The 288358-nt window shown below is 39.4% G+C and overlaps 2 protein-coding genes across 2 annotated transcripts; both read left to right on the top strand.

Annotated features, from left to right (window-relative positions):
* Positions 1-54240: 54240 nt before the first annotated feature.
* Positions 54241-198286, top strand: PTPN4 (protein tyrosine phosphatase non-receptor type 4; the record flags this gene model as incomplete). The annotated part of the gene is made up of 26 exons (XM_082682078.1): positions 54241-54390; positions 94117-94224; positions 103037-103079; positions 103178-103256; positions 107920-107964; positions 108221-108273; positions 108637-108757; positions 111369-111456; positions 122535-122623; positions 132119-132182; positions 135984-136156; positions 145660-145728; positions 153361-153486; positions 155219-155377; positions 169919-170078; positions 173402-173485; positions 173578-173634; positions 179189-179345; positions 182484-182650; positions 183468-183558; positions 183643-183704; positions 186053-186199; positions 187693-187821; positions 190713-190861; positions 192023-192158; positions 198200-198286. The coding sequence occupies exons 1-26, from the start codon at positions 54253-54255 to the stop codon at positions 198284-198286; spliced, it is 2781 nt and encodes a 926-aa protein (XP_082538204.1). The 5' UTR covers positions 54241-54252.
* Positions 198287-215281: 16995 nt separating this feature from the next.
* EPB41L5 (erythrocyte membrane protein band 4.1 like 5) lies at positions 215282-281956 on the top strand. Its single transcript, XM_082682074.1, is given in 18 exon segments — positions 215282-215372; positions 220988-221174; positions 234499-234603; positions 254063-254105; positions 255077-255155; positions 256112-256156; positions 256319-256371; positions 259472-259592; positions 259711-259798; positions 260587-260675; positions 263271-263340; positions 268000-268169; positions 269796-269902; positions 270990-271008; positions 276773-276815; positions 277242-277357; positions 280848-280864; positions 280867-281956. Coding segments are annotated over 17 exon segments (1506 nt in total). The 5' UTR covers positions 215282-215372; positions 220988-220994; the 3' UTR covers positions 281028-281956.
* The last annotated feature ends 6402 nt before the right edge of the window (positions 281957-288358 follow it).

Here is a 288358-nt window from a genome sequence, read left to right as displayed (position 1 = left end):
TTTTTTACTTTTACATTTTTTATTACGTTTATAATAAAAAGTGAAACTGATTTGTAAACAATCCAATTTCTATGGCATTTTCCCCAGATCTGGGATGGGTGTGGCTTCAAAATCTTTTTATTTTTTTTTTATTTCTGTTTGTTTGTTTCTTTTTCTTTTTTCTTTTTTTGGCTGTGCAGCTTGCGGGATCTTAGTTCCCTGGCCAGGAATCAAACCCACACCCTCATCAGTGAGAGGGCAGAGTCCTAACCACTGGACCGCCAGGGAATTCCCTATTTTTTAAAAATTAATGTATAGTTGATTTACAATGCTGTATTACTATCAGCTGAACAGCAAAGTGATTCAGATAGATATATATATATATATATATATATATATATACTTTTCATTTTCTTTTCCCATACAGGTTATTACAAAATATTGAGTATAGTTCCCTGTGCTATACAGTAGGTCCTTATTGATTATCTATTTTATATATAATAGTGTGTATATGTTAATTCCAAATTCCTAATTTATCCCTACCCCCCTTTCCCCTTTGGTAACCATAAGTTTGTTTTCTCTGTCCGTGAGTCTGTTTCTATTTTGTAAATAAGTTCATTTGTATCATTTATCATTTTTTTAGATTCCACATATATGGATGTGGAATAAATTAAATAAATTCTCCCTATGATTCTCATGTGAAGCCAGAGTTGAGAACCCCTGTGTTAAGGCCTTAAGGTCCCCAGCGGTGTATTAACTGGGAGAGGTGGTGTGATCTGCTGCTATTGTAGGATGAGTCACCCTCTCAGATTAGCTCCTGGGGGAAAAGGAGGCTGACAGAATTCAACAGACCTATGTGATGTGTTTCAGGGGACAGAAGTGAGTTTCTCAAGTAGGGCACCCCAGGGGCAGCCAGAGGGCACTGGCCTGTCAGCTGGGGCTGCCAGAGCAAAACATCACAGACTGTGTGGCTTAAACAACAGAAGCTTATTTTGTCACAGTGCTGGAGGCTGCAAGTCCCAGACCAAGATCTGGCAGGGTTCAGTTTCTGCTAAAAGCTCTCTTCCTGGCTTGCAGACGGCCACTTTATCGCCACATGACCTTTCCCCTGAGTGTGATTGGACAGAGAGAGCGCCCTGCTGTCCTTTCTTGTAAGGACACGAATCCTATGGGATCAGGGCCCCACCCTTAGGACCTCATTTTGCCCTAATTACCTCCTTAGAGGACCCATCTCCAAATACAGTTCCATTTGGGGTCAGGAGTCCAACGTGAATTTGGGTGCCGGGGGACACAAAATTCAGTCCATAACAATGCCCAAGAAGTGGAAAAGGGAGAAGTGGAAGACAGGCCGGCCCACAGGGACAGCCTCAGAGGCCTCACTTTGTCTCCAGAGCTGGCCCTGTTGGCCTCCATCTTCTGTTCTCCCCACCACCAAGCAAGGACTTGTAACTTAGGAACCCACAGGCAGTTAGGGTATTTGTTTTATTTGGAAGCCCCCAAATTATGTTTAAAAATAATTCTGCGTTTCTTAAGAAAGACAGGTTGCGGGAAAACATCTGGAACAAAATACATCCAACAGACCATTGACATAGACCAAAAGAGAAAAAAATAAAATAAAACCACTCCAAATTATGCTGTTCTTAACAGTGCCAGGAAAGGCATGAACGCACGGAAGGGGTAGCAGTGGGAGGGAAACAAACTTCTAACCAGTTGTAAGAGAACGTGGCGGAAGCCAGCGTGTGGGTAGGTGTGGGAGCCTTCACTCTCACATTACTTAAAGAAAGAATTTTCATTTAAGTCATTTTGAGTCTTTCTCAAAAAAGGAACTTTTATGTGTGGTTCTAAATTACAGACCTGAGTCAACTCTGAGGAACTTCACACAAGAACTTGGTATCCAAGTTCCCCTCCTCCCCAAAGCCCTGGCTCCACGGGCTTTGTCCTACCCCCAGTAATACTGGTTATCCTCTAAGGATAAGTGTGCTTCTGGGAGATGTCCTCCTCAACAGCCGTGTCACTGTGTGATGCTCTGATATAATAAGGGATATATATTCGCTCTTTATCCCTGGTTCCTGGCACAAGAGCTTCTAAAACCCCCGGAATTTCCTGAGTGATTGAGGTGCCTTTGGTAAACTAATGAGTTGACTCTAAGCTGAGGGGCTCCTAGGTAGCTTCATGATGGGGGCCTGAAAGATCAACCACGGATTAGAGGATTGGAAATTGCAGTCTCACCCGTGGTCCTCCAGGAAAGGGAGAAGGCCTGGGGATTCAGTTAATCATCCCTGGTCAATGACTTAACCAATCATACCTATATAATGAAACCTTCATAAAAACCCCTAAACCGGGCTTCCCTGGTGGTGCAGTGGTTAAGAATCCGCTTGCCAATGCAGGGGACACGGGTTCGAGCCCTGGTCCAGGAAGATCCCACAAGCCACGGAGTAACTAAGCCTGTGTGCTGCAACTACTGAGCCTGTGCTCTAGAGCCTGCGAGCCACAACTACTGAGCCCATGTGCCACAACTACTGAAGCCCACGCACTGCAATGAAGAGTAGCCCCCACTTGCTGCAAATAGAGAAAGCCAGCGCAGCAACAAAGACCCAATGCAGCCAAAAGTAAATAAAGAAATTGATTTAAAAAAAGAAAACCCTAAACCACAAGGTTCAGAGAACTTCCAGGTTGGTGACCACATTAGGGTGCTGGGAGGGTGGCGTGTCTGGAGAGGGCATGGAAGCCCCATGCCCCACCCCAGACCTTATCCTATGCACCGCTTCCCTTTGGCTGTTCCTGAGCTGTAACCTTTATACTAAACTGGTAATAGGAAGCAAACTGTTTTCCTGAGTTCTGTGAGCCATTCTAGCAAACTGTCAAGCCCAAGGATGGAGTCATGGGACCCCCTCTTTATGGCCAGTTGATCAGAAGTACAGGAGGCTGGTGACCTGGAATTGGCAGCTGAAGTTGGGACAGTCTTGTGTGACTGAGCGCTTAGCCTGTGCGGTCTGACACTCACTCTACGTAGTTAGTGTCAGAATTGATTTAAAAGGTAGGACACCAAGTTGGTGTCCAGAGTGGTGGAGAACAGGGTGTTGTTGCTGTCTGAGAGCTGGAATGTGAAAACCACCTTCAGTGCTTCCACGTGTCCAAGGTACTGATTGAAAAGGACTGACAGCGGCAAAAACTCTTTCCAAAGGGACAGTGAAGGACCCCGAAGGCCATAATAGTGATTCCTCATTGCTGATCGGTCCATCGGGGAATGACCTTGGCACAAACCTTTCCCGAGAGCCCACTGCCCTGAGAGTCTGTGTTGCCTACTTTAGAAGGGAAGGCAGCGGGAGGGGAGCCTCATTGTCGGGCATCTGTTAGGGGCCTCATAGAAATTATGTCTCATTCTTGGTCAGTTCCACAAGGTTGTTATCACTGTGCACATTTCACAGATAACAAAGTTGAGTCCCAGAGAGTCTGGGCTCCAGAATCAAGCCCTTCCAGCCCCTCCACCCACTGGCTGTGACTTTGAGCAAGTTACTAAACAATCTATGTCTTGGGCTCTTCATCTGTAAAATGGGGAGAACGATACATCCTCTCCTATAGGGTGCCTGAGGGGACAGAGCTAATACATTGTGTTTAGCAGACTAATAAGCGATCGATAAATATTAGTACCATTATTGTCATGGTTATGACTAAAAAGGTGACACAGCTTGCTCAAATTCAAATTGCTATTAAGAGCTGAAGCTGGGGGACTTCTCTGGTGGCTCAGTGGTTAAGAATCCGCCTGCCAATGCAGGGGACATGGGTTCGAGCCCTGGTCCGGGAAGATCCCACGTGCCGCGGAGCAACTAAGCCCGTGCGCCACACCTACTGAGCCTGAATTCTAGAGCCCTTGAGCCACAACTACTGAGCCCGCGTGCCACAACTACTGAGCCCACATGCCACAACTACTGAAGCCCACGCGCCTAGAGCCCGTGCTCCACAACAAGAGAAGCCACCACAATGAGAAGCCTGCGCACCTCAACGAAGACCCAACGCAGCCAAAAGAAAAAACAACTGAGGCTGGGATTTGCATCACTGCCTCAGTCCAAAGCATGCATTCTTCTCATGATTCGGCACTGTCTTTCTAAGCTGAGGATGAAAGACAGACAGGCAGAGACACCCCATCCTCTTCCCCTAAGGAGGGTCACAGTAGCTAAGGGTATGGATTTGGTTGATGTTACCTTCTGGCCACAGGGTTTATTTTGTGGCTCTGGGTGGGAAAGGGAGGCTGGTTCCCTGGCACCTGCTGTAACACAGGCCCAGGGTGAGGCCTGGGAAAACCGGGCTCAATGGGCAGGGCTGGAAGCTGGGCGGTGCAGGCCCGGTGCCAGAGGGTGTACAAGGCCCAAGCACTGTGTCTGTGGGCCCCACGGGCCAGCAGCCCAGGACCGTCGGGGGACGTAGTCGGAAAGGCAGGCCGAGGGGGGACTTGCCGGAGTTGGCGTTTATGGTTGAGCTGGAAGATCTCGACTATATATATCTATCTATATATAGATCTATACATAGATATATATATAGAGATAGATATATATATACACACCATGTCTTCATTTTTGTTGTTGTTGGTTAAATTAATTTCAGTTTATTTCTTGTACATCTCAGTCAAATAATTACCCTCACTTAAATAGTAAGATGCCACTTTTGTTAAGAACAAATTTTTTAAATTTATGTTTTTAATTGAAGTATGGTTGATTTACAATGTTATCTTAGTTTCAGGTGTACAGCAAAGTGGTTCAGTTATACATATATATGTATTCTTTTTCAGATTCTTTTCCCTTATACGTTATTACAAAATATTGAGTATATTCCCCTGTGCTGTACAGTAGGTCCTTGTTGGTTATCCATTTTATGTATAGTAGTGTGTTTATATTAATCCCAAACTCCTAATTTATTCCTCCCAACCCCTCTCCCTTTTGGTAACCATAAGTTTGTTATGTCTGTGGGTCTATTTCTGTTTTGTTTTTATATAAGTTCATTTGTATCATTTTTTAAAATTCCACATATAAGTGATATCATACGGTATTTGTCTTTCTCTTCCTGACTTACTTCACTTAGTATGATAAACTCTAGGTCCATCCATGTTGCTGCAAATGGCATTACTTCATTCTTTCTTATGGCTGAGTAATACTCCATCGTGTATATATACCACATCTTTTTTATCCATTCATCTGTCACTTAGGTTGCTTCCATGTCTTGGTTATTGTAAATAGTGCTGCTATGAACATAGGGTTGCATGTGTCTTTTAGTGTTTTCATTTTCTTCAGATAAATACACAGCAGTGGAATTTCTGGATCACATGGTAGTTCTATTTTTAGTTGTTTGAGGAACCTCCATACTGTTAAAAACTTGCTTTTTTGGAATTTAAGAAAAAAAAATGTCATGAAGAACCTAGGGGTAAGGCAGGAATAAAGTCGCAGACCTCCTAGAGAACGGACTTGAGGTTATGGGGAGGGGGAAGGGTGAGCTGTGACGGAGCGAGAGAGAGTCATGGACATATACACACTAACAAACGTAGTAAGGTAGATAGCTAGTGGGAAGCAGCCACATGGAACAGGGATATTGGCTCGGTGCTTTGTGACAGTCTGGAGGGGTGGGATAGGGAGGGTGGGAGGGAGGGAGACGCAAGAGGGAAGAGATATGGGAACATGTGTATATGTATAACTGATTCACTTTGTTATAAAGCAGAAACTAACACACCATTGTAAAGTAATTATACCCCAATAAAGATGTTAAAAAAAAAAAAAACTTGCTTTTTGAAATAATTTTCAATTTGAATTTTCTAAAGATACATCAAAGGAATCATTGTTGGAAAAAAATCACAACCTTGTTGGACTTCCTTACAATTATTTTTAAGTCCTAAACAGAATGGAAGGAGAAGGATGGAAAAATGGCTTTCTCCTCATTTTCCTCTCTTTTTAGGGGGTGAGGGAAGAGGAGGAAACCTTTTCCAGATGCCCTCAGCAAATTTCCCCCAGCATCTCACAGGTAGAACTGGGTCTCACACACACACACACACACACACACACAGCAGACCAGTTACTGGAGAAGGGAAACAGCATAACATTAAATGTCTTAGAACAATCACAACTTGTACTATGGGGCTGGGCAAACTGTCACACCATAAAATTGGGTTCCGTTAGCAAGAAGGAGGGGACAAAAGTTGTTGAGAGGCAGGCGATGGAGCCCTCACAACCCTACAGGCTGCTCCAGAGTCACTGGGGAGCTGGTGAAGCGCGACTATTCATTTACCAAAAGGTTACCTTGGGTTAACGTTTATTAACTGTGATTTTTTAAAAGAGAATATTCACTGACTCTCATGGAAACTCGAACCCCATGACACAGCAGTGTTGGCACAATGTTCTAAGCAAAGTTTCCCCTCAGTCCTGTCCCCTCCCTTTATTCCTCTCACTTCCCTTAATCAACGCAGCTGCCTGTAAGCTGTCTTCACTCTGTCTCTGCTTCCCACTCCCTATTCAACTCAGTGTCGTCTGCCTTGCACTCCCACCTCTTCCCTGAAACTGTCTAGCAAAGGTCATGAATGAATATTAGACTCTCAGTCTCGGGCATCCTTTTCCACCCACAGCTTCCTCGGCTCCGGAGCACATTGTGCTGTCAACCTCTGTGGTGGTCTGGACAGGCTCTCCTCCCTTGAAGCCTGTGACCCTCCTCTCTCCCCACCCCGACTGGTCCAGCACAGGGGCCTATTCCCAAACGCTGGAGTTCACTCCGCAGGATTCTCTCCCTTCCTTCTTCTCGTCCCCCTCCAGACACTGTCCTTATGACCTACCAGCTCAAACCTCTAACTCCAGTGCAGGCTGGAGACGGGGACTGGGACTCTGTATATTTCATTGACTTCTGGATGGTTCTACCTAGAATCTCGCAGGTATCTCCAGTTCAGCTTCTTCTAAATTGGATTCACCGTAATCACTTTCAAATCCGCCCCCCTTAATCTTGTGCTCCTGACCCTGGGGACTGACACTGTTCCCATCCAGCCCCCGGGCAAGCCAGAAACCTGGGTCTCGCCTGGGTCATGTGATAAATGATTGAGTCGTCCACTTCATATCTCAAGGACCTCTGTTCTCTTTTATATCCACAATGTCCACCCTGGCTCAAGCACTTATCGTAAGCCTCTGGGACATTACAAGGGTCTGACCCTCCTCACCCCCCAGTCTGTATTCCCCTATCATCACAGTGGCCTGTATAGAACATCCAGGTGGTCACACCTCCTTCTATGGCTCTTCTCTGCTGTCAACACCAAGTTTATGACACACAGATGTGAAGGCGGTCCACCTCTCCATCCTAATTCCTGTTCTTTCCTCTTGGCTTAAGCTCTCTCCATGCTGGCTGCGGACAGCACACTGCTGTACATTTGACAATGTGAGTGGCTTACATTTATGTATAACACTTTGCAATTTTTATAGCTCCATGCGGGAGGTCAATACTAAATGGGATTGGGCTTGCTGAAACCTCCGACTTCGAATTTCCTTATCTGCAAAATGGGTATATATGTCTTGCTCAGAGGGGAGATGGGAGCCGTAATTTAATAGGCATGGCACACGCTAAGTGTCCAATCAGTGCTAACAGGGCTAGGTGCTTCGTGTTTGCTAGTTCTCTTCATCTCCATAATAATCCTTTGAGGTAAGTACCTATATTATTATTCCCATTTTGCGGATGCAGAAGCAAGCACAGAGGGTTGGAGTAGTGTATTAGTTGTCTAGGGCTGCCATAACAAAGTACTGCAGACTCGGTGGCTTAATCAACAAAAATTGACTTCCCCACATCTCTGGAGGCTGGAAGTGCAAGATCAAAGTGTGGGCAGTTTGATTTCTTCTGAGGTCTCTCTCCTTGGTGTGCAGACGGCCACCTCCTGCAGTGTATTGACCTGGTCCTCTCTCTGTGCATGTCTGTGTCTAAATTTCTTCTTTTTAAAAGAACAGCAGTCACACTGGATGAGGGGCCACCTTACGGACCTCATTTTAACTTACTTCTTTAAAGACCCCCATCTCCAAACACAGTCCCATTCTGAGGTATTGTGGATTAGGATTTCAACATACAAATTTTGGGGAGGACGTAATTCAGCCCAGAACAAGCGCCTTACCTAATAGTACACAGATGATGTCGGGGAGGGGACACCAGACACCATACCCTACATAGTTAAAGCAAATGGATTAATTTGAATGGTCTCCAGTCATAAAGAGGTAGGGTTGCTTTAACTATATGCACCACTGGAGTTTCTAATAAACATGTTACAAATTATTTTGGGGGGACACAAAAATCTAAGAACTAATTTCTAGAATGTTAGTATAAAGTCAATAACATGTCCTCAACCATAACAAAGAAACCCCCACTTCTTAATCATTTAAAAGCTCTTTTTCTCCACTGAATTGATCCAGTAACTAATTGGTTTGATGTCATTGATATCAAAATAATTCAGACCAAAGTTAAATCTCTCATCCTGTGAATGGAGGATTTTGAAAACTGCCTCAAAGCGACTTTGACATTTTTTGGTCTTTTCAAAACTGCCATTTTACATTGCCTTCATTTCGTAGGAGCTTTAAAACAGGGGGACCTGTGACTGCCCATTTGCATAAACTTGGATTTTATCTGGAGCAACATGCTCCACGCTCAAGGTTGGATTTTAGCCAAACTTTCAACAATCCGAGGGTGACTTTAAAGACATATCCCAGGAACTGGAGTGTGTGCCTTATGTCAACACACACAGATCTCCCATACTTGGTCTCAGCTCCATGAATACTTAGAGACTTTACCCCATGTAAAGAGCGGGAGAATGAATGTACAGGCTTTAGATCAACGCTTTCTCCACTGGTCGGCAAAGTCTTTGGGGGGCGGGTGCTGTGTTGTATTCATCTCTGCAAGCCCAGATCCTGGGGTGGCGCCCGGCACACAGAAGGCACTGAAGTAAGTCGAGTGTTCAGTCCCGCTGGTGGGGTTAGAGGTCCTAGGATCCCTCCTGCTTCAACCAGGATTGGTTCAGAATAGGGGTTGGGGTGGCAGAGTACCTTCGAGGGACAGATCACAGCATCCTCTCATAAAGGAACTTGGGTGGTAGAGATGAACTCAGAGGGAGGTTGACGGTATTTGAGAAACGGTCAAGTTGTTGGAAAAACATATAGTCTCCCCGAATGACGAAGTTGGAGGACTGCACTAATTTAGATATGTAGATTCTGATAATATATGCTTGTAAAGAAAAGAGATACACCTTACAGTTATCACCCTTTCTAATGACACCTGCTCCCTCTTCTCTACAAGCTAAATGAAGATACAATTGCAGATCTCTCCTGTTTGGATTATATTTCTCCTACTCTTTTTCCCATAATGACCATACCTGTGATCCTGAAAAAAAATCCTTCCTTCCCTTCCTCATCCCCTAGGCATAGAAAACATCCATGGATGGAAAGATTCTGATACGTATGATCATTACAAGTGTTGTATGCCCAAAACAGAAACAAGGCACGGGGGACTTCTCTGGTGGTCCTGTGGTTAAGACTTTGCCTTCCAATGCAGGGGCTGGTCAGGCAGTTAAGATCCCACATGCTTTGTGGCCAAAAAACCAAAACACAAAACAAAACCAATATTGTAACAAATTCAATAAAGACTTTAAAAATTGTCCACTTCAAAAAAAAAAAAAAGATAAAGAAAGAAACAAGGCACAGCCTTGGAAAAATTCTCAATTTACCACTGTGATTAAATCGGGGTATCTTAAAGCACTAAAAAAAAAAAAGGCTTAGGACAAAGACCCAGTTGTAGAAGCAAGTGGTAACTTAATCTAGTGTATTGAGCCTGCCTGCTGGGCAGAGGTACAGCTAGAAGTGACAGCTGTCGGTGACAGAAGTACAGCTGTCAGTCTGCCTGTGTTTATTTATTAACCACTGTTCAAGAGAGAGACACCTGCGGGGAGTGGGCGTGAGCATGGCATCGCTGGACGGAATGCGCCATCACGGGGCAGGGAGGGCATCACCCTCTGTTTCCTAAAGAATCATCTCATGCCTGAGGACCTTCATCCCGGAAGGAGGGTATCCTTACAGCAAACATCAGTGTCTGGTCCCTGGAAAGGAACATTTGCTTTAAAAAGAGAGTGGAGTGACCTTTGCTTTATAACCAGTTTCCAAAAAACTTTTAGCACATGGACAGTGCCAAATGCCTGATCGTGTGGGTGCTCTGATCAGAGCAAAGTTTGGCTCCGGGGAGCTGAGGACTGGCCCTCGGCCCTGGTGGCCCCATGGGCTCTGCCGGTGGGTTTTGCATCCTGTCTTCCCCTCGCCCCCACCTCCATCTAGGGCAGCGGTCCCCAACCCTCCCGGCACCAGGGACCGGTTTCGTGGACGACAGTTTTTCCACGGTGAGGGGGGCACGGATGGTTCAGGCGGTGATGCGAGCCACGGGGAGGGGAGGAATGGGGAGCAGCAGGTGAAGGTTCGCTCGCCCGCCCGCCGCTCACCTCCTGCTGTGCCGCCCAGCTGCTAACAGGCTGCCCAGCGGTACCAGCCCGAGGCCTGGGGGGTTGGGGACCCCTGATCTAGAGCATAACCAAGCGCTGTCCTGCAGGTGGTTTGTCACCAGCTCACAAGTACATACATTCAGATTAAGCTGTCAGAACCTTTTAGAGAAATTTAACCAAGAAATTAATTTCTGGTGAATCTAATGAACATTTGGGGCTTGGATTTTATTATATGTCTTTGCCTTCTCATATAATTTTCTAGGAATTTCCTTTTATTTGTATCTTACAGAAATGTGTGTCCACAAAGACTGGTCCTTCACCCCAGGCAGTTTGAGAAGCACGGATCTCGGAGGCAGACAGTCCCGTTTTACACTGATGCCCCATTACATCTGGTGCCTGTCCAAGTGGGAGCTGTGGGTCTCAGCCCTGCTGCCCGGTAGGATCCCCTTGGGAACTGAAAAAAAATCTATACCCGTATCTATAAGAGAAGGCTGGGATCCACCCCGATCAACTAAGTAATCATGGAGGTAGGGTAAGGGTGGGCAAAGTCTTCTATATTTATTAAAAACGCCCTTGGTGTTTCTAATGTGTGGCCGGGGATGAGAATCCTGAATGTGGGTGAGAGCCAATCTACGAGCACAGGTTGAATCAATGATTAAACGTGTCAGCCAGACACCAGCAGGTGTTTATTACACACCTGAACCACACCTGAAAGTGCCGTCCCAGGTGCTGAGTAACAGGCTGCGAAGGCATGAGGTTTAATCAAGAGGTTCTAATGTGATGAGCAAGCCCCTTCGGACAAAGCCAACACATAAAAACAGAGCGCAGACCACGAAACCCACAGGATTCAGCTACAAATGAAGGAACGCTTATACACCGTGCAGGAATGGGGCCCTTGTTTTCTCTTCCCTTTAAAGCAAACAGCTTATCCCATATTACTCCACCTAATGGGGGATTCCTGAGGCTGGTGCTGCCCATTTGGTCCAAGAAGCCACTAGATGTCACTCAAGGTCCCCAGGCTTCACTCTGCCCAGCCTTCAATTCTGCATCTGATCAAGTTCCTCTCCAGACCTGTCCCCACAGCCCTCAGCTCCCAGAGGAGTCCTGCAAAGGTAAGGACAAAACGTGCTCGTCCTCTGGCCTCCTACTGCTTTCCCTGGCACCCCGGGCCCACCTCATTCATCCATTTACTCGGGAAGAATAACCGAGGGCTGATTATATGTCAGACATTGGGTCAGGCTGTGATGAGATAATGGTGAGTGACACAGCCATGGTGCCGCCCTCATGAGGATTAATCTATGAAAGCACTTCTCATACAGATTTGTACTGTTTGTGTGCTTATTCATTCTCCCTCAACTAGAGGCTCTCAAACTTTTTTGGCCACCACCTCCAAAGTAAGAAAGACATTTCACGTTTCATGTCGAAGTTCACATACATACAAGTGCACAAACACATACCTGAAGTTTCACAGTCCCGTGTTTACTTTCGCTTTGTGCGGTGCATTCTGATGTTTTCTGGTCTGTACTAGTTCATTTCTCTTTTAAAATACTAGTTGTGATCCACCAAACTGATCTCACAGCCCTCTGATGAGTCACAACCTAAGAATGAAAAATTCTTGCCTTCAGGGCAAGGGCCACCTGTTACCTGCATTCCCAGTGCCTTGCAAATAGTATGTGAGCAATGCATGTGTTTTTAAATAAATGAAAATTATGACAATTAAATTTGCATTAATATTTAAAATAGAAAGACGGAGATACAGGTTAACCGGCTTATAATATGGATGACCAGTGTCCTATGAATGCACTTATATGGATTATATCACCTACATTTACAAATAATTTTTTTCAGATAATATATAGATCCCACACTAGGCACACCATATGTGCTATTGATGTAATTTAATATTTTAGTCACATTCTGGGACTCATATATTTTATTATTTTTTTCTTTTTTAAAAATCGATTTTATTGAAGTATAGTTGATTTACAATGTGTTAATTTCTGCTGTACAGCAAAGTGGTTCAGCTATATATATATATATATTCTTTTACATTTTCTTTTCCGTATGGTTTATTACAGGATATTGGGTATAGTTCCCTGTGCTCTACAGTAGGACCTTGTTGTTTATCCATCCTGTATATAATAGTTTGCATCTGCTAATCCCGAACTCCTAATCCATCCCTCCACCACACCCCCTCCCCCTTCCCAAGCACAAGTTTGTTCTCTACGTCTGTGAGTCTGTTTCTCTTTCATAGTTCATTTGTGTCATATTTTAGATTCCACATATAAGTGATATCATATGACATTTGTCTTTCTCTTTCTGACTTACTTCACTTAGCATGATCATCTCTAGGTCCATCCATGTTGCTGCAAATGGCATTATTTCATTCTTTTTTATGGCTGAGTAGTATTCCATTGTACATATATACCATATCTTCTTTGTCCATTCATCTGTCGATGGACACTTAGGTTGCTTCCACGTCTTGGGTATTATAAATAGTGCTGCTATGAACATAGGGGTGCATGTATATTTTTGAATTATAGTTTTGTCTGGATATATGCCCAGGAGTGGGATTGCTGGGTCATATGGTAGTTCTATTTTTAATTTTTTAAGGAACCTCCATACTGTTCTCCAGAGTGGCTGCACCAATTTACATTCCCACCAACAGCGTAGGAGGGTTCCCTTTTCTTCACACCCTCTCTAGCATATATTATTTGTAGACTTTTTCATGATGGCTATTCTGACTGGTGTGAGGGGATACCTCATTATAGTTTTGACTTGCATTTCTCTAATAATTAACGACGTTGAGCATCTTTTCATGTGCCCCTTGGCCATCTCTATGTCTTCTTTGGAGTCATATCTATTTAGGTCTTCTGTGGGGTTCATATATTTTAAATTCATATGACTAAAAATATGTTCATCTTGGAAAAAGAAGTCATGAGAAGAAATTCACTCTTTCAGGTATTACAACTTATTTGAGACTCTAATAGCTAAAAAGTTTGGTGTTAGAGACTGTGACTCACCGAGTAATGGTTTCCAAAGATGCTCACACCCTCATGCACAGGGTGATTGTGTGAATACGTAGCTGACATGGCAAAAGAGACTTTGCTGATGTGATTGTAAATTAAGATTACAATCTCAAGATTGTAAATCTTGAGATGGAGAGATTGTCCTGTGTTATGTGAGTGGACCCAATGTAATCACAGGGCCCCTATAAGAGGGACGCAAGAGGGCTTTGGAAGACAGAGAAGGTAACAAGACAGAGAGACGTGAACCTGCTAGGCTGCTGTGTCTGAAGACAGAGGAAGGGGGCCTCTAGCAGCCGGAGAGACGAGGAAAGAGACTCTCCCTGGGCCCTGTGGAGGAGCACAGCCTGTCAACCCAGTTTGGATATTTCTTATGTCCAGAACCGTAATATAATACGTTTGTGTTGTTTTAAGCCACTAAAGTTGTGGTGATTTGTTACAGCAGCAAGAGGAAACTAATACAGACTAGATAGCTCTGTGAACTAAAAAATTTCCAATTCAAAATTTAGAATTTAGTATTTGAAGAAAAAAATTTACCAAACAGTTGTTTGTGTGTGTGTGTGTGTGTGTGTGTGTGTGTGTGTGTGTGTGTAATGGGTTATTCAATAAGGTGATACTGAGACAACTGGAAAACCATTAAAAAGAATTACGCAGGATCCCTATTTCCTTACATCAGCATTATTTCCAGATGGGTCATAGATTTAAGTATTAAAAAAAAACACTAAAAGTACTAGAAGAAAATATGGGTTTTCTTCTTTTGTCATTGTTGTTTATTTTGGTTTGAGGAAAATGCAAAACCTAGAAATGATACAGAAGAGATGAATAATAATAACTCACACATAGTTGGTGGGTGCAATTGGTAATGAAGTTGGCAATATTTATCAAAATTAAACATGCCCGTACACTTCAAGCCAGCGACTGTATTTCAAGAAATTTGTCTTAAAGAAATGCTTTTCTTATGTGCAAAGCTTTGTCGTGAAAATGTTCTTTACAGAGTTGTATATCATAGCAAAGAACCAGAAATGGCCTAAATACCCATTTATTAGAGAAGATTAAATACAGTGTGATACAGCCCTTAGAGAGAATGACATATATCCGTATATGTCATTAATGACATTTGTAAGTAAAATATAGTATGTATGGGAAAAAGACATTGTAGTTGGGGAAAAAAGATACTAAGCTTACAGATGCAGAGAAGATTCTGGAAGTATACATAAGAAGCTGTTAATAGTGCTTACCTTTGGAGAGTGGGACTGGGAGTAGGAGGAAGTCTTTGCTTTTAAAAATTTACATTTTAATGCATAGTTCTTGATACCAGGGATTGCTAATTGGGGTCTTCTCCTGCTATAGACAGGAAGGAAGGGAGGAAAGAAGAAAGAAAGAGAGAGGGAGGGAGGGAGTGGGGGGAGGAAGGAAGGAAGGAAAAGGGAAAGACTGAGAAAGAAAGAAAGCAGGAAAGAAAAGAAAGAAAGAAAGAAAAGAAGAAAGGAAGAAAGAAAAAAATTGCTGGCAAGAGAAGAGGGAGAGGGTCATATCGACAGAGTGACTAATCTGGACCACCTTTCTCAGAGATACATGTAATTTTTAAAAATAAATACCTATTTTCAAAAGTACATTTAAGGGAGCCCTGTGATTAAAGGAAGCCCAAGCCATAGAATTCTGAACTTCTTGGGAAAATGCATGACACTTCTTCAAAGGTTTAAGTCTAAATTTGTTTGTCTTGTTTTGCTTTGCTTCAAGTTATGCCTGAAGACTCCAGACAGGAGAAAAGATGAAATTCCCCTTCATTGTCCAGCTAAGGCAGACAGATATCCAGTTAAGGCCACATGTCAGAAAGCAGGTGTCTGAAAGCCAGTGTACCTTGTATGTCCCACCTCACCTCACCAGCTTAGGCAACAAAGTTGAGTCACTTTAAGTCTTTCTTCCTTTTTTTTTTTTTTTTATTTGGTTGCACCGGGTCTTAGTTGCAGCAGGCAGGCTCCTTAGTTGTGGCATGCAAACTCTTAGTTGCGGCATGCATATGGGATCTAGTTCCCTGACCCGGGATTGAACCCGGGCCCCCTGCGGTGGGAGCGTTGGAGTCCCAACTACTGCACCACCAGGAAAGTCCCTTAAGTCGTGTGTTTTTAATGTTAAATTCATATCACTCTTGAGTTCTACCCAGCAAGCTGAGTCCAGCTTTCCTGTGGGGTTCTCCTCCTTGCAGATCCCCAGTGACCCAAGGGCTTATCATTCTTCCAAAGGGGTCCTCCCAAGTTGCTGATGTGGAGGCGGGGGTGGGGGGAGCACAGTGGCTGGTCAGTTGGCCACAAGACCTGGTTGAAGCTCCCTCCCTGCTGCCTTGTGGCTGCCAGAGGTCACCGCCACAGCCCAGACAGCCTGGCTTGGCTGCACAAGCTAGAACGAACGCCTTTTCCCTTCTGGCTATAGCTACCCGGGGTTGGGCGTCAATCACACAGTGCAAGGCCAGTCCTCTCTGCCAACACCCTCCAAGTGTGGACACAACCCTTGCTCTTAACTCTCCCAAAGCACAGCCAAGGGCAAGCACAGACAAAGGGAAAAAAATCAGGGCTTCCCTGGTGGCGCAGTGGTTGAGAGTCCGCCTGCCGATGCAGGGGAAACGGGTTCGTGCCCTGGTCCGGGAAGATCCCACATGCCACGGAGCGGGTGGGCCCGTGAGCCATGGCCGCTGAGCCTGCGCGTCCGGAGCCTGGGCTCTGCAACGGGAGAGGCCACAACAGTGAGAGGCCCGCGTACCGCAAAAAAAAAAAATCAGTTAAGAGCAGTGTCTGTCAATATCTAGTAATGTTTGAGGCCACTCTGAGCTGAAAAAAAAAATCTTGCCAACTCTCAATTTAAATTCTTTAGATTATGTTTCTTCATTTTGTGTAAATACAAGATTAGGTATAAAGTCCTTATTCTCATAGCCTTTCTACACCTATAAAACGACAACAATTTTGCACATTAACAAAATTAAAATTTCAATTAATGTTAGGTATGTAATGTAGATGAAATTTTGCTGAAATTAAATTGTTCTTTGTGATGAGACTATGAAACTCACTGCTATGGTATGGTGTTTTTTAAAATTTTTATTTTTATATTGAAGTATAGTTGATTTACACTGTTGTGTTAGTTTCAGGCATACAGCAAAATGATTTAGTTATACATATTCATATATCTATTCTTTTTCAGATTCTTTTCCCGTAGAGGTTATTTCAGAGGATTGAATATAGTGCCTTACGCTATAGTGCCTACTTGGGCCTTACAGTAGGTCCTTGTTGTTTATCTATTTTATATATGGTAGTGTGTATATGTTAATCCCACCTCCTAATTTATCCCTCCACCCCACTGGTACGGGATTTTTTAGGCGAGCTTATAATAGACTTAATTACCCCAATATTCTGTATTTGAATTTCTGTGAAACTTTTGCACAGTGTGCCATGAGGACGCTTGACCTTCGTCTAGCTGGAAGGCTATCTCTACAAGGAGTATTCTATTTTTTTTCTCATTAGCCCAAGAAGGTTAAAATTATAGTTCTTGGTGCCAAGTACTAAATCAAGTGGCAGTGTTTGGTGACAAGGTGGTCATCAAAATGATCCAGAATAGGCATCTATTAATTTTTTAAAGGTTATAATTTAAATAAAAGCAAAAATGTACGCATTTTCAGAGAGAATTTGCAGAACGTACGATTCCATTTATACGAAATGTCTGAAGCAGGCAAATCCCTAGAGACAGAAAGTAGATTAGTGGTTATCAGTGGCTGGGGGAGGAGGGACTGGGGAGTGACTGCTAACGCGTATGGGGTTTCATTTTGGGGTGATGAAAGTGTTCTGCAATTAGGTAGTAGTGATGGCTGCACAACTTTGCAAATATACTAAAAAGCACTATAGTATGTCAGTTATATCTCACTTTTTAAAAAGTGACTTCACAGTTTTCCTAAAGAATAGTAGACAGATAGGAGGCTTCCATCCATTTACCTTAAATGATTCATCCTGTGCCGTTTCCCAAAGCAAAGGGTATCCCCCTCCTGTCCCTCCAAGGTTGAGACTCCAGCTATATTTATATTATAAGTGAGATTTCTATTTGTATGAAAGGTCACTGTGGTTTACGGATGAGGGTAGGAAGAAGGGGCTGAGGGAGAAGGTCTGGAGATAGGAAGGTTAGTTGGGGGACTAGTTACAAGGCTCTACAGGGCATCAACAAAGACAGATTCAGACCAGATGTGAATCGCTCAGAGACACAGCAGTTTACCAGGTTTGAAGCTGAGTAAGAGCCTGCTCTGTCTCAAGTACCTTCTCGAAATCCCACCAATTAAAGTTTTAAGCATTTCATTCTTTCAACAAACTTTTTGGACACCAGGCAATGTCACTGTCATCAGGCATAAGAGGGACACAAAGACGGCCAAGACAGGGTCCTCACCTCCAGCAGCTCCCCATGGATAGCGGCAATAAGACCCACACGGGGATGAGGATCCTATATTTATTTTATTTTATTCATTGTTTCTGGCTGTGTTGGGTCTTCGTTGCTGCACGTGGGCTTTCTCTAGTTGCGGCGAGTGGGGACTACTATTCTTTGTGGTGTGCGGGCTTCTCATTGCGGTGGCTTCTCTTGTTGCGGAGCTCGGGCTCTAGGCTCACAGGCTTCAGTAGTTGTGGCTCGCAGGCTCTAGAGCGCAGGCTCAGTAGTTGAGGCACACGGGCTTCGTTGCTCCGCGGCATGTGGGATCTTCCCGGACTAGGGCTCGAACCCGTGTCCCCTGCATTGACAGGCGGATTCTTAACTACTGCGCCACCAGGGAAGCCCGGGATCCTATAATAAAATGTAATAAAATGTGATAAGAAAAAGGGAGGTATAAACCTAGAAGTATCATGTCAGAGGAGGAAGAAATTCTTACTTCCGGTGGCAGTCCTCTGTGATCTGCGGTTGGCGGATGACTTGACTGTTGACAGGTGGAGATGAAGGGAAGAGCATTTCGGTAGAGGGAATAGCATGAACAAAGGCACAGAAAACGGAGAAGTAGAGGCAGGAAAGCCTGTCTGGGAAGGACGGATGAGCACGGGCTGGAACTAAGCTCTGGGAAGGAAAGTCATTCGAAGAGGTAAAGCAGAGCAATACGGACTGACAGGCTGTCTTCTTAAAATGGAAAAACTGAGCCGGGGTGCGAGGGAGAAGAGGCTCAATAGAAAATGCCGTCTTTCACACATTTGTACAAATTTGCAAGGTTTCATCTTGCAAAAACCACCCCTGATTAGTGAACAGGCCTTTTGTCGGCTTGGAGGGAAAGTGATTTTTGAAAGGACGTTTTAAGAAGGCCGGCCCTGGTGGGGTGCTGAAGCTAAGAGCGAGGAAGAGCACGAAGGTGGCATACGACTGGAAAGGGCTCTGACAAGAATGAATTTGGAAAGGAAATGTGACCGCCCCCAAATTCCCCCTGGCATCATTTCAGCTACCACCCAGCCCGCAGGCATCTGTCTCACCGCCAATACATTCGTACCATCAGTAAGATTTTAGAATGCACCTGGCTAAAAACCCCGGCTGGTAACACCCAGTTCATACGCGTGTTTAGAACGAAAGAATTCCACCTTTAAAAGCACACCGTTCCTGGCACACAGAGGCAACCAAACGTTTGTTTTAGAGATGAACGCTGTTTGTTCTTTGTTTCAGGGTCTATATTTAGGAGAGGAAATGATTCAAAACTGCATCCTAAACCTGTATCCTCTTTCAGCATTGAAGTGCGGACCACCTGGGGCCAAGAGGTCTGGTTTTCCTCTCCAAACTTGGGTTTTTGCCCCTCAGGTCAGTCGGTCCTGCGTGGGGGGGCGGCGGAGGGGTTTCGCAGTTTCAGTGACCAACAGCCGCGGGGCCACGGGGTGGAGCCACGGCGCTCCGCCCCCTCCTCCAGCCCCTCCCACCTAGCCAGGTCCCGCCTCCCTCGCACCTGCGCGTCCCCCGCGCTCCGGCTTGTGCAGTCGCTTCCAGCCCGCGCCGGCGGGAGGGGGCTTGGCCTCGCCTCTCGCGAGATCGCCTCCCGTGGCCGCCGCCGCTGCTCCCGGCCGCTGACTGGCGGCGTCTGCGCAGCCGCCATGTTCGGTTGCTATGCTGTGGCCTGGGAGACGGGGTGTGCTTGAGGGAGGAGGAGACGGCGGGGGGGGGGCAGGGGGAGGAGGAGGAGGGAGGGGCCGAGCGCCCGTTGCACGCTCGCACACAAACGCTGCCCGGGATTGCTGTCCGCCCGCTCGCGCCGCGGTGTTCCGCTCCTCCTCCTCGCGGCCCTACATTGTTCTCTCAGGACGCCGGGGTCCCCGGGCCGCCTTCTCCGCGGCCCCACTGCGGGGCTGGATTAGCTCGTCCCCGCAGGGAGGTGCGGGAGCGCGCGGCAGCCCCGCAGTATGAGGTGGTGCCGGCGGCTCGGGGCCGTGGCGCGGCCGCTGCGGCGCCGGCTGCTGGGCGGGCGCTGAGGGAGCCCCGGGGGCGGCGCGGCCGGGCCTCCAGGCTTTTCTTCTGCAGCCGGGAGGACGCGGCTGGGGCACGAAGGTAAGAGGCTCTGGGTCCCCGCCGGCGGCCGGCCCTGCGTGGCGCGCGAGGCTGGTACCTGCGGCCGGATCTCAGGGAAGATGATGCTTTTTGCCCCCTCCCTTTCTTCGAGGGGCCTCTGCTCTCCGACCTCCTGCGGGTTTTGGTTGCAGTCTCTGTTGTGGGGCAGCCGGGGGAGAGGGGATGGAATGTTCCAGGGCCCCTAAACTCGAGGTGAGGTTTTAGAGTCTTCTGAGTAGGATTCTTTTTTTTTTTTTTTTAATTGGCTCGTTTGAGCGCTTCCTGCACGGACATACCGTCCCTACCCTTGAAGTTTTAAAAAACCTTTTATGATTCTGCCGGTGCATACTTGTATTTAGGCATCTGCAGTTGAGTCAGAAGGAAAAGTTGAGGACGTGCGGATGCGTGTCTCATGGTTGTCTTAAGATGAAGCGGTTTACAGTGGCACGCGTGCGTGTACGACGGTTCTGGGGAACTTAGAAAAGGAGACTTTATGCCTGCGAGGCGTTAGACAGCGAACCACGGTGGACCAGTGCGATGTGTAGGATTTTCAAGTGCCTTTTCTAGGACAACCGGTACGTCTGCAATATACCAACTGCTTTTAGAGTCAGAGGTTGGAGTAATATTGGGTTGATGTGACCGGATCTCGGGCCCAGTTGAAACAGGACAGTTTAAGCCGTGTTTATGGAGAAGAAAAAAACCAAAAAGCCAAAGTATCCGACTTGTATAGGATGGTTTGCGTAAAAAGAAGACTGGAACAGGAAAGCCAGGGCATTTTTTATCCGGATTTATATACTTCTCATTTTTTTAAGGGGGGGGAGGAGATGACCTTAAAATAAATGATTACTCAAATCCCAAAAGGTGCTTAATGGAATAGAGCTAAATATTCGAGTTAAATCTTGAATTTGAGAAATTCAATCTACAGATTTTTTTTAAAAGGCTTTTTGTAAGCAAAAGTTTGTTTTCTGTACAGAGCTTTATTACTAACTCATAACAAAAGAGTGCAATCATTTTGTGGATCCCACCATTTTTTGTCAGAATAAATTTATGCTCCAGTTACCACAAAAGCCATTTTTATGTCTCTCTTTTTTTATGGCACACATATCTCTGTCACCGTTTTTCACTGAAACATGTGCATGGTCCCACAATATCATGATCTTGAGTGGTTTATAAGAAGAGAAACATGGTCTTTTTTTTGTATATGGGAATATTTGTAATTTAGCTAATCTGTTTCGGACATTTGGCAAGAGATTTGAAAACACAAGGAGCCATCACTCTTTTGTAGTTTTATTAATATTAATTGAGTAGGTTAAAGTTTAAGTTAGAAAAATCACAGGTTCCTCCAAAGTAGCAATGGATGAGGTTGTGGCTTTCTTATTGCCTCTAACCTGCTTAGATTCTAGGCTGTGGGTATTGAATTGTTTAAACCTTGTGGGGTTTTTTCTTATCTTCTAATTGAATATCTTTAAAAATGTCCCTAATAACTTTGTTACTTTAAATTTGTGACACCCAATTTCTAATTTAGGCTAGTCATAAAACCAGCATTGATTGAACACACTTGCTAAAAATACTTTCTGGGTCAGATGTACTTAGGATGCAGCCTCGGGAAAATTCAGTTGAACTGTTCTACTGTGACCAATGTACATTTCATTATTATAGAAGTACTTTAAAAAAATTATAGACTCTCACAATTAGATTTCATCAGTTCAGGCATAGAAGCCTAACTTTAATGTATAAAGTACTTCATGTGGGATAGTAATAAAAACTTTTTAAATGCTTTTTTTTTAACTTATGTGACCCTCGTAGACTTCTTAAGCTCTGATTTGTATACTTGAAATATTTTAGTTTTGTCTGCTAAACATAATCAATTTGTATTTTAGTGTGACAATACAGTGTGCAGTGTTATCTATTTAGTATTTGTTTATGACTTATTTTGAGCTCTTTAAGGGGGGCCGTCTGTGGTCATGTTTTTGAGCAAATTATCTTTAAGGAACAAAGTAAGAATGCCAGATAATTTCAAGGAGACGCTTTTATTAATTGTTATTGAGAGGACTCCCTCCTACCCTCCCCCCTTCCCCACCCCCCAAATTTATATGGTCAGTTTTAAACAACAAGGAAGCTTTAAGAATATGGAGAAATCTTGTTTGGTGGATGTTTAAAGACAAATGTTTTAAAGCTGTCCTTTAATTGTTAGTTATTAGGAATGTAAAATTAGTGACCTCACTACAAATGGCAAGTCTGTGTGACTTAATGTGGCTAAGCATGAATTGTTGCTCCTAAATAAAATTCAGTATTGGCAGAAATTCACTGGTGCCAAACTGAGTTGAATTTTGTTGTTTTTCTGGGTAATACCATGCATGTTATGAAGTAGTTTATGCTGTAGTCTAGATTTGTCAAATTAGTTTGCTGCGTTAAGCTGTGAAGCCTTGAAGATTGGTTTAGCATTCCGGAAATCCTTTTTATTGTTTGCCAGAAAAATACTGTAGGAGGAAGGTGTCATTTCTTCATTTAATATTCAGTTCGTAGCCCAGATGGTGAGAAGGAATATAGTGAAGTATCGTAGGACCTTCTCTAGTGGTGTGGAAGTATGGTACCTAGGAGCAGTGCGATTTATTTCTTTAACTTTGCATGATCAGTCAGTACAACCATATTTAAAATAGGATGGGAAATGAGAGGGGAAAATTACTACATTCTCCTCCATTTCATTAGAGGCAGTTTCCCCCCGTTCATTCTTCATTTCATTATTCCTGAGCAGAAACGCTGGAAGAGAGGTGCAAGTATTTGGTGGGAACAGAATGAAAATTAGGTACTGTGGATTACCTTGCCGGGAAGGTATTAATTTGGGTGAGTTATTGTGCTTGTATGTTTTAACAAGGAGGTTTTATAGAGGAGTAGGAAGAGAAAAGGATCCAGAGGGATGTGTTTATTGTCTGTTATGTGCCAGACAATGTAAAGGGGCTTTTCATGTTATCCCACATAATCATCAAGTACACTATGTGAGGTAAGTATTATGAATCTCCTACTCCCCCTCCCCTCCCCCAAATGGGGGCCAAGGGAAATTAAATAACTTGTCTAGGATCCCACTGCTAGTAAGTAGAATTCAAGCTAGGTCTGTCTGACTCTGAAGCTTATTCATTAGATCATGCTGTCCAGTTAAACTTTCTGCAGTGGTGGCAGTACTCTTATTTGGCATTGTCAGATGTGGTAGCCATTAACCACGTGTGGCATGGAGCACTGGAAATGTGACTGTCGTGCCTGACGACCTGAATTTTACTTTATTTTATTTTTTAAAATTTTATTTTAGTTTATTTTTTTAGGCTGCATTGGGTCTTCATTGCTGCACGTGAGCTTTCTCTAGTTGCATCGAGCGGGGGCTACTCTTCGTTGCGGTGCTCGGGCTTCTCGTTGCGGTGGCTTCTGTTGTTGCGGAGCTCGGGCTCTAGGCTCACAGGCTTCAGTTGTTGCAGCACACGGGTTCAGTAGTTGCGGCACAGGGGCCCTAGAGCGCGTGGGCTCAGTAGTTGCAGCGCGTGGGCTCTAGGGCGCATGGGCTTCAGTAGCTGTGGCGTGCGGGCTCAGGAGTGTGGCTTGCGGGCTCTAGAGCGCAGGCTCAGTAGTTGTGGCTTGCAGGCTCTAGAGCTCAGGCTCAGTAGTTGTGGCACACGGCTTAGTTGCTCTGCGGTATGTGGGATCTTCCCGGACCAGGGCTCGAACCCATGTTCCCTGCATTGGCAGGCAGATTCTTAACCACTGCGCCACCAAGGAAGTCCCCGGACTTGAATTTTAAATTGTATTTAATTTTAATCAGTTTAAATTGAAATAACCAGATGTTACTAGTAGCTATAATATTGGACAGCACAACTTTAGATCTTTAGATCTTGCTGCCTAGAAAATCTTAAGTTTTTTTTTTTTCTTTCTTTCCAAGCTGCGCCATGCAGCTTGTGAGATATCAGTTCCCCTGCCAGGGATTGAACCCATGCCCCCTGCAGTGGAAGGGCAGAGTCCTAACCACTGGACCACCAGGGAATTCCCGATAATCTGAGTTTTGATATTGAATCTGCCGCTGGCTCGTATATGACATTAGGCAAGTTACTTAGTTCATGAGCCTCAACTTGATCCCTTGTGAAAATGAAGAAGAGGTTATCACTAAAAGATTATCTCCAGCATCCCTTCTTACTCTAAAGTTCTATGATTCTTATTAAAATGTACAGTAGCGTTTAATATTTGCAAGCATTATATCTGAAGGTCCCCTTCTCCTTACACTCCTTATATAAAGACTTTTGTTTGTTTAGTCAGTTTCTCTTTTTGAAAAATGTACGTATTGATATAAAGCACACATAAAGGATAATGGATTATTTTCCCCCCAATTGTTTGGCGAAAACATTGTGTAACCAAAGGCAGTACTTTACCTTGGAACAAAGTTTGAATCTTTAAAGATCTTATTTTCAGCATGCCACTTACCATTTGAGAATATATTACAGTTCCCTGTTGCTTATCAATTGATTCCAAACTTGTTTGCTTGTCCTTAAAAGTTTTGTACCAACTTCATCTCACTAACCCTGCTTCTCATTTTTACTTAAGAAGAAAGCATTCTTTTTCTTCCCCTTCTGCCCTTGTTTCTTCAGTTTAAACATTCCTGTCTCCAATCCATATGCCTCTTCTTTAAGTCTTCCAGAGAATTCACCTTTTTTCTGGAAGAATGCTGCTTAATCCAGTCATAATGATCAGCTTTTGAATACTGGTAATAAGTACCCTGGTGCTAATATATGATTGCTTAGATGTAGTTAGTTGAGTTTGTACTTTTTAAGTTTTTATATGTTACCTACTGTGTGTCCTTAATGAACATGTAAAAAAATTAAAAATGGGGGTTGTTTCTTTTGTATTGCCTTACGAATTTAGTCCATTGCTCAGCAATTCTGCTTTTAAAAAGTTGCTAATAAAAAAATTATAAATACTGTAACAACATTCACCCTTAATCACTACTCTAAAAGATATTTTTGTTTCCTTCCAGGCCATTGTCCTATTGTATTTTTTTTGTAAAGTTGTATGGTAGAGATAACAATTTTGAGTTTAATATATTGGAAACATTGTATTGTAGAGGAAGAGCAATGTAGGGAAAAGGTGACAGACTTGGGGTTGGAATCTGGTCTCAAAAACCTTGGACGAACTGTTTAACCTCTGTGCTTACTTTCTTGTCTATGAAATTAGGATAATAATACTTGCCCTTGAATTGTTGTGAGGATTAGGATAATATATATAAAGCATCCAGCATTATTCTTTATTTTTTCATTTTTTAAAAAAATATTTATTATTTGTTTTGGTTATGCCCTGTCTTAGTTGTAGCACACAGGATCTTTGTTGCGGCATGCAGGCTTCTTAGCTGTGGCATGCAGACTTCTTAGTTGAGGCATGTGGGATTTAGTTCCCCGGCCAGAGATCGAACCTGGGCCCCCTGCGTTGGGAGCGCGGTCTTAACCACTGGACCACTAGGGAAGTCCCCCAGCGTTATTCTTTAAATAGAAGAGATGATCAATAAATGGCAACTGGTATTATTTTCCCATCATCGTGAATATAATTTAAACAATTGCTTAGATATTCAGGTGATTTATCAATCAGGTGATTTAGTCATTTACCTCTTGTTAAATATTTTGGTTGTTCCTAAAGTTTCCACTGTTATAATCTGCAGTGAATACCTTTGTGCTCACAGCTTGTTTGTAGGTTTGTTTCCTCAGTCTAAAACTCTACGACTAGGATAATAGTTTGAATATTTCTGTGCCAAGTCTCTCACAGAACAGTGGGTATTCTTGTTTAGGAAAAGATGCTAGTTTTATTATAAAATTATACTTCATTGTTTTAGTTAATGTATTTTGAAAATTTTGGTTTACTGGGGAATGATATAGTGAACATTGATTTGTGTGTTAATTAAACAGACATTTGAATGTCTGTTATAGGGATCACTGGTATACCGGTAAATAAGAAATGATTCTTGTCCTTGAGTTCAAATTCTAGGGTGGTAACATATGTCAACAAACAGTTACAGTTCAGAATGACAAGTGTAATAAGATCTGGGGAAAGGAGAAGTGGCATTTGAGCGATGTCTTGAAGGATGAGTTGGAATTGATCTCTGGGTATAGAGAACAGCAATTGCAAAAAGACAAGTATGAAAGGATGCATAGTGTGTTTAGAGAAATGGTCTGTCTATGAGATGCATGTTGGTGTCTGATTTTGTGTGTGAATACAAATACAGATTTGTGAATCTGTGTGCTTGTATATGTGTGTTGACTGTGGTGGGAGATAAAACCTTGTGAGAGTCCTTGTTTGGTCTGTGAGCGCAGTCGTATTAAGACCTTTAGAATAGAGCTTCCCAACTGGGGTGCCCTGAATGGTTTACCATTGTGCCAGAGAATAAGGTATCTGTCAATGTATGTGACCAGAGCATATTGGACCCACCCAGGGTGGTTTCTTTTGACCTAGAATAATCTCTTTGACTTGTCCTAGTGTGCTAAAAATTATTATTTTCTTTGGTGCCAAATTGGGAAAAGCATGGTTTTAGAGGCTCTTAGTTTTAAAGAGTTGATGGTACCCACTCACCCCCTGGCATTCTCAGTATATATAATCAATAATAAAACCAATACCAAACCTGAGAATAAACATAAAGAAAGTCCAGTCAAAGTCCTCCACTTTTCTCCTTCTCCCCTCCCTGTCCCCTGCAGGAATTGCTTCACTGTTTTGTGTGTGTATCTGAGATACCCTTTTTGGTGCTCCTGCCTGTCTTTTTAGTGCCCTACGGTTGGGAAGTCAGCGTTTACTTTGGGAGCAATTACAGGTATTTAAATGAGGGACGATAACTCCTGACTTCTAGATGATGATGCAGAGATACAAGAATGGTGCCAAAATGATGTTAGAAGGAGCAGAGAAGAAACCAGTTAGGATGCTCCTGCAGCGGTCCAGGTGAGAGATGATAAGAGCCAGAAATGAGCAAGTAGGCCTAGAACTGAAAACTGACTAGGCAGTTTCACGAGAACTGAGAGTCCATTTGGATGTAGTGAAAGAGGAAGGCTGATGATGATGCTAAGATTTCTTCTTTGGGCAACTGGAAAGGGAAGACCAAATAATTTTTATTGAGTACCCATAGTGAGCCAGGCGTTTGGCTAGGCACCAAGGTTGTCATGAGTGCTCGTTGAATTTTAAAAATTAATTTATTTTGAAATAATTTCAAACATACAGAAAAGTTGCAAGAACAGCACAAAGAGCTCCTGAATCCCCTTCAACCAATTTCCTTTCCCTTGAACTATTCTTGCAACTTAAAAAATATGTTTTTATAAGGCTTTACTTTTTTATAGCACCTTTAGTTTCACAACATGATTTAGGGGAAGGTACAGGGATTTCCCATGAGCCTCCTCCCACCCTCTCCCACCTGTTTCCACACATGAACTTCAACCAGTTTTTAACACTGTACTACGTACACTGTGTGTATATGGAAGATAAGCCCACATCTTGCTGTGCTTGGCTCTCTGTAGTGCGTGCAGTGAGGCCTTCCCTTTCAGATGCCCGAAGAAGGAACCTTGACATTGTCTTCAACCCTTTTCCTCTTCTGTTATTGGATTCTCAAATTGCAGTGAAACTACCTAATCATCTTATTTCTGGTCTCTCATTTTCACCTCTACTTATGTTTCAGAGGAATGCACCATTTCTCATCTAATTAGACTTTTCTGAACCATTTCAGAGCAAGTTGCAGACCTGATGCCTGTCATTCCTAAATAATCTAGTGTGCTTTTACCAAAACATGGGCAGTCTCTTACATAACTCCCAAATCAGGAAATCAGCATTGATACAGCACTACCTTCAAAACCCCAGATGCCTACAGCTCAATATCAAAAAAAACCAAAACCAAAAACCAACCCAGTCAAAAAATGGGCAGAAGACCTAAATAGACATTTCTCCAAAGAAGACGTACAGGTGGCCAAAAGGCACATGAAAAGATGCTCAAAATTGCTAATTATTAGAGAAATGCAAATCGAAACTTCATTGAATATTACCTCACACCAGTCAGAACGGCCATCATCAGAAAGTCTACAAATAATAAATGCTGGAGAGGGTGTGGAACATTCCCACTCTTGGTGGGAACGTACATCGGTGCAGCCACTCTGGAGAACAGTATGGAGGCTCCTTAAAAAACTAAAGAGCTACCGTAAGATCCAGCAATCCCACTTCTGGGTGTATATCCGGAGAAAACCATAATTCGAAAAGATACATGCACCCCAGTGTTCATTTGCAGCACTATTTACAATAGCCAAGACATGGAAACAACCTAAGTGTCCATCACCTGATGAATGGATAAAGAAAATGTGGTATATATGTATACACAATGGAATATTACTCAGCCATAAAAAAGAATGAAATAATGCCATTTGTAGCAAGATGGATGGACCTAGAGATTATCATAATAAGTGAAGTAAGCTAGACAGAGAAAGACAAATATCATATGATATCACTTACATGTGGTTAGGGTTACCAAAGGGGAAAGTGGGGCAGGGGGAGGAATCAAGAGTTTGGGATTAACAGATACACACTACTGTGTATAAAATAGGTAACCAGCAAGGACCTACTGTGCAGCACAGGGAACTATACTCAATATTATGTAATAACCTATGAGGGAAAAGAATCTGAAAAAGAATATATAGGGACTTCCCTGGTGATCCAGTGGTTAAGAATCTGCCTTCCAGCGCAGGGGACGTGGATTCGATCCCTGGTTGGGGAAGGAAGATCCCACATACGGTGGGGCAACTAAGCCCGCGGGCCACAACTACAGAGCCCATGTGCTGAGGAGCCTGCACGCCACAACTAGAGCTCCTCCACACCGCAACTAGAGAGAAGCCTGTGCACCACAACTAGAGAGAAGCCCACGCGCAGCAACGAAAGATCCCATGTGCCACAACTAAGACCCGACACAGCCGTAAATAAAGTAAATAAATATTTTTTTAAAAAGTATATATATACACACACATATATAATTGAATCGCTGTGTTGTACACCTGAAACTTACATAATGTTGTAAATCCACTGTACCTCGATAAAAATTTTAAAAACAACCCAGAGGCCATTCAGAGTTTTCCACCTCTCCCGGTAGTGTCTTCCTTTCCCTTTTGGTCCAAGATCCAGTTCAGGATCACACACTGTGTTTAATTGTCATGTCTCTTTAGTTTGGAACAGTTCCTTGGTATTTCTCTGTCTTTTATGGCCTTGACTTTTCTTGTTCTGTGAGATGTCCCTTAACTTCGGTCCACTCAGTAGTTGCTCGTGTGTGGACTGAATGCGTGTTGCCAAGAATTACCATAGGAATGGTGTGCTCTTCGTAGTGTATCACTGGGAGGCACACGGTGTTGTCCCACCACTGGCGATGTTTAACCTTGAGCACCTTACTGAGTTCATTTCTGCTGGGTTTCTTTATCATACAGTCATCATTTTCCTCTTGTAATTGGTAACTCTTTTGTGGGAAGATTTCCAAGATTTTGTTAATGTTCTATTCCTCATCAGACCTCTGCCCACTGGCTGTCGGTCCACTGATGCCTCCTGCCTGGATCAACCACTGCTATGAAGGTTGCCACCTGCATTTATTAATTGATTTTTTACTGAAAAGTTTTCTTTCTTTCATGTATTTGTTCATTCATTTATTGATGTAAATAAATAAGGGAATTTATTTCTTTATTTACATCAATATATACCCATGGATTCCTGTTCCTATTCAGTGGGTTTTATTAGTTATTATAATTTTATATTTTATTTTGATGCTTAAATTGTCCTAGATTTGGCTAGTGGGAGCCCCTTCAAGATGGCTCCCATCTTTTTGACACATCCCCATCCTTTGAGTATTTCCTTACTTTCTGGCACATCAAGATGTTCCAGACTCATTTTGTACTTTTCCTGTCCCAGCTCTGGAATCATCCATTGGAATCCTGATTTCTTTTAGTGGAGGTGGTATTTAGAAACCAAGGTTTGGATGCTCAATGTGCTCATTTCTGCTGGGGTGTCCTTACATTTAGGGCAGACAGAGCTAGGAAATATGTGTATATATGTACACATCTGAATCTCTTTCTTCATCTCACTGTGTGTATATTTTAAAAGTTCACACTGATGTATCCATTTCCAGTCTAACACTCCAGGTTTCTTTCTGTCTTTCTAGTCTTCCCATCTCTATATTTCTACGTACCATCTTCAGCAGTGAGATTCGGCTCCCATTGTCCTCAGTACATTTACTTACTTGCTCAGTCCCCTTGTAACTGCTGGTCTCCCTGCCCCAAGCTAGTTGTCTCCTGCCTGCCACCTCGAGGCCCATGCATGGGGTCTTCAGGGCATGCTGTCAGTTCTGTGCTAGGAAGGGAAGGGAACTTCTCATTTAACCTTTTTATTTCCCTCATTTAATCCAAACAAAAATTTGTCAGAAAGGTGTTATCCCCAGTTTTAAAGGATAACAAAGCTGAAATTCAGAAAGGTGTGTGACTTTGGACGTATTACCAGTAAATAGCAGAACAGATATTTTGAATTCAGATGTGCATGACGTTGAAGCATCTGTTTTTCCCCCTGTACTGACTGAATAGCCTCCAGCTTCCTGAAAATAGTTGGGAATTCAGAGTGTCAGAATTTAGGGTTGTATAGGTGGTAGTTGAAGCAGTGGATGTGACTGTTACTGCTTATGAATTGTGTGTAAAGTTAGGAAGAGGGCCACTGGCAGGGCCCCCACCAGCATCATTTAAAGGATAAGGGCTCAGAAGAGAGAGGAGAGTCCAGTTGTGTGTGGGGAAGGTGATGGAGGAAGGAGTTACAGGAAGGTGTCAGATGCTGCGGAGAGATGAGAACAAAAGTGCTTTGAATTTGACTGATGGAAAGTTATTATGACCTGAGCTAGTTGGTTTTCAGGTGTGTTCAGGCAGGCCACCTGTATCAGAATCAAATGAGCTACTGAATAAAAAATACCCATTCCGCAAGTTTCATCTCAGACTGTATAGATTTTTTGAAAGGATGAGTGAGGAATGCGGAGGTGATCACACAGGGAATCTGCCTTAATGCTACTGTTGCTACAGTTATTCTGAGGTATAGTAAAGTTTGAGATTCACTGTAGCAGAAGAGTTACAGTAGGGGGTGTGATAAGAAAGTACATAGAGGAAACTAGACATATGGTGAACGTAGACTAGATAACGCTAAGAAATTTGGTCATAAGGGGAAGAAGGAAGATCTCTTAGGTCATGGAGGAATAGGGAACAGAATCAAGAAAACTGTTTTTTTTTTTTGGTCGCGGCTTGCGGGATCTTAGTTCCTTAACCAGATATTGAACCCGGGCCCCTGCAGTGAAAGCACCAAGTCCTAACCACTGGACCGCCAGGGAATTCCCGAAAAAATATCTTTTTTTTTAAGATTACATATACCTTAACATTTTGGGGGGATTAAGAGAAAGAAACTGTAGTGATTATTTGAAAGATGGGTAAGAGAAACTGTGTAGCAACACCTAATATCAAAGAAATGCCCTGAATGAACTTCAGTAGGCATCTGGGCTAGCTCCCTGCCCCCATTTCAAATGATTACCATCTTATGGTGAGTTTCAGAGTTATTCAGGAGTCATTGTTAATCTTGTTTTATTATTAATTTAATGTATATATTGCCTTTTTGTGAGACAGTTGTTAAGTATGGCTACTTCATTCAAATTTCAAAATAATATAAAAAAGCATATATTGAGACTTCTTAGTACTACTCTGTCTCTGTCTGTCCCTCCCTTCCCTGCTCTCTATAGGTAAACACTTTTGTTTTCGTGTATTTTACCAGTATTTATGCTAATAGAAACAAAATATAAATTATTGTTTCCCCCTACCTTTCTATGTAGAAGGTAGCATACTATATTAATGTTTTATTTAGTAATTCTTTCATTTAAAATATACCTTGGAGATCCTTTGACTTCCATATACAGAGAACTCCCCACTTTTTTCCTTCTTTTTTTATGTAAATATAGTGACATATTCTGTTGTGTCGGTATACTATTAGGCGAACTGATCCTAATTATTTAAACTTTCACTCTGCTTTAGTTTTTTATGCCCTTTTTACTTGTGTAACTCCCTCACTTTCGCAACTTCTGTATGAACTAGTGCTCCCATGAGACATTTTTCATTAATGACCTGCCTTACTTTCTTTACCTGAAGTCCTCTGATGCCTAGTTGGATAAGCCTTTCCAACTTTGTGGCCAAGGAAAAGACTTCCTGATTTCAGTAGCTCAGATGAAAAACTCAGTAAGAAAAAGAGAAAAGGACAAAACTAATATTCATTGAACTGTACTGGATGTTTTAATGTATGAGATTGCATTTAGTTCTCCCACCAACCCTGTGGAGTAGGTAGTGTTATCCCCTTTTTATAGATGAAGAAGCTGAGGCTCAAAAAGCTGAGTTGTCTAGACCTTCACAGCTAGAAAATATCAGATTTAGGTTTTGAAAGTAGGTTAATTTGAGTCCAGAATCTGTGTCTTTTCTGCTGCTGTCCTATTTTCTGTCTCCTACTTTTGAATTCCTGAACTCCAGTCTTACAGCTGGAGTGCCTTTCATCAAGAACCGTGAAAAGAGACATGTTTCCCTACTGTGTGTTTCCGACTGCTGGGATGCCACCTGCTTGTCTGCCCTCTACAGCTAAGGCCCTGCTGGCCTGGGGCACTGCCTTGCCTGCTACTGTAAGCTGTGGATATCATTTTCTCATTGCCTGTCCCAATAGCCTCTCATCAGCACTGTTGAGTTTCCCTCTCTACCCTCATTTACCTTGTTGTAGCCCTGTCACCACTTGGCAGTATGAAGCTTGGGCACAACTTATGAAATTGTGAGGGATGATTTTTTTAAAAGGTCATCGTGTCTTGTCTGGACTTTTGCAGTAGTCTCCTTAAAGTGTATTCTGCCATTGGTTTTGCCCTTTTTTTAACCCTCCTCTATACTATAGCCAGAGTGATCTGACATGCACATCTGATCACTTTATGCCCCTATTCAGAATTTTTTTTATTGCCTTTCCATCTGTGTGTAAGATAAAATCTAAACTCATGGTCAGCCCCTATCTACCTCTCCAAACCTCACTCCTGGTATTATCTGGTATGCACAGTGCCTTGCATATGATATGTGCTAATTAATATTGACTACACTTTGAGTGAATAGAATAAATGAGTTTTCCAAGGAGATTAAAATTTGGGAAATAATCAGTTTTTAAAGTAAGGTTGGTGTTCCTTTTGTCTGTTTCTTTTTAAGGTATTTCTTATTGCATGGAAGTAAAATATTTTTACAAACTCCAAGGATTTCCGAATTGTTTTACTTACATTGGAATTTTACAACTCTACTTGGTTTATTTATATTTCCAGCTGGATCCATACTACAGTCAGTTACTATGGCGACAGAAGCTACTAGGGAAATGGGGAATCTTCACTGGAAAGGGTTTTGTGATTTGGAAAAGTTCTCCCAGGTGATTCTGATCTTGTGACCCACCTTGCGTCCGGTTATTTTTATGGTTTTTGGTCTATGTTAGCATAATTGTTTACAAAAGAATTGTGTAGGTCAACAGTTCCTTAAATGAAATTCTGAGATCCCCAAGCCCCTGAAAAACAAAAGTTTTTGTAATTAATTTGGCAGCCAAACTTGACATATACTGATGTGAGGCTCTTTATACATTATTTATTCCACTTAGAGTGAACATTCTTAAGGTTCTCTACAGAAGTTTTAAATAGCAGTATGGTTAATACAGGGTGTTACCTAGACAGACCCAACCAAGAATGTTACTTAATATAAGGTAGCTGTGCAGTATCACCTCTTTATAATTTAAATATTCTGAAGTTCAAAATACTTCTGAAGGGGCTTCCCTGGTGGCGCAGTGGTTAAGAATCCACCTGCCAATGCAGGGGACATGGGTTCGAGCCCTGGTCTGGGAAGATCCCACATGCCGCGGAGCAGCTAAGCCCGTGCGCCACAGCTACCGGGCCTGCGCTCTAGAGCCTGCGCGCCACAACTACTGAGCCTGCGCGCCACAACTACTGAAGCCCGTGTGCCTAGAGCCCGTGCTCCGCAACAAGAGAAGCCACCGCGATCAGAAGCCCGTGCACCGCAATGAAGAGTAGCCCCTGCTTGCCGCAACTAGAGAAAGCCAGCAATGAAAACCCAACACAGCCAAAAAAAAAAAAAAAAAAAAAAAACCCCACTTCTGAAAGTGTTTTGAAACCAGAGGTTTCAGATACAGGATTGTAGACCTGACCCAATTTTTACTACCACCAGTTTCCTTAGCAATGGGTGATAAATGGCACTTTGTTTTATTTTGAATGTCTTTTTAGTGATAATGTAGTTGGGCTTTTTAAAAAAAAATCAGTGATTTCATTTCTTCTTGCAAACAGTCTGTAAATTTTTTGTTCATTTATCTGGTAGAGTCTTAATTTTTTTTTCTTACCAATTTATAATGTAGACATTAACTGATTTTTCTGTGAGCACAGTAGCTTGCTTGTACCATATTCTAAGCTTTTTGTATGTAGCATATCGATAGGAAATACTGCAAGTCGAACACCCATGTGTCACTGCTTGTAGTGTAAGGGAGGTGACTGTGTTCCTTTGCTCAAATTCCTGTGTTAGAGTGAAAACTAAGGTTTTCACCATGGCCACCAAGGCCCACGTGACTCGTGGCTCCTGCTTTCTCTCTGACCCCTCTCCTTATCCACTTTTCTCAGGGTACACTGGCCTCTTTGGTGTGCTCCATGTCACGTCTTCTTGTTGTTCTTCCCTCTGCCTGAACACCTTTCTAGGCACGGGCTCCGGGCCAAGCATCCATATGGCTCACTCTTTGACTTCCTTTCAAGTCTGCCAGAAAGTGAACTTCTCAGTCGTGCCTGCTCTGAATACCCCATCTATCTAAAATTGCTCCCTGCCCCACATTCCCTGCTCACTACTTTATAACATATATGTCATTTTTTTCCTTTCCTCATTAGAGTGGAAGCTCCATAAGGGCAGGAGCTTTTATCTTGTTTTATTTGTTGATATAGTCATGTTGCTTTTCTCTGTCTGGCACCTTATGGAACATTCAGTAGATAATTTGAACAAGGGAAGGGTTAGGGGAAAGTAAAGAGGAACATTAATTGTCTAACATGTATAGACACTCTATTTGAGGCTTTTATTTTGTATAAATTTCACAAATTTTTATTGATGAAATCAAAATATAGTAATTGAATATAATATTTTGTTGTATTGGTCTAGTAATGAGAAGAATATAATCAGTTTTTATGGGATAATATTTCCCTTAAGTAGGGTTCAAAGTTAGCATCCCCTCTCATCAGATCAATTGAGAATGTTCATCTGTAAAAACCATTCTTAACTCGTGACCCCAAAACAGACAGTGAGCAGGTTTGGCCTGTGGGCCATAGTTTGCTGGTCCCTGGACTGTGCGACTTTTGCCCAAATTAATGCAAACTCCTCCTCAATACGGTCCCAAATATCTTTCCACCTATAATTGTTGCTGTTCCTCTGATGAATTGTTTTCCATCTAACTGGATTACTGTTGTTTCTTAGATTTCTCTGGTTTCTGAGGCTTTTAATAATACTCTGTTTTAATTCTGGTGTAACTAGAATATTTTAATAAAAGCATAATGCGCAGTTCCAAATTTTTTCCTAAAGTCAGTTTTGACTATTTAGAGGCAGTAATGATGATGCTAATATGGCTAACAGTTATTAGATACTTTTAAGTGTCAGGTGCTGTGCTAAAGGCCTCTCATGTATTATCTCATTTCACCTCATAGCAACTCATTTTATAGATGAGGTAACTGAGGCACAGAGCGGCTCAGCAGCTGTCCAAGGTCATATAGGTAGTAGGGATTTGAACCTTAAAGCAGTCTGATTTCTGAGCCCACAGTCTTACCTATTACGCAGTATTCCCATGTGTACTAATAGTTTGTATTTTTATAGTCTTGGCCCCTTTGCAGAGTGCCTTCTCTTTTAATCTAACTTTATTTGTGAAAGACTGATAATCAGTTCTTTACAACCAAAAAAAGGATCCATGAGAACATGAGGCAATAAGTAGGATTGGATGGTATTATGAGGAGATGTAAAGTCAGTAGCTTTCCCACTGTTTACGCTTTACCCCAATTAAGAGGTATCTCTTATATCATGCTCTTGATAGCTTGTCTTTTACACTATTCTATTTTGTTAAAAAACATAGGTGTTTGATCCACTAATTTGATTTCATAGCCAATGAGTTTCAAATTATAGTTTGAAACATTTCATTACAGTTAGATGCTATAAACTCTATTGTTTGTGTTCAGTTACAAAGAAAATTCTGCTTATGTGAAACAGTTGCTTTCTAAAGGAAGGATAGAAACTCTAGAGGCCAGCTTTCTTTCTCCATTTCTTTCTTTCTTTCTTTCTTTCTTTCTCTCTCTCTCTCTCTTTCTTTTCTTCCTTCCTTCCTCCTTCCTTCCTTCCTTCCTTCCTTCCTTCCTTCCTTCCTTCCTTTCTTTCTTTCCTTCCTTTCTTCCTTTATTTTTTTCTTTCCTTTCCGTCTAAAAATGCTCTACGCTAAACCCCTAACTAGTAAGAAAATAGTTTTTGCTGAATAAGAGGGGAACACCAAAGCCCAAAAGATGATACCACATATACTACACGGCTGGCCCTTTTTAGACAAGAAGAAAGCAATTTGCATTGGCTGTTGGTACTTTTGAAGGATTGACTTTATTTTTGGAGTCTCCTATAGAAGAGACTAGATCAGAAATTTAGAAAGTGAAGATGGAAAGAACTAGCGGCTGCTGAAGTTGTTTCTAGTACTTAGGCAACGAGCTACAGACAGGAGAGACAGTAGTTCTTTGACTCACTAGGACAGTTTGTTTTATATCTTTTTTTAGTATACTGTTTCACTGAGTTATTTAAAGTCTCTTTCCCAACTAGACTGTGAGCTCATTGAGGGCAGAGAGCTAGATGTATATATATTTATATCTCTAGCATCTAGTGTTGTGTCTAGTAACTAGGAGCTGCTGACATGTTTACATGAGTAAACAGGTGTATTGAGGGCCCAGGATTAGGGAACTCTTTAGAGGCCTTAGCGGGTTAGGTCTCTCTCTCTCTCTCTCTCTCTCTCACTCACGCACTCTCACAAACACACAGTACTTTCAATGCTATAATGTATAAATAGGAAATAATGAAATGTAAAATATTAAGTAACAGAAAAGGAAAAGCCTCAGGTAAATAAATTTGATGCAAGAAATAGTTCAGATTAGTCCTGTGTTTATAGTTCACAGTGAATATGGTATTTATTTTGGCATGGTAATTCAGCATTCTTAGAGGTCAGTAGCAGTTGAATAAAGGGTATCAGAGGACATTTGGAAAATGCTGCCTGTATATCAGCGAATCAGTGTGCATGTCCAGTGCTCATGTCTCAGGTGATTGGTTTGTGCATGATTAACTGAGATATTTTTTTGCTGTACTATACCATTTGTTAAATAAGAAGCTTCTTGTTTAAGTTATTGTATAATAACTACTATGCAAATGTGTTTGGTATATTAAATATATATAGAGAAATTTTAGATCAAAACTATTGCTACATTTGATTTTTTTTTTTCCCCTTCTACAGGGTAACAGTGTTCTAGCTCATAGTATTTACTTATTTATTTATTTAGGCTGCACTGGGTCTTAGTTCCAGCATGTGGGATCTTAGTTGCGGCATGTGGGCTTTTAGTTGCGTATGTGTGCAGGATCTAGTTCCCTGACCAGGGATCGAACCCAGGCCCCCTGCATTGGGAGCACGGAGTCTTACCCACTGGACCACCAGGGAAGTCCCTATAGCTCATAGTTTTAACAGTACTGTCCTAAGAGAATCTGGCCTATTCAGTGTTATATTGCCAAGTTTAGTTCAGAGGGCTGAAGGAGCCTTCACTGAATAAGTGTTATAGCAATAAGCTAAGTTATGCAGTCCAGTACTTACAATACCAACATTTTAATTTGTAGTTACATCCATATAAGAAATTAAGATTGTAGCAAAGCATATGGTTCATTGGAGAACATCCCATACAAAATGATAATGGTAAGGGATTGTCAGTTATCCTGAAAACTTTTTGTGAGTGGTTAATTGCTTCATAATTTTGGATAACAAAGGTTTTGTTTTTATCTGCTTCTTTTAAGTGTGAAAACAGAATTTGAAAGGACTTTCTTTTTACTCTTTCCTCACAACTTTTTATTTTGAAAAATTTCAAGCTTACAGAAAAGTAGCAAGAATAGTATATTGAACACCTATGTACTCTTCATATAGATTCACCAATTGCCAACGTTTTGCTACTTTGCTTTATCTCTCTCTGTGTTTATATATTAAAAATTTCTGAACTGTTTGAAGGTTGCAGACATCATGATCATAACACTTTACCTCTAAATGCTTCAGCGTGCAAACATGCATCTTCTAGAAATAAACACATTCTCCTGTATAACCACATGATCACACTCAGGGAATTTAACATTGACACTATATTATAGTACATTGACATTGTACTATAATCTGAAATACATTCTGTGTTCAAATTTCTCCAGTTGTCCAAGTCCCATAGATATAGATACAGATATAGATATGACTTTTTTTTTCTGATTCATGATTGGATCAACGACTACACGTTGCCTTGCATTGTTACGTCTCTTTTAATCTACACTGCTTCCCCAGCCTTCTTCTAATCTCTTTCTTCTCCCTTTTTCCTCATGCCCCTCACATTTTTGAAGAATCCAGGCCAGTTGTTTTGTAGAGTGTCCCTCAATTTGGATTTGTCTGATTGCTTTAATTTATTTTTTTCATAATCAGATTCAGGTTAAACATTTTTGGCAGGAATATTGCATAGGAGTTGTGCTCTCAGTGTGTAACGTCATGGTGCCTATTACGGTAGTTTTGGTGAGGTTAGATATGATCGTTTGGTTAAGGTGGGATTTGACAGATTCTCCATTGTAGGGATACCTTTCACCCTTTGTAAGTAATCAGTGGAAAAATACTTTGAGACTATGTGTGTATCTTGTTCCTCAGTAAAATTTCACCCAGTGATTTTATCATTCATTGATGATTCTTGCCTAAATCAGTTATGGTAGTTGTAAAATGGCAATTTTCTATTTGTGTTATTCTACATTTATCATTTGACATTATTCTACAAAGAAGAGTTTTCCCTTCCCTGACTTAAATTAGTATCAGTTTAGACCTATGGATTTTTGTTTTATTCAGAGTATTATCTATTCTTGTTACTATTTACCTTAAAACTTAAGTTGTCTCATTTAACTGGTGGGAGCCCCTTTTAACTGCCTCTCATGTTTTTTTATTTGTTCCCATCAGATTTTTAGGACTTCTTTACTTACCAGCACAAGAGATTTAGCCTGACCTTGTATCTTCTCTGCCCCAGCTCTGGAATCAGCCTTTTCTCCCAAGAAGTCCTGGTTTCTTTTAGTGTGTAGTAGTATATAGGGCGTTATGTACGTTCAGTGTTATTGGACTATTGCTTCTAGGTTCTAATAGTGGACAGAGATAGCAAATATATGTAAATTTTAATTTTTTTAAAAGAAGTTTTATTTGAAGTACAACTGGTTTACAATATTGTGTTAGTTTCAAGGCGTACAGCATAATAGTGATTTGGTATATTGCAGATTGTACTCCATTATAGGTTATTACAAGATAGTGAGTATAATTCTCTGTGCTATACAGTATATCCTTGTTGCTTATCTTTACATGCAGTAGTTGATACCTCTTAATCCCATATCCCTCATCACTGAGTATATTAGTGGTGGGTTTGTCATAAATAGCCTTTATTATGTTGAGGTATGTTCCCTCTATACCAGCTTAGATTAGTTTTTATCATGAATGGATGTTGAATTTTGTCATATGCTCTTTCTGTGTCTGTTGAGATGATGTGATTTTTTTCCCCTTCCTTTTGTTAATGTGGTGTATTACATTGATTAATTTGTAGATATTGAACCATCCTTGCATCCCTGGAATGAGTCCTACTTGATCATGGTGTGTGATCCTTTCTATGTATTGTTGATTTCGGTTTGCTAATATTTTGTTAAGGATTTTTGCATCTGTATTCACCAGAGATATTGACCTGTAATTTTCTTTTTTTGTAGTGTCTTTGTTTGGATTTGTTATCAGGGTAATGGTATCCTCATGGAATGAATTTTGGAGGGAGTATTCCCTCTACTTCAGTTTTTTGGAATATTTTGAGATGGTTAGTTGTTAGCTGTTCTTATACGTTTGGTAGAATTCCTCTGTGAAGCCATTCAGTCCTGGACTTTTGTTTGCTGGGAGTGTTAAAATTACTAATTCAGTTTCACTACTAGTGATTGGTATGTTTGGATTGGTTCAGTCTTGGAAGATTGTATGTTTCTAGAAATTTATCCATTTCTTCTAGGTTGTCCAATTTGTTGGCATGTAAATGTAGTATTTTCTTATGGTTTTTTTGTATCTCTGTGAGATCAGTTGTAATTTTTCCTCTTTCATTTCTTATTTAGGCTCTCTTTTCTTGATGAGCCTGGCTAAAGGCTTATCAATTTTGTTTATCTTTTCAAAAATTCAGCTTTTGGTTTCATTGATGTTTTCTATTGTTTTTTGTTTTGGTCTCCATTTATTTCCCGTGATCTTTATTATTTCCTTCCTTCTGTTGTCTTTCAACTTTGTTGTTTTTCTGATTCCTTTAAATGGTAAGTTAGGTTGTTTATTTGAGATTTTTTGTTTTGTTTCCTGAGGTAGGCCTGTATCACTCTAAACTTCCTTCTTAGAACTGCTTTTGCTGTGTCCCATAGATTTTCGAAAGTTGTGTTTTTATTTTCATTTGTCTCCAAATATTTTCTGGTTTCCTCTTTCACTTCTTCATTGACCTAGTGGTTTTTTAGTAGCATGTGTTTAGTGTCCACGTGTTTATGTTTTCCCATTTTCCTGCCCTGTGATTGGTTTGTAGTTTCATACCGTTTTGGTCAGAAAAAATGCATGCTATAATTTCTGTCCTCTTAAATTTGTTGAGACTTGTTTTGTGGCCTAGCATGTGATCTATCCTGGAGAATGTTCCATGTGCACTTGAAAATAATGTATATTCTGCTGTTTTCAGACGCAATGTCCTATAGATATCTATTAAGTCCAACTGGTCTAATGTGTCATTTAAGACCACTGTTTCTTTACTAATTTTCTGTCTGGATGATCTGTCCATTGATGCAAGTTGGGTGTTAAAGTCCCCTACTGTTATTGTCTTATTGTCAGTTTCTCCCTTTATGTCTGTTAATATTTGCTTTATACATTTAGGTGCTCCTATGTCAGTGCATATATGTTAATGAATGTTATATTCTCCTGCGTTGATTTCTTTATCGTTATGTAATGCCCTTCTTCATCTTTTGTTATAGACTGTTTTAAAGTCTAGTTTCGCCAGCTTTCTTTTCATTTCCGTTTGCTTGGAATACCTTTTTCCATCCCCTCACTTTCAGTCGTTAGCTCTGAAGTGAGTCTCTTGTAAGCAGCATATAGATGGGTCATTTTAATCTAATCAGCCACCTCATGTCTTTTGATTGGAGCTATTTATTTATTTATTTTTGGCTATGTTGGGTCTTCGTTGCTGAGCGCGGGCTTCCTCTAGTTGCCGCTAGCGGGGGCTACTCTTCGTTGCAGTGTGTGGGCTTCTCATTGCAGTGGCTTCTCATTGCGGAGCACGGGCTCTAGGTGCGTGGGCTTCAGTAGTTGTGGCACGTGGGCTCAGTAGTTATGGCTCGCGGGCTCTAGAGCGCAGGCTCAGTAGTTGTGGTGCATGGGCTTCGTTGATCTGCAGCATGTGGGATCTTCCTGGACCAGGGCTCGAACCCATGTCTCCTGCATTGGCAGGCAGATTCTTCACCACTGTGCAACCAGGGAAGCCCTTGATTGGAGCTTTATTCCTTTGACATTTAAAGTGATTATTGATCAATAAGTACTTATTGACATTTTTTTTACTTGTTTTCTGCTTGTTCTTGTAGTTATTCTCTGTTCTTCTTTTAGTTTCTTCCCTTGTGATTCAATGATTTTATTTAGTGGTATACTTGTGTTCCTTTCACTCTGTTTTTCTGTATCTATCGTAAGTTTTTGAATTATGTTTACCATGGGGTTCATATATGTTGACCTATAACTATATCTGCTTGTTTTAAACTGATAGCCATTTAAATTCAAACACATTCTAGAAGATCTACATTTTTTACTCCCTTTCCCCACATTTTTGTTTTTTGATGTCATATTTTACATCTTTGTGTTTATCCCTGAATGGTTCATTGTAGTTATGGTTGATTTTATAATTTTTGTCTTTGAATTTTCATACTAGCTTATTTAAGTGCTTGATCCACAACCTTTACTAAATATTTGGCTTTTCTAGTGGGGTTTCTCCTTTCATATAAATTCTTCTTGTTGTAGCCTTTTCTTTTCTACTTAGAGAAGGTCCTTTACCACTTCTTTTAGGGTCAGTTTAGTATTGATGAGTTCTTTTAGTTTTTGCTTGTCTGAGAAATTCTTTATCTCTTCTTCAATTATAAATGAAAATCTGGCTGAGTAGAGTATCCTAAGTTGTAGGTTTTCCCCTTTCTGCACTTTAAATATATCATGCTACTCCCTCTGACCTGCAAAATTTCTGCAGAAAAATCAGCTTATAACTTTATGGGGGTTCCCTTGTATGTGACTCTGCTTTTTCTTGCTGCCTTTAGAATTCTCTCTTTATCTTTAACTTTTGCCATTTTACTATGATATGTCTTGGTATGGGTCTCTGTGTTTATCTCGTTTGGGACTCTGTGCTTCCTGTACCTGGATATCTGTTTCCTTCTTCAGGTTCAGGAATTTTTCAACCATAATTTCATCAAATATTTTTCAACCCTTTTTTCTCTCTTCTCCTTTGAGACCTCTATAATGTGAATAGTATATGCTTGATGTTATTTTAGAGGTCCCTTAAACTGCCCTCATTTTTTAAAAGGTTGTTTTTGTTTTTGCCATTCTGATTGGGTGATTTCCATTATTCTATCTTTCAGAATGCTTATGCATTCTTCTGTATCACCCAGTCTGCTGTTAATTCCTCTAGTGTGTTTTTCATTTCATTTATTATATTCTTCAGCTCTGATTCTTTATATTTTCTAGTTCCTTGTAAAATTTCTTACTGTCTTCATCTGTTCTTTTCAGGCAGCATTTTTACTATGAATGCTTTGAACTCTTTATCTGGTAAGTTATTTCTCTTTCATTAGGTTTTTTTACAGGGCTTTTTTTTTTTTTCTTGTTCTTTCATTTGAAACAGATTTCTCTGTCTTCTCATTTTGGTTAACTTTCTCTGTCTATGAAATCAGGTGAAACACATTATCTGTCACAGTCTTGAAGGAGTAGACTTGTGTGGGAGGGTCCCTATACAGCCCGCAGACAGTGGCTTTGGTAGGAGAGCTGGATCTGAAGTGAGCATGGGTCACACCTCAGGGTGGACTCGCAGCTGTCACCTTGGAAGGAGGTGGGGCTGGAGATGGGGGTGCTGGAGCTAGAGCCAGGTTTGAGCCAGAGCTTCTGTGCTCAGTGGTTGTCACCGCCCTGTTTGGCACGGGGTCAGCTCCCGACATGCTGGAGCAGGAGCCCTGAAGTTTGGGTGCAAGGTGGTCCTGTTCCCTTTCAGTGTGAGCTCTCTCCCCTCTCAGCAGTGGCACGTTCGCCCCAGAGGGGAACAGCCCTGGAGCAAGAGGGGCTGGTGCAGGCCAGGGCTGTGCCAGGGTGGTCCCAGTGTGCCAGTCAGAGCTCAAGACAGTTCCCCATCTGATGTCTCTGTTAGTAGCAGCAGTGGCCGCTCCCTCCCTATTCAGATGCAGTGTCTTGTGCAAGCCACTCTGTCCCCTGCCGGGTGTGCACTGCCTTTAGCAATGGCAGCCCTCACACTACTGCTGGAGCTGGAGGGGCTGGAGCGGGTACTTGGTGTGGGTTGGGGCATGGCCTGGGCTGGTCAAGAGAAACTTTCCGGACCCCTGGGTGGTTTCAGTCTTCTCCCTCCACCTTGTTCCCAGGAGTTAGTAAGCGTGTGTGTGCTCTTCACAAATGGAGTCTCGATTTCTTACAGACCTCCTGTAAGTCCTACTGGTTTTCACACCAGCTAAGTGGTGTTGGACCCCAGGGTCGGAGTGCCCAATGTGTGGTTCAAATAGCTCACTCCTCAGGGAGGATCTCCAAGCCTATAATCTCTCTCTTCTGTGTCCCCTCCTAGGGTTGTGGGTCCTAACCTGATTGCTTCTCCTCCCTTCCTACACAAGTCCACGTGAATCTTTCTTTACAGCCTCGTTGTAGAAGAGTCTTTTTGCCAGTCTTATTTGCTTTTAGTGGGAATTGATCCACATGTAGGTGTGTTTTTGATGCGTTCACGTGAGGGAGTTATGCTCAGCACTCAAGAGTCGTGGTACTTTGCTATCTCCTCCCACAGGATGTTTTTTCATCTGTATCTTCTTTAATTTCTATGCCTCAGTGTTTTGTAGTTTTCACTATATAAATCTTTTGCCTCCTTAGTCAAATTCATTTCTAAGTATTTTATTATTTTTGGTTTTATTGTAAGTGAATTTATTTTCTTACATTCCTTTTTGGATCATTAATTGCTAGTGTATGGAAATCCACCTAAATTTTTGAGTTAAGTTTGTATTCTCCAACTTTGCTGAATTTGTGTCTTAGTTCCAACCAGACCGATTTTAATAGTTATTCTAGCTCTCTGTTGTTACTATTCTTGTAGTATATCTTTTTACATTCTTTTACATTCAATTTGTTTGTGTCTTTGAATCTGAAATGTGTCTTTTGTGGAGAGCAAGTAAATGGAGCAGGGTTTAAAAAAGGATCTATTCTGCTGATCTGTGTGTTTTGAGTTTTCAGTCCATTTATATTTAATGTTGTTATTGATAAGATAGTGCCGTTTTGCTAGTTTTCTTATGTCTTTTGTTCCATTTTTCTCTATTCCTCCGTCTTAGCCTTCTTTTATTTTAACTAGGTATGTTCTAGCCTGTCATTTTAATTCTGTTGTTTATTTTTACTTTATTTTGAGTTTATTTCTTAGAATAGTTGTTCCTCTGTATCTGTGGGAGATTTGTTCCAGGAGCTTCTGCAGATGCTGAAATCCATGGATGTTCAAGTCCTTTACAGTTGGGGTTCCACATCTGTGGATATGGAGAGCCAGCTGTATATTTGTTGAAACATATTCACATATAAGTGGACCTGCACGGTTCAGGCCCATGTTGTTAAGTGTCAACTGTTGTTTCTCTGGGGGTTTACTTATAACCATATAGTTGGGGATAATACAAGTTTAATTTCAACATCACATAGAAACTGCTCCTATATGGTTCACTTTTCCTTCTCCTTCTTTTGTACTATTGTCATACAAATTACATCTTTTTTTTTTAACATCTTTATTGGGGTATAATTGCTTTACAATGGTGTGTTAGTTTCTGCTTTATAACAAAGTGAATCAGTTATACATATACATATGTTCCCATATCTCTTCCCTCTCGCGCCTCCCTCCCTCCCACCCTCTCTATCCCATCCCTCCAGGCGGCCACACAGCACCAAGCTGATCTCCTTGTGCTATGCGGCTGCTTCCCACTAGCTATCTACCTTACGTTTGGTAGTGTATATATGTCCATGCCTCTCTCTTGCTTTGTCACAGCTCACCCTTCCCCCTCCCCATATCCTCAAGTTTGTTCTCTAGTAGGTCTGTGTCTTTATTCCTGTCTTACCCCTAGTTTCTTCATGACATTTTTTTCTTAAATTCCATATATATGTGTTAGCATACGGTATTTGTCTTTGTCTTTCTGACTTACTTCACTCTGTATGACAGACTCTAGGTCTATCCACCTCATTTCAAATAGCTCAATTTCGTTTCTTTTTATGGCTGAGTAATATTCCATTGTATATATGTGCCACATCTTCTTTATCCATTCATCCGATGATGGGCACTTAGGTTGTTTCCATCTCCTGGCTATTGTAAATAGAGCTGCAGTGAACATTTTGGTACATGACTCTTTGAATTATGGTTTTCTCAGGGTATATGCCTAGTAGTGGGATTGCTGGGTCATATGGTAGTTCTATTTGTAGTTTTTTAAGGAACCTCCGTACTGTCCTCCATAGTGGCTGTACCAATTCACATTCCCACCAGCGGTGCAAGAGTGTTCCCTTTTCTCCACACCCTGTCCAGCATTTATTGTTTCTAGATTTTTTGATGATGGCCATTCTGACTGGTGTGAGATGATATCTCATTGTAGTTTTGATTTGCATTTCCCTAATGATTAATGATGTTGAGCATTCTTTCATGTGTTTGTTGGCAGTCTGTATATCTTCTTTGGAGAAATGTCTATTTAGGTCTTCTGCCCATTTTTGGATTGGGTCGTTTGTTTTTTTGTTATTAAGCTGCATGAGCTGCTTGTAAATTTTGGAGATTAATCGTTTGTCAGTTGCTTCATTTGCAAATATTTTCTCCCATTCTGAGGGTTGTCTTTTGGTCTTGTTTATGGTTTCCTTTGCTGTGCAAAAGCTTTGAAGTTTCATTAGGTCCCATTTGTTTATTTTTGTTTTTATTTCCATTTCTCTAGGAGGTGGGTCAAAAAGGATCTTGCTGTGATTTATGTCATAGAGTGTTCTGCCTATGTTTTCCTCTAAGAGTTTGATAGTTTCTGGCCTTACATTTAGGTCTTTAATCCATTTTGAGCTTATTTTTGTGTATGGTGTTAGGGAGTGATCTAATCTCATACTTTTACATGTACCTGTCCAGTTTTCCCAGCACCACTTTGAAGAGGCTGTCCTTTCTCCACTGTACATTCCTGCCTCCTTTACAAATTACATCTTTATACAGTATAAGCCTGTCAACACAGCGCTATAAATATTGCTTTATGCAGTTGTCTTTTAAGTTCCATAGATTAAAAAAGAGTTACAAATACAAAATAAATTTATACTGTTGTTTATATTTAGCCATGTAGTTACCCTTACTGGTAGTCTTTATTTTTTCTTATGGATTTTAGTTACTATCTAATATACTTTCATTTCATCTTTAATTTTTTTCTAATATAGATCTGCTAGTGACAAATTCTTTTTGTTTATCTTGAACTATCTTATGTTCTCCTTTATTTTAAGTATTGTTCTGCAGGATATTAAAGTCTTCCTGATAGTCATTTTCAGTTAGTAATTTGGATGTGTCATCCTCTGCCTTCTGACCTTCATGTTTCCTATTTAGATATTGTCTATTAATATAATTGAGGATCACTTGTAGGTGATGAGTCACTCTTCCCTTGCTGCTTTCAAGATTTTCTTTTTCTTTGATTTCTAACAGTTTGACTACTATGTGTCTAGACGCAGATCTCTGTGAGTTTATCTTTTTGGAAGTTATTTGATTTTATTAAAAGTCAAATTTGGGGACTTATATGCCATTATTTCTTCAAATATTTTCTCTGCCCCCTTTTCTGTTGACTTTCTGAAACTTCCATTATGAATATGTTGATATGCTTGACGGTGTCTTTCAGGTCTCAGGCTGTTCTCATTTTTCCTCATTCTTTGTTCTTTCTGTTCCTCAAACTGTATATTCTCAATTGACTTATCTTTTAAAAATTTTTTTTTAAAAAATATTTATTTATTTATTTGTTTATTTGTCTGTGCCAGGTCTTAGTTGAGGCACTCAGAATCTTCGTTGCTGCGTGTGGGATCTTCGTTGCGGCATGCGGGATATTTTAGTTGCAGCGTGTGGGATCTTCCGTTGTGACATGCGGGATCCTTAGTTGTGGCATGCAGGCTCTTTTAGTCGTGGCATGCAAACTTTTAGTTGTGGCATGTGGGGTCTAGTTCCCTGATCAGGGATTGAACCTGGGCCCCCTGCCTTGGGAGCACAGAGCATTAGCCACTGGACCAGTAGGGAAATCCTTCAATTGATTTATCTTCAAGTTTGCTAACTCTTTATTATATTAGCTCAAATCTGTTAAGCCCTTCTATTTTAAATTTCAGTTATTTTAAGCCCTTCTATTTTAAATTTCAGTTATTTTACTTTTTAATTACAGAATTCTGAATTGCTTGTTTAAAAAGTAATTTCTGTGTTTTTATTTATATTCTCCATTTGGTGTGATACTGTTTTCAGCTTTCTTTTTGTTCTGTAGTTGCGGTTTATTTTATTTAACATATTTATAACCCTTGATTTTTGTTGAGTAAGTTCATTGTGTGAGCTTCCTCAGGGACAGTTTCTATTGAACTCCCTTTTTTTTTTCTCTTTCTCTCCTGTATGTAGGTCATTCTATCGTGCTTTTTTCTTTGTTTTGTGTTTACATTTTTGGAATTTTGCATGTTGAATTCTGTACTTTTAAAATAATGTTTTATCAACTCTAGAAATCGGATTCCTTCCTTCCTCCCTGGTCTTTTATTGGTGCTCTTTTTGTTTTTGTTACTGTTTGTTTATTTACTGTTGCTTTGATTATTTAGTTTGTTTAGTGGCCTTCCTGAACTAATTTTATAAAATCTGTATGTCATTGTGTTGCTGCACTGTTTTTGCTCAGTTAACTTAGTAGTCAGCTAATGAATGGACAGATTTTCTTACATACCTTGAACGACTAACTTTTCCAACCTTTGGTGACGTAGCTTTCAAGGCTTTTACAGCCCTGCTTTAGCCTTCACATCTTGTTTTTGCAGAGCTTCAAGGTTATCAAAAAGTGAGAGATTAGGGCTTTTTCAGCTCTTTCCTGGGCATGTGCATAGTTCTCACATGCTGATGGCCTTCTGGATTCCCAGGCATCTGTTGGAGCTTCTCAAAACCCTTTGTGAACATCCCACTCCCCCAGTTTTGGGGGTTTGTTTTTGGTCATCCTCTTTTTCATCCCAGCTGTACTTAGATCAGTGCCTGGCACAGACAACAAATTTTTGTTGAATGGCTGGATGAATATATGAATGAATATACTGGTAATCTACTTAGAAATTATTCTTAGTGTTTTTTAATGGAAAATATATTTTTCACATACATGAGTGTAAAACTCAGTTTATTCTTCTAAGTTTTTTTTTTTTTCAAGAAATTTTTTTAAAATTTAAAAATTACTTAAACGCTGGCGAGGGTGTGGAGAAAAGGGAACCCTCTTACACTGTTGGTGGGAATGTAAATTGGTGCAGCCACTATGGAGAACAGTATGGAGGTCCCTTAAAAAACTAAAAATAGAATTACCCTATGATCCAGCAGTCACACTTCTGGGCATATATCTAGAGAAAACTGTAATTTGAAAAGATATATGCACCCTAGTGTTCATAGCAGCACTATTTACAATAGCCAAGACATGGAAGCAACCTAAGTGTCCATTGACAGATGAATGGATGAAGAAGTGGTATATATATACACAATGGAATATTACTCAGCCATAAAAAAGAATGAAATATTGCCGTTTGTAGCAACATGGATGGACCTAGAGATTATCATACAAAGTGAAGTAAGTCAGAGAAACACAAATAATATATCACTCATATTTGGAGTCTAAAAAATAATACAAATCAACTTATTTACAAAATAGAAACAGCCTCACATTCATAGAAAACTAACTTATGGTTACCAAAGGGGAAGGTGGGGGAGGAATAAATTAGGAGTTTGAGATTAGCAGATACAAACTAATATATATAGGATAGATAAACAACAAGGATTTACTGTATAGCACAGGGAACTATATTCAGTATCTTGAAATAACCTATAGTGGAAAAGAATCTGAAGCTGTACACCTGAAACTAATACATTATTATAAATCAACTGTAGATAAATAAAATTTTAAAGAACTTAAAGATTACTATTTGATGAATTTAGTTTTTCCTCAGTGGTTGGAGGTTAACATCAAACCAAATAATCAAATAAAATTATTTAAAGCTCTCAGCAGGGTCTAAATTAAAAAGGTTTTATGGTAAATAATAGGATACCAACATCTTGTGACAATCCATATTTGAGAGTATTAAATATTTAGAACAGATAGTGCATTTCTGTAATTGGGCTGAGCAATGCAGATTTCTCCATTCTTTTAAAGTTAATTTACAGCTTAAGACAACACACATTTATTTTCTCCCAGTTTTTGTGGGTTAGATGTATGAGCACAGCTTGGTTGGAGCTGACAAAGTTGCAAGCTAGGTGTCGACTGGACTGTGGCAGCTTGGGAAGTTGAGGTCTTCAGTCCCTTGTTGACTGTCAGCCCACAGAGGCCCTGTGCTTCCTTGCCACATGGCCCTGTCACGGGCCCTCTTGCTGCATGACAGATAATGTCTTTAAAGCCTGCAGCAGAATTCCTTTCACTTCAGGACCAGTCTTCGTTTTAAGGGCTTTCACTTGGTTAAGTCTGAGTTCTGATCTATATTATTTTCTTTTTATCTCTAAAGAACTTCTTTTAACATATCTTGCAAAGGTCCACTGGCAACAGATTCCCTCTATTTTTAAACTTTTGTTGGAGAAAGTATTCGTTTTTCTCTTTTGAAAGATAATGTTGCAGGGTACAGAATTGTAGGTTGAGGGGTTTTTTCCTCAGCATTTTAAGTATCTCACCCCACTCTCTTCTTTCTTGCTTGGTTAAGAAGTCAGATGTACTTCTTATATTTGCTCCTCTATAGCTAAGGTGTTTTTTCCTCTGTCTTCTTTATCTTTGATTTTCTGTAGTTTTAAAGGATATGGCTAAGTATAGGGTTTTTGGTCTTGGATTTGGTTCTTGTGGGGTTTTGTTTGTGTTTCTTTCTCTCTTGCTGTTGGTGGGAATGTAAATTGGTGCAGCCACTATGGAGAACAGTGTGGAGGTCCCCTAAAGAACTAAAAATAGAACTACCATATGATCCAGCAGTCCCACTCCTGGGCATATATCTATGCCCAATATATCTATTGGTGGCTGCACCAATTTACATTCTTCTTACATGTATGTTACATCATTTGTATTTGTCCCACAGTCCTTGGGTATTCTGTTTTGTTTTTTTCAGTCTTTGTTCTTTTTGCTTTTGGGGATTTTATTGATACATCCTCTAGCTCATAGTCTGTCTACTAATAAGTCCATTATTATAAAAGGCATTTTTCATATGTGTTGCAGTGCTTTTTACCTGTAATGTTCCTTTTTAGTTCTTTCTTAGGATTTTCTTCTCTTTGCTTGCATTGCCTATCTATTCTTGCATTCTGCCTCTTATAGCCTTTAGCATATTATTATTATTATTATTTTTTTTTGCGGTACGCGGGCCTCTCACTGCTGTGGCCTCGCCCATTGTGGAGCACAGGCTCCGGACGCGCAGGCTCAGCGGCCATGGCTCACGGACCCAGCCGCTCCGCGGCATGTGGGATCTTCCCGGACCGGGGCATGAACCCGTGTCCCCTGCATTGGCAGGCGGACTCTCAACCACTGTGCCACCAGGGAAGCCCTTAGCATATTATTAATCATAGTTGTTTTAAATTCCCTGTGTGGTCATTCCAGCACACCTTCCTGTCTGGTTCTGATGCTTGCCTTGTTTCTTCACATTGTGTTTTTTTTCCCCTTTTAGTATACCTTATAAAATTTTCTCAATAGGCAGACATTATATATATTGGTAAGAGGAAGTTCAGTAAATAGGCCTTTAGTAATGGGGGGGAAAGGAAGCACTCTGTAGTCTTGTGGTTAGGTTTCAGTATTTTAGTGAGCGTAGGCCTCTGGGCTGTGAACTACAAAAGTATTTCTCAGTTTTTTCTCTCCCCTTATAGGGGGACAGGATGGCTAGTGTTGGCTGGACTTGGGTATTTCCCTTCTCCCTCTAGAAGGCTAGAGTCAGCTGGAATTGAGTATTTTCCTTGCCCCAGGTCAGTTAGGTTTTGGTTAACTAGTTTTCTCCTAAGAACAGCCCTTGTTAAGAAGAACAGAGTGCTCTGGTGTACAGTTGACCCTTGAACAACCTGGGGGTTCAGGGTGCTGACCCTGCACAGAGTTGAAAAATCATGTAGAGTCGTCCCACGGGATCCATGGGGGATTGGTTCCAAGACCTACTGCAGATAGCAAAATCCACCAATGCTCAGTCTCATAATCAGTCCTCTTTATCCATGGATTCAACCAACTGTGAATCATGCAGTACTGTATTTATTGAAAAGAATCCACGTATAAGTGGACCCTTGCAGTTCAAACCTGTGTTGTTCAAGGGTCAACTGTATTTCATAATGGTCTTGTGTCCCCCACCTCCACCATCCCACCCCTTGTGGGAAGTTCGGGTAATTTTCTCTGATATTTACTGTGGGAATCTGACGGAGCTCCTGGAGGTCAATCTCACAATATTGTGTGAGGCCTGCTATGACTGGCCCCCTGGAGTTTTTAAAAAACTCTGGGAATTATCCACATTGAGCTTCCAGCAAATCATCAGTTGGATTCAGGCTTTCCTACTCATGTACTGGTTTCTGTGGCAGTTTCAAGTAGAGGTTTGAAGTCTCTACTCCCATAAGCTGTGACTCTTTGTGTTCACCTGTCTCTCCAGTCTTTGGGACAGCAGTTTGCCCTGTGTCCTCTCTTATGGATCCAAGAATGGTTGCTGATTTTCCAGTCTGTTCTGCTTTTTTTTACTTGTTATGATGGAGTGGGGACTTCCTGAGCTGTTTACATGTGAAACTGGAAACTGCCAATCACTGTTTTTTAATTGGTGAATTTCACTTGGCTAGCCTCTCTCTGTCAACATGCCAAAGCTATTTTCCTCTATACAATTTTGTTTTTTGGGGGAGGTACGCGGGCCTCTCACTGTTGTGGCCTCTCCCATTGCGGAACACAGGCTCCGGACGCGCAGGCTCAGCGGCCATGGCTCACGGGCCCAGCCGCTCTGTGGCACGTGGGATCTTCCCGGACCGGGGCACGAACCCGTGTCCCCTGCATCGACAGGCGGACTCCCAACCACTGCGCCACCAGGGAAGCCCCCTCTATACAATTTTTATACGTATGTAACATTGACATTTACTTTTAGCTTGAATCCTTTTGATGTTAACAGTACGATGTCAGCTGCAGTTACTGAATACCATGTTATTTGAATTGCTATTTCTTTTTATTATTAATTTTTACTTATTAAATTTCTTAGTACTTATTGCTTACTTATATTTTAAAATTCTATATAGTTGTGTTTGTAGTGTAGTTTGTTTCCTTTATCCAGTTGTGTTTTATTATTTTTATATTTTAAAAAATATTTATTTATTTATTTGGTTGCGGTGGATCTTGGTCGCGGCGGATCTTTGTTGCGGCGGGCTGGCTCCTTGGTTGTGGCAGGCGGGCTCCTTGGTTGTGGCACGCGAACTCTTAGTTGCGGCATGCGTGTGGGATCTAGTTCCTGGACCAGGGATCGAACCAAGGCCACCTGCATTGAGAGCACCGAGTCTTAACCACTGCGCCACCAAGAGAGTCCCCCAGTTGTCTTTTAGAGGGAAGTTTTATGGATTTTAAACTTCGAATTTTTGAATGTCTGAAAATGTCTGTAACTTTATTCTTTCACATGAATGCTGATTTGGGGGGAACATAATTCTGTTTCAAATAATTTTCTTTCAGAACTTCAAAGTTACATCTTCATTGTCTTTTAATGTCAATTGTTGCTGAAAATGATGTGATACCTGTTTTTTTTTTTAATAGGCAGTCTTTGTTCCCTCTTAGGTTAAAAAATTGAGAAACAAAGATCTGTAGTCTTAAGTTTTCTATTTTGTTTTTGTTTTCCTAAGAATAGTTCTATTAGAATTAGTTTTCATTTGAGGATAGTTAAAATGAAAGGGTATTGTTATATTAAAAAAAAAAACCCAACTAATAAACTCCCGTGTTTCCCCCAAATCTTAAGCTTGAATAAAAGGAAAGGCCCTTGAGAGGTGAATAACCTTCCCTCCTGTTGCCATCCTCCAGTGTCTTTTTAATGCTTGCATCAATGAGTAATGCCCGGCTTCCTGAGGTAGCATATTTTCCTTCCTCCTTTTTGGCTGCTCCTAAATTTATATATTTTGAATTGGAATATGGCCAGCTCCGCAATTTGTGTATTGTCTTCTTAATGGACAGTTCAAAACAAAACTCCTCTTCCAGGCAATTGTAATTTTAGTTTACATGATGAACTATATATGGTGTCTTCTTTTATACTTACAATTCCTATCCAGGTGTTTCAAAATTTGTAACTGCTTTTTAGCTAAGGTTAATTGAAAAATATGTAATAACTTTGTACCTTTTTATATAAATAATTTGTATCTTCAGCTGCCCCTTTATTTAGTTAATTTTTTTTTTCGACTTAGACCTTGTGTGGACAGTAATGACCTCACGTTTCCGATTGCCTGCTGGCAGAACCTACAATGTACGAGCATCAGAGTTGGCCCGAGATAGACTGCATACAGAGGTGGTTTGCAACATCCTTCTTCTGGATAACACTGTACAGGCTTTCAAAGTTAATGTAAGTATTTTATGTCTTTTTTAATTTTAATAATCTGGTTATAAATCTGAATTTAGATTAAATTTTAAAACTAAAATTGTTTAATCATAGTACAGTTTGAAAAGCCTTCTTCAAAGAGGAAGGTCTTGTTAGTTTGGTTTTTGTAACTATCAAATACACATTCTAATTCAAGGTCTTTTAAGGGGTTGACAAACCAGCAGCACATTATTAGTGGAGCAGGTCAATAGTATGTAGGTGGTTTTTATAAATGTGCTTGAGGGTGCGGGAAAGGAATCTTGTTCTCATAAATAATTTATACATTCCCATTGTGATCTTATTCTACTGTCTGTGAAGAAAATTTTTACTAAACAAAGATAAATAGCAGCCCTGATCTTATCTGAGCCTTATCTGAAACATTTATTCAACAAATGTTTGTTCATCCTACCTGTGTCCAGCTTTATTTGCTCAACATTGTGAGTTTCACCTGTGTGGTGTGTTAGCAGTAGTTGGTTCATTTTCATTGCTGTGTAGTACTCTCTTGTATGAGTACACCACAGTTTACTTATCCATTTATTTATCTCCATTTATTTGTCCAGTTTATCGTTTGTGTATATTTGGATCGTTTCCACCCTGGGCTCTTATCAGTAATGTTGCTGTGAACATGTCTTGATATATGCAAAGGCATTCCTCTTTTTTATTTAGATGATTCCACACGTACAGAAAGGGGAGAGACTAGTGTCATGAATACCCACCTACCCTTTTCCTAGATTGACCTGTTGTTAACATTTTGCTCATTTCCTTTATCTTCCTTTTTTTCTGTGTGTGTTTTCTGACCCTTCTGAAAGTAGGTGGTACACTTCACCTGTGTTTCAGCAGCCTCAGGATCTCATAAATTACAGCTATATCATTATCACACACCAAAATTTAATATTATGAATATAACAGTATCTAATATATAGTCCATATTGAAACTGGAATTCCTCATTCCTCATTTCCACATCTCCAGGATAACACCTTCATTTGTTTCCTGCTATGTTACACAGGTATTTCTAGACTTTGAAATCTTGAAGTAATCTAAAATATTGATCTTCTGAAATCCTGCCTTTTGTGACAACATGGGTGGACCTTGGCATCATGCTAAGTGAAATAAGTCAGACAGAGAAAGACAAATACAGTATGATTTCACTCATATGTGGAATCTAGAAAAGCTGAACTCAGAATGGTGGTTGGCAGGGGCCGAGGGATGGGGGAAATGGGGAGATGTTGGTCAAAGGGGACAAACTTCCAGTTACAAGATGAATAAGTTCTGGGAGCTAATGTACAGCATGGTGACTAATGGCGACAGTACTGTGTTCTACACTTGAAAGTTGCTAAGAGAATAAATCTTAAATGTTCTCACCACACATTATGTTTATGCTGTATTTCCCATCTAGCATAATTTTCCTATTGGGCACTTCAGTTGATGATAGTATTGTATTTTTCAGTGTGGAAATCAATGTGCTGTTTAATTACTCTTATAGGAAGACATATTTATTTTATTTTGGTTTATATTTAGATCTTTTAATATATATTATATTGATATATTTATTGATTTTTTAAAAGATTTATTATTTATTTAATTTATTTTTGACTGCGTCAGGTCTTAGTTGCTGGCACACGGGATCTTTGTTGGGGCATGTGGGATCTTTTTTTTTTTTTTGCGGTACACGGGCCTCTCACTGTTGTGGCCTCTCCCGTTGCGGAGCACAGGCTCCAGACACGCAGGCCCAGCGGCCATGGCTCACGGGCCCAGCCGCTCCGCGGCATGTGGGAGGCGGACTCTCAACCACTGCGCCACCAGGGAAGCCCCCACGTGGGATCTTTTATTGTGGCGTGTGGGCTTCTCTCTAATTGTGGCATGAGGGTTTTCTCTTCTCTAGTTGTGGCCCACGTGCCTCTGTAGTTATGGCGCACAGGTTCCAGAGTGCCTGGGCTCTGTAGTTTGTGGCATGCGGGCTCTCCAGTTGAGGTGTGAGAGCTCAGTAGTTGAGGTGCACAGGCTTAGTTGCCCTGTGGCATGTGGGATCTTAGTTCCCCGACCAGGGATCGAACCTGTGTCCCCTGCATTGTAAGTATGTCTATTCCTCTGAGTGTCAGGGCTGGAATCATTCAGAGTGTCTGAGCTGCTTTGCATTTTTATTACAGATGCTGATTATTTTAATCTACATGAATGGTTCCCTAGTTATGTAGCTTACAGCCTGTGCAGTGGTTCATGATAGGCTGCAAACTAGTAGGGGAGCTTGAACCTCTGCTAGTTATTCTCTCATGTCCATTAAATACCTTTAAGTCTCAGAAATCCTCACTGTTGGCAGCTGCTAGGCTCACCAGCATCTCTGTTCACCAGGAAGGAGAACCACTTAGTTTCCTTTGGAGACTACCGGCGGATGATTTGTAACGTCTTAGCTGTTGCAGGCATTGCTTTCCCTAAAAGATTTCTGCACCACAGATCAAATATTCATTGTTGCCAAAGCCTGCTTTTTTTCCATCTGGTGTTTTATCTCATCAGAGTTTTTCCTTTATATTTTCCTGAGAGAAAATGCGGTACTAAAGGAGTTGATACAACTTCATGAGTTTTTTTTCTCTTTCTCTTTCTCTGTTGTGGACATAGGAGTGAGGTAAGCCCATAAGTGTTGCTTCAGCTTCAAGTTCTGTTTACACAGCCATTCTTTTTACTGTAGCCAGCCTATGGAATTGTCTCCCTCATGCCCTAAATTCATCATCAATTCACCAAAAACTTGTTTCCATTAATATTTTTAAATGTATAGTATCTGTACTACAAGGATTGATTTCACCAACCTATGAGGATTTTTTGCCTAAATTTTGTTTTTATTTTTACTTTGGTACACCTGTATAGCAAGCAGTAGGCTGTGTGATAAGGAAGAGTTCTGTAGAACCAACCTGTTCCAGTTATTAGGACTGCATAAGAAATTACCCCCAAACTTAGTGGCGTATTTATTATCCTCAGGGATTCTGTGAGTCGCAGATCCAACAGGGATGATTTTTTAAAAAAAATTTTTTATTTTTTTGCGGTACGCGGGCCTCTCACTGCTGTGGCCTCTCCCATTGTGGAGCACAGGCTCCGGACGCGCAGGCTCAGTAGTTGTGGCTCACGGGCCTAGTTGCTCCGCGGCATGTGGTATCTTCCCAGACCAGGGCTCGAACCCGTGTCCCCTGCATTAGCAGGCAGATTCTCAACCACTGCGCCACCAGGGAAGCCCCTATATATTTATTTTATATGTGAATGTATATGTATAAAATTGACATATATAGAGTTATATTTGGAAAAACTGAAATAATATTCAAAATGTATGATCATTTATTCAGCACATGTGATTCAGTGCACAGTTCTGAGGCACTTCATAGGTAGCAGTATGTAAAGACAAAACTAAACTTGTGCAGTGAGGATTTTTGTTTGTTTACTTTCATTTTTGTCCACATTGCATTTTCCCTCAGTTTTCTTTTTGTTCTTTGTAATGTATCTCTTATGTACTCAATAAAGAATAACTGATAACTTCTTTTATTGAAGTACAATTGATTTTATAATATTGTGTTGTTTCTGGTATGCAGCATAGTGATTCTGTGAGTCTGTTTCTGTTTTGCATATATATTCATTTATATTGCTTTTTTAGATTGCACAGATGAGTGATACCATATAGCATTTGTCTTTCTCTGACTTACTTCACTTAGTATGATAATCCCTAGGTCCATCCATGTTGCTGCAAATGGCATTACTTCATTCTTTTTTATGGCTGAGTAGTATTCCATTGTATATATGTACCACATCCTCTTTATCCATTCATCTGTTGATGGGCACTTTGGTGGCTTCTTTGTCTTGGCTTGTCTTGGTAAATAGTGCTGCTATGAACATTGGGGTGCATGTATCTTTTCGAATTAGTGTTTTTGTTTTTTCCAGATATATACCGAGGAGTGGAATTGTTGGATCATATGGCAATTCTATTTTTAGTATTTTAAGGGATCTCACCAATTTACATTCCCATCAACAGTATATGAGGGTTCCTTTTTCTCACACCCTCTACCACATTTGTTATTTGTAGGCTTTTTGTTTGTTTGTTTGTTTCTTTGTGTGTGTTTTTTTGCGGTACGCGGGCCTCTCACTGTTGTGGCCTCTCCCGTTGCAGAGCACAGGCTCCGGACGCACAGGCCCAGCGGCCATGGCTCACGGGCCTAGCTGCTCCGCGGCATGTGGGATCTTCCCGGACCGGGACACGAACCCGTGTCCCCTGCATTGGCAGGCGGACTCTCAACCACTGCGCCACCAGGGAAGCCCTGTAGGCTTTTTGATGATGGCCATTCTGACAGTTGTGAGGTGATACCTCATTGTGGTTTTGATTTGCGTTTCTCTAATAATTAGCGATATTGAGCATCTTTTCATGTGCCAATTTGTCATGTGTATGTTTTCTTTGGAAAAAATGTCTATTCAAGTCTTCTGCCCATTTTTTGATTGGATTGTGATATTGAGTTAAAAGAGCTGTTTGTATATTTTGGATATTAACCCCTTTTCAGTCGTATCATTTGCAAATACTTTTTCCCATTCCATAAGGTTTTTTTTTTGTTTTGTTGATAGTTTCCTTTGCTGTGCAAAAGCTTAATTAGATCCTATTTGTTTATTTTTGCTTTTATTTCTTTTGCCATGGGAGACTGAGCTAAGAAAATATTGCTACAATTTACGTCAACGAGTGTTTTGCCTATGTCCTCTTCTGGAAATTTTATGGTGTCGTGTCTGGTATTTAGGTCTTTAAAGTGTTTTGAGTTTATTTTTGTGTGTGGTGTGAGGAAATGTTCTAAATTTATTGTTTTATGTGTAGCTGTCCAGCTCCCAGCACCACTCACTGGGGCAGCACCAGGCAGTTGAAGAGACTATCTTTCTCCATTGTATTATGTTCTTGCCTCCTTTGCTGTAGATTAATTGACCCTAGGTACATGGGCTTGTTTCTAGGCTCTCTAACGGCTAATTTTTAAAAATGATACCAGTACTTCAGTTGTTAGTGTAAGATGCAGTAAATCATAGATTTTTCCCCCTTGAAATAAAATGAAATTCAATTAATAATATTGTAGTTATGTTACAGCTTGGGTTGATGAATATTTAGTTGGCTGAACCTCACCTTGTTTCATCTGGTAAACTACTTGTTAACCACATCTGTAGTACAAACTGGATTATAGAGTTGGGGTTAGCAGGTGGCTGCTGATTGAAGTGGGAGGCAAAAGGAGTGTAAGGATGATGGATTTACCTAAACGGAACATACTTGGAATCATTTTACAGTCATATTTGTAAAGGAGGATAGGGTTTGGGGGATTTTTTCCTAGTTATTGTTCCCCTGTCTTTATTTTTCACATGAGAAGATAAGTTTAGAGTCATTAGGTTACTTGCCAAGTTGGTAGCAGAGCCAGTAATGTGTGTGTGTATGTGAGAAGGTGTGTTTGGACCTGTTATTTTCAACACTTAACCATTTTATTAAGTATTATTTCTAGCCCTACTTACATTTGATAGCTTTTTTTTTGGCCACACTGCGTGGCACACGGGATCTTAGTTCCCTGACCAGGGATCAAACCTGTGCCCCCTGCAGTGGAAGTGTGGGGTCTTAACCACTGGACTGCCAGAGAAGTCCCTAAATTTGATTTCTTAATTCCTTTAAAAATACTATCGTTTACACATCATCCAGATTCCCTAAGAAATTTTTTGTTTTTACATTTATTGGTTTATTCATGTACACAATTTAAAATAATTGTTCTGTAAAGTGTCACAACAAAAACTAACAGAACCCTAAACCTACCCTGTTGCCCCTTAGAAGTAACTGCATTTGACACGCTTAGTTTTTCTCTCATATTTATTACCATGGTTCTAAGAAACATCTTACAGTATGTCTGGTTTTGTCTGGTTTGTTTTTTGTTGTTTGTATTATGTATTGACTTTGGAGGATGAGACTTTACTTCTCCTTCCCCTCCATACACACATACTTCCTCTCTATCATCCTTTCAGTAAACAAAGTAGTTATATAGTAATATTTGGTTAGTTCAGAATGTCTTTTCGCTAGAGGGAAATCCTTCAGTCATCTGCCTGGAGCTTGTGGAGCCCTGACTGGGACTTCTTAGAGCTGAGGGAGAGAAGGGGACTAGGGAGGTCTCAGCTCTTCCGTAGGTAGACTTCCATTTATCATGTGGATTTCCCCTGTTTTCAGCTCAGTGAAAATTAATCAGCTGTACCTGATGTCTCTGAGTCCAGATTATCACTGGCTCATTTTCTTCAGAGAGTGACTCTCTAGTTCTTGCATGATTGGCAGAGGGACGGGGAGTGAGAGCTGGTCATGAAGAGCTGTCTCAGACTTGCTCTGAGTGCTGCCCTCTCAGCATCGTCGTGGATCTTAAGCACACATTTGTGTCCAGTCTGCCTCGTTTATTAACCTTGAAGTCTCTCAGATTGATTTGCAACATCTACTCTGAAGGAGAACTTACTATTTACGAAGGTGTTTTGAGGAAAATCAGATGTTAAAATGGAAGTGGACATACTTAGTGCAAAAAGATGTGATAATTGGCCAATTGTCGTAGTGTTTGAAAATTCCAAGATTGTAGTATGTGATAGGTTATTAAATCTTTTCTCTGTTTTGAATTTTTTTTCCTAAACTATATCATGTTAAGCACAAGAAAAGTATCAACGAGATTTATAATTGTGCACAAAGTTACCATATTTCTTGGTTTATTCTTTGATTGTTTTTATCAGGCATGTATAGTTCTTAGGTCTTAATATATTTGTCATGCATAAGTCTTTACTGATAAAGACATTTACTTCTATTGAAAGAATTTCCTAGGCAGTTATCCAGTGATGAATTTATAGGTTTTTATTTTGAAGATTTACTGGTCCTGTGATTATACGCAAGTTGCTCTACCTTACTGTATTGCAGATTCATTTGTTAGGAAAGAACACCTGTCTTGCATAGGATGTTTAGAATTAAATGAGAGTATTTTGAAGTGTTGTTTATGTGTCTGACTCACATTACACATTTAGAAAGGTTGATTCTTCTTTGCTTTATTGCTTGTGATCCAGTCGACCTGTTCTCTAGTTCCAGAAATGTTTTCTTGGAAGAATATTATTATTAAAATTTCACAAAACAGCAGTCTCCTAATTGCTTTATGTGTATATATGATATTCTTACCTGTGTACTGTTGTACGTGTACAGTTTCCAAAACCCAGTTTGTTTCTGGCATATTGATTAAAAATACATGTACATGGGAATTCCCTGGTGGTCCAGTGGTTAGGACTGTGCTATCACTGCCCAGGGCCCGGGCTCAATCCCTGGTCAGGGAACTAGGATCCTGCAAGCTGCACAGCATGGCCAAAAAAAAATAAAAATAAATAAGAATAAAAATACATGTACATGGAAATTGTAAAAATTTCAAGTGCAAGTTTATTCTTAAAGCGTAAAGAGGAGGGACTTCACTGGTGGTCCAGTGGTTAAGACTTCGCCTTCTAATGCAGGGGCTGCAGGTTCGATCCCTGGTTGGGGAACTAAGATCCCACATGCCTCGTGGTCAAAAAATCCAAAACATAAAACAGAAGCAATATTGTAACAAATTCAATAAAGACTTTAAAAATGGTCCACGTCAAAAAAAACTTAAAAAAAAAAAGTAAAGAGGAAACAGTTGTCAAATATTACATTTTTGAGGACTTCCCTGGTAGCGCAGTAGTTGAGAATCCGCCTGCCAATGCAGGGAACACGGGTTCGAGCCCTGGTCTGGGAAGATCCCACATGCCGCGGAGCAACAAAGCCTGTGCACCACAACTGCTGAGCCTGCTCTCTAGAGCCCGTGTGCCACAACTTCTGAGCCCGCGTGCCACAACTACTGAAGCCTGTGCACCTAGACCCCAGACTCTGCAACAAGAGAAGCCACTGCAATGAGAAGCCTGCGCACCGCAACGAAGAGTAACCCCTGCTCGCCGCAACTAGAGAAAACCCGCTGCCCGCAGCAACGAAGACCCAATGCAGCCAGAAATAAATAAATAAATAAATAAATTTTAAAATATATTACATTTTTGAGAATTAGGTATATTTTATCTTGGCACTAGTACAGTAAATTAAGTTGTCATTGTTCATGTACTTTAATGACAACAGTTATTTAGTGCCTCATATATTATGAGAAAAAGTTTCAGAAAATAGCTGTAAGCCATTAAAATTTTGATAAATATATGATGGATTCTATTTAGAAAGATTCTGTAGCCTAGTGTCCCCTACTCTAGAAATTATGTATAGTTGTTGTTTATTATAATATGTATAATACATTATACACTCTGGTGCACAGATCTTTACTGTACAACTCAATGAATGTTTATGTATGTATACATCTGTGGAACTACCACCAGATTAAGGTATTGAATACTTCACTCACCAAGAAAGATTCCCTTGTGCTCTCTAAGTATTTCTTACTCCATTTTATCTCCTTTATTAGCTTTTCTTGATTAACCTTTTAATGTCATACTGTTAGTGATTACCTTAGAAATTGCAAAATGTGTCATGACTTACAAAAGTCTGCCTTTATTTAGTACAGTTGACTGTTGAACGTAACAGGTTTGAAATGTGTGGTTCCACTTATACGTGGATATTTTTCAATGAATACATACATATTTTCCAGTGAATACATACACAACCCACATTTGGTTGAAACTGCAGATGTGGAACCGTGGATATGTAGGCTGACCACAAAGTTACACACATATTTTCAACTGTGTGGAGGATCAGCACCCCTAACCCCCAGGTTGTTCAAGGGTCAACTGTACTTCTACCATGTTCCCCCCCCAAATGCAAAAACCTTAAAGCAGTTTAAATCCATTTACCTGCCTCCTACTTTTTTGCTATTGTTCTTATGTATTTTTGCCATCCTCCTCATATGTTATAAACCCTACAAGACATTGCTATTATTGCTTTAAATAGTTAACAGTCTATTATATTTCCCTTTATATTTAAACCTTTTGCAGCTCATTTCTTATATATCCATGCTTCCATATAGAATCTTTTCCCTTCATCCGAAAGAACCTCTTTTATTATTTTCTGAAATAGAGACTGTTAATACAGTTTTTCAACTTTTTGTTTGTCTGAAAATGTATTTACTTACTCCTTATTTTGGAGGATATTTTTGCTGGGTATAGAATTCTACATGGATAGTTTTTTTTCTTTGTAGTTTAAAGATGTTGTTTCATTGACTTTTTCTTGAGGAGCCATCTTGAGAACTCATTTTTCATTCTTACTGTTCTTGAGCAGGACAAGAGATATGTCCTTTCTTCCTCTGTTTTTGAGTTTTTTCTCTATTTTTGACTCTAGTGTCTCCTCTATAATATAGCTAGATACGGTTTTGTGTTTATCTTGCTTGTGTGTTTGTGCGTTTATCTTGCTTGGTATTCACTGAGCTGCTTAAATCTGTAGGTGGTGTCTTATACAATTTGAGAACTTCTTGTCCTTTACAGATTTAAATATTGCTTCTGGCCCATTTTTTCTTCTCTCCTTCTGGACTCCATTACATCTGTTAGACTGACTACATCCCACATCTAACATATGTTCTATTTTGTTGTTTATAATTTCTCTGTGTTTTGAATAGCTATTAACTTGTTTTTGAGTCTGCTAATTCTTTTCTTTTGCTGTTAAACCATCCAACAAATTCCTCTGTTTCACATATTATATTCTGCAGTTCTAGAATGTCAGTATGATCATTTTTATAGATTATAATTCTGTTTTGAAGTATTTTATATTTTAATCCACTTTCTCTGTTCTCCCTCTGTTGTCTTTAATATGTAATCATAATTACTTTGAGGCCCTCACAGACCAAGACCAATATGTAGATCCCTTATAGGTCTGTGTATTTCTGTGGACTGCTTTGTCTCTTGATTATTAATCACTTTCCCTGCTTCATGTACCTACTAATTTAGCTTCGTATGATTGATATTGTGAGCGTAATGTAGAGCAGCAGATAGCAAACTGTGACCCATGGGCCAAATCCAGCCTGGTGGCTATTATTGTGTGGCCCATGAAGCTGAGAATGGATTTTACATTTTTACAGGTTTTTGGTTTTGTTGTTGTTTTTTTTTTAAAGAAGATGTTGGAGGGTAGGAGTTTATTAATTAATTAATTTATTTTGCTGTGTTGGGTCTTCGTCTCTGTGCGAGAGCTTTCTCTAGTTGTGGCAAGTGGGGGCCACTCTTCATCGCGCTGCGCGGGCCTCTCACTATCGCGGCCTCTCTTGTTGCGGAGTACAGGCTCCAGATGCACAGGCTCAGTAGTTGTGGCTCACGGGCCTAGTTGCTCCATGGCATGTGGGATCTTCCCAGACCAGGGCTCGAACCTGTGTCCCCTGCATTAGCAGGCAGACTCTCAACCACTGTGCCACCAGGGAAGCCCGGTTTTGTTGTTTTTTAAGAGAATGTGCAACAGAGACTATTTATGGCCTTCAAAACCTAAACGTATTTACCTGCTGGTCCTTTATGGAAAAGGTTTGCTGACCCCTATTCAACCCCTAGTGTAGAAGCTCTGGACCATTGTCTTCCTCTAAATAGCATTGAATTTTATTCTGGCAGCCAGTTAAATTGCTAATGGACCACTTTGATCCTGTGGAGACTTAGTTTTAGCTGTTGTTAAATAAGATAAGTCTGTTTTAGCTTTGTTCTCATTCCTAGGGCATGGGTTGTCTAGGGTCTCGACTAAATGCCTGGGTTCATCACGGTCTCTCTCCTCTGAGCCTGAACTCCGTTTCTTCATTTCTTCGGAACCCTGCAGCCTCTGCAATCTTTGTTTAGCTAACAGCCCCCCAACAGCCATTCTCTGCTAGGCCTCTAGGAGTTTCGCCCTGTGCATGCACAGCCTAGGAGGCAGATGAGAGCCGGGGAGTTTTATGTAGATTTCTGTAGCTTCTTCTCTTTGACTCTTTCCTCTGTAATAACCTGCCCCCGCCCCCAACCCAACTTACCTTAGCAACCCCAAACAGTAATTTTAGTTTTCTCATCCTAGCAAGATAGCCACTCTGCTTGGGCTCCATTTCTCTACACCATGATTTGGAAAATGCCCTTAAGGAGAGAGCCAACATGAATGTGGTATTTGATTAATCTGGTTCTCTTCTCTCAAGGATCATAGTGCTGTGTTGGGTGTTGTCTAATGCCTGCAAATAGTTCATCTTCTCTCTCTCTCTTTTTATATTTGGTCCAGCTTTTGTAGATGTTTATAGCAGGAGGGTATACTAACACTAGCTACTCCATCATGACAAGACCAAACATTTTGATTGTTTTGAAATGGGAATATATATCTCATTACATAATAGTGGATTTTGATTTGAGAACATTTAACATATTGCTTGCTCTGTTCCTTGATCCACTGTTCAGTTGAGCCAAATAGAAGGACTCAGATCTCAGTGAAAAATGGTAAATATATGTATCTTATAAAATCAGATTAGTCTAAGATATTATTGATTTGGTGAAGGGGATAAAATGGCACTTACTTTCCAAAGAATGAGGCCCTAACAAGGCAGGCCAATGTCTTGTTCTTTTAGAAGATTTCAACTCAGGAGTCATCTGCCACATTTGAGATGCACCTTAACCCTAGGTGAGCTGCGCTCAGCTATTATCAGAGGAACTTTCTTTGGCTGATCAATTCTTAATAATTATTTAACAGTTTTGTGTTTGTTGTTTACATATCCAGCATCTTTAAAACAATTTATAAATATTTTAACCCACAGTTTATCTCTTAACTGCCATGTTCACAGTGTGCATGGAATAAGGGGCTGGTATGCAGTACCTTCTGGCTTATTTCATATTCTTTGAGGGAACAATCATTTAAGTGTTTTTGCCATCATATAGGGTATTTATATTGTACTGCATGTAAGGGCTGTCTGTATAGGCCACTGGTTCACAAGATTAATTTGATGAAACTAGGTAGTTAGCTGGGGGTCTACTTTCTCTCTCTTGTTCTATGTGTCTCTTTTGAAGTTGAATAGTATGCCCTTCTCAGATAGATGTGATCTGTTCTTTGGAAAAGGATGCATGACATAGCTCTGTTTCCCTGCTAGAACTAGCAAACAAGCTTTCAGTATTCATTGGAGTGGTGTTGGTGACCACAGAAAGAGATAGAGGGTTTTTTTTTGTTTTTCTTAAATTTTATTTATTTTTGGCTGCATTGGGTCTTTGTTGCTGCGCGCAGGCTTTCTCTAGTTGTGGCGAGAGGGGGCTGCTCTTTGTTGCAGTGCATGGGCTTCTTATTGTGGTGGCTTCTCGTTGTGGAGCACGGGCTCTAGGTGCGCAGGCTTCAGTAGTTGCAGTACGTGGGCTCAGTAGTTGTGGCTCGTGGGCCCTAGAGCGAGGCTCAGTAGTTGTGGTGCATGGGCTTAGTTGCTCTGTGGCATGTGGGATCTTCCTGGACCAGGGCTCGAACCTGTGTCCCCTGCATTGGCAGGCGGAATCTTAACCGCTGTGCCACCAGGGAAGTCCCCAGAGATAGAGTTTTTGTCGCATAGGTAAGCTACACGACTCACTCTCTGATGCCCCACTGCCTGTGATACCTGTGATAGACACTCCCCTGGGTGATTCTCTGTTCTGAGTGCCCCGTGGACCCAAGAATCCCCCAGAGGAAGCCCAGTGTGACCCTCTGCCCAGAGGCTGATGTTGGTGCTTGTGGTTGGATTCTGCTGAGCACAATACTGTAGAAAGGAAATTACTTTTCGGCTTTGTACCCATTTAGAATGTTATTCATAACTCAAGTTAGGTAGTTAAATATCTGTATATTAGAAATTTGTTTTTTTGTTAAAGGTAGCATCTGTTTAGCCTTATTTGAGTCTTTGCCTTTATTTAACATTTTTAATAAAAAAGACTAGAAATAATTGTGCTTCCAAAAGTTTAAAATAAAACAGCCCTGGACTTGCATATATACACATGCATTGCATGTACACATACAGCAAAATTTATCACTTTCAAAAACCTTTATCTTGAAACTCTTTTCTCCTCCTGTTTGGGAATTCAGTATAGTAATTTGTCTTCCTTTTCAATATTTTTCCTAGTAACTGGTTTTATGACTCTAATTTTTTCATTCACCTTTTGAATTCTACACGATTTTTAATGTAACAGTTTGTTTAGTTTCCACAAAGAAAAGCAACAGCTGTGATATATGAGGAATTAGTAATACTGTTATGACAAACATTTTTCTGAATGTGCATACATTTGCTTTTGATGCTTCCTTTGATTTGTTTATAGTAAACTTCAGAGTGTGTAGTTTTTGCTGTTTCTTTTGCAGTTAACTTTTTTCCCACGTTAAGGAAATCTGGAAGAGATGGGCCCTTAATTACATTGACTAGGTACTTAAGTTTAGTACTAGGCTAATTTACAATTTTGGATTCACTAAATATTTTTTTGATATCACTTAACTTTGAATAACTGTGAGGTGACTTTTATTTTCCTTCATCAAGAATAACTTGGGTGGGAACTGTGGTAGTTCTACAAAGAACAACATACTACATAGATCTGGTCCTGGATTCTAGGTGATTGGACTATCACAGGCAGATCATTTAAGCATATAGTGATGTCAAAATTAAGACCCTAAGCACTCTGATTTGTTATAGGAAGCACCATGGTATAGTGTAGTGTGATGAAAAGTGCACGGACCTTGGAGTCCCAAAGGCTAGAGTTACGTCCTAGAGATACTAAATGCTTGCTCTGTGGCACTGTTCCACTTACTTGACCTTTAATATAATTTCCTTGAATATGAAGTAGAAACAATATCTGTGATGCCTAGGATTATCGGGACTAAATGAATGTATATCAAGCACACAATAAGGATTCCCGTAGGAGCTCTAGAGATGTGACACCTCCTCACCCTTCTCCTCTGTTTCCTTTCCTCCTTCCCTAGTTGCCTAGAGTTAGCCAAGGCACAGCTCGGAGGCCAGTGTCCCCCAGACTGCCCGCACTTGTGACAGCAGCTGCAAGCTTGGGAGTGTCTTAAAACCACTCTGAGTTTCAATAGTTTGTTAGGAGGACTCAACAGATCCCATTGAAAGCTGTAACACTGGAGGAGCAATCCTGCAGCTTTGGCCAAAGAAGCACCGCGGGGCAGAGGCCGGAGGAGTTTGAATGGAGGCTCCGCATGGAGCCCTGGGTGACGTTGCGTCCTCCTTGTCACTACGTATGGCAGTTACGCCAGAGCGTTTCCAGCCAGCGAAGCTCCCCCAGGCCTTTTGTGTCCAAACGTTTTACTGGTACGCAGCCAGATACTTCTTGCGTGACTTACCCAATCTGTAGCCTCTTGCAGAGGTCAGGCTAATACCCTTAGTCTCCAGTTCCTCTGAAATCAGAAGTGATGTGATGTGGTCCAAAGCCCCCATCATAAACCACATTGCTAGACTGTGCAGTGACCACAGGCCCCAGGCAAACAAAGAGCCCTATCAGGTAGGGCATTCCAGGGGCCTAGAGACCACCTCCCGGTAGCCAAGGACAAAGGCCAGACCTCTCTGGAAAAGGTTTCTTCACTATACCTAGTGCTGTGTTTTTGTAGTGACTAATTAAATTATTCAGTACTTAATATTTTGGTTGTTAATTTTTATCTAAGTAATAGTATATAATAAATATTAAACAGTTAAAAAAAAAAAGCCAAGCAGGACAAATCAAATAATGAAAGCCTAATGAAATGCTCCCACCCTTTTCTTTTAGTACTAGCTTCCAATTATTGATAGATTTGAAGATGTCCTTTAGGCATTTACTGCCAGTTTTCTGTGCTGGTTTATATTTTCTGTTTTGGACCTTATCTCTTGACTTCCTATTATGCAGGTTTCAATTTTTTAAATTTAATTTAATTTAATTTAATTTTTAGTCTATTTTATGCCCTCACTCCCCCTCCTCAAATTCTTAGGTCATAATTTTTAGTTAAATTTTCTATGTATCAGAATTACATTTGGCTCTAGTAAAAGAAACTGGAAATAACAGTAACTTAAATGAGCTAAAGTTCATTTTCCTCTCACATAAAAGAATTCTAGAAACAGACAGTCCAAGAAATGGGATAGCAACTTCACAGTTATCAGGGAACCAGGTTCCGTGTTCTTCCCTTCACTCTTCTGAGAGCATGGCTCTCTGTAAGATCACTTCACAGTCCAGGATAGCTGTTAGGCCCCTAGCAGTTAGGTCAGTTTTCAGGCAGGTGGAGGCAGGGAGGGAAGGGGAGGAGCGCTGGGGAGCAGAGAGGGGGAGGGTGGAGAAGCACAAACGGCACCTGTGCCAGTTTCCTTCCCAAGCTTAAGGAGCTTTGCTTAAAAGTTACACCCTGCAGCTTCTAGTTACATTTTATTGACCAAAATTTAGTCATAGGCCCTCATTTGGGCTGCAGGGCTGGGATTTTATATTCCTGTTGCTATCCCAAACAATATTGAAGTTTTATTGTAAAGAAATGATAGAAAATGGGTTATGACAGGGACTTCCTTGGTGGTCCAGTGCGTGAGCCTCCGGGCTCCCAATTCAGGGAGCCCAGGTTCGATGCCTGGTCAGGGAACCTAGATCCTGCATGCCATAACTGAGCCCTGGCACAGCCAAAATAAATAAATAAACAAGAAAATGGGTTATGACAGAGGCAGTTAGCACTTTCTTCCTTAATTGACTTCATTGTTTACCTTTTTGTGATTATGCAAGGTAATTCACTGCTAAGCCACATAGTGTACTATAATTATATTTTGTTCTTCTAGAATTATCCATTGCCCCTTTTAAAAGAATCTGGTCAGTTTTCTTTCTGTAGATTTTAGTATTTTTCTTTTCCAGTTGTATATGTATTTAAAGAGTCAAGTAGTCCTCCCTGTGATACAGGGTGTATTACAAAGTAGCGGTCGTCTGCCCCTGTCCTTATAGCACTTCCCTAGAAACAACTAGCTTAATTCTTTTTAGTGGAGTCTTTTAGTATTTGCCTATGTTATCTCTAAATACCGTGTCTGTGTTGTTACTACATAATTTTTCAGTTTTAGGCAGTCTGTTGGTTGCCCATTTAAAAAGACGAGAATTTAGTTCTCTTTTACCTCTGACCCCTACTTCTCATTTTTTATTCAATATAATTGACTTTTATAATGTGTTTATGTTAGTATTCAATGTATACAGTGTTATGTCTATGTAAATGCTGTTCATAGCTAAGCCACATAACACATTATTATTTTCTCTTGTGCGAAACTTCTTGGTTTTCACAGTTGGTGCTTTTCACTCCCCTTTCCTCCCTCCCTCCCTCCCTCCCTCCCTCTCCCTCCCTCTCCCTCCCTCCCTCCCTTCCTTTTTCTTTTTTTCTCTCTATCCCCCTAGTTTCCTGTGTATATTATTAATTACCCCAAACTCTTTAATAGTTGCCTGAATCTTCTCTTAATATATTCTTCATGTCAGATATTCTCTCAAATTCACCTTTTTGGAGAAATCCAAGAACCTTCTGACGGGCTCCTCTATGGAGTGGTTGCTCTTTACACTTGGTGTATAACTGGAGTCACCCTTTGCCATCATCTTGTTTTGAAGGTTCACGTAGATTATCCACAAAATCCGCTGGTTCCCATTGTGGCACTCCTCCCTGTCCTCCTCTGTGCCTGGTGTCCCTAGGTTTGCAACCAGCTGTGTTTATCTTGGAATATCTAGGGGAGGTGTACAGTCATTTAGCTCTAGTGGATGGAATTGGAAACGAGAGAGATAACTCTTCCCGACATGAATTTTCTACCACTTTCCTTCCAGATTTAGCCTCATGCTTTCTTCTCACCTTTTCTGATACATATGCCTTCAATTTCTGAGCCTTTGCATGCATTTGACTTTCTTCTTGTTGGCTCCCTCCCTCTCTGGTATTTGGTATTTAGCTCCACTGTCTCTTCCTTCCGCTCTCCATTTTTCTAAAATGTGTTCAAATTTCTTTGACTGATGTCTTCTCTCCTCTTTGTCTTTGTGGTTTTTATGTTTTTAACATCTATCCTTTTTTTTCCCCCTCAATATAATGAGCTTTTCAGGGAAGAGCAAAGGTAAAACATGTTCAGTTATCACATTTACAGTAAGCTATTTTTTAGAAATACTGTTTTTTATTTTGAGCAGTTTTAGGTTCACAGCAAAATTGGGCAGAAGGTACAAGGATTTCCCATATGCCCCCTGCTCTCACACGTGCATTGCCTCTTCCGTTTTCAGTGTCCCCACCAGAGTGGTACACATGATGAGCCTACACATCATAACCAGAAATCCATAGTTTACATTAGGGTTCCCTCTTGGTATTGTGCATTCTATGGGCTTAGGCATATGTAAAATGACATGTATTCACCATTTAAAGTGTCATACAGAGTAATTTCACTGCCCAAAAAATCTTCTGTGCTCTGCCTGTTTGGCCCATTTCCCCTCCTACAACCCCTGCAACCATGGAGCTTTTTGCCCACTTCATAGTTTTGCATTTTCCAGAATGTCATATACTTGGAATTATACAGTATGTAGCCTTTTCAGATAGGCTTCTTTCACTTAGTAATATGCACTTAAGTGTTCTTCATGTCTTTTCATGCTTGATAGCTCATTTCTCTTAAGTGCTGGGTTATTACTGTTGATTTATTATTCCATTGTTTGGCTGTACCACAGTTTATCTCTTCACCTACTGAAGGGCATCTTGTTGCTTCCAAGTTGTGGCAACTATGAATAAATCTGCTATAAACATTGTGTGCGGGTTTTTGTGTAGACATAAGTTCCTGTTTCCTTTGGGCAAATACCAAGGAGTGTGATTCTGGATCTTATGGTGAGAATATGTTTAGTCTTGTAAGAAAATGCCACAGTGTCTCCCAAAGTGGCTGTTCCATTTTGCATTCCATCCAGCATTGAATGAGAGTTCCTGTTGCTTCATGTCCTCACCAGCATTTGGCGTTATCAACGTTAAGGATTTTGGTAATTTTGTAGGTCTGTTGTGGTATCTTATTGTTTTAATTTGCATCTTCCTGATGACATATGATGTGGAGCATCTTTTTCTATGTGTATTTGCCATCTGTATATTTTCTTTAGTGAGGTCTCCATTAAGGTCTTTGGTCCATTTTGAAATCATTTTTCCCCCCTTATTGTTGAGTTTTAAGAGATCTTTGTGTATTTTGGATAATGGTCCTTCATCAGATGTGTCTTTTGCAATTATTTTGTCCTGTCTGGCTTTTCTTCTCATTCTCTTGACATTGTCTTATGCTGAGCAGAAGTTTTTTTAATTTTAATGAAGTCTAGCTTATTGATTATTTCTCTCATGGATCATGCCTTTGGTGTTGTATCTAAAGAATCATCATCATACCCAAGGTCATTTAGGTTTTCTCCTATGTTATCTTCTAGGAGGTTTATAGTTTTACCTTCTACATTTAGATCTCTGATCCATTTTGAGTTAATTTTTATGAAAGGTGTAAGGTATGTGTCTAGATTCATTATATTTACATGTGGATGTCCATTCGTGGCAGGACTGTTGGTTGAAAAGACTATCTTTCCTCCACTGTATTGCCTTTGCTCCTTGATTAGAGATCATTTGACTATGTTTATGTGAGTATATTTCTGGGCTCTCTGTTCTGTGTATTCTTTCTCCAGTACCACACTGTCTTGATTACTGTAGCTTTATAGTAAGTCTTGAACTCAGGTAGCATCAGTCCTCCAACTTTGTTGTTCTTCGATTTGTGTCTTTTTTTTTTAAAATTCATTTTCTTATTTATTTTTATTTTTGGCTGCATTGGGTCTTTGTTGCTGCGCGCGGGCTTTTTCTAGTTGCGGCGAGCGAGAGTCACTCTTCATTGCGGTGCGCAGGCTTCTCATTGCGGTGGCTTCTCTTGTTGCAGAGCAGGGGCTCTAGGCACACGGGCTCAGTAGTTGTGGCTCGCGGGCTCTAGAGAACAAGCTCGAAGTTGTGGCGCACGGGCTTAGTTGCTGCGCGGCATGTGGGATCTTCCCGGACCAGGGCTCGAGCCTGTGTCCCCTGCATTGGCAGGCGGGTTCTTAACCACTGTGCCACCAGGGAAGCCCCGATCTGCGTCTTTTAAGAAATAGGTTCATTTCATCAAAGTTGTCAACTTTAGGAACATAAAGTTGTTTGCAGTGTTCCTTTATTATCTGTAGGGTCTGTATTGATGTCTGCTCATTTCTGAAATTGAATATTTGGTAACTTGAGTCTTTTTTTTTCAACTCTGGCTAAAAGGTTATCAATTTTATTGATCGTTTCAGAAAACTAGCTCTTGATCTTATTGAATTTGGTCAATTCTTTACCCCTTTTCAATTGCATTGATTTTCTTTTTCTATTCTTCCTTCTCTTGCTTTGGTTTAGTTTACTCTTAATTTTTCAAGGCAGAAGCATACATTATTGATTTGAGATCTTTTTTTTTTCTTCTGATGTAGACATTTAGTGTTATAACCATCTCAAAGCACTGATTTTGCTGTATCCTACAAAGTGTCATATGTTGTTGTTTTCATATTCATTCATATCAAAATATTTTCTAATTTTCCTTGAGACTTCCTCTTTGTTCCATGTATTATTTACATGTATGTTATTTAGTTTTCAGATATTTGAGGATTTTTCAGATATCTTTCTCTTATTCCTATTTCAATTCTGTTATGTCTAGTGAACATACTTTGTATGACTTCAGTTCTCTTAAATTTGATGTTTGCTTTTATAAGGTTTATTTTAAATTTGGTAAGGTTTATGGCATGCCTTGGTGAATGTTACACGTGCACTTGAAAGTATATTCTGCTCTTTTTGTGTGGAGAGTTCTATAAGTGTCAGTTAGTTTAGGTTGATTCATAGTGCTTTTACATCCTTACTGATTTTCTCTTTACTTTGCTCTATTAATTATTCAAGGAAGAGTGTTGAAGTCTTTAACTATAATTGTATAATTGAACACTTGTATATTTCTCTCTTCAATTGTTCAATTATAGTTAAAGACTTCAACACTCTTCCTTGAATAATTACATTAGGTTCACTTCATGTATTTGTATTACTTAACCTTTTTTGTTGTATTACCCATTTTTTCTTGGTTATTTGACTCTGTTATCTGTTATTTTATCTTGGTTATTTGACTCTTTTATCATTATGTAGAGTCCCTCTTTATTTCTGGTGATTTTCTCGTTCTGACATATGTTTTGATAGTACAGTCCATCTTGCATTTGAGTAGTGTTTGCATGTGATATCTCTTTTCATTGTTTTTGCTATCTGTGTACTTTTTTTTTTTTTTTTTTTTGGTACGTGGGCCTCTTACTGCTGTGGCCTCTCCCGTTGCGGGGCACAGGCTCCGGACACACAGGCCCAGCGGCCATGGCTCATGGGCCCAGCCGCTCCGCGGCATCCGTGGGATCTTCCCGGACCGGGGCACGAATCCGTGTCCCCTGCATTGGCAGGCAGACTCTCAACCACTGCGCCACCAGGGAAGCCCTCTGTGTACATTTTTTTTTCCCACAGTACGTGGGCCTCTCACTGTTGTGGCCTCTCCCGTTGCGGAGCACAGGCTCCGGACGCGGAGGCTCAGCCACCATGGCTCATGGGCCCAGCCGCTCTGCGGCATGTGGGATCTTCCCGGACCGGGGCACGAACCCGTGTCCCCTGCATCGGCAGGCGGACTCTCAACCACTGCGCCACCAGGGAAGCCCTGTGTACATTTTTATATTAAAGTGGATTTCTTATAGACAGCATATAGTTGGGTCTTTTTAAAAAAATACAATATTGTGATAGTCAATTTCTTTTAATGAAATTACTGAATTCCAACGTTTAATTTAGTCCTTCCATTTTTAAACTTTCCATATGTCCCTCTCTTTTTTTTGTTCCTTTGTTCCTTCTTTCCTGCCTTTGGATTATTTGAATATGTTTACTATTCCATTTTAATGTATCTGTTGGCTTCTTTTGTTTGTTGCTTTTTTGAGGTTGCTCTAGGGATTATAATATATATACCTATTATTACAGTCTACTTAGAGTTCATCTTTTACTACTTTAACTAAACCTGGACTTTCATTTATATAGTTCCCTGTTCTCACCCCTCCTTTTTGGTTATGGTTGTGGTATGTAATACTTTTATATAGAATGAAAACTCCTTAGACATAAATTTTGCTCTCAATATTAAAGCATATTTTAAATAATTTAGCAGGAGAAAATAGTCTATTGTATTTACCCAGATATTTACCATTCATTTTGGTTGAAGTTCCAGATTTCCCTCCAGTATCATTTCTGTTCAGTGAAGAACTTCCTTAGCATTTCTTTGAGAGCAAGTTTTCTGGCAATAAATTCTCTTAATTTTCCTTTATGTGAGAATGCTTTGAGTTGCCTGCTTTCATACCTGAAGGATATTTTCAGTGGATGTAGAATTCTGGGTTGCTAGCTTTTTTCTTTCAGTACTTCAAATATGTAGTTCAACTGTTTTGTGACTTCCAGTTTCTGATTCAAACTCTGCATTCATTCAAATACTTGTTTCCCTATGTGAAACGTGTTACCTTTTTTTGCGGTCTCCTTTAAGATTTTAAAAAATTTATTTTTAGTTTTTGGCAGCTTGCTTTTGACAGGTCTGGGCATGGTTTTATTTAACTGAGATTTTTTGAATCTTTAAATCTATTTCGCCAAATTTGGGTACTTTTCTGCCATTACCTTTTCAGTTATTTCTCTCTTTTTTTTGTGGTACGCGGGCCTTTCACTGTTGTGGCCTCTCCCGTTGCAGAGCACAGGCTGCGGACGCACAGGCTCAGCGGCCATGGCTCACAGGCTCAGCCGCTTCGCGGCATGTGGGATCCTCCCAGACCGGGGCATGAACCCGTGTCCCCTGCATCAGCAGGCGGACCCTCAACCACTGTGCCACCAGGGAAGCCCTCAGTTATTTCTTATGTACCATTTTCTTTCTCGTTTCCTTCAGGAACTCCAAAAATGTGAATTTTAATTTTGTCCTATAGGTCCTGAGTCTCAGTTCATTTTTTGTAAACTTTCTCTCTCTTTATTTCAGATTAGATATTTTGTTCATTTACTTTCAAATTGACTGACTCACCAATTATCTTCCTTCTGCTATTTAGCCCATTTGGTGAGATTTTTATTTTAGATTCTATATTTTTCAGTTCTAAAATTTCCATTTTACTCTTTTTTAATAGTTTCTATGTTTTGCTGAGAATTTCTATATATTCCTTCATTTTAAGAGTGCTTGCCTTCCTTACTTATGGAGGATGGTTATAATACCTGTGTTAAAGTCTTTGCCTGATAATTCCAACATCTGAATCATCTCAAAGTGTTTGTCAGTTGACTGCCTTTTCCCTTGAAAATTGTTCGGTTTTTCCTGGTTCTTAGTGTATCAAGTAATTTTTATTGTCCCTTGGACATTTTGGAATGTTACGTTGTGAGACTATGTGCCCTGTTAAAATCCATCATATGATGTTGATTTTGTTGTTGCTGTTGTTATTTAGTGGGAGACTAACCTGGTTCTCAAATTCTGTCTCACGGTTTCTGGGCAGTGGTTCCAATGTCAATTCAGTTTTCAAAGCCTCTGCTATGCTGCTTGGATCTGATCGTTGCCAGCAGTATTCGACGGTTAGTTTGAAGCTTGCATTGTAGTTCAGTTCTCAGAGTCATTGCTGTGTTTCTTTGGGGGTATTCTGCATATGTACAGTTTTGGCATGAGCCCAGGGCTTGTGTCAATTTATAATCTCCTGTACTTTGCAGGCTTTTCCTCCACACTCTCTGGCTCCCAGCAGCCACTTTTCACAGTTACTCTAGCCAGAAGGACGAGGTTCTCTGAGTTTTAGCCTTCTGTATTGCTGTGTAGGCCTTCAGGATTGGGGCTGCCTTAGGGTGCAATGCTGAGAGAAGAGGAAAGAAAAAACCAAAACCAAACAGAGACTACTCCCTACTCTTCCACAGACCAGGTACCTTTTTTCTGGTTCTCCTGTGCAAAGAGGTGGGTGTCCTCTTAGGGTTTCAGTTCCCCCAGTGTCATCACCAGGGCTGGGCCTTTCTGGGACTGGGGCTCTCCCCTGGGGAAGGCTGGTGGACACCCCGCCCCCCCAAGTTGATAGGGCTCCTTTTCTGGTCCTCTTACCAGAAAATTCTGTTTCCCTGTCTCTCTTGCTGCCTGTGCTCACTGTGCATTTCTCTAGTGCAGCCCATCTTGGAGTCAAAGCAGAGGTACAGAAAGTTAAAGGAAAGAAAACATAGAAAGTTCACCATACTTCAATCTGTGATTTCTTTTTTCTCTCTATACCACCTGCTATAATTTACTGCTTGGATTTCTCATATAACTGCTTTTTGTAATTTTATCTGGAGTCTTAGTTGTAATCACTGGGAAAAGCAGCCTCTAGTTTGCTTGTGTCATACTGGTATACACTGGGAATTGAAGATAAGTCTTTTTTTTTACTACATTATACCAAAGTAAGTTTTTCTTTGGTAGTTGTGCAGGATCCTTCCTACTCACTTAGTTGTTTCTGTACAGTGACACCTGACTGTCCTGTCAGCTTCTCATCTGTAGAAATTCTCTGAGAACTTATTAGTATGTTCTCCATCTTTCAACTTTCTTAACCTAGATACCCTGTGAATATGCTTTTATTTTTAATAGTTTTGAGTAATATTTAGGATATATTTCTGCAGACACAGGTTTTTTTCATGTATCCTACTTAATATTGCATTGGATAATTTTACTGGAATATGGCTCTCAATTGTAGCTTTGAATTAATACCTGTGAAGTGATAACTAATCTTTCTTATAGGTGCTGTATACTCTCTCAGAGCTTTCACATCTGTTTTTGGCCCTTTTTTTACAATGTGGTACAGCAATTATTTCTTTTATACAGACAGAGAATTCAAACCCAGGGATTTTGTGCCTTGCTTGTAACTACATGCCAAGTAAGTGGTAGAACTAAGGCTAGAATCCTGGTCTTTGACTGTTCACACTGGTGTTTTATTTTTCACACCATCTGCTATCAGTTGAACAGTCTTCTGTTGCTTCTCCTTGTGATCAGTGACACAAATTTAAAATGTATTAAAAGTGTGGTCATGAAAGATTGGAGATAAGTAGCCTCTGGTGCTGTTTTTCTTACATTTTTATATTTTATAAGACTTTAATGGCTTCCCTGGTGGCACAGTGGTTAAGAATCCGCCTGCCAATGCAGGGGACACGGGTTCGAGCCCTGGTTCGGGAAGATCCCACATGCTGCGGAGCAACTAAGTCCGTGCGCCACAACTACTGAGCCTGCGCTCTAGAGCCCGTGAGCCATAACTACTGAAGCCCGCATGCCTAGAGCCCGTGCTCCACAACAAGAGAAGCCACCGCAGTGAGAAGCCACGCACCACAACGAAGAGTAGCCCCCGCTCGCCGCAACTAGAGAAAGCCCACACACAGCAGCGAAGACCCAACACAGCCAAAAGTAAATTAAGAAAAAAAAAAAAGCGTCTTGCTCCTTAAAAAAAAAAAAAAGAATTTAATGGTGAGCTCTTAAGGAAGACTTACCGGAAGTTCACATTGCCTGCCCCACACCTCAATTTCATAGGTCTGTTGGGGCTCAGGAATCTGTATTTTAAATGCGTACACAAGGTGCTACTGATGCATGTAGCCTGGCCTTGCAGAGAAACAGTTGGGAGGGATGGAGACTGTGTGGCCTCATTAACATTCTATTATTAGCCATTCGTCATAGAGCACATTTTCTTGTTTGTTCACTGCATATACTAAATGGGACAGAATCATAATTCATGTTAAATCCCAGCCATATTATACTTCTTTTTGCCATCACTCATAGAGTAGGGTTTTCTGTTTAGTATTTTTCTAAAACTGAATGAGAAACTAATCTGTAGTTTTTCAAGGGTAGTCTTTAGTAAGAGGTTTTGAGCCCAAATCCAGAACTGTAAATGTACCTCTTTAACAGTGATTTTCAAATAGGACTGATTTGGCAATGTCACAGCATTCTGGGTTGTTAAAGTTGGGTGGGAGCTACTGGCATCTAGTGGGTAGCAACCAGGAGCACTGCTAAATGTCCTAAAATGGACAGGACTGTCGTCCTCCCCCAACCCCCCACAATGAAGAATTATCTGACAAAAAAATGTCAACAGTGCCAAGGTTGGTTGAGAAAACTATACCCTAAAGTTAATGTTTAAGAAATACTTTTCGATGAATACATTAATTTTTAAAGAATCTTCTCTTAGCAGCAATTTTCTACCAGTTAGGAGTTTTAACTTTTTTTTTTTAAACACTTTATTTATTTATTTGGCTGCTCCGGGTCTTTAGTTGCAGCATGTGAACTCTTAGTTGCGGCATGCGGGATCTAGTTCCCTGACCAAGGGTTGAACCCGGGCCCCCTGCATTGGGAGTATGGAATCTTAGCCACTGGACCACTAGCAAAGTCCCAGCAGTTTTTACTTTTGAAAGTTAAAAGAGTTAAAACATTTTGTTTTATCCCTAAAAACACCCGTATACACAAACGTTTGCTTCCTAAGTTGATACTTTGCGTTGTGCATTTGCATATTAATCATACTGTATAAATGGGAATGGCTAAATTAAGACAGTTCGATGTGCAGATCTGTCATCTCCCTGTGAAAAAATCTATTTGAGTTCAGCTTTTAAAGAAGGCAAAATAGGAAAGTAGAATGTTTCAGGTATTAATTTTGAAGTAGGGGGTTTCTAATAGGCAAAGAGTAAAATTTGCAAGTTTTGTGCGCATCAGCAGTACATGAGAGTTCCCATTGGGCCATTTAAAAAAAATTTTTTAAAAATTTTTGCGGTATGCGGGCCTCTCACTGCTGTGGCCTCTCCTGTTGCGGAGCACAGGCTCCGGATGCGCAGAGCCCAGCCGCTCCGCGGCACGTGGGATCTTCCCGGACCGGGGCACGAACCCGCGTCCCCTGCATCGGCAGGCGGACTCTCAACCACTGCACCACCAGGGAAGCCCTCCCATTGGGCCATTTAATTGCTAGTTCTCCTTGGATAAACAGAAAAATTTTACCAATTTGAATGAATATGAACTGTTATTTCTTTGAGGGTTTTGGTAGTGTGTGAGGGGTAAAAATAACTTTTTATTTGAAGTATAGTATACATACAATAGAAATCAAATCTTAAATAAATGTAAGATTGGGACTTCCCTGGCAGTCCAGTGATTAAGACTGCGCTTCCACTGCAGGGGGCGCGGGTTCGATCCCTTGTCGGGTACTAAGATCCCACACGCCACACAGCGTGGCAATAAATGAATGAATGAATGAACGTAAGATTGATAAGGATCGCAAAGTGCAGTACTTCGTGAAACCGCCATTGGCTCCAGTTGTAGAGTATCACCAGTACCGTAGCAGGGTCCCTGTACTTCCTCCTTGTTAGTATGCATTCTTTGCCTAAAGTAGTCACTGCTCTGACATCTGTCACCACAGATGAGTTTGTTTTTTGAACGTAGTTAGGATAAACCATATGAATTGTTACATGTGTAGGCCATCATGTTAACAGCAGCTTCATTTCGGGTTAAACATAAACATCTCTTTTCTTCCTCACTGCCGTATAGTACTCCATCTGTGGTGGCTAGTCTCCGAAGACAGAACCCCACCTCCTGCTGTTCACACCCGTGCAGTGTCCCTCACCCTTGAATCTTGCCTAGTCTTTGGGACTCCCAGGAAAAAGAAGCCTTCTACCTTCTAGATGGATCTCTTAGGACTTCCCTTCTGGAACAGTTCATCTCAGACTCTAGCTGTTGTGCTGTGAGAAGTCCATCCCATATGGAGAGGCCATGTACAGAGGCTCTCTGGTTAACAGCTGTAGCTGATCGTCCGGCCAGCCGTCTGCATCAGTTTTCAGCCACGCAAGTGGGCTGTCTTGTATGTCAGGTCCAGTCAGACTTCAGGACTTTAATAGCTGCCATCTAACTGCAATCAAAAGTGAGAACCAAAGCTGGGCTCAGTCAAGCCACCGAAGCATGAGAGATATTAATACTTAAAAAAAAAATTTGGGTGTGTATTAGCAATGGATAGTGAGACATCACTTCATTAGTGTATGAAAATTTATCAAATTCACCCTTGGTTTTTTCATAGTTTAGGGCTGCTATGAATACTGCAGCTCTAAACAATTCTCGTACATGTGTATATTTGTGTATATATGTACTTCTGTTGGGCAGATATCTAAGAGTGGAAATCTGGATCAAGTGTTATGAAACAGTTTTCCAAAGTGGTTATATGTATGTACATTTTCACCAGCAGTTTATGAGATTTACATTTGCTCCACATTCACACCAACACTTGGCATTTAACTTTTTTTTAGCCATTCTGGTGCTTGTGTTATAGTATCTCATTGTGACTTTTCCTTCTACTAATGAATTTTTCCGACATTTGAAGAAGAATATCACTCTCACGGCTCTTGCAGAGAATAAGATTCATAACTCATTTTACGATACCAGCATAACTCTCATGTTAACAGCTAATAATCATTATACAAAAAAGGAATATTATAGACCAGTCTGTCATGAACAAGAATTATAAAATTTCCAAACAGATTTTTAGCGAATTAAATGTATAATGCGCGCGTGCGCGCGCGCACACACACACACACACACACACACACACTGTCATATAAATGTGTTAATACCAGGTGAGGTTTATTCAAAGAATGAGATGTAAAATAAAGGAGATAAACCATATCATTTTCTTCAGTGTATAAAACAAACAAAAAACAACAAAACAAAACAGAACTTAGTGCACTAGAAATAGAGAAGAATTTCTGTTAACTTAGGAAGGGTATTTACAAATATCCTAAAGCAGACATCATACCTAGAAATGAAATACTGAAAATTTACCCCGAAACTGGAAACAAGACAAGAATGTCCACTATCACCACTTCATGCTGTGTTTTATATATTTGTGTGTTTTTTTCCATATAATTATTGATTATTTAGGTTTCTAGCTCTTACCTCACTCTGTAGTTCATCAGTAATTTGGTTTCCCTTTGCTAAAGTTTCCTATGAAGGAAGATTTATCAGTTTTTCCTTATAGGGCCTTTCAGCTTTTTATACTATGTATTTTTTAACATCTTTATTGAGATGTAATTCACATTTAAAATATACAGTTCATTCTTTTTAAGTGTATAATTCAGTGGGTTTTGGGGTATATTTTTTGGTATTTACAATATTTTTAAATATTGTAATATACATACAAAACATAAAATTTATTACCACTTTAACCATTTTTAAGTGTATAGTTAAGTGGCATTAATTACATTCACACTGTTGTTCAGTCATTACCACTGTCTATTCCAAAACTTTTTCATCACTCCCAACAGAAGTTTTGTAACCATTAAGCAATAACTCCCCATTTTCCCTGACCCCAAAATCTGTGAATTTGCCTGTTCCAGATATCTCATATAAGTAGAACTATACAATATTTGCTGTTTTTGGAAGAATGTCTGTTTGAACCCCTTGCTCATTTTGTAATTATCTGCCTTTTATTGTTGAGTTGTAAGAATTCTTTTTACATTCTGGATTCAAGTCACTTATCAGGTATACAATTTGCAAATTTTTTCTCCCGTTCCATAGGTTGTCTTTTCACTTTCTTAATGGTATCCTTTGAAACACAAAAGTTTTAATCTTTGATGAATTATACTTTATCCTTTTTTCTTTTGTCACATGTGCTTTTGGTATCATATCTAAAATACCATTGCCTGGTCCATGATCACAAAGATTGTTTTTCCTCTAAGACTTTTTTAGTTCTAGCTATTAATTTTAGGGCTGTGGTTCATTTGGAGTTCATTTTTTATTTTTTTTTTATAGGGGTCCAATTTCATTATTTTGCATGTAGATATCCAGTTTTCCCTACACCATTTTTTGAAAAGACAGTTCATTCCCATTTAAATTCTTGATACCCTTGTCACAAACCAATTCACTATACTCTCTTCTATTCCAATGTCTATCCTTACGTGAGTACCCTTTTGTTTTGATTTCTGTAGTTTCATTGTTTTAAAATTGGGAATTGTGTTCTCCAACATTTGTCCTTCTTTTTCAAGGTTGTTTTGGTACATACACATTTAAGGTTGCTGTGTCTCACTGGTGGACTGGCCCTTTTGTCATTATATAATGTCCTCTTTGTCTCTAGCATTTTTTTCCTCTGAGGCTTACTTTATCTAATATTAGTATAGGCGCTCCTCCTCTCTTTTGGTTAATGTTTACATGGTATATCTTTTCTATCATTTACTTTCAACCTACCTATATTTTTATATTTGGAGTTTCTTGGAGACAGCATATAACTGGGTCATTTTTAAAATGTGCTCTCTACCAATCTGTTTGAGTCCTGGTTGAAAATTGATTTCCTCCAGAGAAGACTTTTATTTGCTTTTGCCAGTCATCTGGGGGCACCATCATCCCAGGGCCACGTTTAAGTTTATTGTTTAACTTGGGGTTCTCAGGCCACATTGTAGCTGAATTCTGACCAGATAGGCGAGTTTTATTTTTACTTTTTTATTTCTTGTTTTGTTTTTCTGTGCTATTCTGCATGGCATGACTTTTTTGTTCTTCACTTTTACTCTGTAAGTATAGCCAATATAAAGTTTGTGGGTCTCTTGTTATATTTCCATCTTGGAGAGAACCTGGTATCACTTCTGATTCCTATGTATCCTGTGGTCAAAGTAGAAGCTAGAAAATTTAAGGGCTAGAAACTGACTTTAACATTTCTGAATAGCTAGGCTTCCTGATTTCACTTTGTTTTGGATCTTTGTTTCTACCTTTTTAAAAAATACTAGCTCAGGGCTCTCCTGGTGGTGCAGTGGGTGGTGCAGTGGGCCCCCCAATGCAGGGGGCCCGGGTTCCATACCTGGTCGGGGAACTAGACTAAGAATTCCACATGCCACAACTAAAATCCTGTGTGCTGCAACTTAAGACTCGGCGCAGCCTAATAAATAAATAAATAAGCAAACAAACACACATACATACATACTAGCTCAGTAACAGATGAAAACAAAAAATTTTCTGAAAGTTTTTACCTAGTAATTTAGCTGCGTTTCTATGGATTTTTCTAGAATTTATAATCTACTCTACTACCAGAAATAGAAGTCATATTTATGTATTATTTGCACAGAAAGTTTTTATTTCATAGTCACATATTCTGATGGTGTGTTCTCATCCAAGGAGGTGATCAAAGTCTACACTCTACTAGGAGTCTGAAGAGGTTCACTGTTAGGAGTCGTTACATGCCTTTGGCCTGAACATTGTGGAAGTAGCTCCTGCAGCCTTCTAAACCTTCTGACCTGACTAATCTGTTACATAATTGGATTTTTTTCTTATGTGAAAATACTTGTTGTTTTCATCTTCAGGAGAGCATCTTTAGAAATAAGGAATCTCAGAGCCACAAGGGAGCTCAGAGATCATCTAATCCAGTTGTTCAGACATTTTAAAAAAAGAAATCCTTTGTATCACTATGTCAATATACCTGAAACTAATATAACGTTGTATGTCAATTATACTTGAATTAAAAAAAGTATGGAATCCTTTCTTCCCCCGTGATGACACACACGCACGCACACACGTCTGTGTAAGTGTGGTGAGTGTAATGGGTCAGTTATAGTTACTGTGGTTGAATCGGGAAGCTCAAATTTGCCTTCCTTGGACTCTTCTCCCTCAACGCACCAGCCCCTAACCCTGAGTACACTCACTGAGCCCTAAACACTGCACAGGATAGTTCTGTAACTCCTGACCTAGTCTATCCCGTAAGGTAAAGCTGGCCAAGTAGAAACAAAATTCACCCAAGACTACATACTCACTGGCCAAATAAGGACTTGGCCTGACCGTTTGCTGTTTGCATTTTACCATTCTACTCTCGGGAGTACTTACCCTGCCGCAGGTCTATAGGGAGGCTGCTTAGCGTTTCCTGCAAACCTTTCTCTATCACAGCTGTCCTGTGGTTGGTCTGCAACAAGAATCTCGGTTTTGCCTGGCAGTCGTTATTGACTTAAAGTTCTGATGGTAAACCTAAATAAGTTCTGTCAGGGACAGCCTCTTCATCTTTAGAGGAACTATTTCCAGTGAGTTCGTTTCTCTGCAGATGTACTTGTGTGTTTTAGAGATTCCCTCAAATGCCTTGTTCTCTAACTGGACCTCTTGTGAAGTAAGAAAAACTGAAGGACCAGGAATGCTTGCAAAGGGACTTGAAAACCAATATACTTAAAAAAAATTTTCTGTAGACTATTTTACCATTCATTCATTCAGCTAACCAAATATTTGTTGATTGCCTTCTTTGGCAGTACTGTTCTGCCTACTAGGGATTTTGGTACATGTCAGGGTTCTCTGTTAGCTGTTCTCTTGCTCTTTCTTCTGACCCTGGGTAGTTTCATCTGCTTCATGGCTTCAGTATTTGTTTTACTTTCTGTGATTGTGGTATAGTCTTTGCCCTATGAGGGAGGCCTCCAACTTCTTGGCCACACCATCCTGTGATTTAAAATTTGTAACAAAGAATTGGAATGCATGAGAAATGCTGGCAACTTCCCCGTCCTGCAGAGATGCCATAACCCTTGACTGGGATGTGAGGGTAGAGGGATTCCCAATTTCTTGGCCACACTTTTCTGGAGCAGAGATTACATAGTGTTGGTCTGGGCAGAAGAGAGAGGAAGTGGATGATGGCTCAAGTGCCATGGACTCTCACTATTTTTACCAAGATTTAGTAGACTGTCTTGAATAAATGCTGTTTTGTACCCTTAGGACAGTTCCCCAAGACTTTAAATCCTTGGGTTTTTAAATTATTTTCACCAGCAATAGTTGTTTTGCTGGGGAGCAGGTCCATGGCACTGCTTTCTGGGCATCACTACGAGATTGACTCTTGAGCACTAAACCAGCCTTGCACCTCTGGAAATTCCATTTAGTGATTCTGTATCATCCTTTTGAGATACTGCTCAATTCAATCTGCTAATATTTTATTAAGGAATTTTACGTCTATGGTCCTATGAAGGATATTTGTAGTTTTTTTTTTTAATACTTTCTTTGTCCAGCTTTGATATCAGGGTTATCCTGGTTTCATAGAGTGAATTGATTGAGTAGATTAGGTAGATTTGTTCTTAATTCTTGATTAAATGTTTCCTAGAATTTTCCAGTGAAAGCATCAGGTCCAGGAGATTTCATTTTGGGGGAGGTTTTTTTTTTTAAAAGTATTTCGTAAGTATCTATTTCATATTGGGTGAATTTTAGTATGTTTTTAGGAGTCTGAAGAGGTTCACTGTTAGGGGTTGTTACATGCCTTTGGCCTGAACATTGTGGAAGTAGCTCCTGCAGCCTTCTAAACCTTCTGACCTGACTAATCTGTTACATAATCCAGCTTTTTGAGGAATTAGTTTATTTCATCCATGTTGTCAGGTTTATCTGTGTAGATTTGTTTCTACCATTTACTTACCTTGTAAATGTTTTTGGAGTGTGTAGTAAAATCCTGTTATAGCTCTGTAGCTGGTCATTTGTGTCTCATCTCTTTTCATTACTCTTGCTATAAGTTTGTCAACTTTATTGATTTTCCAAAGAACCAGATTTCCATAGATTTCTGCTCTTACCTATATTGCTCCCTTCCTTCTGTTTATTTTGCTGTTTTTCTGGTTTTCATTAGGAGGGAGTTTAGACTATGGATTTGAGACCTTTCCTTCCCCCCCCGCCCCGAGTCCTCTTTATCCCATAGGTTATTTAGAAATGGGTCTTTTTTTCTCGCAGGTGTTTAGTTTCTAAATTTTTCTTCCTGTCTTTCTGTTACTGTTTCCTATTTTGATTTAATTATGGTTATAGACCATGCTCTATATGATTTCAGTTTTCAATTTAGTAAGGTTTGTTTTATGACCCCGGATATGATCTGCCTTATGGATGTTCCATGGACACTTGAAAAGAATGGGTATTCTGTTGTTGAGTAGAGTGTCCTATAAATGTCAGTTGGATCCTGTTAATGTATCATTGAGTTCTATATTCTTGCTGATTTTCTGTTTAATAATTCTAGCAATTGCTTAATTGTTGACATCTCTAGTTATACTTACGCCTTTTCTATTTTCTACTTCCCATTCTGTTAATTTTTGTTTCATTAATTTTCCAGCTGTGTTCTTTAGTGTGAGAACATTTTGTAATGTCCTTTTTTCCCTTGGTAAAGTTACTTGCTCTCAAGCCTACTTTTTAAAATTAATGTTTACATGGTATATCTTTTTCTATATCCCTTTACTGTCAAAACTCACGTATATATTAATATATTTGAAGTAAATTTCTTTTAGATAGTATATAGTTGGATCATGGTTTTTTCCCTACTCTGTCAATCTCAGCCTTTTAGGATAAGCGACAAGGTCCTACTCTATAGCACAGGGAACTATTCAACATCCTATGATAAACCATAACAGAAAAGAATATTAAAAAAAGAATGTATATATATGTATAACTGAATCACTTTGCTGTGCATCAGAAATTAACATAACATTGTAAATCAACTATACTTCAGTTAAAAAAACTGCCTTTTAATTCATGTATTTAGACCATATATTATACTTTCCTGTAATTATTATTATGTTAGAGTCTAAGTTTGCCATTTTATTACTTTGTTTGTTATGGCTTTCATTTGTTTCCTTTTTCCTGCCTTTCTAACAGATTATGTGAACATTTGCTAAATTTCATTTTTATTTATTTTAGTGTTTTTGAGTAACTCTTTGGGTAGGTTTTTTTTTTGTTTGTTTGATTTTGGGGTGTTTTATTTTTGGTGGTTGCTCTTGTTATTACATTTTACATATATAAATTATCATAGAATATTGGTAACAACATTTTACCTTGAATGACGTATAAAAAACTTATCTACCTTTAGGTACTTTTTCCTTCCCACCTTCATAATTGTCTCAATCTTTTTCTGTACACACATTTGGCAGCATATCAGATAAAGTTCAATTTTTTGCTTTAACCATCAAACATAATTTAATTTAATACTGAAGAGGATAGGCTTTTATTATTTTCCTCAGTTTCTCCCATTTCATTGCTCTTCCTTCTTTTCTGTTTTTCCAAGTTTCTTTATGTTATTATTTCCTTTCTGGTTGGAGAACTTCTTTTAGGCATTCTTTTAGTGGTAGTCTATTGGTGATAAATTCCCTTAACTTTTCTTTTTTTCTGAGAATGTCGTTATTTACCCTTCATTGCTATGCAATATTTTCTGTTAACAGCGAATTCTGGGTTGATAGTTCTTCTCATTTAGCACCTAGAAAATGTTGTACCATTTCCTTCTGGTCTTACGGTTGCAGATGAGAAATCTATTCTAATTGAATTGTCACTCCCTATAGGTAAATTCTTTTTTCTAGTTGCTTTCAAGATTTTTTCCTCTTTGCTTTGTTTTCAGTAGTTTGATTATGATGTATCTTGGGTGGATTTGTTTGGATTCATTTTGATTGAGGTTCACTTGGATTCTTGAATCTGTGTTTTTGCTTTCTGCTAAATTTGTGAAAATCTCAGCGAATGTTTCCTCAAATATTTTGTCATCCTGAAGCTCTTTCTCTTCTCTCTTAGGGACTCCAGTGCCATGACTGTTATACCTTTTTTTGTTGTCCCACAGGTCTCTGAGGCTCTGGTCATTTTTTTTTTAGTTTAACTTCTCTGTTGTTTAGATTGGGGAATTTCTATCGATTTGTCTTGAAATTCATCGATTCTCTTCTTTCTCATCTTCGTTCTTCTATTGAGCACATCTAGTCAGTTTTCATTTCATTACTATGTTTTTTAGTTACATAAGTTCTATTTGGTTCTTTTATATCTTCAGTTTTTTGCAAAATATTCTATTTTTCAAACAACCTTTATAATGGCTCATTGAAACATTTATATGATGGCTGCTTCAGAACACTTGTTAGGTAATTCCAACATCTGAGTCATGTCAGTGTTGGTGTCTGTTGATTGTTTTTTCTCATTCTAGTTGAGATTTTTCAGGTTATGATTGGTGATTTTAGGTAGTATCCTGGACATTTGGGGCAATGTATCATGAGACTCTGGATTATACTGAATCTTCTCTGTAGCAGGGAGTCACTCTGGTGTAGTATCCAGGTCCTGGCCTGCCTTTGTGGGTTGTGGTTCTAATAACAATCTGGTTTCCAGAACCTTTGCATTACTCTTTTGGTCTACTTCGTGTGTGTGTGTGCGTGTGCGTGTGCGTGTGCGTGTGTGTGTGTGTGTGTGTGTTTTATCCAGAGACCTTACTGAAAATTTTGCACGTATTCCACACTGTAATTGAGTTTTAAACCTTTGCTCTTTTAATTTTGGTCAGTTTCACTTGTGGTTCCTTATTTGGATTTTACTTCCAAGGTTTAACTGTCCCTTTTTCTACCTACCTCCTCTCCCAAATCCTCCTGTTTATTTCTGTTTGGCAGATGCCACCTGCTACCGCTGGGTGGTGGTGGGAGTGGAAATCTAGGCTTCCCTCTCAGCTTCTGCTGTCACCACTCCCATGGGGCAGTCTGAGCATTGCCTGTTACCGCTAGGCTGAGGTTCAGACTGCGCACTCAACTTCTGCTGATACCACCCCTGGGCGAGACTGTGTATTGCAGCGTGCTGTTGGCTGGCAGAGAGTAGAAGAGCAGACTTCCCACTTGCTGCCAGCAGTACCAGGAGGCACATGGAACCCCAGGCCCCTGCTTGGTTTCCATGGCGCTGCTGGAGACGGGCTCAGTTTTTTTCCACTGGGTTTGGCAGGATTGGAGTCAGCATTGTTAGTAAGGTTTCTGCCCTGCATAGAGACTCTTTTCCTGGTCATTTGCTTGAGAAAGCAGGCTTTTTTGGTCTCTTTCCATCGGGCCTGTTGGTGTTTCTGGGTTGTAGGATTCTCCAGTACCAAGTCTATGGTATGTGTGAGGTAAAAAGAAAACTTGATTGAGAGTCTAGAAATAAACCCCTACATGTATGGTCAACAGATTTTCAACAAAGTTACCGGGAGCATTCAGTGGGGAAAGAATAGTTTCTTCAACCAGTGGTCCTTGGACAATTGGATATGCACATGCAAAAGAATGAAATTGCATTCCTACCTAGGTTATATACCTACCATATACAAAGATAAACTCAAAACAGGCTGAAGGAACTACATGTAACATTTAAAAGTATAAAACTTTTTGAAGAAAATATATGGTTAATTCTTTATAACCTTGGATTTAGCAATGAATTCTTAGATATGACACTGAAAGCACAAGCATCAAAAGAAAAACATGAATAAGTTGGGCTTCAGAAAAATTTAAAACTTCTGTGTATACAAGTAGTGATCAAGAAAGTGAAAAAACACCTGTGAAAAGGGATAAAATATTTGCAAATCATATGTCTGTTAAGGGTCTAGCATCTAGAATATAAAAAGAACTCAACACACAACAACGGAGAGATTATTAACCCACTTTAAAAAATGGGCAAAAGACTTTATTAGACATTTCTCCAAAGATATACAAATGGCCAACAAGCACATGAAAAAAATGCTCAGCATCATTAGTTATTATAGAAATGCAAATCAAAACCACAGTGAAGTACCACTTCATACCCAGTGGGATGGCTTTAATCAAAAGAATAGAAAATAACAAATGTTGGCAAGGATGTGGAGCAATTGGAACCCTCATGCATTGCTGGTGGGAACATCAAATGGTACAGCTGCTATGGAAAAGTGTTTGGTGGTTCCTCAAAAAGTTAAACAGAATTTGCATGTGATCCATTCATTCCACTTCTGTGTATATACCCAGAAGAACTGAGAGCAGATACTCAAACAGATAACTTGTACGCCTTTACCAAAAGGTGGAAGTATCTCGGGTGGCCCCAGCTGCAGTGGCTTGAAGCAGGATTTTGGTTCTCCAGCCGGAGATTGAAGTCAGGCCGTGGCAGTGAGAGCACTGAATCCTAGCCACTAGGCCAGTGGCCAGTGACAAGACCCTGGCCTGTCGGCTTTGTAGAAGTGAATTTCCACAAAGAGACAGAAAGTAATGAAACAAGTAAAGTGTTTATTAGAAGGAAAAAGGGTTCATGTGGATAGACACACAGATGGGCTTAGAGAAAGAGCTGTGCCCTTGTGGTAGTTTGAATCACTTTTATGGGGCATTTCTTCTGGGTTTCCTCTGGCCAGTCATCTTGCTTTGCCTGGCTCTTGAGTCCGTATTTGGTTTATCTCAGGGTCCTCCCCTGTGTGTGCATGCATCTCTTAGCCAAGGTGGATTCTAGCAAAGAGGCCTATGGGTAGGTTGACATCACCTACTATGGGTGGCGTCCCCTCCCTTTTTTGACTCCTGAGGAGCCGTTCTGCGCGTGTGTAGTCAGGAGGGTCTCTTTGACCTCGAGAATGAGGAATGGGGTATCTTTATCTCTTATCTGGTCAGGACTCAGCTCTTCTCTGCTCCCGCTATTATCTTTGTCTTGGAGTATCTGTCCACAGGGGACAGACTCCAGCTGCGCAGCCTGGGGCGCATCTATCTCCTGCCTCAGAAACAACAGTACCCAAAAGGTGGAAGCAACCCAAATGTCCATCAACTGATAAACAAGTTGTGATATATTCATATAATGGAATATTATTTAACCATATAAAGGGATTAGATGTGGATACATGCTACAACATGGAACCTTGAAAACAATGCTGAGTGAAAGGAGCCAGACAGAAAAGGTCACATGTTCAATTCCATTTATATGAAATATTCACAATAAGTAAATCCATAGAGACAGAAAGCAGATGCGTGCTTGCCAGGGTCTGGGGCAGGAGATACTGTTCAGTGGATATGGTATAGTATTCTTTTGGCGTGATGAAAATGTTTTGGGACTAGGTAGAAATGATGGTTGCACAGTATTGTGAATGCACTAAATGCAGAAGGATTGCGCACTTTTAATGGTTAATTTTACATTATGTGAATTTTACCTCAATAAAAAGAAATGGAAAGAAAACCCAAGGAGTTCCCTAGCCAGGCTGCTACTTTTATTTTTTTGGTACGCGGGCCTCTCACTGTTGTGGCCTCTCCCGTTGAGGGACGCGCAGGCTCAGCGGCCATGGCTCACGGGCCCAGCCGCTCCGTGGCATGTAGGATCCTCCCGGACCGGGGCACGAATCCGTGTCCCCTGCATCGGCAGGTGGACTCCCAACCACTGCGCCACCAGGGAAGCCCCAGGCTGCTACTTTTATCTTTCAGAGTTTAAAAACAATTTTTCTGCATTTTGTTGTTGTTCGTTGGTTTCACTCAGCTGGAAGTATAGGGAGAAATGCATCTACTCCATCTTGTCTCTAGAAGAGTACCTTAGGCTCACCTTAGCACCTTTTTAAAAAGACTAATGCTCCTTCTCCACCCTGGGCCAATTTAATGAGAATGGGAGACGGGTGGGGGAGGTGAGTTGCATCAGTACAAAAAATGTTCACAGGTTATTCAAATGGGGACCACCATTGTAAAGCACTGTTTGAGGCACATACTTCCTGCCATTGATGAGTTTTGGAAGTAGCTATTTGACACACTGAGACGTGAAGGGAAGCTCTTTACAAGGAAGGTCGTTCTTTTGAACATGGTCATCTGCAGCTGTGAATTTTGAAATAGCTCTGACCATCTCACTAACAGCCTATGAATGTAGCTGACAGCAGGAATGTGGATTAGAGAGATGAGAGAGACCTGGTACTTGATTACACCGTTGATCTACTGAACTAGCCAACTCTGGAGTCTGTCGTCTCTCTCTGCTTTCCGCTGTATGAAAAAAATACTGACGTCCTTATCGTTTCAGCTCTGAGTTTTGATTCTAACTTGTAGCTGGAAGCTACCAAACTATCATAGCTATTGAGAGGCGAAATTGGTGGAAAAATACACCACTGTTCGCCAATGTGTTTTCCTAGTATTTGTCTCATGTAAATAACACTGCACTGAATGTGTTGGGGTGTATAGCTGTTTCTCCCAAAGTTGGATTTTATTTTTCACTCAGGTTAGGATGACAGAAGTAGCCAATACTGTTACCGCTCTTGCTAATGTTTCCAAAGTGCTTTCCCAACAGATGATACCTGTCCACAATGTTAGCAGCGTTAGGTTTTTTTTTAAATTTAATTAATTTATTTTTTATACAGCAGATCCAGCATTAGGTATTTTTTATCTTACTAGATTTTACTTTTTGGATTGTTGTGTGTTCATGGTGTGTCATTATGGTTTCCCACTGTGATTTCTTTTATTGCTGAACATGTTAGCAGTTTCTCCATGTTTTCAGTGATTAGCTACATTTCTTTTTAGGAAAGTTCCAATCATGCCCTTTGTGCCACAGCTTGGTAGCTACGGGACTTAGGGAAGCCACAGCATGATGCCCACATGATAAAATTGGTGTGAGATTGAAAAGAGACCTTTTCCTAAAGTTCTCTGTATTCTTTGATAATTAGAATGTTATCAGTTTGCTGCACATAATTTTCACTGTTTTATTTCCCTTTTTGTGGCATTATCTATCTTATACACACAAATTTTAAATTGTACTTAGTCAAATATGTCACTTTCCAGCCATAATTTAAAGGTAAGAATAAGACAGTAAGACAAATGATATGGATACATACATGAGTTAATGTGCTAACAATATAAAATTACAAAAATGCCACGAGAATAGCCTAAAAGCAGAAGACATTTTCAAAGGTTTCCCTTATATCTTCATCTTTATTATGTACCCCTTGAACCAGTTTGCCCAAAGTCAGACTTTTCTAAGTACGATGTAACATGTGGAGTCTTTATTGCTCAACCAAGTCGTTGGCATGGAACCAGTTGCCAACTTAATAAAAGAGGAGAGTCCAGGAGTTTCAAAATGTGAAAGGATGTAGCCTGTCAGTTTGATTTCCTGTTACTTTTCTTCCAGAAACATGATCAGGGACAGGTTCTGTTGGAGATGGTCTTCAGGCACCTTGATTTGACTGAGCGTGACTATTTTGGTTTACAGCTGGCTGACGATTGCACAGATAACCCAGTAAGTGTAAGCTGCTGTTTTTCATTGCCATTGCAATTTTTCTCTCTTCATAATAAGTCCTTTCTGATTTATAATGTTCACTGTTTGAGTTTTTTAAAATTTTTAATTTGAATGATTACAGGTAATTCTTTTGCCTTTGAACTTCAGTTTCTTGATATTTTAATCTGTTGGGTTATTAAGGTTTTTCTAATCATAAGTCAGTCTATAGATCGGGTGCCAGTTTCTTTCTCTACTTGTCTCAGACAACTGAGAAGCAAATCTTGGAGAGAAAATTGGGCATAAAGGTTAAAATGTTAACATTACAATATTGAAGTAAATACTTAATGTATCTTGAGTGTTACACAAATTAGCCTGCATTAAGATGAAATTAGTTTTTCATCTTAAAATTGTGAATTCTTTGTAAATTTATATGGTTATACAGTGAGGGTTTTTCACAAACGAATATGATATCCTTTTGCCTAGTACAGGAGAATGACTGTTTTGAAGGAAATGTTTTGTATAGTTGAGAAAAATTGGGAGGCTGAAGAAATGGTTCTCTGAATCAGTTCTTTAGAAATCAGTTTGTAAGGTCTTATATGGAAAATACGAGTAACGATTGGGAGGAAAGTAGGGCTTCTATCTCTTGCTCTCGTTTTTTCTCATGGTTACGTCCTAGGTCTCTGAAAGAATGGTTAGTGGAAAGTAAATGTGAAATGTTAAATATTACTTTTTCTTGGCATTACTTACTGATTTTGTATGAAAAACTGTGAAGATGAGGTGGATAAAATAAAGCAAGGTCCAGCTAGTCTCAGTGGAAATAAAGCCTTTTACACTGAACTGAAATAAAAACAAACTTTCCTCGTACTTCATCAGATGACTTGAGCTGCTCCAAGGCCTAGAGAAATAGTGTTATTTCTTAATAAATGAACGCGAAAATATTGATAGAAGTGAGTAGAAATGTCAGTAATGCTACCTTTCACAGAAAGATAAATTGTTAGCCAGGCAAATACGTGAAAGGTGTCTGCTACTATGTGCAATATTGAGATTTAAAAAAATAGATAATTCTTAGATTATCTTGCTGACACTCATAGGTCAGACCGTTTAGATAGAAGCCTGTCCTTAGATGGTTTGGAGAAGAGACAGACAACAAAGAAGAAAGAGACCAGTTACTTATCACCATAGTCACTAAGAAAGTGTTCCAGAAGGACTAATAATTGAGACCACATATGTTACAAGAAGTAAACATTCTGTCTCATAAATTTGTACACAAGAAGACATTTCTACTCTAAAACAATTACAGCAGGATAAATGTGGGGAAGCAGAGGTATCAGTATTTTGAGCTGCGTTGATCTCTTGGCTGTCTCCTACTTTTTCTTACTTTGTCTTACTTTTCCATCTTGAGCATCCCTTCTGAAATAAGGTATTATATTTCCAGGTCCCAGGGACCAATTGCTGATGATCCAGAATAATTCTTCCCCCCAGATTAGAATCATACAGTTTTAAAGACGCAAAAGAAGCCTTAGAGATTATTTTGTCTCACCACACTTATTTTTCATGAGAAATTATCCCAATCCAAGGAGATAAAGCCCAAGCTACTTTGCTGGTGTTAATGAAACTAGACTTGGGTCTCCTAACTCCCCCTGCAGGTCTTTTCCGTACACAGCACTACAACTTCAGTATTTAAATATTCAGAAGAATCTGTGAAATGCCAAAAGGTGTCTAAGGAGGGGCCTTTAGAGCACAAATGTAATTATTGTCCCATTTCTGGTTGTCAGTGTGAAATATGTCAAGACTTTGAGGATAATTAATGGACTGAGGAAAAGAGATGCCATTTTAAAAAAGAGAAGGAGTCAGGGTGTAACGTTTATTAAATATCTATTGCGGACTTGTTAGTAAACCAAATTCTCACAATAATCTTATGAAACTATCGTTAAAATTCTCTTAAAGATGAAAAACTGAGGCTTACAAAACTCGTTTAATCACACAGATAATTAAGTAGCTGCAAGAGGATTTGAAGTCATATTTATCTGACTCCAAAGCCTTTATTTTCCCTTCCCAAGAGAGAATGATGCAGATGCACAGGACTTATAAAAATGAGCATATGGAGGAGAGGAGGTACTCATGCCATAAAATTACCAGCAGTGACCGAAAGGGACTTGGTAATATCCCCGAAGAATTAACCCCTGTCAATTCTTACTAGTTAAGAGTTTCTTCATCTTAAAGCTCATATATGTTATATATACATGTGTATATATATAGTGTGTAAATGTATGTGTTGCATATATATTTCATATGTATAGATACTGAATATTCGCCTTTGAGGATCAGAATCAGTATTGTCTTAGGCGTGTAGATGCTGAAATTAGTTTAATTGGATTTATAACTGATAAACTGAAAAAGCACCTGGCATTTGATTGTAGTCTTATATGTAACAAACACAGAATCATAGTTGACTATCCTTTGCTTTAGAATCTTCCTTGGCAATGAATTCCAGTGCAACAAACAAAATTACTTAAAAGAAAAGCTTTGACTTTTTGAAATTTCTTCTGCTTTCATTTAAAACCTATTTATCACAGCTTTCGCTCGTAGCATAATGTCTTGTATAATAGTTGTATTCAGTAAATGTGTATTGAGTGAGTGGGCAAAATAATGAGTAACATGGTTGTAATTCATTACCCATAATTTCTTTAATTTTATAAGCACTTCGAGGTGGCTGTACCTTAGTGGCTTTTATCAGCGTGATATTCATCAGAGCCTCGAGATTGTTACTCGTGTGCATCATGAGTAATATATTTACTTTCTTTTTTTTTTTGGCCCCCAGAGTGAATTACAGTGCCCTTCAGTGGGACAGAGAGTAGATTATGATTACTGTTGACTTGTTCTTTCTGCAGTTTCATCCTTCTGAGAGTTTTGTTGTGGTTATGATATTTACTGGTTTACTACTGTTTCCGTATCCCCTAACCTTGTGACTTTCAAACTTGAACTTACATCAGAATTACCTGAAGGCTTCTTACAGTACAGATTTCTGGGCCCTATGCCTAGAGTTTCTGATTCAGAAAGTTAGGGGTGGAGCTCCGGTAATTCACATTTCAGACAAATTCCCCTGTAATGCCAATGCTGTTGGTAGTTCAAGGCACCACATTTTGAAAACCACTGCTCTAACCCAGTAGACTGTTAATTAGGTAAGAAATGATTCATAGAGAATAGCTTGGTCTACTCTTTGAAGATTAATTTCATATAACTCAGTGTTCTTGAATTATTTCATCTGGTTTGAAGAAATATAGAAGTCACATAGAGAATGACTTATTTCAACAAACCATATTTTAGTACCACATGATTGCTAAAATGCTTGCTTTTATTTCTCTCATGTTCTCATATGGTATTTCTCTCATGTTCCTTTCATCTGTTTCTACTGTAATACCTTAATTCAGGCTCTTACTACCTACCTTTTGTATAAACCTCTTCGGTAGCCTGCCAAATGATAGATCTTTGTTTTTGTTCTCTTTAAACCCGGTTCCATTTTGGGAGGGAATGACAGAGGGATCTGGGGTGCAGAGAAGTATTTCAGAGAGAATCAGTAGCATATGCAGGGTTCCAGAGTGAAGAGAGAGGACTGTTGTATTTGAGGAACTGAAAAAGAATTTTTTAATACCTATGGCTGGAATATAGAGCAGGAAGAGAAGATGGGTCACAGATGAGATACGAGTAGTGCAATAGATCATCAAGTGCTTTTGATCTGTGTTAAGATTGTACCAGCCTAAGGATTTATTTACACAAGCAACATGAAAATTGTATTTTAGACATACCACTCTGGGTACAGTATAGCCAGTGGCAAGTAAAGTGGCAAACTAGAGACAGGTGAGAGATTGTTGCACTAGTGAGTTACTGGATTGGCTCTGGTGGTGGGTAAGTGCTCAAGAGAGTCAGGAGAGAAAGTCAGCAGGGCTCATGAGGGAAAGAGTGAACTCAGAGAGTCTGGTATCTCAGATTCTGTCTTTGGCAACTTGGTAGATAGAAGAACCATGCAAATGGTATTGTTGGTTTTCTTTTTCAGTTACCAATTTGTTTATTTCTAGCATATAGAAATACAGTTTATTTTTTTTATTGTGTAACCTTTCTAAACTCACTTATTAATTCTAGTCACTTTTTGTAAATTCTGTAGGATTTTCTACATAGAGAGTTTCTGATTCAGAAAGTTTGGGGTGGTGCTCCAGTAACATGGGGTGGAGCTCATGTAACATGTTTACATGACAATCTTTCTACATAGATTGTCATGTAAACATGCTTTTTTCTGCGTAAATCATGTCATATGTGAATAGGGAGTTTTACTTCTTCCCTCCCAGTCTTTATTCTTTTTTACCCTTATTTTTTATTCTTTATTACATGAAAGCTGAGGCTACCAGGACAATGACGAATAGAGGTGACTGACGGCAGCACCCTGCCTTACCTGTTCCCTGTCGTAGGAGGAAGGTACTCAGCGTCTCACCATTAAGTGTGCTTCTGGCCTCTAGAATTTTTCTTTTAAATCAGTGTAATTGAGGCATAATTTACATAGAATAAAATTCAGCATCCATTCATAATGAAAACTCTTAAACTTGGAAAAGGACCATTCTCACTGTGATAAAGGACATCTGCTGAACACAGGTGCATCAGGGCATTGTAAAACCACAATGAGATGTCACTGAACGTCCATTAGAATAGTTAAAAAATTAGAGTCTCACAATACCACACTTTGGCAAGGATGTGGAGCAATTATTAAGGATTGCTGGTAGGACTTTAAAAGGATACAACCACTTTGGAAAGTAGAGTTTGGCAGTTTCTTGTAAAACTAAACATAGATTTAATATGTACCTCCAAGGAACCCCTCTTTTGGATATTTATCCAAGAGAAATGAAAACATGTTACACGAAACCTTGTACACAAATGATCATAGTAGCTTTATTCATAATAGCTCATTCCTGAATTAACTTTAACATCTGTCAATAGTGAATGGATGAAAAATAATGGTTATATTTTTGCATGATATCCTCTATTATTTCATTTATATTAAATTGTAGAGCAAGCAAAACTGGTATATAGTGACTGAAAGCAGATCAGTGATTGCCTGGGCTTGGGGGACTGGGTGCAGAGGGACACAGGGAACCTCTCAGGGTGATAGAAGGAGCTTGGCTATGGGCAGGGTAGTGACGTCCTGTACGACTTGGACTGTGTTATTGCGAACGAGTGGATCTGGACCCACAGTCCATACCCTGCTTCCCTTTGGGCGAACGGTTATCTCTATTCATTTCTTTACGTTTGCAACTGCTTCTCTTTCCTGGGGCTTTGGGATCTTCCTGTGCATGTAGAAGTTGAACTGTCAGCCAGAGTTGAGGTGGCTTTTATATCCGGATTTTAGAGTTAAGCCCTTCTGCTGCCTCCCTCTCTTTCAGGATTTCCTCCTCAATTTTCTGGGTACCCTGCCACTCCTGCCTGAACTCTGTCCACTGACACCTCAAGTTTTAGTGAGGCTGTCCCCTGCCTGGTGCAGGATTTGAGATTGCTCTCAGGCAAAAAACTGCAACTATAGAAATCTCACCCGTTGCAGTTTTTGTTTTTCAAGAATAGACTTAGGTCCAATTTCTTCTGCCTGCTTTTTGTTGCTTTCCAGTGAGTGCCATGAGCAGACAAGAAGTGTTAAGGATTTCTTAGAAGATTCAGTGCTTGCAAGGATTGGTGGAAAAAATCAAATAGAGGAAACCGAAAAAGAATGTAGCAAAGAAATACAGTAGAGGCGGAGAGTTTTCAGGGTCAGGCAGCACAGTTTATCAAAACGATTTGAAACAGCTACGCTGCTTAGCCCTCTTCTCTTTCTCTGGTTCAACGAGGGCAGCAGGTGCAGTTCCCTGTGGAATAAATATGTTTGTGTGTTTGGGATGAAGGTGCAGAGAACTCATTTCTTCTTAGTGATAAAATGAATCTGCCTTGAGAGTCCAAATGAATCATTTGGAAAACTTTTTACAACTAGTAGGACTTAAAGCTGAAGAAACAAATAAATATCAATATCTTTCAATATATCAATTAGGGAACATAATCCAACAAAATAGCAAATTAAATAAGTTTTCTTTTAAAAACCCAAATCCATTGAATATCTATGAATAAACTTTTGACATTAAGGGTGTCAAAATCTATAGGAAGAAAACTATAAAACTTTACAGGAAGAGATAATAGAAGACACGAGTAAATGGAGAAATAACACGTTCAGGATGAGGGAGACTCACTGCTGTGAAGATTTCACTGGTAAAGTCAGTGCAGTTGCTAGTTAGAATCTGAACTGAATTTTGGGGTGGCATGAGTGAAGTTGACCCTGTGACCCTCAAGTTCATCTGGCTCCATCTTCATGGTTTTAAGCCAAGAACCTACGTCCTATCTAATTGACGTCATTGAGGAAGTATTACATTTCCCAGTGCTTGTTAGTGTACTCCTAGCTGTGTCAGCCTCACACATCTACTTGTCTATGTAAATATGTCTGCATTTCTGGTCAGGAAGGCAGGCTTTGGGGCAATAACTGGTCCCAAAGTTCGATTTTAGAAGACATTAAAGTAAATGTAATTTATGTTTTTTTTTCTAGAAAGTATGGAGGAAAAAATCACCAGATTGATAGATGGGTGAGACTATGGATAAATGGGTGGATACATAGGGGGAACAGATGTGTTAAGTAGGGGTGAAAACCATCTGATTATTGGCACAGAAACAGATTCCCCCGTCCCACTGAGTCATTCAGCAGGGTTAGTCCTTCACCAGGTATTTTTAGTAGATGTTATATGCCATGTTCTGTGCTGGGTACTGACCCTTCAGCTATAAATCAGATTTTATTCCTTACCTTAAGGAGTTCAAAATCTAAGAAAGGAGATAGGCAATAAAAAAGTAAAACAAATATGTTGCAATTAAGAAAATGTTATGAAGGAATTTAACGTTCCTTACCCGAAGGAAAATAACTAAGTAGATAGGAGCTTTGTGACATACGATACTTTTGATAGATAAGGCAGTCCATGAAGGCCTTTCTGATGAGGTGGAATTTAAGCTGAGACTTAGATAACGAAAGACGTCAGCCATGGGAAAAGCCAGAGAGGAACATTCTGTGCATAAGGAAGCTTAGAATTGAAGGCCCCAAGATGGCATCTTGGGGAAACAGAAAGGAGGCCATTAAGCTGGAGCTCAGTAAACTGAGGTGGAGGAAGTGAGGAGAGAAGTAACACATGATATCACTTACATGTGGGTCTGCAAAAGGGTACAAAGGGACTTACCTACGAAACAAATACGCACAGATGCAGAAAACAAACTTATGGCTACCGGGGGGAGGGAGAGTAGATTGGGAGACTGGGATCGACATGTACACACTCGTACGTATAACATAGATAACTAATAAGGACCTGCTGCACAGGGAACTCTACTCAGTGCTCTGTGGTGGCCTACATGGGAAAAAAATCTAAGAAAGAGTGGATATATGTATATGTTAAAAAAAAATTGTGTTAGCCACAGATTTGGAACTGTCAAAACTGAACTGGACACCTATTTTGATTGGTATTTTAAGGCTTCCAAAACTTATCAGGAGTCTAAAATTGCCTCTTTGAAATATATATTTTTAAAATTAACTGAGGCAAATAAAACATTAAAGAAAGACCAATAGAATAAAAAAAGGAAGTAGGGAGAGACCATGTAAGCCACAGTAAGGCCTTTGGACCTTAACATTGAGAAATTATCAAGAGATGTTAAGCAAAGGAGTGAGCCTTTTAAAAGACTACTGTAGCAAAAAAAAAAAAAAAAAGACTACTGTAGCTTCGGGGGGAGGGAGGATGATGGTAAGAGGCAGAGCCGTAGGTAAGAGGCTGTGGCCAGGGCTGTCCCAGAGACATGGATGGTGGCAGAGTAGATGGTGAAGAATTATTCAATTCTAGGGACGGTTTGAAGGTAGAATTAGTTGGATTGGATATGTTGGATGTTATGGATAATGGAAAGGAAGGATTCATGGATGACTTTCAGCCACTTGTCACTGAAATCTGTTTGTGTGCTCTGCATGGAATCAAGTATGGGTGGTAGGAGGACAGTTTATAAGTAACGATATATAAGCTTATATTTGTGTAGTGCTTTGAAAATACTGCCACGTCTATCACCTCATTTTGGATTCTTTAATTTTTTTAACTGAACGTTGGCAGTTGAAATGTTTTCTGAATTTAGTTATAGTTCGCCTGAAATAGAGCTTAACTGGCATTCAAAAGTGTCGAGACTACTTGAAATTTTCATATACAAAAAGCAGTCCTTCCCCAAACTAAACATTGTCTCTTAAAAAATTAGTATGGGGTGTTATGGGGGGGTATTTTGTTTTTTGTTTTCTTTTTTAAGGGAGTTAAAATTTTTCATAAGAGTAGATTTTCATGATGTGTAGTTAAATTTTGTCTGAATGAGAGCATAAAGCCAAGCATATTTTTATGAAAGATAAAGAGAATTTTAAAAACTTGATAGACTATTATATAATATAGTTAAATTAACAGAATCACTTCATATTGCAGTGATTATTAAGCATTTTTTACTTTTGGAATAGAGGTTATTGCACACTATATAACTTAATGAGAAATTGAAATCAAAATCTTAAAGCACAAGTACATTCAATACTTTCTAGCATAATTTTGTTATATTTGATATGAGTCTGTAATTTAGTGATTCTTTTCCCCCTACCTAGGCCTTTTCAAAAAATGCAATTTTTAGCATTAATCTTCAAATGGAACAGACTTGCAAGAATTGATGTATTAGTTCCTCCAGGAAAAAAAGAAATCAGTCTTATTTATTTATTTTTCAGAGGTGGCTGGATCCAAACAAACCAATAAGGAAGCAGCTAAAGAGTGAGCAAACATATTTATTTGATGTTATACAAGTATACTTTATAAAGATGAAGGACTAATATAATCTAATTAATTAGAACTGCTTTTATTAATTCTAGGAGGATCTCCTTACAGTTTGAACTTTAGAGTCAAATTTTTTGTAAGTGACCCCAACAAGTTACAAGAAGAATATACAAGGTGGGTTTTTATGGAGCATGTTTTTACTTGAAAATATTGTCAAAACCATTATGAAATTTTGAAATTAGTTAGGTAAAAATAGATTACCATGACATCATTCTGAGCTTCCCTGCCAGCACACAGAGTGGGTTCTAGACGTTTCAAGCTAAGTCTCCTCCTCTGTTGGATGGCTGGGAGGGCTTCAGGAGATTGAAACCCCAGGGCCGCCCCGTCCAGCCACAAGCAGCTTCCCGAGCCATATCAATATTAACTTCTCGACTTGTGAAGAATGGTTCAGAAGCACTGCTGTAACTAACTGAGGTAATTAGATGATGCTGCAGTTGTATTCAAGGCATTCTGCATAGTGAGAATTGTCTGCTGTTTTTTTTCTTGTAAAAATATATTCTATATATACGTTATTTCCATGGAGGGGGACATAGGCTTTATAAACTGTACGCCGTTAAGTGTAGGAGTGCTGCACTTTACAGAGCACAGCAGGCATCTTTGTACAGGGAGTTGGCAGAGCGCTCTAGCACGTTCAGGCCTGTAAATGCCCCCTCTACTGGCCGTTGTAGGTCTAGTATTAATTTACAGCTGAGTTTGTTGTCCCTTCTACTTGACAAAGTACACACAAGAGTGACCCAGATGAGCGTTTTGGTAGTGTGTAAATGTTAGGTGAACTGTTTAAGGTGGAAATAGTGGGGAGTGATCACAGTGTGGTAACTGTCATTGTTTAAAAAAACCTGAGTGATAACCTTGTGTATTGCTTGAAAGACAGAATTAGTAATTAGTTTTTTTAAAAAAAGACAGAATTAAAAATTAGCATATTATACCTTCCTTAAGATATAAGAATATAGGTAACACTATATTCAGAATTACTCTGAAAGATGGGCGCCAAATTAAAAACCCACACCTAAAGCCACCTGTAGGTAGGCTCCTAGATGGTAATGTATTGGTTACCCTTTAGAATACTGTGGTGAAGTGGAGAAAAAAGAACTTTTGAGAGTCCTTTTCTGTGTGTTTGTTGGGGGTCAGGCTGTCACCTTTCTTCTAACAGGAGAACTCAGGAATATAGATCTGGGATTAGGCAGTCCTAACATTTGACCCTAATAACGTCCAACCTAATTTATCTTGAAAAGCCAAGTTGTATCGTGTAAATATTTAGTTTAATATTGTAGCTCTTAGTCAGGTTTTGTTGTTGTTGTTAAATAATTAAAATAACAAGATCTTTTATCTTAAATAATTCTCAGTGGAGTCAAACTTTCCCTAATTTTGGAGGAACTTCAAGGAAACTACTCTCAATTACTGAAAATTGTGAATTATAAAGGATTTTAAAATGCATTTTTTTTTTTTTTTTTTTTTTCCCCGGTACGCGGGCCTCTCACTGTTGTGGCCTCTCCCGTTGCGGAGCGCAGGCTCCGGACACGCAGGCTCAGCGGCCATGCCTCACGGGCCCAGCCGCTCCACGGCATGTGGGATCCTCCCGGACCGGGGCACGAACCCGTGTCCCCTGCATCGGCAGGTGGACTCTCAACCACTGCGCCACCAGGAAAGCCCAAAATGCATTTTTTACTAGTACTTGTAACTTGAAATCAAGTAACAAAGTATTCCATAATATATATTTATGTAATTAGATTTTTAAATTATAAGAAATATTTGTAAATAAAAGACCAATAATTTTTAATTGGATTTCTAATGTATTTAATGCTTATGAAAAGTTTGTTCACATAAGCAATTAAAATATTATCAATTGTAGCCATATTCATAATTTATTTCACTCAGAAAACTGTCTTTAAATTTCTTAATGAGCTTGAATCTGTTGGTTCTTTTATGGCCTGTGTTGAAAACATAACCAAGGAATAAATGTGTCTCACTGATAATTAAAGTCAAACTACCTTCATGAAGTAGAATAAAGTAAAATCACGTTTGGTAGAAATTGAGCAATTGTGCTGTCCATCAGTCTAGAATATTATCTTTGTTCTGCCTAGAAATAATGCATTCTTTCAAAAATCCTTTATGATGGAATGTCCTGGAACCTTGTAACTGGCGTTGCTTGGTAAAATGGAGTGAAGGGCCGATCTTATTTTTATCACCATTGTGCACATCAAGGATTCTCTACCCTGATTACAAGTTAGAATCACTTACAGGGGAGCTTTAAAACGTGCTGATGCTTTGGCAACGCCCCTGGAAACTGATTTAATAGGTCTCAGATGGGACCTGGGCATAGGCTTCCAGGTGATTCCACGGCTAAAAAAATACTCCTTTAAAACTTTAGTGCTTGGGTAGCCTTCTTGTTGTGGTCATGATTAATAGTAGGATACCCTTAGCCACAGTTAGCGGCTAAATTTTAAGGACTAGTTTAAACCCCACAAAACAAGAAATTACTGCTACACCTCCTTGCCTTGAGATTCTATTTTGGATTAGTGGTAAAAAAAGAAAGTAGTCACAGACCTTTCGTCAGGTTAAATGTCATTTGTATTAACAGGTGCTGGCGTAATTAGAATTGGCATTTTCTTAGGAGTCATCAGAATACAAATGACATTTCTTTCATATCTTTTTAGTGCTTAGGTGTACTCAGTACGTAATAGGTGTTTAGTGCATGGTATGTTATTGTATTTTTTTTTACAGCTTAAACGTATTTCTGCATTTAGCTCAATCATTATTAATCTACCTTAAAGGTCTTAATTGTCTTTAAAAATTGGGCTTTTATCACCATATATAGGGCCCCTGGGATACATATACCAGGCAAGTGATGTTACTTCCTTTTTACAAATAGAGAAACTAAGGCTCCACCCAATTTTAAGTAATTTGCCAAAGATCACAGGCTGGTTTAGCTTAGGACTTTTAATTCCAGTTTCTGCTCTATCAGTCCTTACTGCTTAGTGTGTAAATCAAATTCAGGAAACATAGGTGTTATTTGTGTAGGATTTACAATATTATGTCAAGGATATACACATTTCAATCCTAACTGTAAAACTTTCCCACCAGGGACTTCCCTGGTGGTCCAGTGGGTAAGACTCCAAGCTCCCAATGCAGGGGACCTGGGTTCGATCCCTGGGCAGGGACTAGATCCCACATGCCACAACTAAGAGTCCACATGCCCCAACTAAAGATTCTGCATGCCGCATTGAAGATCCCAGGTTTCACAACAGAGACTCGGCGCAGCCTAAATAAATAAATATTTTAAAAAAAAAAGGACTTTCCCACCAGAAACCTTTAACTTTTAATTATGAAGCCAAGTAGGCCAGATAGAAATATGTTGTCTTGGATTGAGTACATAGATAATAGTGTAATACTATGTATTAAGCCTAACAGCGTTTATATACTTCATTCATTAATATATGAAGCCAGGGTATTTGTATCAGCTTTTTTTATCTGATTCTCTGAAAACCTTAATTACATTCTTTGGTAATTTGAATATTGTCATGGAACTCTTTAATGACTTTAATCAGCTAAACAACTAAAATTTTAAATAATTTTTGGCTCTTGGAGTATGTGAACTTTTTTTAGTTGGGTGAAATGAAGGTCTTAAGATTCTCTGTTTAAACGTTAAAAGACACAAAATTGTATCTTCTGCCAACATGATACAGCACAGGGGACTTTACCCAGGCATTGATAAATCTATGAAGGGATGACTACCCACTAGCAAGGACAGAAGGGGAGTGCCATCTTGTAAGCAACTTCAGCAGTCTTGTTACAGGATACTTACATTTTTGTTGGTTTTAAAGGAAATTGGGTACTTGGCAATTTTAATAGTAGAGCAATAGTAGGGAAAGGAACTTACCTTTTTTTTCTTTTCTTTCTTTTTTTTTTTTTTTTTTGATCAAAGAGAGCTTTCTTAACCCAAATGAAGATGGAAAGTGCTTTTCTACCATTAGCAGCTTCCTGCTGCCTGATGATACGGTGATCAACACATAGGCCTGTCCTTGCAGCTGGCTTCCTGGCTCAGCTGAAAGAGTGATTTTCTTTAGTTGGTCCCTAGTGTTGCTACTGTCAGCTCTTCTATGTCTCTGACTTAAGTTTTCTGTGCTTCCCAGTTCTACTTTCTGCATACACCAATCTTTAGAGTATTTATTTTTTTGTGTTTTGGGGGGGAGGGCTCTGCATTGGGTCTTCATTGCTGCGTGCGGGCTTTCTCTAGTTGCGGTGAGCAAGGGCTACTCTTTGTTGTGGTGTGCGGGCTTCTCGTTATGGTGGCTTCTCTTGTTGCGGAGCACGGGCTCTAGGCACGTGGGCTTCAGTAGTTGTGGCACGCAGGCTCAGTAGTTGTGGCACACAGGCTTAGTTGCTCCGCGGCATGTGGGATCCTCCTGGACCAGGGCTTGAACCCGTGTCCCCTGCGTTGGCAGGCGGATTCTTAACCACTGCGCCACCAGGGAAGCCCCACTTTAGAGTATTTCTCCCTAATCTCCCTCAGCCATGTAATTCTTCAATTCGTGAAAGTTTTATAATAGAAGCTAGGGAAACAAAATATAAGTATCAGATTTCATTTATCAAAGAATTCTAAATGTTTGCATTCATGTATTTATGAAAGTTTATTTTAAAATATCTTTACGTGGGCTAGTATGCATATTATAAAAGCAAATACTTAAATATTTCAGTTTTATTTGTTAATGTAAATATACAGTTTTTAAAACTCTAAATGTTATAATTCCAGTAAACGCTATCTTTTTTTTTTTTTAAGGTACCAGTATTTCTTGCAAATCAAACAAGACATACTTACTGGAAGGTGAGCTGTTTTAAGTTTTTAGTAATGGGCTTTAAAAATACTTCCAATTCTGTATTAAGTAGTTCATGATCATTGCAGACAGATTATCTACTGAAAGATGGCTACATGTAGCATGAATTCCTTTCATCAGATAAGTTCATTACTTAATAGTTAAAATGTAAGTCACACAGAAACTTCAAGTGTGAATAGTATAATATAAATTATATTGCTTTTAAAATTATTGTGTTTAACCTTGAGTTATTTTCTGTTTCATTAGATTGCCCTGTCCTTATAACACTGCTGCTCTTTTGGCTTCATTTGCTGTTCAGTGTAAGTATCAGTCCACCTTTGGGCCAAATAGCGTGTGATTGCATGGTCTCTGTTGGTAGTACGGCCTTTAATGTATGAGTTTTTTAAACATATGTTACTATGCAGAAAAAAGTGACTACACAGAAAGTGTAATGAAACATCCAATTAGTTAGCACTTACTTTGATTCCTGAAAATAATTTTTCTGAAGTTGTTTAAGACCTAGGAGAACGTTAAATGCATTGTTACAATTTGCTTAAATGGTAACAGTAGAAACAAATATTTTACTTCCAGAAATATAAAGGAATTCTTGACATTGCTGATTTGGCTATAAAACTTGAAAAATGTGTTTATTGAAGTGTGAATATTTTCTTTCCATTTATTAGCTGAACTTGGAGACTACAATCAATCAGAAAACTTGCCAGGCTACCTCTCAGATTATTCTTTCATTCCTAATCAACCTCAAGATTTTGAAAAAGAAATTGCAAAACTACATCAGCAACATACGTAAGGATTTACTTACTTTTCTGCTTACTTGATAAACTTCTTAATGGCATCTTTTCTAGAGAAATGTTTTAAATTATTTCTAATGTGATTACTTAATATAGAATAGTTACTATTATATAAAATAGTATGATTACTGTAAAGAAATGTAGGTAATCTATACTAAAAAAAATCATAGACTATATGAGGCTTGTTTTCATGTCTGTTAAGAAACACAAAGCTGTATGTAAACAGACATGTATTGGCTATTATACAAAGTCGCCAGTTCTTTAAGAAGGAATTTTAGAATATTAATAATATGTTCACAATATACAGTTCAATCTACTTAGCAATTCTTTCTTAGTTTTTAGCTGTGTGAAAGGAATCTATTCTGTTTGGTAATGAGCCAAGAGAAGAAAAGGAACTTTATGTAGTACTAAATTAATAAAAAAAAAAATTCTTTTAAAATAGTAGCATTTTTTCATTTATAACAGTATTCAACTTTGATATTTTATGAGTCTGATTTTCTGTGACATGAGTTTTCAAGAAGAGGCTTATCGCTTGGAATAGAAAATCATATTGTTTCTTGGTTCAGAGTTCAGTTTTGCTTTACCATACAATTCAAAATACTCATGGAGGAACTAAGGCAGTGTTACATATTGGCTGAGAATCTGAGCTAGACTCTAAGAATCTGAGCCAGACTCATTTGGCCTCGTTTGAAATTCTGATGAGGCTACTTTACTTACAATCTTGTAACCTCAGCCGAATCACTCTATGTCTGTTTCTGTTTCCTTACATGTAAATTGGGGATGATAAAACTATCTACCTCTGGTGTTATTATAAGGATTAAGTGAGTTTATATATACAAAGTACTCAGAACAGTGCTTGGCACATAGTAAGCACTGAAGAAATATTAGCTCTTATTAATAAGGAGACTCACTTTCATTCGGTAATGGCCCATGTGTCTACAACATGTTGGCAAACTATGGCCTGTTGCCTCCTTTTGCGTGGTCTACGGGCTAATAAAAATGGTTTGAAATAGTTGAAGAAAATCAAAAGAAGATGAACATTTTGTGGCACATGAAATTTTGAGAAATTCTACTTTCAGTGTCCTTACGTGAACAGTCATTGGAACACAGATTCCCTCATTGGCCTACACATTGTCTGTGGCTGTGTTCACGTAACAGCAGAGCTGAATTGTTGCAGCAGAGGCCATATGGCCTGAAAGCCTGAAGTGCTTACCAGCCAGCTATTTCCAGTAAAGGTTTGTGGACCCTAATCTAAAACAAGATGACGGAGTGAGAATTCTATCAGACCGGCTTCATGTGGTGTGGGGGCTGTTGTGGTCTAAAAGCAAATGCCATTTATTATGAAAGTCCGACACATTGCATATCTGAACCAAGGGTTTGAGGATAAACCAGATTTTTAAAAAAATTTACCAATAATGACAAGTCTGTTTCTGTCAGGAAGAAGTTTGTACATTTCACAAGGTATTTATTATATATTTCTGTTTGCTTTAAAGAAATGGTTCTGCAAATTTTTAAAGAAAGAAAAAATAGAATCCTCCAGTTTATAATGCAGGAGGGTGGGGAAGAAAGTAGAGTATTTATTTAACTTAATTGAATCTTATAGAAAACTGAAGTATATCTCTTTTATGAGGAATCCCATTTTTATGATCATACATTGGCAGGCTGCTTGCTCCCTGATATCATTCATGAATGAAGGGTGATATCTTTGCATTTTTAATTTGTTGCTTTTGCTCTGCTATAGCCTGATAATATCAGAGAACCAAGGTTGTTAGAACTATATATAATATAGCCTTTTTAAAGGCTTTGCATTTACAGTAGTAGTCCTCAAACTTGTGTTCATAAGAATCACCTGGAATATTTCTTAAATATAAACAATTTGGACCCATTTGTTCTATATCAGTTTCTAAAGAGCAGTACGTCTGAAACTACCTGTGATGAAAGACCGGTTTTCCCCTCAGTCTCTCATGGAATGATGCTTCTGAAAAATATAATAAAAATGAATTACTAGAAAAATAAGATAGAGAAATAAACAAAGGCATAAGAAATTAACAAGTACTTTTTTGTTGTTACATGCAACAGACATAAAATTACTCTGCCAAAGTGCTACAAAAGGCTGTGACACTCTCAATGTCTGTTCTTGTTATGAGTCAACACCTGTCTGTGCACCACACCCTGAGAAGCCCTGCTCCAGAGTTCGCCCCAGAGACTGCATGTGTCAGAAGCACCCTGTGTGATTACAATGCACATATGGAGTGTAGACCAAATTTTGAAAAATATTTGTTTTAAGTCTGAGAGTGGCTTTGCAAGTCTGAGAGTGGCTTTTTTTTAAGTTAAGTCTGAGAGTAGCTTAGAACTTTAAAAAGCTGGTGCATTCTTGTGTTTCTGGAAAATAAGAAAATATTCTACAAAATAATAATTTGTGTTACTGAAAATGTACCTTCCAGAAAAGTTAGATGTTACTGCACAGAACTAAGAGGAGCGCCCTTGCACATGGCGTTTTGTAAAATAGTCAATCAGAATGCTGGAAAGTTTCAGACAAATCGCCTTTTTGTAATTTGGTCATATCTGTGATTGTTATAATTTTTAACCTAATGATGTTTTTACAGAGGCTTATCTCCTGCAGAAGCAGAATTTAATTACCTGAACACAGCACGTACCTTAGAACTCTATGGAGTTGAATTCCACTATGCAAGGGTAAGTGAAGAAAATGCATTTTGATATTGTTGAGTTAGGCACCATTATTCAGCAAAAAAAAAATCTTTAATGCCCTGATAGGATTAGGCAACAAATGGAACAGTGAGTGCTGCCAGCATAGTCGCACTGAAAATTTCCTCTGAATATAAGTATTTTCACAGTTACAATCACTTAAGATTCAATACCTGACAAGAAGAGTGGTTGAAGTGGATTTTTCGTGTTATTTTTCTACAGGTAGTGTTTTATGTTATAAGGATAATTTTTGCTGACCATAAGAGACGGTACCTTTAGAATTTTTATTTTGCAAAATAAAAACTGTTACAGTGGGCTTCCCTGGTGGTGCAGTGGTTAAGAATCTGCCTGCCAATTCAGGGGACACGGGTTTGACCCCTGGTCCAGGAAGATCCCACATGCCCTGGAGCAACTAAGCCCGTGCGCCACAACTACTGAGCCTGCGCTGTAGAGCCCGCGAGCTACAACTACTGAAGCCTGTGCGCCGAGGGCCCGTGCTCCTAACAAGAGAAGCCACCGCAATGAGAAGCCTGCACACCGCAACGAAGAGTAGCCCCTGCTTGCCGCAACTAGAGAAAGCCTGCGCACAGCAAAGACCCAATGCAGCCAAAAATAAATAAATAAATTTTAAAAACAAATAAAAAAAACTGTTACAGGAAAAGTAATTTGAATTTTTAACTTTTATGAAATCATTATCATAAAAGATGCTTTCACCTCACTGAGGCCTGTATTACTACACTCCTTTCATCATTTAGTAACATCATTATAAATTTTTATTTATAAAGCACAAAATCAGTTGTATTTACATATTTTGGTTGCCCCTCTACCATTCCTTTGTTAGGATGGAATTCTATAATCACTGGCTTTTCCTGTACAACACCCTAACTTTTTTTTTTCTTTTTTTTTTTGGAGGAGATAAAGCTTTTATTTAGTTTATTTTTTTGATTTAATTTATTTATTTTTTATACAGTGGGTTCTTATTAGTTGTCTGTTTTATACATATTAGTGTATATATGTCAATCCCAGTCTCCTAGTTCATCCCATCACCATCCTCCCTGACTTCTTTTTCACTGTGTCAATTTGCTGCTTCCAAAAGACTGTTATCCTCCTGCCATAAGCGTATTTGTGAGTGACTATCCTTCATTTGTGCGTCTCTTCACCTAGATTCCTTCTCATGATTGTTTCATCAAGAGATTATATTCCTTTAGAAGTACCTGAAGTACAGCTATTCTCTATACCTAATGAAAAGTGGAATTATAGGTAATCATCAGTTTAATTGGTGATAGGTTTTATATTTTCTTGGGACAAACTACTAAGCCTAATATGGATCCCAGCCTGAAAGGGAGTTAAGTTTTCCTTAGATAGTTATTTTTAATTTATTTTAACATATAGACATATGCAGACCCATTCCTTTTAAAAAACCAAATGACTTGCTTTCCTCACATGACTGGATCTGGTAATTCTGAGCATTTGTGACTTGGAAGTCTGTCTGGTTCCATTTAAAATGTTTAAGTCTCCCTTGAACTTCTTGTGTTCTTTAGAATGGGCCCTTCACCCTCCCTCCCTCTTTGCGGGCTATTACTTTTGAACGTGATTCTCCAAAGGTAAAGTAGTGGTCACTAGATTTTGTTTTTATTATACTACAGTCTAAAACAAATGGAACTTTAAATATGTACACTAGACTATGGTTAACAGTAAAAAAGACCATTAAAATCAGTCATTTTAGTGCTAAACAGTTTTCTGAAGGTGGTTTAGACTGCTGTTATCATTGACTGCTGTCAATATAATACAAAGAATCTTAGACTTTTTTTTAACTTAAGTGACATGGCTGGATCTCATACATAATTAACCATATCATTATTTATTGATTTGTTTAAGTTATGTTTTTTTATTGTTTAAATTAGTAGATTGTAAAACTCTTTCTCAGAAAGCCATAAATGTAGAGTGCCAAATTAAAGGAATTTAAATATTTTGTACAGACCAAAAAAAAAAAAAAGAAAAAAAACCCCACAAAATAACCCAGCTAGGAAAAGGTGTTTCTGCTGTATGTGGATGTGGAGAACTTCAGAAAATGTGCAAATGTTCAGTGAACATGAAGGGAAGTTTTGTAGCCTCAGGAACAAAAAGGACAAAAGGTAGAGGGGAGAGGACATGTAAAGAAAATACTTAAGTTTTAATTGAATATCACAAGCAAAAGTATGTTTGAAATAATATTTTATTTTGAAAAGCAAGGTAAGATCTTTTCTCTCTGCCTCCAGAATGTAGGCTGAAAAAATTAGAGTAGAACTAAGTTATTTATAGCAATCTGCAAGATGCAAATAAGTCTTAGAACCGTCATAGCAGTGCATCTGTTATGTGCCTTGCACAGTGTTGGCACTAAGGATGACTTAGTGAACAAAACATCAATTATCCCTGCCCTCATGGAGCTCACAAGATAGTGAGGGGAAAGAATTAGAGCACGTATGAACAGTTAAGTATTTGAGAATATGAAGGGGCAAGTACAGAATGCCACGGGACCCTGTGGCAGGAACTTCTAATCCAGCCTGGCAGCAGAGGGTAGGGAAGCCTTCTTAGTAGTAATTTACTGAAGCCAGAAAAGTTAATAAGAACTAGCCAAGGGAGTAGTTTTCACCATAGAGCCATCAGGATGAAGGAAGACCGGGAATCAAGAGAGAACATGGCCTATTTGACAAAACAAAACATTTAGTATGCCTGCAAGATTATATGAATAAGGGAAAAGGAAACTATAGAAAAGAAAAGAATGAAGGACAGCTTCAGGATAAAAAGGAAAGAAGAAAAGATTTGAGGGGGCTTCCCTGGTGGCACAGTGGTTGAGAATCCGCCTGCCAATGCAGGGAACACGGGTTCGAGCCCTGGCCCGGGAAGATCCCACATGCCGCAGAGCAGCTAGGCTCATGTGCCACAGCTACTGAGCCTGTGCTTTGGAGCCCGTGAGCCACAACTACTGAGCCCGCGTGCCGCAACTACTGAAGCCCGCGCGCCTAGAGCCCGTGCTCCACAAGGAGGGAAGCCACTGCAATGAGAAGCCCGCGCACCGCCACGAGGAGTGGCCCCCGCTCGCCGCAACTGGAGGGAGCCTGCGTGCAGCAACGAAGACCCAACACAGCCAAAAAAAAAAAGATTTGAGGGCAGGGAACGTGGGAATATTTGTTTCTTAAAATAACATCGTAAATTGATTTTTTTCTTGGTGTTCAGTTGTATGAGTTTTTAACACGTGTAGTGTTCACGTAACCACAAACAGAAACAGAGCAGTTCCATCACCGCCACCCCCCACCCCACCCCAAAAAAATACACTGGCTCGTGCTGCCCAGCCTCCTACTGGTAAGTCCACCCTCATACTTACCCCCGGTTCCTGGCAACCCTGGTCTGTTGCCTGACTCCATAGTTCGTCTTTTCCAAAATGTCTTATAAATGGAATCCTGCAGTATGTAATCTTTTGAGACTGGCTTCTTTTACTTACAGTAATGCATTTGGGATTTATCCTAGGTACTGTGTAGTTCAGTAGTTCATGCCTTTTATTGCTGAATTGTATTCAGTTATATGGATGTACCATGGTTTGTTTCTCCATTCACCCACGGAAGGACATCTGGGTCGTTTCCAGTATTTTTTGTTTTGTTTTGTTACTAATAGGCCTACTGCAAACATTCATTTACCGGTTTTTGTGTGAATTTAAGTTCTCATTTCTGTAGGGTAATAATCCCAAAGTGGGATTTCTGGGTCATATAACAAGTGTATACTTAGCTTTATATGAAATTATGGAATTGTTTTCTAGACTGACTGAACCACTTTGCATCCCCACCAGCATCTTTGCGAGTTCCAATTGTTTTAGATCCTTTTAGCATGTGGCACTGTTTTGTTTCTTTTTAAGCTTTTCTGATAGGTGTGTTTTATCTCATCATGGTTTTACTTTGCATTTCCCTAATGACTAATGATGTTGGGTTCTTTGATGAATGTCTGTTCAGGTGTTTTTCCCATTATTTAATTTGTTCTTTTCTTTTTTTACTCCTGTGTTTTGAGAACTCTTTGTATATGCTAGATACACTTTTTTTGTTGGATATGTGATTTGCAGATATTTTCCCCACTCTTTCTTTTGCCCTTTTGTTCTCTTAACAATGTCTGTCACAGAGCAAAAGAAAGTGATAGATTCTCATACCCCTTATTCAATCACTGATGGAACAGACATTTTAAAAATCAGCATAATATAGATTTTAGCAACATAGCAAACTATAGAATACTGTCTCCGACAAGTTTGGAGTACATATTATTTTTAAATATGCAGAATGTAATTTCTGTTCATGGTACATTTAAGCTAAAAACAATAACAAAACGATGACTTTAAAAATCCTCCGAGTATTTGGAAATTAAGAAATATACTTCTAACCAAGCCATGGGTACAAATACTATCATTATTTCTACCCAACAGCCTCTGTGCACTGCTCTCAGACTCACCTAGAAAGAATAATAATTAGTTACCCCTAAGTTTGTGGTTAGGATCAATTGATAAAATAACAGGTATCAAATTAATCTTGAAAATATAAAATAATTTGAGCATATTAAATTAATACCAAGGAACATTGTGGGAGCTAAATTTAAATATTTATAAAGAATTTCTGACCTCTAAAAATGGAAGAAGCACTATCTCAGGAGTAATTGTTGGCCTAAGTAACTTCTTAAATGAATGGCTTGAGGGCTCACTAAATTCCTATCATCTTTACTAGAAAATCAGTCAATATTTATTACACTGTGAGAGTGGAATAAAATAGCATAATAGGGCTATACGATATCTATACCGTAGATCTTCAAGTTTAATCTCTGTTTTATAAAGAAGTTAGCATGATATAAACTCTTTGTTTTCCTAAGAAACTGATTCCTGGTTATCTAGATGTAAATGTAATCACAGAAGGCTTGGCCTTAGGTTTTTGTTAGGTATAGGATGCTCTAAATTGACCCTAAAACAGTTCTACCCAAGTTTTGGGCTTAATTGTGAATATCTTATTTCCATAGGTGTTTGTAATAATGATGAAGGTAATTCTACTGAAAAATAACTTTTGCCCTTCAAAGTTTCAAGAAAAGGAAAGCTTAATGATGCTATTTTGATTATTCATTTATTCATTCAGTGAACATTTATTGAGCACCTTCTGTGTTGCAAGTCCTGTTTATAGACACCATGGATACAGCAGTGAGTAGATAAAATCCTACCCTCATGAAGCTTGCATTCCAGTGGGCAAGACAGACTATGAGCAAATAATTGAGTATCTTGGAGTGCATAGTATGTGATTCCATGGAAGTGAAGTTCAAGAATAGGCAAAATACCAGTCTGTATCAGCAGAAGTCAGAACCGCAGTTCCCTCTGCAGAGGTGTTACTAGCTGGGAGGCTCCTGAGGGAGCCTTCTGGGATTTGGAAAAATGTATATGTTGGTTTGTGGTGGTTACATGTAAGTGTATATACTCAAGTTATGCACGTTGTAAAATTTTGAGTTGTACACTTAAGGTTTGTGCATTTTACTGTATATTCTACTCAGTTTTCTTATGATTAATTAAAAGGTAATATATCAGATTGTGATAGATGCTGTGGAGAAAAATTAAGGTGAGAAAGGGGAGTGAGACAATCAAAAATGGGATATCAGAGAAGGCCTTCTGAGAAGGTGAACAGATGTTGAGGAGTTGTGCAGATATCCGTGGGGAGAATGTTCTAAGCAGAAGAAACAGCAGTAAAAGGCCATGAAATAGTGTGCTTTGCACCTTAAGGAACAGCAAAGTTCCATACCAAACAGTATGGCTGGTACAGTGAGCTGGAGTGGAGCGTATTGACAAGGTCCAGGTGGACCAGGACTTTATAAGAATTTTACAGACTTTGGCTTTTAATTATAAGCAAGGCCAGTTGAGGGTTTGAGGAGATAAAAGACATGGTACGATTTCCATTTTTTTTAAACTGTTTTTGGCCGCGTCGTGTGTCTTGCGGGATCTTAGTTCCCTGACCAGGGATCGAACCTGGGCCCCTGCCCAGGGTGGAAGCGTGAAAGCCCTAACCACTTGACTGCCAGGGAAGTTACCCAATCTACATGTATTTTGAATATGGAAGTGACAGCACTGACTGATGTATTGGCTCTAGGGTGTGAGAGAAAAAGGATTCAAGGAATGATTCCAACGTTTTGGCCTGAACAACTACAAGGATGGAGTAACTTCAGTAATTTGTAACAATCAGAGAGAAGCAGATTTGAGAGGGTGGGTCAGGAGCTAGTCTTGGGACATGCAATTTTAGAATACTTTTATCAATCGAAATGAAGGAAGGCAGGCAATTCAGTATATGGAACTGGAGTTCAGAGGCGAGGTCTGGACTAGAGCCATACATTTGGGAATTGTCAGCTTACAGATAATATTTAAAGCCGTGACACGGGAGCACTGAAGGAACACAGCTAGTAGCAATTGAAGATTAGAGGTCCTCAGAGCTGGAACACTTCAAATTTTAAAGGTTAGATGCGGAAGAAATAGCCATTTAGATAGAAAGAACGCCTTTCAAAAAGAATGCCTTTCTTTCTGTCAGACACTTGTGTGTCTTTGAAGCCAGGTGAATCAGGTGTGGTCAACTATGTCAGATGAGAATTGGATTAGAAATGTGGAAGTTATTGTAATATTACCAGTATTGACTTTGTAATAGCAATTTTGGAGCTATTGTGATGGCCAAAGGCTGATTGATTAGAGAATATTCAAGAAAGACTGTGAGAACAGTAATTTTGAGAGATTTTACTGTGCAGGTTACAGATAATAATCACAGGAAACACCTTTGTAGCATCTACTATGTGCCTGACAACCTTCTTAGGGCTTATATATATTAATCTCATTTAATCCTTAAAACAGCCCTGTGAAGTAAGAGTATTATCATCCTTACTCTCCAGATGAGGAAAATGAGACACAGAGAAGTTAACTAATTTAATCATATGATATCTGTTTCTGTTTTAAGGTTCTTCAAAAACCTTGTTTTTAACCTGCATATATTTGAGGACTTTCGGACATATTTGTTCGAATAATCAAATAATTTAAAAATATAATCCCTTGAAACAGAGAAAAGAATCTCTTCTGTACAATAGAGCTATATATATGATTTCATCTGTGTCACCCTAAAATATTCAGATCACACAGTGATTTTCCATATTCTGCTATGTGCTTTTTACTCATCAGGACCTGTCTAGACATAGCTTTTGTTTTTCTTTCCCCTTTTTGATCCTTCTGTATCTTTATGAAAGTATCAGTAGGTCATTACTTGTATTCACTTTCATTGAATAATTTGAGAGCACATAACACTGTTAGACCTATATAGGGCACACAGAAATATTTTTTTAATTATTAATGAGTGTGTATTATGGCTAACTTTATACCTAACTACATGAAAAATATACAAACATAATAATTTTAAACTAATGATATATATAGGGGAAAATCATAAAGCTAAAAGGTAAAAGTGAAAACAATTTCAACATATATTACAGAAAGTTTTTTAGTATTCATATTTTATAAAGAGTCCCCAAAATAGAGTAACTTTTTAAAACATATAAGTAGAAATACAGGAAAAACAGAGATGAGCATGTTGAAGTATAACTTGGTATATAACCCCTTTGGAGTGCAAATACTGATATGAATATAATATTTGACCATTTCTCAGACTCCACCCTTTTTATAGAGGTGTTTTAAATAATGTGTTCAAGGATTTTTATTACAGCATTGTTTGTAATATTAAAAATTTAGAAATCTCTAAATGAGTCAACAGAAATGGTTAAGAAATTGTGATAAATCCATATTTTGGAATAATACGCAGCAGTTAAAACTGATGAGTTAGAGGTATATATATTGATAGGAAAAGATATCTACAAAATGCTAAGTGCAAAAGAAAAATTACGCAATAATATTTCCCAGTTTTTGTTGATTAAAGAAATTGTGTGGTTATAAACACTACATATTTATATTTTGTATATATAAACAAAGATCTAGAAAAATATACAGTGGTCCCCCCTTATCTATGGTTTCTGTTTCTGCAGTTTGTTACCTGAGCTCAACTGTGGTCTGAAGATACTAAATGGAAAATTTTAGTGGCTTTGTGTTATTATTGTATTCTTACCATGTGACTGCAGAGAGACTAGAATGGTTAAGTGGTCCCAGCGACTTAGTGGAGAGTAAAACTGTGGTCTCCACCAGAAAGGAGGGGAGGGCACACTGCAGGGCAGAGTGAATGGACAGTTGAGGCATGGGTAGAGAATATTAGAATATCTGTTCACAGTCCTCCGAAATCTCATCCTGTTTACATTGCTGCTTTTTAACATGTTGTAAGATAAAGCGCATACGCCTGTGTGTATATCTTAGTGAACATCTTTGTAAATACTACGCAGGTCAGCAGTAGGCTTTAGCCAGCCATTCCAGAAACGCTTTTTATATACTGTACCAATCATAGCCCCTTCCTACATTGTTCTTCTGTGGTTTTATCACACAGTGTGCCTTCCTGGATACTAAAATTTGGTCTTGCTTTTTGTTTGTTTGTTTTAATTGAATAACTTTAAATGTGTTTTAATCCCTTCTTCCCTTACCGTTCCTTAGAATTTTCTTGTTAAAGAACTGCACCATTTCACCTGTAGTTTCACATAGTCTGGACTTTGCTGATTACATATTCATGGTACAATTCAGTACATTCTACTGGGCTAATGAAGTTTTCACAGAGAAGGTGGACTTGATCTAGACTTTGGTTAGGTTTGATTTGATTCATCAGAGAGACGTGAAGAGTTGAGAACAGCATTAATTAAAACATGTAATTATGGGTACACAAAACACGTGGAATGGCCTGATGGGAAGCAGGTTTTTACAAATTATAAAGGGGGAAATGAAATGGGACGGGGTGGTCATTTCAGTGCCAAGCTAAACAGCGGAGATATTTTCCTACAGATAATAGAGATCCATTCATTTCACAAATGGGTAGGCCTTTCTACATCTAAAAACCTGAAAGGGCGCAAAACAAAGGCCCTGCACTTTGCTACTTAGGTTCTAGTGAAGAAGAGAAAAAATAAACAGATTAAACAAGTCAGTGTATAGCGTTATATTAGATAGTAATAAGTGATAAGAAAAGCATAAAATAAGGTGGTCAGCGTTCGTTTTTCTATACACTGGAATTAATAGCATTTGTATCCATAAAGGACGTAATACTTATTTTCTTGGTTCTCTTGCCCAACTCTGGCAGTACCTTGGGAACTGATACCTCAGTCTAGATAACTATGATTTGAGAATTTGATAGCTATATAGATAGCTATAATTTGAGAATTTGAATTCCTAGATATCCCTGCAGTGTTTTTTAACGTTTTTCTACCAACATAGCAGCCTGACTGCTTTACGTATTTATTGAGTTTTTCATATCTCTTTAATGGCATTCGTTCCTCTCAAGTGCTTGGTGGCCCTTGGTTGTATACTCCTTTCGTATTTGTGATTGCTACTTCACTTGGTCACGCGTGATGTTTGTCCTCACTGTGGCCTGTTTTAGGTGCTGGAGGAGGGAAGGAAGGAACTGCCGGGTAGAATGTGCCTATAGTTTGCTTTTTCAGTTTGGGGTTCTCCATGCCTTTTGGGGATCATTCTGTTCCTGTCCCCAGTATCCACACTTGCTCCACACTTGTAGACAGGCTGCACACACTTCTGTGTCCTGTAGCTCAGTCTAGATTGTAGGGTTGATAGGAGCTAATTATCTTCCTGCTCCTACCTGATCATCCTGACGGGAATTTGAGGCTTCCCCTTGGGCTGCGGTTTTCTGGAATTATTTTCTCTCCATAAATCTGATCTTATCCACTTTGTCTTCACAGACTCCTCAAAATGTCTGGCCCACTGATTACATACCTTTCAGTGTTATGGATTGTTTTCAAGTGTTAGGGATTTTTTCTGTTTTCATATATCTTCTCTGATGTTTTATGAGATTGGGAGCAGAAGGAATAAGCAGAGCGTATATTAAGTCGCCGTCTGTGAGGCTGGACCTGCTATCTTGCTTCACACTTCTGATTGACGTCCTTTAAACAGTGATTTAAGACTCCGATAATAGTGTGCAGTGGTGCTGGTTATTGCAAAAGAAAAGGAGCAGCCAGACAAATTAATATACACTGCTGTGTTTGGCCACTTACTACACGTTAGCTTACCTAACAGGCTAATTTAGTAATATTTCATTTAATTAGAAATTATTGAAACTACATTTTAAAGGTTTTTTTCCTAGGGAGACAATTACAAAATCTTCATTATATTTTCATTAATTAGTTCTATCTTCTGATCACATAAATGCTAGGGATAAAAGCATTATTGCTATATTAGTTTGCCTGGAGTATATTTCAAGTCAAGAAGCAGAGCTATTTCAAGACTGATTAGCAGCTGAGAAAAGTTTTAATTCCACTCATTCTCTTAATAGTGCAGGTCAGCTGTTGACATTGGATCAGTCAGCATGAGAACTCACCCATCAAAGCACAATTCAAATTTCCTTCTCAGGAGCCTTCCAAACTCTCCAGCAATTGTCCCCACTCTATACTCCCATAATGTTTTTGTTGTATTATGTCTGTTACAGAACTTCTCATTATATTGGAAATATTATTTTATTACAGGTTGCCCTTCACCAAACTCTGAACTCCAGGTTTTCTTCACTTTTGCAATCCTACCACCATATTTACACAGTAATTGGACCTTAATAGTTTTAGAAATGGAAAGATGGGTACTAACTTGTCATTCTATAAGATGAGAAGGTCTTTGATTTTCTATATCAAAGAGTCAGTCCCATTTATAAACTGTGGGAAATCCTGAAATCATTTTTGCTTTAGATTAATAAATTTTAATAATGCAACATTTAAGTTTGATTTGAAGTATGTCCTTTATTTTTAGGATGTAACAGTTACCATATGGATTTGTAAATATTCAGTTAACTGTTGCCTTTGATGAAATGTCACACTGTGTAAAAAAAACTAATCATATTTTTAAAATATAACTTTAACAGTTTATTTTAGATTTGCCATTTTCTTTTTGTTGTTGTTTTTTGAAGGATCAAAGTAACAATGAAATTATGATTGGAGTGATGTCAGGAGGAATTCTGATTTATAAGAACAAAGTACGAATGAATACCTTTCCATGGTAAGAACTTCCATCAGTACTTTTGCTTTTACCATTATATTACCAAATACAATTCATATTAAAGAAAGTGGTTGTTGAGCTATTTAATGTTGTCATACAACTTTGTCCCACTTACTTGGAATCTACCAGAAGATACCTATTAAAATAATTGAATTATTTGTTTCCGAAGTATCTTAGTTTAAAGAAAATACTACTTTGCGAATTTTTCTCTTAGTCTCTAAATCTGTACTGTAGTGTAATAGCTAATATTGTCATATTTACTCTGCGTCTCACGCTGTGCCAGTTGTTTTGAATACAGTACTTCACTTAAATGCATTCAGTGGGTGCTAGTTTATTAGTTGGAACATGGGCATGGTTGCTGCAACAAAGGCCCCTTATTACAGTCGTTTAAATTGGTACTGGGAAAGTATGGTGGCTCCATGGGGTTTAAAACTCATGTTTCTTTTGTGTTATTGCTCTGCTGTCCTTAGCATGCTGTGCTTATCCTCGTCGCCCAGTGCCTCACTCACCGTCACTCCTATATCCCAAAGTGAGGAAGGAGGAGAGGTAGCATCTGCCATTTCCCTTTAAGGGGATAACTTGAAAATTGTAAAAATCATATTGATCACATATCCCTTGTGTGAATATCATATAAGTAACTCGGGTTTTTAAAAATAAACACAATGATTTTCTCTAGGGGAAGAAGCAAATACAAAAGAAATACATTGTATCAATCTGTTTCTCTTTATATCTCCTAAAAGAATCGGTCCAGATGTTTCAATATCTCTGATTATTATTTAATAGGTTTTTGTAATTAGTCACTTATATAACACTAATAGAAATATGATAACTGACAGAAGCTATTATTTTAGAAAATTGCCACAATTACGTTGAGAAAATAAACATAAATTTCCCCAATAGGTCACTATCTAGGAAAACATGAAATACAAAATATAAAATTGATGAAATGAACTTCATCAAAATTAGATATTTTTGCTCTCCAGAAGACACTGTAAAGAAAATGAAAAGGCAAAAAACACTCTTTTATAAAATACATATTTGATAAAGGACTTATCAAAAGAATGTAACGGACTCTTATAGCTCAGTAATAAGACAACTTGATTAAAAAGAATAGGCAAAATATGTGAATAGATACTTCCCCCAAAGGAGATATACAGATGGCAAATAAGTACACAAAAAGATGCTCAGTCATTAGTGAAACGCAGATTAAAACCGCAGTGAACTATTACTGTTCACTCACTACAATAGTTCCAATTAAAAAGAATGATAATACCAAGTAATGGCAAGGAAGCAAAGCACCTAGAAATCTCATATATTGCTGGTGGGAATGCAAACTAGTAGACCAACTTTGGAAAACAGTTTGGTATTTCTTCAAGGTTAAACATAGATTTACCATATAATCTGGCAATTCTATTCCTAGATATTTACCCAAGAGAACTGAAAATACAAGTTCGTATAAAGATTTGCACACTGTGTTCATAGTTGTATTATTCATAACAGCACAAAACAGAATTCCAGATGTCCATCAGTTGGTGAAAGGACAAGCAGATTACACTTGCATTGGAATACTGTTTAGCAGTGAAAGAAATGAACTGTTTTACACACTAAACAATATGGGTGACCCTCCCCTCAAAACATGATGCTAAGTGTAAGAAGCCTGACACAAAAGATGACGTACTCTTTGTTTCTATTTATATGAAATTCCTGAGAACACACAGTATAAAGACAGCAGACCCTTGGTTGCCATTGGAACATTTTCAGGTGATGGAAATTGTTACATGGTGGTTTGGGTGGGTGGTAGTTACACAGCTGAATACATTTGTCAAAACTCATTGATTTGTTTGCCTAAAATTGGGATATTTCATTTTATATATAAATTATACCTCTATAAAGCTCATAAAGAAAATCAAAGGTCATTTAGTGTTTCATCTCACATCTTTTTAAGTTCTTCCTGTATAATTCAGATTGTGTTATGTTCAGAGGAGAATACAAAACAGTTCAAGACATAGTCCTTGCCTAAAAGTGGGCACATAAAAATTAATTACAAAACATAATAAGACAATTTGTAACTTAAATGCTTCAGAAGAGATAGTTACAGTTGTTGACTTTCATAATGGTAAATGTGCATCTTCAATTTTAATACTTTTCTGATTTTACTAAAGACAGTTAAAATACTTTTTATTAATTTTACATTTTCTATGAATGTCAAAATCAGAAATAAATTCTTTTCAGGTGATGTGGTTAAAATGATAATCTAAGTTTTTCTGTATTTTCAAAATTATACAATAAAGATTCTAGAAGCGTTTTTGACAAATTACTTTGGAAACACCAAAGATATAATTTCACTAGGGAAAATTGTAATGGCCCTATGGTATTTGAGATGGTTTTTAAAGGATGAATAGAAATTTCTTCAGTGAGGAGGAAGTATGGAAGAGGTATGTGTGTATAGAGGGTTCAGTCAGGGAATTCAGGGTAAAGGTACCAAACATTTGCAGGAGCCTAATAGTAAGAAAGGACGTGGCAAGTTGAGGAGATGATGGGATATTTGGTTTGATTTTTTTTTTTCAGTTGTCTTCACTGAGGACAGAAGCAAGGGCACAAGAATTTAAGATATAATAATGTTGCTTAGGAGAGAAATTAGATTCAGATTGTGAAGGATCTTATATATTCCATATGCTGAGGAGTTGGTATATTATTTTATTATTAAATATTCTTGAAGGTAGTTTCATGTTGAGAAATAGAACTCATGTTTATAAGTCTTTATCACACAAGTTAGGTTAAAAAGAAGAATGTGAGCATTTAAGATATTGATTGGAAAATACTATATAGTATTCCTTTAAATTTTTATTTTCCAGAATTAAACTAAATAGATGGGATTTAAAGTTGTTAAAGCTACTAGACCTACATCATCCTGGAACATAAGGATTTCTTCTGATCCTAACTACTCATAGCAGTACATACTACAACATTAAGAGTACATTTATACATATACCACAAATTGCCATGATTTAAGATCCAATATCAATTGATTTCCAAAGAAAATCAATCATTAAGTTGTGTGAAAATCATCAAATACATGGTTTACTTTTAGTTCTTAAAGTACGGATCTGTTTTCACAAAAGCAACATACTTCTTATTAATACTACATGTGAATAAGGAACCATTTCAGCCTCATCATCTTTATTCAAATTAGTGTTCGTAGAATTGCCATTGCCCTTAAATTGATATTTTAGCAAAGTATTGTGGAAGTCTCCTTGAGGAGATCATAAAAATCACTTGATAAAAATGGAGTATGATTACAGCTCGGAATTACCAAATTTCTACATGAATGAAGAGTTTTGAGTAAAGGTGGAAGTTTTAGAGCTGATAGTTTTATAAGATTAATAAGGTAGGAAGAAAATCACTTGTGGATTTTAATGCATTTTATCTGTACCTTATAACCCTGCAACTTGGGTGTTGTTAGCATTGTTTTTATGGATAAGGAGTGAGAAATGCCAGAGAAGCTGACTGGGCCAGTGTTAACAAGTATGATGAGTATGAAGCAGAGCTTTAAATAAACCTGGGTCTTTCCGTTTCTGAAACACTAGCTTCTCACTTACCTCTTCTCTCAAAATTAGAGCTATGTGTAGAAAAAGTAGTGTTCCATGTAATAGATTCCCTCATTTCTTTCCACATATGGTTATCCCTAAATTATCCAGTTCAAGTTCATACTTTTAAACTGTTGAATATTGAATTGGGAGTTACTTGGATTCTATAATTAGACTTCATTAAAATTAATGCTCATCAAAAAACATCATTAGTAAAATGAAAAGGGATGGAGAGAGTTCTGGTTCCCAGTCCAGCAGGTAAAGACTTTGGAAGTTGTCACCCCCTGTCCTCACAAGAAAAAAAAAAAAAAACTGAAAAAACTCAAAATCAGCAACTCTTTTTAGATCCCTCAGAGAATTGAGGACACAGGGCATACTTACTGCAGCTCTGAAAACTGGAGAGACAGGTGAATACAAGGCATGACAACTTACCAGGACTAGAAACCACCGCTGCAGCCACCCCTGGTAGGAGTACATGCAGGGTGATTGACAGATTGCTGGAGATGGAGCAGAGACTAGCTTGGACTAAGTTACTTAGGAAGGACCCCTCGTTCTCATGAGTTTTACTACCAGGCACCCCACCAGGATCTCAGGGCGAAGATTGGAGAAAAATCCGCTTGTGTTCGAAGGGCAGGGATGGAAGTTGAGCAGGAAAGTAACCGTTTTGAAATATGCTCAGAGCTTTCTGCTCTCCTTGACAAAGATCTGCCCTCAAGGAAATCTATTTTACCAATACTTAACCAACGTGTGTTTTACCAGAGCCTAACCAAGGTGGGGGAAGGGAAGTACCCATTTCCAGCCCTCTCTGTACTTCCTGTTGCAGCTAGGGAGGGGTGAGCTGACGGGCACCGAAGGGTGCAGCCAAGGGGCTCAGACCACTAAACCCGAGACCTAATCACAGGATTAAAGACGAGTTCCTCCCCAGCCCCAGACTTAACTGACACATCACCAGGGCTCCTGTATAATAACAAAGCGTCACAACTTAAGTCACTGCAAAGCTCAGGCTAATTAAGGACTGTCTTGGGAAACCCAAAGACAACAGGAGAGACAGAAACCAGAATAGTAGAGCAAATAGCGTCAAGTGCCTGCCTCAGAGACTGTTCCTTTGGAACAGTCACAATTTGATTGAATTCGTTCCTGAAGCAATTCATGGCCCAGGGCGCTGCTGAAGATAATAGAGCAGTGTGTTGGCAATTAGAGGAGTTCTCAGCTGGGTGTGGTTTTTGAGAGAATGGGATGATTAGTACCCCTGGTCATCTCAGTATTCCTGTGGGCACACCCAGAGCTGTGCTTTCCTTGAAGAGCAACAGCAGAAGCCTAAACTGGAGGTTGAGGGTGAAGATAGAGTCCATGTACGTAAACTACCAAATAACAGGAAGCTGGGAAGATGGGAAACAAATACTTACACTCACTGCGATGCAATATGTAAAACATCTGGTTGCCAGCAAAATATTACAAGACACACAAAGATAAAGGAAAGTATGACCCATACACCTGATAATAGACAAGCAACAGTTATAAGTATACATGTGCATAATAACACAGTTTCAAAATACATGAAGGAAAAAATAAGGAAAAATAGACAATTCTACAATCGTAGTTGGAGATTTGAGCATATCCCTCTCAGAACTCAATACAAAAACTAGACAATAAAAAATCAGTTGAAATAGTTTCAAGCACTATCAAATCTCGTGGCTTAATTGATATACAATACTGAAACTGTGCGACTCAGATTGCACTTGAACCCATGGGCGGGGACTCAAACCCAGCCAGAACCCACTGTCTTTTAATTGAGATCACACACATGGTCTCAGGACTTACCGAAGCTCAGGTTCTTTATGTCTAATCACAGAAGGAATTCAGTGAGAGACAAAGTGATAGGTAAGAAGTGGATTTATTTAGAGAGAAACACACTCCACAGGCAGAGGGTGGGCCATCTCAGAAGGCAAGAGGCCCCAAAACATGGTGTGGTTAGTTTTTATGGGCTGCGTAATTTCATAGGCTAATGCGTGGCAGGATTTGTCAGCTATTTTTGGGAAGGGGTGGAGATTTCCAGGAATGTGGGCACCGCCCACTTTTTGGCCCTTTGTGTTTGGCCTCAGAACTGTCATGGCGCCTGTGGGAGTGTCATTTAGCTAATGCATTACAGTGAGCATATAATGAGGCTCAAGGTCTACTGGAAGTCGAATCTTCCGCCATCTTGGATCTAGTTGGCTCTTACCAGTTTCTGTCATATCCAATGGCTATGTCATTCTTTCAAAGGTTGTGCCCTGCTCCCCTTCCCTCCTGTTTCAATACTATGCGTAGTAACAGCAAAATACGCATTCCTTTCAAGGGTACATGGTTTGTTTACTAGGAGAGAAAATACGTTGAGCCATAAAACAAGTTTCAATAAATTTTTTATTGAGTTATAATTAATATAACATTATATTAGGTTCAGGTGTACAGCATAGTGATTAAATATTTCTATACCTTGTGAAACAGTCAGCACAGTAAGTCCAGTTATCATCCGTCACCATATAAAATTATTATAGTATTATTGACTATATTCCCTCTATATACATTACATCCCCATGACTTATTTTATAACTGGAAGTTTGTATTCTTAATCCATTTAACATTTTTGTCTTTACCTGCACCCTTTTCTCTCCTCTGGCAACCACTCATTTGTTCTCTGTATCTGAGTCTCTTTTTGTTTTATTTTTTAGATTCCACGTATAAATGAAATCATAAGGTATTTGTTTTTCTCTTTCTAGTTATTTCACTTTCATAATACCCTCGAGGTCCATCCATGTTGCCATAGTTGGCAAGATTTTATTCTTTTTTATGGCTGAGTAATATTCACACACACACACACACACACACACACACACACACACACATACAAACACATCACATCTTCTTTATCCATTCATTATTGATGGACACTTAGGTTGTTTCCATATCTTGGCTGTTATAAATAGTGCTGCAATGAACACAGGGGTGCATAAATCTTTTTGATTTAGTGTTTTCATTTTCTTTGGATACATACCCAGAGGTGGAACTGCTGGATCGTATGGTAGTTCTATTTTTAGATTTTTGAGGACCCTCCATACTGTCTTCCATGGTGGCTGCACATATTTACATTCCCACCAACAGTGCACAAAGATTCCCTTTTCTCCACATCCTTGTCAACAGTTGTTGTTTCTTGTCTTTTTGATAATAGCCATTCTGACAGGTGTGAGGTGGTATCTCATTGTAGTTTTGATTTGCATTTCTCTGATAATTAATGATGTTGAACACCTTTTAATGTCCCTGTTGGCCATGTGTATGTCTTTGTAAAAAATGTCTATTCAGGTCTTCTGCCCATTTTTTAATCAAATTTGTTTTTTGATACTGAGTTGTATAAAAAAGTTCTTTATATACTTGGATATCAACCCCTTATTGGATATATCATTTGCAAGTATCTTCTCTCATTTGGTAGGCTACCTTTTTGTTTTGTTGGTTTGCTTCACTGTGGAGAATCTTTTAATTTGATGTAGTCCCATTGTTTATTTTTGCTTTTGCTGCCCTGACCTGAGGAGACATAACCAAAAAATATTGCTAAGACTAAGGTAAAAGAGGTTACTGTCTGTGTTTTCTTCTTGAAGTTTTATGATTTCAGGTATTACATTTAAGCCTTTAATCCATTTTGAATTTATTTTGTATATGGTGTGAGAAAGTTGTCCAGTTTTCATTTTTCTGCATGTAGCATCCAGTTTTCCCAACACCATTTATTGAAGAGACTGTCTTTTCTCCATTGTATATTCTTGTCTTCTTGTCATAGGTTAATTGACCATGTGAGCATAGGTTTATTTCTGGGCTGTCTATTCTCTTCCACTGATTTATGTGTCTGTTTCTATGCCAGTACCAGACTGTTTTGGTTACTGTAGCTTTGTACTATAGTTTGATGTCAGGAAGCAGGACTCCTCCAGCTCTGTTATTTCTCAAGATTGTTTAATTATCCGGGATCTTTTGTGTTTCCAAACAAATTTTTTTTTAACTTTTCATTTTATTTTGGAGTATAGGTGATTAGCAATGTTGTGATAGTTTCAGCTGTACAGCAAAGTGATTCAGTTATACATATACATGTATCTCTTCCATGCAAATTTTGAAATTATTTGTTCTAGTTCTGTGAAAAATGCCATTGGTATTTTGATAGGGATTGCATTGAATATATAGATTGCCTTGGGTAGTATGGTCATTTTAACAATATTAATTCTTAATATTAATTAATTAATATTAATTATTATTAATTATTAATTAATTATTAATAATTAATTATTAATTAATTATTAATTAATATTAATTATTAATATTAATTCCGAGAATACAGTGTATCTTTGCATCTGTTTGTGTCCTCTTCAGTTTCTTTCATCAGTGTCTTATAGTTTTCCAGGTTTTACATCCTTAGGTAGATTTATTCCCAGGTATTTTATTCTTTTCAATGTGATAGTCAATGGGATTGTTTCCTTAATTTCTCTTTCTGATAGCTCGTTGTTAGTGTATAGAAGTGGAACAGGTTTCTGCATATTAATTTTTTATTTTGGGGTCCTTTTTTATGATTTTCATTTCTGTGTTTACATTGCCCATCTGTTCTTTGTTCTTGCTTTCTACTTTATCCTTTGGAGCTCTTAGCCTGTTAATCGTAGTTGTTTTAAACTCCCAGTCTGATAAGTCCCACATTCCTCTCATATCTGGTTCTGATGCTTACTCTGTCTTTACATTGTGGTTTTTGCCTTTTGGTATGCCTTGTAATCTTTTCTTGATGGGCAGATAGGATACCCTGGTAACAGGAACGCTGTAAATAGGCTCTTAGTAATGTGGTGGTGAGGTGTCGACAGAAGGGGGTTTTCTGTAGTCCTGTGATTAGCTCTCAGTGTTTTAATGAGCCCAGGCCTCTAGACTGTGAGCTTCACAGTGTTTCTCATTTTTTTTTCTCTCCCCTTGGGTGGGACAGGATGGCTAGAGTGGGCTGGACTTGGGTATTTTCCTCCCCCAGGTCAGGCTCTGGTTAACAAGGGTATTTTCCTCCCCCAGGTCAGGCTCTGGTTAACAAGATTCCCCTAAAGGTAGGCCTTGTTGAGAGCAGAGTGCTCTGGCCTAGTTCAGCATGGTTTCTTTCCCTTTCCCTGTCGGAAATCTGAGGGTACTTTTCTTTGGTATTTATTTTCGGAATCTGTTTGAGCTTCTAGAGCTAAATCTCACAATACCGTGAGGTCCGCCCTATGACTGGGGCCTCTTGGGGTTTTTAACTCTCAGGGTTGACCACGCTGAGCCTTCCACAACTCATAAAATACAGTTCAGATTTTCCTACCCTGGCACTGCTTCCTCTGGCAGTTTCTGCTCCTGAATCTTCTCTGGGAAGCTCTGATTCCCTGTACTCAGCTGTTGGTCTCTCAAATCTTGGGGGTAGCCGTTTGCCCTGTGCTCTTCCCTTCCTTGTGTATTTAAGAAGAGTTGTGGATTTTTCAATCTGTTGAGCTTTTTACTTGTTGCCAGGATGGATTGGTGACTTCCAAGCTCTTAACGTGCAGAAAACTACTTGCAGTTTTAAAGAGTAAATAACTATATTATTGGTATTCTTAAAATTTTAACTTGTGATATGTGTTTTTATGTATTTCTTTAGACACAAAATTGGGAAATGTATAGTTTACAGCAAAATGTTCTGATAAAACTAAGCTCAGTTGAGCATATAAATTCTAATTATTTTTTCACGAAGCACCAAAAACTTTAATAGATTCTTTAGGTACTTTATATATGTATATATAATTAAATATTTAGACATTACTAAACATACAGTTAAAAGATTATTTTTTAATTTTTTAGATTAATATTTTTATCTTTGTTCAATATTTTAAATACTCCAATTCATTCTCTTTTTATCCAGGTTGAAGATTGTAAAAATTTCTTTTAAGTGCAAACAGTTTTTTATTCAACTGAGAAAAGAATTGGTGAGTTGATCTTATTAACATAACTTAAGTCCTTTAAGAAATAAGTCGTCATTCATTACAGAACTTTTAGTGCAAGTAAATGTGTTAATACTGTTAATAACTGCCTACTCAGTTAAGTAATTCACACTTTATGACAAAGTATATCCCTAGTGTTTCTGTGGTTCTGATCAGAAGTTATTCTAGATATCTGTTCTGCTATCTCTTGAACTTAGAAACTGGTCTCGATTGTGATGTTCATTGTCGTCCCCAGGGTCCATTCTTGAGGTCAGTAACTGAGCATTTATATGTCCTTTTTCTTTCTTTCTTTTTTGTTTAAACTAAATCTACAGCACTTCCTTTCACATAGGAGTACATTTCATTTGGGGGATTCTGAGCGTTTAGTTTTGTTCCTAGTTAATGAACGTGTAGTACATTTCCTCCCTTTGTTGGACTGATGTCCTTTTTGTGTATTAAATACAACACATTATCACAGAAAGCACAGTGTTGGAAAGAATTTCATCTTATAAATGATTTTATCTACTTCATCAAATTAAATTAACCTTATCCTTTGACTGACATTACTAGAAGTCTTGACAAATTAATGCACATTTCAGGATGTGTATATGTGTATATGTGTATAAAATGTATTCAGGGACTTCCCTGGCGGTCCAGTGGTTAAGACTTCGCCTTCCAGTGCAGGGAATGCGGGGTCGATCCCTGGTCGGGGAGCTAAGATCCCACATGCCTCGAGGCCAAAAAACCAAAACATAAAGTAGAAGCAATATTATAACAAGTTCAATAAAGACTTAAAAAAAAATGGTCCACATCAAAAATACATAATAAATAAATAATAAAATAAAATGTATTCAAAGCCTTAAAATATATTTGAATCAAATGTATTTTATAGAGGATATTGATCTACTGACTATGATTCATCATTATACTCACAAAACATAGACGTTTTATTTCAAGAGATTTTTTATTGAAATAAAACCAACAGAAATTAAGTATAGTGCTTGATAAGTATATAATATACAATGTTACTATGTAGAACATTACTACCACCCTGGCAGCTGGTATTATTACTAATGGAGTTGACGCCCACTAGCAGTCATTAACTCTCCCAAAAGGTAAATATTATTCTCATTTGTATCATCGTGGATTAGTTTGCTTAGTTTTGAATTTTAAAATCTAAAATCATACAGAACGTTTTCATTTTTATCTGCCTTCTTTCCCTTAACATTGTGAGATTCATTCGTGTTGTTACACCTAGCGATAGTTTGCTCCCTTGCTGTGGAATTCTACTGAATGAATATACCATACATTAGTTATTCATTCTTACTATGTTAGTGGACAGTTTTGCCATTTCCACGTTGTGACTATTATGATTAATGCTGTTAATGAACATTCTTGTACATGTTTCAATAAATGTTTAGAGGAATAAAATATAATAAATCCTATCTGGAAACTAGAGAACAAACATTTTACTTTGATAATTATATTGGTAGGAGGCGGTGTTTAAGTCAACTCTTCCGATTTGCTCCCCATTATAGTGCTATTGTTGTTAGTAATACTAATAATATAGTATCTACCATTTCTTAAAGTCTTACTGTGTGCCTGGTAACGTATCAACCGTTTTCATATCATTTAATCCTCACAACCATTCTCTGAGGGAGTGTTAATGCATACAAAGCAACTGTTACACAGAATTAAGAATTCTCTGGTGATCAAGAAGTGATATTTTAAGCATATCATCTTCTAATATCACAGCTTAATATTTATACATGGGCATTTTACTGTATTTTAGTCATAGAAGGTATCTTCATGACCTTTTGATAGGCAAAGATTGCTTTAATAGGACATAGAAGGGAAACTAACATTAAAGGAGAAGATCAGTAACTAGAACTGGTTAAAATTAAGAACTATGTTCGTCAAAAGACATGATTAAGAAAGTCAAATAGCACAGAATATGTGTATGATACACACACACCATCTATGTCCTTGGTTGTGTATCCAGCCCAACCCAGAAGTACGCTAGTGACTTGAACAGACACTCCAGAACTGAGAATATCCCCATGGCCAGTAACATGAAAAGCTGTTGAACCTCAATTAAGCATCAGAGAAATACAGATTATAACCAAAATGTGATAATTTCACGCAACCACCAGAATAGTGGAGCAAAAAGATGGGGAGCCAGTGACCGGGGAGTGTGAAGAGCATGCGCTGCTGGTAGAGGGGGTGCCTGTCAGGCTGATCATTTTGGCAACGGCTGGGCGGCACCGACCAGAGGTGAGCGCATGGCATCTATGGCCCAGCAACAGAAATTCGCACCTACGCGCATCTGACAAAATACAGGAATACACACAGGAACAACATTTTCACATCACCAAACTAGAAACATTAAATGTCTGTCAACGGTAAACAGGTTAATAAACTGTGGTCTGTTCACATGAGAGAACAGTGTGTAGAATGAAGTGAGTCAGTTACTGCTTCACAATTACATGGAGGAATATAGAAACATAATATTGAACAAAAGAAGTCAGACCTAAAGACATACATGTATGAGTCCGTGTATGTAAAGTTGAGAAACAAGCATGATAACCTGTGGGCATAAAAGTCAGAAGGTGGGCACACGTGTACAGGTTATGTGGTATTAACCTGTGGGCATAAAAGGCAGAAGGTGGGCACGTGTAGAGTTTATGTGGTATTAACCTGTGGGCATAAAAGGCAGAAGGTGGGCACGTGTAGAGGTTATGTGGTATTAACCTGTGGGCATAAAAGGCAGAAGGTGGGCACGTGTAGAGGTTATGTGGTAGAGACGGGAAGACAAGGCGCTCGGAGGCGCTGCTTAACGGTCCATTTCTGGACCTGGTTGCAGTCACTGTGTGAAAATCATAGCTGTACACCTATGACATGTATGCCTTGCTATAGATAGTTCAGTGAAACCATTTATTTAAATAGCAATTTGTGCCAAATTTTTAAAGAAAAATTAAAGAAATGCTTCTGTTGCTGCTTATTTTAACTTTTTAATTAATTAATTAATTTTTGGCTGTGTTGGGTCTTTGTTGCTGCGCGTGGGCTTTCTCTAGTTGCAGCAAGCGGGGGCTTCTCTTCCCTGCGGTACATGGGCTTCTCATTGCGGTGGCCTCTTGTTGCAGAGCACGGGCTCTAGGCACGTGGGCTTCAGTAAATGTGGCACGCAGGCTCAGTAGTTGTGGCTTGCAGGCTCTAGAGCGCAGGTTCAGTAGTTGTGGCGCACGGGTTTAGTTGCTCCACGGCATGTGGGATCTTCCCGGACCAGGGCTCAAACCCGTGTCCCCTTCATTGGCAGGCTGATTCTTAACCACTGCGCTACCAGGGAAGTCCCTGTTGCTACTTATTTTAAAATAAGAATTTCAAAATAGTGTTCAGAAGTGCTGAAGTGTTTTTATTTACTTATTTACAATCTAGACAGATTTATAAGTTTAGAGATACTGTTGAAAGGTCTGTTGATGTATCTTAAAGTTTAATTTGTGGGCCAGGATTGTATTTTGAAATAATTATAGCTACTAAGTTTTGAAAATAGATACATATCAAGTTTTAAATTTGTTTCTAACTGTGTTCTAAAATAACAGTTCCTATGAGTTGTAATATTACCAAATGAGGTCCACATTTTGCAAACCTTTCCATTAATTTTACTGCTTTTTTATGGGATAAGCAAAAAAGACACAGGAAGGGTTAGTGTTTGTAAAGGTAGAGTATTTACCTGTAAAAAATAAATTAAATGGAACATTCGATCCTGACATTCTCATGATATTCTCTGCATTTTGTCATTTATTACAGCATGAATCTAGAGAAACATTATTGGGATTTAACATGGTGAATTACAGAGCATGTAAAAACTTGTGGAAAGCATGTGTAGAACATCACACATTCTTCCGTTTGGACAGACCGCTTCCACCTCAAAAGAATGTTTTTGCACATTATTTTACATTAGGTTCAAAATTCCGGTATTGGTAAGTATTGCTTATGCTTTGATACTTCAGTGGTGGATTTTTTCCTCCTTTTAAAGAAAAGTCTAGTTTACTGAACCATAGAATCTGTTACTCATGCGTGCCTACTAAGTCAAAGTCTTCGCGGGGTTTGGCCGCTTTGTCTAATCAGCAGAAAGTTCTGTAGGTTCTCATTATAAAGCCAGACTTGAGAAACCTGTTCCATTACCTGTATTCCAGGTCGTTATTTCCTAAAGTAAATCAACTGTATTTAATTAGTTACAATCTACTCCTGCTATAATTTCCATTGTCTTTGTTAAATATTTGTAAGATGACTTTCTCGTGAAGAAAATATTTAGATGTGGCCCAGAAAAGATTTGTATTGTAAACCTCAAGCATTTATAAATGCCCCATTTGTAATCAGAAAATAAAACACAACAGCATAAAGCGTCGTACAGGATATACCATTAAAAACACATCCTCCTTCCAAATAAAAGTAGCCCCAAAATTCAGTATCAGCACTTAACTAGAATTAAGGAAATTGTAACCATAAAAAAGGCACAGCAGATTCTTAAGTGGCTTGATGTCATGATTGGCTCCCCTGTCACCATCCTAAAAGCAGTACTGGGAAAGTAAGGTGTTGGTACTTGTAAATTTAAAGGTAATTAGGTTTAGGGAATGAGTATGACATCGGTAGTGAGAGTCAAGGAAAAATCTAAAAGTCTTATCTATTGGTACTAAATCTTAGCAGGTACAGAAGAAATCTCCAGTGAGAGAACAGTGCAGACCATACTGGTATTCCTTCAATAAATTTAATTCCTTACCTAAACGACCACCGGGGTTGTTATACAAGAACTATACTTAACTTTAGCAGAACTGTTTCTTCCCTCTGACCTTGAAAATATGACATACACGTCAGTATACACACACCACTTCAATTAGGCAACAAAGAAATTAATAGAATGTAGTAACCAGCCTTTAACCATAATTTAAACCAGTCTCAGATGGAAAAAAAAAAATCAAGTAATTTCCCCAAACTATACCACAGAAAACAAAATCTAGTCACGATGACTACAGATACCAAAGACATTTGAAGAAACCTGTTTGGGAGAAAATCATCCCTGAAACAGGATGAAATTTCTACCTGATATTAACAAAAAGAAACTAGCTCAAGGGACTTGCCCAGCGGTCCAGTGGTTAAGGCTCTGCACTTCCACTGCAGGGGGCATGGGTTCGATCCCTGGTCAGGGAACTAGGGTCCTTCATGCCGCATGTTGCAGCCAAAAAAAACCAGAACAAAACAAAAAAGAAGGGAAATTTCTCATCATGGAAGTTGAAGCCCTAAACAGTAAATTAAATAATTCTTTTAAAAAAAAAGCTCAAGAACTATCTAATTAAAAAAGAAAATACTGGTTGAGGGCAGCAACACTTGCCGTTCAGGCTGTTATTGCCCTTGGGGGAATATGGACCTAGTACTGGCAGATTTTACATTTTTAAAACAGTTTTATTAAGGTATAATTGACAGAATAATTTACCATATTTAAAGTTTAAAATGTCATGTTTGGGGATGTATATACATCCATGAACCCATTACCACAATTAAGATAGCAAGCATATCCACCCCGGGATTTTCCTCTTACCCCTCTGAAACCCCTTTTCTCTCTCCTCTCTTTGTCCCCATGTATCCGCTGGCCCGCTTTCTGTTTCTATAAATTGGTTTGCATTTTCTAGGGTTTTATATAAATTGAAAACATATATTTTGTTGTTGCCTGGATTGATGGTTCATTTCTTTTTATTGTAGGGTAGTATTCCATTGTGTAGATATATAACACATTTTGTTTATCCATTCACTGAATTATGGATATCAAGTGGGTTGTTTCTCTGTTTGGCTTGCTTCCGGACTTGGGCTATTACAAATAAAGCTGCTGTGAACATTGATGTGGAAGGGTTTGTATGGACATTTGCTTAAGTTCCCTTGGTTAAATACCTAGGAGTGGAATCACCGGATCTTAATGGTAGATGTATGTTTAACTTTGCAAGAATCTGCTGGTCGTTTTTCCAAAGCACGTGTTATCGTTTTACATGCCCACCATCAGTGTATGAGAGTTCTAATTCCACCAGATTCTTACCACTGCCTCCTGGTATCTTTTCATTTGACTAGTTTTCTGAAGAGCATGTAATTTTGATAAGTTCAATTTACCAGTTTTTTCTTTCATGGATCTTTCTTTTGGTGTCATATCTAAGGAATCTTTGTCTAACCCAAGGTCACAAAGATTTACTCCTGTTTTCTTCTAAGAGTTTTACAGTTTTAACCCTTACGTTTAGGTCTATGATCGATTTGAAAGTAATTTTTGCATATGGTGTGAATTATGGATTGACGTTTGTCTTTTTACATATGGATATCCAGTTGTTCTAGCATTTTTTGTTGAAAAGATTATTCTTTCTCCACAGCATTGCCTTTACACCTTTGCTAGAAATCAGTGGTCCACATTTGGGTGGACTTATTTCTGGACTTTTTAATAGTAAGTCTTAAGTCCAGTAGTATTAGTCTTCCAACTTTGTTCTTTTTAGAAGTTGTTTTGAATGTTCTAGGCCCATTGCAGTTTCATCTGAATTTTAGAATTAGCTGATCAGTTTCTACAAGAAGGACTTCTGGGATTCTAACTGGAATTGTGCTGAAACTATAGATCAGTTTCAGGAGAATTGGCATCTTAAAAATATTGAGTTTTCTCTACTAGAGCTAAGCAGTGAATTTGGTAGGGTTGCAGGATACAAAATTAATGCACAGAAATCTCTTGCATTCCTATACACTGACAATGAAAGATCAGAAACAGAAATTAAGGAAACAACCCTATTTACCTTCGCAACAAAAAGAGTAAAATGCCGAGGAATAAACCTACCTAGGGAGACAAAAGACCTGTATGCCGAAAAGTATATAAGACACTGATGAAAGAAATCAAGGATGACATAAACAGATGGAGAAATGTACCATGTTCTTGGATTGGAAGAGTCAACATTGTGAAAAGGACTCTACTACCCAAAGCAATCTACAGATTCAGTGCAATCCCTATCAAATTACCAATGGCGTTCTTCACAGAATTAGAACCAAAAATGTTATGCTTTGTATGGAAACACAAAAGACCCCGAATAGCCAGAGCAATCTTGAGAAACAAAAACGGAGCTAAAACGTAGGAAAAACGCTCTTTGACATAAACCACAGCAAGATCTTCTCTGACCCACCTCCTAGAGTAATGAAAATAAAAGCAAAAATAAACAAATGGGATCTAATTAAACTTAAAAGCTTTTACACAGCAAAGGAAACCATAAACAAGACAAAAAGACAACCCTCAGAATGGGAGAAAATATTTGCAAACGAAGCAACAGACAAAGGATTAATCTCCAAAATACACAAACAGCTCATGGAGTGCAATATCAAAAAAACAACTGAATCAAAAAATGGGTGGAAGACATAAACAGGTATTTTACCAAAGAAGACATACAGATGGCCAGGAGGCACATGAAAAGCTGCTCAACATCACTAATTATTAGAGAAATGCAAATCAAAACTACAACGAGGTATCACCTCACACTGGGCAGAATGGCCATCATCAAAAAATCTACAAACAAGAAATACTGGAGAAGGTGTGGAGAAAAGGGAACCCTCTTGAACTGTTGGTGGGAATGTGAATTGATATAGCCACTGTGGAGAACAGTATGGAGGTTCCTTAAAAAACTAAAAATTGGGACTCCCCTGGTAGCGCAGTGGTTAAGAATCGCCTGCCAATGCAGGGGGCACAGGTTCAATCCCGGGTCCGGGAAGATCCCACGTGCCACAGAGCAGCTAAGCCCGTACACCACAACTACTGAACCTGTGCTCTGGAGCCCGCGAGCCACAGCTACTGAAGCCCTTGTGCCTAGAGCCCGTGCTCTGCAACAAGAGAGGCCAGCTCAATGAGAAACCCATGCACCGCATGAAGAGTAGCCCCTGCTCACTACCACTGGAGAAAACCCATGTGCAGCAACGAAGACCCAGTGCAGCCAAAAATAAATAATCATATCTTCAAAAAATGTATGGATGTACTAATTAAAAAAAAACCAAACTAAAAATAGAACTACCGTATGACTCAGCAATCTCACTCCTGGGCATGTAGCCTGAGAAAACCATAATTCAAAAAATACCTGTACCCCAGTGTTCATTGCAGCACTATTTACAATAGCCAGGACATGGAAACAACCTAAATGTCCAATGACAGATGAATGGATAAGGAAGATGTGGTACATATATGCAATGGAATATTAGCCATAAAAAGGAAGGAAATTGGGTCATTTGTAGAGATGTGGATGGACCTAGAGTCTGTCATACAGAGTGAAGTAAGCCAGAGAGAGAAAAACAAATATTGTATATTAACGCATATGTGTGGAATATAGAAAAATGGTAACAGATGAACCTGTTTTCAGGACAGGAATAGAGATGTAGAAATAGAAACCGATGTGTGGACACGGGGGAAGGGGAGGGGTGGGACGAATTGGGAGATTAGGGTAGACATATATACACTGCCATGTGTAAAATAGCTAGCTAGTGGGAACCTGCTGTATAGCACAGGGGGCTCAGCTCGGTGCTCGGTGACGAGCTACATGGGCAGGATGTGGGGTGGGGTGGAAGGGAGGTCCAAGAGGGAGGGGATATGTGTATACACATAGCTGATTCACTTCATTGTACAGCAGAAACTAACACAACATTGTAAAGCAATTATACTCCAATAAAAAAAATATTGAGTTTTATGACTCGTGAAACATGGTATATCTTTTTATTTACTTAAATTTTCTCTCAGCAGTAGTTTTCAGCATATACCTCTTTCACATCTTTTCCAAATGTATCCTTAATTATTTCATGTTTTTGATGCTATTATAAATTGTCTTATTATATTTTAATTTCAGATTGTTCATCACAGTTAATTAGAAATGCAATTGATTTTTTTTTTTTCTTTTTCTTTTTTGCGGTACACGGGCCTCTCACTGTTGTGGCCTCTCCCGTTGCGGAGCACAGGCTCCGGACGCGCAGGCTCAGCGGCCATGGCTCACGGGCCCAGCCGCTCCGCGGCATGTGGGATCTTCCCGGACCGGGGTACGAACCCGTGTCCCCTGCATCGGCAGGCGGACTCTCAACCACCGCGCCACCAGGGAAGCCCGCAATTGATTTTTTTATGTTGATCTTGTTTTGTTAAACTTCGCTTTTACCTCATTTATTTTAGGAGCTTTTTTTATAGTTGCCGAAAGATTTTCTTCCTAGAGGCCAAAAACGGTTTTAATTTTTCCTTTCTATTCTGATCCTTTTTATTCCTTTTTCCTTACTTGTTGCCCCAGCTAGAATCGCCAGTATAGTGTTGAGTAGAAGCGGTGAGAGCAGATATCCTTGTCTTGTTCCTTATCTTAGGGGAAGCCACTCAGTATTTCACTGTTAAGTGTGATGTTGGTTGTGAGCTTTCACACATGCCCTATATCATGCATGTTGAGGCAGTTCCTCTGTTTCGCATTTGTGGGAAGTTTTTATTAGGATTGGTTATTGGTTTTTGTCAAGTGCTTTTCCTGCAGCTATCACAGTGATCATATGAGTTTTCTTTTTAGTTGTTTATTTGATGAATTATATTGATTGACTTTCAAATGGTAAAGCAGCTGTACATTCCTGAGAGAAACCCCACTTGGTTATGATCTGTTATCCTTTTTATATATTATTTTGTTTAATTTGCTTACATTTTGTTTAGAATTTTTGCATTTATGTTTGTGAAGGATATTTCTCTTTCGTTTTCTTTTGTAATGTCATTATCAGGTTTGGCGTCAGGATCATTTTGGCCTCATTGAATGAGTTGGGAAGTATTTCCTCATTTTCAGTTTTCTAGAAGAGTTTCTCTAGTAATATTATTTCCTTTTAAAATGTTTGGTAGAATTTTCCAGTTCTGTGCTTTTCTAAGGCAGAAGCGTTATTTATAGGAGGCTTTTGAACAGCACATTCAGATTCTTTAATACCAATGAAGCAGTTCAGGTTTCCTCTTTCTTCCTGGGTGGACTTTGATCGTGGTTTTCAAGGAATTTATCTATTTTGTCTAAGTTCTTGAATATTTTGGCAAAAAGGTTGTAATATTACCCTATTATATTTTCAATATCTCTAGAATCTAGTAAGGTCATTTCTCTCATTCTTGATATTGGTAATTTGTGTCTTCTCTCTTTTTCCCTTATCAGTCTTGTTAGATTAAATATTTGGGATTAAATATTTTTAAACACTGTGAATGCTAAATAAAACCTTTCTTCAGGTTTGTATGTAGCTTATGGGCCACCCTTTGTCTGTCAAGTCTTAAAGGAAACAAGTGACCGAAAAATACTGAACCAGGTTCCCGTTCAAGCGTAGAGTCAATAGCTAGACAGTATCAAATATACAAAACCTCAGGGAATATAACATCTCTGAGCCTATTTTGAAAAATAAATTTAATGGTAAAGTTAAGCCATCTAAGAGAGAATTCAAAATGACTCAAGAAGCATCTTGGTGAAAGAAGTCAGAATAAAGATTAAATTCTTTAAATATGGAACGAATCCTTGACAACTATGAGAATTATAACTACAGAATAGTATTAAAATGTTATAAACTTGGGCAAAGTAAAAGTAATAATATAAGAAAGCAAGAGGAAGCAGGGACTAGTGAACTATGTGAATCCATATTAACAAAAATTAAATATTAATATAATACACTAAGCTTTTAAGATTTTCCCTGACCTTTTTTTTTTTTTTTTTTTTTTTTTTTTTGCGGTACGCGGGCCTCTCACTGTTGTGGCCTCTCCCGTTGCGGAGCACAGGCTCCGGACGCGCAGGCTCAGCGGCCATGGCTCACGGGCCCAGCCGCTCCGCGGCATGTGGGATCTTCCTGGACTGGGGCACGAACCTGTGTCCCCTGCATCGGCAGGCGGACTCTCAACCACTGCGCCACCAGGGAAGCCCTTCCCTGACCTTTTTATTCTTCTCCTCCTTCTTCTTTTGTAAATGAATGGTAGCCTTTTTCTTTCCTTTAATTCAAGAGAAATCCATTTAGTATTTTCATTGTGGCATATATAGCATAATCACATTGTAATAGAATTATATCCATATTTGTAGCCTTTTCTATGTATGTATAGAGTTTCAGAATGATTTTTCCCTGCTCATAATGGAGATTATTTCTTAGGGGTATGGCTGTGGCTAAATCTGTTTACTTTTTTTGTTATGCTTTTCGATATTGCTTGAATTACTTACAAGAAGCCTGCATGCTTTCACCAGTTGGTATATTCTCACTGTTCTTAAGATAAGTATCTTGCTGTCAGAATTTAGTGTTCTTAGATTATGTTACAGTTTTACATTTTGTTCTAATTATACTAAACCCTGTAGAATAATGTGGATAATATGACATATAAACACTTCATTTTCCCCTCATATTTGAATTTAATCTTTATATTTTTATTATGAAATTCAACTTGTTCATTCAGCCTTTTGAGTAATAATGTCCCATTTGAATCCTCTTTCCTGGAAAATTACTCTATCAGTCCGGGAAACAGGAAGCTCTTTTGATTTCTCAAATAAAAGCAATTTAATTGAGGCAGTTGGTTTCTAACACAGGTGTTAGAAAGGCTAAGAAAACAAAAGGGAGGGGGTTTGGAGAAGCAGCAGGAAGAATGGGTAATGCCTGAGGGTCAGAAGCTTGTGTCACTCTGGGCTGGAGCCCACAAGCTGAGACCTGCTGCCGCACTGGTGAGCTGCTACCGTCGATTCTGGATCTCCAGGGCGGTGCTGCTTTAATCAGGGGTGGCATCATCTGCGGGGTTCTGTTTCTTTCTGTGCCCTGTCCCTGCTGCTGTTACAGCGGCTGCCAGCATCTGACGGTCACCTGCTTCTGACTTGCTCCGCTTTCTGATCTCCCACCAGAAAAAAGGCAGAACTGACAGGAAGCCAGCCTGCAGGGGAGCCTCCCAGATGCGGGGCGTAGCGGACAGGGCAGGACAGGACTGAGGCCTGGGCAGCTCGGTTAACGTGAAGTTAAATTCGTGTGTATAAGCAAGCCGTAGATGTCTGTAGTTGTGAAAGCTAGGCTTTCTGTTTATAGTCCTTAAGAACTTCAAAAACGTATCCAGAATACTTTTTAATCACCAAAATGATTAATAATCTTGTGAGCGATGTAGGAATGGCAGCATGACATGTTTATCTGGATACAGTCCTATCCCTAATGGATACACATTGGATAAATGCTTTTCCCCCTCATTATCAGCAGTGGTTGGGAATACTAGCACTCTTGTCATCTCTCACGAAGACTGAGAGATGGAATTTTGAATATCAGGGGATTTAATACTTCCTTTACCAGCCTCCTCACACACACACCCCCTTGTTATCTCTGTTCCAAAATGTCCAGGGGATTACAGTCCTTGTTCTAATGTGGAAGTACAAAGCAGTGGTGAACCTAAATCTGTTACCTTGTTCACAATTGCAAGTGTAGCTCATCCTTCTTAGAGGAAATATATTAAGAAACATCAACTTATCTAAACTTTAAAATCGTGACAATGTTTCTGACTTTCCATTAAAACTTGAACAGATGTGCCATTCTATTCACATTTATCTATACTTGTCCATAGAAGATGATCTTAAAATTGCTTATTAGCTTTGGAAACCTATATTTGTATGCTTTTATATATATTAAATTTCCATCTATGTAAATGGTTATATTTGATATTCTAAACATTTGTGTTCATTCACTCAAATAATGTGATGTGTCAAGTAACAGATTCTCTGAGAACCAAGTTTCTATTTACAAATTTGCCCTCAACACATTGGAGTACCACAGAGGAAGCTCAGTTCCCAGGCATAAACGGTGTGCTTGGGAGACAAATCACCTTCAAGATAACCCCCTGTAATGCCCAACTCTTAACCATATTCTGACCTTCATTCCTTCTTATATAAAAATATCTGGAGTTGCCTGTATCTGGACGTGGAGGGATTTGAGGATGTGTCTGTGATCGTTATCAGTAGGTGAGGAGGAAAAGCTTGCTCAAGGAAAGAGCAGTTCTTCGAGATCTCCCCCAATGTGTCAGGCCCTTCTTGAAGGAGTAGTAAAGACACTAGCCAAACCGCAGACGTGGCAGGAGGGCAGGGCTTAGATGAGCTGGGACAGCGCAACCTGTTTCTGAGTCTAGAGGGAGTGCCTTTCCAGGGCATAGCAGAGGAGGAATTCCTCTCAGACAGAATTACTTCTTTCATACTCACTCCCAAACAAAGGAGTATCTGAAAACAAAGTGTCTTTGGAACACATCCTTGTTCATTAATGGAAGAACTGTAATTAAGCTTCATCCATCCAGGTAGAAGTGGAATATAGTCCATTCTTTCCTTCTTACCCTCTGCTCCCTTTTCTCTGCTAGAAATATCTTGTCTCATGTAATTGTAGTATAGTCATGCTGTGTGTTGTCATTTTATCTTGTAGTTCTCTTTAAGGTTTTCTTATTGTACATATTTATCTATTTCAGTGGGAGAACTGAAGTCCAGTCAGTTCAATATGGCAAAGAAAAGGCAAATAAAGACAGGGTGTTTGCAAGGTAAGCCACTTCTAATTCAGTGTCTGGATTTTTTTTAAAGCAAGGTTAAAATTGCTAAAAACTCTTTTTCCAAATATGATTACAGAATTATCACATGATTCCTTCTTTAATTAAATGATAAATTATGTTGAGCGAATAATGAAATAGTTTGTCTAGCTTACTCAATCAGGTTTTTTTTAGTGGACCAAGGATTGTAACCCTGACTAGGCAGAATCAAGTATTATATTATTAATATAACATTTTGTTGGAAGGCTTGCTTCCCTTTTGTTAACATTTTTGAGAAACATAGTGACTCATCTCATATATTACCCAGCCCATTTCTTCTTTCTTTAAATCATATTGTTAAGAAATAAGTTGCTTTTTATTTGGGTGCTATTTTGTTATCTTCATTTTTTAAGATCTGTTAATAACCAGTTTGCTTTTCAACCAGTGAGATGACATGATCAGATTTATGGTTTAGAAAATAGTTTTATAAGCAAGTATAGAGAATGAATTAGAAGTAAGGCTGGGTACCCAGAGACCGGTTAGGTTATTGCAGTAATCCAAATGAAAATAACAAAGGTCTGAACTAAAACATTGACAGTGAAGTGGTTACTAGGGAACAAATTTGAGGAGCTTATTTTGCGAGTGGAACAGGCACAAGTTGTTGACCCGTTGGTGGAGGTGTGTGAGAGACAGGAGTGTCTGGAGAGACTTGTCAGCTTGGAGTGACATAAAATGGACAGGGGCTACAGGAGAGAACAGACTCGTAATAGAAGACGTTAAATTGGCACAGGTCTAGTTTGAGATGCCGGAGCAACGATCTAACCAGATTGTCCAATAGATGATTGAAAACTCAGCCAAGAGCTCTGGCGAGGGAGAGTGACCAGATTGGTGGCAGCTGATCTTTACTGAAGACCTACTGTGCCGAGCATTGTTTCAGGCCTTGGGAACACAGTGAAGAACAAATAACCCCTCTTAGTCTCATGGAGGCTGCACTCTGATTGGTGGAGCAGGCGCCTCATATAGTGAGGGCTGAGGCAGGGAAGGCCCTGGGCCGGAGCCAGTAGTGGGCAGGGTGCGCATGGCAGTGATCCAGGAGATGGCTAGACAGGCAGGCAGCGGCCGGAGTCTGTGTGGCCCTGTGCTGGGAACAGTGAGGACTTAGGATTGTAAATGGAGGCCCGGGGGACTGGGGGCATGGGAGGGATATAAACTGACTTGCATTTTTAAAATGTGGTAGAGTTCTTGTGCTTTAGAGTGATAAACTGAAGTATCTACAAGTATCGTATGGTTTCTGGGATTTGCTTCAGAATAATTGGGGGGCGAGGTGAAACAGGATTCTCATGATGATGCCGTTGAACCTGGGGCCTGAGTACACAGGGTTTATCAAACTCTTCTTTCTACTTCTGTTTATATTTGAAATGTTCCAAAATAAAAAGATGGGGGAGGGTGGGAGATTAGCCTGGCTGCTGGGATAGAATCACTCTGTGGGGATGTGAGTGGAAGAGGGTGACCAGTTAATCTCATAATGGCTAATGCTTATTTTGTACTTACCTGTGCCAGGCAGTTTTTGTATATTAACTCACAACCCCCAAACTCAGTGAGGTAATAAATCCATTACAGATGAGAAAACTGAGCGAGTTTGAATAATTTACCTGAGATTGTACGGAGAGTGAGGGATGCAGCAAGATTCTAACCAGGCATCCCAGGTTCTTACCCACACTTTTAACCTCTGTGCGGTAGTTTTTGCTGTTCTGCGTGAGAAGCTTGACTCCTTCCCTGTCTCACATGTGAAAGATGATCCCGTTTATTGTCTGTCTCCTTCACTAGGTAGGATGTCAGCTCTAGGAGGACGGGAGTTTGTCTGTCTTAATTCACCACAGTAGCCACAGTTCTCTAATGAGTGGGGTATGGTAGATGTTTTTTAAATGAAGCAGTGTATTTTCAGTGAAAATAGCTTAGAGAGGGTGAGTCCTTAAAGAGGTCATGAGCTTAGAGTCTGCTGCCAGTGGAGGCCTGAGAGTTTTAATAAATGAGAAGTGGAGAATTTTGCTTTTGACTTTAATTTTGCTCTTAGTCTTTGTCCGAAAGACCTCCTGCTTTGTGTTTCTAGGGTAAAAAGCTGCTGTTTTTTTCTTTCCTCCAAAAGCAGAAACTGCTTTATTGCTCCACAAGTGATGGCTCATTTTTTTTAAAGCTCCAACAATGCCAAATAACATAAAGAAAAATCGTAGGGCTTCCCTGGTGGCGCAGTGGTTGAGAGTCCGCCTGCCGATGCAGGGGACACGGGTTCGAGCCCTGGTCCGGGAAGATCCCACATGCTGCGGAGCGGCTGGGCTCGTGAGCCATGGCCGCGGAGCCTGTGCTCCGCAACGGGAGAGGCCACAACAGTGAGAGGCCCGTGTACCGCAAAAAAAAAAGAAAAAAGAAAAATCGTTACCCCCAACACAATCATTTAAAATTGTTTTGTATTTACTATTCAAGATTTTGCCATGTATATACTCACAGAGATATTGATATGTATGTCTATATTTTGTTTTAAACATTGTTTCATACTTTTTGTTGCTTGTTTTTATCACTTAGCATATCATAGGAATTTTCTTCGATGTTGAAAAATCTGCAGTCATTCATGTCAGTAAATCTTAAACACTTAAGTCCTTTTATCCTGAGCTGTAGATTTAATTGCAAGATCCTTCCCTTCGTCCTGCCACCGGTCCGCGTGCACAGTCAGAGTCATTTCTGGGGCTGAGGCTGTGCCAGCACTGTGCCTGGAATGCTTGTAAAAATAAAAAACAAATAATATTACAAGTTCCTTGGAGTAAGGACATTTGAAACAAAAAAATCATTAGAACATGATTTTTTATGTGTTTGAATAATAAAATTTACTTGGGTTTTTTTTTTTTCCCCTTCATTCCTGGCTTACCCTCATCCTGATTTGTCTATGAATGATCTCTCCAATCAGAAAATTGTCAATGAAAAATGCCTTGATGTAGGAAAGATTTCACTGGTCAGGGCATATAGCATTTTGCTGTGATAAGTTTAACTTGAATTTGAATGATGTAATTCATTTCAGCATTTGTTCGAAAAAGTTTTGAAGTTGATTTATTTTGGCTTTATTTTTAGATTTATTGAGGGAAATATTGTCAGTTTCTCTATTAAATATAAATCTTGGTGTCATATTAGTGGCTTGGTTATTTCAGAAGGGAGAAAGAAAGAAAGTAAAAACACAGAGATGTCTGCCCCAATAGATACAGCTACTGAAATTACTCAAATTCCTCCTTTCCACAGTCATACTTTTTTTTTTTTTTTGCTGTACGCGGGCCTCTCACTGTTGTGGCCTCTCCCATTGCGGAGCACAGGCTCCCGACGCGCAGGCTCAGTGGCCATGGCTCACGGGCCCAGCCGCTCCACGGCATGTGGGATCTTCCCAGACCGGGGCACGAACCCGTGTCCCCTGCATCGGCAGGCGGACTCCCAACCACTGCGCACCAGGGAAGCCCTCATAGATACTCTTGTTTCCAGTTTGAAAGTATTAAGGACCTGTACAAAGGTAAAATGTACAGTAAAATGTTAATTTGAAACCATTTTCCTTGAAATTGCTCTTGAGAAAGGAATAGTTTACTTCCTATCAACTTTGTTTTAACTTAAAATGTACATATTTATTCTAGTTCTTAGTACTATAACTTTTTTGCAACACTCCTTTCAGACTTGTTAAAATCAAAGTAAATATTTTTCTGATTCTTCTGTTAAAATAGCACCATAACAAAATACTTGCACTTTTTTATTCTTTTCCTAACAAGAAGCTTAACTTTTTGTCTTGCTTGATATTTGTAAAAATACTGAACATGATTTCATAACTAGTTCTACTGTAACATGATATCCTAATATGAATACCAAGTCATAGGTGTGTTTATATATTAATGTTAATATCACATGCAAATGACTTCCTTTATTTATATGTGTAAATGCTTTAATATTTTGAGCATATCAGATTTTGAAAGATATACAGATAGTTACACCTGCATCTTACTAGTTCATTTTTTTTTCCAGAGCAGTTCCCAATGCATTTTATTTTATTTTATTATTTATTTGTTTTAAATTTAATATTTAAAAAAATTTTTTTTAAATTTTATTTTATATTGGAGTATAGTTGATTAACAGTGTTGCGTTAGTTTCAGGTGTACAGCAAAGTGATTCAGTTACACATATACAAGTATCTTCATTTTCAAATTCTTTTTCCATTTCTGTTATTACAGAATATTGAACAGAACTCCCTGTGCTATGCAGTAGGCCCTTGTTGGTTACCTATCTATCTATCTATATATCTATTTATTTATTTGGCTGCACCGGGTCTTAGTTGTGGCATGTGAACTCTTAGTTGCGGTATATGGGAGGTAGTTCCCTGACTAGGGATTGAACCCAGGCCCCCTGCATTGGGAGCGTGGAGTCTTAGCCACTGGACCACCAGGGAAGTCCCTGGTTATCTATTTAAAATATAGCAGTGTGTACATGGGAATCCCAAGCCCCAGTCTATCTCTCCGCCCCCACTTTTCTCTGCCTGGTAACCTTAAGCTCATTTTCTAAGTCTGTGAGTTTGTTTCTGTTTTGTAAATAAGTTTATTTATATCATTTTTTTTAAGGTTCCACATATAAGTGGTATCATATGATATTTGTCTTTCTCTGTCTGACTTACTTCACTTAGTATGATAGTCACCAGTCAGATAGTTCTTCATTTTATATATGCATTATTAAAATGTGAAATTGTTTAACAGGTTATCTTATAAAACAAATATGCATTATTCAGTGAGTAGTAGAGATAAAATTCCAATATGATGGGCCCCAAATAACTTCCTGTTTCTTTTGTTGTGCTGGAATTGTCTGAATCTACTTTGAAATAATAAGTCATCATCTAGGACAAGTACTGTTTTAATGATCCCATTAGCTCTGAAAGACTAAGCTTTTCTGGGATTGTGATGATCTGATGCATATCTATCAAAATACCCTAATGGTTTTAGCAATTATTAAATTATTCTGTTAGAGTATTAGAGAATTCTAGAATTCTTGTCCACTCCTTGGAATTTTAGTTGGCAGTATAAATAGTTAGAAAAGATTTCTCCTTAAACTTCTTATGTAAGGTTGTTTTTTTCAGCAATAATAAATGTTAACTTATTTTTCTGATACATCAACTCTTTGAATTGCTTTCAGACTTTTTCAGTTATCATATAATATCTAAGAAGAAAGCAAAAGAATGTTCCCATGCAACAGAAAAATAAGGTGCCATGGTCAGAAAATAAATTTACCACATTGCAAACACTGATGAAGTGTGGTATTTTTTTCTCTGAAGTTTCCACACTCAACAGGAAACATAGACAGCAAGCTTGAGTGGGTGGGTCTCTGAGGTTAAAACTGTTAATAAAATACCTTGAAATTTAGTTTTAAATGCAAAGCATTTCCAACCATGTTTAGTTTATTAACAACAGTAAAGTGTTCTGATGCTTTGTATTAGGTGAGTATAACTGGATTTTTTTCCTCCTTCAAATGACTCTTTCCCTCTTTTAGAAAATGAAAATAGTTGATCTCCTGACTGTGGCTAGTGAACTCACTTAAACAGTTTACATTTAATAATCCAATATGTGAGTAATCTGTTTACTAACATTAATAGAAGAGCCATAAATGCTGTTTATTTTAATAATCTTTACTTCATTTAAAAAATCTAATGCATGAGATAATATACTTTATTTTATTGTGACTGATGAGGTGGTTAGACTAAATGGTATCCTGACTTGTCTTCAAATCAGAAAATCCTGTAATTTAAACTCATGGTAATGGGAAATGTTTATGTTTTAATGACTTCAGATTCACTTATGAAAAATGAAATCTGACTCAATGACTTTTTAAAAAAATTGATAACATTACATCTCTTTTAGAAAATGTTCAATGTTCTTAAATTAAGGAGATGTCAGTCAACTATATTTCAATTTAAAAATAAATAAAAGAAAAAAAAGCAACATCATTAGGCCAAACTAAAAAGATTTTAGCTATGAATACATGAAATGATAGGGCATTTGTGTGCTTTAGATTCAGAAGTAATTTAAGTTACTTGTGGTTTAGTAAAATGAATAAACTAAAACATTCCACTGAAAATGTAGATACTCATAGATCATTTCAGAAGGTAGGGAAGGACCGTAGGAGCATACATTTTACTAGTAAATTTTGATATTTAGATGTAGAAACTTAAGTGGTTTGTCTGTGGGAAGGTCAAAGCTAGGATTGATGGTCCCCACTCATTGTTTTTTTTTTTTTTAAATAAATTTATTTATTTATTTTTGGCTGCGTTGGGTCTCTGTTGCTGTGCACAGGCTCTCTCTAGTTGCGGTGTGCGGGCTTCTCATTGCAGTGGCTTCTCTTGTTGCGGAGCACAGGCTCTAGGCGCACAGGCTTCAGCAGTTGTGGCACACAGGCTCAGTAGTTGTGGCTCGTGGACTCTAGAGCACAGGCTCGGTACTTGTGGTGCACGGGCTTAGTTGCTCCGTGGCATGTGGGATCTTCCCTGACCAGGGCTCAAACGCGTGTCCCCTGCATTGGCAGATGGATTCTTAACCACTGCACCACCAGGGAAGCCCCCCCACTCATTGTTTTAATGCTTCCTACTATGTATGTAAATTTTCTTGAGTACTCGTGGTCAGTGTTACCATGCTTTGTAGTTTAGTCTGTTTGTATGTGCTTCAGTGAGTTATTACTGAAATATAAAACGGTCTAAGTTTAGAAGCTGATATATTATGTGTTTTTATGTAATTTGCTTAATTCATTGTATTAACCTTCATATGAACTCTGCATGTCAAAAAGCTAGGCATTTAAATAGATATCATGTATTTTCCATGAACTTTGGCCACTTTTTGAATTTGCATAAAAAATGACTTCAGTTGCTAATTCACCTAAAATTCTAAGGGTTTTTGACCTCAGTAAGGATCAATATCTTTTCTGAAAAGATCATTTACTCTCTTTATCACTATAATAACTTGACAATATACAGGTTAGAAAACATACGCTACTCCCCACCGTGAGACAAAGTAATTAACCTTCCAAATGTTTCCTAAAGAAGAAAAGAAAAGAAAAAAACCCACTGACCTACTGTATATAAAAGGGGAAAATTTATAAATAAAATATACACAATTATCATTTTTATCTTGTCCTCATTGAGGCAGAGGGCCAGGGTTTAGGTTTAAGGACACTCAGGAGATGATGTGTTAGGAATTGTTTAAAACACCACAAGATAAGCTCAAGTCCCAGAGACGCTGGGACAGAGACAGACAATGTCTAAAATATAATGTTGGCAGTATCTGGGAAAACTTGATAGCCAACGATTCCATTGTTTTTTTTCTTTCGTCTTTCTTTCTTTGTTTCTTTCGTTTTTCTCCTCTTCCCTATTCTCTTTCCTACTTTTTCTTGCCTTCTTTCTTCATATAAAGCAGATTTCCTTTCTTAGGCAATTGTTTGGTAAGTAGCCTCCAAATGCATTAATTTCTTGTAAATAAACGTGTTGTGTTTACTCATCTAGAATATGATGTATTAAGACAAACTGTAAGGTTTGGTACATAGTTTGGGGTAAAAAATAAAATTTTTTGCATATTATTTAAATTATTACTCCAGATCCCCAAGTAAGCCCTTGGCACGGAAATTAATGGATTGGGAAGTAGTAAGCAGGAATTCACTGTCTGATGACAGGTTGGAAACACAAAGCCTTCCATCGCGATCCCCACCTGGCACTCCAAATCAGTAAGTACATCAGGTGTACGTTTTGCTAATTTCTAAATGTTTGGCTGTATGTTTCCATTGCCTGAAGATTATAATATGTAAAATTAAAATTTTTCAGTTAGACATGATTTTCGTTGCTCCAAGGCATTATTTCCTCTCAGCCTGGAGCTCAGTGTGTAAGCAGAGCATGACATAAAGATGCTCACTTAACTACAAAGCTGACTTCCACAGTCAGGGTCACTAGCCAATATATCAAGGCCTATTAGTAGACTTAAAATCTGGGAATATGGTTGTAGCTGACATAAGTCTTTTCCATATGTATCTCCAGCATAATTTCGAGGAGAGTGCATATTATTTGAACATGCTAAGTGTTGTGATTCTCTTGCTGAAGCTCCTACCCTGCTTCTGCTGTGCCAGTGTCTGTGGTCTAGGAAAAGGGATTTCCAGCCTCAGTTCCCACCAGCTCAGCCATAGCTCAGCTGAGAAGCACATGTTACTCAGCACTTACTGTGTATGCACTTCATCCTAGCATTTCTCACAAAAGCTGGATGCTTGGGTGTAGGTAGTAATAATAAGATAATAAATGTGTACTGGCCAAAGATGTTATCTTAATTTCATAATGTTAACAAGTGTGTTGTATGTATTATATGTATGTGATTAAGATAATGATAACAAAATGAATGTCACCATACTGACCGTCCTTGTTAACCCAAAAGGTTGATATAAGAAATATTTGAATTTTGGCATGGAATATAATATTTAAAGAAGTCTTCCTCTGGACATATTTCATACACATTCATGTTCAATAAATGTGCACTAAATTCTACAAGTTGTTTCACTGATGGGTGTTTGTCAGCTTAAGAGTAAATTCCTACCATATTGGAAGTAAAGTGTGTGCACAAACAGCTTGGTTCACAGCAGGTTACCTAATAGCTAGGTGTCTTCGTCACTACTTAGAAACACAATAGACTCAAAAGTTTGTGCAGTGTCTTGCTAATTGCAGAGTGCTAAGCCATCTTTTTTATAATAGACTGCATATAAATTCAAAGGCTAATCAGCTTGTTGGAGAAGATCCAGAACCTTCTTTCTCTGGTCCCTTTTCCAGCCAGCCGTTCCTTATTTGTTACCAGTACCCCACTAAACAATTACAGCAAATTATGGAAGACACATCAAATTTAAACCAGATGGTTGAATTAATTAATTGTCACTAACTCTGATCAGACTTTCTGTTAATGAAACAATTTTATGTATGATATGAAGAAAATTGTTCTTTCCCTAAATCCTAAAGTGACTGTGTCACTTATGAAGATGGAAATATGGTATTCAGTATCTCTAGTCTTAGAAATTATAGAAAATCCCATAAATAAAAGTATTTATTAAAGGGTTAAAAAAGAATTCAGACCAGAGGATATTTCTGAATTATTGGGTTCTCTCCTTTTATTTTGTAAATGCTGATTAAGACGCACATTTGTAGTGACTGAAACCTAGAAACATTAAGGTTGGTGGGGATAATAGATGATTGAAATAGATGAAGTTCCCGTGGCAGATTGCTAACTCTAGCTCAGATCTTTTGACTTCCTATTCTGTGTTTTTTCTGTTTATACCATAGTGTCTTTGTCAGAGACTCAGCTTAGTAAAATGTGGTCAGTCTTAAAAACACACACCCACTTTCTACTGCAATCATATAAGAAAGAAACTTGAACATACTGAGTTACAGTACATTTTTACTCAGTTTTTGTTCCTCTTCTCGTAGTCGAAATTCTGCATTCACCCAAGAGGGAACCAGGTTACGGCCGTCTTCAGTGGGCCATTTGGTCGGCCACGTGGTTCACACCTGCCCCGGCGAGGCGTTCGTGAGGCATCGGTCTCCATCTTCCACGCAAGCTAACAGCATTGTGTTGGAATCGTCTCCGTAAGGCCTTTTTGCATTTAGCTTCCTTTTTATGAGGAATAATGCCCCAAATTGTTTCATTTGAAATAATCTGGGAAATTATAGTATTTGATACAAGACTTTATGTGATGTTTTAAAAATTTATATATTTGTAAATGTGCTTATTTGTTCCTGAAGGTCTTGGTGACCCCCACCCCACAAAATCGCTGCTATTATTTTGTTGGCTCTGTATATTCTTGAACTTTTAGTGCACATTGTTACATATTTCTGTAGATAAATGCATCACTGTGGTCAGGCAGTAAGGTGATGAAAGGTAGAGTTTTCTTAATATTTTTCAGGAAGGGAACCATAAGGATGAATAGACAGTGTTGGGGAGATGAAGTAGCAAGGGAGAACATCACATTGAAAATAAGTTACAGAACGTGTGCACACCTCATTCTAAAATTCACTCCTGTCTCATTACAAGTTGATGCATAAATTAAACTTCATAATTCAGTATATCAGTTTAGTGCACAACATACTTACCTCACATTAATAGGCAGTCTTGATTTATTGGTTCATACAATACAGTTAGTTCATATGCAAGTAAAAATACAGTGCAAGAGTTAGAAAAAAAGTAAAATACTTTATAAGATACATAGGTAGGTAAGAGGATTCATTAATTGCTGAGGAGGAAAAAGGGGTTTCAGATACAGTGAGCGTGATGCGGGTTGAAGAAAGGGTGGGTCTGAGTGACGGAGAGCAGGTGGAGTGGCCAGCACAGCAGCTGTAGGTGCTCCAGGAAAGCGCGCCTGGTCTGTAGGAGCGACTGCTGTCCTCTGTGGGCGCCAGCAGGGAAGGCGGCCAAGCTGTCGGTACCAGTGGGCGTTTAGTCTGGCTAACGTGTATCTGGGTGAAAGATTTGGATTGTGTGTGGACATTTTAAAGGTTGGAGGAATAGAAAACTATACACTGCACAGTGACACCTGTGGAGCATGGGTGGACAGGAGTTAGGATTGGTGGAAGTTTAATGTTATATTACTTTAAAAATTATAACTCTAAACTTTTTGATTTTTAATAAGCATGTATTTTCTACTTCTAAAACTTTAAAAAGTACAGTAATTAAAGACGTGCTTGAAATGTTAACTGATTAAATTTTCAAATGACATGCTTTCGGCACATGAAAGCCGACCACTTGGAGGAATCACAAAGTCCGTGTCATCACAGACAGAACGGTGTCACTCCTGGGGCCTGACCACATGATCTCAGTCTAGTTTTTGTAGAGCCCTTTCCGTAGAGCCCATACACATCTGCCTATGCATACAATTGAGTATTTCCTTTCATAAATTTTATAGATTCACAAACCCCCCAAATCACTTACCTCTTCAGAATACCTTTGTTCTCTTTTCCTGACCTGAAGTGGAGGAGGAGGTTCAGGATAGGTTGGAACCATGCAGAGTTTTTCTTCCCCTGCCCAGTCCACCAGAATTTCAAATGCTTGGGCCTTCTCTTTGGACATCTGTTTTTTTTTTGTTTTTTTTTTTTTGCGGTACACGGGCCTCTCACTGTTGTGGCCTCTCCCGCTGCGGAGCACAGGCTCCGGACGCGCAGGCTCAGCGGCCATGGCCCACGGGCCCAGCCGCTCCGCGGCATGTGGGATCTTCCTGGACCGGGGCACGAACCCGTGTCCCCCGCATCGGCAAGCGGACTCCCAACCACTGCGCCACCAGGGAAGCCCTGGACATCTGTTTTATGAAGCTTAAGTATTTGTATTCAGTTTTGAATCTATAACACTGCATTGGAAATTCAGCCAATCCTCACCTTAAGAATAATGAGAGAGTTCTGAAAAGACAAGCTTAATGGTAAACTAATAAAAATAACTTACATTGGTAGCTTACAGTCAGCTTTTTCATAAATTATCTCATTGTTGTATTCAAGAGAACTCAATAAAATAGGAAAGCTATATAGCCCCCCTTTACAGATGAGAGAGCCACACTAACAGCATTTGTCCCAATTTATAGAGCTAAAACTCGGGTTTTCTTACCTGAGCCACTCTGTAGAACTGTGTATCCTGGACAAGGCTTTGTTGATTTTTTTTTTTTCAATTTAGAGGAAATATTTTTCAACTTGGAATCCATAGATTTTAGTTTTACATTGGCCAAATGTGAAAAGAATGCAAACAATATGTTGGATTAAGCACAGAGCATTTCAACGTAGCACAATACATTGAAATTGATGTTGCGATATCTCACCAGTTTCCTGCTCTTTGAGGGAGTCCAGGGGCGTTCAGGTGAGCCTGACTTCAGGCACTGGGTGAGCTTGCCCACTTCCCAAGGAGAAAACGCTATTAATTCGCAGGTGTGTTTACTGTGGAAGCAAACAGGAGGCTGTTGTACTGCTTAAAATTACTGTTTGTAGGCAGGGATGATTGAGATTACATCCTACCATTTCCTTCCTTTCTTTAAATGATCCACAGAAAATTAGACTGTTTTTAGTTTGTGATTTTTCTGAGATAAACATTAGCCCTAAATTAATTTTAAAATACTTAACAGATTAAAAAATAAATAAATTCCCACCACAATGCTAAGACGTAACAGGGAAGCTCAGGTATTTCTACAAAATAATTGCAAAGTGTGTGAGTGGGATGGATACGGTTTTATTTTTTATTATGATACAGATTGCTAACAGCTGCAACAGAGAACTGTTTTGAGTGCAGAGGAAGCTGCCTCACTGGTCACCTTGAAGCACTCATGAGGAAACTTACAGCCACCTGGACTGAAACAAGTCAGGAAAGCTTTGGCCCACCTGGCTTGATTGACAGTTTTAACAACCATTTATCTGTTGTATGTTTGAAGTGTGGATATCTGGTTGAACACAGAGAGGAATTCCCCATGTTCTCAACTTCACCCTTCAGTTCCTAGTCACCAGAGACTATGCAGATTTCATAATCCTCAAATGTTAAATCCAGTTCCCTGAGCTATTCTTTCCTAGACTGTCCCGTTCCAGTCTTATCTTTATCCAACCGAATCAATTCCTTTTGCTTCGTCCTGAAAGCTTTGCCTCCCCTCTGCCCCTCTGAGCTACTGGCACTGATAACTTCACCTGCAGGCTCAGCGTAACCCAACTCCCATGCCAGCCTTGATCAGGTCTAGTGATATATCATGGACCATGCAAATACTAGGCTGCTGTAGGACAAGGAAATAAGAGAAGCAAAGGGGGTGGAGTGGAAGGAGTGTTGAGCCATGGGGCCTCAGAGGGCGCACCCTGTTAGATGCTGTACCTGTGGTGGCAGGACTAAGCACGGATCCCTGGGCTGCTGCTCTGCAGCGTACTTACCTGCAGTCCACCTCTGGCAAAAGCCTCCCTTACTTGCAGTTGGGAGCTGAGGTCAGAGACTTGGACTTTGGCTGAAACCAGGAATCTCAGGTCTGGGACCTTGGTTCTGGAGTAGATTCCTACTGATAGAATAATATGACATTTTCAGTTCTGTTCTATTAATCATATCCCCGGGAGTTTCTATGCACTTTAATTGCCTTGAGCATCAATTAGTAATCAGTCTGAAATGGTGTTTACTTTGAAATACTCTGAATGTCACTATAAATTAGCCAAAGTATCAAGAAGCCTGAATTTTGAACCAGAATTTTATCTGTATCTTACGGAACATAAGTATGGCAGGGGTAAATGCCCAGTGAAGACTTGGATGACGCTAGTGATTGTAATTGAGTGAGACAAGAGCTGCTGGTATGTATTTTAGAAAATAAGGTTTTAAAAGGAGCCATCATTCCTGGCAAGTTTGTATTAGTGTCTACCAAGAATATGGTTTTTGTTTTCTAGTCTTAAATTAGAATAAACTTTATGCTTGTATGAAGGGTGTATTTGTACAGTTAAACCTTTGGCAGCATTTCTTTTTAATTTACAGTTTTAAGAGTTTATCCTGCTCATTTTTCTTTTTTATGAGTAATTACAATAATCTCTTTGGAACTATATTTTCTACACTCTCCCTATGACAGATTTTTTCCAGCTCCCATATTTAACGCCAAATGACTACCTCTACTTGTAAGACTCCAGGCACAGCCTTGATCCCTACTTCTTTCTTTGGTTCCTATTTCCCTAGTCCTGTCTAAACCATCTGATAGTAGATGCTCGTCTTCTTTTAGGTTATAGGTCCCTTCTCTCAGGTGCCAGCTGTTATTTCTAGTGGGGCTGTGTCCCACTACGCTGCCTGGTTGTTCTTTCCAAGTATGTGATGTCTTTTCATTCTGTTTTCCTTGGTAGTTTTTGTTTATTTGTTTGTTTATGTTTTAGCCTAGAAATAGTACCTTTTTATTTTATTTTTTTAATTAAAAAAAATTTTTTGGCTGCAGATGAATTGGGAGATTGGGATTGACATGTACACAATAATATGTATAAAATAGATAACTAATAAGAACCTGCTGTATAAATAAATAAATAAAATTTAAAAATAAATAATTTTTCGGCCGCTCCATGCAGCTTGTGGGTAGGGTCCCGGTTCCCCTGGATCCCCGACCAGGGATCGAACCCAGGCCCCGGCAGTGAAAACGCCAGGTCCTAACCAGTGGACTGCCAGGGAATTCCCAGTGGGACCTTTTTAAAGAACTGGCCTATTGCATGATATTATTTTAAATGTATTATAATTTCAAATTACAACACATGGTTTACCTATGAAAGTCATCTTCCTAGATAATTGTTTAGTAGATTGACTTCGTATGATACTTATACATTAAATATGAACAGGGAAGTTATTTGTTACGATAAATTGAGTTAATATGAGTATGTCTTTAAAATGTAATTGATACCTTTTGCCCAAAATAAGAATTTTAGAAGTCTGTGTTGATATTCTTGATTACTTTTATAGACAGTAGTTAGATAGGTAGATAGACAGATAGACAGAAAGAGAGTGTGTTTGGTTATTGAAGCTGGAAACACAGGAAGGGGAAATTGTCACCAGGATTACTGGGAGAGTGCATAATTAGTTTGTGAAAAAGCTCCCCAGACCAACCTTAACCTCTGCAGTGACCAGGCCCATGGAGAGCTTGTCCATCACTCTCTGTGAAGTTACTTTAACAAGAAAGTTACATAAAACAATGAGAGAAGGCAGGTAGCACCTGTCCTGAAATCCAAAATTATATCACCCTTTCCTCTCTTAGATCTTGGCTGACCCTCTGCCTGTACTCCATTCTCCTCACCCTTTCTTTAGAGCTTGGCTCAAATCCCAGCCCGAGCCTCTACGCTTGGACTCTCTTCCTATCTGGGTCTTCTTGTGGACTTCAAATGAGTAAAGGAGAGGGTGTATTCAGATACCCATTGGAGTCCGGCAAGTAACACTGGGTGGGATTCATGTGGCCTGGAATGCCTGTGGCCCATCTAAAGGCAGCAGCTACCACTTGGCTTTTTCCAGTTGTTGGCAACCTGTAATGCAGGTCTATTCTTTCCAAAGCTTCCACATTTTTCATTCTGGAAATCCAGATTTTGTATGTAATTTTTAAAATGTAGTCAACTCACATTTTTAAAGTGAACAGGCCAAATGTATGTTGGCAAAAATTGGCCCACAAGCCATGAATCTGCAACCACTGTTCCTGTACAGTGATTTCTAATCAGGAAGTAGATAATAAAAATCACTTCTGGAGCTTTTTGGACTGTATACGCCGGGTCTCTAACCCTGGAAACGCAGACTCAGCAGTCTAGCAGAATGTCCCGTGGTGTCAGTGCCGTCCCTCTCTTGCAGCTGAGTATTGCCATCATGGTACCCCTGCCCACCAGGCCTGGCTCGCTTAGATACTGGGCTGCACAGCGGGCTGGGGTTTGTCCCTGTTGTTTGTCTTGGTGCTGTGCTTAGACTGTTATCTGAACCAAGAATAAAGTTGTTCTGACTCCATTCCCACCTGATCTCAACCTTATACTCTTCCCCCAAGGCCTTTGGTTTTTATAAAAATTTATTTATTTTATTTTATTTATTTTATCTTTGGCTGTTCATTGCTGCACACAGGCTTTTCTCTGGTTGCAACGAGTGGGGCCTACTCTTCGTTGCAGTGTGCAGGCTTCTCACTGCGGTGGCTTCTCTTGTTGGGAGCATGGGCTCTAGGTGCGCAGGCTTCAGTAGTTGTAGCATGCGGGCTCAGTAGTTGTGGCTTGCGGGCTCTAGAGCGCAGGCTCAGTAGTTGTGGCGCACGGGCTTAGTTGCTCCGCAGCATGTGGGATCTTCCTGGACCAGGGCTCGAACCCGTGTCCCCTGCATTGGCAGGCGGATTCTTAAGCACTGTGCCACCAGGGAAGCCCCAGACCTTTAGTTTTGAGACTGAACATTTCCCAGGTGTGGCAACTGTATGCAAAACTAGAGGAAAGCTTCTCTTTGCCTTGCCTGAGTGGTTATACTTAGTCCTGAGTAAGGGATGAGACCTATTGGTTGATCCATGTGGAGTCCAGTGACGTCCAGCTTTCGTAAAGTCTTGGAGGCTTCTGACCAGCTGCTTGTTAGAGATTTCCCATCGGAGGCTGTACCAAGGGTTGCCCGCCTCTGTCTGCCCTGGTCCCTGCAGCAGGCCATGGCCAAGGCACGCAGAGGCTGTACCAAGGGTTGCCCACCTCTGTCTGCCCTGGTCCCTGCAGCAGGCCATGGCCAAGGCACGCAGCTCTCTCCTAGCAGTTTCTTGCACAAGCAGCGCTTGAATGCATCGCCTTATAGAGGCTTGGGTTCTTGGCAGTTGAAATTAGCAGAATAAAAACTAGTATGTTTGGGATCTGGAATCTCTGGCCATCAAGGTAGACCTCAGAGAAGCTTTGGCTGAAAAGGGGAGGTGTGCTCTCTGATGCAGTCCTCATAGACTTATCAGAAGCTAGAGCATTTTGTGCCCTGAAGACTTCTGGGTAGAAAGCTGAGTGGTTATTATTGTTCACTGCGTATTTAGTGATTATATTTTACACTAGATTATGCAGTTGGAGGAGGGCTATATTTTCTCTTAGGGGAAGTGAGACCATTCATCGTTAATCCTGGCTGACGCCCTTGGTGCTAAGCAGATTTTAGCATCGCTACCACATCTGTCACGTGTCTAGCAGCAAGTCTCTCAAGAAGTTCACAGCTTCTCTACCAAGGGGAGCATATGTTTCCAAGAGCCACTCTGGCAGTAACCTCTGTGTTAGTTATCTTGGGCTAAATTATGCTCTGGTAGCACATTCCCCCAACTTACAGTGACATACAGCTACAAGGGTTCTTTCTCTCTTACATTCTGCATACGTGGTGGATCACCTGTGGGTCTGCTGCACGTCATGGTCATTCTAGGGCCCAGACTGACCGCAGCCCCTGTTTGGGACTTGGCTGGTCTCCTGGCTGAGGGAAGAGAGAAATACAGAGCTTCCTTTCAAAAGAGGCTACTCACATTTCATTGGCTAGAGCAAGTCATATGGCCAAGCGTGATGTCAGCCAGGGAGGAGTAGAGGGTAACTTTGAACAATAATATGATCTAATACAGTTTTGCTTCCTCAAGACCTTACAGCTGTGTCTTGGGTGTCAGTCATCAGTCAACAAAAATAAGCAGGATCTGGCTGAAGCTTGTGCCTGGTTACCACAGCAGCTGGCAACTCTTTCCTCTGCCCTTAGGCAGTGGGATAATAATGTTTCTATTTCCCCAGAGGACCTCCTCCCACCTCAGAGGTAAATAATAACCCCTGTGGTGATCAGTACTCTTGACGAGAACCGTTTTCGCCTTGCCTGGTCCCTTAACCTCCATGACTTCCACGGACGCAGGCTTCCTGGGGTCCAAGTTTTGAACCACTGGTTCCCCCTTCTGGCCTTCGTGAAAAACTCACCTTGTTACTACATGCAGGGTGCTCGGTTGTTTTTGTTTTTCTTTTTCAATTTTTGAATTTTATTTTATTTTTTTATACAGCAGGTTCTTGTTAGTTATCTATTTTATACATATTAGTGTATACATGTCAATCCCAATCTCCCACTTCATCACACCACCACCCCCTGCTGCTTTCCCCCCTCAGTGTCCATACATTTGTTCTAAACATCTGTGTCTCAATTTCTGCCCTGCAAACAGGTTCATCTGTACCATTTTTCTAGGTTCCACATATACGAATTAATATACGATATTTGTTTTTCTCTTTCTGACTTACTTCACTCTGTATGACAGTCTCTAGATCCATCCACGTCTCTACAAATGACCCAATTTCCTTCCTTTTTATGGCTGAGTAATGTTCCATTGTATATGTGTACCACATCTTCTTTATCCATTCTTCTGTCGATGGGCATTTAGGTTGCTTCCATGACCTGGCTATTGTAAATAGTGCGGCAGTGAACATTGGGGTGCATGTGTCTTTTTGAATTATGGTTTTCTCTGGGTATATGCCCAGTAGTGGGATTGCTGGGTCATACGGTAGTTCTATTTTTAGTTTTTTAATGAACCTCTATGCTGTTCTCCACAGTGGCTGTATCAATTTACATTCCCACCAACAGTGCAAGAGGGTTCCCTTTTCTCCACACCCTCTCCAGCATTTGCTGTTTGTAGATTTTCTGATGATGCCCATTCTAACTGGTGTGAGGTGATACCTCATTGTAGTTTTGATTTGCATTTCTCTAATAATTAGTGATGTTGAGCAGCTTTTCATGTGCTTCTTGACCATCTGTATGTCTTCTTGGGAGAGATGTCTATTTAGGTCTTCTGCCCATATTTGGATTGGGTTTTTTGTTTTTTTAATATTGAGCTGCTTGAGCTGTTTATATATTTTGGAGATTAATCCTTTGTCTGTTGATTTGTTTGCAAATACTTTCTCCCATTCTGAGGGTTGTCTTTTCATCTTGTTTGTAGTTTCCTTTGCTTTGCAAAAGCTTTTGTTTCATTAGGTCCCATGTGTTATTTTTGTTTTTATTTCCATTCTAGGGGGTGGATCAAAAAAGATCTTTCTGTGATTTATGTCAAAGAGTGTTCTTCCTGTGTTTTCCTCTAAGAGTTTTATAGTGTCCGGTCTTACATTTAGGTCTCTAATCCATTTTGAGTTTATTTGTGTATATGGTGTTAGGAAGTGTTCTAATTTCATTTTACATTCAGCTGTCCAGTTTGCCCAGCACCACTTACTGAAGAGACTGTCCTTTCTCCATTGTATATCCTTGCCTCCTTTGTCATAGATTAGTTGACCATAGGTGCATGGGTTTATCTCTGGGCTTTCTATCTTGTTCCATTGATCTATATTTCTGTTTTTTGTGCCAGTACCATATTTTCTTGATTATTGTAACTTTGTAGTATAGTCTGAAATCAGGGAGTCTGATTCCTCCAGGTCCGTTTTTTTCCCTCAAGACTGCTTTGGCTACTCGGGGTCTTTTGTGTCTCCACACAAATTTTAAGATTTTTTTGTTCTAGTTCTGTAGAAAATGCCATTGGTAATTTGATCGGGATTGCGTTGAATCTGTAGATTGCTTTGGGTAGTATACTCATTTTCACAATATTGATTCTTCCAATCCAAGAACATGGTATATCTCTCCAGCTGTTGGTATCATCTTTAACTTCTTTCAGCAGTGTCATAGTTTTCTGCATACAGGTCTTTTGTCTCCCTAGGTAGGTTTATTCCTAGGTATTTTATTCTTTTTGTTGCGATGGTAAATGGGAGTGTTTCCTTAATTTCTCTTTCAGATTTTTCATCATTAGCATGTAGGAATGCCAGAGATTTCTGTGCATTAATTTTGTATCCTGCAACTTTACCAGATTCATTGATTAGCTCTAGTAGTTTTCTGGTGGCATCTTCAGGATTCTCTATGTGTAGTATCATGTCATCTGCAAACAGTGACAGTTTTACTTCTTCTTTTCCAATTTGTATTCCTTTTATTTCTTTGTCTTCTCTGATTACCGTGGCTAGGACTTCCAAAACTATGTTGAATAACAGTGGTGAGAGTGGACACCCTTGTCTTGTTCCTGATCTTAGAGGAAATGCTTTCAGTTTTTCACCATTGAGAATGATGTTTGCTGTGGGTTTGTCGTATACGGCCTTTATTATGTTGAGGTAGGTTTCCTCTGTGCCCACTTTCTGGAGAGTTTTTATCGTAAATGGGTATTGAATGTTGTCAGAAGCTTTTTCTGCATCTATTGAGATGATCATATGGTTTTTCTTCTTCAGTTTGTTAATATGGTGTATCACATTGATTGTTTTGCATATATTGAAGAATCCTTGCATCCCTGGAATAAACCCCACTTGATCATGGTGTATGATGCTTTTAATGTGTTGTTGGATTCTGTTTGCTAGTACTTTGTTGAGGATTTTTGCATCTATATTCATCAGTGATATTGGTCCGTAATTTTCTTTTTTGGTAGTACCTTTGTCTGATTTTGGTATCAGTGTGATGGGTGGCCTCATAGAATGAGTTTGGGAGTGTTCGTTCCTCTGCAGTTTTTTGCAGGAGTTTGAGAAGGATGGGTGTTAGCTCTTCTCTAAATGTGTGATAGAATTCACCTGTGAAGCCATCTGATCCTGGACTTCTATTTCTTGGAAGATTTTTAATCACAGTTTCAATTTCATTACTTGTGATTGGTCTGTTCATATTTTCTATTTCTTCCTGGTTCTGTCTTGGAAGGTTATACCTTTCTAAGATTTTGTCCACTTCTTCCAGGTTGTCCATTTTTTTGGCATAGAGTTGCTTGTAGTAGTCTCTCAGGATACTTTGTATTTCTGTGGTGTCTGTTTTAACTTCTCCTTTTTCATTTCTAATTTTATTGATTTGAGTCCTCTCCCTCTTTTTCTTGATGAGTTTGGCTAATGGTTTATCAATTTTGTTTATCTTCTCAAAGAGCCAGCTTTTAGTTTTATTGATCTTTGGTATTGTTTTCTTTGTTTCTGTTTCATTTATTTCTGCTCTGATCTTTATGATTTTTTTCCTTCTGCTAACTCTGGGTTTTATTTGTCCTTCTTTCTCTAGTTCCTTTAGGTGTAAGGTCAGATTGTTTATTTGAGATTCTTCTCATTTCTTGAGGTAAGCTAATTGTATTGCTATCAACTTCCCTCCTAGAACTGCTTTTGCTGCACCCCATAGCTTTTGGATCGTCATGTTTTCATTGCCATTTGTCTCTAGGTATTTTTTGATTTCTTCAGTGTTTAGCCTCCATGTGTGTTTTTTACTTTTTTTCCCCCTGTAATTCATTTCTAGTCTCATAGCGTTGTGGTCAGAAAAGATGCTTGATATGATTTCAATTTTCTTAAATGTACTGAGGCTTCATTTGTGACCCAAGATGTGATCTGTCTTTGAGAATGTTCCATGTGCACTTGAGAAGAAAGTGTAATCTGCTCTTTTTGGATGGAATGTCCTATCAATTAAATCTATCTGGTCTATTGTGTCATTTAAAGCTTGTGTTTCCTTATTAATTTTTTGTTTGGATGATCTGTCCATTGGTGTAAGTGAGGTGTTAACGTCCCCCACTATTATTGTGTTACTGTCGATTTCCTCTTTTATAGCTGTTAGCAGTTGCCTTATGTATTGAGGTGCTCCTATGTTGGGTGCATATATATTTATAATTGTTATATCTTTTTCTTGGATTGATTCCTTGATCATTAGCAGTGTTCTTCCTTGTCTCTGGTAACATTCTTTATTTTAAAGTCTATTTTATCTGATATGAGTATTGGTACTCCAGCTTTCTTTTGATTTCCATTTGCCTGGAATATCTTTTTCCATCCCCTCACTTTCAGTCTTTATGTGTCCCTAGGTCTGAAGTGCGTCTCTTGTAGACAGCATATACATTGGTCTTGTTTTTGTATCCATTCAGTGAGCCTGTGTCTTTTGGTTGAGCATTTAATCCATTCATGTTTAAGGTAATTATCGATATGTATGTTCCTATTACCATTTTCTTAGTTGTTCTGGGTTTGTTTTTCTAGGTCCTTTTCTTCTCTTGTGTTTCCCACTTAGAGGAGTTCCTTTAGCATTTGTTGTAGAGCTGAATTCTTTTAGCTTTTGCTTGTCTGTAAAGCTTTTGATTTCTTCATCGAATCTGAATGAGATCCTTGCCGGGTAGAGTAATCTTGGTTGTAGCTTCTTCCCTTTCATCACTTTAAATATGTCATGCCACTCCATTCTAGCTTGTAGAGTTTCTGCTGAGAAATCAGCTGTTAACCTTATGCGAGTTCCCTTGTATGTTACTTTTCGTTTTTCCCTTGCTGCTTTCAATAATTTTTCTTTGTCTTTAATTTTTGCCAATTTGATTACTGTGTGTCTCGGCATGTTTCTCCTTGGGTTTATCCTGTATGGGACTCTCTGCGCTTCCTGGACTTGCGTGGCTATTTCCTTTCCCATTTTAGGCAAATTTTTGACTATAATCTCTTCACATATTTTCTCGGGTCCTTTCTCTCTCTGTTCTCCTTCTGGGACCCCTGTAATGCTAGTGTTGTTGCGTTTAATGTTGTCCCAGAGGTCTCTTAGGCTGTCTTCATTTCTTTTCATTGTTTTTTCTTTATTCTGTTCTGCAGCAGTGAATTCCACCATTCTGTCTTCCAGGTCACCTATCTGTTCTTCTGCCTTAGTTATTCTGCTACTGATTCCTTCTAGTGTATTTTTCTTTTCAGTTATTGTATTGTTCATCTCTGTTTGTTTGTTCTTTAATTCTTCTAGGTCTGTGCTAAACATGTCTTGCATCTTCTCGATCTTTGCCTCCATTCTTTTTCTAAGGTCCTGGATCATCTTCACTCTCGTTATTCTGAATTCTTTTTCTGGAAGGTTGCCCATCTCCATTTCATTTAGTTGTTTTTCTGGGGTTTTATCTTGTTCCTTCATCTGGTACATAGCCCTCTGCCTTTTCATCTTGTCTTTCTTTCTGTGAATGTGGTTTTTGTTCCACAGGCTGCAGAACTGTCGTTCTCCTTGCTTCTGCTGTCTGCCCTCTGGTGGATGAGGCTGTCTAAGAGGTTTGTGCAAGTTTCCTGATGGGAGGGACTGGTGGTGGGTAGAGCTGGCTGTTGCTCTGGTGGGCAGAGCTCAGTAAAACTTTAATCCACTTGTCTGCTGATGGGTGGGGCTGGCTTCCCTCCCTGTTGGTTGTTTGGCCTGAGACAGCCCAACACTGGAGCCTACCTGGCTCTTTGGTGGGGCTAAGGGCAGACTCTGGGAGGGCTGACACCAAGGAGTACTTCTCAGAACTTCTGCTGTCAGTGTCCTTGTGCTCACGGTGAGACACAGCCAGCCCCCGCATCTGCAGGAGGCCCTCCAACACCAGCAGGTAGGTCTGGTTCAGTCTCCTGTGGGGTCACTGCTCCTTCCCCTGGGTCCCAATGTGCACACTACTTTGTGTGTGCCCTCTAAGAGTGGAGTCTCTGTTTCCCCAGTCCTGTCGAAGTCCTGCAGTCAAATCCCACTAGCCTTCGAAGTCTGATTCTGTAGGAATTCCTCCTCCCGTTGCTGGACCCCCAGGTTGGGAAGCCTGACTTGGGGCTCAGAGCCTTCACTCCAGGAGGTGGACTGCTGTGGTATAAGTGTTCTCCAGTTTGTGAGTCACCCACCCAGCGGTTATGGGATTTGACTTTATTGTGATCGCGCCCCTCCTACCGTCTCATTGCGGCTTCTCCTTTGTCTCTGGATGTGGGGTAGCTTTTTTGGTGAGCTTCAGTGTCTTCCTGTCGATGATTGTTCAGCAGTTAGGCGTGGTTCCGGTGCTCTTGCAAGAGGGAGTGAGGGTGCTTGTGCTAAGCATCTACCTTGAAGTTGCCCTGTCAGGCCTAGCTGGTCAGATCAGCTCCCGCTGCTATGGCCTGAGGTTATGCTCTCTAGTGCCTGTTGGTTTTTAGCCCCTTCTCCTGAAATCAGGTTTTCCGACATACATACGTACTCATCCAGTGTTGTCTCCTCAGTGAGCTCAGCACTCTTCCTCGCTGTGTTCATCACTTCTGTGAATTGTGTTTTACCTGTAAATAAAACAGGCAACCCCTTGAGTTCTCTGGATGGTACCGGGTGTTTTGTCTTTGGAGCAGCTCGGCCCTCAGCTCTGATTTCTCCCTGCCTGCCCACATGACTGCTGAAAACCTTAGAAAGGGGTTTTTATGGTAGATTAATAAATATCTTCATAGAGATACCCTTAAAGTGTATTTTATTATATGTGAATTGTTTACAGATTTGATAAAGTAGGAAATGAGATTTGTTACTTTAAACTACAAAGTTAAGGAAGATTTCATTAAACAGTGGCACTTGCAAATAAACATGACATTTAAAGCTTGTCTCCTATTAGACATCGTAATAAAATAATAATTCTAGGCTGGGAGGAATTGGAAGATTGGGATTGACATATACACTACTGATACTATGTATAAAATAGATAACTAATGAGAACCTACTGTATAGCACAGGGATCTCTGCTCAGTGCTCTGTAGCGAACTAAATGGGAAGGAGATCCGTAAAAGAGGGGATATATGTATACGTGTAGCTGATTCATTTTACAGTAGAAACTAACACAAACTAACATAACGTTGTAAAGCAACTATACTCCAATAAAAATGAATTAAAAAAATAAAATTCTACCATTACTTTAAAAAAATAAATAAAATAATAATTCTGTAAGACAACTTCCAAAATATTTATTTTTTCTCTTTTTTTCTATCTAGATCACAAGAGACCCCTGGAGATGGACAGCCTCCAGCTTTACCACCCAAACAATCAAAGAAAAACAGTTGGAACCAAATTCATTTTTCACATTCTCAACAAGATCTGGAAAACCATATTAATGAAACATTTGATGTTCCATCTTCCCCTGAAAAAGCTACTGTAAGTAGTTTCTTCAAATATTCTCACATTTCTTTGAAAATGTTTAATTGTAAATGAAATATTTTTTGTAACATAGCCTGTTTTATCTGTAAATTATATTATAGTACTTTCTCTTTTTCATCATGTGTTTGCTCATGAATTGTGCCACCATATAGCCCAATTGTGGAATTTCCTTTTATCATATTTATAAAACGTTCATTGCTCTAGAAGTTAATTTTTGACAAATTTGTTGATTTCTGTCTTGCAGAACACACATTTCCAGAACAAATGCTAATAATCCATTAAATACCATTAATTTTATTACATAATTGACTGGGTCCCGAGACTTTATTATTTATCATTTTTATCAACCTTTTGAAATTGAGTACAGGTCTCCAGAATATATAATTACCCTGTTCTTCAAGATATATTCGTGAGTTGCTTTGGTACTTTGTACCAAACAAAATGGTAAATTCTTAGAATCCCCTGATTGATGAATTTTCATTGCTCTTTCAAGTGGATGAACCAAAGGTGAGATTGTTAATAAATTTTAAGGATACACTGTGTTCATGAAGGTGTATAATGACAGACAGAAATATGAGTGTATTTCAGGAAACTTCAAGGGACATCAAGGAATAAAATAAGATGCAGGTAGAGGAAGTCCCACGGCAGGTGCTGGCAGTGCCAGAAGTCTCTGCTGCCCATTGCACTCTTCCCCCCTTGTTTTTCGCCCATAGCCCTCCCACGTTTTCTAAAATTGAAAAATAAGAGGCAGCCACTCTATTCTCCCACACTTATGGCCCCACAGACGCATCAAAAAGAGATCAAAATCCTTACCCAAAATGAATGACAACTTGAGTGCTACCTGCGTGGTGATTCTTACGCATCATTCATTCATCGGTTCATAGTTACTGAGGTCTTTTTGTGTGCCAGGTACTTAAGGAGGTAGTGGGAGTATGCAGACAAATCAGATGTGGTCCCTGCTATTAAATAATTCATAGTCTAGTTTGTTTTTTCCTTCATGCAAAAATGACTTATTGAGTACCTATTGTTATAGGCTCTGGGAATACAATAGAGTAAAATAAAAAATTAAAAACTCTGCCTGCAAGGAACTTGTATTCTGGGGATAAGGGTGAGACAAACAGTAAACAAAACATGTAATTTAAATATATAGCGTATTAGATAGTATAAATGCTAGAGAGACAAAGCAGAAAAGGGCTAGGGAATTTCCAGAGTGGAGTGTTCCAGTTCTAGGTAGTGTGAGCCAGAGATGAGTTTGGTGATAAGCCACATGGATACCTGGCGTGAGAGCAGGTAAGCCGAGGGAGTAGCAGGTGCCAAGGCAGGGGTATGGCTGTGTGGTCAGGGGACACCAAGGGGGTCAGCGAGGACAGAGCAGGACGGGGACAGCAGAAGGCCAGATCCTAAAAGCCTGGTCTTGTAAATGTTTCATTCTCCAACCCTGAGTGAGATTGGAAGCAAACGGACATACCTAAGGAGAGAAGTAACGTGATGTCACTTAAGTTTTAACGGTTTCACTGTGGCTCGTATGTTGGCAGTGGACCGCAAGCAGGGTAGCAGCAGAGAAGCTGGCTGTGAGGTGTTGCAGGGCCCCAAGAAGCAGCCGTGGTTGGAGAAGGTGGTGCCAGTGGAAGGGATGAGACACAGCTGTGTTCTGGGTGGAGTTTTAGAGTAGAGCTGACCTACTCTGCTGATGAGTTGGCTGTGGGAGACTAGAGAGAGGGGAATAACAGCAGGGATAACAACAGCAAGGTTTTGGGCCTGAGTAAATAGGAGGATGAAGTTACCATTTGCTGATGTGGGAAGGCTACAGGTAGAACAGGGGTGGGTGGAATGTCGGGAGCTCAGCTGGGACACGTTGATATGTCTAGTAGGAGTCCGTTTGGATTCTGGAGTTGAAGGGAGAGGTCGAAGCTGAAGGTATAATGTTGAGAGTCGATGGCATGTAGACAGTGTTTAAAACCATGAGACAGGAAGTGCAGTGTGTACAGATAACAGAATAAGAGGTTCTAGAAATGGAGCCTTAGTCCTCCAAACTGTAAACATGAGGGAGTTGAAAGGAACCAGCAAAGGAAACTGAAAAGATGCAGACCAAAAGGTAGGAAAAAAACTAGTCAACTGGCTGATGAGAAGGCAGCCACAGAGAGAGTAACCAGCTGTGTCAGGTGCTACTGGGGAGTCGAGGAAGGTGGGGACTGAGAACTGAACAAGCTCTTTAATTAGAAGTGACTATGGGAATTCATAAGTGTATAAAAATAACTAATTCAGCTGTGGCGCTGAGGGAAGACTTCCTAGAAATGGTCACAGCTTCGACCTGTGTCTCAAAGGCTAAACAAGAATTAACCAGCTACTTACCCCCAAAGAGCAGGCACACGACACGTTAAGTGAAAGAAGCCTGTAACAAATGACGTATGTTGTATGATTTCATATATGTGAAATGCCCAGGATAGTCAAGTATATCGGGAGGAAGTAGATGAAGGGTTGGATAGGACTTGGGGATGGGGGTGACCGCTCATGGACACAGGGTTTCTTTGGGGGATGAAGAAAAGGTTGTAAAATCACAGAGTAGCATTTTAACAGGTCATTGACATGCCTGTCAACTTCTTCCTCTGTGATTTCATCTGCTACTTCAAACCAGAGAATTGCAATCTCTGAATTCATCTTAGTTTCCACCAAATCAAATGCTGCCTCCAAAAAAAAAAAAATAGTCGTGATGTTCGTACAACTCTGTGACTATGGTAGAAATGACTGAATTATACACTTTGAATGGGTGAAGTATAGTATGTGAATTGTATCTCAGTAAAGCTGTTTTTAAAAAGCAGGGGGAGGGCTATCCTGGTGGCGCAGTGGTTGAGAGTCCGCCTGCCGATGCAGGGGACACGGGTTCGTGCCCCGGTCCGGGAGGATCCCACATGCTGCGGAGCGGCTGGGCCCGTGAGCCATGGCCGCTGGGCCTGCGTGTCCGGAGCCTGTGCTTCGCAGCGGGAGAGGCCACAACAGTGAGAGGCCCGCGTACCACAAAAAAAAAAAAAAAAAGCAGGGGGAGTAACATGAATTCATGTAATACTTATGAGTATTTTCTCGGTGCAGAGCTTTGAGGCAGGTTCTAGAGACACTGAAATTAATTAGTCAGGTAATTAATAAAGCCCCTGTTGCTCTTGGCACTTACTGTCTAGATGCAGGTAAGGCACGAGAGAGACTTAAACTATGATTCTTTATATACTTTAGATAACATCAGTATACAGGAGGCATGCTTCGTGTATATCTGAAGGATAGGCTATAAATGAAGAGCGTGACAAGTTACTTATTTTTGTCTTTTAAAGCCTAATGGTGGTATTCCACATGATAATCTTGTCCTAATCAGAATGAAACCTGATGAAAATGGAAGGTTTGGATTCAATGTAAAGGTAACTTAGAATTTATATTGTACTCAATTTTTAAATTAAGGTGTTTCTGTGTTGGCAATACTGACTGAGACTCGATTTGCACTGTTTTGAAGGGAGGATGTGACCAGAAGATGCCTGTGATCGTGTCCCGAGTTGCGCCAGGAACACCTGTGAGTCACAGCAGCCTTCCCAGTGAATCCTAGCTTCGAGAATACATGCGTATTTTTATTAGTATAAATAAAGGAGTAAAATGAATCATTTAATTTGTCAAGTAGCACATGATGTTGGCTGAATCTCTTTAATTGCTGGGGAGTTAATTTTTATTTATTCCCTACCTATAACAGTTTTTAAAATCCTTGTTTTTACAAAGAAGCTAGATTCTATGAAAATAACCCCTTTAAACAGCAAAATGTAGACAGAGGTATAGTTTTTGTTTGTTTGCTTTTTTTGTTGGCTTCTGTTTTCATTTAGAATTGTTTAACCTACGTTCTATTTGTCTACTTTCTGTTTAAAATATGTATTTTAAGTTCTTTATTATGAACATTCTAAGCAAAAGTAGAGAAAAGACTGCATGAACCCATGAGGATGAACCCCCTGTGCCCCATCCTTCAGGTTCAGCACCCATGAACTTTCTGCTCATAAGGACAATTCTTGATAAATTGTGGGTACATCATCTTTATTGATCCTGTGTATAGCAAATATTGCTTTCAGATCCCCATTTCTGTTGTTGTCTCCTCTGTTTAACTGCATTTCTCTTACCTAAATGGTCTCTAAGGGCTTGGAGCCAGCACCCATTGTCATTCAACCATCTGTGTGTCCCGGGAGAGGCAGGAACCTGCAGCCTGAGGGAAGAGGCTAGTTATGGGGTCTGGTGCTTTGCAGCAACCTCACAGTTGATTTGAAGATCGCAGTCAAGATTGATCAAGGATATCATGTTACATGGTTTTAGTTCTGTTTTTTAAGGACTTTGTTGGTTGCAAATAACAAGGAACTCATGGAATACCCCTGGCTTAACCATAAATACAGAATTTATCGTATAGCTGTAGAGGTGTGTCACAAAACCCAAGGACAGGAATGCACTCAGACTTCTAGAAAGAACTTGAAAAATCATCAGGACTCTATTTTTCATCTCTGTTTCTTTTTATGTGAATGTTCCATTCTTCTCTCTCAGTGCAAACCAGTTTGTACACTGAATTAGCTTCATTTCTCAAGCTACTCCAAATAAAATACATTCTAAATGAGAAGTGTACTTAGTAGCAGCTTCAAGCCAAGTCCTGTAATATTAGCACCGCAGACACACTCTACCTGCAGAAATGGTTGTGACTCCAAAATCTGTACTAAATAGAAATTGTGTAGCTACCACCATTCTGCCCCTCAGTCCACGTGGGGTGATGTGACCACTAGCAACTTCGGGATTTGTGCGTTACCAGCTCAGCAACAGACTCATTAGCTCCCCCAATCCAACTTACAGACTCCTAGGAAGCAAACCCTTCATAGATCCAGCTTGGACCAGATATCCTCTTTTAAACAAATCCCTTGTGATCAGAGGTGACAAGACAGGGATATGATGTATAAAATGACTACTGAACCTACTACACATGTGAAAGATGGGGGAAATAGTCCAAAATTATTTGTTCAGTGTGTATTGGGAAGTGTGTGTGTGTTTGGGAGTGCAGATGAGGAGATGAACGATTGCTAAGTTCTCATCTAGCAAGTAGAAAGTTAGATAACGTCTGAAATAAAAAATAAAATTGGAACGTTATTTAGAGGTACCGAGGTAAATACAAAAGATGTAGCTAAAATGTTGAAAGAAGATGCCTCAAAAGAGGGGAAGATAGGGGAGAACATAAGAAATGGTTTCTTATCATAATAATCTTATAGACCTAGTCAGCTCTGTAAACTGTGTGGTGTATCGCTTTCCCAAAAACAAAAATTTTAAGTAAAACTTATTTTTAATTAAATATGTCTTTTACCTGACGATTCCACTTTTAGGAATTACCTCTAACGAAACAGTTGGAACAAAGGATACACAAGGACGTTCATTGTAGTATTGTTTGTGAAACTTAAAAATTGGAGGGAAAATCAAAATGTACATCATTAGAATTGATTAAATAAGTTATGCATTGCTTTGCAGCTCTTAAAATGATAGATGATATAGCATATATAAGTATGGAAATATTTTCATAAGATAGTATTATGAAAAGTGCATATTTGACAATGGAATACTACTCAGCCATAAAAAAGAATGAAATAATGCCGTTTGCAGCAACATGGATGGACCTAGAGATTATCATACTAAGTGAAGTAAGTCAGACAGAGAAAGACAAATACCATATGATACGACTTCTATGTGGAACCTTAAAAAAATGCAAATGAATTCATTTACAAAACAGAAACAGACTCCCAGACATAGAAAACAAACTTGTGGGAATTCCCTGGCAATCCAGTGGTTAGGACTCCACGCTTCCACTGCCAAGGGCACGGGTTCTATCCCTGGACAGGGAACTAAGATCCCGTAAGCCACGCGGTGCAGCCATAAAAAAGAAAGAAAGAAAACAAACTTATGGCTACCAAAGGGGAAAGGGGCAGGGAGGGATAAGTTAGGAGTATGGGATTAACAGACACACACTATGATAAAGAACAAAGACCTACTGTATAGCACAGGGAACTATATTCAATATCTTATAATAATCTGTAATGGAAAAAATCTGAAAATATATGTATATATTTGTAACTGAATCACTTTCCTGTATACCTGAAACTAAATTAACTATACTCAATTTAAAAATGCATATTATACTTTCATATGTTTGTTTTATCCATTTTTAAAAATATGAGTTATGTAAATGTATTTTAAAAATCTGGAAACATGATAAAAAATGTTAGCAGTATTTAATCTGGGTAGTGGAATTACTGTTATTACTTGCTTCCATCTTCCCTTTTTTTTTTTTTTTTTTGCTGCATTGGGTCTTTGTTGCTGTGCCTGGGCTTTCTCTAGGTGTGGCGAGCGGGGGCTACTCTTCGTTGCAGTGCGCGGGCTTCTCATTGCAGTGGCTTCTCTTGTTGCGGAGCACAGGCTCTAGGTGCGCGGGTTTCAGTAGTTGCAGCATACGGGCTCAGTAGTTGTGGTGCACGAGCTGTTGCTCTGCGGCATGTGGGATCTTCCTGGCCCAGGGCTCGAACCTGTGTCCCCTGCATTGGCAGGCGGATTCTTAACCACTGTGCCACCAGGGAAGTCCGTGTCCTTTTTTTAAATTGTCTGAAATCATGACAATGAACATGTATTGCTCTTATAATTAGAAAAAACCAATAAACCTTTTTTTACTTGTATGCCAATTGTAATAGTCATAAAAGAAATATTGATTTTTCTGAACAGTGAATATGGATAGTTTTCAATTAAGTCAAGGGTGTTCTTGAACATTCTATAGAGAGGTTCATTTCCAAACAAAATTTTATGACTATAAATTTTCTTTTTATGCTATACAGATTACTATATTGGTAATTTTTCCTTTCTGCTACATAGAACTATGTTTCATAAATAGTGACTGAATTTAGAACAAATTAAATAAATAGAAATGTGTCATTTTTATATTATTTTATTAATTTAAAGATTATTACAGTTTTCCAGTTAGAAACCTCATTTTAGGTGATTGAGGGGAAAGGACAGTGTTTCAAATATTTTAGTGTCATTTTTTATATTGGAAACCTTCTAAAATGGGTAATTTCCAAAATCATGTTTTTCTTCCTACCTGATCATATTTGAGCCAATAGCTCTTGCCCCAGCAAAATTCATTTTATCTAGACTTGCCAGATCCGAATGAAATACAAATAAAAATCTGCCCTGATAAAAGGCAGATTAAGTATGAGAGTGTTACTTCAGTTATAATGGGTAACCACTGTGCTATAACATTCAAAGATTTTTTTTTTTTTTAACCACTACAAGAAGTAGAGAAAGAAGCAACTAGAGAGAATGGTCCAAACCTTAAATTTGAATTTTCCAGATTTTAATGCTTTGCATTGAAATATCTCATTTTAAAAATTTCACAACGATGAATAGTTAGGACAGATACATGTTCCTTTCTCAGAGTTTCAGGTGTTTAAGATCACACATGTCGTAAGCGGAAAGGAAGAACTTGGCTCCTAGACCAGTGCTCTTTCCACTAGTGACAGTACCTTATTGGACTTTGTTAACTTTGTTTTACAGTGAGTTTAGTTGTGCTTCCATCTTTCAAGCCTTTGCCACGGCCCTTTCTGAAAGGTCCAGCCCTATCATTTCCTTCGCGGTCTGAGCTATCATCCTGCAAACTTGACTCCCATGAGTTCTCATTCCTGTGTCCCTGGAGCAGGCTGTCCATATTTCTGTTGATCTCTTTTACCTTATTTACTTGTTTGTTTTCTCAATAAAATACAGGCAGCCCTCACGTGCACAGTTGTGCAGGGCTGTAAAGATAACCGTGCAGTCTGAAACCATACAAAGTGCTCTTGACAGTCAGTGGGGAAAATTATGTTTGTTTCCATGGCCTTTAAATTTTTCATCGAAACTTTAAAATTTCTGATGCTTTCTCTTGTACGTATATAGGGAAATGAAAAAATAGTAAAACTCATGCTGATTTAGTATCCTGTAATTCCAAACATTAGAAACATTGAGAATTAAAGTGTTTTATTTCATTGTGAAAACTTACCACAGGTAATTTGTGAACAGTGCTTGTCTCCTTGTCATATAGGTTAAATTACAGAGTGAGCATTTTTTCTTAACCTTGGCAAGTGGTCATAATCCTTTCTAAGTCTGAATCCACTTCCACTTGTCCTTTGCACTTTCAGTGATGTGAAATATCTCCCAGGAGTGCCCGTATTGAGAAGTTTTTCGCCAGCATCACTTCCTCAGACATCTTCATCCTTCTTGTTGCAGCCACTTTCATCATTTATGTTGATAAATTCACCTTCTCTAAATTCCTTCCCCTCCGTATGTGGGGTCTCTCAAACAGCAGAAGTGTCAATATTTCCATAGTCAACTATTTCTTCTATAACTCAGTTCATGTTCAATTTGAATTTCACTTCCAGCACCGTCCCTTTTTGTTTCTTTGCTATACTTTTAACTTTTTGGCTAGCTCGCTCTTTAAATTATCCATTTTTACGTGGGTTTATCACTGGGAGACAGAGACAAGTACCCGCTTTGCTGTCTCTACGTGAACTGAATAACCAATGCCCAACGCCAAGTCACCAGTAGCCTTTGAAAGAAGGGATGTGACTGCTCACTGGTCATGGTGCATATTTATGATTTACATAGTGATTTTTGGACTGACATGGGCCAGCGGCGAATTCTGTACTTTATGCAGTTATTCATAATGAATTTATCACAGTTACTGAAGCTTGAACCATGTTAGGGGACTGGTGTTATTTAACTCAGCTGTGGTGACTGAAATTTGTATGTATCTGGACAGTGCAAAGTGAGGGCTGCCTTGATCTGTGCACCTTGAGAATGTTAGTCTTCTCTGTATATCTAGGTGTATAATAGGGCATTAGGGGAAAAGGTATTAATGAAGAAGGAAAAAAGGAGTGTCTGTGGGAAAGTGAGATTCCTACTTCTGCTTTCTTAATGGATGAGCGAAGAAGACTTCTACATGTGGTTTTAGTTCTGCTGCAGCGTCTATAAACGTAAGTTCCTGTGCCTTACTTCCAGAAAGCCGGGTGCAAATCGGAGACCTCATTCTCATCCCATTACAGGCCGACCTGTGTGTCCCCCGACTGAACGAAGGGGACCAAGTGGTGCTGATCAACGGTCGGGACGTTGCGGGGCACACCCACGACCAGGTGGTCCTGCTCATCAGAGCGAGCTGCGAGACGCATCCTGGGGAGCTCGTCCTTCTAGTTCGACCCAATGGTGAGTGCTCTGGGTCGCACTGGATGTTCTTATAATTCCTTCGTGTTTATGCCTAGACACAGCGGCCGGAGCGGGCTTCTTAAAACACAGGTCACGTCATGTCAGTCTCTTGCTCAAGGCACAGCGGCTTCCGTTCACATGTGGAGTAAAATGCAGATTCTTGGCCACCTTGCCCACCCCCGGCCTTGCTCCCTCTCCAGTCATCTGTGCTGGCCTTCCCGATGGCCCTTCTGCCCGAGGCACTCCTCCCGATGTGCGTGGAACGTATACCCTCACTTCGCTCGGGTCTCTGCTCAGATGTCAGCCTCGGCAAGTTCTGTCCTGACCGCCGTGGCTGAGGTTGCCTCCCTTGCCCCCAGGTGCTTGAGGAGTCCTGGGTCCTTCCTCAGGTATACTTGCTGTTCCACGTGCAGAAAGCCCTGCAACAAGCTGGAGTTCGGTTTCTACGACAGTCTCACGAATATGCTGCCACATGGAGTGCTCAGGGGCTCCTGAAGCCATCCATTGCCCTTTTGGACAGTGTTCCTAATTCTCTCACTTTGTGCAGAATAAGTGTGGTGCGGAGTAAGCTCAGCCTCAGCAGCGTCCCGAGAAGGGTTTTCACAGAAACTGTGCCTTCCCTCCAGGCTCACGGTCCCAGGCCCTCAGCCTGTGCTCATCATAATGGCACTGCTGTGGGTCCCACAGCGCTCACCAGTCCCCTCTGAGAAGCATTCGTAAATGCCATACCTCCTCCTGGCAGGAGACACGCTCTTCTAGTTTTGTTCCCAACAGTTATGTTAATCACAGTTTCAGCCACAAGAGTGACTATTGGTTAGGGCCACATCACCAGTTACATACCATAGAGAAGTAGAATGTGGTTAGAACTCTACCGATTCTCCCCATGTACCCATTTTGCCTCTTGGGTACAAACAGACATTTTCATTTTACCTTCTCTGCAGGCAGACCTTGGAGATATTGCAGGTTCGGTTCCAGCCTACCGCAATAAAGAAAATACTGCAATAAAGAAAACACCGCAGTAAAGCGAGTCACATGACTTTTTTGGTTTCCCAGTTCATATAAAAGTTACGTTTACACTATACTGTAGTCTGTTAAGTGTGCAATAAATCACATTGTCTAAAAAAACCAATATCCATACCTTAATTTAAAAATACTTTATTGCTAAGAATTGTTAACCATCATCGGAGCCTTCAGGGAGTCATAATCTTTTTTGCAATAGTAAGTCAAAGATCATTGATCATAGAGCACTATAACAGATACAATAATAATGAAAAAGTTTGAGATCGCGGGAATTACAAAAGTATGACACAGAGACACGAAGTAAGCAAATGCTGTTGGAAAAATAGCACCAGTAGACTTGCTCAACACAGGTTGCCATAAACCTTCAATCTGTTTAAAAAAAAAAAAAATACCATAGTTAGGTATCTGAGAAACACAATAAAACGAGTTTTGCCTGTACTTTGTGTTTTTCTGCGTTCATGGTTTAGAATTGGCTTCCTAGGAAAATTCAGAGGACTTCAACAGAACATTCTATTTTGACTTTTAAAGGAACTCATTTATTTAGATCTGTTATTTAGGTGATTCATTTTTAGGCATTTTCCGTCACATAAAACAACTTAAACGTCATACTAAGAATCATCTCTCAATTTGTTTTTTTCTGTTTTCTCTTGATAACAGATCCTAAAGAACTTAATAATAATATTAGCTAATAGTTTTTAAATGCTTTCCATAGACCTGAGCTCTTTTCTATATTCTCATTTAACCTTTACAGCCATCCAATGATAAATCATCCCCATTTTATAGTTGAGGACATTTAGGCACCAAGACATTTCAGTTATCTGCTCACAAATTCGTGACTAGTACAGAAGCAGAATATGAAGAAAAGTCTATATAATGGAAGAGGCATGGCCTTTTTGCAATTCCAAATCACTCCATTTATACTTTAAATTAGGAGAGGAACCCACCTAGGGCCTACATTTTTTGGCAACGATCTTTCTAATATTGCTTTATTATCAAACAAAATCTAGACCAGGATTCATTTTCAGTGTGGGTTTGTCATGTCTATTTTTTAAAAAATACTGTATAATCAAAATTTTAAATTATGTTTGCCAAAACGTAGCTTGTTTTTCCTGGTGTTTTCCCCTTTAAATCTTATTTCTTCTTAGACAAATTGCATTTCCATCTTTTTGTCTTTACATTCTTCATTTCAGAAATCTCTTCTTCTCAAAAGTACATATGTATTTGAGCAGGAACAATACTTCTTAGACAAGGCCAGAAGCTTGACTCCATCCTTAAGGGGCTCTTTTCTGCTTCAGCTTTGCCTTTTCCCATGGGGGTCAGGATTTTGTGGGACCAAGGTCACAGCGTCTGTGACCTCCCCGTCCTTTTAGACCACCTTTTTCAACCCTCAGTTCTCTGACCAAATAACTCTGAGCCCATTCCTGGGCCTCTGTGGCCATTTTTCCCAGATCCGTTCTCCCAAGGGTTGATCACATGATATAGGCCAACAGGGTAGCGCAGAGGAAGCAATTTCCAAAGGGGTGTAGAATGGGCTTCCGTGTGGGCTGTGAGGTTCAGGGTGTGCTTATAGGCCCCCACGTTGAAGAGTGGAGCTGAGGGCGGCCTAAGGGTCACAGTCTAGGGGTGGCTCCCCTCACTGCCACAACCATGCATTCTGGCCTAGAATTCTCCTTTGAAATCTGACCTCTTAAGTTGTTTGGTAGATACATCAAGGAATGAGAATAGAAAGTATTTTGTTTAGTACTCTGTTCCGCTTATGTGTAGCTTTTCACGTCTAGACCTATGGTGTGTATAGGCCTCTATTGCTGCTCTTGTCCCAGGTCCACAAATTAAAGATCCGGTCAGAGCTGCTTCTTGGCCTTCCTCTTTTTCCTACTGTCTCTTCAAGTTACAGACGTTTTCAGTAATATGGCCAAGAACCTTCTTTTCCCCAGAGGTACTTCTTCTACTCCACAGCCACTCTCAACCCATACACAGTGGCCCCAGACTCAGATCTGATGAGTTAGGAATAAATGAATATTTTTCCTGACACAGAATTAAATAATATCTGGTAAATTCCTTTTGCCAACTCATTAAGGTTTCCATGAGGCTTTTTTGATTTGGGTTTTGGTTTTGTAGCTGTGTATGATGTAGTGGAAGAAAAGCTAGAGAATGAGCCGGACTTCCAGTACATTCCTGAGAAAGCCCCGCTAGATAGCATCCATCAGGATGGCCATTCCCTGCGAGAGTCGATGGTCCAGCTGGCTGCGGGGCTCATCACTGGGACAGTGCTGACACAGTTTGATGTAAGTAACGTTGTGTGGGAAAGGTGTTTGCCTGTATTTTCACGGCTTCTTAACTGCCTAATCTACTGTCAGTTAAAATTTATAAACTAAAATATTATTCTGAAAAATACTTGATATAAAAAGAATTCTAAAATGCAAAGTTTTAAGAAGTTGCTTCCAAAATACTAGCTATGGTTTCATTAATAGATATCTGTTTAAAACGGAGGGATAAGGAGATTTTATAGGTATGTCATCAAGCTACATTTTCTCTGTAATTAAATAGCTGTTTTAATGAAAGGTTGCAGATAGACTATTATAGATGTAAAAATACTGAGTTAAAGGAAAATAATTTTTGTACCTTGTACATAAAAATACGTACCTACCTCATATTTAATCCTTCTCTAATTTTTGTCAGGGTAGTTAGCTATCATTAATATTTGTTGCTCTGAAGTGTATGTTGAGGGTAGGTGACTATAAAATATTTAGGGCACGTCAATTTTTCTTTTAAATATCTCTAAAGTAAATGAAAGCTAGGTGTTTCCTACAGATGTGCTATTTAAAACTTCAGGTACTTTTGCTGGAAGGAAAATTGTTTTTACTTGTTTTACTATTTTTCAAAATATATATAGTTCATGTCAGAGATTTTGCAAAATTCAGCTTTGCAAATCTGGTTCAATACCTTACTAAACCTAAGGTACATCATTGTATAGATGTGGTATTCCAAGGAAAAATACCTGTTTCTTGATAGCATAGAAGTCTGGAAAACAAAAACAAAACAAACTCTTGATGGCTTTCTGGATACGTTCTTTTTTTTTTTTTTTTTTTTTTTTTTTTTTAGCAACTGTATCGGAAAAAACCTGGAATGACAATGTCTTGTGCCAAATTACCTCAGAACATTTCCAAAAATAGATACAGAGATATTTCGCCTTGTGAGTATCTACCCTCTCTGTATGTTATGTTTAATCTTCTTAACATAACTTTATTAAAACATTCTTTCTTTTAAATTTTTTCAGATGATGCTACACGGGTCATTTTAAAGGGTAAAGAAGACTATATCAATGCAAATTATATAAATGTAAGTTTTTTTTTAAATTATGCCTTTGTCATTTGGAATAAGAGGGACCACTCTAAACTTTGAGATTTATTCCAGAATCCATGATAATGACAATCAGCTCTTTTAGTATGTACCTCTGATAAGGACTTTTTTTTTAAGCAAAACTATTATACTGTTATAACACTTAGAAAAATAACAGAAACAAACACTTAAATGAATAATATGCTCAACTTAATTTACATAAAGAAAAGTACATGTCAAAACTGCAAGGAATTACTACCATTTTTCACCTATTAGATTGAAATATCAAAAAGTTTGATAATACCCTATACACGTCTACAGCCTTTACCTGAAACCTTGGGGTCAAATATGCTTTGGGATTCAGAATTCGGAGGATTTTTGAAAGGTTATTCGGTGCATATACTGTAATAAGTAATGTCCCCAGCAGGCTATGGGACGTTACCCTATAATCAATATGTTGATATTCAACAGCAAACAAACTATGGATATTCCCACGAAATAGGACTGATAGACTATAAACAGGTTCAGGTTGGATACTGTTACGAAAAGAGTCAAGGTTAGGTTAGGTATACCAAAAAAAAAGAGAGAGAGACAAACTTACGCTTCAGAACATTGCGAGTTTCAGAATGTGGAGAAAGGATTGTGGATTATTAAGGAGTTTACTGAGGAACAAGCTTTCCTCATACATTCTTGGTGGAAGTATAAATAGGGACGACCTCTTTGGAGAGCCATTTGGAGCCGTCTGTTAAAATTTTAAATGCAGAGCTTCCCTGGTGGTGCAGTGGTTAAGAATCTGCCTGCCAAGGCAGGGAACACGGGTTCGAGCCCTGGTCTGGGAAGATCCCACATGCTGCGGAACAACTAAGCCCGTGCGCCACAACTACTGAGCCTGTGCTCTAGAGCCAGTGTGCCACAACTACTGAGCCTGTGCTCTAGAGCCCGTGCTCCGCAACAAGAGAAGCCACTGCAATGAGAAGCCCGCGCACTGCAACAAAGAGTAGCTCCCGCTTGCCGTGACTAAAGAAAGCCCGTGTGCAGCAACAAAGACCCAATGCAGCCAAAAATAAAATTAATTAATTAATTTAAAAATATTTTTAAACGCACATGCACTTTGATCCAGCGTTCTCATTTCTTCCTGTTGCCTATACAAATATATTTCTTCCTGTGTGCAAAAATGTTAGGTCTACAAATTATTCAGTGTAGCCTTGGTTATGATAGCAGATAAATTGGCCACAACTTAAATGTTATATGAATTTACGGTACGTTTATACAGTAGAGCCATTACACAGTATGAAATTTTATGTACTAATCTGACATGATTTTAAAGGTAAAGTAGAAAAAAGGGAAACAAGATGCAGAACAACATTATATGCTACCATTTATATTTTACAGCAAAAAAGGAAAGTAGTTTTACGTGTACATTTGTGTGTCGTGTGTAGTATATCTTCAAAAGGACATGATAGGAGCTAGGAAAAAGGATTGCCCTCCTGAGTGTAAACTGGAGGCTGGGATGGGAAGGAGACATCTTTCCTCACCCTTTGGTATCCTTCCAGTTGCCATGTACACGTCACCTTTTCTTTTTTTTAATTCAGTCTTAAAAATATAATAAGATGATGGTTCATCTTCCCCAAATACTTACAGTCTTACTTTCTGAAAATAATGAACTTAAAATATTTTTCCAATCTTTTCATGTTACATATATTATATATATAATTATGTGCATATTACATAATATTTATACGTCACATTATACATATATACACATATATAATATGAAAAATCTCAACTAAAGCCAATGGCAGAATTTTTGCTTCTCACAAAATTTACTAATAAGCTGGTTAGAGACAGTTTTTTTTCTTTTCCATTATAGTTTATTACAAGATGTCGAATATAGTTCTCTGTGCTATACAGTAGGTCCTTGGTTTTTTATGTATTTTATATAGTGTGTATATGTTGATCCCAAACTCCTAATTTGTCCCCTGCCTTTTCCCTTTGGTAACCGTAAGTTTGTTTTCTATGTACAGGCAAACATTTTTTATTTCTATATCAATTCTCTGCCTCTGAAACAGGATTCTCTGTAAAGCTGCGCTTAAAAAAACCATAAGAGCGCTTTGGAAAATATTTAAATTCCTGTTTCCACTGATTGAAAGATAAATATGTATAACTACTGCACATTGCCAAGAAATTTCTGCTGCAAATAAAATAAATTGTCGATAAAGATTTGTTTTACTCACTTTGCAATTTATTGAGATTAGTTGTATTCAGTTATCATTCAGTAGATGATTTTCGTGTGTTTGATCCTAGTAAAAAGTAATAATGCAAACGATTTTGTTTTTGTGTCCTTTTAGATGGAAATTCCTTCCTCTAGAATAATAAATCAGTACATCGCTTGCCAAGGGCCGTTGCCACACACCTGTACAGACTTCTGGCAGATGGCATGGGAACAAGGCTGCTCCACGGTTGTGATGCTGACCACACAGGCCGAGCATGGCAGAGTAAGTCACGCTGCCCAAAGCTTTTCTAGGCTGCATCGCGTGCACAGTCAAGAGAGCCACGTCGTGTGGTCTCTTCTGTCACCTCTAAACGTCCTTTCTTACGGGGTCGTGATTAAAATCATCGTGGATAAGCGCTTAACCGTGACTGACACATAATAAGTGTGTTATAATAAATGTGATATAAGTGTTAGCCATTATTATTTAAATGGACTAATATATACTTGATAAGGGATTTGTATCTAGAATATATAAAGAACTCATACAACTTAACCATAAAATAACAAATACCCCATTTAAAAATGGCCAAAGGATCTGAATAGATGATTCTGCAAAGAAGATATTCAGAGGGCCAACAAGGTCACGAGAAGATGCCCAGCATCATTAGTCATCAGGGAAATGCGAATCAAAGCCACCATGCGTTACTACGTCATATCTAGTAGGGTGGCCAAAGTAAAGATGACAGAAAATCACCTGTGTTGGTGATGATGTGGCGGCAGTGGAACCTCCTGTACCGCTGGTGGGTTTGTGAAATGGTGCAGCTGCCTTGGAAGACAGCCTGTCAGCTCTTTAAGAGGCTAAACGTAGAGGGACTGTAACTCAGCAGTGTCACTCCTAGGAATACCCGAGAGAATTAAGTCCACGTCCACACAAAAACTGGTGCACAAATGTTCACAGCTGCATTATTTTTAATAGCCCCAAAGTGGGAGAAAACCCAGATGTACCAGATAAAATGTGGTATATTCATACAGTTGAATATTATTTGGCAATAAAAAGTTATGAAAAAATAATACATGCTGCAACATGGATGAACCTAGAAAACACTGTGCAAAGTGAACAAAGCAGTCACCAAAGACCGCGTATCTTATGCTTCTATTATATGTGATGTCCAAAGTAGGCCATAGGGGACAGAAAGTAGAGTAGTGGTCACCCAGGCCTGGCCTAGAGGGAGGAGAGGGGGCCAGAGGGACACACAGGGATTACTAAGGGCTGTGGATCTTCCTTTGGGGGTGACGAAAATGTTCTAAAAGTGATTGTGGTAATGGTTACACAGCTCTGTGAGTATACTAAAAACAATTGAATAGTGTATGTTAAATGGGTAAATTGAATGGTATGTGAATTGTATGTCATGAAACCTTTTTTTAAAAAAATCTTAATTATGAAAATACATGGATTGCATTTGGCATTTTAGTTGAAGATTCTTTCTCATTGTTAACTTAAATCTAAATCAGTGTAATGGTAAAACAATGGGTGGAAGCTTGTTGTAAACAGGATATTCGCAGTCTCAAAATATATCCAAACAGACTATTATTACAAAGAGAAAAAGTGGCAAAGAAAAAAATGATACTAGTTGGTAGATCTAGGTGAAGGGTATATGAGAGTTCATTAAATTATCCTTGTCACTTTTCTGTAAGTTTGAAAGTTCTTAAAAATTAAAACATTTTAAAAATTGGAGAACCTGAATTATGTATATTTCTAAAATCTATTGATACCAGGTTAAGTGTCACCAGTATTGGCCGGAACCCACAGGAAGTTCATTCTATGGGTGCTACCAAGTCACCTGCCACTCAGAAGAAGGAAACACTGCATATGTCTTCAGGAAGATGACACTGTTTAACCAGGAGGTACGAAGGCAGGGGGTCTGTTGGTTAGAGCTGTTTTGTTTAAGGTAGAGGCTTTGACAGATGAAAATGTTTTTAGTCTGAGTCCTAGTTACTAAGAAATATTAAAAAATTGCTGAACTATTTACTTCATTGGGATACTTTGGAATCTTATGAAATGTATTCTCCTACTATAATATTTCCAATTTCTGTAAGTAAATACGGATGATCAGTGAAAAAATAGTCTAGTAAATAATACTTATTACTATTAACATTGTACTCTTCCTATTCATAAAAATTATGCCAGGGGTGTTGGCTATAGATTGTTTCCTCCACGGATTATCAGTAAGGTACTGGAGTCCATCTGTAGAAATGGAAAGAACAATTGAAAGCTATCAAATTATCCCCCCCCCTTTTTTTTTTTTTTTTTTTTTTTTTTCAGTACGCGGGCCTCTCACTGTTGTGGCCTCTCCCGTTGCGGAGCACAGGCTCCGGACGCGCAGGCTCAGTGGCCATGGCTCACGGGCCCAGCCGCTCCACAGCATGTGGGATCTTCCCGGACCGGGGCACGAACCCGTGTCCCCTGCATCGGCCGGCGGACTCTCAACCACTGCGCCACCAGGGAAGCCCCCTATTCCCCTTTTTTAAGAGTGGAAGAGAGCAGTTTCACAGTCTTCTCAGTATTAAGGAGGAAAAGATCGTAGGTAGGCAGGACCTTCTGACCTCAGACAGATTATAGCTTTCAAATTGTTAGTTTTTCTTACTGCTGCCTGGGTCAGTCCACGTGGCTTCCAGATCAAAGCCAGAGTGGAAACCGACGAGGAAACGCCGGCTCAGTAACCCAGCTGGGAGATGTGTGGAGGGCAGCACGTGCCTGTCCTGTTGGGCTGCCAGAGCCTGGACCAGGCACCTGGGGCAGAGGGGCGGTAGGGGCTTTGGGGGCTGAAGGCAGAAAGAAGTGATGCTAGAGAAGAGCAGACAGCACAGCATCAACGGCCAAGCCTTTGGAGACGAGACCACGTCTCCCCTGGTCCCACACGCAGGCTGCCGCCACCGCACCCTTCCCCGAGGGTGATTACAGGAGTCCAGTGAGACAGGGCCTTACTGACCAGAAAGGGAAGGAGCGCCATGTTGTGCTGAAGGAACCTGGCCCTGGATAAAGCTAAAGTTACAAGAAAGTAAAGTTTTCAAAATCTTACGGGCTAGAGATAGGAGAATGAATTTGGGGTTTGGGCGTGGATACTGTATAGCTTGTGGTTGTATGACAAGGCAAGCCAATAAGCTGGTTCTTCACTTTCCTAAATAGACATGACAGATGAGCTTGTAGAGGGTTGCATCAGGTGACGTGTGTATCCCGTCGTTCTCCACCGGCAGATTTATCCATGGCAGTTGTACATATTTTAGTGGCTTTTCTTTGCAACGCTGAGTACCTCAGAACTATGCTAAGACACAAATTAGTTTCTAACGTTGGAGCCAATTATAATTGGGAAAATTAACTTGCTACCATCAGTACATACATACATGGGTAGATAGATGAATAGACAGATAAATGCTACCCCAAAACTTAATAAAATATGATTTTACCTTACCCATTCTTGTAGATTATTGGTACCGTTAAGTTCTTTTGTTAACAATAATAGTCAAAGGTAGTCTGTGCTAGATACCTTCAATTCATCTGAAAAATTAGTTATCAAATTAAACTGAGGTCTCTTTGGGAATTCTTCTCTCTTGATTACCTTACTTTCACGTTCTTTTCTGGAAGCTCCATCTAATGTAAATGATAGTAACCAGATTTCATAGTGTTGAATGACTATAGCTACCAAGTATTGAGCATATGATTCCAAACAGCTGTGACTGGGTGCTTTGCAGGTCCTCTCACTGAATCCTTTTAACATAAGACTATCCCTCTGAGGTGTAGATGTCATTTCATTTTTCATTTGGAGAAAGTAAGGCTCTGAATTAGCATCCTTACTGGCAAAGTTGACATTTGAGCCAAGATGTATAAATTCAGTACCTTACTTTCTTCATTATACCAACTTTTGGCTCCCCAAAAAGAATTAAGTCCCGATTGATTTTGTGTTTTTATGCTCTCCAGTGTTTAACCTACATTTATTTTGAGATTTTATTTTTCCTGATTTCCATAATTTCACTTGCACTTATCAATAAGTATTAGCCCAACTTTGTTCATTAAAAAAAAGATTTTTTTTTTACCTTACTTTTTGCTCACCTAACAATTCTTTAGTTTTCTTTTAAACATTTCTCTGGGATCTTAATCTGTTTTTGCCTGTTTACTTGATTATCATCCTAAAAATACTCTACAAATACAGAAATTGAGTTGTAAGAAGAGTAATAATCCAAGTGACTGATACTTAAATGTGTACAGCTGTTTCTGTAAAATGGTTTCTTTCCTTTTCCTTGAACTTTTGGGTTTTATTGAGTTTATACATTACTTTTTTGGCAGGGGGGAATGAGAGTGCTTTCTTTTGCTTTTCTTTTGTTTTTTTAAAAATTTATTTATTTTTGGCTGCGTTGGGTCTTCGTTGCTGAGCGCGGGCTTTCTCTAGGTGCAACAAGGAGGGGCTACACTTCGTTGCGGTGCACGGGCTTCTCATTGCAGTGGCTTCTCTTGCTGCGGAGCATGGGCTCTAGGCGCACGGGCTTCAGTAGTTGTGGCTCACGGGCTCTAGAGCGCAGGCTCAGTAGTTGTGGCGCACACGCTTAGTTGCTCCGCGGCATGTGGGATCTTCCCAGACCAGGGCTCGAGCCCGTGTCCCCTGCATTGGCAGGCGGATTCTTAACCACTGCGCCACCAGGGAAGTCCATTGCTTTTCTCCTAAAATTAAAGTGACATGAATATTTGTTTATATTTTAAGGATTATTTCTAACTCAGGTGCATAATTTTTCATTATACATAGAAAAATGAGAGTCGTCAGCTCACTCAGATCCAGTATATAGCCTGGCCTGACCATGGGGTCCCTGACGATTCAAGCGACTTTCTGGATTTTGTTTGCCATGTACGAAATAAGAGGGCCGGCAAGGAAGAACCTATTGTTGTTCATTGCAGGTATTTTATTTTCTGTCTATTATGATTTGAGTAACTGACTAGATGTGTCATTTTTAAAAGGGAATACGTCCTTCAGTTACGGTTGTCACTCTGATAGATCTCGAAGCTAGGCTCTGAAGGTAGAAGGCAAAGGGTATGTTTTAACAGATGACTGACAGAAATTTTATCATAAGAAGTAAGAATAATACTGTGCTGATTCTTGGCAGTTTGTCTTCTTCGTAGTTATGTCCTGAAGTTAATGGTTTCATAGATTTGATGAAATACAGCATTGCAGGAGCTAGGTTGCATCCTGAGGTTTGGATTTCCTGCTTCTGGCCCCTCCTCGGACGTTTGGTGAGCATCTCACCTCCTTGGAGTGGCGCTGCCCAACCCTCTCAGGGGGGACTACTTCCAAGAGCCCCGGTGAATGGCGGCTCACACCCTCCTTCCTTTCACACTGAACCCTTCTGCCCTCAAGGGACCAGATACAATGCTACAGCCTTGCAGAGATTAGGAGCCAGAAGTTATTTTCTCCTTATCTAAGTGGTTTATTCAGAGGATGTATTAAGGTATCTCTTTATCCTTAAACTTTCCAGCACTTTTTAAGAGCAAACTTTCAAATCATCAAAACAGACTGTAGACCAAATATTGGAGAGGCAAAATGGCAGGAATGGTGGACACGTTTGGCTATTTCGTATCCTTAGTTCCCAAGAGCTACTTTATCCACATTCACAGAGTACTTCACAGAGTTGTTCTTAACTGTGTCAATGGTGAAGTTTAATGAAAATTAAATTTGGTTTTAAAAATTGATTTTTGCGTGTGTAAAATAGTTGTCTTCTGTGCATTCGTTAATGATTTATGATTGTAATCCTCTTACTTTGTGTTTTAAAGCTGTGTTCTCCAGTAAGCTTCTATACCTTGTTCAGATTCTACAAACTGAAGTGTAACCTTTAAAATGGTGTATTGGCAACTAACAGTGGGGGAGGGGTGGCTGCAGACCATTTAATCTGTATTAAGTGACTCTCTGTTTTGGTTTCCAAAGTAGTTTCCAGTTGGCTTGCTACTTCTATTAATAAAACATTAAAATCAAATTGTTCTTCTACCGTGATATGATTCAGTACAAAAGGCACAAGAAGTGTAACAGAATTGTATCAGACCTTGCCCCATATTTGTCTCTTTTAGTGCTGGGATTGGAAGAACTGGGGTTCTTATTACCATGGAAACAGCCATGTGTCTCATTGAGTGCAATCAGCCAGTTTATCCACTCGATATTGTGAGAACAATGAGAGACCAACGAGCCATGATGATCCAAACTCCTGTAAGTACTACATGCCTCATGTATGAGTGTGCATTCTCAACGTGATGGTTTTTGTTATCAGTATATATCTCAAAGCATACTTCTCTCTTTTTAATTCTCTGCCAGGAGCTAATAACCTTAGCACAAGGACCAGCAAATACTGCCAATGAGCCAAACTCGCCACTTGTGTTTATAAATAAAGTTTTATTGGAAACAGCCAGTCATTTGTTTCCATGTTGTCTATGGCTGCTTTCACATTACAGTAGCAGAGTTGAGAAGTTGCAGCAGGCACCATGTGATTGCAAACACGAAAGTATTTGCTATCTGGTCTTTTACAGAAAACGTCTGCTAACACCAGCCTATCATGCTAGTTCTGAACTGCCTAAACAGGTGCAGAGGAGGAACGTGCCCTGGGTTACTTAGTCAAATGGAGTGCTGAGAACGATAGTGTCCCTAGACTGGAGAATCTTGATAGACCTGTTTTCCGTGAAACAGCTGTGGGGAAATTGCCTTTCTTTTTTACATAGGAGCTTAAATTGCAACAACAAAAATCATCAACATTAAGCTACTAACTTACTATATTCTATACCGACTCTGAATTATGTTCCAAGAATCAAAAGAGGAATCATGGAATTTTAGAGTTAACGCTAAGATTATTTTTTATATTAAGCCATTGTGAAATGTTAGCACTGTTGGTGGCATTAAGGTTACTGAAGTGAACTGACCTATGTGGTAAGTGCCTGTCATTTTTTTAGCTTTTAATTATGGAAAATTTCAAACATACACAAGCAGACAGTATAATGTAATCAACACTGTGTTGCATACTCAGCCCCAACACTGGCTGTGGTGTTTCCTTCCTACTGCCACCTGTTGTCTGCACATTTGAAGCAGACCCTACACATCATATTGTTTTGTCCATACATATTTTAGTGTGTCTCTCTAAAAGATAAGGAGTGTTTTTTTCTTCTAAACAAAACCACAACACCGTTATCACACCAAAGTATAATTAACAGTAATTCCCTAAGATTAGCAATAGCCAGTATTCAGATTTCCGGTTGTCTCATATAAATCATGTCTTTTTAAACTTTAGAACAGCTTTATATTTATATTCACATGCCATAAAATTCACCCTTTTTAACAAGTGTACATTTCACTGGGTTTTTTTATATCACAGAGTTTGGCAACCATAATTGCTATCTAATTTTAGCATATTTTCATCACCCCAAAGAAGACATCCTGTACCCATTTTTCCCTGTTACCTTCCCCAGGCTTCCCCCAACCTAGCCGTAGGCAACCATTAATCTACTTTCTGTCTCTGTAGGTTTGCCTATTCTGACTTTTCATGTGAATGGAATCATATAATTTGATCTTTCATAAATAATTGGCTTCTTTTAATTAGCATAATATTAAAAGGTATATACATTCTGTAGCATATCTCAGTACTTCATTCCTTATTCATTGAATAGATACACATTCATCTGTTGATGGAAATTTACATTGTTTCCACTTCTTGACTATTATGAATAATGATGCCACAAGCATTTGTGTATATGTTTTTGTTTATAAATGTTTTCATTTCTCTTGGGTATATACCCAGGAGTGGAATTGCTGGGTCATATGGTAACTCTGTTTAACCTTTTGAGGAACCGTCAGACTGTTTTCCTCAGCAGCTGCACCATTTTGCAGTCCCCTGGCAGTGTGTGAGGGTTCCATTTTCTCCACATCATTGTCATCACTTGTCATTATCTTTTATTTTAGCCTTCCTAATGAATATAAAGTGGTGTCTTGTGGTTTTGATTTGCATTTCCATAATAACTAATGATATCGAGTATCTTTTCATGTGGCCATTTATTTGTATACCTTCTTTCGAGGACTGTCCAAATCTTTTGCCTGTTTTTCAATTTGTTTTTTTTGTTTTATTGTTGAATTGTAAGAGTTCTTTATATTTTCTAAAAACAAGTCTCGTCTCATAGTTCTATGGTTTGCAAATGTTTTTGTTTATGCTATTCTTTCACTTTCTTGATTAAGTCATTTGAAGCACAAAAGTTTTTAATTTTGATTACATCCAGTTTTGTTTGGTTTTTAATCACATACACTTTTGGTGTCATAGCTAAGAAATCATTGCATAACTTAAGGTCACAAAGATTTATTCCTGTTTTTTCTTCCAAGAGTTTTATAGTTTAGCTGTCACATTTAAATGTCAGATCCGTTTTGAGTTCATATCTGCATGTGGTGTGAGGTAGGGGTCTACCTTCATTCTTCTGCATGTGTATTTCCAGTTGTCTCAGCCCCATTTGTTGAAAAGACTGTTCTTTCCCCATGAATTGTCTCTGGGTCCCTTGACTGCAAATGTAAAGGTTTATTTCTGGACTTTCAGTTGTATTCCATTGATTTATATGTCTGTTCTTATGTTCATACCACACTGTCTTGATTACTATAAATTGGTAACAAAATTTGAAGTCAGGAAATCTGTATCTTGCAACCCTGTTCTTCTTTTTCAAGACTGTTTTGGCTACTCTGGGTCCCTTGCATTTCCATAAGAATTTTAGAATCAGTTTGTCCTCTCTGCAAAAAAAGCAAGACAGGGATTGCATTAAATCTATAGATCATTTTGGGGAGTGTTGCCATCTTAATGATATTCCGTCTTCAAAAGCATGAACACAAAATGTCTTTCCATTTATTTATGTCTTCATTAATTTCCTTCAACAGTGTTTTGTATTGCACAGTCTTATCATTCTTTTGTTGAATGTATTCTTAAAGTTTTTTTAGTCTTTTTGGTCCTATTGTAAGTGTACTTGTTTTCTTGATTACATTTTAGGACTATTCATTGCTTGGATATAGAAAGAAAACTGATTTTGCATATTGATCATGTATCCTGCAACCTTGCTAAAGTCATTTATTAACTCTAATAATTCCTTAGGATCCTCTGTATACAGATCATGTCATTTGCAAATAGAGATAGTTTACTTCTTCCTTTCCAGTATAGATGCCTTGGTTTTCTTTTCATCTTTTCTGGCCCTGGCCAGAATCTCCAGTACAGTGTTAAATAGAAGTGGTGAAACCACACATCCTTGTCTTGTTCCTGGTCTTAAGGGACAGTTTTCTGTTTTTCACCACTAAGTACTGTAAGGTTAGCATGGATTTTTCATTAATGCCTTTTATCAAGTTCAGAAAGTTCCCTCCCTTTCTAGTTTGTTGAGTGTTCTCATGATGAAAGGGTGTTCAGTTTTGTCAGGTGCTTTTTCTGTATCTGAGATGATAATGTAGTTTGTGTCTTTTATTCTGTTAACATAATGTATTAGATTGATTGATTTTGGGGTGTTAAACTAACCTTGCATTCCTGAGATAAATCTTACTTAGACATGGTGTTTAATTCTTTTTATATGTTGCTTGACTTGATTTGCTAGTATTTTCTTGAGGTTTCTATATCTATATCCACACATAATAGATTTTTTACTTTTAATTGTAGTAAAATACAAAACGTAAAATTTACCATCTCAACCATTTTTAAGTGTACAGTTCGGTAGTATTAAGTATATTCACACTGTTGTATAACCAATCTGTAGAACTTTTTAATCTCTATAGCCATTAAATCCATTTTTCTCTCCCCCAGCCCCCACCATTCTATTTTCTGTTGCTGTGAATTTGACTGCTCCAGATACATCCTATAAGTGGAATCACACAGTTTTTATCTTTTGTGACTGGCTTATTTCACTGAGCATAATGTCCTCAAGAGTCACCCATGTTGTAGCATGTGTCAGAATTTCCTTCCTTTTTAAGGCTGAAAAAAATACTTCCTGGTGTGTATATACCACATTTTTCTTATCCTTTCATCTGTTGATGGACATTTGGTTTATTCCCACATTTAGGTTATTGTTGAATAATGTTGCTGTGAACATGGATGTATAAATATCTCTTTTAGACAGTGCTTTCAATCTTTTCAGATATATATCCACAAGTCAGATTGCTGGATCATATCATACGTAATGAGTTTTTGTTTCTGTTTTCACAGTTTGTGTGACGTCAGGATTCGAATATGGCCCACACATTTTGATTGGTCTGTGTGTCTCCTAAACCTCTTTCAATCTGTGTCTTCCTCCTGTGTCTCTCTTCTTTCTTCTTGCAGTTTATTTGATGAACAACACAGGTTGTTTGTGCTACTTGTTCTCCCATAGTCTGGATTTTGCTGATTGTGTTCCCAAGATGGTGTTCTCTGTCTTTTCCAGAACTGGTAAATGGATCTGTAGGTTGCAGCAGCTTCCTTCAGAGGGTACATGATGTCTGTGTCTTCCTTTTTGTGATGTTAGCAGCCTTGGGTGATCAATGTCTGCATCATTAATTCATTGGGCTTGCAAAATGATGATATTCTATCATTCCTTTGTCATTTATTAGTTGGAATACTTCTGTAAAGAGAAACTTCTCATCTGCTCTTTGGTTAACCAGTGGTACGGTCTGTATAGGAAAGACAAGATGAACACTTGATGCTTTCCCTTTATTTATAAGTTTTCAATATAATGAGTTGGTTCATTGGCCTCTCCAGGGTTGGTTCGTTCCCATTTCCTTGGGGCCAGTTCTCGGAATTGTGGCAGCTTATGTCATGGCTACAGCCTGGTCATCGTGTAGTTCACTTCTTCCACCTGGCGGGGGTTTCAGTATCTATAAGACAGCTCACAGGATACGGCTTAGAATATTATCTACAGCCCTTGAGGAGGAACTAAAGGTCCTTGACTCTGCTTAATGACTATATTATTATCCAGTCGCCTTTGGCTGTTTTCCATTGTTTCTGCATTTTCTCATTTCTCTGATTAAAGTTACTCTTTGGCTAAAATTTTGCCACAGACAAAAGGCAGGCTGAGGACATGGGGGGCATGGACCATAGGGCCCTGCTCTGTTTCACGGCTTCCAATACAGACTCAGACCACAGTGTTTTCACTTACCATTTTCTGCTTATATCTTTGTCCCTTTTCTTCTTTAACAAGAATGCTGGTTCTCTACAATACCAGAAATGAAAGACTTAGCATATCCCAAGTCCTCATTTGTTTTATTCCAGATTACCCAACAGCTGTCTCAGAATAACAAAACTAACACTACCAACAGTATCGTTACCAAAAAGAATTTTCACTTCTTTCCACAGTTCTTTTTGCTTTGGGATATATATTCTACAGAGATACACAGTTAAATTACTGTTTCAAAGTCCTTTGAAATAGCTCCTCTGTATGTGGTTATGCCATCAACTAGATACATACATTGATATGTTTTATATTTTCAATTTATAGAGGCTTTTAAAATTAATGTTCTAATTATGGAGTATCTTTACATGGTTCCAAAGTAAAATCTATAAAAGAAGTATATTCTCTATCTCTCCCCTTCACCCTGTTGACTCCTTTCCTTATAGGAAACCATTTTTTTTATGATTTATCCTTCCCTTGCTTTTTTCTTAACATACATTTTGAGATAGTACATATTTGTATTCCCCCCCTTTCTCTTATAAAGATAATATACTGTATGCACTTTTCTCTGCCTTGCTTTTTTTACTTAACAAAATATCCTGGAATCAGTCTGTAGCAGTCTGTAGACTTCTTTTCCTTTCCCCCCCATTTCATAGTACCGCACTTTGAGGATGTACCAGATTACTCACCCAGTCCCTTACTGATGATGATTTGAATTGTTTCTACTTTTTTGTCATTATAAGTAATTCCGCAGTGAATAGCCTCATTTCTGAATAAATATTTTAATTTCTTTTTCTAGTTTGTCTTCTGGATAGATTCCTAGAAGTGGAATTGCTGGGTCAATAGGTAAATCAATGTAATTTTGTCAGATGAGGCCAACTGTCCATCCATAGGGATTGTGGTATACACATTCCTACTAGCAGTGTATGAGTGGGTTTTGCCGACAGAATATGCTGTCAAACTTTGTTTGCCAGTCTCTTGGTGAAAAGTGGTATCTCTGTGCAGTCTTACTTTGTATTTCTTGTATAAGCAAGCCAAGTGAGATGTTTGTCTGTCTTTGTTTGTTTGCTAGTTTTTCTGATCCATTCTATTTTTTTATATTTTATTTTTCAGAGTCAATACAGATTTGTATGTGAAGCTATTTTGAAAGTTTATGAAGAAGGATTTGTTAAACCTTTAACGACATCATCAAATAAATAAGAAAGCAAAGGTCTGGGATATGTGTTGGAAAACTGCTTTCCATTATATTCACTGTGCCATAATACTGCTTGCAGGAAATGGCATCTAAACAGACAAAAAAAAAAAAAAAATGAAGAACTAACAAAAACTGAAAACTTCAGCACTGTTGCACTTTATGTTTCAAAAAAGAGTCACTCTCTCAAAATCTGTCATTCATGTGTTTGAAGACTCTTTCATGCTTTGCTCCAAACAAATAGTGAATAACTGAGTATGTTCAGGGTAATTTACGAAATCTTGTGGTGGTGCCATGCAGTCCCCTTCTGGTAGAATTGCCACAAACGAGGCTCAGAATTCTCATCGTCTCTGTTGTACACTTGTATCTTGAAAGCAAAAAGAAGTCAACATCAGGAGTCAGCTCTGGTGTTTCCCAGTGATTCATGTTCTTACTATACTGGTTACCAGATGTTACTTTTTAAATGTTAGCAATATCATTCTCAATATTAGCCAATACACTGCCTATGGATGCAGCACATCTTTCCCTACACTTCCCCCCATAGAGACCTGCTGTTTGGAAGAAGAAAGGTGGAATTTGCTTTTCCCAGGAAATGCTGCACACTGTCAATTTACCAGCATCTTATAGAAAGTATAAATAAGAATCTACAATTTTTCTTTTCTTTTTTTTTTTTTTTTTTTTTTTGCGGTACGCGGGCCTCTCACTGTTGTGGCCTCTCCCGTTGCGGAGCCCAGGCTCCGGACGCGCAGGCTCAGCGGCCATGGCTCACGGGCCCAGCCGCTCCGCGGCATGTGGGATCCTCCCGGACCGGGGCACGAACCCGTGTCCCCTGCGTCGGCAGGCGGACTCTCAACCACTGCGCCACCAGGGAAGCCCTACAGATTTTCTTGAATTTAATAATGTAACTTATATTTATCATAAGGTTGGCTTATTCCAAATCATGTGATTTCACATACTTGATGTAAAGGAATGCATGCATTGTGTCTTAACCCCTTAAGTGCCTTGAGACGTCTTTGTATGTCTAATGAAAAGGCACTCCTCCTTTGACCCCACTAGGAGGTATGTATGTATATTGTACATTTACAGTTTTATGCATTTTGAATCAGTTCACATTTTTAAAAATAGCTTCTCGTATTGAGAGTTATGCAGTCAAAGAAGAGTAATGAAATTCTATTTCTTGCTCAATTCCTGTATTTTGCCACAAGAAGCCAAGATAATTTGTGTTCTACTGAGTGAACGCTCTGCTGCTATGGAATTATTCAAAACCTGCACATTCCTTTCCTGAGGGACAGGGGTTACAGTTTAGCAGCTGAAGTTAAAAGATGCTTTATTCTTCAAATTTCTTATTTATTTTATCCCTGACTTTAGAAATAGCATCTACTATACACATTAAAGTTAAACATACGGAAACTCTAAACTAAAGTTAGAGCAGCTAATTGTGACTTGTTTCTGTCACTAAGTAAATGATCAGCATTCATTTCATTTCTTACCAAGCTTTGTTCACGCTGGTCTGTTGGTTGGCAGACCACAAACGAGGGATGAAACGTCATTGAGTGTTTCTAATTGTAATCCCTCAGTAGCTGAAATGAGGGCTTTCTTGTCATTTTTGTGTACAATTAAGTTGCTCCAGTTTATATATACTTATTAAGTTATAAGCATGTTAATATGGAGAGTTCTGATTGTCCAGCCTGATGGAGGACCTGATTCCCTTTAAGGATGTGTATATTCTCCTCTTCAGGTTTTTTAATTTTTAAGTCCTCAGAGAGATAGAACTTTGAAATTGCCCAATTTTAATATAAGTGGAAATTTTCTCAGCTATTGAAATGTTATATTACACAATTACTTTCTATGGATTATGGTTAAAATAGATTCACTTACTAGTGGTTTCTGAATATTTCTGTATAGTCTTGATAAAATTTACAGTTGAATGGTAGATATTTTGGAATGTCATTTAGTATGAGCGGGAGAATGTACATTTTTAAATCTTCAGTATAATCTAAATGATGTTATTTCAAATATTCAAAATCCATAATAGTAAATTTTAGGAAGTTAAGTCCTAAACATTAATAGCCAAGATACCAAATACATTACTGTATTAAAATATTTTACCTTTTTTTAAAAGAGAAAAGTAAGCATGACCTTTATGTCAAAGAGAAATTCTTGTATCTATTTCTGAATTTCACAGTCAAGACAGTATAAGATAGTAAATAACTCTGTAGTCTTTTTTGAACATTCCGCTCTTTGCCAGCAGATAGATGTGATTCAGGCTGCTGTACAACACCATGGTAAGTTGGAAAGTGAAAGAATAAAATGTCAGGGATCTAAGAATTAATAACTGTTTTGGCAGTAGTTTTTCACCTGAATTAAAAAGAAAACCTATCCTAACTATATGGACAGAATATGACAACCATAGATAAAAAGATAAAGTTATATAGACATAAACAGACAAATGTCATGGTTGGCATGTTCTTTGATTTAGGGCTCTGTTTACACTTCTGAGAGTAACTCTAATAATTTGTTGGCAGTGAGCACTTCTGCCTTTCAGTGGAAGCACCGGGTCCTAACCGCTGGACGGCCAGGGAAGTCCCTGCCTGAGAATGTTTTTAATCTGTTTGTCAATCTAAATAGGGTTCTAGGAATAATCCCAGCTTTCATACACCAAGTAGTTCTAGATTCCACTCATATCAATGTAATAGTGTGTAACAAAATGCCAGATTTCTTTATCTAAACTACCCTCCCCCTCCAGCGGCCAGTTTCCCCCCCACCCCCCTGCAGGACACACACACACTCAAGAAATCAGTGCTGACTGTTATTCTCACAACTGGAAATAGGTATTGGTGAATCAAGGGGCTTTTGTAAATGCTAAGAAATGTTTGTAAAAACCTTTCCTCTCTGATTTAGGATGGTTTTACCAGGTTCATTTTCGGTCTTATACTGAACATCTGGTTTGTGTCAGCACTGTGTACATAGGTTGAGGAATATTTTGGAAGAGACCGCATTCACAAGAGGAATACCTGGTAGTATTTGTTAAACCAGTGCATACATCCAAAACCGAGGCAGAGTAATTAGCATAAGCAACCCTTTCCTTTGTGCGGCCTGCCCAGCACAAGTGGGGGGGCGTTGACCATGTTGGTTAAGAGTAAAGAGAAAATTTACAGATTAAAAACCGACTTCAAGTGTGTAAGCTGTGTTAAGCCATTAAGACAGTTACTTGAAGGTTTCAAGTGCTGATATATACACATAGAGATGCTTTTGTGCGATGATGCACGTGTTGCTTCACAAAGGCTAATACTAACAAACAGGGGTAAAGGACTGTGGTACCTGTAGAGTTGTTTATTATCTGTTGGCAGGTCTGACCAGGTCTGATCAGGTATTGGAACAAAGGCCTCCCGTCTGCACCACAAGTACTACAACCTGAGCGCTGAAAGAAACTTGAAAGATTTTATCCAGTCTCACCTTCTATTCTTATAGGCAACGTATGTGAATATCATAAATTCTAGTGAAGTTTAGTCTATTTCAGTTCAAGAGTTATACTCAGGCAGTGTTTTTACTTAATAACTTGATGACCTTAGAAGATGGCATTTAATTTAGAGAACAAGTAGGCTTTAAAAAGCAATCCTAATTAGGGCCCCAACTCTGCTTGTTTAGGCTGATATACATGCAGTGTGAAATGCAAATTAGAGGTCTAAGTTTTAAAAGCACTTAAAACATAGAACTAAGATTTAGAATGTATGTCCACTTATAATTAAATAATTTATGTTCATAATGTGAACGTGCAGTAGAATTAAAGCATTACTTGTTTTATAATCTTATCGGAAGGGGAGAAGGAAACAAGAATTTTTAACAATGTTCTATTTAATACCCGTGTTTTGAATATTTAAAGGTATTCTGATGGTAAGATTGCCAAAGTAGGTTTGAATTCATAAAAATTATTTATGCCACAATAATGCGGGGTATGTTTACACCTCTTTTATTTTGTAGTAATTATTTTGTAGTTTAGGTGAATTTGCATTTGTCACCTACATTAAGGTAGATATTTGTTGAAACCAACATCTTCTAATAATAAGAGGAGAGAGATAAATTATGCCACAGCTTTCTTGTACGTAAGCTGCCCTATCAACAAAGTAACTATGTTAACACAGCTTACTTCTTCCCACGTTTGCTTCAGCTAGCCAACCACAATTTCTGCAACCATTTTTTTTTTCTGGTGTTTCCTCTAAGTAAAATACCTGTTTTTAAAACCCACTGGATTAACTTCATCAAATATCAGAATTACTGATCTGTTGGCAAAGATTTATTGGGGTCTCTGTGATCACAACACAGCTTGTAGCAACTGTTTTATAAAGTTTTTAGAAAATTGTATAGCTCCAAAGGAATTTGTATAATAACAAAACTTATTTGAGGGCTAACTGCGAATAGATAATTTCAGCAATTTTATAGAGAGACCATGAAATTAATCCCTAAATTGTACTTTTTGGGTTTAACTTACTTTACAAAATCTGCAACTATCTTCAACACAATGTTTTATTACACACAGACTTCACTTATTCTCAGCAGCAGTTCCTACAATGAGCCTTTCAGTGTTATCAAAAACAAGCCCTAGTTCAGTGAGAAATGAGACATTTTATTTTTGTAATCTGGGTGAAATTGTTGTGGGTAGACACCAAATAGTTATTTCTGTTTCCATATCTAAATTTGCTGCTACTTATTTGTATGTTTTTCTACTGCCGTTGACTGTTGATTTCTAAAGCTTCCTAGTCATCGTTATCTTTATTGTAGTAATCCAAGCTAAATGGGCAGCCAGAGGTAGAATCCACTGGGGTACCATCCATCAACATTGACTAGGTAGGGCTCAGCGCATAAATAAGTAAACCAATTTTTTTTTTTAATTTACAAAGTGAAAGGTATTAGCAATATTGCAAGTTAAAGGCTACAATTTTAGGAGGAGGTTCTAATGTTTAACTTCCTGAAACCTTTTAAAATGTTCAGTACAGGAATGAAAATGTTTGAAAGCCTTGTAAATGCTCGTAGAAGTTTCAGTTAAACACTGTAGAATTTTCCTACCTGTTGTTGCATAAATGATATAGAAAATATTTTTCTATGGACAAAAGATTGAAACTGTTAACTTCTTTTGCTTCAGTGTTTAAAAAGGAAAAAATGATATTTGTATGTCTTTCATGCTGTAAAGAAATGAATGTATCTTTCAGATGTTATTAGAATTAAGACTTGATTCTAAGGATACTCTTTGTTTAAAAAAAAGTTAGCAAGGGATTGAAAAGGAAAGGAAGAGTGTTTTCCACTTCGTTATACAAAATGCAATTTTAGAAGAAAAATGTAATTTTCTTTATAAATAAGAGCAATCATTATTGAAGTATATTTCAATATTTCAAATACCTTCTTTTTCACTTTGCTTTGTGTTAACTCTAGAAATTTTCAAAAAAATGTGTGCATACTGTTTTTAAGTGTAAAATAATTGAATTCTAGACTTCTGGAGTGTGTTAGGGGTACATGTGTTTGAGGGTAAGTGTTCTGCTCCATGCGTTTACCGTGAAGGAAAGTTCTCAGGCTTTGTCACTGTGCCAGCCACAAATGAGGACAGCACTCTGAGCATGTGACTTCGGTGAAGCCAGAAAACCGTGCCTAAGTGTCACCAGAGTAAATACGTGCAGAGGCCCTGACAAATAAATAGTTTGCTTTCTGTTCTCAGTATCTTGGACAGGTAAGACCACTGAGCCCAACTCTGACGTGTAACGGTGGTGTCTTATATGGTTAAGGGTTTATTAATTTAGCGGAACAGAAGACAGAAAAAGCCCTACATTATAAACCAGCATAATTTGTTCAACAGTTTCTTTGAAAGGTAGTATTTATTATTCATCACTCACTAAGCTTGGCTCAGTGGGGCCTTTGTTATGTTGACTCCTACTTCCATCCCTCCAACTCAAAAAAAAAATTATTAATCTCCCTTTACGGTAGAGTCTTTGTGAAGTAAGGTAATCTTTTCCTTCATTGACTTTTGTTACAGTTGTTGAAGGATTAAAATCAGGCCCCCTCAACCCTGAGAGTTTCCAAAATTTAGCAAATACTACTTCTGATAATCTTAACTAAAATGTCACATTGCTACATGAAGTTACCACCGTGAAGCCATCAAGGAGACTCAGCGCTACTTACAATCTTGGACTGAAAGAGGTGCTGATTTGTGGTTTCACTGAATCCACTGTAGTCACACTTGAACCCGTTTTACCTTTTATTGAAAGAAGCTTTTTCGTTTCTACTCCTGAATTGTAGTGTTCCAGTTTTTTGCCTTCCTGAGCAGGAAAATTTCAACCCAATTCTGGGAGTCTCTGGCACTTATCTTTTCCCACCCTTCAGTTAGTTGACAAGATTATTCATGCTTTCTTGTGTTCTGTAGAGTAGGTCAGATTTCAATGCTGAAATTGATTTCTTGAATTTCAAACAGCACTTTATTTCATGCTTACTACTGACTTAATTTATACATTTAAAGGTAAAATTTATCCCAGGAGTTTTGTAAATATGGAAAAATACAATGGATTAGCATGTAGAACTCATTGGATTGGACCCAAGTTTAAATGCTTTATGATCTCTTGATCATTTGATATTTAAAAGGTAACTTGTGTGATTTTAGCTTTGCCACTTTCTTGTAATTTATTTCGTACCGTAAAGGCTACCCAGTCGATAGTCTTGCTGGACTCTGAGTTCTCTCAGCTAGCTTCAGCCAAGTTTGGTTCACTGTAACCATTCTGCTTCGCGTTTCTGTACATTACCTGAACACCTGGAAACCCATCTGTTTGGTTTTGAGTTGTATTAGGCGTCATTTAAGTCAGTGCTTCATCACCAGTAAGTTGAAGGGGGCAAAGTCCTGACACTTCGAATACATGTTGAGGGGCAGGATTTAAGAGACTAAAAGTTTACATTAAGCTGTTTTCATTTTCTGTCATTAGCGTATTTCTGCTTAGGCAAATAAAAGCTGTCCAGCCCGGTGTTCCTGTAGCGTCAGGAAGCTGCAGTTACGATCCATATGGCAATCTTTTCAAATAAGAAAAGCTAGTCTTTATTTTCTACAGTGTAGGCTTAATTTTAGGACAGATAGTTTACTATATACTCATCAATGACATTTTTAAGTAGTAGTTTTAAAAATATTTCTATGTAGAGGCTGTTTTAATTTGGGAATTTTTTTTCTTGTAACAGGTGCTATATGTAAATATGAAGGGCAAAAAGTCATTTAGTTAAAAGGCTCGTTTATTTCCTAATTAAATTATGATTTTACATATTTGCTGCCATTTCACGTTTGACTGTACTGAACTACATAGAATTAGCCTCTTAAGTTTTTAAATTCTCTTTCCCTGTTTCACAGAAATAGCTCTTTCCATATGGTTTCCCATAGTTAGGAGACAAAGAAGCTTAGGGTTCACTTAAAATGTTTAAGCTTGAATTTGGTCAATACTGGATAATTTGAAATCATCACTATGCATTTGTCACTGCAGCTTACTGTGTGCTTGAAAGGCCTTGTGGATTTGTCTTAATTTCAGTGAAAAATTAGAATTCCTGCAATGAGTTCCATGTAAAAAAAAAACTATGAATACTAACAGCAAACAGGATAAAAATGTTGATTTGCATTAAAACTGTTTTAACCCTAAGAGCAGTTTATGTCATGAAATGCTATTATTATACATATTTTGTTGGCCATAATTCATTTTGATTGAGAACTAGTTGTTCAGGTTCAAACGTGAAAGAACTCTAGCTGTGACTTTAAATTGTTCAACTGCAAAATAAAGATGTGCTTTAGTAATTTAAGTATAGGAGTTTTGAAGATTATTTTATGGGAGTTTTTGTTGTTGGGCTTTTCAAACAGTGGTTCTTTTTTTTCATTAGTGGGTGATTATAAGAGACTAGGAGAATGCTAAATGCAAAATTTATTTCTAGAATGACTCACACAGTGGCTGTGTTTGGGGGTGGGTGGGTCAGTCAGGAACTAAAAGGGATTTAGAAGATTAAAGAATGTCTGATGAGAAGCTCCTCCTTCACTGTGGCCACTGCTGGATTCCTCTTCTCCCAGCCCCAGCCTCTCTACTCTGGTATTCCTACCCTAAGACCTTGTCAGTCAAAGTAAAGGACCTCTCTTCATGTGTCTGAAGCCCACTTGCCTCATACCTTCCCCAAGTGCAGTTAGGCATGCCATGTGTCATCTGTAAGAAAATTTCTTGGAGAAAATGATGTTTAATTTTGTATCTAGAAATAAATTAAGGCAAAAGTAAATGCCATGCCTCTAACGTACATGATACTAAAACTTCAAACAGTATAAGGAAGACTCAGGAGTTGTGAAGCCTCTTTCCCATGCCCCGCCCCTAAGAATAGTACCCCTCAAACAAATGGCAACCTTAAATTTCGTGTCTTCTAGGGGAAGATGTTGCACAAGCATTTGCGCGTACATATACGTTTTGTTAAGGCCAAAGGGATTGTACAATATATTCTGTAGCTTGGTTTTTCATGTTGGAAGTATCTGCACACCAACACACTCAGATCTACCTCCTTCTTTTGACTCACAGCGTTGACCTCCGTCATACGGATGGATATGCTGTAATGGAATTTCTTGATGGACATTCGTCTCCAGTTTGTGTACTCTAGAAACAACGCTGCAGTGAGCATCCTCGTGCAAATATTTTCACTAATCATTGCAAGTCTACACATAGGGTCAGTTTCTAGCAGGAGGATTGCTAAGCATTGGGCACCTGCATTTTTAAATGTGAATAGTTGCTCTCAGAGAAGATTCTATCACTTTATGCTTCCACCAAACATAAGAATGTCTGTTTCCCCACATTCTGATTAGGACTGATATCAAACTTCATTTATTTGCTCATCTCATGAAAGAAATATCTTATTTTGACATACATTTTATTTATAAAGAGGTTGGATAGATTTTCATATCTTTATTGATCTCTTGTATTTCTTGTTCTCTAAATTCCATATCGATATCCTTTGCTCACTTTTACATCAGGTTGTTTAATGTTTTATTTACATGAGATGTTGGAAATTAAATTAGTCATTTGACAGTCATACGTGTTGCAAAACCTGTTTCACATGGTGTTCTTTGTCTTTGGACTATTTTTATTTGGGACTGATGGGTATGACGATATTTTTAATACTTTTATAAAACAAATGTATCAGTCTGCACCTTTAAGACTTCTGAATTTGGAGCATACTTGCAAAAGCTTTACTCTAATTCCTACTAACATTCTATCTGTGACTGAAGCTTTCTTAAGCACCATCCAAATAACCTACCAGTATCCTGCACTCTGCTTTCTGCTCTTGTCCCCTGCTTGCCACCACTGACCGCTCTTAATTATGCCAGAGTTCTGCTAGTTCCACCAAGCACGTTGTAAGCTTACTGAAACCAGCTGTGTTTATTTGCTAACCTACATATGCAAATTTACTTATCTTCATTATATCATTTAATTAATTATATGTTACATAAGCCAATGAAACGTGCGTGTGAAAAGAAAAAGGGTCACATTTTTCCAAAGGCTTTATACAGGTGTCATTAATACTTTCTCAAAGTCTGAAAAGTGGTATGAACAAGACAATTATGAGAGACTAACAGAAAAAAATCGATATACTTGGGGTCTGTTTTTTGCAACAGACTAAGGGATTACAATTGGGCTCAAACACAAATGTATTCTTAGAGCCGGGCATGCACATAGCCCCGTGCACACGAGTGGCCTTCGAGATTCCCAGAAATGTGTCAGCTTTCCAGAGCCCCTCTGCACATCTGACTCCCCAGCTTTTCATTTTGAGCTCTGAGTTAGGTCAAAGAAAGTAACAGTTCTCTGGGAATGGGCTTTGAAGGAGTCCTGACTGTTCTGCCCCCTCAAGTGGCCCTTTGGCTGCTGGTTTCAAGGCTGCAGAGGAACTGGGGAGAGCAAGCTGAGACCCAGGCCCATTAAAATGCTGCAAAACTCATTGCTCTTACCAACATTTAGCTATTTTCCTTGAATAAACACCTCTGGATTGTTGCAAGCTTTTGCTTAATATCCAGAGTTTGAAAAAGTTAATTCTGACCATGTGTTTTGGACTTTTGGTTGCTTTTCTGGATCTTCCAAGGTCCCTACTCTGCCGTTTTCACGGACTGCACTTAACCCCTTTGCCTTCAGACTCCTGGTCTTGCAACACATTCACCCGACTGTGTTCTGATTGACTTCTGGCTGTTGCCAGGAACCAGATCCACCTTCTGAGGATAAAGATTTGCTACCACTGCGAAGATCCAGAAGCCTGTGAAGTAGTTTCCACCTAAACTCACAGCTTCACCTCCCACTGCTTTCTCAGGCATTATCAGCACGAGAAATGAGGTACAAAGCCCCTGAACTGCAACTGCCCACCACTGCATTTGACCCTCACAACTGTGTCTCCATTTTACAGACGAGGAGTTAAAACTCACTTTATTCCTTGGAAGTTAAGTAGCTAGTGTGTCTAGGAGGTGTCTGACTCTACAGCCAAAGTTGTTAATATTCTTTGAGAGAAATTATTTTTAAGAGAACAGTACCAACTTATATGTTTGAAAAATCATTGTCATAACTTTGACCTCATATTTCTAAATCAATTTTTGGAAAATAGGCATTTAAAATGTGATGATTCTCTCTTTAAAGGAAATTTGAGGTTTGGTTTACTTTTAACGAAACTAAATTCAAATTTTTTTGTGTATTTGGTTTATGTAAAATTAAATGAAATTCTCTTATGTATTGAAATAGGTGTAGAATCACAGGTTTTAAGATCTGGAAGAGATCTCAGGAAGCATCTGTTCTAATTAACTCATTTTATTTTTTTTAAAAGATGTATTTATTATTTATTTTTGGCCGTGTTGGGTCTTAGTTGTGGCACGCGGGATCTTTGTTAAGGCATGCGGGACTTTCATTGCGGCACAGGCTTCTCTCTAGTTGTGGTGTGGCAGTTTTTCTCTCTCTAGTTGTGGCACGTGGGCTCTCTAGTTGAGGTGCACGGGCTCAGTAGTTGTGGCGCACAGGCTTAGTTGCCCCGTGGCATGTGGGATCCTAGTTCCCTGACCAGGGAATCAAGCCCGCGTCCCCTGCATTGGAAGGCGGATTCTTTACCACTGGACCACTAGGGAAGTCCCAAATTACCTCATTTTATAGACGAGAAAACTAATGCCAGGAAAGATGGATGCTTGTCAAGTGAATTCATGGCAGGGTAGTCACCACTGGTCTTTCTACTATGTGGTCTCCTGATAGCTTGGCGGGTCCTGGAATCACACAACAGTCACAGGTGCGGGTCAGTCATGTAAGGGCCATGAAGGACTCTGAGGCCCCACCCCAGACTTAACCTTGCAACAAGATCCCCAGGTGACTCACGTGCACTTAACATCTGGGCGCTGAGCCGTGGCTCCTCCCCTCTTCTTAAGTCTCTCAGTCCCTCGTGGTTTCACTGTTGGGCAAACCCAATGGGAGAATGTTTTCACTTCCGCCTCTCTGTTACTCAATGGCAGGAACTTGCCTGGAGCCATCCAGGGTTTCCTGAAATTTTTTTTTTCCTAGCAGAATGAAGAACGTGCGTCCGCCACCAGATCAGCAGGGCTCTGTTCCAGATAATTCTGAACAAAATGATACATGAAGTATGGATTCATGGAACATGAATGCTTAGGTCTATTGTCCTGAATCTCCAGAAGTAGGGAGAAGCCTGGCTTTGTGCTCTGGAGAAGGGAGTGACTTGTCTCCAGTTTATCTTGCATCTCCCTTCTCTGCACACCTCTACCCCAGCCCTCCCCCATTCTTTTAAGGTGTCCTTCAATTAGTCTATGTGGTTAATACTTCACTGTGAATTAGTTTAAGCTCTTACACGTGCCAGGAATACTTGCATGGAGAGAAAGGGTGAACTTTCAGACATAAGATTCTGGCTCAGGAAAGATTTAGCTGGGTAAAGGGAGCCATCCAAGAGTGTACAACCAGGCCCAGGCCACCGCCCTGTTCCAGGAGCCCCCATCTCCCACTGTCAGCGCAGGGATCTTTGTTCCTTGGTCTATAACTTTTATATTTTATGTAGTGTTGTGTGCTTCCAAAAACATTTTCAGTTAACTTATTTTATGTAAGTTTCATAACTACCCTCTTAGGAAGGTGGTATCATCCTCATTTTACAGACTTAAAGTTATTTTGGATTTTTTAGCTTCTGAACTGAAGTCTAGACTGCAGTATGCTAATAAAACTCTGTCTTAGTGGTGCTTCCTGATTTTTTTTTTTTTTAATTTATCTTACTTGTGTGCATTCTTGACTAGTCAGTGCTCTCCTGATCCAGTGTCTGGAAAACAAGTTATTCCTGATTCCCGCTCTCTCAAGGGTCTTTTCTTTTTTTTTTTTTAATTTTTTTCTTTTTTCTTTGTGTGTGTGTGTGTGTGTGTGTGTGGCTTAAAATAACAACAAGTATTTATTATTGCTCACAGTTTCTGTAGGACAGGAGATAGGTGGTTCTGACTCAGCCACAGTTGCATATTGGTGGGGACTTTGTCATATGAAGGCTTAAAGGGCTTGGAGGATCCAGTGCAACATGACTCACCTACACAACTGGCAAGTGGGTGCTGGCTGTTGATGGGAGGCCTCAGGTCCTCTCCATCCAGGTGGCTACACAGGGCTTCTTGAGTGTCTTTGTGACATGGTGGCTGCTGTCCCCCACAGTGAGCAATCTGAGAGGGCAAGGCAGAAGGGCACTGCCATTTATGATGGAAGTCACACACCATCACTTCTGCAATGTTCTACTAATCAGCAAGGGTCTTCTCAGTGGAGGCTTGTGGAAGCAGGGCCCCTTCAGCCTCCAGGAGGACTGACTCTCATACTCGAATTCTCTCTGCTTCACTCTGCTCAGAATGCCTCAGCATGAATGGCCCCACCCGTGTGGACCAGTTCAGACAAGCTGGCTGAGAAAGTAAGGAGCTTGGAAATCAAGGGGAGAGGGTTTTGCAGACTTGCGACCAATGTCCTCAGTTATTTAAAGGGCTGTGGTGTGGGGACTTCCCTGGTGGCACAGTGGTTAAGAATCCGCCTGCCAGTGTAGGGGACACGGGTTTGAGACCTGGTCAGGGAAGATCCCACATTACGCGGAGCAACTAAGCCCGTGCGCCACAACTACTGAGGCTGCGTGCCACAACTACTGAGCCCGCACACCTAGAGCCCGTGCTCCGCAACGAAGAGTAGCTCCCGCTTGCCGCAACTAGAGAAAGCCCGCGCACAGCAACCAAGACCCAACACAGCCAAAAAAAAAATTTTAATTAATTAATTAATTAAAGATAAAGGGCTGTGGTGTGAAAGAGGGGCCATGTTTTTTCTTGTGGGCAAAAGTGGATTTACCGTGAAGATAATCAGCTTTAAGCTTTAGAGCTCCTGACTTGTATGGGCCTCTTCCAAGACCCTGTATCTCACTCTGCTTTCAAGCTTTAAATCTGCCTTATCTCACTTAAGCCTCCCCTCCCCCCACCAATTGTATTAAATGATTTTCAGAACTAATAAAACCTGTATCTACCCCTTTCTGTGACTCCAGAGAGAGCAAACCAGGACCTAAAATAGGAGTGGAAATCTAGGGTGAGGATGTTAGTTCAATAGAGGAAAATCTTTCCATGGCCAGGACTGTTCCACCAAAAGTGGGTTATTCTAGTGGGCACTTTCGATACCTTACCCACAGCCATTCTTCCTAACAACACCCCCTGCTTCCTGCTAATACAACTTGGATCTGCTCAAGAAGTTAAGGGTGAGCCCTTAATCTCAGAGGGAGCAGGCCCTTCCCCAAACCCCAAGTGTGAATTATAATTGGTCTACACCAGTTATGGTATTCTCTCTCCCTGTGGCCAGTGTGGGCAGGTAATCCCATTCTCATCAATGAGACAGGGCGTGGTGGGACTTCCTTCCCTGAATTAAAGACAAGCCTTCGCTGGGAATTCCCTGGCGGTCCAGTGGTTAAGACTCGGTGCTTTCACTGCCGTGGCATGGGTTTGATCCCTGGTCAGGGAACTAAGATCCCGCAAGCCTCGCAGCACAGCCAAAAAAAAAAAAAAAGCTTCGGGAAGAGAAGATCTTTTCCCCTTTCCCTTTCATTTCTGAAACTCAGATAGGGGAGCTGATGATACTGCAGCCCTCTTGTGGCCAGTAGGCTAGAAGCATAAAAACCAGAGTCAACATACTCAGGATGACAGAACAGAAAGAGTAACAGTTTAGGATCCTATTGGACTGTTGAGTTGAACCAATCTCTAGATTACTTATGTAAGAAAAATAGTCTACTTATTTTTTAAGCTACAGTCAATTGTATTCTCTATTTCTTGCAGCCAAGTGCATTATAACAATTCAGCTGTGTCCAAGGAGAGAGCCTTCTGTCTCTGGTGGAAGGCAGAGGGCTAATTCACCACAAAACAAGAATGTTGCAGAGGGTGTCTCTGCCTGGGGGAGAGGGCGGGGGAGAGGATGAGCTGTTAGGAGGAACAATCTTTCATGATTAGAGCACAAACAACCCCCTGTGGCTTAGGCCCTTAGCTTGCATCCTCCAAGACTTCATATTCCCTTCAGCCTATAACCGTATTTCTCAACCTGTTTCTCTCACCCCACCCCACCCTGACCGAGGTAGAAAAAAGGGTGGAGCAGAGGACCGTTCCTCTAAACGGGTGTGCTAGGCAACAATTTAGGACAGTGAAGCTGGTTTATAAGCATTGAGAGAAAATGCTTCCATTGTTGGTCAGTAAACAGGAAAAGTACAATACAGCTCTCAGCCCTGATAGACTCGGTGCGTGGCACTCAAGACCAGACAGTTCTCAAACAGGGTAACCCAACCCCAGGGAGACATGAAGGGTTTCCACGGGGTACATGGCCCAGAGAGTTGGTTTTCTGTTTTTGTTTTTTTAACTCTTTACTATGGAAAAAATTCAAACCTGTACATAAAATGGACAGAATAGTTTAATGTACGTATCACCCACCTTCACCCTGTGGCCCTTTATTGTTCCATCTATACATGAGCCACACTCCCCTACCCCTGTGTCAGCATCATTGTCATCACTGCTTTTTTTTTAATTGGAGTAGAGTTGATTTACAGTGTTGTGTTAATTTCTGCTGTACAGCAAAGTGACTTAGTTATATATTCTTTTTCATATTCTTTTCCATGATGGTTTATCACAGGATGTTGAATATAGTTCCCTGTGCTCTGCAGTAGGACCTTGTTGTTTATCCGTTCTGTATATAATAGTTTGCCTCTACTAATCCCAAATTCCCAGTCCAAGCTTCCCCCTCCCCCCTCCCCCTAGGCAACCACAAGTCTGTGAGTCTGTTTCTGCTTCGTAGATAAGTTCGTTTGTGTCATATTTTAGATTCCACATATAAGTGATATCATGTGGTATTTGTCTCTGTCTGACTTACTTCACGTAGTATGAGAATCTCTAGTTGCATCCATGTTGCTGCAAATGGCGTGATTTCATTCTTTTTTATGGCCGAGTCATTGCTTTTTTATGGAGCTATATTTCAGAGATGAGCACGCGCAGTTCCTCTCACCCCTGTACATCCGTGCTGCTCCTCCCACGAGAAAAGTGATGAAAATGTCTATAATTAAGATTGTAGTGATGGCTGCACGACTTTGTAAATACGCAAAAATCGTTGAAGTGTACACTTTAAATGGGGGAATCACATCTCAATAAAGCTACTTTTAAAAAGTAGAGAAAGAAAACTTCTCTAATACTATTAAAAGAAAAAAAAATAGAGGTGGAATCTTGTTTCCGTCCCTTTTGAAAGGGGTCTGGCCTTCTGACTCGCTTTAATCAGTAACCCGCAACAGAAGTGACAGCGTATGACTTCTGGGCGTTGCCCTTACAGGCCTTAGAAGCTTCAGTTCTCACTCTTTGAGGGGCTCCAGCCACTTCAACTGCCCTACTCCAGACGCCCAAGAGAACTCAGCTGCTGCTGCTAAGAGCCACCCCAGCTGAGATGCCACACGGACGAGTGAAGGCCTTTGGGCAACCCCAGCTCCTGTGGCACCGCAGCCCCCAGCTGTGTCTCCCCAGACGATGGAGAGGGCTTGGGGTGGTGCGGGTTCAAAGGGGCAGCGCCAAACCCTAGGAAGGGCCCTTCTGCTTTCAGCCAGCAGGTCCTCCACTGAAGCCCTCGGAGCTTTGCCCAGGGCCCCGAAGCCCCTTCAGCTCGGCCCTGTCCTCTCTGACTTGTCGTCTCGGTCCCCCACGGCCCTTCCCTCTGCCCCCGCCCCCAGGCACCTCGCTCAACCGAGCAGGCCGGGCCCAGCAGGGGCGCGCCTTCACCTCCTTCAGGCCCTTCACTCCAAGGAGACAGACCTTCCTCCTTCCCTACGGGTCTGTGTAAGACCACCAGTCCTCACTCTGTCCCTGTCCCCCTTCTAGCTTTCTCTTTGTCATTTAGCAGGGCCTAACCCTAGTGCCCAGCTCTAACCACGGATACTAATAGGTGGTACTGAATCTTACTAACTGATGTCACTTACTTTCTGTCTCTCCTGTCAGCTCGGAAGGCGCATGAGGTCTCTTCGTGTGTCCTGTTTATTATCCATCGTATCTCCGCTGCCCAGTACACACCCTGGCCCATCGCGGGCACTGACCTGAATTCTCTGTAAGGAGAAAGGATGCAACGTTCTCCGTTAAATAGAAATCTCCTATTTCCCGTCCGCTTTCTTACCGTTCTTCATGCATCTGTTCACCGTCTCTGTCCCCACTAGAATACAGCTGGGCAGTAAATATTTGCCACGTGAATTAACATGTTGAAGGACTCCCGGGTACCGGCCTCCGGCAGAGCCGCTTTAAACCAGCCGCCAGACCTCCGGCCGGGTCGGCATCGCCGCTTTAACCCGAGCATCTCCCCGCCCCGCAACTTCCGGGGCGGTGTCGTTGCCCATTTAAGAGCGGCGTTCCCCGCCCTCGGGGCGGAGCTTAGGGGCTCTAAGGGGCGGGCCGGCGGCCGGGGTCCGCGGGGATTAGTGCGGTGGGCGCGCCTCTGGCCGCCATTTCTCGGCGTCTCCCCGGAGCCGCCCCCTGGCGCTTCGCGTGGGTCTCTCTCCCCTCTCGTGGCTGCGGGTGGTCGCCGCCAGGTAAGCGCGCCGCCCTCCCGGCTCCTCACGCCCTCCTCGCCGGCGCCGGGGCTGCGGCCTCGCCCGGGACCCTTGGCCCGCCCGGCGCGAGGGGCGGGCGGGCGGCGGCCGAAGGGCCGGGCGCGGAGGGAGGGAGGCCGGGCCGGGCCGGGCCGGGTGTCCACCTGCGGGCGGACGTGGCCGCTCGGGGACGCACCGAGGGCCGGTCGCGACCGCGCTGGGCTGAGGCGCTCCGGGGGCGGACCGGCAGGTGTCCCGGGGTGGGGGTGGGGGTGGGGAAGGGGGCTCCGGGGACCCCCGCCCCCCACCTCGCGGCCGGCCCGGACGCCGGGCTCCGGGGGGGTCGGCTTTGGTGGTACCTGCCCTTACGGTTCTGCCGTCAGGGCAACCACACCCGAGTCTTTTAGACCGTTTGGCGGCATTTTAAGTGGATATTACATGTTTTTTCCAGAATTGGGGGAAGGCTTCCCGTCGCTCCGTTGCTGTCCTACTGACACAGTGGATGGTTTCACAGGCCCTGGTTGACAGGGTTTTCTCGTTCTTTAGAAAACGACCTGTTTGCTCCGTCTGCTGAAGGCCTTCCTTGCAGACGCTCTCTGTGCTGGGATCACTGGGAGGGAGGGTGTCAGTCCCCTGGTGGTGGTGAGTAAGCCTGACCCTGGTCAACTAGGGTTTGTGCTGAGCCAGAAAGCCGGTGCGGGAGCCGGCGCGTAGGGAAGGAAGCGTCCCGGGAGCGCTCCTTACCAGCTGCAAGCGGGCGCTCTTTCCTTGGTGGGGAGCAGTTGCCGACCTTGGACTGTGGCCATCGCTCACGTAGCAGAGTGTACACGAATCACGGCAGACTTTTGAGTTTTAGGTGTGTATTTAAAAAAACCAAAACTTCAGTTAGGTGGTAAACGGACGACTTGAGTTTGCATGTTTCCGATTGTAAAGGAAGCCCGCGTTAGTTCACAGCTGAGAAGTTAGACGTGATGGATTCAAAACTACTGTGTAAGAAGTAGGCAAAACCCTACCACCCCGAAACCCCGTTGTATTATTTCGGACAAGCTCTTTACACAGCGCCTGATGCGCGTATTGCCGTGCTGGCTGGGCCGCCGTGGGGAGCGAGTCGGACTGGGTCCCTGTCCTTGTGTGTGGCTTAGTGGGGGAAACACCTAGTAAAATGGACAGACGGCGTGGCATTTAATTGCAGGTCCCTCGAGTGTTATAAAGAGCGGACTAGGGCTGCTGCAAGGAGACCCAACTCAGGCGGCACGGGATGCTTTTCTGAGGAAGAGACACTTCCAAGCAGCCGTGTGAAGGTGGCTGTGCGAAGTAGGAGAGGGTCGGGGAGCTGGCGTGGAGAGGGCACCCAGAAAGCCGGAACAGCTGGGGGAAAGGCTGCACTTGCGGGCTCTCGGGCTGAGTGGAAGCCTGACCCGAGCGGGGCGAGCGCGAGGGTGGGCGCCTGAGGGTCCCGGCGGCGGGGAGCGAGGCCGGTGACGCTGGGTCCTTCACAGGGGTTGGCGGGGTGGCCGCTCAGAATCCGCTGTTGCGGCTCGAAGGAGGGGGCTGGGGAGGGTGGACGTGGGAGAACGGGTCGGCAATACATTTATTAAACTTCGGACGTGTTCGTATGTTGGTATTATGCAAGAACTGAGAACCTCCACAGGACCCTCTCCAGAGATAACCTTGCTTAAGTGTACATGTCCTCGTGCTTTTGTGTGTGGACAAGGTGTAAGAATATGTATATGTGTGCGCCCCACCCCAGTGTGGAGTAGACTATGCTCCTTTTTCTGATTTCATTTTTCACTTGTAGATTTTGTCAGTGTCTTTGTCAACTGTACTTTAAAAACAACTGTCATATGCCATTGTATGAACCATCATTTAACTACTTGCATGTTGATAGAGGTATTTAAAACCGTCTTAATCATGCCCTGAAAATTCTTGTTTCCGTAACTTGGAGCACATACGGGACATTCCTTTAGGCTGTGCTACTAGACATAGGGCTGCTGGGTGAAAGGGTGCGCACATTAACACTTCTCATGTGTGCTGACTTCTTCCTCCAGGGGACGTGGTGTGAGAGTGGTTGTTGTTCACATACCCTTTGCAGTACTGGGTATCTAGGGTCTTTTAAAGGATAGACAGTATCCTAGTTTTTTAATTTGGATTTGCTTGGTTACTGGTGAGGTTGAACATCTTTGTGATGAATATATATATATATTTTTTTTTGCGGTACGCGGGCCTCTCACTGTTGTGGCCTCTCCCGTTGCGGAGCACAGGCTCCGGACGCGCAGGCTCAGCGGCCATGGCTTACGGGCCCAGCCGCTCCGCGGCATGTGGGATCCTCCCGGACCGGGGCGCGAACCCGTGTCCCCTGCATCGGCAGGCGGACTCCCAACCACTGCGCCACCAGGGAAGCCCTGTAATGAGTATTTTTATTGCATGTCATCTTTGAGACCTTGTTTCTTCATATCTTGTCTATTCTTTCTCTTCTGGGTTGTTTATCTTCACAATTTGTGATAGTTCTTTATTAAACTGCCTATTAATCCTTCAAGAATTTTTTTGCGGAATTTCACCCTAATATTTGTTGTTTTCTAGTGCTCATTTCTTTTACTTCTTTAGTCCATCTGAAATTTGTTTTCATGTAAGTGCTTTCATATTCTTTTATAAAAGAACCTGTTATTTGTGGCATGGAGTTTCATAGTTCAAAGTACATAGTTATTAAAATTATAAATAAGAAGGAAGTTGTGTTTTTCCTTAGCAGGTTAATTCTGCTTGTGTGGTGAGTCTATTTTTTTTAATTAATTAATTTTTGGCTACGTTGGGTCTTCGTTGCTGCGCGCAGGCTTTCTCTGGTTGCGGTGAGCGGGGCTACTTCTCCTTGCAGTGTGCGGGCTTCTCATTGTGGTGGCTTCTTTTGTTGTGGAGCACGGGCTCGAGGCGCGTGGGCTTCAGTAGTTGTGGCACATGGGCTCAGTAGTTGTGGCTCGTGGGCTCTAGAGAGCAGGCTCAGTAGTTGTGGCGCACGGGCTTAGTTGCTCCCCAGGGCTTGAACCCGTGTCCCCTGCGTTGGCAGGTGGATTCTTAACCACTGCGCCACCAGGGAAGTTCAGTGAGTCTATTTTTAAGGTGTAGGGTGTGGTGAAAGAAAACCTGTTTTATAATTCATGTACTTCCTAGGAACCATAAAGTTGTATTTCACGCTGAACTTTTTTTCCCTTAGAGAAAACTTTTTTGTTATGGAAAAATTCAGCATATACAGAAGTAGTCAGAAGAATATAATTAGCCTTCATGTACCCATCAGCCTCAACAGTTGTTGGCCAGTTAGTTATCTGGCCAATTTGTGTCCTCTCTCTTCCCGCTTAACTGCCTTCCTTGTATTATTTTGAGGCGAATACTAGACATCACATCATTCTTCTATAAATTTTTCAGGATGTATTTTTAAAAGATAAAGACTTTCTTTTTAAAACGTATCTTTAAAACCACTGTTTTATCCAAAAGAAAGTTGGCAGTACTTCCTTGATTATCATAAACCATCCAGTTAGTGTTCAGATATGTGTGTGTGTGTGTAGTTGTGTCCTTAGGAAGTTCCGATGACAGCTATCATGGTTTTGCCAGTTTATCTGATTACATAGGAGTATGTGTACTTGTAAAATGAGGCTGTAATTCTCAATTGATAGCTACTGAATTTTTTAAAAATATGTTATTTATTTTAACACTTCAGCTTTTATTTTTATCATGTTTACAAATGCATCTATCTAGTTTACAGCATCAGCTGGTTATGCTAGACTTCTTATAAATTACATGTATAATAACAAATGCGTGACTTGAGAAAATATTTTAGTTTGAAATAATTTTAGATTTATGCTGAAGTTACAGTAGTACAGAGTTCCCATATACTTTTCACCTAGCTTCCCTCAATGATAACATCTGACAACCTAAAAGAATTTTTAGTTGAATTAGGATCTAAAAGTAGGCCCACACATGGTGATTTTTTGATATGTTTCAAGTCTCTTTGAATCTGCAATTTCCTTTGCCACTCTTTTTTTTTTTACCCCTTTGCAATTTATTTCTTGAATATGCTGAATTAAGTTTTAAGAAACAAATTCATCGTGTGTGATTTATGTCAGACAAACGGTGTACACCGTATGTCTGACATAAATTTATGATTTATGTTGTATCTTCATTCAGCATCTTTTTAGCTGTGATCTTTGATAATTTCTTTCTTATCTGTATAATGTGAGTTTTGCATGAATAGTCCTATGATGTAGTAGAAAGACCAAGATTTGGAGTCAGAAAATCAGAATTTGAGCCCCTGTCTTCAGTATTTACTAAATAATGGACTTGGTCAGTGGTTTAATTTCTGTGACCCTTAGTTTGCTTATCAAAATAAGACAATATTATTTGGGGAGTTTTTCTGAGTACCCAGTAAGATTATTTACTGAACGTTTGTTGTACCTGATGATGAAATGTGCTGGGTGGCTACCTGTTCAAAGTAGGAATTGTGTCCTCAAGGAGCTTACAGTAGGGACCTCCCTGGTGGTCCAGTGAATAAGGCCCCACGCTCCCAACGCAGGGGGCTTGGGTTTGATCTCTGGTTGGGGAACTGGATCCCCGTGTGCATGCTGCAGCTAAGACCCGGCACAGCTAAGTAAGTAAATAAATAATAAAAATAAATAAATGAATAAGTAAGTAAATTTTTAAAAAATTTAAAAAAAGGAGCTTACAATAAAGGAGATGGACATGTAAATGAATAATTAAAATCTGATTAGTGAGGCAGCAAAACATTTTCAAGGTTCAGTGAAAGTGTGATGATGGGAGTGACTGGCTCTTTAGATGTCAGAATATTCCTCAGGGGAGGGTTAGGGGGAGTTAACAGGAGTTAGGAGGGGTTCTCTGACATAGGGCGTTAGAAGTCTGCGGTGACAAGTGCGACCTTTGACAGGCCGCTGAAATGAGACTGACCAGCAAGGTGCAAAGGGAGCAATGCCTGAAAAGAAACCTGGGGAGAAGGAGACTGGGGCCACACGTTACGTATGAGGGCTTTGTAAACTGAAAAGCTATCTGAAATTTTATAGTAATTTATAAATTACTATTAAATTTATAGAAATTTCATAGTAAAATTACAAAAATAATCATCTATTTCAAATATAATTCAAATATAAGTTTTTATCAAATATTTTATTACAGATTTTAAATTGCTACTTGATAATAGCTAATCTGGTCAGAGAAGAAATGGAACTTCTTAGGATGGTTGTTATTATCAAAGGGCACCGTAGCGTATGGCGTCGTCTCCTAATGTTGGTAGGGGTATTTGGCTGTTGTACATATAAATTACTGGCCCAAAAGACCTGTTGAACTTCATAAATGTTTGCCCTTCTCTTACCAGATTAGCTCCTTACAAAAAAGTCCAGAAAGTTTAGGAGTGCTGTGAGCCGTAGCCCTATTTTAGGTTAAGGTCTTTAAAAACTCAACTGAAGTAGCCAGTATTAACAATATTTTTTTCAAATTTACTTGACCAGATGCTCTTTTAATAACGCATCTCCTAGTGTCCACAGAACTTTACTAAATTACACCGTTTGTCTGACAGCCAATTGCGGGAGACCTCTGACACCTTTTCCTGTCTTTTGCAGTGACAAAATGCTGAGCTTCTTCCGCAGAACGCTCGGCCGCCGGTCGATGCGCAGACAGGCCGAGAGGGACCGGCTCCGCGAGGCCCAGCGTGCAGCCATGCACATCCCTGCGGCCGGGGACGCGAGGGCCGTCATCACCTGCCGAGTGTCCCTCCTGGACGGGACCGACGTCAGTGTGGACTTGCCGGTACAGTTTGCTGACTTGCACGTTCGTGCTGAGGTCACGTGCTTCTCTGGAGCTGCGGGGAGGGGCGGGGGATCAGGTCACTTGGGCAGGTGGGATCCACGCCTGCCACACAGGTGCATGGATCAGGTGGCCTTCGATAGCTGGAGCGCTGGGACTTCTCTGGAATTAGTGGCACTTAACTGGAACTTTCAGATGTTAGGGCAGTTGCTGGTGTGAGTCGTCTGTGTGTGTGTTTGTGTGTTCTCCATGGTGACAGTATGCCGTGTACTTCCCGGGGCTTTCTCACAGTCCTTGTTGAGCAGTTATTAAAGCAGTGAGAATCTTTGGGGACGATAATGATACTTACGTGGATACTGTAAGACGTTTAGTTCTCTGTATTTTTTTGTAGTTCTCAAAACACTCCTCACTTTCCTCAAAACAAATACTTCTTGCCCACTTCGGTGTGCTTGTAGACGTTTTAATGGAATGAAGTGAGGAAAAGGACTTTGTTCATACCCCTCAGCTCTGGCTGCCCATCGCTTTGTTCCCAAAGTAGTTTGCAGGGTAGGTTTCCCATACACTGTAATTTCAAGATTGGATGTTGTAATTATATTCACATTTTGGGGAGATTTTTTTTGCAGTTATGAATAATCACAACTCACAGTGTGAAACAATCCAATATATCTGAAAGGAGTTAACTTATTCCTTGCAGGTCTCTTTTTTTGAGGGGAGGGGAGGTAGCTCTGTGGGGGCTGTGGAGCTTCTTTCTGAGCTGTTTGCTAATACCAAATCTCTTTCTCATGTCTTTGCCCTGTATTAAAAGGTTTACGTGACTAAGCTGTAAAATGTGCAATTTGAGGTGTCATTGAATGTTCCACAGTGTCTTCCCTCCCTACAGACTCTTTTTAGTGCACACTCATTCACCCAAAATGCAATTAAAGACCCCATAGCGCGAAGCGGTAGCCTGGGTGCTGCAGTGGTGCGTGGTCGGATGAGCCGTGGACGGCCTTAGACTCGCAGAGAGATGAAGGGACTGGGTAGTTTGTTTAAACGAATATTCTGATTAACTGAATAATTTAAAATGTACTAGGTATGTACATTTTAAAATAATAGAATATGATAAAATGAAGACACAGGATATCTTGAAGTGTTTTGAAGTCATCTTTTTGAGTATTTATTATATTTGTACATTAGACTGGGCATTTTCAGGGATTTTGACTTTGAAAGACTTTAATGCATTTAAATTTTCTTCCTGTAAGGGCTTCTTGAGGGTTTGACGTTCCAATATGTGCTCCTTTGTGAGGGTAGTTTTCATGTTCATTTATTTGATAAGTATCTCAAGAGTTCTGTGTACTGTTCCACTGAAATATGCTTAGGTATGTGGTGAAAAGCCTGAGATTGCTGTGTAGGAGAGTAGAAGGAAGTTTCTTATTACCTAATGTTGGAAGTATGAAGTCTCGAGGATGTTGATGGAGAAGCTGACACCAGGAAAGTAGAATAAATGGCTAGTGACTGGTTTAGAATGCTTCCCCTTGCTTGGTGTGCTCAGTGAGGGCATGTGTGATACTCCATCAGGCCAGAAACGTTAGCTCGCCTTGCACGCACACGGCTGCAGTGAAAAAGCCAGGAGTTCTACATTTGTCTCTGTGCAGCCAGAGCAGTTGCCTTTTCAGCTCCGCAGGGGAAATCCTCGAGTTAATAAGCTAACTCTGGATGCTTGCGTGGATATAAAATGGGCATTGCCCTCCCAGCTAAACTGCCTTACGAAAGAAAATGGCCAGAAGAATAGTAATTTCTGGGAAGAAAAGTTTTTCTCTCTTCCTTTAATTTTTTAATACAAACTTATTTATTTATTTATTTATTTTTGGCTGCATTGGGTCTTCGTTGCCGCACATGGGCTTTCTCTAGTTGCAGCAAGCGAGGGCTACTCTTTGTTGCAGTGCACGGGCTTCTCATTGTGGTGGCTTCTCTTGTTGCAGAGCATGGGCTCTAGGCACGTGGGCTCAGTAGTTGTGGCTCACGGGCTCTAAAGCACAGGCTCAGTAGTTGTGGTGCACGGTCTTAGTTGCTCCGCGGCATGTGGGATTTTCCTGGACCGGGGCTCGAACCCGTGTCCCCTGCATCGGCAGGCGGGCTCTCAGCCACTGCACCACCAGGGAAGCCCCAGGTTTTCCCTTTTTTTGATTTAGCTTCTCAGCCAGTCTAGTATGACTCTGAAAGAAGATTTAGAGTTGACGTTAGAAATTGAATGAAGCACATACTTACTTCCCATTGGGCTTAGCGTCAGTATTGATTGTGGCAAGCAGCCTGGAACTCAGATGATGGTCCAGGCAATATGCAAGGGATTATCTGTAGTTAAGTAGAGAAATCTAGATCTATATACTTCAAATTAATATACACTTAGTAGTAATGGTCATTTTCTTTCTTCCGTTCTCCTTTCCTCTCAAGATTGGGGGAGGAATTTAAATACCCTCTACTTCCTTTTTTGTAAGGAATTAACGTAGTGAGAGTGCCTTTCAGTAAAGGATAAGAGCAAGGCATCAGGTAGAAATTTCTAATTATCTGGTTTTTAAACTTTCTCTTTGGAAATGCCATAGTAACTCCTTCGATTTATGAGCTTAGTATTGTTTAGTAAATAGCCTGTCTTGTAAAACTCTGTGTCTCCTAAGTTTTAAATTAATGGGAAATATTTGATTAACCATTAGATAATAATTTTTATATATCTACTTTGCTGATACAGATGCTGAAATCTTTAAATTATATAGACCATTGTATCTTAAAATAACTGAAAAAACATCCTGTGTTCACGAATTGTAAGACTTAACATTGTTGAGATGGCAGTACACCCAAAACTGATTTACAGATTCAACATAATCCCCACCAGAATGTCAGCTGATTTATTTGTGGAAATTGACAAGCTGATTTTCAAATTCATATGGAATTGCAAGGGATCCAGAATAGCCAAAACAATATTTGAAAAAGAACAAAGTCGTAGGACTCACATTTCCCAGTTTTAAGACTTAACTGTAAAGCAGTAGTAATCTAGATGGTGTGCTTTGCTGGCGCAAGGACCAATGGAACGGAATAGAGAACCCAGAAATCAACTCACACATCTACGGTCAGTTGATTTTTGACAGGGTGCCAGAGCCATTCGATGAGGGAAAGAATGGTCTTTTCAACAAGTGGTGCTAGAACTGAGTAGCCACATGCAAAAGAATGAAGTTGGACCTTTAACTCCTAAATATACAAAAATTAACTCAAAATGGATCAAAGTCCTAAACATAAGACTATAATACTCTTAGAAGAAAATGCAGGGGTAAATCTTCATGACCTTGGATTTGATACCAGTTTCTTGGATATGACACCAAAAACATGAACAACAAAAGAATAAATAAATTGGACTTAATCAAAATTATAACCTTTGTGCCTCAAAGGACACCATCAAGAGAGTGAAAAGACTCTCACAGAATGAGAGGAAGTATTTGAAAATTATATATCTGATAAGTAACTAGAACATGTGAAAAATTGTTAGAACCCAATAATAAAAAGACAAATAACCCAATTTAAAAATGGGCAAAGGGGCTTCCCTGGTGGCGCAGTGGTTGAGAGTCCGCCTGCCGATGCAGGGGACACGGGTTCGTGCCCCGGTCCAGGAAGATGCAGCGGAGCGGCTGGGCCCGTGAGCCATGGCCGCTGAGCCTGCGCGTCCGGAGTCGGTGCTCCGCAACGGGAGAGGCCACAACAGTGAGAGGCCCGCGTGCTGCAAAAAAAAAAAAAAAAAAAAAAAAATGGGCAAAGGATCTGAATAGACATTCCTCCAAATAGGATATGCAAATGACCAAGAAGCAGATGAAATGCTTGACATCATTAGTTGTCAGAGAAATGCAAATAAAAAACATGAGATACTACTTCACACCAACTAGGAAGGCTAAAATAAAAATGCCAGGTAAATACCAAGTGTCGGTGAGCATGTGGAGAAATCTGAACTCTTACATGTTTTAGCAGGAGTGTTAAGGTGGTCCAGCTGCTGCTCTGGAGAACAGTCTGGCAGTTCCTCAAATGATTGAACATAGTTACCATGTGATCTGGCAGTTCCACTTCTAGGTGTATGCTGAAGAGAATTGGAAACACGTTTACACAAAAACTTGTACACAGGTGTCCGTAGCAGCATCATTCTGAATAGCCAGAAGGTAGAAGCAGCCCAGACAGGTAAGTGCCAGCAGATGAATGGATAAACAAAATGTGTTATATCTGTATAATGGAATACTATCAGTACTTGACCATAAAGGAAATGGTACTGATACATGCTACATGGATGAACTTTGAAAACATTATGCTAGGTGAAAGAAGCCAGTCACAAAAGACCATATATTATGTGATTCCATTCGCATGAAAGTCTAGAATACAGAAATCCGAAGGGGAAAAAAAAAGGACATTGGGGGTTGCTTAGGGCAGATGGGTGGGGACCGAGGGGATGGTGTGAAGGGTGGTTGGGGCCAGTAGCTGAAGGATGTGAGGTATCTTTTTTAGGCGATGAAGATTTTCTAAAATTAATTGTGGGGATGGTTGTATATATCTGTGAATACACCTTTGAATTATATACTTTTAATGGGTGAGTGGTGTGGTGTGTGATTTATATCTCAGAGCTGTTTAAGAATGCATGGATTTTTGTATACTTGTGTTTTATTCCACTTAAAGTTTTTTTAGTCGTTAAGAAAGATGATAAAAACGACATATAGCTTTGATTTAAAGGTGATATGCTTGATTCATTACAGGGAAAAAAAGTAAGAGACTACAGTAGTAAAGGCACAAGATGATGGGGCTGCACAATAATTGTGGCTGTGAGTTTGCAGTGGAAGAAATGCTTTGTACATGGATATGTACAAAGAGATGTAGAGAATGTAGATTAGAAATGAGTAAAATATAATTCTCGCTCTGGTGTAGAGGCTAATGTTGATTGTGCGGAAGGTCAGGAGAGGGTAGTCGGCTGTCATGCGGAGAAGGGGTAAAGGGATGAGGTGGGGAAAAGAGCTTCAGTGGGATGTGTTTGGGAGCCATATTTCAGAAGGTTTAAAGGAATTATTAGGGACAGTCTTATATTTTTTGGGTCTCTTATAGTCCCTTGTACCCAGTGGTTGCTTAATAAATATTGTTTAGTTGTCTGAGGGAGTGCATGAAGGGAAAACGGGGGATTGAACGCGAGATTTGGCAAGGAAGAAAGAAAATAGCACGGCAGCTAGAGCATGGCTGGATAGGGGAGATCTGAGTTTGTCGAAATGGTTTTACATACACAGGTGGAAATGATAGGAACGTTCTAGGAGGAATACCATCTTATGCTGAGAAAGATAGAAGACTAATGGGAAGATGCTCTCTTGATGGTCTTAATTTTCCGCCAAAGAGGTTATGAAGTGAGGACTGTGTCTGAATGAGGTGGTGACCTAGAGGAATTTGTTAGGAAAGAAAAGAATATAAATAGCAAGTACTAGTCTAGATTTAACTGAAAAATGAAACTGTAGTTTGCCAGAGCTGTGTGGATCTGTTTCATTTTTTGTTTTCTGCTTGGTTCGTATTCAGTAGCTGCAAGATGAGAGGGTGTATGAAAATGAATAGGACGTTGACCCTTGGATCAGGGATTTCACATCCCTATTGTACACACTGTGGCCACACTGGACCTTGTTACTCTTTGCCCACACATGGCAGACTATTTTACAACTCTGCCTATGCATAGGGTTTATACTAACTGGAATTATAGGTACAAAGTAGCCAGGAAGGAGGATTCAGGGTCTGGCTTTTTGGAAGGTAACATAGATGTACTCATTCTTGAAGTCAGAGTTCATTGGAGACCTAAAGGACGTTCTGAGCAGAAAGAACTGCATTCTGCTAAGGCTCAGAGGTATGACTTACTAGGGAAATTGTAAGCAGGTGAAAATGCTGGAGTGACAGGAGATAAGGCTGTAAGAGTGAGCAAGGAACAGTAGGAAAGACTGTTTATGCCCTGGAATTCGCACTTTAATCTGTAGAGGAAGAGGAATAATTTTTTAAGGATGAGAGTGACATTCTGTTTTGCAGTTTTAGGAATAATTACATTGGCAGCTTCTGCCACTTTGTCTTCTAACTCTTTCCTGCCTCGAGTCTGTCTCTGTCCTCAACCCCACCATAGACTGTCAAGACTTCATATCTTTCTTCATTTTGTTTTTACCTAAGGTGGCAGAGTTGTATCAGCCCTTCCAGGCCCAATTTCAGATATAAATTCCTCTGAAGCCTTTACTAGTTTTAAGCAGACTTAACTCACCCTCATTTCCTTAGCATTTTGTCGATACTGCAAGGATAGCACTCATATTTATTGTGTTTAAACTAGTTGTGTATGATTTTATTCTTAGTAAGAACCTTGTGATTGCTTGAGGACAAGAAGTATGCACATATTCATCTGTGTACCTCTAGCAGCTAATGCGTAACAGGTGTCTGTCCAGTAATTGTTGAAGAGAATTGAATGGTATATTATGTCAAAAATGTTATTTCCTGTGAATTATTAAGTACGTAATGAAATGAAAAACCCTTAAGAGAGTATGGAATGGGAAAAAACCAAAAACACTAATTCAAAAAGACACGTGCACCCCAGTGTTCATAGCAGCACAATTTACAATAGCCAAGACATGGAAGCAACCCAAGTGTCCATCAACAGATGAATGAATAAAGAGAATGTGGTACATATATACAATGGAATGCCACTCAGCCCTAAAGAGGATGAAATTTTGCCTTTTGCAACAACACAGATGGACTTGAAGGGTGTTATGCTAAGGGAAATAAGTCAGAAACAGACAAATACTGTATGATAATCACTTATATGTGGAATCTAAAAAATAAAGCAAATTAGTGAATACAACAAAAAAGCAGACTCACAGATATAAAGAACAAACTAGTGGTTACCAGTGGGGAGAGGGAAAAAGAGAGGGGCAAGTTAGGGGGAGGGGATTAAGAGGTACAAGTGACTGTATAAAATGAATAAGCTACAAGGATATATTGTACAGCACAGGGAATACAGCCAACATTTTATAATAAGTATAGAGTATAACCTTTAAAACTTGTGAATCACTATATTGTATACCTGTAACATATAATATTGTACATCAACTATACTTCAATAAAAAATTTTTTTGAGACAATATGTTTTTTAAATTAATTTATTTAATTTTGGCTGCATCCGGTCTTCAGTGCTGCGTGTGGGCTTCTCATTGCGGTGGCTTCTCTTGTAGCGGAGCATGGGTTCTAGGCACGCGGGCTTCAGTAGTTGTGGCGTGTGGGCTCAGTAGTTGTGGCTTGCAGGCTCTAGGGTGCAGGCTCAGTAGTTGTGGCGCATGGGCTTAGTTGCTCTACGGCATGTGGGCTCTTCCGGAATCAAGGGTTGAACCCATGTCCCCTGCATTGGCAGGTGGATTCTTAACCACTGCATCACCAGGGAAGTCCGTAGAGACAATATTAAAAACAAGAAAAAAGAAACGTAATGGGATAGAGCCAACTGATTTAGGAACCATTTCCAGGGTTGATAGTAACAGATCGGTATTTTTAAAAATTAATGATTGAGTCAGGTGTTCACCCACCCAGAATAATATTATCAAGATCACATTTTGCAGTTCGTCAGTGATGCATTTTATTTCTGGGTTAGAATCTGAAATTTTTATGAGATCAACATACTGCAGTTAACTTATTTACTTCTTGTCTGAGACTTATTTTCATGAAACAGTATAGTTCTTTTTCATGCTGACTGGACTCCAGATGAAAGTTTTTAAAATATTCATGCTATCCCTGAATTTCCAATAAAGATGTTTTGGGAGATTCTCATTTTGAGATGTCAGATTTCTGTTAGATTGAGCATTATTAACATCAGGAACCTGCAAATACCTTGTGTTCACTATCGGTTGGCCTATAATTAGCCTCTATTAAGGAGTCAATACATACCCTTGAAAAGACTTTTATTCTGAGGAGGCAGCTACCCAGCTGGCAGAAGCCCATTCTCTCTTTTCTCAAAACACAGCTCCCATGTTTCAGGAAGCTGGCAGATGATGCTTTGGCAGAATAAAGATGCGGATGAGAGCATGTGGGATCTTCCCAGGCCAGGGATCAAACCCGAGTCCCCTGCATTGGCAGGCAGATTCTCAAGCACTGTACCACCAGGGAAGCGCTTTTTTTTGATGTGGACCTTTTTTTTTTTTTTTTTTTTTTTTGGGCCTTTGTTGAATTTGTTACGAATTTGCCTCGGCCCTGAGGCATGTAGGATCTTAGCTCCCTGACCAGGGATCAAACCTGCACCCCCTGCATTGGAAGGCAAAGTCTTATCCACTGGATCGCCAGGGAAGTCCCTTAAAATTTCTTTACCTAAATTCCCTACCCCTCTTCCATCAAACTCTCAGGGAGTGATACATTATAATGAAAGGAATGTATCTAGTATTCCTTTCCCTTTCCCTTTGGAATGGGAGTGAATCACAGACCTGAAAAGTTGTTTGTTGAACGGGAAGTGATTGACTATGATTTTCTGATTCTTGGGCCTCTCCTCTAGGACTCATCTACACCCCCACTAATTTCTCAGAGCTAAATGGAGCTGATACAGACTAGGGTTGAGCTCTTTCTGTTGTTACACATAATCCAGAGAAGCTTATTCATCCTAATGAATATGGCAAAATAAGGAGACAAATTTAAAATAAAGGACAAATTAGTGAGTGGGAAGATCATATTTAGGAACTCTTTTCATAGGAGGAAAGAAAGTACAAAATAGGAAGCATAAGAGAAAAGTTAAGAAATGGAAGTTAAGTCTCTCTTCCCCTAAGATTAGGAGCAAGACAAGGATGCCTGCTTTCAGCACTTTTATTCAACATAGTATTGGAAGTTCTAGCCAGAGCAGTTAGGCAGAAAAAAGAAATGATAGGCATCCAGATTCTAAGGGAAGAAGTAAAATTACTTCTGTTCAAGATGACTTGATCTTATAAGTAGGAAACCCTAAAGATTCCACAGTAAAACTATTAGAGCTAATAAAAGAATTCAGAAACATTGCAGGATACAAGATCAACCAACAAGAATCAAGTGCACATCTATACACCAGTAGTGAGCAATCCAAAAATGAAATTAAGACAATAATTCCTTTACTATAGCATCAAGGAGAATAAACTACTTAGGAATAAGTTTAACCAAGGAGGCAAAAAACATGTACACTGAAAACTACGAAACATTACTGAACTGAAAGAATATCTAAAGAAAAGATAGCCCACGTTCATGGATTGAAAGGTTAATATTGTTAAGAGGACAGCACTACCCAAAGTGATCTGTAGATTCAGTGCACTCCATATCAAAATTCCAAGACCATTTTTTGCACACATAGCATAGGACAGATCATCCTAAAATTCATATGGAATCTCGTGGGACTCCAAATAGTCAGAACAGTCTTGAAAAAGAAGGAAAAGGTTGAGTTTGCATGTCCTGATTTGAAAACTTATTACCAAGCTATAGTAATCAAAAGAGTGTGGTTCTGGCATACAGACAGACCTGCAGACCAATGGAACAGAATGGCAAGTCTAGAAATAAACCTTCAAATACATGGTCAAATGATCTTCTGCAGAGGTGCTAACACCATTCAGTGAGGGAAGAGTCTTTTCAACAAATGATGCTGGGAAAATTGAATATCCACATGCGAAAGAATGAAGTTGGATTGTTATGTTACACCATATACAAACATTAACTCAAAATGGATCAGAGACGACTGTGGTATTGTGATTTATAATAAACATATATTTGATCCTTGTCCTGTTTCTGGCACAGAGCTCCTAAAGCCCTTGGAATTTTCTAAGTCAGGAGAGCCCTAAAAGTGTTTTTGTTATGTTAACGAAGCCCACTGATAGGGGTTGGTTGACTGGGGGGACTCACCATGTGATTAGGAGGTTGGAAGCTGGCACCCCCGGCCCCACCCCAGCTGGGAGGGAAGAGGGGCCAGAGATTGAGTTCAGTCCCCAGTGGCCAGTGATTTAATCGGTCATGCCTATTTAATGAGGCCTCTGTAAAGATCCAGAAGGACAAGTTCGGAGAACTTCTGGGTTGGTGAACCAGAACACTTCCACGTGCTGGGTCCCAAACTCCACTGGGACAGAAGCTCTTGTGTTTGGGACCTCACCCTGTGTATCTCCTCATCTGGCTGATAATTTGTATCTGCTGATAATCCTTTGTAATAAACTGTTAATCTAGTGAGTAAACTGATTTCCTGAGTTCTGTGAACTGTTCTAGCAAGTTAATTGAAGCCAGGGAGGGGGTCATGAGAAGCCGGTAGCCAGTAGCAATCTGGACCTGCGATTGGCATCGGAAGTGGGAGCAGTCTTGTGGGACTGAGCTCTTAACTGGTGGAGTCTGATGCTCTCTCCAGGGAGATAGGGTGAGAATTGAGTTTGTCTGACACGCAGTCAGTCTCGTTGGAGAACTGAGTTAATTGCTTGGTTGTGAGGAAGACGCGGACACATCAGAGTGGGTGTAGAATCAGAATGACAAAATTTTAAGTGTGAGAGCTAAAACTGTGAAACTCTTAGAAGAAAACATAGGGGAAGATCTTCATAACATTAGATCTGGCAGTGTTTTTTTGGATATGACAATAAAATGTAGGCAGCACAAGAAAAAATAAATAAGTTGGACTTCATCAAAATTAAAAATTTTTGCGCATTAAAGGACACTCACTATCAAGAGAGTAAAAAGACAACCCACAGAATGGGAGAAAATATTTGCAAATTGTGTATCTGATAATGGATTAATATAGAGAATATATAAAGAACTTCTACAACTCAACAACAAAAAAGCAAGTCAAATCAAAAATAGGAAAAGGACTTGAATAAATATTTCTCCGAAAAAGATACGCAAATGGCCAGTGAGTACATGAAAGTATGTTTAACATCAGTAGGCATTAGGGAAATGCAAATCAAAACCACATGAGATACCCTTTTACACCCATTAGATTGGCTATTACCAACACAAAAAAAGAAAATCCAGAAAATAACAAGTGTTGGTGAGGATGTGGAAAAAGTGGAACCCTGTACATTGCTGGTGGGAATGTAAAATGGTGCAGGTACTACAGAAAACTGTTTGGCAGCATCTCAAAAAGTTAAACATGGCATTACAGTATTCTACTCCTAAGTATGTACCCAAAAGAATGGAGAGCAGGGACTCAGATACTTGTAAACCACTGTTCACAGCAGTATTATTCACAGTAGCCAACAGGGGGAAACAACCCAGTGCTCATCAACAGATGAGTCAGTAAACAAAATGGCCCGCAGTTGTCCCTCGGGGTCTGTGGGGGATTGGTTCCGGAACCTGCTGCAGATACCAGAATCCAAGGATACGGAACCTGCCGTATGGAGGGCCGACTGTATACGTACCGTGGAATATTATTCAGCTTTAAAAAGGAATGAGGGACTTCCCTGGCGGTCCAGTGGTTAAGACTCTGAGCTTCCACTGCAGGGGGCACAGGTTTGATCCCTAAGATCTCACACATGCTGCACAGTGCGGCGGGGGTGGGGGGGGTGGGGGAGGGAAGCTGAAATTGACATCACACTTTTCAGTGACAACATAGACTGTAGGAGGACGATAGAGTAATATATTTTGAGTGATAGAGTAATGTATTTTGAGTAATAGAGTATTGACAGAAAGTAACTTTGAACCTTGAATTTTATATCCAGCCAACTGTCATTCAAGTATAAGAGCATGATTAAAATATTCTCAAACATAGAAAGTCCCACATGGGAAACATTTCTTGAGGAAAAACTCAAATGAAGAGAGAAATCTAGCAGATGCTGCTAGGTATGTGTAATGTACATGTGCAAGACATGTAAAGAATGATTGAATACCAAGGTAAAGTTGTTGTCTTAAAAAAAATTAGCCATGACCAAAGAAAAGAAAAATAGAGGAAGTATATCCATAAAACCTGATGAGGATTGGGTGGAGGGGAGGCCGGGGGCATGAGGCCCTGGTAAAGTTCTGTCTTCATAAAGGGGTGAGAGTTTACCAAATAGAAAGGATGTAGAAAGTGCAGAAAAAGCGGTGGACAAGTCGAAATAATCAAGTTGTCAGTTAAAAGGCAGAAATTGATGATTTAATTAAAAAAATCTACATTTTTTTATGGGAAATATTCTAAATAATTAAAAACTACGGGGAGGAGCATGGATACAACATACATGAAAATTGAGGATCTCAACAGTGCTTTTACTTAAAAGGTTATATTTGTGGATAGTTACCATATTAGAAATTAAAACAGAAAAATTAGGGACTTCCCTGGTGGTCCAGTGGTTAAGACTTCGCGCTTCCATTGCAGGGGGCGCGGGTTTGATCCCTGGTCAGGGGACTGAGATCCCACATGCTGCAGGGTGTGGCCCCCCCAAAAACCCTGAAAAATTAAAGAAAAACTTTACTGGTTAATTTAAAAATAGCAATAATATACCCCTTATAGGTTAACAGAAGTAACATTTTCATGAAAAATAACTCTTACTAAACAACAAAAGAATGTAGTGAGAAGAGTAGCATTATTTTATGCACTTTTGCCAGTCTCTTTAATGCTTGATTTAATAGACCAGTACTTAGATTCTCTCATCTGCTCCTGCATTCAGTCTGTTGCAGTATGTTGTTTTGATTGAGGGTACGTGAGGAGAATCCTGGGACCCCTGGGACCGTGTGGATCTTTCATCTGGGGATCCCTCAGGGGCCCTGAGAGCACACTCTGCGACCTGCTTTTTCTGCGCAGGCTTCTTTGTTATCACCCTGACTCCCTCCAGTTTGGTGTCTCCTGAGTTTATCAGTAGTTTTCTTGCTGTCCATTTTCCCTCCCACCTTCCATTTCTGCTTTTGCTATTTCCTACCCTGCATTCTTTCCGGTTTAAGACCGATCTTCAAGCCTTCACTGATGATTCTAGTGTCAGTGACTCTCTCTTCTCTGGCAGATATAGTCAGTTCCACATGGTTTGTGCTTAAGTGTTCTAAGATTTCTTGTTTTCTCTTCCCAGTTATTATAAAGCTCCTTTAAAGTAGGGACCCTAAAAATTGACAAGCAAGAGTTTCTTCTTACACACAGTGTTAGGTACACAGTAATATTTGTTGGTTGATAGGAAGTGACACCATCCAGCAAAGCACATAATAGATCACAAATTCTCTTTTGGCCTTAAATGGTTTATTGGAAAACCATGGTATCTTGCCCATAACTGGCTACATAGTAATACTTGGTGTTGCAACTATTTTTTTTTTTAAGAGATCTTGTGTAATTAAAACCATCTTCAGTTCAGACTTGTTGATCTTATGAGTCACTTACTGATTTATTTTCTTGCCATTTCAGAAAAAAGCCAAAGGACAAGAGCTGTTTGATCAGATTATGTACCACTTGGACCTTATTGAAAGCGACTATTTTGGACTGAGATTTATGGATTCGGCACAAGTAGCAGTGAGTATCTGTTTTTTGGAGGCTCTAAAATGGGGACAGAAATGAAAATTGTCAGATGATGTGCTAAGTGCTACAAGGCTATACATATACTCAGTGTCTTCTTTTTTCCTGTGCTTTTCTTATTATGGCCTGAAGCTTTGACCCCTTGCTTAAGAATAACCTAAAGTGCTTGTTTTTTAAAAAAAAAAAAGAGTTCTGGCCCTAAGCCAAATTTCTGGAGCATGATCTTTGCAGATGAGACTTGGAAATCTCAGCTGGTGGATTGGTCTCGGGCAAACTAGAGTTACCACTGTGTCTTGAGGATGCTGGGATGGGAGGTTTCTGGGCTCTTCGGTGGATGAGTGACAGAAGTTCCTAGTTTGCAAATTAAGGTGAGAGGACTAGGGTATCCCTTCCAGATCTCTGATTATCTAGATGTTCTTTGACGTGTGCATTTCAGATGAGAGAACAGCATATGTAATAGGGCAGGAAGTTGGAGGCTTCTCAAAGAATTGAGTACTTTACTAGGATTTGACTGGAGGGTATTTGCAAGAGAGTAGTAGTTAAGATTGGAAGGTGGATTCGTGGCCAAACTGAATAGCAAAAATGTTAATAATAAATTGGCACTATTCTCTAATAATTGGGATTAGGGATTTTTCAGGCAGGGAGGTTGTATTTTTCTTCAGGAAGTTTTACATCTGAATATTGTGTAGGATTGCTTGGAGTGGGCAGAGAACGAAGTCAGGGAGAGTCAGTGCACACACTTCGGGGATCAAAGTAATATTAGGGCCTAGAGTAGGGCATTCACAGTAGCCGGGAGAGGGAGGGAGCAGGAAGAAGGATATCAAGACCTTAAGGCTTGTTTTCTGGAAGTTTGTGATGGTGTGTGTGTGTGTGTTTAGTGACATAGTAATTGCAGTGTTTAGGACCCGACCCATAGGGACAAATATATTGCGTAATAAGAACTCTCAAGTTCGTTTTGGAGTGAGTTTTCGGTGGTGGGGAGGCGTTTGGTATGATTGATAAATTAACTGGAATACCTCTGTAAGATACTTTATAAACCCACATGTCTTGGAGATGAACTCCTAGGATGGTTTTATAGAGCATCTTAGCTAAGTGTACAGCTGTTAATAATGTTAGTTGCAGCTGTTTTCTTGATTTCCCCTGATCCCCAATTAAAAAAAAAATAAGCATGAGCATTTAGCTACAGGGTATTGGTTAGGTAAATTTTGATACGTCCTTACAGTGGAATACCTGCAACTCATTAAAAACAGTTATTTTTAAGTATACTAATTGACATGAATGATGAAAAAATAAAAAGGGTTACAAAACAGGGTGATTGAATTTTTCTGTTTTTAAAAAATCTGGATATGTGTGCACCCATAAACCTGAAAAATTTTGAAAAGCTGTTTTCCATAGTTTCAGAGTTCTGATCGCTTAATAGATTTAGTATAGGAGGCATGTCTTTCATTCTTCTTTTGAACCTTATTTCTTGTCTATTAGAGGAAACCCCCTAAGGGCAGGGAATGAGCCTTAGTTAACCTCTGTTACCCAGCATGTGGTAACAGCCCACAAGACCATTTACTGAATTGAATTCTCCTCTGCTACTTAGTTTGATAAAGGCTTGGTTAACTGGTGAGTTGAATACCATTAAACTCTCATCTCTAGAATAATGGAGTTAAAGTCTTACAACCAGCTGAAAAGAATAAATCATTTTGGGGGAAATCACACAGCCTCTTGTTTTTTGAGGGGTTGTGTGGGACAAGAGGTAGAAGTGTGCCAATGTTACGTTTCAGGTACTTTCTTTCCATTTCTTAAAGTACTTAAGTAATTGTGGAAAGAAGCAGACATGCAGCCATTCCTAAGTTGCAATACTTATTCTTTGCTAATAATCAGCAATTACTGAATTACTGGATCCCATATTTTTTCCTCTCATTCGATACACATATAGTGCTTTTCTTCTGGTCATAACAAGTGTCTGGTAAAGCCAGCATTAGAATTTTTAATCCCTACTTTTTTTAGTTTTAGTTTCTCCCTCCCAATGCTCAGAAATCTAGGCATTTAAGATTAAATTTACATAGTCTTACGTTTTTTTCAGTTTCTACTTGTGCCGTCACTAAAATACTCTTTGTGAATTGAGCTGGAAGGACAATAATTGGTGGATGAAAGCTATGGAAGATGAACTCTAGATAGCACTTTAGGTATTCTTAAAGTGCTGACTCACTTGCTTCCATAACAGTCTTGTGACATAAGTGAACATAGAGATGAGTGTCAGTTATTCAGAGCGTGGCCAGATTTAACCCCAGAATTAAACAAAATTGATGCTTTACGACAGTTCAGTTTGTTGGTGAAGATAATGAACGTGATAGATCATGTGGATTTTTGGCCAAGATCATCTATGTAAACTAAGTGGTTTCCATAGCTCTTTTTCTGGAACCATTTGAGAGACAGTTGCAGATAGGATGTCCCATTACCCCTGAATTTCCTACAAACAAGCATGTTCTCCTGCATAACTCAATACAGTCATCAAAACCAGGAAGTTATCATTGTGACATTACCACCATCTAATCCTCAGACCCCATTCAAGTTGTGCCACTTGTCCCTAGAGTGTCATTTATAACCAGAGGCTCACTATTTACCAGTCACTCCCCATTCCTCCCCACAGCCCCTGGCAAAGGCTAATCTTCTGTTTGTATGGATTTGCCTGTTTTGAGAATTCCATACAAATGGAGTTATGTAATATGTGGCCTTTGAGTCTGGAAATGCACTTGGCATAATGTTTTTAAGGTTCTTCCATGTTGTAGTACGTGTCAGTGCTTGATCCTTATAGGTGAGTAATATTCCACGGTAGGGATATACCACATTTTTATTCACTCACTGATAGACATTTAAGTTTATTCATTTTTGGCTATTATGAATAATGCTGCTGTGAACATTTGTGTACAAGTTTTTGCGTTGAACATAATTCTCAGTTCTTCTGGATCTGTATCTAGGAGTAGAATTACTGGGTCATAAGGTAACTTTCTTGTATAACTTTTTGAGGAACTGCCAAACTGTTTTCCATAGTGACTGCACCATTCCACATTGCTATCTGCAGTGTATAAGGGTTCCAATTTCTGCATATCCTCACTAACACAACATTTCCCCTTCTTTTTGATTCTAACTAGTTGGTATGAAGTGGTCTCATTGTGGTATTGATTTGCACTTCCCTAATGGAAAAGACGTGAGCATCTTTTCATGTGTGTATTGACCATTTGTATATCTTCTTTGGAGAAATGTCTATTCAGATTCTTTACCCACTTTAAAATTGGGTTATTTCCTTTTTATTGTTGAGTTGTAAGAGTTAAACTATTGCCTATTCCATAGTCACAAAGATTTAGGCATGTTTTCTTCTTTATCCATTTGGAGTTAATTTTGGTATATGCTGTGAGGTAGGGGTCAAACTTCATTCTTTTACATGCAGATATCCAGTGGTCCTAGCACCACCACTTGTTGAAAAGATTATTCTTTCCGCATTGAATGGTCTTGGCACACTTACTGAAAGTCAGTAGATACACAGGTTTATTTCTGGGTTCTTTGTTCTGTTCCATTCATCTATATGTCGATCCTTATGCCAGCACCACATTGTCTTGATTATTTTAACTTTGTAGTAAGTTTGAAATTGGAAAGTGTGAGTCCTTCAATTTCATTCTTCTGTTTTAAGATTGTTTTGGCTGTTCTGAGTTACTCATATTTCCGTTTACATTTTAGGATCAGCTTGCCTGTTTCTGCAAAAAAGGCCATTGGAGTTCTTTGTTTGCTTGTTTGTTTATACAGCAGGTTCTTATTAGTCATCAATTTTATACAGGTCAGCGTATACATCTCAATCCCAATCGCCCAATTCATCACACCCCCACCCCCTGCTGCTTTCCCCCCTTGGTGTCCATACGTTTGTTCTCTACATCTGTGTCTCAATTTCTGCCCTGCAAACCTGTTCATCTGTACCATTTTTCTAGGTTCCACATACATGCATTAATATGTGATGTTTGTTTTTCTCTTTCTGAGAAGAGAAAATGCTTCACTCTTTATGACAGTCTCTAGATCCATCCATGTCTCAACAAATGACCCAATTTCATTCCTTTTTATGGCTGAGTAATATTCCATCACATATATGTACCACATCTTCTTTAACCATTCATTGTCGATGGGCATTTAGGTTGCTTCCATGACCTGGCTATTGGAAATAGTGCTGCAGTGAACATTGGGGTTCATGTGTCTTTTTGAATTATAGTTTTCTCTGGGTATATGACCAGTAGTGGGATTGCTGGATCATATGGTAGTTCTATTTTTAGTTTTTTAAGGACCCTCCATACTGTTCTCCAGAGTGGCTGTATCAATTTACATTCCCACCAACAGTGCAAGAGGGTTCCCTTTTCTCCACACCCTCTCCAGCATTTCTTCTTTGTAGATTTTCTGATGATGCCCATTCTGACTGGTGTGAGGTGATACCTCATTGTAGTTTTGATTTGCATTTCTCTAATAATTAGTGATGTTGAGCAGCTTTTCCTGTGCTTCTTGGCCATCTGTATATCTTCTTTGGAGAAATATCTATCTAGGTCTTCTGCCCATTTTTGGATTGGGTTATTTGCTTTTTTAATATTGAGCTGCATGAGCTGTTTATATATTTTGGAGATAAATCCTTTGTCTGTTGATTCGTTTGCAAATATTTTCTCCCATTCTGAGGGTTGTCTTTTCATCTTGTTTATGGTTTCCTTTGCTTTGCAAAAAGCTTTGAAGTTTCTTTAGGTCCCATTTGCTTATTTTTGTTTTTATTTGCATAACTCTAGGACGTGGATCAAAAAAGATCTTGCTGTGATTTATGTCAAAGAGTGTTCTTCCTATGTTTTCCTCTAAGAATTTTATAGTGTCCGGTCTTACATTTAGGTCTCTAATCCATTTTGAGTTTATTTTTCTGTATGGTGTTAGGGAGAGTTCTAATTTCATTCTTTTGCATGTATCTGTCCAGTTTTCCCAGCACCACTTATTGAAGAGCCTGTCTTTTCTCCATTTTATATCCTTGCCTCCTTTGTCATAGATTAGTTGACCATATGTGCGTGGGTTTATCTCTGGGCTTTCTATCTTGTTCCATTGATCTATATTTCTGTTTTTGTGCCAGTGCCATACTGTCTTCATTACTGTAGCTTTGTACTATAGTCTGAAGTCAGGGAGTCTGATTCCTCCAGCTCTGCTGTTTTTCCCTGAAGACTGCTTTGGCCATTCGGGGTCTTTTGTGTCTCCACACGAATTTTAAGATTTTTTTGTTCTGGTTCTGTAGGAAATGCTGTTGGTAGGGATTGCATTGAATCTGTAGATTGCTTTGGGTAGTATAGTCTTTTTCACAATATTGATTCTTCCAATCCAAGAACATGGTATATCTCTCCATCTGTTGGTATCATCTTTAATTTCTTTCATCATTGTCTTATAGTATTCTGCATACAGGTCTTTTGTCTCCCTAGGCAGGTTTATTCCTAGGTATTTTATTCTTTTTGTCGTGATGGTAAATGGGAGTGTTTCCTTAATTTCTCTTTCAGATTTTTCATCATTAGTGTATAGGAATGCAAGAGATTTCTGTGCATTAATTTTGTATCCTGCAACTTTACCAAATTCATTGATTAGCCCTAGTAGTTTTCTGGTGGCATCTTTAGGATTCTCTATGTATAGTATCATGTCATCTGCAAACAGCGACAGTTTTACTTCTTCTTTTCTAATTTGTATTCCTTTTATTTCTTTTTCTTCTCTGATTGCTGTGGCTAGGACTTCCAAAACTATGTTGAGTACAAGTGGCGAGAGTGGACATCCTTGTCTTATTCCTGATCTTAGAGAAAATGCTTTCAGTTTTTCACCATTGAGAATGATGTTTGCTGTGGGTTTGTCGTATATGGCCTTTATTATGTTGAGGTAGGTACCCTCTGTGCCCACATTCTGGAGAGTTTTTATCATAAGTGGGTGTTGAATGTTGTCAAAAGCTTTTTCTGCATCTATTGAGATGATCATATGGTTTTTCTTCTTCAGTTCGTTAACATGGTGTATTACATTGATTGATTTGCATATACTGAAGAATCCTTGCATCCCTGGGATAAACCCCACTTGATCATGGTGTATGATCTTTTTAATGTGTTGTTGGATTCTGTTTGCTAATACTTTGTTGAGGATTTTTGCATCTATATTCATCAGTGATATTGGTCTCTAATTTTCTTTTCTTGTAGTATCTTTGTTTGGTTTTGGTATCAGGGTGATGGTGGCCTCATAGAATGAGTTTGGGAGTGTTCGTTCCTCTGCAGATTTTTGGAAGAGTTTGAGAAGGATGGGTGTTAGCTCTTCTCTAAATGTTTGATAGAATTCGCCTGTGAAGAAGCCATCTGGTCCTGGACTTTTGTTTCTTGGAAGATTTTTAATCACAGTTTCAATTTAATTACTTGTGATTGGTCTGTTTATATTTTCTATTTCTTCCTGGTTCAGTCTCGGAAAGTTATACCTTTCTAAGAATTTGTCCATTTCTTCCAGGTTGTCCATTTTTTTGGCATAGAGTTGATTGTAGTAGTCTCTTAGGATGCTTTGTATTTCTGCGGTGTCTGTTTTAACTTCTCCTTTTTCATTTCTAATTTTATTGATTTGAGTCCTCTTCCCTCTTGATGAGTTTGGCTAATGGTTTATCAATTTTGTTTATCTTCTCCAAGAACCAGCTTTTAGTTTTATTGATCTTTGGTATTGTTTTCTTTGTTTCTATTTCATTTATTTCTGATCTGATCTTTATGATTTCTTTCATTCTGTGAACCTTGGGTTTTGTTTGTTCTTTCTCTAGTTCCTTTAGGTGTAAAGTTAGACTGTTTATTTGAGATTTTTCTCGTTTCTTGAGTTAGGATAATATTGTTATAAACTTCCCTCTTAGAACTGCTTTTGCTGCATCTCGTAGGTTTTGGTCATCGTGTTTTCATTGTCATTTGTCTCTAGGTATTTTTTGATTTCCTCTTTGATTTCTTCAGTGATCTCTTGGTTATTTAGTAACGTGTTGTTTAGCCTCCATGTGTGTGTGGCTTTTACTTTGTTTTTCCTGTAATTCATTTTTAATCTCATAGCATTGTGGTCAGAAAAGATGCTTGATATGATTTCAATTTTCTTAAATTTACTGAGGCTTGATTTGTGACCCAAGATGTGATCTATCCTGGAGAATGTTCCATGTACACTTGGGAAGAAAGTGTAATCTGCCATTTTTGGATGGAATGTCTTATAAATATCAATTAAATCTATCTGGTCTGTTGTGTCATTTATAGCTTGTGTTTCCTTATTAATTTTCTGTTTGGATGATCTGTTTATTGGTGTAAGTGAGGTATTAAAGTCCTCCACTATTATTGTGTTACTGTCGATTTCCTTTTTTTATAGCTGTTAGCAGTTGCCTTATGTATTGAGGTGCATATATATTTATAATTGTTATATCTTCTTCTTGGATTGATCCCTTGATCATTATGTAGTGTCCTCCTTGTGTTTTGTAACATTCTTTTTTTTAAAGTCTATTTTATCTGATATGAGTATTGCTACTCCAGCTTTCTTTTGATTTCCATTTGCATGGAATGTCTTTTTCCATCCCCTCACTTTCAGTCTTTATGTGTCCCTAGGTCTGAAGTGGGTCTCTTGTAAGCAGCATTTATATGGCTCTTGTTTTTGTATCCAGTCAGCAAGCCAGTGTCTTTTTGTTGGAGCATTTAATCAATTCACGTTTAAGGTAATTATCAGTATGTATGTTCCTATTACCATTTTCTTAATTGTTTTGGGTTTGTTTTTGTAGGTCCTTTTCGTCTCTTGTGTTTCCCACTTAGAGAAGTTCCTTTAGCATTTGTTGTACAGCTGGTTTGGTGGTGCTGAATTCTCTTAGCTTTTGCTTGTCTGTAAAGCTTTAGATTTCTCCATGGAATCTGAATGAGATCCTTGCCTGGTAGAGTGATCTTGGTTGTAGGTTCTTCCCTTTCATCACGTTAAGTATATCTTGCCACTTCCTTCTGGCTTGTAGAGTTTCTGCTGCGAAATCAGCTGTTAGCCTTATGGGAGTTCCCTTGTATATTACTTGTGGTTTTTCCCTTGCTGCTTTCAATAATTTTTATTTGTCTTTAATTTTTGCCAGTTTGATTACTGTGTGTCTTGGCGTGTTTCTCCTTGGGTTTATCCCGTATGGGACTCTCTGCACTTCCTGGACTTGGGTGGCTGTTTCCTTTCCCATGTTAGGGAAGTTTTCGACTATAATCTCTTCATATATTTTCTCAGGTCCTTTCTCTCTCTCTTCTCCTTCTGGGACCCCTATAATGCGAATGTTGTTGCGTTTAATGTTGTCCCAGAGGTCTCTTAGGCTGTCTTCATTTCTTTTCATTCTTTTTTCTTTATTCTGTTCTGCAGCAGTGAATTCCACCATTCTGTCTTCCAGGTCACCTATCTGTTCTTTTGCCTCAGTTATTCTGCTATTGATTTCTTCTAATGTAGTTTTCATTTCAGTTATTGTATTGTTCATCTCTGTTTGTTTGTTCCTTAATTCTTCTAGGTCATTGTTAAATATTTCTTGCATCTTCTCGATCTTTGCCTCCATTCTTTTTCCGAGGTCCTGGATCCTCTTCGCTATCATTATTCTTTATTCTTTTTCTGGAAGGTTGCCTATCTCCACTTCAGTTAGTTGTTTTTCTGGGGTTTTATCTTGTTCCTTCATCTGGTACATAGCCCTCTGCCTTTTCATCTTGTCTATCTTTCTGTGAACCAGGCAATTGGAGTTTTGACCAGAGTTGCATTGAATCTGTATATCCATTTGGGAAGTATCATCATCTTAACAATGATAAGTATTATACATGACCACGGAATGTCTTTCCATGTATTAGGTCTTTATATTTCTTAAAACAGTGTTTTAAAGTTTCAGTTTACATGTCTTTCACCTTCTTGGTTAAACTTACTCTTATTCCTTTGATGCTATTGTAATATGTGATTTTCTTGATATCATTTTTGTATTTTGTTTGGATTCTAGTATATAGAATTCATTTTCACATATGTATCTTGTATCTTGCAACCTTGCTGAACTTATGTATTCGTTTTTATGTGTTTTATGTATAAGATCATGTCATCGGCAAAAAGAGGTAAGTTTTACTTCTTCCTTTTGAGTCTGAATGCCTTTTATTTCTTTTTCTTTTATCTCTTTTTCTTGCCTAAGTGCCCTGTCTAGAACCTTTACCAAAATGTTGAATAGAAGTGGTAAAGGTGGACATTCTTGTCTTATTCTTGATCTTAGGGGAAAAGCGTTAAGTCTTTCACCAATCAAGTATGAAGTTACCTGTGGGAGTTTTATAGGTGCCCTTTATCATTTTGAAGAAGGTCTCTTCTATTCCTATTTGTATGTTTTTATCGAGAAAGGGTGTTGGGTTTTGTTAAATGCTTTTTCTGCATCTGTTGAGATCATATGGTATACTTCCTGTATTCTATTAATGTGATGTATTACATTGACATTTTTGTTGGTGTGTTGAACCTTTCTTGCATTTCTGGGATAAATTTCACTTGGTCATGGCATATAATCCTTTACATATGTTGCTTGATTTGATTTTGTTGAGGATTTTGAAGTCCATATTCATAAGGAATATTGGTCTATAGTTTTTTTTGTTTTTTCCCCCTTGCAATATCTTTGTCTGGTTTCATTCAGAATGAATTGGAAAGTCTTCTCTCGTCTATTTTTTGGAAGCTCTCACGAAGGATTGGTGTTCATTCTTATTTCAACACTTGGTAGAATTCACCAGTGAAGCCATCTGGGGCCTGGGCTTTTCTGGGAAGTTTTTTGATTAGTGACTCAATCTCTTTACTTGTTATAGTTATATTCAAATTTTCTGTTTGTTTCTTCACTTTTTAAACCAGGCCACTGTAGAGTGCCAGAGGTGGACTTACTGGATGGAGAGGTTGGGATAGTAGGCCTAAACCAGGATTATTCTGGCATACTAGGATATATGGTTACCCTTGTTTTTAGTTGACTGCACAATACTGCCCTGTTTCTATTTTCAAATCTAAACTTAATTTAGTATCATTTTATATAGTCCAGTGATGATCTTAAACCTTGAGTTATGATGACAAAATCTATGGATGCTTTCCCTAGAAAAAGGCACGTACATATAACATTCCGTGCACATGTATAGGTAATTCAGGTATTCCAGAAGCCCACCTATGGACTCTTATTTAGTGATAACTCTTCTTTAGCAAATAAACAACCTGTGGCTTAAGGAAAAACAGATGATGGTATTCATTTGCATGCTTTTTCTTCAAGTCTTTATGATAATATTGTTTTTGAAAATTTATTATCTTTTATACTGTTGGTGAAACCTTGTTAGTAAATCTCATTGTATGACTCTGCAAAAAACTTTATGGTAATTTAATGAATCCTTCCTTCTTGATGAAGGATTTTGGGAAACTCTCTCATAGAAATAACAGGATGTGTAAAGAGTTGCCTTATGGCAGCAGAACTGTATACATCAATGGTTTTTTAAAAAAGGGTGATTTGGGGTAATTTTCTTGTACAATAGAACTTTCCAGCATGGAAGTAATATATCTTAAGCCAGGCAAGAAGGAATTCTTCTTTTGATACTGTGTGGTTTTAGGTTAGTACAATAAGAATTTGCAGAATTGTTAATTGGAATTAACTATAACGATTTGCTAGAGAACATGTATGATTTATTTTGTTTTTGTTTTTGTTTTTTTTGCGGTATGCGGGCCTCTCCCCGCTGTGGCCTCTCCCGCTGCGGAGCACAGGCTCCAGACACGCAGGCTCAGCGGCCATGCCTCACGGGCCCAGCCGCTCTGCGGCATGCGGGATCCTCCCGGAACGGGGCACGAACCCGTGTCCCCTGCATCAGCAGGTGGACTCTCAACCACTGCGCCACCAGGGAAGCCTTGTATGATTTATTTTGAAGGAATAATATTCAGTCTTAAAATCAAAAAGCTACAGGAATCAGGAGAACAAAAGGGAAGCGAGATGGCATGCATATTAAAGACATGGGAGTGTTATTTATTTCCAAGAAGAAGTATGGTTTTTCTCTTTTTTTGAATCATACTACATGCTTGGTATGGTTTCTTTTCTCATTTTTGATAGATACAGAGACAGAAAAAGACAGCACCGTGATACATTGTAGCTGACACATTGATTGGTAGAGGAATTGTGTTGAAGTAGGGAGCATATCACTTTTGCCTGCAAAAAGGAGGCAGAGGGGCAGGTACCACCTAGCTCTAGCCGTTTGTTGCCAGATAGCATTGCTGGATCTTCAGGTATTTCAAGAGAAGCTGGAAATCCAGATCTTTAGAATAAATCTTTCATTTTTTAAAAACAGTGGTTAAATTTTAAAACATAGAGTGGTTGATGGAAGAAATCAAAAAAGAGCTAAATAAATTGAGAGACATGCTGTGTGCATGGATTAGAAGACTCAGCAAAGTTATCTGTTTTTCCCTAATTAATATACAAATTTAATGCAGTTTGTATCAGAATTCCAGAAAATCCTTTGTAGATACAGACAAAATTATTTTAAAACTTATATGGAAAGGCAGAGGCTCTAGAATAGCTAAAAAACCATTTCGAAAAAGAAAAGTAGTGAGAGTACTTGCTCTGCTCAACTTGAAGAGTTGCAACTGCCGTAAACAGGACCGCATGGCGTTGGCAGAACCTCAGACATGCAGATCAGTGGCACAAAATGGGGAGCTCAGCAGAAGCTGTGCATGGCTGTGGCCAGCTGATTTTTGACAAAGATTCCAGAGAAGTTCAGTGAAAGAAGAGTAGTGTTAATAATGGTGCTGGATCAACTGGATATCAGGTGAAAAAATGAACCCTGGCCTAAACCTCATACCTATACAAAAATTAACTCAAAAATAGATGGTGTATGTAAACATAAGATGTAAAACTATAAACTTAGAAATACATAGCAGAAAATCTTTGAGACCTAGGATTGGAGAAGATTTATGAGACGTGACACCAAAAACATCCATTTTTTAAAAACCGATAAGATGAATTTTATAAAAATTACAACGTTTTGCTCTGGGAAAGGCCCTCTTAAAAGGATCAAAAGCGCCAAGCTATGGATGGGGAGAAACTATTCGCAAACCACATATCTGACAAAGAACTCATATCTAGGGTATATAAAGAACTCCTAAACTCAACATTTAGAAAACAAATAATCCAGTTAGAAAAGTGAACCAAAGACATGAAGAGACATTTCACCAAAGAGGATATACAGATGGCAAGTCAACACACACAAAAAAGTTCAACATCCCTAGACATCAGGGAAATGCAAAATAAGACCTTGGTGAGCTGTCATCACGGTACACCTGTGAGACCAGCTGAAATAAAACATCGTGACAACTCCAAATGCTGGGGAGGATGTGGGGCAACTGGATCTCTCAAACACTGCTTTGGGGAGCGTCAGAACGGTTCAGCTGCCATGGAAAATAGTCTGGCAGCTTCTTAAAAAAGCCAAACTTACATTTGCATGTGACTCAGCAATCGTATATATGGTCATTTATCCTAGAGAAATGAAGACTTATGTCTTCACAAAAACCTGTGCACGATTGTTCGTGACTTTATTAGTAATAGCAAAAAACTTGAAAAAAACCAGTGTCCTACAGTAGGTTAATGATTAAACCAACTGTGACACATTCATACCTTGGAATACTACTCAGCAATAGAAAACAAAAATCTGTTGACACACACAACTTGGATGGGTTTCAAGGGCATTATGTTGAATGAAAACAGCCAATCTCAAAAGGTCATATGCTGTATACTTCCATTTATGTAACACTCTCAACAAAATTAGAGAGAGAGAGATCAAATTAACGGTTGCTGAGGTTTAGGGATGTTGAAGGTGGGAGAGGTGTGTCTGTAGAGGAGTATTGCCTGAGAGCTCTTGGTGCTAGTGGAATGTTTCTTTATCTTGGTTGTGGCATCAGTTCAGGACTCTAGCTGTGTGATAAAGTGACATAGAACTGTGTATGCACGTTGTACCAATGTGAGTCTCCTGATTTTAACATTGTACTATAATTGTGTAAGATGTGAGCACTGGGGGACGAAGGGAAAGATAGGACCTCTTGCAGCTTCCTGTGAACATTGCATAATAAAAAACTTCTGGAAGAATTTGAAAAATATAGTATGGACCAAACAAAATATGTTTTGGCCAAGATTTAATCCTCTGACCTATCTATACGTTTGTGGCCTCTGGTTAATGCGGTTTCTCCAGCTTCACATTTAGAGCTTAGAATTTTCACTGGCCCAATCAAGGTTTTAAAAAGAATGAGTCACCGAGATTGTAGACACTTATGTTCAGCAAAGGGAGACATAGGTAGCATGTCTCATAATCCTCGGAAAAGAAGGAAAAACACAATAGGAATTATTTTTTGCCTTTTCCTTACATCAATTTGATAGCTTGTATTGGTTCATTATATATATACATACATATGTACGTATATTGGTATATTAAACTTCCCTTGTTCTTTATGTAAAAAATCCTAAATAAAATACCAGCACACTATGTTCAGCAGCCTATTAAAAGTATAAATAATCCATTATGATCAGGTGGAGTTTATTCTCAGAAATGCATGGATGATTCAATATCAGTCATTATAATTCATCAGATGTTGTACTGTATATCGTGGGATCGTCTCCTGCCTTTGCTGTTAAGAGGATGATACTTTCTTGCTTAGTTGGTGCTAGGTTTTGACCACGTGACTTGCTCTTGGCAGTAGAATATAAGTCTGATGTGTGCCACTTCTGAGCAGGCTACCTAACCCTTCATTTATGCTGTTAACTGCTTCATCATACACTTAAGTGAAACTACATTCAGAAAAGATTGACACTCAAATCTCTACCACAGAAGAAAGTAAGAGAAGTAACTTGATTACTTGAAGTTTATGGCATTTAGTTTAGACAACACTGAGTGCAGATGGAAATGGAGATGTTGAATCCAAAGCTGAGAGGTAGACAACATTTTAGTCGTCTGGTGGAACACTGGGGAAATACTATGCAAGTGCACAGCTGGAGACAGCAAGAGTGGACCCTCCGTGGCGGGTCCTAGATCCCTGAGCCAGGGGAAGGGTCAGGCCTTGTTCCTGGCACTGCGGGTGTGATGTGGTGAGCTGTGTTTGCCTCATCTGAGGTTGGGCAGATAATACCCCACTCTCGACTTCCTTTCGTGTGGGTTCAGTGACCTTTGGAGCCTCTTCCTGGCCCCAGAACCCCTTGAATAAACCTCATGGACTTTGGCCTGTACAGAATTGACCTCCCTTCTCCCTGCGTAGATCTAGCCTAGTTTTGGAAGCTGCGCCCGTCTCCAGGGTGATGGTAGGTGTTCGGCAGACAGGTGGCCCAGCAGGCGACACCTGTGAGAACAGACCTGGTAGTTGCTCAAGGGCTTTGCTCAACTTCTGTACAGATTTTTGGTGATTAAAGTACAACAGACAAACAACTTTACATTAATAGAGAAACAAACGACAGAAGCATTCCTACTACAGACAGGCAGGAGACAGAGATGCCCCTTATTACCACTGCTATTAAATTTCATAACAGAAGTAACAGCAAATGCAGTTATAGGAGTTATAAACGTTGGAAAGAAGGAGGTGAAACGATCACTGTTGGCAGCTGATTTGGATTTTTGGATTGTTACTGAGAACTTAACACAAACAATAGGGTCGATAAAGTAGTGGGGAGTGAAAAATATATAGAAATAACCTATATGTTAAATATACATATGTATGTATTCTATATTGTGACACGCACACAGGCACATATATTTGCACATGTATTTTTTTTTTCAAAAAAGTGTATTTCCAAAATAGATTATGTGCTGTATTTCCAGAGAGTGAATGTATAAGCTACCTAACTCATCTACATTTCCATTTTAAATTTGACTTTAAGAGTCCTAAGAAGGCATACTAATAACACACAGAAAGATACAGTGGAAAATATATTTTAATGGCCCATCTAAGGCTTCATTTGGAATGTCTTATAACACAGACTTTTAACGCCAAGAAAGTAATCAGCCAGGTAGAATTTATAATGGAACCTAGAGTAAATTGAAGTGTTTTCAGTTAGATTGATCTTCTGTTTTCATGGCATTCATTGATTTTTAACATTTGTTAATTGTTTAAAGTGTTAAAATTTGCTTTAAAATAATCCTTTAATGCAGAGCATGAGCCTCTACTCCTCCCAGGAGAAATATTTTTTGCAGAGGCAGTTGTTTGGAAAGATGGTTAACATTTGTCTGCCATAAGCTCTTTGCTCTTTGAGCAGAAGCAGTGGAGTCATGTGGGCATTAGAAGTCAGAAATCATTCATTTGAAGAGCTGTTTACAGACTGGCTATAGGGCCTGGATAAGGGTGTGTGTTTATTCGTGTTTTGGAAGCTCCCTAGGTGATTCTTTGTTTAGTTTAGGAATACCTGTTGTTATGTTTGTGATTATTATGTATATTTTAAGACACACAAGTAAGTAATTGTTCTTTCATGCCTAGCTCAATAGGATGGAAAGAAATGTAGCTTCCCATATCCTTTGAATTCTAATTTTATCAACCAAACTTTAGGAAATTAGAAGGGAGTTTGTTTCCTTTTTAATGTCCGTGAGGAAAGAGAGCCGTATTAGTTCCACACTGTGCATCCAGGAGTCTATGTCTGCATGCTCTCACTTTTATCTTCTGCTGTAATTTAAACTCAACTCCTAAAGATTCAAGGAAAATACTATCAGTGCCTGTCTCTGAGCTCTGAATTTTCCAGTCCCTGGGCTTGGAATGTGGAGGAGATGAAAGAAAACAGACTAGAGGATATGCAAACATGAACTCAGACCTTTCCCAGAACGTCACCAGGAATTCCCCCAGCTCCTAAATTTTACTTTAAACTGTGCTTGATGCTTTATCTGAGTTTTGGGTTGTCTTAAGGGAGTGCGGAGTGTAGAAGCTATTACATGCAGGTAGAAAAGAGACTAAAATGCCTGCTTGGAAGAAAACTCTGATCCTTTGTCTCACCAGGATGATTGTATGTTTAATGTGCTTCTTAGAGAATTAGGGCACAAAGTAGAGATTAAAGGTCCATTTATGAGACTGGCCCTAAATGTTCTTAAACTGGAAGAAATTTGTTACAACTGTCTAAGAAAGACTAAGTTGTTATTGAAATAGTATTGGTCTGTCTTATATTAATGTTTCCTTCTCAATATCCCTTAAATTCATTCTGTCAAAATTCATATTTAGCCTGTTGATTTTCAGCCCATTATTAATTTCTTTACTCTTTACCAACACACACAATTTTTTTCTTTTCTTTGTTTGAAGAAGCTCTGGAAGGAATCAGAAACCAGTAAATATCTTGGTGGGTGGGGAGTGGTGCATATGATGATAGAAGTTGGTATTGCAGGGGTTGGAGGGACTGTTGACCATATACCTTTTAATATTACCCAAAAATTAAGCCACATGAATATATTACTCATATGAAATATTAAAATAAGGGGGTCCGTGATTATTGTTTTAAGTAAGAGTGTGCTTGTTGTAGACTAAGTTGAAAATACAGGAAAACACAAAGAAAAATGATCACCAGCAGTCTCAGCCACCTAGCTGTACCATCTCTTACTGCTTTGTAATAGATTGCCTCAGTCCAAAAGAAAAGGCATTTTTAAAAATTAATTAATTAATTTTTGGCTTTGTTGGGTCTTCATTGCTGTGCGCGGGCTTTCTCTAGTTGCGAGCGGGGGCTACTCTTCGGTGTGGTGCGCGGGCTTCTCATTGTGATGGCTTCTCTTGTTGCGGAGCAGGGCTCTAGGCGCCTGGGCTCAGTAGTTGTAGCACGTGGGCTCAGTAGTTGTGGCACGTGGGCTTAGTTGCTCCATGGCATGTGGGATCTTCCCAGGCCAGGGCTTGAACCCGTGTCCCCTGCATTGGCAGGCGGATTCTTAACCATTGCGCCACCAGGGAAGCCCAGAAGGCATGCTTATATGTACAGTGGACCCATGACCAGTGTGGGGTTAGGGGTGCAGTTGAAAATCAGCGTATAACTTCTACAGTTGGCCTTCTATATCTGAGGTTCTGCATCTGTGAATTCAACCAGCTGAGGATTGTGTGGTGCTGTAGTGCATGTTTTAGTGAAAAAAATCCACGTATCAGTGGACCTGCAAAGTTCAGCCCCTTTGTTCAAGGATCAAAATGTACAAATTTGTACATTTTGAAAAAACAATTTATAATATGTTGTAATTTGCCTTTAACAATTTTAATGGGACTTCCCTGGTGGTGCAGTGGTTAAGAATCCACCTGCACGTGAAGGGGACACAGTTTTGAGGCTTGGTCCGGGAAGATCCCACATGCCACGGAGCAACTAAGCTGACGAGCCACAACTACTGAGCACGCGCACCACAACTACTGAAGCCCGTGCACCTAGAGCCCATGCTCCGCAACAAGAGAAGCCACTGCAATGAGAAGCCCTCGCACCGCAATGAAGAGTAGCCCCCGCTCGCCACAACTACAGAAAGCCTGTGCGCAACAACGAAGACCCAATGCAGCCAAAAAATTTAAAAAATAAGAAAGAAAAACCCCAAAAAACAAAAAAACAATTTTAACAGTATACTATAAATAATTTTCCGATTCTTAACTACTTTTACTTTCATTTTTCATTGTTGCACAGTTCTATCATGTTGAAATACTTTATTTAACCAGTTCACTATTGCTGGATATACAGATTTCTTTCTTTTCTCTGATATAATTCCTTGTGGGTTAAATCATCCATAATGGTTTCTAGATGCAGAACTGCGGAGTCAGAGGCACACAGATATTTTAAAGGCATAGTCAGATTGCCTCTCAGAAGGTGTGTGCTCATTTGTGTTCATTATGGTGAATGAGGGTCTCCCTAACTGTGGCTGCATGAGATGCCTGGGTGACCAGCATTCACTTCCGAATTCACTGCAGTATAATAGATGAAGCCTGAAGATAGGGCAACTCCCAGATCCATGGTTGTGGGGAGAAAACAATCTAGGGCATATAAGCAAAATTTATCTCATACCCAGTGTGTGATTGGCATTAGGCTGTAGTAGGTATTTTGCACAACTAAGTCTGGGATTTTTGTATAGTAGATTCCTGGGCTTGGCAATGATGGGTGAACCTGTCACTGTCCTAGTTGAACTCTTTCCAGCTGATAGATTGAATTATGTTCTGCCTAGTGGCTGGCCAAACATTGTATTAATGGAAAGATGTGTAAAACTGAACAGTTGCCAGATTAAAATATGCTTAAAAGTAGATGTCCGACTGCATTTATTGAAAGATGAGAGATGGCTGACTGAGTAGCCTGCACACTTGGAATCCAGAGGAGATAACTGCACTGTATTTAATTGCCTTTGGAAATGCTTACTGACCATCTTGTGTCCACACGCAGAGGTACTTTGCTGGCACACTGGTAGTTCTGTGAATTTCACTTTTGGATCTTGGCAGAGAATGGGGAGAAGAGGCTAGGCAAATAATTGGCAAGAAAAGCAAATGGTTACAAGTCTGTTAACAATGCAGCCTTGTTTACCCACACTTTGCCTGTCGGGGTTTCTGAGACTGGATTCCTTAGCTCTGTGAGCTGTAGCACAAGAGCACTCCTTTGGCTTAGGGTGCTTGGAATTGTGAGCATGCTGAAGAGAACACAGTCACGTGTATCTCAGTGCGATGAGTGCATCCTGTCCCTGTTAGGACTTGGTGTAAAGGGATTAATAGTGAGAAGTGAGCTGGGAGTGGTTTATCAGTGTAAGTCTCTGGAATCGGTTCTTAGGTCTGTTTGTGTTTTGGGCATTTCAGAGTGAAGAGGTTACAGAAGTCAGAAAAGGCTGTTACTGTTGAAACCAGAAGTCTGCTAATCACAATGTTACCTTTTTTTATTTGTAAAGCCAAAGACTGCTTATTTAATAGATAGGGCCTTAGTTATGAGAGAGGTCTAATTTTATTGTGTAAGCTCTTTCAGAGACTACTACTCTGAGTAGTACCTATTTTGTAAAACATAAGTGACATTGTTATTTCACCTAATTTGTGGTTATGATCTGTTAATAAATCTCACATTTTTATTACAAGAATGAACCAAGTACTAGAATATGAGGATACTTCTAATTTTATCAGTTTTGAAAGAGTCATCTTTTGGGGAACAGTGAGAAAAACTGAGGGCAGAATTTAGAATATCATCCTTGTTACTGAGAGAGCAGAGGAGATGGTTTAAGAAGTCATATATCTGGTTTTAGGGTTTTTTGTTGTTGTTGTTTATATGTGTCATAAGCTTGCTGTGGATTCTGGCCAGATTAACACTCCCCTGCTCTCCAGTTTTCAGTCTCACATTTGTTTTTCTCTTGTGAAATATTTCTGTATCGTTATCAGCAAAAGCATGATGAAAATTAACTTTTCGTAATTAAAATGTTAAGATCTCTCGTCTGCTTAAGAGCTAACTTGTTGTTTTTGTTTTCAGCATTGGTTGGATGGTACAAAAAGCATCAAAAAGCAAGTAAAAAGTAAGTGTTGAAAAAATTGTGAAAAAAATTGGAAATCGAATTACATATAATTGTATGTTAGAAACTGATTTCTCGTAGTAGGGACATAAGAAATCATGTTTCCAATGAGTTTCTTAGCATCTCCACTTTCTAAAAATAATTTCAATCCAATATACTGACCCACCCTGTAAATTATATAGGGTTGATGGTAATCTAGATTCAAGTGCCTTACAGTTTGTTTCCAGGAGAAAGGCTTGCAGTTTGGAAATGAGATGTGAGTTCCCATGAGATGCTTAACTTTTCTTTAGTAATTACTTATATTGGAATTTTTCTGTTTGGTGTCTGCCCTGCTCTAGAAAATATTTTGAGAATTTAAGGCTGTAACTTTTTTTTTAATTAAGAATAATGAAAAGAAGTCATTCACATAAAATGTCAGTATTGTTCCTAGCGATAGTCAGGGGACAGTACCAGTGTCCAGTCCATAATCCATCATGTTCTCTGTAGTAACAGAGATTTTTAGGGCACCTCAACGCTTTTTACAAAGTAATGGGACTTCTGAGAATGTCGAGGTTGGTGAAGTGGATTGGAAAGGATGTGGGCGGCCTTGCCACGCGCAGTTAATAACAGGCGTCCCTCCTTGCTCTTGAGAAACGGAGCTCAGCAGGTTTTTAGGGCTGTCAGAGTGCATAGTCAAGACTTTTTCATTCAGCGTATTTGGCCCTGAGCTATTAGACTTAATCTGGAGCTGTCTGTTCCTGGGAGGACAGATATGATGTGACACTGCTACATGATGGCTGGTATACTTAAAACGTCTGTTGATTGTGTTAGGCTTCATTGAGCCCACAGTGGAACCTGAATCATTGCCACAATAATCTGTTACCTTCTGTCCACTTCAGTAGATTTTTGACAGATTTACTGACTGAAAATTCTTACTTATTTAAATAACCATATTGAAAAAGTTACACTCCCTTTTTTTTTTCTTTTGATGGCAGTTGGTTCACCCTATTGTCTGCATCTTCGAGTTAAGTTTTACTCCTCAGAACCAAATAATCTTCGTGAAGAACGAACCCGGTAAGCCCAATGTCTGGAGCTGTGTGCAAGCGTAAAGTTTTGGTCAGGCTGGCTAAAGATGTCGGGAGGTTGCCTTTACAGTTCCTTCCAGTGTACAGACAGCTAGTGAAATGGATACTTTGCCCCTGGTAACAAGATACCAGACAAGATAATTTCATTTGGGGCAGTATTTTTTTAAGTGTAGAATGTTTTCCTTTATTTACCAGTTTTCAAAACAAACAGTTGGTTCTCTAGCATCAAGCAAACGTAACCAGTGAGTTCTGTTTTTAAGTATCGTTATCAACTCATGAATTTTAAATAGGACTGATGTGCTTCAGTACATTATCATATTGTGTCTATTGATGTTCAAAATGATCTATTTTCGGCCACTGAGAGTTGTTTCAAGTTGGCTCCTGACTTTCTTTATTGAAATGCCATTGTTTATTGAAAAATGTTGAATCCTGATTTTGCTTGAATAGTTTTCAGTAACTTTAAGTTACAAACATTTATTTTTATTTTGTCTTGCCTCAGTATTTATTCATGGACTCTGTATTGCATATCTATGACCATGCGCACATACTATTTTTATTAAGTAAAAAATTGAATTGCTGAGTCCCTTTCGAAGGCGTTCCTCTTGAACACTCTGCTAGTGGACAAGATTAGAGCTCTTACCCATGCGTACATTGCCGTATCGTTTTACGTATGAGGTGGCTGTGTCGTCACAGTGAAGGTGAAGCAGATCACAGAGCTCATTCGCAGTAATTTGCGAAACCTTTTCTTTTGAGGGGCTACCCTGTACTCTGGCCCATCCTCCTGACACTGGGTGCCCCTTGTTTCATATTCTTTTTTCCTTTACAGACTTTATTGTGGGTAAAGTTTTGTAATTAAGAATGTTTCTTCTCAGATTAGAAGAGCAGGATTATTTTTCGTGGTAGATTGATCTGTTTAGTTAAATTTGTGCCTTTTATTTTTCTTAGGTACTTATTTGTTCTTCAATTAAAACAAGATATTCTCAGTGGAAAGTGAGTATTAGTTTAAGGTAAACCACATTTTCTTGAGTAGTTGAAAAATAAGTTCTTAGTTAATTATGAAAAAGAAATGGTCAAAGTATGTCTTATTTCCATTTATCGTAAAACAAAGGTCACGACACTGGCGTGTTTAACACATTTGTGTTCTGCTCTCAGGTTGGAGTGTCCTTTTGATACAGCGGTTCAGTTGGCAGCTTATAACTTGCAGGGTAAGCAGTTTTTTATGTTGCCTGTTAAGAGTGAAGCATAATTCTTCTTTGTGTGCATTTGAGGAATTTCAAGAAATTCAAAGTGGTGTGTGAGAAAAGAACAACCACGGTTTGTGTAAACGTGTATCAGGACCCAGCTCTGCCTTTCCCTCCTTTTAGATACTGCCTTCTTTTTCTTCCCTTTGTCTTTACTTGCTCCCTTTCCATCTAATAGTGTTTCAAACAGAAATTGCAGTCTACTTGATAATTCAATATCTGTTTTAGTTGGATCCTCAGCTAATTTTTTTCCTTCAAAAAGAATGCAGGGATATATGAGCAAATTGTTGCTGTACCACCTGGTTTGCTTTCTTTAGTCTTATCCTTAAAAATAAATCCATGAAAGAAATACTTAGCATGTATTTAAAAGTTCCTGATGGTTATTTTAAGAATTTTTTAAAAAGCGTTTTCCAGTCAGTGAGATTAATGAAAAACTTACCCTTTTGTACCTTGTTACACTGATCAAATATTTGTTGAACTTAGGTATTCTCTTCTGAAAAATTGATGTTTTGGGAAAATAATAATCTTCAGTCCTTGTTCACAAAAGGGAAAGAAATATCCTGACTGGAGTATCCGTATATACTAGAATAAAAGCAATATTTAATGATTATTAAGACATTAATAATTTTATGCTTTTTTGGGGTGATTCCATATTATCCCCAGTCTCTCTAAGATCAGCAGTATTTATTTTCCATTGTGTGGATAATAATGAGACTAAATTTTCATGTTTTATGGTAAACCTGTTATTTTGCTTATTTTGTACTTCTCCTATTTTAGAAAGCATATTTTTCTGTCGATAGAGGGATTGGTGGCTGAAGGAAATTTCTGTACTTCAAAAATTTGCCGCTAGTGTAAATTGTAGTCTGTCTACAAACTAAAACTCGTTTTCTCATCTGCTGGAAAGTCAAATAGATAGTAGTTTGGAAGTGTCGTGCCTCTAGCACTGTAATGATCACGCTGTATAATTGCGTGCATCTTTTCTTGAAAGCACATTTTTTGTTTTATTAATTGCTGTGTGAGGTTGTTAATTCTGAAACTCTCAGGTCTACAGAAAAGCTGTCACTTTCAGCATCTGTGTTCCACCACTTACTGCTTCTTATATTCTGTGTCTCATAAGTTTTGTGACTGCCAAAGTATACACTTCTTGAAAATATGATTTTTATACATTTTTGGTCTATTTAACAAAACACTCATTCAAAGTAATGCTCACTAAGTACTCATGGTCTGATTCATGCATGTGGCTGTGTAATATTATCTCTTAGCCCTACCTATCATATTTTTTCCCTGAATAAAATCTTTCCTACTTCTCTCTTGCATCCATGGCACCTTTTTTTGTTTGACAAGAAAGTAGGATGTATTGGTGGGCACACATAAGGAGGGACGGCGCCAAGGCTGTCGCGAGGGCAGGGGCCACGGTTAGGGGTGTACTCGACCCCACAGCCATCCGGCGTGAGCTGGGTCTCTGCCACCGTGCCTTCAAATTCATCCGCGTTAAACTGCGTCAGTCCCCACATCTTGGAGATGAGGAGGATCTGTGGTGGCCAGGGAACTTGAACTTGGCCCTGTGGAGGGCCTCGATCACATGCTACTTGTTCTGCAGCTTGGTGCGGGTGACATTGTGACTTGGCCAGTGTGGACCCTGGCCACTGTGCCCTGGGCTTTCCAGAGGCCCCTTGCATACCTGTCTGGAGCCCATCAGCTCCAGCACAGGACAGCATCCTGTTGGTGCGGATGACGTGGGAAGGGTGGGGCTGCACGCAAATGTGAACAGCATCTTTGCCCTGGCGTTTCACCTGGCCCTCGTTGGCACAGACACGGGCAGCCTCCAGGGCTTTGGAGCAGAGCTGCTCATCCTCGTCCGACGCCATGTGGCCGCACGGTGGGTGCGGCACTGCTACTGTTGTGAGTCCTCCAAACTTCAGACTGCATCTTAGGCGTCCCGCTGTCCCGTGTCTAGTAGCTTACCAAGCCCTACTAACTGTTAAGGCCCCGAGGAGTGATTCAGCTGGAGAGTTACCCCCATCTTCGTAAAATGAGCTCCTTGCTTCGCATTTATGATTTCCTGTTTCATCAGAATAATCTTTACCACTCTTCTCACACTCTCAGGTTCAGTTTTTCTTTACCATTTTAGTGTATATCCTGAACAACATTACGTAGCAGATTTGGTTTGGGGCTTCGTAAAGAACTTGTGATCCAGACAGGAGAGCATTTTCTTCAGCAGTGAAGTAGGAGTGAGAATATTCTCCAAGGTTGTTGTGAAGTTCAATGACAGTACATCTGTGATATGTCTAGTGTGTAAATTAGATGCTCAGGAAGCAACAAGTTATTACCATTTTTATGATCAAAGTAGTTCTCATGTACTTTTTCTTTCCACAGCCAAATTTTTTATCAAAATGGAAATATTTTCATTAGAGTAAAATATTTTTAAAGGAAATATTTCTAAAGAATAGAATATTAGAATCATTGTTTCCGCTCCTTCCCCAAGCCCAGTTCAGAGATAACCACAGATGGGCACATAAATGTCTGTTCATTGCCCAGTTCTTTTCCTGCTGCCTTCACAAGGTATTTTTTAGTAACTTTTTTTTGGTTATTTCTTTGGGATTAATAATTTAAAATTCCAGGAAGGACGGTGATTATTTCTTACAGTGATATTTGATGTCATGTTCTGTGCATATTAGCTTGTTAACAGATGCCAGCTAATTGTTTTTTAAGGATTGCTAATATTTTTGTTTATTCAATATACGATCAAAAGGTATTTCTCTATGGAAGTCTAAAAGAGGTTTTCAAAAGCTAAACATTATAACATATGAATAAATTAAGAGAAAGACATTTAATTGAAAATACGCTACCAACCGCAAGTGCTTGATTTGTGTGTACAGACAGATAAGTCTTAAGTCAAAGCTAGATTTATTTTTGGGAATGGTCTGGGTGTTATGAATGCCTTGTAGTTTAAGAAAGAATCTAATCTTCTTAGCAGTTTTTATTAATAAAATGGGTCTTGAAGAAGGATTCAGCAGGAAGTAAACTTATTAACAAAACATAACTGTGAAACTTACGTTTGTAGCTGAACTTGGTGACTACGACCTTGCCGAGCACAGCCCTGAACTTGTGTCTGAGTTCAGGTTTGTGCCCGTTCAGACGGAAGAGATGGAGCTGGCCGTTTTTGAGAAATGGAAGGAATGCAGGTACCGTCACATCACCGCAACAGTGATTTCCTATTTGTTTTCTTCTGTTTCTCTGCTTGGTATAGAATTCATTGTATATTCATAATCATCTTAAAATTTTTTGTTTTTTAAATTTCAGAGGTCAGACACCAGCACAAGCTGAAACCAATTATCTGAATAAAGCCAAGTGGCTAGAAATGTATGGGGTTGATATGCATGTGGTCAAGGTAAGCACTGTGTGGTGATACTTCTTAAAAGCGTTATTCCTTCAAGACTCAAGGTGATTATGGATTCTTTCAGTGTGAGGGGGAGTGTGGAGTTTGCAGGGGCTAACACCGGGTTCTTTGGATGAGTGGTTATGAAGATTGAGGGTAAATACTGAATGATGGGAGTCGCACACAGAAATTCCTTATAAGAGAGAGGAGAAACAGCCAAAATCTCCAAAAAGGTATGTCTTTGGTTTTAAGCTGTTGCCGTTGTGGGTTTTTTTTGGTTTTTAACCCACTTTTTATTCTTTCACTTCATATTCATTTCATCTTTTATCATGTAAGCTGAGTAGGCTCTGTAAAAATGAAAATAATTTAGAAAGTAAAGTTAAAAATTTGTAGCTTGAGAGGACTTTGGTAAGCTGTAGTCTAGTACAGCTTATGTAGTGATTTGTTATTTTTAGTTTAAGAAGCTAAATTTTCCCAGAAAGGCAGTCTTTTTCAAAATCTGTGATTTAAATAGTGACTAGAATTTGGGAAGACTCTGGAAAGCTTTCTTTGTCGTGGCAGTTAATCACTATGTATTTCCAATGAAGACATACCTTAAAACTATAGTGTCTATTAATATGCATGAAGTTTACTGAGAATGTGATTTTGGGTTCTTTAATTGTTGAAAACACCTTCATATTAATACTAGTCTGTATGTAATTAATATAATTCAATATGAAAAGAAAATTAAGCAGTTGTATGAAAATGTGAAACCTGTTTTATTCGGATAAAGCTAACACATGTTGCTCCCCTAAAATTAGGCCAGAGATGGGAATGACTACAGTTTGGGACTGACCCCAACAGGAGTCCTTGTTTTTGAAGGAGAGACCAAAATTGGCTTATTTTTTTGGTAAGCAGAGTTAATGTCAAAGATTATTACTGTTGTTTTATTTTTTTAATGAATAGAAACACTTCTGTGAAGTTAGTACAGAAAGCAGAATTTGGAGATAGCTCTGGCAAGCTTGGAAGTGAACTGCAGCTATCTCCTGTCATCCTCCTGTTTGTCTTTAGTTTTCTCCCCCGAGGCAGTTTTTTAAAGTCTTCTAGTTGCATTTTTCGTTAGTTTCAAGGTATGTCAGAATACATGCCTTAACATAGATAGCATCTAGTTCTGTGTATTAAGTGTTCACATGGCCGCTCCCTCCGTCCCACAGTTATGTTGCTGTCTTGAGTGTGCTTTGTTTCACGGTCTTTTACTCCCCACCCACCCGCCCCTTTTGTGTGAAAGAGATAGTAATACTTTTACCCTCCTTTAGAGCTGTGCTTCTCTTCCTGGGTCCCAGCTTCTGTCATCCATACTTCTAACTTATATTTCATGTTACTTTTACATCAAGGGTAGATATTACTTGGATTTCATAACCATAATTAAGTTCTTCAGGTTTTGTCTGGTTGTTTCTAAAAGCTGAAAATCAGGAAATAGTGTTTATATTATTATGTGTTTGTCAGAACCAGTGTGGAGCTAAGTAGTAGCCTGGGTTATATACATGGGCTGAAGTTGGCTGTTGGGTATCAGTTGTTTACTTCTTCCTAGCATGCCAGGACCCTTAGCTCAGAGCCCGCCAGTGCCAAACTCAAATTCTTACACATTCAGTTGCTTTAAATACAGCCCAACAAGTGTAGTTTTAGCCATTCAGAGCATGCCTGGTTTTGCATATCTCACTGCAAACTGCACTTCACATCTGCTAGCCGTGGATAAGCAAATCCTGTAGCTGTAAGAGACCCCAGACCTCTCCTGCTCTTCGGAGCTCTGTGGCTCAGAGACCTGTCCCCCTGCCGCTGGATGCCAAGCCCTAGACGTGGAATTCCCCTGCCTCTCTGGTCTTCCTCCCTCCTGGGAGTTCCCTTACCCTCCTCCCCTCCCAGGTGGGAGCCCTGGGCCGCTTCCTCTGGAAGGTCTGCGGCCTGAAGGGACCCCTCAGCAGAGCCCCGCTGTTCAGTGCTGCTGTCTCCTGCTCCCGTCTTTTTCTTCATCAGCCCTGAAATCCTTGAACTCACAACTGGGATTATGTTTCCCTTGTTTTCCTGGAGCTCTTGGCTCTCATGCACCCCACACATCTCTTTAAATGACCTGCCTTTGTCTCCTTGAGTTTTTTCAAATCCTCCGGGGTTGCCTGAGCTGACTCTTTTCCAGTTGGAACTGTTGACTCTTCCAGGCTGCTCTCCAGGTTTTATCTTGGGACTTTGTTTTCCCATTTTCTCAGTTATGAATCTGTGTCGTCTTCCATATTTTCTTGTCTTTCCTTCTGTTTTTCTGATACATCCTTAAGTAATGCCTAAGAAAAGGGTGTACGAGGTAAATGATTTGAATCCTTCGATGCCTTAAAATGGTTTATTCTTCTCTTATGCTTTCTTGATAACTGGGCTGAGAATGGAATTTTAGGGTGAAAATTATTTTCCCTCAGAAAGGTGAAGATAGTATTTCATTTTTTTTGTACCTCCTAGAGATTCCCTGGGACACTTGAGTGTAACACCTTTATACTTGTCCCTTGGTGAGAAAGCTGTGCTATGTATTTCTCTAGTCCTTAAGTGTGGACTCTCTGAGCCTTCCAGCTTGCCCACTGGGCAGGTGGAGCATCCTTCATGGCCAGAGAACGCTCCAGGTAGAGAGAGAAGGAAAGCATCATTTGTACTACCTCATAAGAATCAATTGAATTAATACATGTAAAACACTTAGTAGAGTACCCGACACTTACTAGGCACTGTGTAAGTATTTGTTAAACTTAAATGCTAGATTCTCCCCTCCTGTTATACTTCTTTATTTACTTACTGTTTTAGTACAGCTCTTGTAAACAAGTTCTGTTTTACAATTCTATTTTAGATAAGTTATATTTAAAAATTAGTGAGAGTGAGAGTCATGTTGTTTTCACATTCACAGTTCATAGAAGTACAGAGATAAGTTCGGTAGGTTGCTTAGGATTTTTGTACAGGTGGGAGATGGAAAGTGGGCCATAGAGTGAAGTTTTAAAAATTTTTTATTTCTTAAATTAAAGATGTCTTTAATCAAAATTGCTATAGGAAATAGAGTTGAAGATCAGTAAATTTTTTTTTATGCCTTTTAAAAAGCTTTATAGTTTTTCCTATATCCAGTTCCTGTGCTGCTACTGTGACATTAGGCTTGGAGAATCTCTTCCACCGTCGTTAGGGGCCTATGAATATATATGATATATAGATAGATCTTCATTTTCTTTTTTCTTAACATTTTTAATGTCTTACATATGTGCAGCAGAAATTTGGCCAAAGGTATTGCTTTTGAAAATTTTTTTTCTGTTACCTTAACTATTTTTTAGATTGGAGACTTTTTTGCTGGGCAGTGCAGGTTATGTTTACCCTCTTATCCAGCTTTCATTTCAGAAGTTAGATGATTAATATGCTTGAAGTAACAACAAAGTTTTTAAATTCAGAGAACATTTATTGAAATCCGGCTGTTACTCTCATATTGTTATAGGCCCAAGATAACCAGATTGGATTTTAAGAAGAATAAACTAACCTTGGTGGTTGTAGAAGATGATGATCAGGTAGGAATTATATTGTATTACATAGTTAACAGTGACTGTGTTATATGGTAACTTAAGGCTCTAAAAGGGGGAACACATGTTGTTTTATAGAGCCATAGAACAGAAACTTAGTGTAATTAATAACTTAATTAAGTAATTTCCTGCTTTAGGTCATACCATCCTAAAACTATAGATTTCTGTCTTTAAGGTTAAAGATTAAATAAAAGACTTCTCTTGTTCCTTTGTTGACAATATATCTCAAATCTATAAAAATTTATATTTAAATGGCTTTAGTCCCTGATCAAAAAGATTAATCAAAAAGATCTACCTAATAAATTCTTCAATAAAGCCTTCTGTACTAAGGATTATCTTTTTTTCAGTTAAATCTAGTTCCTAATTGATAAACTCACAACAATACGAATGCATCTCAGATGAATTATGCTAAGTGTAAGAAGCCCGACTCAGGACTTCCCTTGTGACCCGGTGGTTAAGAATCCTCCCGCCGGGGCTTCCCTGGTGGCACAGTGGTTCAGAATCCACCTGCCAATGCAGGGGACACTGGTCCGGGAAGACCCCACGTGCCGCGGAGCAACTAAGCCCATGCGCCACAACTACTGAGCCTGTGCTCTAGAGCCTGCGAGCCACAACTACTGAGCCTGTGTGCCACAACTATTGAAGCCTGCCTGCCTAGAGCCGGTGCTCTGCCAATAAGAGAAGCCACTGCAATGAGAAGCCCGTGCACCACAAGGAAGAGTAGCCGCCGCTCGCTGCAACTAGAGAAAGTCCACACACAGCAACAAAGACCCAACGCAGCCAAAAATAAATAAATGAAATAAATTTATAATAAAAAATGAAGCCCAACTCAAGAGATTATGACTGTATGATTCCATTTATATGACAGTCTAGGAAAGGCAAACCTGTAGGAATAGAGAACAGCTCACTGATCCTTTGAGACTGGCGGTGTGAAGATGCTTCACTACAAAGGACCAGCACGGGGAATTTGGGGGGGTGAGAGAACTATTCTGTATCCTGATTTTGGTGGTGGTTGCATGATCCTCTGCATTTTCAAAACCCACAGAATTGTGAGTAAATTTTAAAAAAGTAATTTTACTGCATGCAAAGTAATAAATTTGAAATATACGTATAGATGGATTACAAATAAAAGGAAATAGGGGAAATGTTAAAAAGATTTGTTTGCACAGTGAAGTGTGAGTAGTGCCACTTAGCAGAAGCTAAAAAAAGAAGATCCTGAAAATTAGATGAAGCAGTTACAAGTTTTTTGAAAGTTTTAAGTTATATTACTGAGATGCACGCAAAGGATTGCCCTATCACACAGGTTGGAAGAAAATCAGAGACAATAAGAGAGCATTTTAAAAAGAAATCTCTTGATGGCACAGATGATCATTATGTTATCAACAAATGAGTTGAAAATGATTCAGAAGAGGCAGATTTCACATCTAAAAGCAATCTGTTTTACAAATATTTTCCTTTTTATGTAAGCACAGATGCGATTAAATGATATTTGTATGTAAATCTAAAGAAACCGTTCAAGAAGAATAAAATACAGTTCTGTGTGATAAGAAAATACGGTCATAATTTAATGGGTGATACCTGTTCTTACTGGGTCATAAAATACTTGTGCATCTCACAATTGATAGCATTTTAGATTTGATCTAATATGGTATTAGCTTCTTGGATATCTTTTTGAGGATACATATAAGCAAATGTGTATATCAATTCTTTTTTTTAAAATTTATTTATTTAATTTATTTATTTTTGGCTGCATTTGGTCTTTGTTGCTGCGCGTGGGCTTTCTCTATTTGCGGTGAGCGGGGGCTACTCTTCATTGTGGTACTCGGGCTTCTCATTGCGGTGGCTTCTCTTGTTGCAGAGCACAGGCTCCAGGCACGCAGGCTCAGTAGTTGTGGTGCACGGGCTTAGTTGCTCCACAGCATGTGGGATCTTCCTGGACCAGGGCTCAAACCCATGTCCCCTGCATTGGCAGGTGGATTGTTAACAACTGCATCACCAGGGAAGTCCCCCTCAATTCTTTTTTATGCAGAGGTTGCCATACTTATATACAGGGTTCTCTACTTATCCTTTTTAAACTTTATGTTCTAACTTGGAATGTTTTCTACGTCAGTACCTAAAGTTGTTCTTCATTCTCATAAAAGCAAACTAAAATGCATAGTATTCTAGTGTATGGTGTACTCTAATTTATTTAATCAGTTCTCAGTTAATTGACATTCACTCTTTTATTCACTATATATAATTAATTTGTACACTGGCAGGTAACTGTAGGATAATTTCCTAGAAGGGGGTTTGTGGGGTTGAATGGTTATGTGCATTTGTCCTGGATATAGAGAGGTCCTACCAGCTTGCATAGTTTTTAGTGTACAGGCCTGTTTCCTGAGAAGGAGTTAAACACATTTGTATCTGAAAGGTAAAAAATGGAATTTCATTGTAGGTTTACATGTTATTTCTGTTATTATGAGTGATATTGAACATCTCTTCATACATTTGAGTTACTTGAGTTCCTTTTTTCTAAACTGTCTATTCCTTTGCCCATTTTTCTTTTGGGTTATTGGCTTTTTTCTTATAGGTCTTGCCCTTTGTCACAGACATTATAAATAGTTTATCTAATAGTTGTTTTTCTTTCAACAGTGCTTATTGTGGGTTTTGTCATGCACTTTAAGAAATTTTAAATAGGTGAATTTATTAATCTTTCATGGCTTCTGGGTTTTGTGTCATAGAAAGTTTTTCCCTGTTTTGAGGTTATCTATTTTCTCATGTTTTTTTCTATGTGTAGTTTTTGTTGGTAAATTTCATTGAAGTATAACATTCATTCAGATAAGTGTAAAAATAAATGTACAGCTTGTGTTGAATTCTTATGTATACTTGTATGACCAGCACCAGGATGAGGAAACAGAATTGCAGCAGAATTAAATTTCTCCTGTGCTCCGCCCCACAGGTACAGTTCCCCAAGGGTAACCACTCTCCTGGCCTGGCTTTAAGACCAGAGATTAGTTTTTGCTTATATTTTGGACTTTATGTAAATGAAACCTGGCTGACTGTTCTCTTTGTGTCTTGCTTCTGTATTATTTCAGGGCTGTAGCTGTGAGCTTTCACCCCTGCTGCAGCAGGTGGTTATAGTTGGCGCATTCCTGCTGTTATATAGTATTCAGTTTTGTGAATACACTAGTATTATCCATCCTGCTGTTGATGGACATTTGAGTTGCTGTTAACTTTTGGCTAGTAAGAAGAGTGCTGCCCTGAGCCCTGGCATGTGCGTGTGTTTGGCTGTTGTGGAGGCCGCCACACTGTTTGCCAGCCTGTCTACACACTCAGCTGCACTCCCACCCTGAGTGTCTGAGAGTTCCGTTTATTCTTTGCCTTGTGTTTGGAGTTCTCATTCTCATTTTACCCATTCTGGTCGTAGAATCATTTTGTGGCTTTAGTTTGCATTCCTCTGACGACTGCTTCAGTTTAACACTTATTTATATATTTATTGGATGTTTGGATAGTCTTTCTAATGAAGTGCGTGTTTAAGCCTGTTGTTGATTTTTCTGTTGGGTCGTGTGCTGTTTGTCTCATTCAAGAAGTTCTGTTTGATACAGCTAAGGTCTGAGCCATAGCTTCTCTCTTTCTTCCTCATTCTCGCAGGGTATCATTCTCATGTTTTCTAACCTGTTGTAAATATAACCACATCATGAAACGTGGTAGAATGTTTTATAAATCTACATATATATTATATATAATATACATATGTATTAGGGTGGGGTTTTTTTTTGCAGCTTGCTTATTTTGCCTAAACAGGTAGACCTAGTTCATTCACTTTAACCCATGTATAGTATTCTGCAGTATGAATAAACAATACTGCATTGGTTCATTCATCTTTTATTCATTTATCTCTCTGTATAGTTTGTAAATAATATCATTGTTTACTTTATTACATTCCTCATGTTTTGGACATTTAGGGTTTTCTGCCAGTTTTTACTATTATAACTGAGACTGTGAAGAAAATCTTTGGGTGTAAATTTTGGTGTTGAGAAAGTCTTTTCCCCTAGAGATAACAGGATAGCTTAGTGGTTACAAAGGTAGGCTCTGGACCAATGGTTAGGTTCAAATTCTGGTTTCCTCTCTTAGTAGCTTTGTGACATTGGGCTTAATTTCTTGAGCCTCAGTTTTCTTATCTGTGAAATGGAGATAGTGATAGTATCTACTCATTGAAGCAATTCATGTGAAATTCTTAGAAGAGTGTCTATGAATGTTAACTAGTGTAATTAGATTCCTGTGAGTATGGTTACTATAATAAAGAATGTGGCCACTTTTAAGGCTGTTACGTATGTTGCCAGATCTTATATGAACCTTTAAATTATATTATACATTTATCCTGAAGTATGGCAGATAAAGACTCATTTTATGTCTCTTTGAGAAATGAGATCATGTAAGTAGAGAGAAAATAGGAATAATTTTATATTGGCTGAGAAAATGGGCAGCTTGATTTTAACTCTGCCGTTTTATGTAGTAGCTCTAAAGAGTGTCAGAGTCTCAGGGAGCAAACTAGATGCTTTATTATTTGATTCTTGCTCTTGCTGTGCTTGTATTCATAGCTGAATGCGAGGGGACAGGACCATTGGAGCTAATAATTACCTCTGTTAACATGCGTTTCTTTCTCAGGGCAAAGAACAGGAGCATACGTTTGTCTTCAGACTGGATCACCCCAAAGCGTGCAAACATTTATGGAAGTGTGCTGTGGAGCATCACGCCTTCTTCCGCCTCCGAGGCCCTGTCCAGAAGCATTCTCACCGATCGGGATTTATTCGATTAGGGTCGCGGTTTAGATACAGGTGAATGTTTATAGCTGCTTGCTCTGCCTTTCATTATTTCATAGGGGCCAGAAAATTTAGCCCAGCTTCTCATTTTACGGATGTGGAAACTAGGGCACAGAGAGGTGAAGTGGTTTGCCAGTGTTTTCCACTGGCCAAAATAAAAGAAAAAGTGGTACATATTGTTATTGTTTGTAATTTCCTGAATAGACAGGAGAATGTTGTAATGGTGTAATGGATTTCATATCCCTCCTGATGTTTTTGTTTCTTCCTTTATTCTTTTTTTTTAAGGAGTAATTAACAATTTTTCCAGTTAAAAAAGTTTTTTTTATTGAGGTATAGTTGATTTACAATATCATGTAAGTTTTAGGTGTACAGCATAGTGATTTATAATTTTTGAATGTTATATTCCATTTATAGTTATATAAAATGTTGGTTAAGCTTACTTATTTTATACATAATAGTTTGTACCTCTTAATCCTCTACCGCATTGTGCCCCTCCCCACTAGTAACCACTTTTTTGTTCTCTGTATGTGTGACTCTGTTTCTTTTTTGTTATATTCACTAGTTTATTTTATTGTTTAGATTCCACATATAAGCGATATCATACAGTACTTGTCATTCTCTGTCTGACTTACTTCACTTACATAATACCCACCAGGTCCATCCATGTTGCTGCAAATGGCATTATTTCATTCTTTTTTATGGCTGAGTAATATGCCATTGTGTGTGTGTGTGTGTGTGTGTGTGTGTGTGTATATATATATATATATATATACACCACATCTTCTTTATCCATTCACCTGTTGATGGACATTGATGTTTGCTTTATGTATTAATCCCCAGTTTAAATCCACATAACAAGAGTTCTAAGGGGTCTCCATCCAACAGCTGGATACCATGTAGAAAAAGAGTATGATGCAGTACTGGGAAATTAATCTGGATGACATTTCTGGTCCTTATAAACCTGACGTTCCATTGTTCTTACGACTCCTTGTTTGTTGGTCATAAGGTAGAAATGTTTTGGTTTACCTCAGAGTAGCTTATTGATGGTGAGTTTTCGGCATGTCACAAGAATCGTCAGTGTAATTTAAAGAAGGAATGGATAATATTAGTAATGTGGCATCTTCACTGTGTGTCGGGTTCATGCAAGAGAGCTTCTATTCTACTTACATTAAAAGTGGGGAGGTGTTTTCTTAGCAGAATTTAAATGGAAATGAAGGTGAGTAGGACAGTAGTTTTAATATTTCTGGAAAAGTGATCTGAAAAGTATATCACAGTTAGAAAAAGTAACTGAAAATCTTGAGTTAATTGTACATCTTGCATTGAGGAGTGTGGATGGGAAAGAGAAGGGAGTTCCATAAAACGACAGATATTTCAAATTTATTTATTATGTTCTTAGGTGATGTGCATGATTAAGAAAAAACAATATAATTTGTGTTGCATCTTTCACACAAGCCTAAAGAGTGAAAGAATGGTGTGGTAAAGACAGACGTCAACACTGTTTTTCATAGGTCATTCAGGAAGGAAGTTCAGGATGGTTCTCTTGAGGAGAACCTCAGTGTAGACTTTCTCTCATTTTTGTGTATCTGACTACTGTAGGCCTCAAATTCTCTTATTCCTGTTAATATGCCTCATTTATTTTAGTGGGAAAACTGAGTATCAGACCACAAAAACCAATAAAGCAAGAAGATCAACATCCTTTGAAAGGAGGCCCAGCAAGCGGTATTCTCGACGAACTCTGCAAATGCAAGGTGAAGTGCAGCCCTGTTTCAAAGGACTATTCTTCCTGGCAGTGCATCCTGTGCTGGTATTGTTGGCTGGAGAGGAGGCTGCCTCGGTCCTCTTAGTCTTTTCCAGACAACTGAAGTACTCTTCTTTACTGAATTTGATTCTAGCATAATCAGTTTTTAAGAATACACGGGGGAAAACTGCCTATACTGTTGCTGAGATCAGACTTTATGCTAACCCCAGTTCTGACACTGTGCTGAGTTTGTGTTCAGTTTTTGTTCTTTACTATTTTAGTTCTTCTCTAGAGCAACATTTTCCCTCCGTTTTTGACTTCCAGATCTCATTCATAATAATCTGTTAAATCCCCGCAGATATATTTTAAAACATTTGTATATGATGAATAAATTTTTTATTTTGTATGTATTATAATAATATTAAAGGTTCTGTTAAGTACAGTTTTTATATTAATCATCAGTGTACATGGTACATAGACATTTCCAAATTCATAAATGTTACTTGCTGTTTGTTACTTTAATTATGTAATACAGAGAATGGTTTACTTTGACCAGTAAGCTGAAACTTGTGTTTGGTTTCAAATCTGAGTTTGTATTAAAATACAGATTGAATTTTAAGTATGTCCAATGTCAGAGTCATCACCAGTTATCCAAAAACAACTTCCGTGACCTGATGTTGGCAGTATCAGTTTTTTAAAAAACTGATGTATAGCTATAATTTTTGATGTATCTATAAATTAAATAATACGTAGCTATAAATGAAACCATTTCAATTTGTTTAAAACCCTTAGTTACCTCCTAGACTCCACTGATGATTTTTCACTGTCAGCTCACTCTAACGGCTTGCAGATGGTTCTGTTTTTTTAAGCGTGTGCTCATTTTATTGCCTGCCTTAAAAATTGGAGATCATTGTCATTATTTACTTGAATGGCGTGAGCCACAGAACACTCTGTGAAGTGAAGATTTTTAAATCTGTAGTCGGGAAGCAGCTTACAAAGCCACGAGTCAAGATTTACTTTTGTGAACAGTAAAGGGGTTTACCATGTTGGAGGAATCTAACGGGATGTTTTCTGTTTTCTTCCGTCGGCAAGTACAGGAAGACCTGAAGAACTCAGGTGGGTAATGTCTTGCAACTTAGGAATTGAAAACCGAATGTTTTAGTGTTTCTGTAGTTGCATCGTTAATTGAACCAATGTCTGTTGAAGGTCTGTCACAGTGTTCACTTGCCCCTGAGCACGGTGGATCTAGCAGGGAGCAGATAAACACATCATAATGCTGGGTAAAATGGACAGAAAGAAAAATAAAGCAGCTTAAAGAAAAAGTGTGGGCTTGGTGGCTGTGCTATTCATAATGAGAATGACATATTGTACGTTTGTTATTGGCCTGTGACTGAGGATATAAAGATGAATAAACTGTAGCCCTTGCACACAGGAAGCTCAGAGAACAAAGGTTGATTTGTACACAAGCAGTTCATTTTATTCCTGGGAGAAATCCCACTTGGTCATGGTGTACAGTCTTTCTTTATATTACATGTTGCTGGATTTGGTTCACTGGGTTTGTTGTGGATTTGTGTGTCTGTATTCATCAAAGACACTGGTTTCTAGTTTTCTTGTACTGTCTTCATCTGGTTTTGGTATCAGGTTAATTCTGGCTTCACAGAATGAGTTGGGAAATGTTTCTCTCTATTTTGGGGGAAGGTTTTGTAAAGAATTCTTTAAATGTATGGTAGAATTCACCATTAAAGCCATCTTGCCTGGACTTCATTTGTGGCAAGTTTTAAAATTTCCAGTTCAGTGTCTTGTTGTAGATCTATTCATATTTCATTTTCTATCTTGAGTCAGTTTGGGAGTTTGTGTCTCTCCAGAGTTTGTCCATTTTATCTAAGTTATCTAATTTGTGGCATACAGTTGTTCATATTATTCTCTTTTCCTCCTTATTTCTATAAGCTTTGTGGTGATGTCCCCTCATTCATTTCTGATTTTAGTAATTTGAGTTTCTTTTTCACTTGGTCAGTCTAGGTAAAGGTTTTTCAGTTTTGTTGGCCTTTTCAAAGAACCAGCTTTTGGTTTCATCAATTTTATCTGTTCCTCTATTTTCTATTTTATTAATTTTCTCTCTGGTATATTATTTCACTCCTTCTGCTTGCTTTAGGTTTAGTTTTCTTTTTCTAGTGTCGTTAGGTGGAAGATTGGTTTATTAGTATATGAGATCTGTATTCCTTTTTTGTGTGTGTGTGGTACGCGGGCCTCTCACTGCTGCGGCCCCTCCCTTTGCGGAGCACAGGCTCCGGAGGCGCAGGCTCAGCGGCCATGGCTCATGGGCCCAGCCGCTCCGCAGCATGTGGGATCTTCCCGGACCGGGGCACGAACCCGCGTCCCCTGCATCGGCAGGCGGACTCTCAACCACTGCGCCACCAGGGAAGCCCTGTATTCTTTTTTAATATAACATTTATAGCTATTAATTTCTCTCCAGGCACCACTTTAATCATATTTCATAAGTTTTGGTATATTGTATTTTCATTTTTATTCATCCCAAATTATTTTCTAATTTCTCTTGTGATTTCTTCTTTGACCCGTTGGCTCCTTGGGAGTGTGTTGCTTAATTTCGACGTTTGTAGCTTAGATTTTCCCCTCTCCCCTTTTTTTTGTTTGTTGTAATTTATTCCATTGTGGTTAGAGAATGTACTTCACATGACTTTGATCCCTTTACAGTTATTGAGGCCTCTTTTATGTCCCAGCATGTAGTTCATCTTGGAAAATGTTCCATGTGCAATTGAGAAGAATGTCTGTTCTGCTGTTGAGTGTCATGTCCTATGAATGTCTGTTAGGTCTGTTTGGTTTTTACTGTTGTTCACTTCTGTTTCATCACGGGTCTTGACTTAGTTCTCTCCATTATTTAGTGTGGACTATTGAAGTCTCCAATTATTGTTGTTCGGTTGTCTGTTTCTTCCTTCAATTCTTTGTGCTTCATGTATTTGGGGCTTTTTGTTAGGTGCATGTATTGTTTATAATTATTTTATCACAAAAAAATGTTCCTCTCATTCTCTAGTAACTTTTTTGTTTTGTTTTTTTAGATCAGATTTTTTAAAAGTTACTAGATTTTCTTAAATAAATGTTTCTCCACTTGATGTATGCCTTTTAATGATTTTTTTGAAGAATAATTTTCAGCAGCTACATGTTTGTTTTGCTGGGGAGAGGGTCTGCTGTTGTCCTGCAGTCACTGTTGTCCAAGTCCTCCTTCTGATGAATCAGTATTAATAGTGTATATCACAGTGTGGAGTTTCACGTAATGCTTCTCAACCACTGTTGTACCAGAGCCTCCTGGAATGCCTGGTAAACTGTGAGATTCAAGACATACTCACAAATCTAGTTTTTGTTAAAACAGTGTCTACACTCCTATATGGAGATGTGTCAGTATAACTAGAGCTTCTTCAAAAGGAGAAGTCGTTTGTTTTGGGTACTGAGTAGGGTGAGCCTCAGCTGGAGGTGTCCTATTCAGTTTTGGGTTTTTTTCCACTTAGAGAGCCATTAAAGCCAGGCTGTGATTAGTGACTTAATCACAAAATCACTCTGCTTTTTGAGTAAGGATTCCCCTGAAGTCCCTTTAGCGGTCAGGAAGCTGTTAAAAATAAATAAGTGGGTAGAGGAGAGAGGAAGTGTGAGGGATTCTGTCCATCGTGAATTTTTATTTTTATTTTATTTTTAAATTTACTTACTTATTTATTTATTTATTTTTGGCTGCATTGGGTCTTCGTTGCTGCGTGCGGGCTTTCTCTAGTTGCGGCGAGTTGGGGCTACTGTTCATTGTGGTGCATGGGCTTCTCACTGCGGTGGCTTCTCTTGTTGCAGAGCATGGGGCTCTATGCGCTCGGGCTTCAGCAGTTGTGATGCGCAGGCTCAGTAGTCATGGCTCGCGGGCTCTAGAACGCAGGCTCAGTAGTTGTGGCGCACGGGCTTCTTTGCACCGCGGCATTTGGGATCTTCCTGGACCAGGGCTTGAACCCACATCCCCTGCATTGGCAGGTGGATTCTTCCTGTGTCACGGGGGAAGTTCCGTGAATTTTTAATTAGGTGAAAAACAAAATTTGCTGCCTTTTCTGGGCTATACACTATAATTTTTCTTGGAGTTAATTTTTAAACTGTGCTTTTAAGAAGAATGGTGGAGAAATGTTAGAGGGGTTCTGTATATTTTAAAGTATTTTATTTGTTTGTTTAATGAATTATGTCTTGTTTTCCTGAAAAGGAGGCTGGAACAGAATGTTAGAGCTTAAAGTGAAGAAGATTCCCTGATGAAGTTAGCAGAAATGTAAACAAAGCATTCAAGCGATGATACGTAGTTGAAAAATTAAGGCTTTTATTTGCAAAAGTTTGTCCTCCTTTAAATTTTTTTGAAATACAGATTTCTGACCAAAGAGTGAGTATGACTGACTATATAATCTCCTAGCATTGAGATTACTTTAACTTTAATAAGTAAATTTTATTGTGTCTTCTTGAGTGATGCTTTTTGGCTCTTTAAAACACAGCAAAAATGGAGTATTTAAGCAATGATCCTTTATTATTTTTTAGTTAGAATAATTTTTAGGAATGACGTTCACAGGGGGACCCACTCTCCTGAAGGTTATTGAGCCCTGCCCCTAACATTGCTTGAGAGAACCTGAGCTTGCACTGGCAGGAATGCCCTTTCACTCCTGCCCTCAGAGTTCTGTTCACATGAACAGTTTTGCTCCAGTGAACCATGGCAAACGGTACTGTTAGAAAAAGCACAACTATTTGACCTAAAAAGCTTCTTGACTTTGTACTGTGCTTACTTGAATAACAGGTTTTTAAATTGGCTGATGTTAGTTTTCCTTGTACTCTTTCATTTCTTTCTAACTACTCCCTGTGAGTCTTGACTAACAGAGTATCTTAGAAAGAGGTGACATTTTAAAGGACAGTTCACTTTTCACTTACTAGTACTTCTTGTACAGGCTTAGTGGGCAGTCTTGAAGACAGAAGAGAGAGGAAAAGAAATGGTGGAGGAGATGATGCATAGAGGGGGCAAGAGCAAAATGGGTCCGTTATTGCAGACAGTCCTTCAAAAGGGACGCTTGGACTGGTCAGTAACGGAAGTATTTGTTCCCTTCATATTAGTGGAAGTGAAAGAATAAGTGTAATTATGAGAAAATAGTGCTTCCTGCGTTTCAAATTGTTTTAGAACAGGGAGCTAGAATCCGGTGATCATCACTTATCATCAGCGCTTTTTTCTCATGTTATTCTTCATCTTCTGCTTATCACCTACTGGACTTATTCCCAGTTCAAGGAGAAGCTTCAGAGTGTAACCCCTGGGGCCATAGCATAATGAGTCTAATTTCTGTACAAAGCAGGTTGGAGGAGGTTTCATTAATGTGGGGTTATGAGTTACTTAATACAGAGCAGTGTATCCTGGGAAGAACAACAAGGTTAGTAAAAGAAATTGTGCCGGATAGGTATATTCTTTACACCAGCCTTGGCAACAGATCTACACTAAACAAGATGTGTTTTTAAAGATTTCGTCGTTGGTTAGTTTTATTTGTCATTGTTCTTTGTGCTTTGCTAACATTTATTCGATCCCCTAATGCGAGTCCCATGTGAGTGAGGAAACTGCGGTTCAGAGAGCAGAGCTAGTGGCGCGGTTTGAATTAGAACCCAGGTAGTGGAGGTGCAAATTCTGGTGACTTAACTTGTAACAGAGATGTGGTTAATAAAAAATGGGGGTGTGTAGAATGGGTTACTCCTTCTCACCCAGCCTTTTAGCAAGGCCTCTTAATTCTTGAGTTCTTTCTTAATTGGTTGTCTTTCATCATCAGATACTTTTGTTTTGTTCTCACTCCCCTAAGAAAGGCTCCTGGATCCTGTATTCACAGTCTGTTTTGTGTTTGTGAAGCTTTGCCCATTTCCTTTTACTAGAATGACGTCTCGTCTGGGCATAGTGTTCTTTGAGTGTTGCCATGGAGAATTCTGTGCCAACCTGATGCTGGCAGTGATGTGCTTTTAAATCTCCTTAGGGTACCTGAAGTATTCTCTCCTTATCGTTGAAAGTCAGTAATATAACAATAAGGAATCGAATGTATTTAATTCTGTATCTCATCTCCCTGGAACACAGTGTTCTTGCTAAATCTGTAGATTATTCTCACTGTCAAGGAATTTTTTTATAACATTGAATATATTTTCAGTTACCTTAGTTGAATTTTTTACCTCAGGATACTAGTTATGCTTATGTTAGAAGGTCTGAAGTCAGTAAACTCTTTTATTTGCCTTATTCTGTGTTTTAGTATCTCATCTTTCAGTTCTTATTTCATTGAGTATTTGTTCTTTTTTTTAGTTGTTCTGAGGTTTGTTTCTATTTATTTTGTTGCATTATATGCTGAGTTTTTTAAGTGCTTTTTTGCGGGAGTGGGGGAGGAATGAGTGCAGCCTAAACTAAAAATTTTAAAACATCTTTTAAATCATTTGGAGGAGAAGAGTATGCAGAGAAGTTTCTAACTTTAAGTTTATACTAAGGCCTTTTGAGTTATAAAATGCTAAGCTACTGCTGACACCAGAAAATCTTGAGAGGGTAGGGATATATAAAAGAAGTGATGGGTAAGGTTATGTGGGTGTTTGTGCTGAATGCCTTGAATTTAAGGGATCATTCGTGCTGTTGGTTTTATTTTGTTGTCTTTGACAGATGTTGTCCAATGAATAAACAAGATTAGTAGTGAAGTATATATCTAAAGCACAAGTAGAATATAGGTATATGGAAATAGCAAATGAGCAGAAAAGCAAGTATTTGCCTGTAAAAGCAGATGTTTTCTGGACATCTTACATTCTTAGTTTTAGGTACCCACGGTAATTTTTTCTTTATTTTTTTCCCCCATTACAGTGTTCACAGTAATGTTTCAGCTCAGAGTAATGGCTCCCGACAGGTAAGACAATATTGAGCTTCTAAAGCACTGGAACAGTGTAGTTAATTATGACAAACAATAGTATTATTAGTTGAATTTTCTTAGTGGTATAATCTCGGGAAAGTTCTGTGCATTTTCGTTTTCTTATCTGTAAAATAGCTCAGTAATGTGTGACCTGTTATTTTATTCTAAGATGTTACCATAGAACAGGTATAATGTTATAATGGAACATTTTCTGTCCCTGTAAAATAAATAAAATACTGATATTCAGTTAGATTATTATCTATCCCAAGGATGGTATATAACATTCAAGCATTTGTTTTTTGCTCTCTTTACTATTATATCTGTTCACTATGTAGATAGTATTCCATTTTAATGTTCCATTTAGTGGTGAAGAGATCTTTTATCTAAGGCAGAATAGATGATTTTTATAATTTGTGTCCAAAGGCTTGGGGTGTGAGATCCACTGTGCCTGTGATTCCTTCCGTTCCCTCTGGTCCTTTGCTCGTGCAAGTTGAGAATCTTCCAAGGAGTCCCGGAGCAGACCAGCATGACAAGAAATGGTTTGTTCACTCATTGAGCCAAAATTAAACACTGCTTGCCTAAGGGCGTTTTGAATCCCCGGCTGTAGAGTACTTTAAATATGATTGAAAGCAAATTATTCATATTTGTAAGCTGAAAAGAAGCACGTTATGGAGCTGTCACGTTGGGATAAGTAAGGCTGTGGATGAAGCAAGGAGACAGTCGTCTAAATGAGGCACATCAGACAGCCCCCCGACTCTGGTTAGCATGAGCTGGGAGTGGTGGCGCTTCTCTGTTGGAAAGGACTTCAGTGCTAGTCGGTAGGGCCTTTTCCCAGACCCCTAAGGGCAATGTATTCGTTACACGATGCTACTGCTTTGGGTGTGTCTTCTTCATTAAAGACTGAAGATAAAGCCAAAACAGAAACGTGATTATAGTCCAATGAAACAAAGCAGGAAATACTCCACTGTGGGGACGGGGAGAAATAATCTAATGACAGAGAAGATACTTCATTTGTTTAGATTCCCAGGGTCTTTTTTTAGACTAATAGTGCACAAATATGGATACTTTGTGGCTTATTGGGGTTAATCAGTGGGGTTCATCGTTTCCCAAATGTATGTGGCTTGGGGGCTGCTGGGGAATTATTTGATTGAATGGTCATGTCGGTTGCATCATCTGTTCAAGTTTTGTGTCTGTTTATGAAATGAACTTTGATAGATTTTTTTCTTTTTCTCTTGCTCTTAGTTTGTGTAGTACCTGAAGTCTAATGAGTTTCTGTGGTGATCTCAAGGTTTGGGTCAGCTTTCTGTGCAACCAGCTCTTCCTTCATGGTGGTGGGTCAACAGTGGTTGGTGATTATTTTCAGTCTTTGCTATGTAATTGTTTTTCACTATTATTTTGGCTTAACTAACTGCAAGGTGCTTTGCTTTTGATGATTGGGCATATTTTTACTTCAGTTCCAAATAACTTGATTACTTTCTAAGATGGAGGGGATTCCCCACCTTGTTTTCCGTTATCCTCTTTTTTCCCTCCCCCCACCGTATTTTCCGTTATCCTCTTTTTTCCCTCGCCCCACCGTGTTTTCCGTTATCCTCTTTTTTCCGCCCCCCCCATTTTCCGTTATCCGCTTTTTCCCCTCCCACCGCCGCCCCCCCCGGGTTTTCCATTATCCTCTTTTTTTCCTCGCACCCCCGTTTTCCGTTATCCGCTTTTTTCCCCTCCCCCCCCGGGTTTTCCGTTATCCTCTTTTTTCCTCCCACCCCCCCCGTTTTCCTCTTTTTTCCCTCCCCCCCCGTTTTCCATTATCCTCTTTTTTCCACCCCCCGTTTTCCGTTATCCTCTTTCTTCCCTCCCCTCCCGTTTTCCGTTATCCTCTTTTTTTTCCTCGCACCCCCGTTTTCCGTTATCCTCTTTCTTCCCTCCCCTGCTGTTTTCCATTATCCTCTTTTTGCCCTTTCTCCTTGAGAGTGTGGTGGGGGTAGTGTGTGTGTGTGTGTGTGTGTGTGTGCGCATGTGGGCACTCGCTTAAAGTATAAACAGTGAGGCTTCTGAATGTCACATTTTAGTCTTTATTTTTTTAAGCCATTAAGAACAGTGTTTTCAGTTTCTACTGAAGACGCAGCTCCAGTAATGTTACCACCAAGTCTTATTGGCAAGGAGACATAGAGCTGAAACTTCAACTAAAAAAGAGCTCATTTAATATGTGCTTACCTCTTAGATTAATATGGAATGAGAGTCTGGTTTTGTTTGCATCTGTATTATGACACTAAATCTTTATAGTTTTCCAGTTTTAATTGGTACATATTTAGGCATTACTCAGTTCCTTTGATGCAGCCTATATAAAGAGAGAATGCTGAATCTAAGAGTATTGAATTTCAAGAAAAATGAAAAATTTGGAGCTGTATGTCCTTCTTTATGTCATTGTACTGAGGCCTCCTTTGTGGAAATGGAGCAAAATGGTGACCCTCAGGCCCAGGCAGCCTCAGTGTGTGGCAGCAGGCATGGGACTGAGTACGGAGCTGGCCTGTCTCGGAGCTGACGGGTTCCCCAGCCTTAACCTAACATGCATTCTGCGTTTCAGCCTTTGCTTCTGCATGCTTTGATTCTTATTAATACTTTCACATGAATTATAACAGTCCTCCTTTAGAAAGTGGTACATTAATAAAATTTGGAAATGCTCCCCAGGTTTGGACAGTTGGGCAGAATAGTGGACAATTCTATTTCTGGCAGATAACTTTTAACCAGTTTAGTCTAAACCTACTCCCTGTTCGGTTCTTTAGCTTTTTCTTGCCATCTTCTAAATGACACCATTATTTCAGTGAATGATTTGGTATGTCAGTAACCTAGAATTATCCAATATTTAAGCTGTCTTTTGAGAATTAATGTATTTTAAATCTATAAACTATTTATAAACAAAAACTGAATACTATTTGGAAAAGCTTGCATAGGTAGGGGAGAGCATAAACCTAATTTAACTTTCTAAATTTTCAGAGACCCTATATTGAAGGTTGTGAGTTTTATGGGTTAGATCTGATGAATAGCTTGTATTTCAGTTGAAGGAAAGATGATAATTTTATTGTAAAAAAAAAAGAAGCTTCCAAGTTTGTTCTGAAAACCTTTTAGCTAATTTATTTTCAGTTTCCTTAAGGAAAAAAGGTGAAGGTTCATGTTTTGGTTGAAGAGAATGTCTATTCTTAGACATTTTTATAATTGGGGTGATGTTTTTTTCCTTTGTAGTTATCTTAAATATGTGCTGCCCTTTTTGTCACGTCACAAAACCTAGGCAAATGTTTTCTTTCTACTGGAGGACTCGGATGATTTCTAACCAGAAACTGCTTGTGTGCATGTGTCCCTCTCTTACTTCAATAGGCCTGTTTAAAGCTGTGAGAAAAGGTATCTAAGATGCTCACTAAACTCTCCTGGAGGAGCTTAATCTCATCACATTATCTGTACCTGTTGAATTTCATGCATTAGGGAAGGAACAATGTTTCTCCATTGTTAATTGGAAACATTGATGTCAAATTACATGGCCTCTGCTGTGAGGGGAGATTTTTTTTTAATGCTCTTTCTGAATTTTGTTTCCTGGATTTCAGTTCTGTGAAGTCAGTTGATCATGGAAATAACTTTTCACAATTGCCATTTTCTATATCTGGCTTTGTCCTAATGTAGAATTGTCCTTTCAAATACTTGAATTAAGTAGATAATAAGTATTTTTTCTTGTCTTTAGAACCTCAGACAGCATTTCTGCCTTTGATTTTTATAGCAACATCAGGGACAGATGCAGAGCGTCTTGCTCTCTGTGAGAGTCCCTCTTTATTTCACTCACCTAACTGACTCTGATGGCTTATTCGTGTCTCCGTATTGACGCGTGACTTTGTGGATTTTTCCCCTTTGTCGTTCTTGAGCGTCTCACTGCGCCGGGGCGTCCTTGTAGCAGCAGTGCATGCTGGTCACACAGCCTGCTTCTTTTTTACCTCTCACACCTCTTCCTGCATCTCACTAACTGTGCTCCCCTCCCACCCAACCATCCAGGCTCCCGGCTGCCGGTGACGCTGTCAACGTGGTGAAAGCCAGTGGGACACAAGGGCCTTGTCCGCACCCCAGCCTGCACACAGAAACTACCCTGACCTTGTCCATGAGCACAGTGTGAAGAATGTAGGAGTCCAGCAGGATGCTCATTTTCCTGGCCCTGCAGCCATGACTGACATATGAGTGTTGAGCCTCTCAGGCCTTGGGACTCTGTTGTGCAAGTTGATGGTGTACATTTTCTAGAGCTTATAGAGGATCGATCACATTAGGCAAATTTGGGAGAAGTTATTTTATACTGAATCACTCGTTGGGTAGTGTTGTTTGTAATTGAATTCTTCTCTGAAAGGGAAAGGGATCTGAAGACGCTATATGCCATCAGTGATGATGACAAATATTTCTGTGTTGCAAAGGGTATGTATATCATAATTTTGGAAAGGTTTTTCGTGATTTTAACATGTTAACACATCACTCGGAAGAAGTCTCAGGAGAAGGTTTGTGTTTATGAACAAGCTGCCCGTTATCACCCCCACCCCATGCCGTGCCAATAGATCGAGGTTAGCAGAATCAGACGCTGAAATCACACACAGAAGGAAGCATGTCGAGGCCTGATGCATCGGCCTCTGGTGATATTTTTATAAAACTGCTCTGATACACTATTTTTAGTATTTCTGAAGTGACTCAGGCCTTAATTTCAGTTAAGTGCCTAAGATTCTATAATTTTAATTAATGTAATTTTAAATTAAGAACTTACTTTTTAATAAACACTAGTATTTTAAAAATAGCAGAAGATCTAGAAATCATAGGAATGTGACTCATATGGAGAGAGGAGTCTGAATGGTTACTTCTGCATGATGAACTGAATAAGCAGTGGTGAACTGAATGGTTATATTGCTACTGAATGGTTGTACAAGATGGAACATGTATTTACTTTTGTCTTTCACTTTTCTCATTTATCTCATGCGTCTGATAGATTTCCCAGGTTTGCAAACAGCCTCGTAATCTGGCCTCGTACAACCTCTAAAATAAAATTCTGAAGCCAAAACCATATCACTTGTAATACGTAATCACTCTCACCTTTTGCATAGGTTACTACTTTTGGTCCTTTTATGAACTTCAGAATGTAATTGTCCAATGTAATTGTCCAAGCTCTTTGGTTTAATTCATAGGGCAGATTAACTGGAGGAAGTATATTTCTGATGTAATGGGAAGTGATGTAAGGGAACCAGTTCTTTTGTCTTTTTAGAGTTTGAAAAATTTTAACAAAATTTTCAGGCTTTTAAACTATATATATAGTCCTTTGAAGGTGTTTTATAGTCTGAGAATTCATAATACTTCAAGATAATGAAGCTTCCTTATAGACAACGTAAGCTGTTTACCGTCCTGCCCACCTCAGAGGTCAGTCTTACACGTCTCTGCCAGACAAAGGTCAAGTTTCAGAGGGCCTTATTGCTGGGCTCTTGGTGGCAGATACATTACAACTTGTCAGTAGAAGACGTAAGTAAGCAGAAGTAAGTAATATTTAGGGGATGAAATTTATAGGCAGGTTTCAATCTGAATTTCTCACAGTAATAATTATTCTTTAATGCATCTAAATATGAGCAGATACACATCTTAAATAGTCCAGCTCCCTACCTCTGCAAGTCCATCATCACAGTGTGCTTACAAATGGCCACTAATGGTACCCCTCATAATTATTTTAGACTTTACATAGCTCAGATTCTAATTGTCAAGTGTTGTCGCTGGTGATTTCTTTCTTAAAGGAATTTGAACCATAACATTTTAAGCACAGAAACTCCGATTTATGCCATTCAAGAAAAGATTTCGTGGGTATGAATATGATTAAGACCTTACTATTTCTGTAAAAGAGGCATAACAACAACACAGCTTTCTGGTCTCTTAGAAAGTCCTAAAGTTTGACTTGTCTCACTTTAACATTAATCTTGAAGCCTGAAGGTCAAACTGCTGATACAGTGCCACACATGTGTCTTACCAGAATCTCAACTTTGGGAAATATGGAAGGATTGTCAGAGTAAAGCTCTTCCCGTTTATATGGAAAGTGGTCATTTCTATACTTAGAATTTAAGTTAATCGATACTGTTACATTTAAGTGATGGGAGAATCACATCACGGTTTTTCTTTGTTTGAAAACCTTGTTATAAAATAGTTTATTTGTAAATTCCTGATGGTAGAAACTGGGTTGGAAGGGTGATGGGGCAAGATGGCAGCAAAGGGTGGGGGGAGAAAAGGGCTAAGCCTGGATGGTGTAGAGTCAAACTTGTCTACTTTATACAAGTTCCTATGCTCCAGGATTTCATAGCAAGTATTAGGAATACTTGTTGCTACTGGTATTTTCAAGATGGATATACACGTTATTTCCAGAGGTATGAAGAATTTACAGGTGGCTCAACCTAAATTAAATAAGCTATCACCAATCTGTTTATACTCTGCATTTTATTCTGCCTAAAGGGTCAGTGATCACACATTCTTGATTAGGGGCCTAATATACCCCAGAAGCACCTTACTTGGTTATTTACTATCCTTTTGATCCGAGGGAGCCATCAGCCTAGAATGCTAGGATCATGTGATTCAACTTCAGTGCTTTGGCTAACTTAACATAATTAATTTTAACATCTTGAATTAAGTTGATTATGTTTCAACTGCATTTTTATAGACAGAGAAACTTATAGAAACAGCAAAGTTAGTCACCTTCACACTTCACACACGAAAATACATGCACTGTTAAGATCATTATTTCTTTTGATGGTAAAAACACTTCTAAGGCATTTACCTATCCCTAAGTATAATCTAACCTTTCTGATGTTGATAGGGTAATCATAGATATACTTTTAAATGAATTTACAGAGAAAAACAAACTTTATTTGTCCTGTTACGTATATCTCAATATGTTAAAAAGCAACCAATATACAAATATTGTAATATCAGTATAATTCAAATAATTTTTTAAGGGAAGAGCTTTTTTTTTTTTTTTTTTTTTTTTCGGTACGCGGGCCTCTCATTGTTTTGGCCTCTCCCGTTGCGGAGCACAGGCTCTGGACGCGCAGGCTTAGCGGCCATGGCTCACGGGCCCAGCCACTCCGCGGCATGTGGGATCTTCCCGGACCGGGGCACGAACCCGCGTCCCCTGCATCGGCAGGCGGACTCTCAACCACTGCGCCACCAGGGAAGCCCAAGGGGAGAGCTTTTTAATTAAAGCGTTGACCCAGAAAATGTTATTAGTTATAACACTTGGGTCATTCTTTATTGTTAAGATTGTCTAAGATGTAAAGGTGCCGTGTGAACATGTCAGGGTTATAAAACTGAAGTATCTCCTGAATGGAGGGCAGGGACACAGCTTATTTTGTAGGATAAAACAATTAGCTAAATCTTAATTATGGAAGTTTCTCTTAATTACTAGATTTTTACATATTTACTTGGTTGATATGCTAAAAAATATTTTGATTAGTAACCTTGCTTAATAACTTTCGTGTGTCCTGATGTCATGTGTTTCATCTTTCCATCTTGCCAGACAGGAAGATAGATGACAGGGGTGGGGAGTTGGGGGCTGTGGTGCTTTGGGGTTTCAGGATGAAGAAGGGTTTTGTGGGAATGACTCTGGCTTTACAGACACGAGCAGACTCATCCTCAGCTTTGACCCCGTTTACTTCCATGTGTACTCACAGCTGCGAACTGAGCAAAGTGGGAAGATGGTTGTCCCACGTGAATGCAGCATGCTCTGATGGTGGGGTAGTCATTGTTTGAACCATGATGCTTTAACTGCCTTGGTCAGAACAGACCCTTCACTTGTAAATCATCGTTAATTGCTTGGAAACACCATGATTTTTTATGTTAGGCTTTGAGTATTGGGTTTGAAAATAATATCACATTGCGTTAATTTATTTTATATCTTTGGTACATAGGACTTATATGATTTGCAAGAATAAAATCACCTTGCGCTAATGACATTTAATCCCTTTAGCCCCACACGCCTCTTATATTTTAATACACGTTATACCACACTGTCAGTTATACCTTGCTTCCAGGATTGTTGCGAATGCTTGCCTGTGAGATGCTTCTATGTAAGGGATAGAATTTGAAGATGCTTCTGTGGTGGGGAAACCCCTCTCTCCATGTGCGTCTGTCTCATGCATAAAATGTGGCTTGTCAGATCTTTTCTAGATGTTGAACCGTGTGAATTTAGGTATGGCATTCTTCCTCAGCTCCCCCTTCTCAAGAACATAGAAATTTCTCCTCCTCTCTTCATATAAATTACCTTTTACTTGAGTCACGTGAAATCGTGGTGAGAATTTTGTCTTGCTCAGTTGACATTTGCTGTGGTAGTAAAGATACTAGGACACAGGCATGTGGAAGATGTGTTACGTAACTTCATTTCATTCTTCAGTTCTTTTTTTTTAAAAAAACTTTTCTCTTGTTCATCTACTCTTTATGTCTCTTTTGGGGGGGCGGGGGGGCCTCATCGCACGGCTTACAGGATCTTAGTTCCCTGACCAGGGTTTGAACCTGCTCCCTTGGCAGTGAAAATGCAGAGTCCTAACCCCTGGACTGCCAAGGAATTCCCTTTTGACCCTTGCTAATTTGTAATATACTAGCTGCTTTGAGCTATTTGCATTCATGGGAAGGATCATAATATTAGCCTCAGAGAATTAGTGAATTAGTAAAGAGAAAATTTCAAAAGAAATTTGGGAAAGGAAAGAATATTTCTGTGGCTTTTTAAATGACAGCGTTTTAATATTTATGCTGAAATGGAAAAACAAGTGTTCCTGCTTTTCCTGAAGGAATTGTTCTCACAGACTTTGTTTTTAGATGATTACCTAAGCCCCTGTGCTCCTAAGAACAAGCTGTGGCCTTAATTCTAGGTGAAGGTGCTTGAGTGAACTTTTTCCATTTTGTCCCTGACAGCTGGCCAGCACTCTGTTTACGCTGGCGTGGAGGAGAGATACCTGACCTGGAGCACAGCATTCTCCAGGGAGTGTGACTGAACCTCCCTCGGTGGGGTAATAAACCTGTACCTCCTCCTCTTGAAAACAGGTTCAGCAGCTGCAGACCTCATTTCTCGTTGTTGAAGGAATTCTTGTTTGTTTGTTTTTAACTAATTTTAATAAAGCAAAAAGAAATGAGATACATACCAGGGTGTGGTTAGGATTTGTAAGAAGTTGCAGATTTCTTAATAAAGGTTTGGTCTACAGACACGACTGATTATTGTTAATATTAAATGAAAAATATTTTTAATTACTAGGGGTGGAGTAAAAGAAAAGAATGAAAGACAAGACATGATACTAGGAAGAGAATTGCTGGCTTGATTTTTCTTGTGGAACTAGTTAGAGGGGTATCCAGAGAAACCATGGAAACATCCCAGCATGTAAAGTACCACTAGAATGTATATTATTACACAGAAGTTTCTTATAATAAAGTTATGTTTGTAGCCCAGCCACTAGCTTCAGTGATGATTTAATTGCAGACTTGCTAAGAGTTTGAAGATAAGACCCACTTTTAACAACTTGTATTACTAATTCTTTCTGGCTGGGGAGCAACTTCTTTCTTCCAGCAGAGCCCTTGGAAACCTTTAGAAAGACCTGGGAAGATTTGGTACCGTGGGGTGTGCAGGTTATCCCTGTGGCTGGAATAGCAGTGACCAGTATTTGTGTAGGTTGGAAAGGCGTCGACTGGCCGTCTGAGGAGTTTGGATTTGGTGAAGAGGCCTGTGGCAATTATTGCAAGGTTTTAAGTGAAAGAGCTTGAGAATCTTGTATCCATATCTCCTTTTTTGATTCACCTCATTGTTTGCTGAATATATACCAGAGCACCTCCTTCTTTCTCGCTTCCTTACACAGTCACTTACAATTACTCCTTTGCATGGATCCTCAAATCTCAAATTTCTTGGCCCTTCTGCTATGGTACACATCTAGTTAAATTCTGGATTTAATCCTGGTTAAATCCAACTCTGCTGTGCATATAGATGGTAAATGTGAAATGCAGTATCGTTAAACAGTCCTTATTTTTTTTTAAGATATATTATTTTTATTTATTTTTGGCTGCGTCGGGTCTTAGTTGCGGCACGTGGGATCTTTTGTTGTGGCGTGTGGGCTCTTCTCTAGTTGTGGAGTGCAGGTTTTCCCTCTCTAGTTGTGGCTCGCAGGCTCCAGCATGCAAGGGCTCAGTAGTTGCAGCATGCGGGCTCAGTAGTTGCGACGCACGGGCTCAGTAGTTGTGGCGCATGGGCTTAGTTGCTCCATGGCATGTGAGTTCTTAGTTCCCTGACCAGGGGTCGAACCCTTGTGCCCTGCATTGTAAGGCGGATTCTTTACCACTGAACCACCAGAGAAGTCCCTAAACGGTCTTACTTTAAATGTTGGCCATTGAGCTCAAGTTGGGGCTTCAGTGGCGCCTGAAATCCTGTCACATTTCCTTAATCTGTTGACTTTCCCACTGTGCCGGCAGTAGTTTCTCCTCTTTCAAACCCCAGCCATCCCCTCACCTCTCACTCCTCACTCCTCAGCCTCAGGTCACGCCCTGGCTTCCTGGTTCACCGAGAAGATAAGTGATGAGACGAGATCTGCTGTACCCTCCCGCCGCCTGATCAGTTAACTGCTCTCTATCGGGCGTCTGTACTTGGCCCTCCCACCTGTGCCAGGGGTGAACCGGCCCCGGCAAAGCCCCGCAGTCTGTCTCACGTGCCCTCCTGGAGATTCTGCTCACAGGGAAGCGGGAGACCCACTGGCCTCGGTCCCAGAGCCTTGTGCTTGTCTTGACCCCTGTGTCTCTCCCCATCAGCCAGCAGGTCCTGTCAGTTCTGGCTTCACAGCACGTCCATAAGCCGCTTGTCCCCGTCTCTGCTGCGCCCGACCCGTCTCCCTTTCCTCTTACCTGCCCCCCCACCGCCGCCCTTGCCTCCTTCCTGTCTCGTGTCCCCCCCCACCGCCGGCAGCCACGGCGCTGGTGGCTGAGACCAGTCACGTCCCGCCTCTGCACACTCCAAACCCCAAATCACACACTGACAGAAACGTGGCTTTCCCACTCCTTGACTGCGCTCACTTTGCTCCAAAGACTCGCTCCGCCGTAGCCAGCGCATTCCATGTCTGGGCCTTTGCACTCCTCTGCCTGTGTGGCCCTCCTCGATCGCCCGTGGTTCATTCTGACACCTTCAGGCCTCCTGTCAGAGCACTTTCCTGACCTCTCTGCCCCAGTCTCATTGTCCCCCTTACCTTGCTTCACGTTCTTCTCACCTCACTTCATTTTACATGCATGGTTACTTGTTGGTCGTCTTCATATCCTTCAGTAGAACGTCAGCTCCATCAGTGGAGGGCACTTCGTTTACTTCTTCTCCCTGCCCGGAGCAGTCCCGGGCTCACTGCTCCATAAACGGTAGTTGATGGATTGAGTGAATGAATGCTGAGCTCATCTTGGCAAACTTGGTGGTACAGAGTTTGTCAAAATGCTGTCCCCGGCTTCAAGAAATTTACTCCAGGTGTGGAGAAGGGCAGTTTTACAAATTACAG

The sequence above is a fragment of the Grampus griseus genome (genome assembly GCF_964374135.1).
Source record: "Grampus griseus genome assembly, contig: HAP1_SCAFFOLD_50, whole genome shotgun sequence".
NCBI lineage: Eukaryota > Metazoa > Chordata > Mammalia > Artiodactyla > Delphinidae > Grampus > Grampus griseus.
The sequence above is the reverse complement of the archived record's forward strand: the minus strand, read 5'-3'. Positions and strand labels throughout refer to the sequence as shown.